The 278785-nt window shown below is 58.0% G+C and overlaps 5 protein-coding genes across 13 annotated transcripts; 3 read left to right on the forward strand and 2 right to left on the reverse strand.

Moving 5' to 3' along the window:
- Nucleotides 1-55112: 55112 nt before the first annotated feature.
- GTF2I (general transcription factor IIi) lies at nt 55113-126427 on the forward strand. 9 transcript variants are annotated; one of them, XM_055134382.1, is made up of 35 exons: nt 55123-55490; nt 71214-71317; nt 74120-74258; nt 77047-77181; nt 78132-78315; nt 78468-78496; nt 80804-80858; nt 81270-81313; nt 89440-89517; nt 94649-94708; nt 96779-96835; nt 98512-98574; nt 104876-104986; nt 105598-105663; nt 106930-107113; nt 107644-107702; nt 108705-108776; nt 110366-110549; nt 111284-111342; nt 114529-114600; nt 115605-115788; nt 116576-116634; nt 116890-116964; nt 118511-118612; nt 118952-119017; nt 119177-119360; nt 120073-120131; nt 120554-120634; nt 121086-121169; nt 121597-121780; nt 122697-122725; nt 123358-123399; nt 124124-124165; nt 125027-125110; nt 125358-126427. In XM_055134382.1, exons 2-34 carry the CDS (start codon nt 71219-71221, stop codon nt 125083-125085), a joined length of 3000 nt encoding a protein of 999 aa, XP_054990357.1. In that variant the 5' UTR covers nt 55123-55490; nt 71214-71218; the 3' UTR covers nt 125086-125110; nt 125358-126427. The 9 variants fall into 9 exon arrangements, with proteins under 9 accessions (XP_054990366.1, XP_054990357.1, XP_054990358.1 ...); XM_055134383.1 differs by having other exon boundaries at nt 94652-94708; XM_055134384.1 differs by lacking the exon at nt 124124-124165.
- Nucleotides 126428-129768: 3341 nt separating this feature from the next.
- Nucleotides 129769-144163, forward strand: NCF1 (neutrophil cytosolic factor 1). Its single transcript, XM_055136262.1, has 11 exons — nt 129769-129862; nt 137500-137580; nt 138569-138644; nt 138748-138919; nt 139144-139199; nt 139300-139422; nt 139656-139763; nt 141370-141487; nt 142510-142617; nt 142852-142997; nt 143907-144163. Exons 1-11 carry the CDS (start codon nt 129791-129793, stop codon nt 144020-144022), a joined length of 1176 nt encoding a protein of 391 aa, XP_054992237.1. The 5' UTR covers nt 129769-129790; the 3' UTR covers nt 144023-144163.
- Nucleotides 144164-147243: 3080 nt separating this feature from the next.
- On the reverse strand, nt 147244-201838 carry LOC129404283 (general transcription factor II-I repeat domain-containing protein 2-like). Its single transcript, XM_055136224.1, has 16 exons — nt 201632-201838; nt 188150-188253; nt 182293-182431; nt 177750-177860; nt 175862-176045; nt 175715-175743; nt 174888-174942; nt 173339-173382; nt 171535-171612; nt 163587-163643; nt 162539-162601; nt 160013-160090; nt 157643-157726; nt 156066-156249; nt 154679-154707; nt 147244-150455 (listed from the first exon to the last, which is right to left on the reverse strand). The coding sequence occupies exons 2-16, from the start codon at nt 188246-188248 to the stop codon at nt 148813-148815; spliced, it is 2877 nt and encodes a 958-aa protein (XP_054992199.1). The 5' UTR covers nt 188249-188253; nt 201632-201838; the 3' UTR covers nt 147244-148812.
- A 7917-nt stretch (nt 201839-209755) lies between these two features.
- On the forward strand, nt 209756-227845 carry RCC1L (RCC1 like). Its single transcript, XM_055134724.1, has 11 exons — nt 209756-210064; nt 211626-211755; nt 214079-214207; nt 214535-214601; nt 215368-215419; nt 215726-215810; nt 218337-218518; nt 220804-220891; nt 221296-221469; nt 222979-223064; nt 227333-227845. The coding sequence occupies exons 1-11, from the start codon at nt 209756-209758 to the stop codon at nt 227408-227410; spliced, it is 1380 nt and encodes a 459-aa protein (XP_054990699.1). The 3' UTR covers nt 227411-227845.
- Nucleotides 227846-230214: 2369 nt separating this feature from the next.
- Nucleotides 230215-253082, reverse strand: CASTOR2 (cytosolic arginine sensor for mTORC1 subunit 2). Its single transcript, XM_055134725.1, has 9 exons — nt 252749-253082; nt 236896-236966; nt 236357-236550; nt 236048-236180; nt 235783-235906; nt 235387-235497; nt 234963-235045; nt 233442-233536; nt 230215-233369 (listed from the first exon to the last, which is right to left on the reverse strand). The coding sequence occupies exons 1-9, from the start codon at nt 252859-252861 to the stop codon at nt 233304-233306; spliced, it is 990 nt and encodes a 329-aa protein (XP_054990700.1). The 5' UTR covers nt 252862-253082; the 3' UTR covers nt 230215-233303.
- Nucleotides 253083-278785: the final 25703 nt, after the last annotated feature.

Here is a 278785-nt window from a genome sequence, read left to right on the forward strand (position 1 = left end):
CTGCCCCCTCACGTGGCACCCCCGAACACAGCCCTCACGTGGCACCCCCACACTGAGCCCTCACGTGGCACCCCCCCCACACTGCCCTTACATGGCCCCCGAACACTGCCCCCCTCTGTGGTCCCACTAGGGTCTCCCCCACGCCCTGTCTGCCCCGGCCTCTGTCCCTGTCTCCCTACAGGCAGTGGGGCCACCCTCCGCACCTATCCTGGCCCCTAGGGCAGGCTCTGCTCAGGAAGTCAGCGTGGCCAGCTGCAGCCAGGCCCCCATCTGTACCCGGCCAGCGTGTCCACCCTGGCACTGGACACAACCTGCCCCTGGCAGCCCTCATCCTGCCCCATGACCACACCGGGCAGTGGCTGGGGGCCTCGAGCCCATGTGGCTCTCCAGGTCGGCCCCTGCTGCTGGTGGGGGCAGCAGGGGGAAGGGAGGCCGCGGGGGGGGCCTTGGGGGGGAGGGGGACCGCGGGGGTCGGGGGGCAGCGGGACGCGCGGGCCCAGTGGGCTGCTCTGTGCCTCTGCTCGGCTCAGGGTCCCGTGTAATTGGGGGCTGGTGTGGCAGCGCCTCACGCCCCTGCCCGCCCCCCCAGTGCCCCTAGTCAGGGTCAGCGTCCCCTGCGCAGGGGCCACAGGGCTGGGCACGTGCTTCCCCGTCTCCCGGGGGCAGCGCCCAGATGCGGCGGGTGCGAACCTCTCCGCGTCTCTGCGCGCGGTACTTTTAAAGTGCTTTGATTCCCAGCGCTCATTCTTTAATTAAACCTCATTTAGCTGCCATCTGTCTGGGTTCAGAATGGCTTCGTGTTTTGCAACTCGAAATGAGAATTGTTATTGCATTTGTAAATACATACGGCCCCCCCCACACACACACCCCACACCACCAAACCCCCTCCAAAAAAAAAAAATAACATCACAAAACACTTTCCAAAGTAATAAATGAGGCGCGTTGGGCGCTGCATCCTAAACATCTAATTGCCGGGACTGTGTTCCGCGGGTGCATAATCACTTCATATACAAATCTTTGTATAAAAATCTGGTATCAATGAAAAGATCAAGATTATAGAAGATGCCGGAATTATATCTGTCTGAAAACAGTAATCAAGCAATAATCAGCGCGGAACAAAGCTGGGGAGGGGGGAGGGGGGAGGGGGGCGGCGGGGAGGGGCGGCGGGGAGGGGCGGGCCAGGCGCAGCCGCACCTGCAGCCTCCCAGCCGCCAGGTGCCTCCCTTCCCCTGCGGAGAAGCCGCGCTCAGCCTGGCTACAGCCCTCTGGGATTCTTAGGGGTTTTTTTTGCAGGGGGCGGTGGGGGGCGGGGTGGGAAACACGCCCGGAAATGCTTAGGGGTTACTCTGGTTCTGTGCCCCCCCCATCACTCCCGGCAGCTCTGGGGAGGCTGGGGTTGAACCCGGGCCGCTGGCTGGCGCCGTGGGCCTTATGCCTTCCCGGGGGTGCTATCCCTAGAGGCCCGAGAGACGAGGCCGCGTCCCCGAGCCCCCGCTCTGAAACCTCCTGTCCCGGGCTGTATGCAGAGTGGATGCTCTTTGGGAAAAGTTTGGGGGTGAGGGCTCAGAGGACTGGAGCCCGTGCTCCGCGTGCGGGAGCCCCAGGTTTGATCTCCTGGTCCCCTGAGCACTTGTGGGTGTCACACCCGCCCGCCCAGCTCCCTCCAAATGCTACTATTTCAGTGGGTAGGGGCTGGAGCAAGAGTACAGCGGGTAGGGCGTTTGCCTTGCACGCGGCCGACCAGGGTTTGATTCCCAGCATCCCATATGGTCCTCTGAGCGCCGCCACGGGTGATTCCTGAGTGCAGAGCCAGGAGTAACTCCTGTGCATTGCCGGGTGTGACCCATAAAGCAAAAAAAAAAAAATTCAGTGGGTAAACTGAGGCATAGCACACTGAGCAATGGGGCATACCTCAGGGCGGGTACCTGTCAGTGTGCACCCCTCTTTTTTGTTCCATTATGTTTATTTTTAATTTGGGGGAGCGGGCACATCTGGCGGTGCTCAGGTGGGGCTCGAGGACCATTTGTGTTATCTCTCGGGGTGCTGTGCTAAGTACGGTGATGGATGTAGGAGTGCGTGTACCCTTTCTTAGCCGTGATTTTGTGTTCAGGGGGTAGAGATCAAGAAGTGGTATCACTGGGTTGTGTGGAAATTCTATTCCTTTTCTTTCAAAAAAAATTTTTTTTCAGGGGGCTGGAGCAATAGCACAGTGGGTAGGGCGTTTGCCTTGCACGACCCGGGTTCGATTCCCAGCATCCCATATGGTCCCCTGAGCACCGCCAGGGGTGATTCCTGAGTGCAGAGCCAGGAGTAACCCCTGTGCATCACCAGGTGTGACTCAAAAAGCAAAAAAATTTAAAAATTAAAAAGAACATTTTCAGTTTTGGAGCCACACCCCGCAGTGCTCAAGGTTGACTTCCTGCTCTGCACTCGGGAGTCACTCCTGGAGAGCTCGGGAGATCATACGTGGTGCCAGGGCTTGAACCCAGGCCAGCCGCGTGCAAGACAAGCACCCTGCCCTCTGTCCTGTCTCTGTGCACCCCTCCCCTCTCCATTCCTTTATTCTTAAATTTTTCCTTGTTTTGGGGTCACGGGCTGGAGCACTAGCACAGCGGTAGGGCGTTCGCCTTCACGCAGCCGATCCGTGTTCGATTCCCCCGCCCCTCTCGGAGAGCCCGGCAAGCTACTGAGAGTATTGCGCCCGCACGGCAGAGCCTGGCAAGCTCCCCGTGGCGTATTCGATATGCCAAAAACAGTAACAATAAGTCTCACAATGGAGACGTTACTGGTGCCCGCTCGAGCAAATTGATGCGCAACAGGATGACAGTGACAGTGGGGTCACACGCATTGATGCTCCGGGGTTCCTCCTGGCAGGGCTCAGGAACCGAGTGGGATGCTGGGGGTTGAATCTAGGTTGGCCACGTGCAAGGCAAGCGCCCTCCCCACTGTCCTATCATTTCGCCTCTCCCACCCCCCCCACCCCCCATCCCTTCAAAGCCTTCTGCAGTGACGCTGGGAGCCCGTCTAAGGGAACTGTGTGTCTCAGTACTCAGCTTGCAGGCCAGCCTTTGGACTCCCAAAGCCTGTGGCCACACCCCCGAGGGCACTCGGCTGAGCTGCAGGAGGGAGCCTGCCCAGAACCTGGGACATTCCCCAGGTGCCGGGGCCATGCCCCAGCTGGATCCCAGCTCCACAGCCACAGTCCTGGGGCTCCCAGCCAGCACCCAGAGCCTCTCCTGGCTATGCTTTTGCAGCTGACAGTAGGGTCCCCACTTTTGCAGCTGGAGGTAGGGCCTCCCGGGGGTCCCTGTCTCAGCCATGAAGCAAGACCTTTGTTTGCACTGTAATCGCCAGAGCCCTGCAAGGTAAATATTATTTCTTCCGTTTGCAGGCTGGAAATCTGAGCTTCAGAGAGATCAAGGGCTACATCCGGGTGACCCAGACAGGACCAATGAAACGCCCGGCCCGATTCAAAGCCCCGGACAGCGGCGGCGGCCTGAGAACCGTGCAGCCCGTTGGGCTCTCCTGAGCAGCCCTAACACACCAGGGTGCAAAGGGGCTTCTCCTCTGGGGTCCCCCTTGCCTGTGGCTAGAGACAGGGTTTGCAGAGAAGAGAGAAAAGGGGGGAAAAGCGAGGCTGTGCAGGCTGACCGCAGGCTCTGCATGCGAGGCCTGGGCTTCATCCTCCCAGGGTCCCCGAGCCGGAAGTGACCCCAGAGCAGAGAGGAGGTCGGCTGCGTCCGCGGCCTGAAACACAGGCTCCTGAGCACCTCACGGCAGCTCTGGGCGGAGAGTGGCAGGAGCTGCTCTCCGCGGGGCCGCTCGGACGGGCCTGTGCCGGGACACCCTCACCCACGTGTTCCCCGTCACACACTGTCCGAGACCCCACCTCCCCCTGGGTTGGGCCTTCCAGAGATGGAAAGCAGCCTTGAAGGCGTCTTTCCCAGCCGGCTCAGCCCTGCCCGTCCCCTGGTGCCCGAGTTCTCGTGGTGGGCGAGGGGCCCTGTGCTCTCGAGGGGAACCGCGTGTGGCATGCGGATCAGAACCACAGCACGAGCCAGGCGTGTGCTGAGCCCTGGGCTACCTCTCGGGGCCCTACGTGGGCTCTTTCCTGCTTCATCTTTGTGTGGGGGTCACATCTGGAGGTGCTCAGGGGTCACTCCCAGCTCAGTCCTTGGGGGTGACTCCCGGTGGTGCTCGGGGATAAACCTGTGCAAGGACATTTTTCCAGCCTGAGTTCTTTTACTTCATCCTTGCCTCCACACGTCAGTGAGGCCGACTGGGATTTTCTTTTTTTTTTTGGAGGGGGAGGTGTCACACCCGGCGATGCTCAGGGGTTACTCCTGGCTCACACACTCAGGAATTACTCCTGGCAGTGCTCGGGGGACCATATGGGAGGCTGGGAATCGAACCCGGGTGGGACGTGTGCAAAGCAAACGCCCTCCCCGCTGTGCTGTCGCTCCAGCCCTGGGATTTGCTTTCTGTCTGTCTGACTCCTTTTGTTTAGCTCAGTGCCCTCCCTCAAGGCTCTACCATCAGCGTAGTTCCGAGGTTTCGTTCCTGGCATCCCATCTGGTCCCCAGAGCTCCGCCAGGAATGACAGATGTCCTGAGCACCAACGGGTGTGGCCCCACCCAGAACAAAAAAGCAAACAAGACTGCCACACAAAGGGCAGAGTTCTCTTTGTTTTTTTTTTTTTCTGGGGGGGAGGACAGGGCGGCAGGAATGGCTGGCCACATCCAGGGGGTCCTAGGGGCTACTCTCAGCTCTGTGCTCGGGGATCGATTTGGGTGGTGTCAGGGCCCATATGCAGTGACAGGGAATTTAACGCGAATCAGCCACATGCACGGCAAGTGCCTCAGCCACTCTCTCTCCCTCTGGCCCTGAAAGGTGGAATTGTAAGTTTGTGTTTTTTTCATTTGGGGTGACTCACATGACTGCACTCAGAGATCACTCCTGGCGGTGCTCAGGGGACCTCAGCGGGTGCCGGGCATGGAGCCCAGGTGGGCGGCCGCGTGCAAGGCCGCGCCCTCCCCGCTGTGCTGAGGCTCCAGCCCCAAGGGCGGGGAGGGGGCTGTTGAGGCGAGCCCCCCGACAGTGCTGCTGCACCCCCTTCTTCATTGTCCCTGGCTCCTCCTCTCGCAGAGTGTAAAGAACGTGGCGGCGGGGGCAGGGGGCTCCTCTCCCTCTTCTCGGGCCAGTGTTTCTCGTTTCCAGGGACAGGCCCAGAAGTGGAATTCCCGGCCGGGGGAAGCTACGGGCTTTGCCGCCATCAGATTGGGGGCACGTGCTCCCCCTCCCCTGCTGCCCGAGGTCGTGTCAATGGCCAGGGGCCCTGCGATGTCCCCTGCTGGGCCCCCTGCTGTCCCCCCTGCCACAGGGGTGCAGTATTTGCATTCCGAGGGCCACCTTCTCCCTCCAGCCCCCCTTGGCCCGCTCCTAGATCCAGCCGTCTCCTCACCAGTGCAGGGGCTAGAGCCCGGTGCGGGGGTCAGCTCAGTGAGGTCTTTTTGTCTCATTAGAGCGCCACTCCCACCGGTGCTCAGGGCTGACCCCTCGCCCGGTGCTCAGGGATCACTCCTGGTCATTCTTGAAGACCCACGTGCAGTGCCGGGAACTGAACAGGCACTTTCCAAACCCTGTGCCATCTTCCTGAGTTTGGGGGGATTTTTGTTTTCTATTGGGGGGACTCACCTGGCTGGTGCTCAGGACTGACCCCTCGCTCTGCACTCAGGGGTCACTCCTGGTGGGGCGCAGGGGCCATGTGGGATGCCAGGACCAAACCTGGGTTGGCCGCATGCAGGACAAACGCCCTGACCACTGCCCTGTCCCCCGGCCCCGCCCGCTGCCCTGTCCCCCTGGCCCCGCCCACTGCCTTGTCCCCCGCCCCTGCCCGCTGCCCTGGCCCCCGGGCCCCGCTGCTGTCTTCAGACTCAGCCATTCAGGGGGCGCCGTGTCCCCTGCGGCGGGGAAGGTCCTAGTGGCCACACACCTGCTTGCATGTGAGACAGACAACACGCCTAAGACAGGGCCCTGGAGCCACACGCCTGCTGCTCTTACTACTTATTTCTTATTTTAAACTTTTTTTTTTTTAATTTTTGAGGTTTGGGGCCACACCTGGCCGTGCTCAGGACTTACTCCTGGCTCTGCACTCGGGGATCACTCCTGGCAGGTCTCAGGAAGGCCTGCTGGGGTGGGGGATCGAACCAGGATCAGGTGCGTGCAAGGCAAACACCCCCCCCCCAGCCCTCACACTCTTTCTCCATCCACATTCTTCTTTTATTTATTTTTATTTTGTTTTTGTTTGGGGGCACTCCTGGCAGTGCTCAGGGAAACAGAAAGGGTGCTCCAGATTGAACCTGGGTCAGCCACATTCTTAAAAAAAACAGGGGGGGGGGCCGCTGGAGCGATAGCACAGCAGATAGGGCATTTGCCTTGCACACGGCCAACCCGGGTTCGATTCCCAGCATCCCATATAGTCCCCTGAGCACCGCCAGGAGTCATTCCTGAGTGCAGAGCCAGGAGTAGCCCCTGTGCATTGCTGGGTGTGACCCAAAAAGCAAAATAAAATAAAAAGGATCCCTGAATGTAGCTGAGTACGGCCTCAAAACCCAAACAAATAGTAATAAAAATCACTTGTATCACTTGTCTTCCCGTTGATCTTCGAGCTGCTCGAGCAGGTGCCAGTAACGTCTCCATTTGTCCCTGTCACGTGCTAGTGTAGCCCAATGAAGTAATAAAAGTAAATAGAATGATTTGGGGCCGCACCCGGCTATGACTGGGAGCCCCTTGGGGGGCTGCCCACAGTGCTCTGGGCCCACGCAGGGCCAAGACTGAGCCCAGCGCTCCAGCAGGGAGAAAGCCCTTGGAACTTCTCCCGGCCCAAACCTCAGGCATAGCTTCTGAGGGTTGGCGCCTCTGAGTTTGCATTTCGCTGCACCTGGAATGTCTGGGCCCGAGATAATCATCTCGGAGTTCAAAGGCACGTCTGTCTGGTCCGGCCAGGGTGCTGGGAATTGCCCTCTGCGGGTCACGAGACAAGCACTTCTGTCTCTGTGACGCCACACGTGAGACTTTCTCCCCAGACAACGGCCAACTGGTCGAGATGGCACAGAAGCCCGAGACCGGGGGGTGCCGAGACCAGGGGGTGCACTGCACCACAGCAACACGACCGCACAGACGAGAGCGCCTCACCCAGGGAAAACCCGGCTTCCACCCCCGCCACTCCAGATGGTTACCGCCCCCACCCCCCGCCTCCCCGGGCCCCTGAGTGCTGGGCCAGGACTCAGCCCTGAGCACCACGGGGTGCGGCCCCCCCAAAACCAGAAACAAAACATCCTCAAATTCCAGCGTGGGGAGAGGCTGGGCCTCGGTTGGGCCGAGTGTTTGCGAGGTGGCGGCTTGGCACGGCTGGGGGCAGCTTCCTCTCCTCTCCTTGGTGCCAGGACGGACTGCGGGGCCCTTTCCGGCAGGTCAGGGGCCCCGGGCCTGCCCCACCCACCGCTGCTTTCCCTTCGTGTCCCAGCGCCCCCCCCCCACACCCGGGAGTCCCCAGGACGCCATCCCCCGCCCCGACGCGGATTCTTCACACAGTCTCTCTGCGGGCCGCGGGGGGCCCGTGTGGCACTCCTGCAGCTCAGCGACAGCAGACACCTGACCCAGTTAGACGCCGGGCAAACGGCCAGGCGCGGGCTCGGAAGGCGGAGTGAGCTTTGGGTCTCAGCCCCAAGTCCCGAGGGGTCCCCAGAGACACGGGAAGGGCCCCTGGAGCAGCCCCTGGGCTCTGCAGACAAACAGAACGCTTCAATGGATTCTCTCCAGGGGTCCCGGGAGGACTCCGGCCAGAGCCCCTCTGCTCAGCCACCGAGCGAGCCCCAAGCCCCGAAGCCCACCTACGTGCCCGAGTGTAGTCCTAGTGATTCCGTTTCCGGACCCAACCTGGGTTCGATCTCCGGCCTGCCACAGGGTCCCCCAAGCACCGCCAGGAGTGATTCCCGAGTGCAGGGCTGGGAGTAAGCCCTGAGCACCCCCCGTGCAGCCCCCGAAACAAATAAAAATAATAATTTTTTTTTTCTTTTTGGGTCACACCCGGCGATGCACAGGGGTTACTCCTGGTTCTACACTCAGGAATTACTCCTGGCGGTGCTCAGGGGACCATATGGGATGCTGGGATTCGAACCCGGGTTGGCCGCGTGCAAGGCAAACACCCTCCCTGCTGTGCTATTTCTCCAATAATAATAATTTAAAATAATTAAAATAATAAAAATTTTTATTTATTTATTTATTTATTTATTTTTGCTTTTTGGGTCACACCTGGTGATGCACAGGGGTTACTCCTGGCTCTGCACTCAGGAATTACCCCTGGCCGTGCTCAGGGGACCATATGGGATGCTGGGATTCGAACCCAGGTGGGCCGCGTGCAAAGCAAACGCCCTCCCCGCTGTGCTATCTCTCCAGCCCCTAAAATAATAAAAATTTTTAAATGAATCGAAATAAAATGCTAGGGCCGGAGAGAGAGAGCAGCGGGGAAGGCCCTTGGCCTTGCGTGAGTTTGACCCAGGCTCCGTCCCCGACGTGACACTCCCTGGGCGCCCGCGGGACGCCCTGGGCCCCATCAGGGGTGGCCGCACAGCAGAAATGAAGAGCCTGAGGCCAGGCCCTGGGAGTGAGACAGGCACCTGGTGACGCCTCGCAGAGCTGGAAATACCCCAGGTGTGGCCCCCCAGAAAGAATTTGTTGTTGTTGTTGTTGTTGTTGTTGTTGTTTCTGGACCACACCTGGAAGCTCTAGGGCTTCCTCCCGGCTCAGGGGACAGAGGCGCCTCCCGGCCAGACGACGAGCCCCTCGGAAGGCCACAGCCGCGAGGGTCAGTGCTGGCTGGGCCTCGGCCCCCCCAGGTGCTCCTCCCGGCCCGGGAGGGGACATGCGAGCAGCTCGGCAGAGTCTGAGCGAAGCCCCCGCAGGGAAGGAGAAGGAGCCTGTCCCCGGGCAGCGGGCAGCGGGCGCCAGAGGGGCCTTCGGGACAAGCGCCCATCCGGGAGCTGCCCTGTAGACCGCGGCTGCCCGGGACCCAGGGGATGCGGGGACTGGATGGGCTGGGAGGGGAGGGCCAGGCCTGGAGAAGCTCCACAGCAGGCCTGTGATGGGCTCCTCCCTCCCTCCCTTCCTTCCTCTCTCCCTCCCTCCCTCCCTTCCTCCCTCCCTCCCTCCCTCCCACCATTCCTTCTTTTCTCTCTCCCTCCCTTCCTCCCTCCCTCCCTCCCTTCCTTCCTCCCTCCCTCCCTTCCTTCTTTTCTTCTTCCCTCCCTCCCTCCCTTCCTTCCTTCTTCCCTCCCTCCCTCCCTTCCTTCCTTCCTCCCTCCCTTTCTCCCTCTCTCCTCCCTCCCTTCCTTCCTTCCTCCCTCCCTTTCTCCCTCTCTCCTCCCTCCCTCCCTCCCTTCCTTCCTTCCTTCCTTCCTTCCTTCCTTCCTTCCTTCCTTCCTTCCTTCCTTCCTTCCTTCCTTCCTTCCTTCCTTCCTTCTTCCCTCCCTCCCTCCCTTCCTTCCTTCCTCCCTCCCTTTCTCCCTCCCTCCTCCCTCCCTTCCTTCCTCCCTCCCTTCCTTCCTTCCTTCCTTCCTTCCTTCCTTCCTTCCTTCCTTCCTTCCTTCCTTCCTTCCTTCCTTCCTTCCTTCCTTCTTTCCTCCCTCCCTCCCTTCCTCCCTCCCTTCCACCCTTCCTTCTTTCCTCCCTCCCTCTCTTCCTTCTTCCCTTCCTCCCTCTCTTCCTTCCTTCCTCCATTTCTCCCTCCCTTGGTCCCTCCCTCCGTCCCTCCATGCCTGCCTGTCTGCCTTCCTTTCCTCCCTCCCTCCTTCCTTCCTTTCCTCCCTCCCTCCCTTCTTCCCTTCTTCCTTCCTTCCTTCCTTCCTTCCTTCCTTCCTTCCTTCCTTCCTTCCTTCCTTCCTTCCTTCCTTCCTTCCTTCCTTCCTTCCTTCCATCCTTCCTTCCTTCTTCCTCACACCCTCCCTCCCTCCCTTCCTTCCTCCCTTTCTTTTTCTTTTTGGGTCACACCCAGTGGTGCACAGGGGTTACTCCTGGCTCTTCACTCAGGAATTCCTCCTGGCGGTGCTCGGGGGACCCTAAGGGATGCTGGGAATCGAACCCAGGTCGGCCTCTCCGGCCCCCAGTGTGATGGGCTCTTTCACCCTTGTCTCTGCCCTCTTGCCCTGTTTCCTTCCAGAGGAATCTGACTAGGGCCTGGAAAACAGAACCATCCTAGGGGTCAGAGCCAGATTTAGCAGGGAAAAAAATAAATAAATAAAAAGAAACCCACAGGAAACCAAACAGGCTGAGCTACGTGTGAATTTCAGATAAACACCCCGTTCCCTGGTGGGGTGTGAGGTCAGTGGGGGTCTTCTGCCCCTGGGGCCTTGCTCATGCACCAGTGACACACTGGGCCTCATGCACTCTGGGTGGCCATGGGGACACCGGTCATCACCCTCACACCTGACACGTGTGGTGGCCGTCGGGGGTTGGACTTGGGGCTTTATGGTGGCCGGGGTCCCTCAGGGCCCCCAGAGAGCCAGAGTGCAGGGGCGAGGGGTTTGCCTCACATGTGGCCAGTCCAGGCTCAATCCCGGTGCCCAACATGGTCCCCAAAGTCCACTAGGAGTGACCCCTGGGCATAAAATATCCGTGAATAAAAACAGGGGCCGGCAGGCCCGGGCTCAACCCCCAGCACCCACCAGAGCCAGGTGCGGCCCCAAAAGCAAACACAAAAACTCTCCCCCAAATAAATAAAAGTAAAACAAGCAACACTTTAGTCTCGGTGTGTTTCATGAAAAATTCAAGACAGAACTTTTCTTCCAACGGGATAAAGGAAAAGAAAAAAAAGTTGTTTATCTGAAATGCTGACCAGAATTTCCTGCATTTTCCCTGCGGTTGCCAAGGATCCCAGACAAGGCCGTTGGTGGGGGAGGGGAGGCGGGGCCCACAGGCCTGCGGGGCAGGTTCCCCTTCCGGCCTCTCACCCTCTCACCCGCCCTTCCCCACAGGGAGCTATCCCAGAGGCTGTGTGTGTGTGTGTGTGCGTGCATGTGCTTATGCGTGTGCATGGATGTGTGTGCATATGCAGGTGTGTGTGTGCAGTATGTGTATAGTGTGCCATATGCATGTGTGCATGCAGCATGTGTGTACATGTGTGCATGTGTATGTGCGTGCATGTGCATGTGCGCGTCTTTGTGTGTGCATGTGCGTACATCTTTGTGTGTACATGTGTGTGCATGCACATGTGTACATCTTTGTGTGTACATGCGTGCATGCATTGTGTACATGTGTACATCTTTGTACATTCATGTGTGCATGCATGTGTACCTCTTTTGTGTATGTACGTGTGTGCATGCATGTGTGTACATCTTTGTATGCATGTGTGTGCATGCATGTGTGTGCATCTTTGTGTGTGTACATGCGTATGTCCTTGCATGTGTGTGCGCATCTTTCTGTATGTGCATATATGTACATGCATGCGTGTGTGTGCACATGCGCACGTGTGTGTGTTGAGGGGTGCCCAGCCCACCTGGTTCCTGTGGGTGTCTCACTCTGCAGGGAGGGCGTCGAGGAAGCTGCTGGGAGCCAAGAGCACGGGAGGCCCTGGCTTTGGGTGGGGGGCGAGGGGGAAGGAAATGGGAACTGACCAGTCCTGCAGGGGCCAGGCCAGGACCTCCGTGTGGCCCCCTCAGGCCTGGCATCACAGAGGGCTCTGAGGAGCCCGCCCGGCTGCTGAGAGAGACCGGTGGGGGCCCGTGGCTGAGGCTGAGCCAGACCCCCAAAGCAGGGAGGAGACTGAGGCCGGGCGTTGGAGCATTACAGGACGGAAATCCAACCGCGAGCAGCTTGGTAAATGGGCGCATCATTGTGATTCTATAAAAAAATAAATGGGAAAAACTTTTATTAAAATAAATAAATAAATAAGTGGGCGGGTCCGAGGGATCGTACCGCAGGGACGGCACTCGCTTTGCACATGGTCCACCTGGGTTCAATTCCTGGCACCAGATATGGTCCTCTGAGCACTGCCAGGAGTGATCCCTGAGTGCAGAGTCAGGAAGAAGCCCTGAGCACAACCAGGTGTGGCCCAAAATTTAAAAAAATTGGGTGGGGTGTGCACACCTGGCAGTGCTTAGGGCTTGCTCTTGGCTGCACTCAGGGGTCACTCCTGGAGGGCTGGGAACCGAGTGGGAGGCCGGGAGTCAAACGCAGGCTGGCTGTGACAAGGCAAGCACCCTACCTGCTGTACTATTTGTGGACCCCCAAGTTAAAAAATGTTTTCAATGCTCTAGAGAATTTGCGGAGAGAGGGCGTTGGGCACAGCCAGCTGTGTTCAGGGCTGACTCCTGGCTCTGTGCTCAGGGATCATTCCTGGGCAGTGCTCAGGGACCACATACGGTTCTGAGGATCCTGTGGGCTGGCCACGTGCACTTTCCGTCCACCGTGGAGCACCCTCCACTACATCCCCGTGCTCCCTCTCACCTCCCTCCCCGTGCTCCCTCTCACCTCCCCCCTCCGCTACATCCCCCTGCTCCCTCTCACCTCCCCCCTCCACTACATCCCCCTGCTCCATCTAACCTCCCCCCTCCGCTACATCCCCCTGCTCCCTCTCACCTCCCCCCCTCCACTACATCCCCCTGCTCCCTCTCACCTCCCCCCCTCTGCTACATCCCCCTGCTCCATCTCACCTCCCAGGACTCACACACGTCTTACATCTGGAAACTTGTACCTTTCAACCCGCCCTCACTCTTTGTGGGGCTGTGATTCATTCAATGGTAGGACCCGTGCCTGGAGCAGGAGAGGTAGGACAGAGGCTCGAGGTACTTCCCTTGCATGCACCAGACTGGGTTCGATCCCTGGGTAACATACAGCATCCCCCAAACAGCCGGAAGTGATCCTTGCGTGCAGCGCCGGGAGTAAGCCCTGAACACAGCTGAGCGTAGCCCAAACCCCCCTTTCCAAAAAAGCAAAAATACACATACCGTGACCAGATAGCATCCCGTCTATCCAGGAGAGATGTAAGATGGTATTTCTCCAGGCAGAAAGCTGGGCCCGGTGGAGAAGGAGTGGTTTGGGTCTGGCAAGAGGGCACTTGCCTTGCACACTTGGGTTCGAACCCCAACACTTCATGAGATTCCCCAGAACTCTGCCAGGAGTGAGCCCTGAGCACCGCTGGGTGCACCTCCCACACAGAGAAGCCAGGGTCCCAAGGAAGGCCTCCGACTCCCGGGGGGCCGGGGCTTATTACGAAGAGGCCGCCCACGGGGTCAACCAGAAACTCCGGGTGGATGGTCTAAAGTGACAGACAGACAGACAGACAGACAGACAGACAGACAGACACACACACACACACACACACACACACACACACACACACACACACACACACACAGAGCCCTGAGGCCGGGATGTCATTAGGTCTGATGTGAAGCCTGAGTGGGGTCTGTGGAGAATCCCGGCTGCTGTGGGGGCTCTGGTGGCTTTTGTTTGTAAAACTGTCCCCTTCCTTACTGGGAAGCAGGGAATGACCAGATTCCTTCAGTTTGGGGTGGGTTTTTTGTTTGTTTGTTTGTTTTTTGCTTTTTGGGTCACACCCGGCGATGCACAGGGGTTACTCCTGGCTCTGCACTCAGGAATTACTCCTGGTGGTGCTCAGGGGACCATATGGGTTGCTGGGAATCGAACCCGGGTCAGCCACGTGCAAGGCAAATGCCCTCCCCGCTGTGCTATTGCTCCAGCCCCTGGGGGTGGTTTTTCGGGGGGAGAGGATGGGGATCCAACTGCCAGGCCAGCGGCTTCACCCTGCGCCAGCTCTGGGCCTCCCCAAAATTCTTTCCGCCCTTATCCTGGGCGCAGGCAGCCACTTCGGTCCCCACCGCCCCCGCCCGCGCCACTGCCTGCCCCGCCACCCACACCGTGAGCGAAGCGGGGTTTCGAGAGGCGGCCGGAACCCCTGAGCCAGGCGTGGCTCCCGGGGTCGGGCCCCTGTGTACACAGTTCTGCATATTTCTGGCGTGGGCCTCTCTCCGGCCAATCTTTCCTTCTCAGGGTGTTTCTGCCAAGAGCCCAGGGGCTGGAGGGAAACTCCTCCCCCTCCCCACAAGGCGCTGGCCAGTGCTGGGTGGGCATGAGTCCGTCTGCGCCCAAGGGTGCCCGCAAGGGGCCTTTCTCCTCCTTCCTCCACGTCCAGGGGTGCTGAGGTGGCTCCCAGCGTCATGCGCTGGGGTCCCTCCGGGCAGAGCTGAGTAGCGAACCCCAGCTGCAAACCATGCACCCCGTGAGTGATCTCTGGGACCCGAGAACAACTTGTTCCTGTTGCTTTGGGGCCACGCCTCGGCAGTGCTCGGGGATGACTCCTGGCTCTGCACTCTAGAATGACTCCTAGCAGTGCTCAGGGGAGCACGTGGGATGCCAAGGATCGAACCTGGGTCTGATGCGTGCAAGACCAACATTCTACCTGCTGTACTGGGGCTCCGGCTCCAAGGACAACTTTCTTTCTTTCTTTTTTTTTTTTGTTCTTTTTGGGCCACAGCAGACGATGCTCAGGGCTTAGTACTGGTGTACTGGTTCTGCACTCAGGAATTACTCCTGGCGGTGCTCAGGGACCATATGGGATGCCGGGGATCAAACCCGGGTCAGCTGTGTGCAAGGTAAATGGCCTACCTACTGTATTATTGCTCCAGCCCCAAGAGCAATTTTTTTTTTCTTTTTGGGTCACACCTGGCGATGCACAGGGGTTATTCCTGGGTCTGCTCTCAGGAATCACCCCGGCAGTGCTCAGGGACTATATGGGATGCTGGGAATTGAACCTGGTGAGCTGCGTGCAAGGCAAATGCCCTACCTGCTGTGCTATTGCTCCAGCCTCAAGAACAATTTTTTTTTTTTTTGCTTTTTGGGTCACACCCGGTGATGCATAGGGGTTACTCCTGGCTCTGCACTCAGGAATTACTCCTGGCGGTGCTCAGGGAACCATATGGGATGCTGGGATTCGAACCTGGGTTGACCGTGTGCAAGGCAAACGCCCTACCCACTATGCTATCGCTCCAGCCCCGTCAAGAACAATTTTTTTTCTTTTTCTTTTTTCTTTTTGGGTCACACCTGGCGATGCACAGGGGTTACTCCTGGCTCTGCACTCAGGAATTACTCCTGGCAGTGCTCAGGGGACCATATGGGATGCTGGGAATTGAACCTGGGTCAGCCTGGGTCGGCCGTGTGCAAGGCAAGCGCCCTACCCGCTGTGCTATTGCTCCAGCCCCGAACAATTTTCTTAATCACTGCTCCTCTCTACTAATTTCAACTGCAACCAGAATTATTTGTGTGTGTGTATGTGTGTGTGTGTAATTTGGAGGGTCCACACCAATGGGCTCAAAGGCTACTCCCAGCTCCAAGATTTGGGGGTCACTCTCAGGGGTGTCAGGGCTTGAACCAGGGTGACTACATGTCAGGAAAGACCCCCAAATTATGTTTTTAATTTTAAAATAATTTTTTTTAGTTAAAAGCAAAAGCGTTTTTTGGGGGGGGCTGGAGTGATAGCACAGCGTGTAGGGCATTTACCTTGCACGCGTCTGAACCGGGTTCGATTCCCAGCATCCCATAGGGTCCCCTGAGCACTGCCAGGAGTGATTCCTGAGTGCATGAGCTAGGAGTGACCCCTGTGCATCGCCAGGTGTGACCCAAAAAACAAAACAAAACAAAAAAAGCGTTTTGGGGGGATAGTGTTTGGGCTGCACCCAGAGACGCCCAGGCCTGCTCCTGGCTGGGGGAGAGCCACCTGTGATACAGGGAAGCATCCCGCACCCGCCCCTCAGTGGGGGCAAGGCGAGAGTCTCAGTTTCGTACCATCTCTCTGTACCAAAGTCAAATTTTTTTTTTTTTTTCCTTTTTGGGTCACAGCCGGCGATGCACAGAGGCTACTCCTGGCTCTGCACTCAGGAATTACTCCTGGCGGTGCTCGGGGGACACTACGGGATGCTGGGAATCAATCGAACCCGGGTCGGCCACGTGCAAGGCAAACACCCTACCTGCTGTGCTGTCACTCCGGCCCCCCAAAGTAAATATTTTTATAGGACATTCTTTTCTTTCTTTTCCTTTCCTTCTTTCTTTCTTCCTTTCTTCCTTCCTTCCTTCCTTCCTTTCTTTCTTTCTTTCTTTCTTTCTTTCTTTCTTTCTTTCTTTCTTTCTTTCTTTCTATCTTTCTCTTTCTTTCTTTCTTTCTTTCTTTCTTTCTTTCTTTCTTTCTTTCTTTCTTTCTTTCTTTCTTTCTTTCTTTCTTTCTTTCTTTCTTTCTTTCTTTCTTTCTTTCTTTGTTTTTCTTTCTCTCTCTCTCTCTCTTTTTTTGTCTTTGGCTTTTTGTGTCCACACGACAATGCTCAGGGGTCATTCCTGGCTCTGCACTCAGGAATTGGGAGTTACTCCTGGCAGGCTGGGGGACCATATGGGATGCGGGGATTGAACCCGGGTAGGAGTGTGCAAGGCAAACACCCCACCCTCTGTACTATTGCTTCAGCCTCCAGGACAGGACATTATTTCTTATCTGTTCTTTGTTTTGTTTTTTTTTCCCCTTGAGTCATACTCAGGGGACACTTGTTGATCAGTGCTCAGGGGATACTCCTGATCTCAATGCACAAGGGACACTCCTGGCTCGGTGCTCAGGGGGATCAGGTGGTGCCAGGGTGGAGCCTAAGGCTGTGCACTAACCCTTGGTCTGTCTCCCTAGCCCTTCTTTCCTGACGCCGAAACGCTTCGTTTCTGTGAAGGCTGGCGTGGTTTGGGTGGCTTGCGATGACATCCCCGCCGTCCAGGGTCTCAGAGCCCGAGGTTGGGTTGGGGGCCACGCGACTCGCAGCAGCTCCTGGGAGGCAGCAAACATGGATTCCTACTGGTCTGGAAGCTTGTGCGATTTTTCCATGAGGTGGCAGCAGCTCTTCAAGAAGTCCCTGGAAATGCTCTTGCTCGAAATTAACGCAAAAACGTTTGGCCTCTAAAAAGATCTCTCAGCCATGGTCACGGACCCAGGGGAGAGCAAACACTTGCCTTGTGTGCAGCTGGGCCCTTGGGCCCTCCAGAGTGCTCCCGAGCACAGAGCCAGAGAGAAGCCCTGAGCACCACCAGGTGTAGCCCCCAAACAGACAAATATATGTTTTAATAATTTATGTTTTGTTTTGTTTTGTTTTTGTCACATCCAGCAATGTTCAGGGTTACTCCTGGCTCTGCACTCAGGAATCACTCCTGGCAGTGTTCGGGGGACCATATGGGATGCTGGGAATCGAACCCGGGTTGGCCGCATGCAAGGCAAATGCCCTACCCGCTAGACTATCACTCCACCCCGTGTTTTATTTTTTTTTATTGTTTTATATTTTTGCTTTTTGAGTCACACCTGCCAATGCACAGGAATCATTCTTGGCTCATGCACTCAGGAATTATTCCTGGGGGTGCTCAAGGGACCCTATGGGATGCTGGGATTTGAACCCGGGTCGGCCGCGTGCAAGACAAACGCCCTACCCGCTGTGCTATCTCTCCAGCCCCACAATTTTCAATTTTAAAGATGGATTTAAAGTACCTTGAAAGACAGGGAAGTTCAAGGGTCTAAAAGAGATCTTTAATTTTTTTTAAATTATTAAAACACAGGGTGGAGGGGCTGGAGTGATAGCACAGTGGGTAGGGTGTTTGCCTTGCACACAGCCAACCCGGTTCGATCCCCGGCATCCCATATGGTCCCCTGAGCACCGCCAGGAGTAATTCCAATTCCTGAGCATGGCTGGGTGTGGCCCACCCGCCACACACACACACACACACACACACACACACACACACACACACACACACACACACACCCCAAGTCAGAATCAGGAGTAAGCTCGGGGCACTGCCAGGTGGTGACAAGTGGTGACACTTGTGCCAGGCTCTCTGTGGTCCAGCCGCCTCCCGGCATGTTTCTCTTCTGTCAGAAATGACACCCATCTCGGGGGTGGAGCCCTAGTACAGCACCAGGGCACTTGCCTTGCACGTGGCAAACCAGGTTCCGTCCTCGGCACCACATAAAGGTCCCCCCAGTGGCCTGGAGTGATTCCTGAGCCCAGACTCTGAGCACTGCAGGGTGTGCCCCCTCTGCCCACCACCCTCCCCAGACAGGAAAGAAACCGCCCTGATCTCGATTCACGCTGGTGGTGAGAGAAGAGGACCCAGGCAGCCGGAGGGGGACATCGACGGGAATCAGGCTGGGGTGGGCTGGACGGACAGTGCTGCGGGGAGGGGGCTTGCCTGGCGCACAGCCCGCCGAGGCCTGGTCCCCCAGCATCCCACACCTCCCCCCCCCCCCCCCGCCCGTCAGGGGCAGATCCTGAGTGCAGGGAGCCAGGAGTAAGCCCTGAGCACTTGCCAGGTGTGGCCCCCAAACAAAAACAAACGAAAGAATTGGGCGGGAGGGGCGTGCCCAGGAGGAATCGCTTCCCCCTGGGAACAAAGAGCGGCTGGGTCGGGCCCCACCCGGGCTGCACCTGAGTCGCTCAGTCTCTATTTTTGCCCGTCAGCATCCAAGCCCGGAGTTGGTTACCCGCGTGTGTGAGAAATGACAAGTGTCCAGCCTCCTTGAGGCGTCTGAGCGCTGCATTCCGGTGCAGTTCTATTTAAGGGGGGAGGGGGGCTGGGAGCCACACCCAGCTGCTGGGGGACTCGCCCCTCCCCCACTGGGCTGGGTTCTGAGTCTCCTGCAGTGTGCAGGGGACCCTGGCGGGTGCAGATAGGACTATCCACGCCCCCCCCCCCTTGCCATACCTGTGCATGGGCCACTAACCCATCTCCCCCCGCCCCGCCCCGTCTTGTGTTTTTTTTTTTTTTAGGTTGTTGGGTCACACCGGGCGATGCACAGGGGTTACTCCTGGCTCTTCACTCAGGAATTACCCCTGGCGGTGCTCAGGGGACCATATGGGATGCTGGGATTCGAACCCGGGTCGGCCGCATGCAAGGCAAACGTCCTACAGGCTGTGCTATCGCTCCACTCCCCTTGTGTTTGTTCTTTGATGGATTGATTGATTTTAGTCTGGGGGATGCTCAGGACGTACTCCTGACTCTGTGTTCATGATTGCTCCTGGCAGGGGACCCTATGGGAAGCTGGAGATGGAGCCCGGGTGGGCCATGTGCAAGGCAGGCACCTCCCCCCGCCCCAGTACTATCCCTCCAGCCCCAAGTTCTTCTCCTTTTTTTTTTTTTTTTTTTTGCTTTTTGGGTCACACCCGGTGATGCTCAGGTGTTCCTCCCGGCTCTGCACTCAGGAATTACTCCTGGCGGTGCTCGGGGAACCATATGGGATGCTGGGATTCGAACCCGGGTCGGCCGCGTGCCAATGCCCTCCCCGCTGTGCTATCGCTCCAGCCCCTGCTTTTCTCCTTTTAATGGGATTTCTCACCCATATTTACCAAGTTATTTTCCCCAGTAGCTTTTCTTGTCCTTTCCCTGCCCCCCCCCTGTTGTTTATTTATTTAGAGGGACACACTCAGTGATGCTACTCCCGGCTCTGAGCTAAGGGGCCGTGACACCACCCGCTCCCCACTCAGAGAGCCAATCCAAGTAAAACCAGAGTCCTTAGCCCCTCGCCAGTGCGTTGGGGCTGGGGGTGCCCCAGCTGTCAGCCCAGCCTTCCAGGGACCCCCCACCCGAGGGCAGCTGCACACCACGGGGATGCGAGGAGGGTCTAACAGTCCAACAGGCGTGGTCACTGGGCCTTGCAGCCGGCCCCGCGGCAGAAAGCAACACTGGCCACCCAACCGCTCCGGGCCTGCAGATGGCCTGACCCCGGGGTAAGTGGCCCCGAGTCTGCTTTCACGCCCATCGTTATAGAATTCTCCCGGGCCCTGCCCAGGGTGCCTGTGGCCTATAATTTGAGAGATCTTTCATTTAATATAATTACAAGGACACTGCCGGGATTAATGGCCACATCGCCAAGGCCCTGGGGCCTCCTGAGGGGTCCCTTCCCCGGCTCCTTCCTCGGCCTCTGCTCCAGCTGCCCCCTCACCTCCTTGAGGCCTAGGCCCCAGCTAAGCCTGGCACAGTGGGGAGGGCGTTCGCCTTGCACGCAGCCGCAGCCGACCCAGGTTCAATCCCCGGCATCCCGTAGGGAGTGCAGAGTCTGGAGTAAGCCCTGAGCACTGCCAGGTGTGGCCCAAAAAACAAACAAACAAAAAAGTAACTGCTGTGCTTGGCGTATGGGCTATGGGCAGGCCAAGACGGCGCCGCCCGGCAGGCTTCCAGGTCTCTCCCGGTGCCGTCCACGGGGCTGGGGCCGCTCAGCTGCTCAGAAGCGCCTTTGTCCTGTGCTCCTGGCCACACTCAGGCCCATCCTCCTTCCCGGCCTGTCCCCGCCTCGTGCCTGTGAAGCTGCATCTGACAGCTCTGCCCGGACACAAAGACACGCACTGTTGGCCTTACAAGGCTATAAATAGGCGCTGGCTCTGGCTTACAGCAAACTGGGTTTTTTGTTTGTTTGTTTGTTTGTTTGCGGGGGGCACCCAAGCAGTCTCAGGGGGCCTTGGGCTATGTCCCTGAGACATTGTCCTATGTCCTGGGATGCTGGGAATCGAACCCGGGTCAGCCACGTGCCAATGCCCTCCCCGCTGTGCTATTGCTCCAGCCCCTGCTTTTCTCCTTTTAATGGGATTTCTCACCCATATTTGCCAAGTTATTTTCCCCAGTGGCTTTTCTTGTCCCTTCCCCGCCCCCCCACCCTTCCCCCCCACCCCCGTTCCGGCTGGGGTCCTGCAGTGCCAGGGCCCTCCAGGGCCCACCTAGGAAATCATGGAACTGAAGCCAGGACTCACATGCAAAGCATTCGCGCTATTTCCCTGGCCTGGCAAACCACATTTGGTTTTTGGTTTTTTTTTTTGAGGGGTGGGGTGGGGTGGGGAGAGGGGACCACACCTGGCAGTGCTCAGGGGTTTCTCCTGGCTCGGTATTTGGGGGACCACTGCCGTGCTCGGATCCAAGCTGGGTTTCTGCATGCAAAGAATACGGGCTCCCACCCACTCAACTCTCTGGTCTGTTTAGTCTCCGGGGCCAGGGGAGATTAGCGGGATGGGAGTAACCCAGTAAGCCTCAACGCCCTGCGGCGAGGCAGGAAGGACAAGCCAATGTTATCCGACACTGGTCCAACCATCTTTATCTCTTTATCTTTTTGTGTTTGGAGGCCGCACCTGGGGGTGCTCAGGGCCTACCCCTGACATGGTGCTTGGGGGTGACTCCATATGGTGTGGGAATCCAACCCAGAGCCCTGCATGCAAAACCTATCCTCCACCCCTCGGGGTTATCTCCCTGGCCCGCAAACCGGTTTTTGTTTGATCTTGGTTTCTGGGTTGACCCCAGGTGGTTCTTAGGGCTGACTCCTGACTCTGTGCTCAGGGAAGAGCTGAGGGGACCGCCCGTGTTTCCAGGGGTAGAACCTGGGCAAGTGCTCTGACCCCTGTGCTGTCTCCAGCGCCCACAGAGCATTTTGAATGGAAAATGCACAGAACCGCCCAAGCCCACGGTGATTCAGTTAAAAAGGTGGGGGAGGGGCTGGCGATAGCACAGTGGGTAGGGGTAGGGCGTTTGCCTTGCACGTGTCTGACCCGGGTTCGATTCCCAGCATCCCATATGGTCCCCTGAGCATCGCCAGGAGTAATTCCTGAGTGCAGAGCCAGGAGTGACCCCTGAGCATCGCCGGGTGTGACCCAAAAAGCAAAAAAAAAAAAAAAAAGGTGGAAGAATGCGCCTCATATAACGTGTTCCACTGAAACCGTCTTTTTCTTCTCTTGTTTTGGTTTTCAGGCCACATCTGGTGGCTCTCAGGCTCTGCACTCAGGAATCACTCCTCGGGGGACCGTCTCGGATGTCAGGGATCAAATCTAGGTTTGATGTGAAAGGCATATGCCCTGCCCGCTGTCCGCTGTAGTATTGCTCTGGCCCTAATACCGAAACTGTTTTTAAGGGTAGTTATTATTTAGGTGCTTTTTGTCTTTTTTTTTTTTTAAGGGTTGGAGGGTAGGGTCAATCCCTGTGATGCTCAAAGCTTACCCCTGGCTCTCACTCAGCATCACTCCTGGTGGGCTCAGGGGACCCTATGGAGGGCCAGGGACTGAACCTGGGTCAGCTGCATGCAAGGCAAGAGGCCTAACTGCTATACTATCACTCAGGTTTTATTTAGTTATTACTTAGTACTAATGCTAAGAACACGTAGGCTGTTCGGCCAATCCCCAGAACTCTCCCATCTTACAAAACTAAAGTCTATTCTCATTGAACAGTGCTCCACTCCCCCCACCCCCCAACACTGTTATCAAAGAGATGACATTCGCTTCTGTGTTTAAGTGGAATCTCTCAGTATTAGTCCTTTTTTTTTTTTTTTTTGCAAAAACAGATTCAGCTGTGAACATCAAATCAAATTCCCGGTCAAAAAGCAGATCTGAAAACTGTGTCTTTCTGAGTAGTATGCACCAGAACTGTCGTTCGCTCGCTCCACACAGAGAGCTGAGAGGCTGACACGTCCCCTGGGGCCGCAGGGGCGGTGTCCTCGGGCTGAGTAGGGAACCAGGGGTGGGGGGGCCTACTGGGAAGAGTCCAGCCCTGTCAAATTAGACAAGAAGGGGCCTGCACAGGGGCCCGGGAAGATAGTGCGGGGGGCTGACCTGGGGTTCCATTCCCCGAACCATGTAGTCCAGGAGTGATCCCTGAGCACAGAGCCAGGAGTCAACCCCGGGCACTGGTGGGGGGGTGGCCCCTAAACCAAACAAAAAAGTGGGGCCGCTGAGATAGTCCAGCAGGTAGGGGGGCTTGTCTGGCCTGTGGCCAAACCGGATACCATGCCCGGCACCACAGAAGTGCCCTGAGCCCTCCAGGAGAGAGCATGAGCACAGAGCCAGGAGTCAGCCCTAAGTACAGCGCGGTGTGACCCCAAGAGCAGAAACAAAGGAAAGAGAAGGGGAAAAGTGAGTGGGGGAAGGGCTGCAGGTAAGGTTCCTGAGACACAGCTTGGGCCCGCTCTCAGCGGGGAGGGGCCCCGCCGCCTGCCAGGTGTGCGGAGGGCCGGAGGCTCCAGCCCGGCCTGGGAACTTCACAAAAGACCCGTCTGGTTCTGCAGGTTGAGCTCTGAGGATTTGCTCCGATGGTATCTGTGCCCCTCTGCCTGTGCCAACTTGGCTCGGGGTGAAGGTCTGGGGGGGCCAGCACAGGTGCCCTGCGCGGGGTGGCAGGAACATCTGGTCGGCGCTGAAATGTCCCTGGGGTGGGGCCCTCCCTGGGGTGGGGCCCTCCCTCTCCCTCCCTCTCCCTCCCTCCTCCCCTCGCTCCCCCTCCCCCTCCCTCTTCCTCCCCCTCCCCCTCCCCCTCCCTCCCCCTTCCCCTGCCCTCCCCCTCCCTCTCCCCTCCCCCTTCCCCTGCCCTTGCCCTCCCCCTCCCTCTCCCCTCCCCTTCCCCCTCCCCCTCCCCCTCTCCCTCCCCCTCCCCTCTCCCTCTCCTTATCCCTCTCTCTCTGTGCCATTAGCTTTTTTTTTGTTGCTGTTACAAGCTTTCATGTTTGGGTTACAGTCGCACAATGATCAAACACCCATCCCTCCACCAGTGCACATTCCCCACCACCAATATCCGGGGTAGCCATTAGCTTTAATCCCGTGTTGTTCCCCTCTCCCCCAGGAGGTTTGCGGGAGACTGGCCGCCTGGGGGGCCTGAACCCCCAGAGTGGGTGTCCCCGGCCTCAGCTCCCCCTACTTTACCAGAAAGTTCCCAGCCTGACTCAGGGGTCCTGGCCCCTCATGGCCCCCCAGGTACACCTGCTTTAGACTTCCAGGGGCTCCCCAGGCCCCCCGCACTCCCTGGAGGAGGTTATGTGGGGGGGGTGTTTTGCAGGGTGTGGGTGTGTGGAGAAGCCCCCCCTCTCTTCCCAGAGGATACCCCCAGGGCCTTCGTTCTACTCTAAGCCCCCTTCTCACCTGAGCGAGCAAAGAGCCATACTGATGTACTCAATCTTTCCTCTTTCCCTTCTTGGGGGCACGGCAGGGCACGCCTGGTGATACTCCGGGCTTACTCCTGGCTCTGCTTAGGGATCACTCCTGGCAAGGCTTGGCGGTCTCTACAGGGTGCCAGGGATCGAACCCGATTAACCACATGTGAGGCAAACATCCTACTCGCTGTTACTATAGCTCCGGCCTGCGTTTGACTTTCTTTTTGTTGTTTTGGGGCCACACGTGGTGACACTCAGGGGTCACTCCTGGCCCTGAGCTCAGGAATAACTGTGGCAGTGTTTGTGGGGCCTTGCGGGTGCTGGCGATGGGACCCGGGCTGGCTGTGTGCAAAGCAAGTGCCCTCCCTGCTGGACTGTCTCTCTAGCCACTCATTGGACATTTTCCATTTTTTTTTTTTTTTTTGCTTTTTAGGTCACACCCAGCAATGCTCAGGGTTTACTCCTGGCTCTGCACTCAGGAATTACTCCTGGCGGTGCTCAGGGGACCATATGGGATGCTGGGAATCAAACCTGGGTCTGCCACGTGCAAGGCAAATGCCCTACCTGCTGTGCTATCGCTCCAGCTCCTAGACAGTCACTGTCACTGTCATCCCGTTGCTCATTGATTTGTTCTAGCAGGCACCAGTAACGTCTCTCATTGAGAGACTCACTGTCACTGTTTTTGGCATATCCAATACGCATGGGTAGCTTGCCAGGCTCTGCCGCGTGGGCTTGATACTCTCGGTAGATTGCCAGAGGAATCGAACTCGGGTCGGCCGCGTGAAAGGCGAATGCCCAACCACGGTGCTATTGCTCCAGCCCAGCTCCTAGACATTTTCTTAAAATTAATATATACAAGGCCAGGATGCAGCTCAGTGGTAGAACCCACGGCTAGGGCGGGGCCCCCTGTTCGAACCCCAGCGCTGGCCCTAGGATGGATCAATGTTTACTAAAACCCAATAGCCCCACTTCCAGCTGCTCACCCGAGAAAGGTGAGAACGTGCCGACGCAGTGGTGACACACGAAGGGCGTCAGCAGATCCCTGCACCATTGCAGACGGGAGCCAGGCCCGGGACTGGCCCGGAACTCACGGATGGAGGCAGGGGGCAGGGGGTAGGGGGCGCGTTGGAGGAGGTGGAGGAACTCATCCCCTAGCCCACAGTGGAGCGGCCGAGGCTCACGAAGGAGCCAGAGGGTGAGTCCACACACTGGACCTTCCGGTGAGGCGAGCTCAGGGCCTGGAGCAGAGAGGGGAGTCCCTGACCCGGCCAGACGTAGAAGGGGGCACAGGGTAACTGCAGAGTTTTCTGGATGGCGGTCGGAGGAGCAGTTTACATGGGCAAATGGGTTTGTTCCGACTCCTTGAGAACCGCATAGAAATGAATCCTTCCACTCGGGTGACGTGTGTGAACAGAGGGTGCCGGGGAAGCAGCTGGTGGCTGACAGTTCCCGAGCGGGGGCCACACCGGGCAGCTGTCCTGAGCCCAGACTCTGTCCAGCACCCCCAGCCCCACTGGCCTTCCCCGCTAGGAAGTTGACCCAGGGCCTCTTGGCCTGACTCGGGGGCCTCGCGCCCACCTGTCCCAGCTCTCAGACCACAGGCTGGACCTGTTTGCAGCTCTGTGTTCCCACGGTCAAGGACGAGGTGAAGGTCACACCTCTGGCTTTCCCTGTGTGCCGTAAGGCACCTACCCCAGAACAGCGCGGCTGCCGCTGAAGGTCTGCGGAGCCCCTGAGAGGCGCAGAGGGACCTGTGAACCCAGCATGACCACACGGCGCGGGCAAGGGGACAGTGAGAGGCAGAGCACTTGCCAGGAGCTTGCAGGATGCTAAGCCCCTCCCCCTCCTCCCCCTCCCCCTCCCTCGCTCTAGCATTGTCCCCAGGCCCCTTGCATGTGGCCTGATTTTAAAAGAAGCCTGGGGCTAGAGCGATAGCACAGCGGGTAGGGCATTTGCCTTGCACGCGGCCAACCCGGGTTTGGTTCCCAGCATCCCATATGGTCCCCTGAGCACCACAGGGGTGAGTCCTGAGTACATGAGCCAGGAGTAACCCCTGAGACCCAAAAAGCAATAAATAAATAAATAAATAAATAAATAAATAAATAAATAAATAAATAAATAAATAAAAAGACAAAAAGACGCCTTAGGGGGCTTTGGACACAGACAACCCCTGTTAGATCCTCGGCATCCCACAGGGTCCCCAAGCACTGCCAGGAGTAATTCCTGAGTGCAGAGGCAGGAACAACCCCTGAGCAATGCTGGGTGTGACCCCAAAAGCAAAATCATAAAAAATAAAGGACCAGAGTGCTAGGAAGGCAGGGAGGGCGTTTGCCTTGCATGCAGCCGACCCGGGTTCGATCCCTGGCATCTCATAGGGTCCCCCAAGAACTGCTGAGATTAATTCCTGAGTGCAGAGCCAGGAATAACCCCTGAGCATCGCCAGCTATGATCCAAAAAACAAAATAAATAAATAAATAAATAAATAATTTATAAATCATCCTCATCCTCATCCTCATCATCATCCCATTGATCGTCGATTTTCTCAAGTGGTCTCAGTAATGTCTCCATTCGTCTAGCCCTGAGATTTTAGAAGCCTCACCTTACTCGTCCTTCCCAATGGTGCTGCATTGGAGGCTCTTTCAGGGTCAGGGGAATGAGACCCATTATTGTTACTGGTTTGGGCATATGAATACACCATGGGGAGCTTTCGAGGCTCTCCCATGTGGGCAGGAAACTCTCGGTAGCCTGTTGGTTCTCCGAGAGGGAGAACTAAGCTATAAGATGTCGTGTGGCTGCAAAGCAGCCGAGCGGTTCCAGAACCATGCTTTTAAGTCTCTGGGTTTGGCCGTTGATGGGATTACAGGGTCCCGGGGGGGGGGGGGGGGCAGTCCCTGGTTGTGATGGCCTAGCTACTGGAAAATGGGATATCTGGGCAGGAGAGGCCCAGTCCCGATTGGAGCAGGTGGAGGTCTCAGCCCCGGGTCCCACATACCTGAGTTCCTCTGCCGGTACCTTCATGCATGAGGCTCATTTGAACATGTGGAGAGGGGCCTTGAGCATGGCTGTGGCTAGGCTCCGGAGGTCTTCGGCCGCTGGGAGCTCTGCTCGGGGTGGGGGAGGGAAGCTGGAGCCCATCCCCTCCGAGGGCCTTGGGGAAGACGTGTGGGCCAGAGCCTCTCTGCCATTTATAAAATAATAATAATAATAATAATAATAATACAAAAAGACATTTAGGGTCAAAGTGAAAGTACAGCGGATGGGCTGCCTGCCTTGCCCAATCCCGGACACTTACAGGGGCTCGTGTTCACCAATAGAAGTAATTCCTGAGCAGGTGCCAGGTGTAACCCCTGAGCATCACTGGATGTGGCTCCCCAAAAAGCTTAAAATCTGGGGCCAGGGAAGACGGCCCAGAGGGCTGGCACAGATGCTCTGCATGAGGGAGGCCTGGGTTTGAGCCCCCACATTCCTGTTCCCCCGAGTACCACCAGGAATGACCCTGAAGTCCCAGCCAGAATTAGCCCCTACTCCCCAAAGCCAATGAATAACACACACACACACACACACACACACACACACACACACACACACACACACACACACACACATACTGTTTGTTTTGTTTTGTTTTGGATCACATCACACTTCCTGGCTCTGCACTCAGGAGTTACTCCTGGTCACTCCCGGTGGTGCTCAAGGGACCACATGGGATGCTGGGGATTGAACCCAGTTCGACCACACGCAGGGCAAGTGCTCTACCCACTGGACTGTCACTTAAGCTCATGTTTTTCGTACCTGGTGGCGCTCAGGAATCACTCCTGGCTCTGCTCTCAGGGATCACTCCTGGTGGGGCTCAGGGAACCCAGAGGAGATTCCAGGGATCAAACCCAGATTGGCCACATGCAAGGGAAGTACCCCACTGCACCATGGCTCAGGCCCCATAAAAATAAATGTAGAGGAGCCGGAGCGATAGCACAGCGGGTAGGGCGTTTGCCTTGCATGCGGCCGACCCGGGTTCGATCCCTGGCATCCCATATGGTCCCCCAAGCACCGCCAGGAGTAATTCCTGAGTGCAGAGCCAGGAGTAACCCCTGAGCATCGCTGGGTGTGACCCAAAAAGCAAAAAATAAATAAATAAATAAATAAATAAATAAATAAATAAATAAATAAATAAAAAAAAATAAATGTAGAAAGTGTGGGCCAGAGCAACCGTACGGGGCCTAAAGTGCTTGCTTTGAACCCCACTGACCCCAGTGCCCCATCACTGTACTACAGCGGGTCACTGAGCACCGTCACAGATTTGAACTGCACACACTCTGGACGGCGTCTCCCATGTGACAGTCAACCAGAGGACCCCTGGAGCGGTGGGAAGGATGGGGGGTGGGGGTGTCTCTGGGGCTCCGTGGCAGGGTGCAGGGCTGCAGACAATGCCTCCGTGCTGCTTCTTTCTGCTTCTTCCTGTTACATCTTTTTGTTTCAGAGGCCACACTAGGGCTTAACATTCTAGCATTTTCCTTTTTGTTTTTGTTTTTGCCTGGAACCCACCCCTACCAGTGGTCAGCGACTGCTCCCAGCTCTGTGCTCATAGTCACTACCGGTGGTGTCCAGAAGACTGAGGGGTGCTGTGGGTGGAACCTGGGGCTCCCCACGTGCACCCTCCTTCTTACTGAGTTCTCTCTCCACTCCTGTTCTTGTATTCCTTGTGTGTGTGTGTGTGTGTGTGTGTGTGTGTGTGTGTGTTCTTGCATTCTTGCTCTTTTTTTTTTTTTTTGCTTTTTGTGTCACACCCAGTGATGCACAGGGGTTATTCCTGGCTCATGCACTCAGGAATTACTCCTGGCGGTGCTTGAGGGACCATATGGGATGCTGGGAATCGAACCCGGGTTGGCCGCGTGCAAGGCAAATGCCCTACCCGCTGTGCTATCTCTCCAGCCCCTCTTTTTTTCTTTTTAAAATCAAATGTCTCTCTCTTTAAAATTTTTACTATTGGGGCTGGAGTGATAGCACAGTGGATAGGGCGTTTGCCTTGCACGCGGCCAACCTGGGTTCGATTCCCAGCATCTCATACTGTCCCCCGAGCACCTCCAGGAGTAATTCCTGAGTGCATGAGCCAGGAGTAACCCCTGTGCAACACGGTGTGACCCAAAAAGAAAAATAAAATATTTTTTTACTATACATATATATATTATATTATATACATATATATGGGCTGGAGCGATAGCCCAGCGGGTAGGGCATTTGCCTTGCAAGCAGCCGACCCTGGCTCAATTTCTCCATCCCTCTTGGAGAGCCCAGTAAGCTACTGAGGGTATCCTGCCCACACAGCAGAGCCTGGCAAGCTCCCTGTGGTGTATTCGATATGCCAAAAACAGTAACAGCAATGGGGATGTTACTGGTGCCCGCTTGAGCAAACCGATGAGCAACAGGATGACAGTGATATAGTGAGATATATATATATATATACAGTTTTTTTTTGAGGGGGCAGGGGAGGACCTCCCCTGGCAATGCTCAAGTTCTCTTGTTCTGCACTCAGGGATCACTCCTGGCAGTGCTCGAGGGAATATATGAGGGAACTCGTATATGCAAGGCACATGCCTTACCTGCTGTCCTACCTCCCAGTCCCACAGACTAGAAGATGTACAGCCACACCCTCTTTGGACACACAGTCCTTTTTTATTTCTTGCTCTGCTTAGCAAACGCTGTTCCCTGGGAAGCGGGTGGGGGCAAGTGCACCCATGCAAACGCAGGCCACTGGGAAAGGAGGTGGGGGGAGCCTGGGAGACGAAAGGGTTTGGGGTACCCCAAGCGGGCCCTGCTCCAACCCAGGGAAGAGCCTTCGTACATGTCTCCCCTCTCTGCTTTATTTATTTATTTATTTGTTTGCTCTTTGGGTCACGCCCAGCAATGCACAGGGGTCAGTCCTTGGTCATGCACTCAGGAATCACCCCTGGCGGTGCTCAGGGGACCATATGGGATGCTGGGATTTGAACCCGGGTCGGTCGCGTGCAAGGCAAACACCCTACCCGCTATGCTATCACTCCAGCCCTCTCTCTGCTTTATTTCATTTTTTTTTGGGGGGGGGGTCATACCTGGCAATGCACAGGGGTTATTCCTGGCTCTGCACACAGGAATTACTCCTGGTGGTGCTCAGGGGACCATATGGGATGCTGGGATTCGAACTCAGGTTGGCCGCGTGCAAGGCAAACGCCTTACCCTCTGTGCTGTTGCTCCAGACCCGCTTTATTTCATTTTCTTCGCTTCCAGTTGGTGATATGATGAAAAATTCACAAGCTCCATACTCAGGGCTTCCTCCTGGCTCTGTGCTCCGGGCTCACTCCTGGCCAGGCTTGGGGGACCCTTTGGGATGCTGGGGATCGAACCCAGGTGGGCCGCGTGCAGGGCCCGTGCCCTCCTTCCTGTACTGTCACTCCAGCCCCCAAGGGTCCTCTCGACGCCCACATTTCTGACTTCTCTTCCTGGGAAAGGCTGGGGACGAGAGGCCGTGCCTGACTGGCGACAGTGGCGTCCCCATTCACTCGGCGGCATCTGTCCCGTGCCGGGCGCTCGCTCCGTGCCAGGACAAAGCATCAGAGACTGGGAGCGACGAGGCCCTCTGTTCTCCAGGAAGCGGAATCCGGGAGGAAGTGAGAGTGTCGCGAGGATATTTATAACTCGAGCTAGAAATGTGCCGAGGAGCCAAGGAGTGGTAGGAAAGTGATAAAATAGCAAGTGCGACCACACGGCGCCGGAGAGTTCACTGAGGCTGCGGATATTTTTACCCGATTAGGAAATGAAACACGGGGGCCAGCGTGATAGCACGGCGGGAGGGCGCTTGCCCTGCACACGGCCGGCACAGGTTTGATCCCCCGGACGCCATATGGCTCTCTGAGCACTGCCAGAAGTAACTCCTGAGTGCAGCGCCAGAAGTCACCCCTGAACATCGCCGGGTGTGCCCCCCCCAAAAAAAAGTTAATATCCTTCTTTTTAAACAAAGAACTTTGTATAAAAAAAGAAAATCTGAACTGTAGAAAGAATACAGCGGGGAGGGTGCCTGCCTTGCACGCCGCTGACCTGGATTTCGATCCCCGGCCTCCCATATAGTGACATGCACTGCCAAGGGTAATTCCTGAGGGGTGGAGTGACAGCACAGCGGGTAGGGCGTTTGCCTTGCACGCGGCCAACCCGGGTTCGATTCCCAGCATCTGTGACAGCATCCCCTATGGTCCCCTGAGCATTGCCAGGAGTAATTGCTGAGTGCATGAACCAGGAGTAACCCCTGAGCATCGCCGGGTGTGACCCAAAAAGCAAAAACAAAAAAAAGAGTAATTCCTGAGCACAGAGACGGGAGTAATCCTTGAGCATTGCCACATGTGGCCAAAAACAACAGCAAAAACTAAACATTTTGAGGGTCTGGAGCAATAGTACAGCGGGGAGGGCGTTTGCCTTGTATGTGGCCGACCCAGGTTCGATTCCCAGCATCCCATATGGTCCCCTGAGTACCGCCGGGGTAATTCCTGAGTGCAGAGCCAGGAGTAACCCCTGAGAATCGCTGGGTGTGACCCCCCCCAAAAAAAACCTAAACATTTTGGGGGGCTCTCCAGGGGTGCTCAGGGACTCAGGGGTCACGTCTGGCCGTACTCGGTCACAGGGCTTGGTCAGCAGTGAGTGCCGGGGCTGGAGAAGCAGCTCAGGGTGTGCCTCGGCCTGGGACCTCCCGGCCGCATCCAGGGATGCTCCGGGACCAGAGAGGCAACATCCCCCCTCTCCCCATCCTGTGCTTTCTGGGGGCTGTGGGGTGTGTTTCCAGCAGGGCCCAGGGTCTGCTCCTGACGGTGCCTGGGGGGCAGTGTGGGGTGCCCGGGTTCCAGCCCGAGCCGCTGCCTGCAGGCCTGTGCTTGCCCTTTGAACTGACTCCTCAGTCTAAGCGGCACTTTTTTTCCCCTTTCCCTTTTTTTCCTCTTCTTCATTTTTTCCTTTTTTATTGGGTTTTGGGGTCACACCTAGCGACGCTCAGGGGTTACTCTTGGCTCTGTGCTCAGGAATCACTCCTAGCGAGCTCAGCCATCGAGTCCAGGCAAACACCCTCCCTGCTGTATCGGCTTTGTATTATCCCTCCAGCTCCCTGCCCTCGCCTCCCCAACCTCTCTGCTTGGTTATTTATTTTCTTTGGGGAGGGAGGGGTGGGCACATCTAGCAGTGCTCAGGGCTTACTCATGGTGGGTCTTGGGGGACCATAGTTGGTGCTGAGGATTGAATTGCTGGCGCTCTCTCTCCCCCCCCCTCTGTACTCTCTCTCTCTCTCTCTCTCTCTCTCTCTCTCTCTCTCTCTCTCTCTCTCTCTCCCCTCTCTGTACTCTCTCTCTAGCCTCAACTCAAGACCTCAAATCAGGGGCCTAAGAAAGAGCTCAGGGGGCTGGAGCAATAGCACAGCGGGGAGGGCATTTGCTTTGCACGCGGCTGACCCAGGTTCGATTCCCAGCATCCCATATGGTCCCCTGAGCACCGACAGGAGTGATTCCTGAGTGCAGAGCCAGGAGTAACCCCTGTGCATAGCTGGGTGTGACCCAAAAAGAAAAAAATAAAGAGCTCAGGGTCACATGCTTGTCGGCCTGCAGGAAATCCCAGTTTAATTAATTAATTAATTAATTAATTAATCTTTTTGGGTCACACCAGCGATGCACAGGGGTTACTCCTGGCTCTGCACTCAGGAGTTACCCCTGGCGGTGCTCAGGGGATCATATGTCATATGGGATGCTGGGAATAGAACCAGTGTCGGTCACGTTACAAGGCAAACACCCTACCCATTGTGGTATCGCTCCAGCCCTGGGCAATCCCAGTTTAATCCCAGCACCTGGGAAGCACTGGGATTCAGCGCCCAGCACTGCTGGGTGTGGGCCCCAGACCAAAAATCTTTGAAGGCATATTCTGTGTGTGTTCTTACAACTTGTTTTATTTATTTATTTGCTTTTTGGGGTCACACCTGGCAATGCACAGGGGTTACTTCTGGCTCTGCACTCAGGAATCACCCCTGGTGGTGCTCAGGGGACCATATGGGATGGTGGGAATCGAACCTGGGTCGGCTGCATGCAAGGCAAATGCCCACCCACTGTACTATCACTCCACCATCATCATCATCATCATCATCATCATCATCATCCCGTTGATCGTCAAATTTCTGGAGCAGTCTCAGTAACATCTCCATTTTGTCCAAGGCCTGAGATTTTAGAAGCCTCTCTCTACTCGTCCTTCCAACAATGCCGTACTGGAGGCTCTTTAAGGGCCAGAGGAATGAGACCCAGCTTGTTACTGGTTTTGGCATATTAGTACACCATGGGGACCTTGTCAGGCTCTCCCATGTGGGCAGGAAACTCCCAGTATTTTGCCAGGTTCTATCACTCCAGCCCCTTGTTTTATTTATTTATTTATTTATTTATTTATCGCTTTTTGGGTCACACCCAGTGATGCTCAGGTGTTACTCCTGGCTTATGCACTCAGTAATTACTCCTGGCAGTGCTCAGGGGACCATACGGGATGCTGGGAATCAAACCTGGGTCCGCTGCGTGCAAGGCAAACGCCCTACCCACTGGGCTATTGCTCCAGCCCCTTGTTTATTTGTGTGACCACAGGCTCAAGTGTGTGACCCAAGACAGTGAGTGATCTCAGAGTCCTGGGACCCCGGCAAACCCTGACACTATCAGGATACTTTGTGTTTTGAGGCCACACCCCGCAGTGCTCAGGGGTTATTCCTGCTCTGCACTCGGGAATCACTGCTGGCAGTGCCAAGGGGCCATATGGGATGCTGGGGATCGAACCCAGATCAGCCTCCTGCCAGGCAAATGCCCTACCTGCTCGGTACCTACCCAAATGCCCTATGGCTCGGTCCCCTCAGAATTTTTTTTTTGCTTTTTGGGTTACACCCAGCAATGCACAGGGGTCACTCCTGGCTCATGCACTCAGGAATCACCCCTGGCGGTGCTCAGGGAACCATATGGGATGCTGGGATTTGAACCCGGGTCGGCCGTGTGCAAGGCAAACGCCCTACCCACTGTGCTATCGCTCCAGCCCCCCTCAGAATATTTTTAATTTGATTTTTATTGTTGGTGGGGCCATACGTGGCAGTGCTCAGGGCTGCCTTACTCTTGCCTCTGCACTCAGGAACCACTCCCAACTGTGTCCAGGGTGCCAGGGAGCAAACCTGGCTCCCCCACATACTGGGCAAGTGTCCTGGGGCTGGAGTGATGGAATAGTAGGAAGGACATCGTTTTGACTATGATTGACCCAGGGCTGGAGCGATAGCACAGCGGGTAGGGTGTTTGCCTTGCACGCGGCCGACCGGGGTTCGATTCCTCTGCCCCTCTCGGAGAGCCTGGCAAGTTACCGAGAGTATCTCGCCTGCACGGCAGAGCCTGGCAAGCTCCCCGTGGCGTATTTGATATGCCAAAAACAGTAACAACAAGTTTCACAATGGAGACGTTACTGGTGCCCGCTTGAGCAAATTGATGAACAACGTGATGACAGTGACAGTGACAGTGATGATTGACCCAGGTTTGGTCCCTGGCACCCGGTATGGTCCCTTGAGCACAACCAAGAATGACCCCTGAGTGTAGAGCCAGACTTAAGCCCTGAGCACCAGAGGAGGTGTGACCTAAAAAAAAAAAAAGAAAGTAAACAACAGGACACTTCTAGCCCCCAGCAAGCAAGATCATCCCTCCCTAAGGAAGAAAGAGTCAGATTTTCCAGAGCTACAGCACTGGGAAACTCAGAACAACCACTTTGCAACAAAAGAATGGCTACGTGCACAGAAAAACGCCCACGTGGCCAGAGGAAAGTATGGCTCATTCCGAGAATGAAAAGACAATGAAAAGAATGAAAGAGCAGAAATAAAACATTTACATTCAGGACAGTCCCTGCAAAACCAAGACATTGACGTTCAAGACACCCCGGGCTGGAGCGATAGCACAGCAGGTAGGGCGTTTGCTTTGCATGCCACCAACCCGGGTTCGAATCCCAGCATCCCATAGAGTCCCCTGAGCACCGCCAGGAGTAATTCCCGAGTACATGAGCCAGGAGTGACCCCTGTGCATCGCCGGGTGTGACTCAAAAAGAAAAAGAAAAAAAGACACCCTATCAGTAGGTGGACAGATGGTGGGTGAAGCAAAGCCGGCCTGCAAGAGGCCAGAGTTTCCGGTCCATGACCCCAGAGCACTGGGAGCTGCCTCTGAGCACCATCCAGGTGGACTTCTCCAACACAAGACAGGAAATCAACTTTTTTTTTTTTTTGCGGGGGGGGGCAATGCCCACCCAGCACTGCTCAGGGCTTACCCTTACTCTGTGCTCAGGGATCACTCCTAGACCGGGGCACCCTATGGGATACCATGGATCGGACCCACTCGGCCGCCTGCTCGGCAGGTACCCTTCCCTCTCTCCCCCCTCCCCGGCCCCCCCTCTATCGGTTTCTGGGGGGTCACACTCAGATGTGCCTGGGAGCAACTCCTGACTCAGTAGCAGCGGTCAGTTCCGGCGGGGGTGGGGGTCAAACCTGGGCGACCGGCATGCCAGGCCCGGGCTCTGCTCTCAGACAGCCCCGCTGGGTCATTTCTGAAACGTTTGACTATTTCAGATATTCATCTTGAGCTTTTAAAGGGACCCGGGGGCAGAAAGAAACCAGAACCTCACGGGGGCTGGAGCTACCGTATAGCGCGCAGGGTGCTCCCCACGGCGTCTCGGGGTGACCAGGAGTGGTTCCTGAGTGCAGTCAGGACTAAGCCCTGAGCACCACTGGGTGGGACCCAAAACCAAACCCAAACAAATCAGAGAGAGAGAAGGGAGTGGCCGAGGCTGGGGACATGGGTGGTGTGACGTACAGTGAAGGGACAGGTGTGGAACACGGTAGGACTGAAACCCACTCATGGGGAACTTAGTAACTGCATCACAAGGGGAAAAAATAAACACAGCAAAATAAAAAGGGTGTGTGTGTGTGCCAAGAGAGAGATACAGTGGTATCCCATACGTCCCCTGAGTAGCGCCAGGAGTGACCCCAGAGCATTGTTGGGCGTGCACCCTCCCCCCAAAAAAAGCATCTAAAGCAGAGAGAGAGAGAGAGAGAGAGAGAGAGAGAGAGAGAGAGAGAGAGAGAGAGAGAGAGAGAGAGAGAGAGAGAGAGAGAAAAGAGATTAAAAACCCAATGCAGGGGCTGGAGTGATAGCACAGCGGGTAGGGCGTTTACTTTGCATGCGGCCGACCCGGGTTTGATTCCCAGCATCCCATATGGTCTCCTGAGCACCGCCAGGGGTAATTCCTGAGTGCAGAGCCAGGAGTGACCACTGAGCATTGCTGGGTGTGACCCCCCCCGAAAAAATGAATGCATTTACAGGGGGCTAGAACAATAGCACAACGGTTAGGGTATTTGCCTTGCACGGGTCAACCTGGGTTTGATTCCCAGCATCCCATAGGGTCCCCCGAGCACCGCCAGGAGGAATTCCTGAGTGCAGAGCCAGATGTACATCCTGAGCATCTCCGGATGTGACCCAAAAAGCTAAAAAAAAAAAAAAAAAAAAAAGCATTTGCAGATGAACAGTGTTGACTGTATCAATTACTATTAGACCTGCCTCAGGAAAACAGCCGAGGAAGTTATTCAAGCTGAAAGCAGAGGACTAGACTTTAAAGCAAAGAAAGAGAAATCAACAGGGCAATGAAGAAGGACCCCTTCTGAACGGGAAAGAGCTGGGTGCGGGGAGTGCCTGCTTTGCATAAGGCAGGTTCCAGGGCTGCTTCCTGACCTTGCACGGTTCCCTGAGCACTGAGCCAGAAGTAGATTCTGGGCCCACAGGTGTGGCCCAAACACACACACACACACACACACACACACACACACACACACACACACACACACACACACACACACGTTGTTTGCGTTGTTTGTTTCTTAGGTAAATCAGAGCCAGAATCATGTTACTCTTAATGCTCTCCTTCCCCCCGTGGTCACACCAGGTCACACCTGGTGCTCAGCCCTCACTCCTGACCCGCCACTGATGAAACAGCTCACTACCGGCTGTACCATCACCACCAGGGGTAATTTTCTTTTTCTTGTTTTTTTTTTTGCTTTTTGGGTCACACCCGGCGATGCACAGGGGTTACTCTTGGTTTTGCACTCAGGAATTTCTTCTGGCGGTGCTCAGGGGACCATATGGGATGCTGGGAATCGAATCCAGGTTGGCCACGTGCAAGGCAAATGCCCTCCCCATTGTGCTGTCCCTCCAGCCCCACCAGAAGTAATTTCTGAGCACAGAGCCACGAGTAAACCTTGAGCACCTCAGGGTGTGGTCCAAAAGAGAAAAAAGGGAAGAAAACTGCTTTCTCTTTGACTAGTTACACGAAAGAAGCATGTTAAAGGGACTGAATGGCCAGAGAGAAGCTAGAAGGTCTGGAAGGAGTATGAGGGAGGGAGGGAGGGAGGGAGGCAGGGAGGGAGAAAGGCAGGCAGGCAGGAGGCTGACAGGGTTCAAACCCTGGCACCCCATATGGTTCCCTGAGCCTGCCAGGAGTGAGCCCTGAGCACGGAGCCTCACGTGAGCTCTGAGCAGCCCCTGGTGTGGACATCAGGTCCCCTGAGTCAAAGGAGTTCACTGGGAGCCAGCGTGATAATACCCCAGGGAAGGCGCTTGCCTTGCACGCAGTGGACCCAGGTTTGATACTCCGCACCGCTTAGGGTCCCCTGAGCCAGGAGCGAGCCCTAAGCACAGCCAGGTGTGCCCTGCCTTCCCCAAAGAGCATCATGGGGCCCCTGGTAAGCTGGATTAAAGGAGTTGACTGCGTGGAACTTCGGGAGGTGGCCTGGCCGTTTCTGGGCGCTGTGTGTCAGCTCTATGGCACACACCTATTAGTGAACTGCTTCCCCCGTTAGTCTGTTATTATTACCAGGCTCACTCTCGGCTCTGTGTTCAGGCAGAGCTCTTGGTGGGGCTCAGGGATGCCAGGGATCAAACTCGGGTCGGCCACGAGCAAGGTGAGTGCCCATCTGCTATACTATACTATCCGGCCGGCCCCTCTGTTTTGTTTTATTTTGCCACACCCAGCAGTGCTCAGTGGCTTCTCCTGGCTCCACACTCAAGAATCACTCTTGGCAGTGCTCGGGGGTCTTTATGGGTTGCTGGGAATCGAACCCAGGTCGGCGTACACAAGCCAGCGCCCTCCCCAATGTGCGATCATTCCAGCCCCAATGTTTTGTTTTACTTAGTTTTGCCCCACCTGCTAGTGCTCATGACTTACTCCTGGCTGGGTACTCAGGGGTCCCTCCTGGTGGTGTGCGGGGGTCATTTGTGGTGCCAGGGATCGAACCGGGTCAGCGCGTGCAAGACAAACATCTGTACATCTCTCTCTGGTATTTTATTTTTATTTTTTTGCTTTTTGGGTCACACCTGGCGATGCACAGGGATTACTCCTGGCTCTGCACTCAGGAATCACCCCTGGCGGTGCTCAGGGGACCGTATGGGATGCTGGGAATCGAACCCGGGTCGGCCACATGCAAGGCAAACGCCCTCCCTGCTGTGCTATCGCTCCAGCCCCCTGTACGTCTCTCTCTGACCCACTCTTATTTTTCTCCATCTACAAACAATGTCCTGCTTCATCTCCCACCTGCTCCTACACCCTGCTGGCATGGTCCCTCGTTTCTGACCCGCTTCTGGTCCTGCTCGGATGAGGTGCCCTTCCCGGAGCAGTGACATGCTCAGACGCAGCTGTTGAGCCTTAGCTCACACCCTTTGTTCCCTGAGCCCTGGGAGCCTCCTGGGGCAGTGGGTCGGGGTGGTGGGTGCCGTGGCCATGCCAGGAGCATCACTTGGAAGTGCTGAGCTCAGCTGAGACCCCAACTCAACGGTGGCCGTGATCGTCTGTCTCTTGGGCTCCGCTGATCCTTTCCTGTTTCAGAGCTTTCAGACACACCCAGTGGTACTGAGAAATCACTCCTGGTGGGCTCAGGGGATGCCAGGGATCGAACCCCAGTCGGCTGCATGCAAGGCAGACGCCTGATCTGCTGGACGATGGCGCCAGCCCCGGGAGGCACAGCTTGCTGGAATGAAGAATCAGTGTCCAGTCTGGCCAAGGGACAGGAAGCCTTAACCCTGCCCACAATGGGGACAGAGCAAACCAAGGTGCCTATTACATGTGAACACTTTCGCTATTACCTGCCTCTCCCCCACACTGTCATAGATCCTCTTTGTCCTTAGACGAGGACGTCCCCAGTCTAGGTACATTACCTGCAATTAACCCACACGAGTGTTGAAGAGGTTTAGAAAGACGGCTCTGGGCTCTGGGCTCTGGGGCCAGGGAGATAGTACGACAGGCAGGGCACTTGCCTGGCGTGCTGCCCAGCGGTTTGATTCCTGGCACCCCATAGGGTTCCCTGAGTACCCCCAGGAGTTGATGTTTAAGCACAGAGCCAGGAATCAGCCCTGAATACTACTGGATTTGGCCCACCCCCCTGGCCCCTCGAAAGAAAAAGGTGACTATGATTGACCAGAAAAGAGGAGAAAAACTTTATACGTACAAAGATACAAAATCAATAACCCAGGTGTTGTTAGTGAAAACTGAAAAAAAAGGAGAAATGGGTTACTTGCTTTCAGCCTTTAACTGAGATCTTCCTCCTCTTGGTTCTTGGGTTTATTTATTTAGTTATTTGGGCTTTTTGGGTCATACCGGCGATGCACAGGGGTTACTCCTGGCTCCGCATTCAGGAATTACTCCTGGTGGTGCTCAGGGGACCATACAGGATGCAGGGGATCGAAGCTGGGTCGGCCATGTGCAAGGCAAACGCCCTCCCCACTGTACAATAGCTCCAGCCTGATTCTTGGCCTTTTGCATGATGAAAAGCTATATGTAAAGCACAGGGTGTTTGGAAACGGCTCCCCTCAGTTAAATTTTACATGCAGGGTGCAGGAACCGGCCCAGGTGAGCAGTTGCTGAAGCACAGATGCCTCCGAGAATGAAGGAAATGAGAGAGAAATAAGATCAAAGGCTTGGGGGCCAGGGGAATCCCAGTCTTGTAGACTGTGAGCCCCAACTGTTCTCCACCTGTCATATTCATTGTTCAGAATCAGGAACCATCAGAGGAAGAAGGAGAAGAAGGAGGAGGAGGAGGGAGAGGAGGAGGAGGAGGAGGAGGAGGGGAGGGGGGAGGAGGAAGAGGAGGAGGAGGAGGAGAAGGGAAAGAAGATTCTTTTGGCCAATTGCTCAACTCTCAGTATATGCAGGATAAACTTTTTACACATCTGGGACCTCAGTAAATGGGATGAACATCTCTATAATGGGCTGATCTCAGGAGCTGTCACCTCCGAGAGGAAGAGCAGAGACGGAACCCACACAGGAGCCGCCGGGGATCTCCCGTATCTGCGCTGGCTTTCCGGACACCAGCTTCCTGTTATCTGCCTGCTCTGCCTCTCTCCTGATGCTATCTCTTTTGTTTGTTTTTGCTTCCACAAGCAGCAGTGCTCAGGGCTTACTCCAGGCCCTGCACTCAGGGAGCACTCCTGGCAGGGCTCCGGGGATCATAGGGGGTGTCAGGGATTGAGCCCGGGTCAGCCACATGGGAGGCCAGCGCCCTCCCTGCTGTCCTGTTGCTCCAGCCCCTATTTCTGAGGACTCCTGCTCGAGTGCGCATGTGGTGAATCAGACCCAGAACCTCACACAAATGGTGCTCCTGCACCTTGGCAGTGAGCTGCACCTCTGGTGTCTGCAGCACTCTTATAGAGGGGTGTGTGTCCGGCGGGGAGGGCGTTTGCCTTGCACGCGGCCGACCCAGGTTCGATTCCCAGCACCCCGTAGGGTCCACCGAGCACCGCCAGGAATAATCCGTGAATACATGAGCCAGGAGTAACGCCTGTGCATTGCTGGGTGTGACCCGAAGAGAAAAAAAAACAAAACCACAAAGGTGTGTTTGTCTGTGTGTGTCTGTGTCTGTGTGTGTGGTGCTGGGGACGGAAACAGGTGCTCACACATGGAAAGCCACATGGAAAGCATGCACTCCACTGCCCGGCCATATCCCCAAACCTCTGTATTTTTTTTTTCTTTTTGGGTCACACCCAGTGATGCACAGGGGTTACTCCTGGCTCTGCACTCAGGAATTACTCCTGGCGGTGCTCGGAGGACCCTATGGGATGCTGGGAATCGAACCCGGGTCGGCCGCGTGCAAGGCAAATGCCCTACTTGCTGTGCTATCGCTCCAGCCCCAAACCTCTGCTTTTTTGCTGTTGTTTTTGCAGTGCCATGGTCGAACCCGGGACCTCTAACATGAAAGCAAAGGCTGCCTCACTGAGCGGCATCCCTGGCTTTGACGTTCTTGTCAAAACATCTGTTGAGGGGCTGGGGTGATTGCACAGCGGGGAGGGCACTTGACTTGCATGTAGTTGACCTGGGTTCAATCCCAGCATCCCATATGCTCCCCGGAGCCCGCCGGGAGTGATCCCTGAACACAGAGCCTGGAGTAAGCTCTGAGCACTGCTGGTGTGGCACCCTCCCCAAAATAAGTAAATAAATATTTAAAATCAAACAATATTTAAACACTAATATTAAAAATATTAAAAATACAAATCTCAGAACCGAGCAGCTCCCTGCAGAGATCTCTCTGGACCCTAATTATTAAAATTCTAGAATTCCTACAGCTTATATTGTATCCATAACAAGCAATACCAAACAAATTGTCTAGCACTGCCTTTTCGGCAGGTTTAAGTGGTGGTGGGACTGGTGTCAAAATATTGAATGTCACCAAAGTAGAGAGAGAGTATTGTGCAAACTGTCTGCCATAGGCAGGGGAGGGGGTGGGATGAGGCGGGGGGGGGGTGGGGGAATACTGGGGACTTTGGTGATGAAACATGTGCACTGGTGGAGGGATGGGTGTTTGATGATCGCATGACTGAAGCTCAAACATGAAAGCTCTGTAACCGTTTTTCACGGTGAATCAATAACGAGTAGGGGAGGGGGCTGGAGTGATAGCACAGCAAGTAGGGCGTTTGCCTTGCACGCGGCCGACCCGGGTTTGATTCCCAGCATCCCATATGGTCCCCTGAGCACTGCCAGGAGTAATTCCTGAGTGCAGAGCCAGGAGTAACCCCTGAGAATCACTGGGTGTGACCCAAAAAGCAAAAAAAATAAAAACAATAAAATAAAATAAAATTAAATTAAAAGTAGGGTGAAAAAAAGATCCCAGTGTCTGAGAGCCAGAGCTGGGTGTGGACAGTGTTGACCCCACCTGGTCCCCGAGCATGCATGCCTGCCCCTCCTGGGGGGGGGGGCGGGTGGCAGAGGGGGCCTCCCCCTGCAGCAAGAGGAGGGAGTGAGGGGGTCGCTGAGCTGCCCTGCTTTCCCCAGCCCCCCTCCTGCAAAAAGCCAGGAGCCTCCTGCCTCATTTTCCCCGACAAGGATCGTGACTTGAGGGAGCTGAGCACCAACACAGAGCAGAGTGGCCCCTCCACAAAATGCACCCCCAGACTCATCAGAGGGAACAGGAGCGAGGCCAGGTACGGAGCATAGCGCATGCCTGGCCTCTGTGGGACCCGGAGTCTGACCCACAGCCCTGCCCACGTGAGGCCCAGCACCTCTGGCCCCCCGGGCCGCACGCTGCCAGCAGTGGTCTGGGGCCCCGGAGGCTGCTGGGGTGTCCTGTTCATCTCTCGAGAGGAAGCTGGAGCCCGGAGCGATAGCACAGTGGGCAGGGTGTTTGCCCTGCACGCGGCTGACCCTGGTTCAATCCCCGGCATCTTATACGGTCCCTCGAGCACCACTAGGAGTAATTTCTGAGCACAGAGCCAGGAGGCAGCCCTGAGTATAACCTAAAAAGAAAAAAAAAAAAACAACAACTAAAACCTGGGTCCCAGAGAGAGTAGAGCAGGGAAGGAGCGTGCCTTGCATGTGGCCCATCTGGGTTCAATCCCCGGCACCTCCTAGAGCCCCTGAACATCGCCAGCACGGATCCCAGAGCACAGAGCCAGAAGCAAGCCCGAGCAGCGCTGGGTGTGGCCCCACATCAAAAACCAAAACCAAGAATAGAAAGAAAGAAAGAAACAATATGGACGATTCTCAAAAAGTTAGAAATTGAGCTTCCATTTGACCTAGCAATACCACTCCTGAGAATATATCCCGGAGAGGCAAAAAGGTATAGTAGAGATGACATCTGCATTTCCATGTTCATTGCCGCTCTGTTCACAATAGCCACAATATGGAAAAAACCAGAGTGCCCAAAAACAGATGACTGGCTAAAGAAACTCTGGTACATCTACACAATGGAATACTACGTGGCTGTCAGAAAACATGAAGTCATGAAATTTGCATATAAGTGGATCAACATGGAAAGTATCATGCTGAGTGAAATGAGTCAGAAAGAAAGAGACATAGAAAGATTGCACTCATATGTGGAATATAAAGTAGCAGAGAGGTACAAGCTTACAATGATGTAATTTCTGGCAGATATTTCTCTGGACTTAGTTACTAAAATACTAAAATACAGAAATCCAAAACCGTGCGGCTGCTAGTGCGGCCTCTCGACCTCACATCTCTTCATTCTAAGCAATGGGAAACAAATTATCAAATGCTTTCTTTTCAGCAGGTCGACTTTAGGGGGGAGAAACTCCAAACAATAATAGTGAGTTTTTTGTTGAAATATTGAATGTAATCAAAGTAAAGTGGAAGTAAAGTGAAATTTATCAGCTACACAGGCGGGGTGGGGGGCTGGGGGTGTGGGGGTGTGGGGGGAGGTATACTGTGATTCTTGGTGGTGGAATATGTGCACTGGTGAAGGGATGGGTGTTCGAGCATTGTATGACTGAGACTTAAACCTGAAAGCTTTGTAACTTTCCACATGGTGACTTAATAAAAGAATAAATTAAAAAAGAAAGAAAGAAAGAAAGAAAGAGAGAGAGAAAGAAAGAAAGAAAAAAAGAAAGAAAGAAAGAAAGAAAGAAAGAAAGAAAGAAAGAAAGAAAGAAAGGAAGGAAGGAAGGAAGAAAGAAAGAAAGAAAGAAGGGCAGGGCTTTGGCCCACACATGTGTCCATGCGTGCAGGCCTGACTTTGATCCTTGGGCACCAACGCCACCCACAGCCCCCAGAAACAAACAGAAAAACAAAGGGGCATTTTGTGCATACCGTATTTTTTGCTGTTTATTTTTCGGGCCATGCCCGGTGGTGCGTAAGGTGGATTCCTGTGTTCAGGGATCACTCCTGGCGTGCTTGGGGGGCCATACGGGATGCTGGGGACGGAGTCTAGACTCGCACCCTGCCTGCTGACCTAGAGCTCCAGCCTTCATGAGGTATTTCTTTTTTTTTTTTCTTTTTGGGTCACACCCAGCGATGCTCAGGGGTTACTCCTGGCTTTGCACTCAGGAATTACTCCTGGCGGTGCTTGGGGGACCATATGGGATGCCGGGGATCGAACCCGGGTCGGCCGCGTGCAAGGCAAACGCCCTACCCGCTGTGCTATCACTCCAGCCCCAATGAGGTATTTCTATTATTATTATTATTATTGACTCTTTAAGTCCCACCCGGCGATGCTCAGGGCTTACTCATAGCACTATACTCAGGAAATACTCCTGGTGGTGCTCGGGGGACCACATGGGATGCCAGAGATCAAACCCAGGTTGGCCGCATGCAAGGCAAACGCCCTTATATTACTTAGGCCCCATCTACTATTATTATTTTTCACCCATCCATCCCTCCCACCCGTGCCTGGCTGGGTTATTTGGCACCTGGGGGCACCAGGGCTGTCCCTGGATGCTGAGGACAGACCGGGGGTCTTGCACGGTGCTCTCACCACATGCGCTGTATCTCTCCCCTCGTGGGAGATTCACCTGGGGGGCTCCCAAGCAGTGCCCAGGGGGTTGAGGGCCTCACCTGGGATTCCTGCCTAACCTGGCCCTCAGGTCAATGCAAGGGCCCAAGGACAAGATGCGGCCCCGGCCCTGTGGTGCAGGGGACCCTCAGACACCCCAGCAGTGCCGGAGGGTTCCAGGGCCACACCTGGTGGAGCTCAGAGACCTCCCTGGCTGCACCCAGAGGTACTCAGGGGACCACCTGGTGCTGGGAATCGAATCCGGGTCAGGCACATGCCAGGCACGTCCCCTGACTACAGCCCTATCTCCCGGCCTCTCCGAGAGATTTGTGTTCTGTTTTGTTTTGAGGCTACATCTGGCAGTGCCCAGGGCTTACTCCCGGCTCTGTGCTCAGGGCTCATTCCTGGTGGGGCCTAGGGGATGTTGGGGATTGAGCTCGGGTCGGCTGCATGCAAGGCAAGCGCCCTCCCTGCTGTCCTATCTCTTCATCTCCCGTAACACTATTATGTAATAAGAACAAGAACTAGACGGTAACATTCATGTAAATCCCTTTAGCACAACTAACACAACTGCTCATTTCCATGGGGGTCACCTGGATATGAAGTGCTGCCTTGAGCTGATGTTTGCATAAAAGGCTGAGCAAGAACAGGAGGTTTGTTTAACGCAGAGCTGCATTATTAATTAGTATGAATAAATTATGACTTGAGTTCATGTTTTTCCACTTCTGAAAAGGTCACCGATCCAGGATTCAAAGCATTTCAATGATACAAACAAAAACAGTTCCACACAGTGGTTCAGGGGCCGGAGAAATACCCCAACCCGTAAGGTGCTTGCTTTGCATGCAGCCAACGGGGTTCAAACCTCGGCATCACAGATGGTCCCCTAAGCATTGCTGGGTGTGACCTCAAAGGCAAAAAACAAATTAAAACAAAAAAAACAACACCAAAATAAAACAACCCAGAGTTTCCTAATCGGTCTATAAACAGCTTCCTGGACTCTGGGGAGAGAGTCCAGAATTGAGACACTTGCCTTGCACGCAGCTGACCTAGTTTGATCCCTGGCACTTCATAGGGTCCCCTGAGGACAGAGCCAGGAAAGGTCCCTGGCCACAGCTGGGTGTGGCCAGAACCCTCCATCCCTCACCCCAAACCTCAGAGAGCCTCTTGGGGTCTGGGAAGTGGTGGTGAGCACAGCGCTTGCTGGTGTGAGGCCCTGGGCTCCATCTCTGGCACTGACCCCCCCACCCCCCCACCAAGCATGGAGAGACAGTACTGAGGATAAGGTACTTGCCTGACACCCCATATAGTCCCCAGAACCCCGCCTGGAGTGATCCCTGAGTGCAGAGCCAGGAATAATCCCTGAGCATCCCTGGGTGTGGCCTCCCAAATCCCCCCAAATTAAAAATGAAATGCAGTTAACCTGGGCGGGAGCCATAGCATGGGGGTAGGGCACTTGCCTTGCGTGTGGCCGACCCGGTTCGGTCCCCAGCATCCCTGGCATTCTGCTGGGTGTGGCCCCCACCGAGAAAAAAAGACTCTGAGCCCACTGGTGGTATGGCCCCAAACCAAAAAGGTAAAATGTAGAGAGCGAAAGCACAGTGGGGAGGGCATTTGCCTTGCACTGGGCCAACCCGGGTTCGATTCCCAGCATCCCATATGGTCCCCCGAGCACCGCCAGGAGTAACTCCTGAGTGCATGAGCCAGGACTAACCCCTGTGCATCGCCGGGTGTGACCCAAAAAGAAAAACAAAACAAAACAAAACACCGCCCCCCCCCCACCAAACCCTGTGCTATTTCTCCAGCCCCTATTCTAATAAGACAACCCTGTAGCACTGTCGTCCTGTCCCATTGTTCATCGATTTCCTCGAGTGGGCACCAGTAACGTCTCCATGGTGAGACTTGTTGTTACTGTGTTTGGCATATCGAATACGCCATGGGTAGCTTGCCAGGCTTTGGCGTGCAGGCGGGATACTCTTGGTAGCTTGCTGGGCTCTCCGAGGGGGACAGAGGAATCGAACCCGGGTCGGCCACGTGCAAGACAAATGCCCTACCTGCTGTGCTATCTCTCCAGTCCAAGACAACACAAAATTTTTTAATTTTGAGTAGTTCTTGAGCACTGATACATAAGTCTGTGTTTATATATGTGTGTTTGTATATATGTGTGTATATATAGGTATATATACAGATATATGTTTTGGGCACACCCAGCAGTGCTCAGAGCTTACGGCTGTCTCTGAGCTCAGAGATCATTCTTGGTGGGCTCAGAGCACCGTATGATTGAACCTGGCTCAGCCATGTGCAAGGCGAGTGCCGTATCCATTACACTATTTCTCTAGTCCGCTATTTGGTTTGTTTTGGCGCATGGGTCTACTCCCAGTTTGGTGCCTGCGGGGTCAATCCTGGTGGTGTTCAGGGGCACCGGGTGGTGTCGGAACTGATCCTGCAGTTGCCACCTGGACAGCAGGCGCTCTCTTCTCCCTCTGAGTCATCTCCCTGGCTCCTAGCTGAGCTGCTAGAACTGGGGTTCGTGCCACCTAAACGCCACAGCAGAGGCATGCAGAGATGCAGTGACCCCGTTTGTGCTCTGACCCAGAGGTCAGAGTGACTGCCTCAGCCATCCCAGGCAGAGGAGAAGGCTGAACCTGTGTGAAGATTCTCACACAGAAACCTCACCAGCGGAGCTGGGAGTCTAGAAGACGTCTCAGGCAGGCGTGTGGGCACATACACGGGCACACGCATGTACACGCATGCATGCATGCTCATTCAGCAGCCATGGCTGTATCCCATGGAAGAGAGGAGGGAAGGGGAGAGGGCAGAGGGGAGTGGAGGAGGGGAGAGGGGAGAGAAGGGAAGGCGGAAGGGGAGGGGAAAGAAGGGAAGGGAAGGGGGAAGGGGAGAGGGTTTTGCTGCCCAGGCTAGTTAGAGAAAACTAAGTTCCATAAATGCCAAGACACGCATAACTCTCAGCTTCTTCCCTTCTTCTCTCCGTCCTACCCACCCACCCTCCCTCCTTCCCTTCCTTCCTTTCATTTTTATTTTTTATTTATTTATTTTTGCTTTTTTTTTTTTTCTTTTTGGGTCACACCCGGTGATGCACAAGGGTTACTCCTGGCTTTGCACTCAGGAAGTACTCTGGTGGTGCTCGGGGGACCATATGGGATGCTGGGATTTGAACCCGGGTCGGCTGCTTGCAAGGCAAACGCCCTACCCGCTGTGCTATCGCTCCAGCCCCTATTTTTGCTTTTTGGGCCACACCCGGCAATGCACAGGGGTTACTCCTGGATCTGCACTTAGGAATTGCTCCTGGCAGTGCTCAGGGGACCACATGGGATGCTGGGAATCGAACCTGGGTCGGCCGCGTGCAAGGCAAACACCCTACCCGCTGTGCTATTGCTCCAGCCCCGTTATTTTTTATTTTAACACTATGGTTTACAAGGTTGCTCATAATAGTTGTTTCAGGCATTTGATGTTCCAGTCCCAATCCCACCGCCAGTGTGACCTTCCCTCCAACGTCCTCAGCTTCCCACCCACCCTCCACGCCCGCCCCCTTGGCAGGCACCAGCAAATTTACTTGATATGCTTGTTAGAACAATATGGCAAACGGAATTATAAAAAAAAACACATCACTAAAAGTCCATTTGTGACTATTGTCGTATTTCACAATGGTGTTGCTGAAGTGGTTGAGCGTTTGCTGAGCTGGTGGGTGCTGGGTGAGTCTTTTGTGTTACCGTGTTCACTCCTTGAGCTTGCTGGGCTTTTACACGATTTTCCCATCAAGTTTGCTGTGCTCCTACTGGACTGTCAGCAGTGTGAACTTTGGAGGTGTCATGTGGCCATGCTCCAGGGCTGTGCCCTGGGATGATTGGTTTGTGACTTGGTGACTTCATGAGGCTCAGCTGTGGAGTGGGGCTGCTTATATAGCAGAAGATGTGGGGGGGGGTGTGGGGGCTGCTGGTCGGTGGGGGGGACACAAGGCTCAGTTTCATGCAATGGGCTCAGTTTGTGTTTGCCTTTGTACAATCTATAATAGACATTTTATTTGTGTTTTTTTTTTCCTTTTTTCTTTTTTGGGTCACACCTGGCCATACACAGGGGCTATTCCTGCTCTGCACTCAGGAATGACTCCTGGTGGTGCTCAGGGGACCCTATGGGATGCTGGGAATTGAAGCTGGGTCGGCCGCATGCAAGGCAAACGCCCTCCCCGCTGTGCTCTCACTCCAGCCTCTATAACAGACATTTTAAATTTATTTTTAAGTCTAATCATATTTTGGCCACAGCCAGCTGTGCTCAGGGCTCGCTCCTGGCTCTGCACTCAGCGATCACTCCTGGCAGCCTCCAGGGACCAGATGGGATGCCTGGGTCCCAAGCCGGGTCGGCCGAGTGCAAGGCAAACGCTCTTCCCATTGTACGATCACCCCGCCACTCAGGGATCTCTCCTGGCCGACTCAGGGGGTCATGTGGGACGCCGGGGATCCGAGCCCGGTGGGCCGTGTCCGAGGCCGGCGCCCTTGTTGCTGTGCTCTAAGGCGAGACTTCTCTCTCTCATCCCGAGAGGAAACTGTTGCTCTCCCCAGGGGCTGCCCGTTCTGAACTGCCCCGATCATTGTTCCTGACGACATCGACATCCGCACTGTGGGTGAAAGAACTGGTGACTTTCCCTTTGGAAGGCGCCGTCGATGCCAGGTACTAACAATTCAAGGAGAGGGTGGCTGTTCTCCTGGGCCCACCTGTGAGTGCCCCTGGCCACTTGCTGTGGGACAGTGCTCAGCAGGGCTGTATGGAAGCTCCGAGCTTGTGTGCATCCGAGCTGCTGACATGGCTCACACCAGCTCCACCCGCGTGGCTGAGGCCCCAGCCGCGGTCGCATCTCCGCGGGATCAGATTCTACGCACAGCTCCCTGCGGGCAGCCGTCCGCCAGGTTAATCATTGAAAGACAGAACTATTTGCAGTCCGGGACATGCCAAGTTCGGCTGGCTGTTGGCCTCCAGTCTCGCTGCCAAGAGCTCGGAATCTGTCCTTGTGATTTTGTCTCCTACAGGCACCTTGTTAAATACGATTCATTTCCTTTACTTTTTTTTTTTTTTTGGTTTTGAGCAGTGCTCAATTCTCAGCAGTGCTCGGGCCTTACTCATGGCTCGGTGCTCAGGGGTTGCTCCTGGCGGTGCTGGGGAGTCGTCAGGGTTGCCACGTGCAAGGCAAGCCCCTTGAGTGTGATTACAACTATGGAAAGCTCCTTATGATAGTGTCCCTAAAAACAGATCAATGCTTTGCTTTTTTCATCTGGATTCAACCGCCCCCAAAGCAATCTGAGCTTATGCTGGAAAAAGCCACTGGCTGTGCTGGGTCACGGTACCCCAGTGGCTGCAGAACTAATCTCTAAGGGTCGGAGAGACAGTCCAGTGGGTAGCGTGCTTGCCAAGCAAGGAGCCAACCTGGGCTCCATCTCTGGCACTGTAGATGGTCCCTGAGCCCAGCCAGGAGAGATTCTAGAGCCAGGAGTAGGCCCTGAGGGTGTGACCTTAAAAAACAAAACATAAAGAACTAAGGTCACCAGTACTAGCCTGTCTGGACCAGTGAAGCGAGGGGCACACTGGTGAAGAACATCAACTGTGCCAATCAGAAAGGCCTGAGGAAGACCAAAAAAAAAAAGTGTAATATTTAGGTGTTGGATAACAGTTCAAAGCATTTTTTTTTTCTTGCTTTTTGGGTCACACCCGGTGATGCACAGGGGTTACTCCTGGCTCTGCACTCAGGAATTACCCCTGGCGGTGCTCAGGGGACCATATGGGATGCTGGGAATCGAACCCAGGTCGGCCGAGTGCAAGGCAAACGCCCTCCCCGCTGTGCTATTGCTCCAGCCCCAACAGTTCGAAGCATTTTAAGAAATAACATTGGTGGGGCTGGAGAGATAGCACAGTGAGGAGGGTGTTTGCCTTGCATGTGGCTGACCCGGGTTCGATTCCCAGCATCCCATATGGTTCCTGAGCACCGCCAGGAGTAATTCCTGAGTGCAGAGCCCGGAGTAATCCCTGTGCATCGCTGGGTGTGACCCAAAAAGCAAAACAATTAAAAAAAGAATGTTGGTTTGTCCTCACCCCCTCCCTGCAGGGAATTTAGGTTTCTTGAGGTACTTCCACCATAGTGCTCCCCAGGCACACCCAATTCCACCAGGGACTCCCAATCCTCTGTGTTTATCTTTTTTTTTTTTGCTTTTTTTTTTTTGGGGGGGGGTCACACCTATCGATGCACAGGGGCTACTCCTGGCTCTGCACTCAGGAATTACCCCTGGTGGTGCTCAGGGAACCATATGGGATGCTGGGAATCGAACCTGGGTTGGCCGCGTGCAAGGCAAACGCCCTACCCACTGTGCTATCTTCCAGCCCCGCCTCTGTGTTTATCTTTAATATCTCCTTTTTACCAGTCTTCCCTATTGATCACTTAATCCCCATATCAGACCTGTAACCTGTAGGTCAAATCTTCTGAGGGCTCTGGATTTTGTCTGTGTAAGTGAATTAATACCCTTCCTTATGTCCTTTGCACAGGCATAGTTTACTTTAGAGCTATGTCCTTTTTGTATAGACACAGGAAGACAGTTAGTTAATGCTATGCTTATGTAACTTAGGAGTTAACTGACACCAAATATTTACTCCTTGGCATCCATCATATTTACTTGACTTAAGTCTCAGGTGCCCTTAGTTCCTAATACCCCAAAAGTAGGGTCCCAGCGAGGGACAAGGATGACCCGGGCAAGCCATAAGCTATCCTGGCATCAAAAATAACAACAACAAAAAAAAATAACGGAGTGATAGTATAGTGGGTAGGGCGTTTGCCTTGCACCAGGCCAACCCGAGTTCAATCCCTGGCATCCCCTATGGTCCCCAACCATGCAGAGCCAGGAGTAACAGTAGTAACACCTGAGCATTACTGGGTGTGACGCCCCCCCAAAAAAATTCCGGAGTTAAAAAAAAAAAGGGACAGGCTAAGCACCATAAGAAATATAGTAAGTTAAGAGCACGGTCATGGAGAAACTCTGACATGACCCCCAAACAAGTGACTGAATGAAGGCCCTGCTGGGGTTAGGAAAGACTAATCTGGCCTGAGCACTGTAGTCTGGGTATAATAATGAGATATCTCCAGGAAGAGCCACACTTTAAGCTTCATATATCTCTTACTGAGTTCATACAAAATGACTTGATATATATATATATGCATATATATATATTTTTTTTTCTTTTTGGGTCACACTTGGTGATGCACAGGGGTTACCCCTGGCTCTGCACTCAGGAGTCACCCCTGGCTCTGCATTCAGGAGTCACCCCTGGCGGTGCTCAGGGAGCAATATGGGATGCTGGGAATCGAACCCAGGTTGGCCGTGTGCAAGGCGAACACCCTACCCGCTGTGCTATTGCTCCAGTCCATGACTTGAGATATTAAGAAGTAAATTTACGGTGATTGTTTAAATGGATACTGGCGATGGAAAGGGGAAAGCAATACATCCCAAGATACAACTCTGCCCTTGGGCGGCTCTTCTCACAGGAATCTGGAGTGCTGAGCACTTAGATGTGACTTTGTCCTTGAGCATCTCCGGGAATTTCCCCTGAAGGAAGGGCTTTATCTGCTCATTGTTCCTGATAATGTTCAACCACACCTGTGTGGAACTGCTACCCCAACCCTTCATGATTTCCCTAAAACTAACGCTGGGAGATTTGAATAAACGCCACTGACTGCCAACCAGCCTGGTGGCCCCTACTCCTTTATTCCTCCACCACTGTCAGCCCGAGGGGATGGCTTTCGACCCTGAATGCACCAAGTGGACTGTGGGCTGGCTGGTGGTGATACCTAGGAATAGTGACATTTAGGAACCTGGGGTGTGCCTCTGAGGACCACACACAACAGCAGAACCAAAAAGCCTGGCCTTTACACAAGGGGTTCAAAACAGTTTATTTTTGTGAAGATAGTTTCTTTCCTTTTAGGTTTTGGGTCACACGTGGTGGTGCTCAGGAATTACTTCTGGTTCTGGCACCGAGAATTATTCCTGGCGGGCTCCAGGACCCTACAGGATGTGGCGTGTGCAAGATCAGTGCCCTACCTACCCACTGTCCTCTCTTCGGGCCCTGCAAGATAGTTTTTATCGACCAACACTGACTGAGAAAGGAGGGGGAGGGGCAGAAGAAAGGACTCCTGTTCAAGAGAGAACTGAAGGGGCCAGAGCTGGAGGGCATGGAGCCTTGCACGTGGCCAAACCAGGTTCAAGCCCTAGACCCCAGAAGGTCCTCTGAGACCCACCGGGAGTAATCCCTGAGCACAGAGTTAGGAGTAAACTCTTGAGTACCGCTGGGTGTGGCCCAAAAACAAAACAAAAGGACCCAAGAACAACAACAACAAAAAAGAGAACAGGAGCTCGAAAGAGCAAGCGAGCAAGCGAGCAAGCAATCAAGCGGAGACACAGACGGGGCCAGGGAGGTAAGTGCTCCAAGGACCACACTTCCTTCTCCCAAAAGCGCCAGCTTCCTGGCTCCAGGCAATCTCGATTTAGGACCTGTTTCCCCCCCAAAATTGCAGTGGTGGCTTCAAAGACATTGCAACAACGAAAACAGCGGCAGTGACAAGTCCCAGGCTGTTAAACAGATTTATAGCCCAAAGGAACCATGTGCTAAGCGCGTTTCTGCTGATGACAAGGGTCACGGTTCCGAAAGGCGCTCCCCTTTGCCTTACTGACCAGCAGGCTCGCTCCCGGCGGGCCCCCCACCCCACGGCGCTGCAACACCCCCGCCCCAGCCCCGCGCCCCGCGAGCCCGCGGCAGCCGCGGGAGTGGGCGAGCGCCGCTCCGGAGTTGGCTTCCCGGGGCGCTGGGAATAACGGGCGTTTAATTAGATCTTCCAAAATGTGAATGGAAAGACGCGCGCGGAGAGCGAGCTGGTCCCGGGAAAACTTAATTAACACTCGGGAGAGGCTCCACGACGGAGTCGCAGTTGGATCAGGCGAGGGCAGAGCACGGGGGTGGCACGCAGACGCCGAGGGGCCGAGCGGACCGGACCGGTCCGCTGGGTGGGATCAGGTGGCAGGCAGGGCCCGAGACACTGCCCGGCGATCGATTTCAAAGAAACCAGGCGGGGAAATTCTCGGCGAGGCTGTCTGGGTGCGGCCCCGTGCAAGAAAGGAGCCGGGGGAGCCGCCAATCCGAGAACCCCGATTCAAAGGGAAGCTCTTGGACCCACATCAAAAGACGGGCGGCTCGGAAAGTTTTCTGGGGCGCGACAAAGGCTTGGAGGCTGGAAAAAGCGCCGTGGTCGTCACCTACCCGGGGCAGGGAGGGGGGCGGCCGGCGGAGAAAGAAAAATCTGGACTAGAATCGCTCGAGCTAGCGGCTGCAAAGCAGCACTGAAAATCTGAGTTCATGCATCAAAAAAAAAACCAAACAAAAAACAAAACCAAAAAAACTTTCTGGTTTAATTTTGGCGAGCAGGGTTGGTCTCACCGTTTTCTGCCAATTCACGAGCTCATGAAAGTTGGAAAACACACACACACATGCACACGCACCGCACGGCGGGGGAGGGGTTTGAATAAAAGTGTTTAACGAAGGTGGATGGGCGAACTGTAGCTCCAAGTTCGGGTTTCCGATCCCCTGGCTTTCTCCCCCCCGCCCAACTTCTAAATGTGGAGCGGGCGCCCGCGCCGGGCGGCGAGCCTGGGTCGGGGAGGGAGGGTTCGTGCAAAACAGCGGCGTCCTCGGCCGGCGCCCCGTCCCGAGTTGGGGTTCGCCACCGGCGCCCGGGGCCGCTCCGGAGGCGAGCTCTGCAAACTAACAGGAGTTCTTTGTGTCCCGGAGGGTGGTGCCGGGCGGGGAAAGTCCCTTGGCAGGGCACCGAGGGCGGCGAGGTTGGCCTGGGGCTCCCCGGTCTCCGCCGGGGTTGCGGCCTCGCCGTTTGCAAGGAATTTCGGGGTGCAGGAGCGAAGTGCGAGCCCCGGAGGGCGGCGGAGGCCGGCCCGAGTGCGGCGCGGCGCCGGCCCGGGCCGCCCCCGGCCTAGATCGTCGCTCGGGCGCCCCGGCTCCCCTCCCCCACCCGGACGGCCGCGCAGGCCCCAGGTGCAGCCATGTTCTTGCTCCCACCACCCGCGCCTCCATTGACAGTCCTTGCTGGAGAGGGCCGGGCGCCGCGCTCGCCGCGTCCTCGGGCTCCCCGGCTCGGCGGCGCGCGGCATCCTGGGAGTTGTAGTCCGCCGCCCCCGCCGTCCCCTTGGTGGCCACGGACCGGAAACTACAACTCCCGCTGGGCGGCGCTGCGGGTGCGCAGGCGCAACGCGCCTTCGAGGAACAAAAAAAAAAAAAAAAAGGAGGAGGAGGAGGAGGAGGGTGAGAGTGAAGCTCGGAGTGCAGAGAAAAGGGGCCACCGGCTGCCCCCCCGCTTCCCCGCACGCGCTCTCTGGCCGCGGCCGCCCGCCCGCCGCGGTTGCCCCGGCGTCTCCCGCGGTCCCCGTGATCGGGTTTAGGCGTCGGCGAAGGCCCCGCCGGGCGGCCATGCGGCGGTGACAGGAGCTCGGCCGAGACGCACGGGCCCCTCGCCCTCACCTCCGGCCCGCTCGCCCGCTCGCCCTCGGCCCCGACGCCGCTCCGTGGCGGCCGCAGCCCGCGCGCGGCCCACACTCGCTTCCCTTCGACGCCCCGGCCCCGGCGCTGCCTGGAGGCGGCTGCACTCGGGTGAGTCCCCCGCCCCCGCCCGGCGGCCGTTCGCGGGCCCGTTCGCTCGCCGGGCCTGCCCGGGCCGCCGCCGCCGAGTGGGGGCTGCCCCCGGTCGCCCCCCGCCCCCCCCGGCCGGCCCGCGGGCGCGGGGGGGTGGGGCGGGCGCCGCCGCGGCCGGTCGCGGGGGACGACAGTTTCGCACGCGCGCGCGCGCCGGGGTGCGCGGGGGGAGGGGCGCGCGGGGGGGGCGGCTCACGCGTGAGGCCCGGTCGCGCGCGAGCGAGCGAGCGAGCGGCGGCGGCGGCCGCTGATTGGCCGGCGTGGGCGCGGCGGGAGCGCGCGCCGCGCCGGCCCGAGCCGAGGGGTCGCGCCCGGCCGGCAGGCTCCGGGGCTCGAGCGCCCGTGCGGCGGGCGCGCCCGATTGGTCGGCGCCCGGCGGGGGCGGGCCGCGCTGCCTGGCAACTGCGGCGCCCCGCCCCCCTGCGCGCTCCCAGGTGGAGGCCGGGGTGGGCTTTGTCCCGGGCCGGTGCGCCGGCCCCGCGGGGCTGCGCGCTGGGCGGCGGGGGGTGGAAATAAACACAATGCCCGGAAGGAAAGCCCGGGCCCGAGCGGGGGCCGCGGACGGAAGAGCGGGCCTCCCTCCCTCCCCGCCACTTTCGCGCTGGCAAGTTGTGCCCTTTCACGGAGCGAGCGCCGCGCTCCCCCGCCCCCCACGCTTGTTTTTGAGCCACACCTGGGCTCCTCCTGGCTTTGCGCCCGGGGATCTCTCCGGGCCGTGCTCCATCTGGCGTGCCGGGGGTCGAACCGGGTGCGAGGCAAGCCCCCTCCCGGCTGTGCCACCTCTGCGGCCCCCGAGCGCGCCGAGGTCGGGCTTGCTGGCCCGGGCTCCCTCCCGCGAACCGCCTTGTCCCTGCAGAATTCTGATAACGTCTTGACAACGGCCCCGGGGCCTACATGCAGCCTCTAGGTGTGCAGGAAACAAAAGGGAAGTTAGTTTTGCAAGTGAGATTGTGTCCTTTTTTTTTTTATTTTGGAGTGCCTTGAGCGAGCGGCCCGTGATTTGGAGGCTCTGGGTTGTCGGGTTGTTTTCTGCCACATGCTTTGTGGTCTGTCCGCGCTGCCGTCCGCTGTCCCTGCTGCCGGTGCCCGGGCGCACCCGCTGTGCACTGGCACCATTTCAGGCGGCTCGGGTGCAGAGCCCGGTGTTGCCAGCCGCATTTTGTTCCCGGTTTCCCCCTCCTGGGAGGGTGTCTTTTCCTCCAGGAGCTTTGGTTTTGTCCTGTGTCCTTGTGCGTTTTGTTCTTTGCCCTTGGTATTCAGAAGAGGGATTAAATCGCTTCTGCCCTTATCTTTCTCCCCTTCTCTGCCTTTGAGGTGGTGACGGCAGCGAGCTTCTGGAGATTCCCTTTCCGACATTGTGTGCGTGCGTGCGTATGTGCGTGCGTGGGTGCATCATGCGCGCGCGTGTGTGTGTGTGTGTGTGTCTGTGTGCGCGTGTGTGCGCGCTGGCACCCTCTTCTGCATGAAAGGGCTGCACTTGACTGCAAGGGCCCACCCCTTCCCTGCCCTGGCAATACTTTTTTTATTTGTTTGGGTTTTGGGCCACACCCTGCCGTGCCCCGGGCTTACTCCTGGCTCTGTGCTCTGCGATCATTCCTGGGGCAGCTGGTTGATCAGGTGCTGGGGATCAGACCTGGATTGGCCGCGTTGGATAGTACAGCAGGTAGGGTGCTTGCCCTGCACACACCTGTCCTGGGTTCAATTTCCAGCACCTCATATGGTCCCCTGAGCACCTCTAGGAGCCAGGAGAGCATTTTTGGGTGTGGTTCAAAACAAAAAAAAAAACCAAAACCAAACCTGGATTGGCCTTGGTGCTCGCTCTTTACCATTGAACTAGCTATGCAGACCCCCTTTGTGCTGCTCTCAAGCTCAGTAACTGGGTAACCCCTGCTTGTTGGCAAGGGCCAAGCCCAGTGCGGCTGGGTGATAACCCAGGGAGGAAACGTTGACTCCAAAACTTGAACGTTGTCCGAAGTTCTCTGCACTTGCTGGCACCAGCATCCTGGTCCATTGGGCTAGGCCCACCCCAGGGACCCAGCCCAGAACCTGATTCTGGAGGCCTGAGGTGGAGCTCAGTGATGGGGAGAACCCCTCGCCTTGCTGTCAGAGTCACCTGTGAGTGAGGGAAGTTTCTTCTAAGTGTTTTTTATTACTTTAAAAATTAGACCTGAAAGCCCGTTAGGACTGTTTAACGTAGAGTGCTTGGAAATGGAGTTCATTGTTTTTGCAATTACAGAATAAAGTTTAGGAAGTTTGTAGTTTTATTTATTTTTGATTTTTGTTTGTGTCCGGCCACACCGATCAGTCCTAGTGGGCTCTGGGGTGCCCGGGATTGAACTTGGGTCCGCTGGGTGCAAGCAACACAAGCGCCCTCTGCCCTCTATTTTATTTATTTATTTATTTATTTACTTATTTATTTATTTATTTATTTATTTATTTTTCTTTTTGGGTCACACCCAGCGATGCTCAGGGGTTACTCCTGGCTTTGCACTCAGGAATTACTCCTGGCGGTGCTTGGGGGACCATATGGGATGCTGGGGAATCGAACCCGGGGTTGGCAGAGTGCAAGGCAAATGCCCTATCTTCTGTGCTATCACTCCAGCCCCAATCTGGAAAATTTAAAACAAAACAAAACAACTTGGGAGCCTGAAGAACATGTGCTGCAGCCATCTCTGCATTCTGTGTGGGCCTGGAAATTAACCTCATCCCCTCCTCGCCCCAACACCTTTTAGTCACTTACTAATTAATTTCCTCCGGGCCAGACTGCCCTCAGGTCCCATTGTCACCTCTCGGAATCGAGTCTCTGGGGTGCTGGGGCCTTTGCATGGCACCCAGAGGGGCCAGGCCAGACGGGGGCCCTGTCCTCCCGGGGCTGGACTTGATGCCCACTGAGGTTTGCACATCCTTTGCTTCCTGGACCAGGCTCTTGCACGTCCTTGGGAACTGCACTCCTTTTGAGGTGCTCCTACCACGCCTGCCTACTTGTGGCGTGGCTGGAAATTGCTTGGGGTGCTAGGATCCAGTTTCGCATTGCAGCGTGGCCTCAGCTGTCCACACTGAAGGTAGCCAGGGATTCGCACTCGTCGTGGGCACCCGGGAGGCAGGTGCACCGGGGCCTGCGCTGTTTCCTGCCCTAATCTGATGGAGGGTTTTTTTTTTTTTTTGGAGTGGGGAGCGGTGTGGGCGACAGGGCTTGCCCCGTGTCGCTCAGGGCTTACTACTGGCTCTGTGCTCAGGATCCATCCTGGCAGGGTTCGGGGGACCATGTGCGGTGCCAGGGATTGAACTGGGGAGGCCGTGTGCAAGGCAAGCACCCTGGCCAAGGGAAAAAATTGCTCTGTTTTTTGGTCTGCATCCAGCCATGTTTCAGGCTGACTCCTGGCTCTTCACTCGGGGATCACTCAGGGTGTGTGTGGGGGACTTTGGGGTGCCTGGGACAGAACTCGGGTTGGCACATGCAGGGCAAGTGCCCACCCACTGGACTGTATCGCTCTGGCCTGAAAAACTTTTTTGTTTTGACAGTGGATGTTTTTTTTCCTTTGGGTCACACCTGGCGATGCACAGGGGTTACTCCTGGCTCTGCCCTCAGGAATTACCCCTGGCGGTGCTCAGGGGACCATGTGGTATGCTGGGAATCGAACCCGGCTCGGCCTTATGCAAGGCAAGTGCCCTCCCCGCTGTGCTATCGCTCCAGCCCTGGTAGTGTATTTCTTCTGGGCAAAGTAATCTCGAGTTACCGAGGAGAACTGGCTGGTTTTGTGTTTTATCCTGTCTGAGGAGGAGGAGGAGGAGGCTGGGGCCACAGCTGGCAGTACCCCCTGCCCTGGCATCACCCAGCAGTATTGGCCGGCACATGGTACTAGAGGTTGAAGCTGGGCCTCGTGCAGGCAAAGCCTGTGCCCAGACTTGACCTGGCTCCCTGGCTTGGGCCCGGGAGCGAGTACAGCGGGTCGGGCGCCAACCTGGGCTTGAGTCCCAGCACATCCCATATGGCACCCTGGTCCCTGCCAGGCGTGATCCCTGAGCACTGCCGTCAAGGGTACTCGTCAAGGGTTTTACTGATAGCGTCTTTAAGAATCATCGATGCAGGGGCCGCAGAGATAGGGCATTGGAGAGGGTGTTTGCCTTGCACTTGGGTGACCCGCGGTCAGTCCCCGGCACCCACAGGGCCCCAAGTACTACTAGGAATGGCCTGTAAACAGAAACATTGTTGCCGTTGTTTTTTTCTCTTGAACTCAGTCTTCGTGGCTGAGTCACCCCTCCGTGTTGGCGCTGCCGGTCGCCCGGGACAGGGGTGGGTAGATGTGAGGACCCCTGCCACAGAGCCCAGCCTTGCTGGGTTACGCTCGTTTCCTGTTGCCGAGTGAAAGAGTGCAGGTTCCCTGCAATTGTAGAGGAGAGACACTGTCTCACTGCTGACCTGGACATGCAGTCGGAGACTGTTACTCACCCTCGTGAGCCAAAGTGAAGCTCAGGCCACCCGCCTGACAGGGATAAAAGTAGGAATTGGATGTTATTTAATTTTTTTTTTTTTTGGAGGGTGCGATCACACCCGGTGGTCCTCAGGGATCACTGTCACTTCTGGCAGGATTCAGGAGACCAGGTGTGGTGCGAGGGACCAAACCCAGGTTGACTGTGTGTAAGGCACGCACTGTCACTCCAGACTTAGGAATGGAAATTATGTTGTTCCTGTGCTGTACCCAGTGGTCATGTTTTGTTTTGGGGGGGCCATGCCCCGTGGTGGTGGGGGCCCAGCCGGGGTCTGTGCCCTGCTGTCCCTGCCCCTGGCGCGGAGCGGTGCGTGGTCTCCATCCTGCGCCGTTTCCTCTCCATCCTTCCCGTTGTTTGCGGGGACTCCTAGCTCTCATTTTCCCAGTTCAGTTCTCTCCTTTCCCTCCGTTGAGGTTGTGGTTTTGTTTGTTTGTTTTGGGGCCACACCTGGCAGTGCTCAGGGCTCACTCCCGAAGGGGAGGGAACCTTGTGGGGATTGCGGGGGATCGAACCCGGGTCGGCTGCCTGCAAGGCCAGCGCCCTCCCTGCTGCCCTGCCGCCCTGGTTCTCTCTCCGTCCGTGTTTAGTCTTGTCTCTGAGTTTTGCTCCTCTTCGGGCGGTGGGGGAGTTAGGGGGTTTGGTCGGGGCTGGGTTGTCAGGAGCAGATGGAGGGTTGACTTCTAATTGCTCTGTGTTATAAAAAATAAAAATAGCTGACGTGTATTTTGGGGGGAGGCACTTGGGGGCAGAGCTCAAAGAGCTTAGTGTGTGCCTTGCACGCAGGAAGTCCGGGTTCTCTCCCTGAGCACCACTGGGATGAGTGACACCCCCAGCTCCCCCCCAGTGGGGAGTGGCTCAGTGGCCATGTGCCTGCCTGACAAGGAGGCCACCGCAGGGCAGAGTGGGGACTTGGGACCCCCTCTGTGTGCAGAGCCACTGAGCCAGAGCCTGCAGCCAGCTGGGGGAGGGGTGGGGGAGTCGCAGTCGCTTGAGGCCAGGCCAGCCTCTGCTCTGAGGAACCGGGTTGCTGGGCGCGCCCGGGGGTGGCCTGCACATGGCTCTGTGGCCCCTCTTCCTCTCTGGGGCTGCTCCGGGCTTTGCTCTGGCCCCCCGGCTGAACCGCAGTTAGGACAAGCCCCAGCCCTGTGCTTTCTCCCTGGCCCTCACTTCCCCCACTGAGAGAACCGGACAGATGGCAGGCGAGGGGCTGCAGGGCCAGTGCGGCCGGTCAGGCCCTGGCCTTGCGTGCAGCACACCCGGCTGATCCCTAGCACCCGCGGTGCTCCCCTGAGCACTGTTGGGCGTGGCCCCCAGACAGGAAGATGGAAATGTGCTTTAGGGTGCCAGGGGCAGCATCTGGCATCCGCAGAGCATCTGATAAAGGCCACACGAATACAAATAGTACAGAGATTCTGAGAAACTGAGCTTCTGAGGCAATCCCAGCTTTCTCCAGGAACTCGGGGGCCCACAGGTCCGCCTCAGCCAGGGAGGAGAGACTGGGAAGGACCCACTGTCTTGGGATTTCCCCCTTTTGACTTTGTTTTTTTTTTTTTTTGGTGAAGCAATTCAGGGAAATAATTTTTCCTCCCTTAAATTATTGTTTATGGTTTTCTCATGTATAGAAAGCTATACCAGAGTGGTCAAGGGTTTGTTCCTTTTGAGGACGTCGGATTAAAATGAGCCCTGGGGTCCAGCGCTAGCACCACACAGGGACGGGACCCCACAAGCATGCCCGGGATATGTGCAGGCAGACTGCGGGGGCTGGAGCCCCCGAAGTGTCGGGGCTGGGGTACAGACCCAGAAACAGAGGATCGAGGGAGAGGGAGAGGTCTTGCACTTAGGGCCTTCGCATGCCCACATTTTTCACTGTGGTACCCAGAGAGAGAGCTGTCACTGCTGTGCCGGCGCATGTGGGACTCTGGGCATTCGAACTCATGACCATATGCTTGTCAGGCAGGCAGCGCTGTGGGCCTTCGGCTTATTCCTGTCTCGGGCCAAAAACCCAGCGGTACTTAGGCCCTGCTCCAAGGTCTGTGCTCAGGGGTCACTCCTGGTGGAGCTCCGGAGGCCACATGCAGTTCTGGGGGATGGTGTGGCTTGGGTTTGATCCCTGGCACTTCATTTGGCTCCCCAAGCCCTGCCAGGAGTCGCCCCTGAGCACAGAGCCAGGAGTAGGTCCAGAGCATCGCCAGGTGTAGCCGCCCTCTCTTCCCCACTCCCTCTCTCCTCTTCTCTCTTCTCCTCTCCCCTCCCTCCCTCCGTCCCTCCCTCTCTCCCCACTCCCTCCCCCCTCCCCCTCCCTTTGTTATTCTGTGAGCTGCACTCTCTCCTCTTCCCTTTTAGAAGGCTTCTTTGCAGGCATTATTTATTTTCGAGGGTTGAAGGTTTGGCCTGTGAGTTGAACAATCCCAGTATTGTTGTCTAAGTTCCTGAAAACAGTGCTTTTCTGAGCCTTATTCTCCTGCACAATGAAAGTTTAGGTGTGTTTAAAACCAGACAGGCTAGGATGGAAGGCCCGGGTTGGTATTCAGAGCTCAGACCCTGTGGAACCATCTGCTCCATTCTGTGATCTTTTGTTTTTCATGTTATTTTCCAGGGCGCTCAGCTGTTAGCTTTAAAAATAAGTTGGCCAGAGAGCGCGGTTGGAGGCTGGGTAGGCTCTTGCCTTGCGTGTGGCCGACCCTGGCTTGATCCTGGGCATCCCACATGGTCCCCCAGCACTGCCAGGGGTGATCCGGAAGCAGGAGGCCAGGCCTGAGTCCTGACCACCAATGGGTGTAGCCCTCAAACCCACAAAAAAACAAACACAAATAGGTTGTCTGGGCCCTGGTTGAGGAGTCAGGGCTGGGTGCCTGGTTTGTGTGCGGGAGGCTCGGGTGTATGGACCCGGGAGCACCCCCTGAGCACTGCTGGGTGTGGCTCAAAAACAAGAGCAAGAAAAGTAAAATTGTTAGGCGGAAGCCTCATAAATAAACCAAGATACTAAGTTAATTCAGAAGGTAAGTAGGATCAGTGAATTTAACTCAAGAGTTTCTGAGAAGCTAGTAATTGGACATAATTAGAACTGATGTTAAAAATTACACAGGGGTGGGGGCTAGAGCAATATAGCACAGCGGGTAGGGCGTTTGCCTTGCGCACAGTCGACCCGGGTTCGGTTCCCAGCATCCCTTATGGTCCCCTGAGCACCCGCCAGGGGTGATTCCTGAGTGCAGAGCCAGGAGTAACCCCTGTGCATCGCCAGGTGTGACCCAAAAAGCAAAAAAAAAAAAAAAAAAAAAAATTACACAGGGGGCGGGGGGACAGTGTGGAGGGTACTTTCCTTGCACTCGACCGACCCGGGTTCAATCCCTGGTACTCCCTATGGTCCCCTGAGCACAGCCAGGTGTGTCCCTAAAACAAAGCTCAGAGGTACTTTAAATTTGTGTTTACGATCTAAACTGTGAAGCACATACAATTAGGGATTGAGTAAATTTGCTTCCATGAAAACGTTCGTTAACTTTTAGTATGTAGTAATTAGAGGTATAACCTAAAGCTCAAATACCATCAATTTCAGTGGCACATAAGAATTTAAATAGTAGTAATAAGTTTTTTTGTTTTGTTTCTGGGCCGCCCTGGGCGATGCTCAGGTCTTACTCCCGGCTCTACCCTCGGATCTCTCCTCACTTCTTGGGGGACCGTGTGGGATGCCAGGGGTCACACTCGGGCCAGCTGCATGCAAGGCCTGCGTGCTACCTGCTGTACTAGTGCTCCGGCCCAGTCGTAAGAGATTGGTAGAAAATGGTATTTATGTTGGCCAGGGAGGTAGTACAGCGGGGAGGGCGTTTGCCCCGCATACATCTGACCCAGACGCCATCACCAGTATCCCATTGGGCCCCCCCACGGAGTGACTCACCACCGGGAGTGATTCCTGAGTGCCGAGTCAGGAGGAGCCCCGGGCACTGCCCGGTGTGAGCCCCTAAAAGACACAAACAAACAAAACAGAATGTGAGCATGCTAGGTGATGGATTTTTAACTTAGCCCTAAACATTGTAAAGAAATAACAGTTTGGTTCTTCTTGAGTTCCAGCTGGTAGTGCTTGGGGTCCCTCCCAGCCAAGGGGGCTCTGTGCTGTGCCTGGTATTGAACCCGTGCCTGCTGTGGCTCAGGCAAGTACCTAGCCCACTGAGCTGTCTCTCTTAGCTGGGAATTATGTTCTTGTAAATTACCGTCACTGTCACTGTCCCGTTCATCAATTTGCTCGAGTGGGCACCAGTAACGTTTCCATTGTGAGACTTGTTACTGTTTTTGGCATATCGAATACGCCACTGGGAGCTTGCCAGGCTCTGCCGTGCGGGTGGGATACTCTCGGTAGCTTGCCAGGCTCTCTGAGAGGGACAGAGGAATCTCGAACCTGGATTGGCCGTGTGCAAGGCAAACGCCCTACCCACTGTGCTATTGCTTCTTATAAATAAGAACATGACTTTTGGGACCCGAGAGAGGTAGTTCTCCAGTTCAGGTGCTTGTCTTAAATGTGACCAACCTCTGTTCAATGCTGTGTGCCACACGGTCCCCCCAGCACCACTGGGAGGGGCAACCCCCCCAAAGAAAAGACACTAAAAATTTTTCATTTAATGTTTGTTTTGGGGGCCACATGGGACAGTGCTCAGGGATCACTCCTGGCAGGGCTGGGAGGGCCATAAGTGGTGCTGGGGGATTCAGCCGGGTTGCCCACGTGTAAGGCAAGTGTCTTCCTGGCCGTGCTGTCGCTCTGCAAGCCCCCTGCCCCCCATTTTTCTGATGGCCGGACTGACACCCGTTGGCCCCTCCCTGGGGTGCTGAGGCCTCCGGCATGCAAAACAAGTGCTCCAGCCCTTTGTGGGAGAAGAGGGTGGTCTGGAAGCAGGGATGGGGCTCAAGGGATTGAGAGGCCCCTGGTGGGCCTCTGAGCACCACTGGGTGTGTTACTCCCCCCCCCCAACATGGTGAAAATAAAGTGATGGGCTTGCTACTCTAATTTTTGCTGATTACTTTAATTCCTCCTCGCTGAGCGAAGGGGGTGTTGAATTTCACGAGGCAAAACCTCCTTTTGTCTCTGCTCTGGGCTGGGATAGGCTGGGCGCAGGGACGGGACCGCGCTTGCCAGTGGGGTTTGTGGCCTGCACCACAGATGACGTGACTGTCACAGGTTTTTCTTTGAATCAGACTTTGTTTTTGTTTGCTTGGGGACCGCACCCTGTGATGCTCGGAGCTCATTCCTCTTGGCATTTGGGGGGACCGTGCGGTGCCACCGACCAAACCCGGGCCGTGCCTGTGCTCTGCCTAGCCCAGGTTGGACACAGAAAGCCTGTTTCGTCTGTGTGTGTTCTTGGGTCACACCAGCGGGGCTCAGGATGGCTCCTGGTAGGGCTTGGGGGACCCTTTGGGCCAGTCACACCCTGGTGGGCCGTGTGCAAGGCCAGCGTCCTTCCTCTCTGGCCCAGAGTCAGAGTTTTGGTTTTCTTCATCGAACGTGAGTTGCGTTGATACCTCAAGTGGTTTCCAGTGTCCACTGAGCCTTTGGTGCCTGGACAGGATGGTCACGCTCCCCCCAAATTTGGAATGTTTAGGGCGAAGTTGCTGCCTGGCGGGGGGCGGGGGAGAAAGTGTGGGTGAGGGCCTGGGTCTGTCCCAGCGCTCAAAACAAAACCAAACAAAAACACACAGGTTGGCCCTAGGCACTGTGTAATTTGCCTCTGGTCCTTTTCCGTTTTTAAACCTGCCTTCGATTATTATAGTGTGGGAAGTTTTGGAATTTGGAGCCAGGGTGGGGATTATAGTAGCACCCTGTTGCCAAATTTAACTGTCTCCTGACCTCAGCGAGGCCCCTCCCTTTCTGGGGTGGCCCTCTCCTGTCTAAGGTGACAGAAACGGTGAGTTCCAGCACTCAAGAAGCCCCGCAGGGGGCTGGAGCGATAGCACAGCGGGTAGGGCGTTTGCTTTGCATGCGGCTGACCCAGGTTCAATTCCCAGCATTCCATATGGTCCCCTGAGCACCGCCAGGGTGATTCCTGAGTGCAGAGCCAGGAGTAACCCCTGGGAATCGCCAGGTGTGACCCAAAAAGAAAAAAAAAAAAGCCCTGAAGCCCTGAAACCTCACTGCTGTGGGGACCCCTCAAGAGGCCATGGACAAGGAAGCAAATGGAGAGAGGGAAATCTTATTTTAACAAAAGGATGTTGTTGATTTAAAATTGTATATGGTAAGATTGAATTGAAAAGTTTTTTGCTGAAAACAAAATTGGGGCATGAATGTAATGAAATAAAGTTGTGTTATGGTACCTTTTTTTTTTTTTGCACTTTGCCTAATTTGAAACAATTTGGAGCAAGTATGCTTTAAAAAATGTGTAATTTTTGCTTGTTTTAAAAGGGGCCACACCCAGCAGTATTCAGGGCTGACTCCTAGTCCTTTGCTCAGGGGTCATTCCTGTGGGTCGGGCTTCGGGACATGTGGGGTGCCGGGGGTAGAACCCTGGTCGGTTGGCCCTGCGCAAGGCAGGCACCCTGCCGGCTGTACTGTTGCTCCCGCTACTTTTAGGACAGAGTTTAATAAAAAATGTTCCTTTTTGTTGTTGTTAGGGTCATGGTGTGTATGACAGTGTTCAAGAGTTCCATAAGTTCTCTTGTTACAATATTTTAATATTTTTGATTGGTGCCCAGTGTTCAGGGAAGACTCCTGGCTCTGGGGAACATACGGGGTGCAGGGGCTCAGGTCCAGGTCGGCATCCTGCGGGGCAAGTGCCTGAACATCTGTGTTACTGCTCCAGCCTCCCACAGTCCATATGCAGTGTACGTCACAGGCAGTGCAGTGTGTTATGTATACATGCATACTATACATGTTGTGTACTGTGTTGTGTATGCCTCTGGTTTTTGGGTCACACCTGGGGGTGCTCAGAGGTTACGCCTGGCTCTGCGCTCAGGAGTCACTCAAGTGCTGGCGATGGAACCAGGGTCGGCTGCATGTAAGCACCCTCCCCACGGTACTCTCTTTGCTCTGGCCCCCATATGATATTTTTTATTACTTGACATTCAGCCATACAGCACGGGTCAATTAAAAGTAGAAGCGTCAAATGGCATTTTTCTTTTTTAAAAAAGGGAATTTCTGACTTTATGTGAGGTGAGAGCACATCAGAACTGTAAGGACCAGGTAAACTTAATCCCTGAAATGGATCTCTGAGGGCTGTGAAACAGAAGGTTCCAGGGAAGCCTGGAGTTGGCTTTCAGAGAGGGGTGGGGTGGGCGGGTGATGGGCAGCAGAGTGGCCGGCAGGAGAGACGGAGACAGTGACCTACCAGTGAAGTGACGTCGGAGCTCATAAAGGGAGACTAAAACCAGACCAGAGACACAGAAGTGGAAAGACAGGAGGAAGTGCAGGCGGTGTGGGGCGGGGACGCGGCTGGCCGCTCTGTCCCTTTGTCCTGGTGAGGGACAGCGCACCTCCTCCACGTGCCTCTGGCCGGCCTCTCAGCCAGCAATGCTTACTAGTCCAGTTCCCACTGGACTCAGGAATTGCGATACAAACTCCAGAACAAGTGACTTTTTTTTTTTTTTTTTTGAGGGGTGGGGAGGTCGGGATGGCCAGACCTGGTGGTGCTCAGGGCTTGCTACTGTCTCAGTGCTCAGGCATCACTCCTGACAGGGCTCGTGGGGCCCAGACCCTGGAAGTGTCATGCAAAGAGTAGCAGCAGGTCTGAACATCTGTAGCCTGTGGGGCCCCAGGACAGCTCTGTGGGCGTGGGCAGAGCGTGCTCGCGGGGCAGGCTCTCCTGTCCTCTGCCCCACGGGCGCGTGTCTGGTTCCTGCAGCCAGCCTTGGTTTGGCTGTTTGGGTTTGGGGGCCACACCTGGTGCGGCTCAAGGAGGCTGCTCGGGCGCGTGTCTGGTTCCTGCAGCCAGCCTTGGTTTGGCTGTTTGGGTTTGGGGGCCACACCTGGTGCGGCTCAAGGAGGCTGCTCGTGTGTCTGGGCTCAGGATGGTGCTCCCCTGGGGCTCCCACGTGGGCCTCCCGCGCGTGAAGCAGACTCTCTGCACCCCGGGAATTCTTGGCAGACACAGAAGGTGGAATGGGGCTCGAGAGACTGCTCGGAGCCCAGGCGGGGGAGGGACCCCTGACACTGAGGTCGGTTGCCCACTCTGCAGGGCCGGCGGTGGCCCTGGTGCTGGGGACTTCGCAGTCGCTGGCCCCTGATTGCTGCTTGGAAGCCCCCCTGCCCCCCAGACAGAGAGTGCTCCGTGCTGCGGGCCCAGGGCCCATCCCAGCATCCCATAGGCACCCCCAAGCTCCAGGTCAGGTTGCAGAGCCTGGAGTCAGCCCCGAGCACTGCTGGGTATGGCCAAAACAGAAACACAACCACCTGAGGGTCCCTCCCTGCCACGCTGACTGTCCAATTCCCGAACTGGGACTTGGTGTTTCAGGGCCTCGTGCGCGAGCTAAAATTCCTGCCCGCAGAAAGGTCTGTCGAGGCTGGAGTGCAGCTCAGTGGCAAAGTGCTGGATTCCTTTCTGGTTCCTTAGTGATTCTTTTTCTTTTTTCTTTTTGGGTCACACCCGGCGATGCTCAGGGGTTACTCCTGGCTCTGCACTTAGGAATTACTCCTGGCGGTGCTTGGGGGACCCTATGGGATGCTGGGAATCGAACCTGGGTCTGCCGCGTGCAAGGCAAACGCCCTACCGCTGTGCTATTGCTCCATTCCTAGGGTTCCTTAGTTTTTTAAAGCCAGGAGATTTTGGGGTGTTCAGCTGTGAACCAGCTGAGGGAGCCCAAGGTCAGCGGTGAAGAGATTCTGCCTTGCATCCCTCGGGCGCGCCGGGGAATTCACAGGCGCCTTGGGTTTCTTTGTTTACGTGCTTGGGCCAGAGCCCGAGATCACTCCTGGCAGTGCTCGGGACCGTCCGGGTGCTGTCATGCAGCCTGGGTCGGCCGCAGAGCACCTTACCTGCTGTGTTGTTGCTTCCCCTGCCAAAAGAAATTTGTTTTTTGTTTAGGGTCCCCACCTGCTGTGCTAGGGGTCGAACTCAGGCCTCCGGTGTGCCAGGATAGTGGTTGGCCTGGTGCCCACCGGGCCCCCAAATCGGCTTTGTGTGTTGCCTGCCTGGCCTGGGGGCTGGGCCTGGGGGCTCCTATCCACTCTGGGTCTGAGTGCAGGGACTGTGTGTGTGTGTGTGTGTGTGGGGGGGCAGTCCTTTTCTTGGAACCAAACACTTGACTGATTTCCATAGTAACCAAGTGTAGCATTTCGGGGGGGTGCCCAGAATCCTGCCCCAGTGGGTCCCTCCCTCCAGCCTGCGGGTTCCCAGCAGGGCTCTCCCCGCGGGTGGTCGTGGTAACACATCCTAGTAACCAGGAGTGTGGCTGGCCTGCAGGCGTGCGTGCATGTGTGCATGTGTGTGCCGCCTGTGGGAGGGCGTTGACCTGGCGCGGGGCAGGCCTGCTGCCCTGGCACGGGCACGGTGGGTGACGGTGAGCGTGGCGGGAAGTTAGCGTGTCACCTTCCAGCCGCCGGCGGCTCGTGACCTTGCAGCATCCCTGTAGGATGAAGACACGGGGAATTACTGGCTTATTGGGACCTTCACATACTGGGTTTGCACAGCGGGGAGGATGCTGGCCTTGCACGCGGCCGACCCGGTTTGATCCCCGGCACCCCGTAGTGTTCCCTGAGCATCACCAGGAGTGAGTGATTCCCTGAGCACGGCCGGGTGTGGCTCACAAAACAGAAACAGAGAAAGACGTCAACAAATTACGGAAGGCAAGTATGTGTGTTTTGAGGGAACCCCCATACCCGGGCTTCCTTTGTTTTGACTGAGCCTCATTTGACTGTTTTGTTTGTTCATCTTTTTGGTTTTGAGCCACACATCTGGTGATGCCCAGGGATCACTCTTTGCTGGCTCCAGCCAGGGCTCCTCTAGGGTGTCGGAGCAGACCCAGCTTGGCTGTGTGCCAGGCAGGTGCCATTTCCCGAGCCTCCTTTTAACAGAAATTTGTTTAAGCTAAGTTACCTTAAGAGAAAAGCGTTGGACCCAGGTTCTAAGGGGAAAGTCATTTCTGTATTTAACCATAAACCACTTTTCTGGCTTGACAATGGGCTGTTTTGTTATGTTAAAAACAGAAGTGTCTGGGGGTGGGATGGTATTGTGGGGAGAAGCATGCTGTGGGCTGTCTGCTCTGTGCAGGCCGTGGTGCTTTTGTAAAAGAAATTGTCTCCAGTCAGGTTTGAGATTTCCTTTCGGGAAACAATTGCCCCTCTCTGTCCACAGATCAGAAAGTAGGTGTGAAAATTGTCTTTATCATTGTCTTCCCTCTCTGGGCTACACCTGGCAGTGCCCAGGGGACCGTATGGGGTATTGGGGATCGAACCCTGGTCAACTGTGTATTAGGTGTGCAAGAACCTGCGAGTACCTTACTATTGTTCTGATCCTTTACCTTTTCGGGGCGGGGTCACCCCAGTGCGCCAGGTACCTCCAGGTGTGTGCACTCAGGTGTCCTGGCGGTGCTGTGGGGCTGCCGTGTTGTGTCGCACGGCACAATCCCCGGCGGTCAAGCTGCACCCCGGCCCCTGTACGTTCTTATTTTGGGTGGTTGGGCCACGCACCTGGCCATGTCCCTGGCTTACTCCGGACTCTGCGCTCAGGGGCACTTCCAGTGAGGCCGAAGAACCCAGTAGGGTGCTGGGGTCCGGTGCTGTGCGCTGTGCTGTGGCTCGGCCCCAGGTGCATCTTCTCAGTGACGCCGGAGGACTCCGACTCTTTGCCGACGCTTTGCCTTCAGTGCCCGTGGACCATGCGTTGATGAGCTTAAACTGCCTCCTGGTGTCTCCTGTCTGGTCCCAGGACATTTGCAGGAGCAGGGAGTGTGGTTGTTATGGTTGTTATCTGGCCTCTCCGTCCTGCCTGCCGCCAGCCCTGGGTGGGTCTGTCCTGCTGTCACGGGGTTGGGAGCTGCATTACCTCGTTCTCCGACTTGGGAGAAACTGTGACTTTGGGTGTGCTGTGTGAGTTTATTTGGGGGAGATTGGTTGGGGCCATTGGCCCAGTTTTCTGGAAACAAGGCAAGAGGAGTCACGGTAGGTCACAGCCCGGGGTCGGAGTTGGGGGCCCTCGGAGCGCGTGGCTGCGGAACCCCGTGTTAGATACTCATTCCGTCAGTGCACCCTGTTGCTCACTGTCCCCTCTTCTCGTGCAGGGATCATGGCCCAGGTCGCAATGTCCACCGTGCCCGTGGAAGACGAGGAGTCGTCGGAGAGCAGGATGGTGGTGACCTTCCTCATGTCTGCACTGGAGTCCATGGTGAGCTCGGGAACTGGCCGGTGGCATCGTTCTTCCTGATGGGGCTTAGGGGCCTCCCTTGGCGCTGCTCCAGGCTCTCTCCGGGGGCCTCGAGGCACCACACGGGGTGCCAGGGGTTGAACTCGGGCTGGCTGCGTGCACAGCAAGGGCCCTCCCTGATGCTCAGTCTCTCCGGCTCCTCATTATTTTTTAAAAATTAAGTTTATTTTGGGGAGGGCGCTGGGTGGGACATACCCAGCGGTGGTCAAGCTCTACTCCTGACTCAGTGCTCAAGGCGTAGAGCATGCACTTGGCCTGCTGAGAAGGTTCCTCAAGAGTGTTTGTTTCTGTCAGTGTCTGTATCTGTTCGTCCCTCTAATCTAATCTCCCAGGAGGAGGGGCCGAGAGGTGGCCCAGCCGCTGTTCACCAGGAATCTTGTCCCACTGGTCCAAAGGTTCATTCAGTGTTGGGCCTGAGGGCATTGTGCTTGGAAGGCCTCCGGGGCTGGGGGCGGAACTGGGGTCATCTGTTGCCCCATGCTCACCTCCATCCCTGGACCGGCTCTTAGCACCATTTATTGGTGGTTTTGTTTGATTCTGGATTTTGGGTCATGTCCAACAGTGCTCGGGTTTACTCCTGGCTTTGTGCTCGGGGTCGCTCCTGATGGGACGTGGAGGACCATGTGGGGTGTCGGGGATTGATCCTGGGTGGGCCATGTGCGAGGCAAGCGTCTCCCGCAGTCCTGTCGCTCCGGCCCACCTATTTATGGTTTCACTCAACTCTCCGTGATGTGCTGGGGTGGGGTGGGGGTCCAGGCTGGTCCCTGCTGTCTAGACCCTGTAGTGGTGACTTGGGGGTCCTTGGGGGACACCGTGCTCTGCGACTGTTCTTCAGTTTTAACTAAGAACAGTTTTGGCGGCCAGAGAGATAGACTGTGGGCCTTGGACATGATCGACCCCTGGTTCAGTCCACAGCACCAGTTGGTACCCTGAGCTTCACTAGGCCCAGATCTGACCCCCAGCCCACCCCCCGCAAGCTTTCCTGGGGAACTCTGTGTCATTTTTGTCTTTGGTCCCTGAAAATTTTTGGGAGTGCCCCCCCATATTAAGCCTTTCAAATAAAATCAAAGTTTACTTTCACATTTTTAGGATTCCTAATTTAAAAAGAAAAATTTTTTTGGTGATTGCTGTTGATTTTGGGCTCACGCCTAGTGGTACTCAGGACTCAGCCCTGGCTCTGTGCTCAGGTGCTGTACGGGATACTCAGGTCGACCTTGTGCAGGACAAGAGCCCTACCCTCTGTTACCTCTCTGGCTCCCCTAAAATAATTTTTTAACATCCACTTAAAGTCTTCTGTTCGGTTTTGGGGGACCCTGAAACGAACAGGGCTTTCTTTGGACGCAGTTTTCAGCCAGAGAATCCTTGGTGTTTGCTCTCAAAGGTTGTTTGTTTTTCCACAGGGGTCACTCCTGGCTCTGCACCCAGGAATTACTCCTGGCGGTGCTTGGGTGACCACGTGGGATGTTGGGAATCGAACCTGGGTTGGCCGTGTGCAAGGCAAATGCCCTACCCGCTGTGCTGTTGCTCCAGTCCCCACCTTTTTGGGAGGGAGTGTTTGGGGTTCTGCTTCTGGCTCTGCTCAGGGCTGGCGCCTGGACCCCAGCTTCCTGCCTGCAAAGCAAGTGCTTACTTAGCCAGTTAGGCTTTGACCCGGCCCCAGGAATGTGTTTGATATGTCCGCTCTAAATTAATGATGCTCTCCCTGTAAATGAAGTTTTGCAGACCTACTAAGGTTCAAAACTGTTTGTGTACTTCAGGTGTACTTAGGTCAGCCTGGGGGCCAGAGCCATAGCACAGCGGGGAGGGCGCTTGCCTTGCATGCCTGGGTTTGATTCTCGGCGCTCCATATGGTCCCCTGAGCACTGAGCACAGAGCCAGGAGTAACCTCTGAGCACCCCGGGTGTGGTCCCAAACCAACCAACAGTAGGAAGTCTGCCAGTGTGACGTCAGTGATCCTTGTGATGCTTCTTCCGTGGGGGTGCCCGTGCCGATGTGGCTTCCAGCTCCCCCTTTGTGACTGACTCCACCAATGTTCCCAGCTGCTGGGCGCCCAGAGCTCTGGGCCTCTTGCAGCTTGGGCCCTGACCCTCCTTCACGGCTGTTTTTAAGGGCACTGTGCCGGGGTTGGTCTCGCTTGTGGGCGTCTGGCCCTCAGTGTTCCCTGGGGAGTTCTCTCCACCCGCCTTTCTTTAGGGATGCTGCATTCTGTTCAGACCAGGACTCAGGCCCATCGGGACAGACAGGCACCTGGAAGCAGCGGACTCTGGGGTCACTCCGTGTAACTTAAGTCAAGGGGCTCGGACTTGCTTTCCTGTTGTGTCTGAATTTCCAATTTGTTGAGACTTTTTTTTCCGCCCAGCAGGAAAGCGGCCTAGTTTCATGTTTGGTTCGGGGTTTAGGTCTGTGCAAGGGCAAGGACTGAACCTGCATCTCAGCCCACTGCCCGCAGGCCCTTGAGCCATCTCTGTGGCCCCAGAAGGGAATTTTTTTTTTTTTCCTTTTTGGGTCACACCTGGTGATGCACAGGGGTTACTCCTGACTCTGCACTCAGGAATCACTCCTGGCGGTGTTCAGGGTACCATATGGGATGCTGGGAATCGAATCCGGGTCGGCCACGTGCAAGGCAAACGCCCTACCTGCTCGCCCTACCCGCTGTGTTATCGCTCCAGCCCAGCAGAAGGGAATTTTTCAAACATCCAAGATAACACCCGCCTTGAAATGTCAGGCTTCCGCCTGTAACTGGTTCTGCCGTGTGTGTTTCAGTGCAAAGAGCTGGCCAAGTCCAAGGCGGAGGTGGCCTGCATCGCCGTGTACGAGACGGACGTGTTCGTCGTGGGTACCGAGCGGGGACGCGCCTTCGTCAACACCCGGAAAGATTTCCAGAAAGATTTTGTAAAATACTGTACGTTTGTGGACATCTTTTTGTTTGTTTTGGTTTGGGGATCACACCCAGTGGTGCTCAGGGCTGACTCCTGGCTCTGCACTCAGGGATCACTCCTGGCAGGCCCTGGGGACCGTATCGGGGTGCCAGGGATGGAACCTGGGTCTGCCATTTGCAAGGCAGACCCCACTGTACTCTCATTCTGGCCCCTTTTCAACATTTTCATCTTTTGTGTTTTATACATAGCCAACCGGAACATTTATGGTGTACATCATACATAAGTAGTCATATCTCACGTCTAAAGGGGATGTTTCTGTGTCTCCACAAAAATCCATCCTGTCATTTCAGAAATGCTCAGAATGAATCACTGAAATGATAATGCATGGTTGGGGGTATAGAGGTAGAGCATTTTCCTTCCGTGTGTGAGGCCCTGGGCTTATTTATATTTTTTTGTTTTGCGGCCACACCTGGTGATGCTCAGAGGTTACTCCTGGCTCTGCACTCAGGAATCACTCCAGGTGGTGCTTGGGGGGCCGCGTGGCATGCTGGGGATTGAATCGGGTCATTTTCCATATAAGGGAAACGCCCTCCCTGCTGTGCTATTCTGGGAGGCCCAGCACTGCACAAAGGAAAGGGTAAGCCCTGGAAAGTTCCAGAAGCACCATACATGTTACTTGCTTTAGGTACCTGGCCATCCTGCCTGCCAGTCTTTCCCAGAGTGGGTCTGTCTGTCCCTCCCCGCCGGGGGGTGTGGGAGGATGATGGGGGCCATTAGCAGCCTCAGTGCAGTTGAGGTGCTTATTGTTTGCCTGAAGAAGGCAGGTATCTATTTACAATCTAGAAATTTACATACACAGTTCGGGCCTCACCAGGTCTCATGATACTCAAAATGAGCAATGGAAAAAAATTAGCATCTGCCCACGGCAGGCAGTTAGGCTTGAACGGTGGTGGGAAATTTCGAGCAAAACATAATGCCCAAAATTAGAGAGTACTGGGGAAATTGTCTGCCATAGAGGCAAGGTGAGGACTGGGATGTGGGTGGGTGGAAAATGTGCACTGGTGGAGGGATGGGTGTTCCATCACCGTAAGGCTGAATCTCAAACATGAAAGCTTTGTACCTCTCTCTCACGGTGATACAATTAAAAAAAAAAAAGTAAAAGTGATGTGGAGTTCATGCCAAATTCAGTCAGCTTAATCAATGGCTGAACAAATAGCGGTACTTTATTTATTTATTTGTCTTTTGGGTCACACCCGGCAATGCACCGGGGTTACTCCTGGCTCATGCACTCAGGAATTACTCCTGGAGGTGCTCGGGGGACCGTATGGGATGCTGGGAATCAACCCAGGTCGGATGAGAGCAAGGCAAAGGCCCTGCCTGCTGTGCTGTCTCTCCAGCCCGCAAATAGCAGTACTGCTACATTTTTTTTTTGAGGGGTTACACCCAGCATGCTCAGGGGTCACTTCTGGCTCTGCATTCAGGAATCACCCCTGGCGGTGCTCAGGGGACCATATGGGATGCTGGGAATCGAACCCGGGTCGGCCGTGTGCAAGGCAAGGCAAACGCCTTACCCGCTGTGCTATCACTCCAGCCCCCCCTTTTTCTTTTTTTGTTTTAAAGAAGGTAGATCCCTGTGGGAGACAACAAAGTGATTGTTTGTTTTCCTGAGAGAAGGGCTGATAGGCAGGTAAGGTGCCCAGGGGTGACCATACTGAACAGAGGTAGCAGCCCTTCTTTTCAGTTAAGCATGAAAAACAAATCTTTGACATCTTTTATCATTTTTAATTATCGATTTGAGTGTTTTTTTTTTTTTCCAGTGCTGGGGGTCATGATTTTGAGATACTTAAAGGTCCTGCTTAGAGCTTTTTGTTTTTGTTTTGGATTCACACCAGCAGTGCTCAGAGCTTATTTCTGACTGTCTTGGAGGATCTTGTGGGATGCTGGGGCTCCAGCCCCGGGTCAGCTGCCCGCGAGATCCTGCGGCTGTTCTCTCCAACCCCTCTGTCCGGGTTTCCATTCAGCTAGTGATTGGATTGCGCGCTTGCCCTGTAAGCACTGCCCCTCTCGCAGTGAGTCTGTCCCCGCTCTCTGCCTCGCTGGGCTGAAGTGCTCCTTCTCGCACCTGAAACCCGGCACTCAGAGGATTGCCCTCTGCTGCTAATCGAAGTTCCTGCCTCCTGGTGTTCCTCTTGCACTTAGGATGCCAGGGAGTGTACCTGGCACTTGAATGTATTCCCAGCACTAGTGTCTAGTAGCCACTGTGTCAGCAAAACGAGACTTTTTGTGGCTCTTTTTCATATTCTGGTTTATAGTTGATAGATGGCCGTTACTGACTCTTGGTACCAGTTTTTCTTTATTTGTGGTTTGTTCATGTTTGGGGGCCATGCTCACCATTGCTCAGTGCGGGGTGAGGGGTGCTGGGGATTGAACCAGCGTCAGCCACATGCAAGACCAGTACCTTCACCACTGCAGAATTATTTATTTATTTATTTTTCTTTTTGGGTTACACCCGGCGATGCTCAAGGGTTTCTCCTGGCTCTGCACTCAGGAATTACCTCTGGCGGTGCTCGGGGGACCATACGGGATTCAGTGAATTGAACCTGGGTTAGCTGCGTGCAAGGCAAATGCCCTACCCGCTGTGCTATCACTCCAGCCCCAAGGTTACGGTTTTTATTTTCAAAAGTTTCCCCTCTTTTTCTTTTCTGTCTTGAGAGCGAGTCGTAAATGTTGGAGACTAGGAAAAGTACTCTTCGTAGACATGACATGATGCGGTGGTGCCCTGGGCCCTCTAAATCATTCGATAATTCCCAGGTGTCGAAGAAGAGGAGAAAGCCGCAGAGATGCACAAAATGAAGTCCATGCCGCAGGCCAACCGGATGAGCGTGGACACTGTGGAGATCGAGACGCTCAGGAAGACAGTGGAGGACTACTTCTGCTTCTGCTACGGTGAGGCTCGCGCACCACGCGTGGCTGCCACGTGTGGCTCAGGGCCCAGGGCACGGGCCAGCCGTGCAGAAAGGTCCACGGACTGACCTGACCCTCAGGTGCATCAGGAATGAGCGAGTAGCGGCAGTGAGAGGGGCTGGGAAGCCGCGTGCGGGGAGTCTGCTCCCCTCTCAGAGCAGTCTTGGATTCCCAGCGAAGTGAACTAGGGAGGGCGAAGCTGGCGGGCAGCCCGGCCCCTGCACGCCCCTCTCCCCGCCGCGCTCAGCCTCCCGAGGAATCTGCATCCACATACTACAGCCCCCTACGGCAGCTGTTTGGATTTTTCCCCCCGATTATTTCTTTATGCATTTCTTTTCCCAGCATCCCCTGTGGTCCCCCGAGCACTACCAGGAGTAACTCCTGAGTGAGAGCCAGGAATGACCCCTTTGCATCACCGGGTGTGACCTAAAAGGAAAAAAATTCTTTCTACTTTTGTTTGGGTCACACCCAGCGATGTTCAGCGGTTACTCCTGGCGGTGTTCAGGGGACCGTATGGGATGCCGGAGATCGAACACAGCTGGACGGCAGGCAAGGCCAGCGCCCTCCTTGCTGTGCTCTCGCTCCAGCCCCTGTTTGTGGCCTAATTGTATGTGGACATACTGTGTTCTGCCAGGAGGGGCCGTTACAGAGCAGCAGCTAGTGTATGGCGTTAGCCACTGCCTCTCTCCTTTCTGTCATTCTTACGTACTTTCACAGGGGCCCTGGGATATGTTTCTGGTCAGAACATCTGCCCACAGGGGGGTCACGGGCCCTGCAGTACGTCCATGGTCTTGCGGTCAGGTGTGGGAAAGGCACAAATAGCAAGTGTGGAGCGAAGGAACCACTGACCGTGGTTCGCGCTGTGAGTCCTGCGTCTGGTGATGGCGTGTTTTGACGTCCCCTCTTTGCCCTGGCCCTCCCCTCCCCCTTAGGGAAAGCTTTAGGCAAGTCTACCGTGGTGCCTGTCCCCTATGAAAAGATGCTCCGGGACCAGTCGGCCGTGGTCGTCCAGGGGCTCCCCGAAGGAGTCACCTTCAAGCACCCCGAGAACTACGATCTCGCCACCCTGAAATGGATTTTGGAGAATAAAACGGGGATTTCTTTTATCATTAAGAGGTGAAGTACTTTCCCCCTGGCCTCTCAAAGTCTGTTCGTATGAAGGCGGATGCTCCCTTGAAGTGTCTGCAGACGCATTTCCTGCGGCAGGTCCTTACGCTTGGCCGCGGTCGGGTTCGACGTATTCACGGCAGCTCTCTGTTTTATTGCAGACCTTTCCTGGAGCCCAAGAAGCACCTAGGTATGTGTTCCCTCTCACTGTCGGGATGGCTGGGTGGGGTCTCTCAGCGACTAAACTAAGCACGATCCCGTTTGTTTTCCCTGGTGGCATGATGGGAGAAAGCTTGGAGCGAGTGTTGGGGTAGTTTTCAAAGGCAAGGGAAGGTCTCATGGAGCCCAGAAAGAGACTGGGCTGTTTTTTTTTTTTTTCTTGACACTCCTACTTGCTTTATGATGTGTTCTGTTTTTTTTTAACTTTTATTTAGTTTTGTGTTTTTGGGAGGCCACGCCTGTTGGTGCTCAGGGCTTACTCCTGGCTCTGTGCTCTGGGCTTATATCCTGGTGGGCCTCAGGGGACCCGATGTCATGCCATGAACCGAACCTGGGTTGGCCGCACGCAAAGCACGCTGTACTGTCTCTCTCCAGCTCTCAAGTCTGTGTTTGGTTTGTCTCTTGGGCCACGCCTCGTGATGCTCGTGCTTATTCCTGGCTCTGTGCTCAGGAGTTAACCCTGGTGGGCTCAGGGAACCAGATGGGATGCCAGAGATGGAACCCGGGCCGACCGCGTGGAAGGCAGGCGGCCGCCCTGCCCCAGCCCCTGTGTTCTGCAGTTTTTGAAGGGAGACTCCCCCAGTAGGCTGGGGCTGGGCACGGGGTGGGCGCGGGGTCTCCGGGGAGTGGGACGGAAGGACGCCCTCCAGCTTGCCTGGCGCTCTCTCCCCTGCTTTGCACTGGCCGCCTGGCTTGGCGCGCGGTGTTCTGCATGCGGTGTGGGGGCTCAGACTCGGGGCCGCGTCCCAGAACCCAGTCCCACGGGTGCTCATGGTAAGTGTGGAATTGCTGCCTCTGCCTGGGGTTGGCGAGACTCTCCGTTCTCTGCCAGTCGCTCTGGCACCTGTGTTGCCAGGCCATCGGCCTTGACGGGACTCCTGGGCTTTCTGCGTCGCTGGTCAGACGGGCTGCGGGTCCCGCCCCCCGCCCTCGTGGATGCCTGGCCTCTCGTGGGCCCTTGTCGTCTTCACTCTGAGGGCCCCGTCGGCCACCCAGCGCAGTTTGATGGGCGTTGCGGCCGCAGAGACCCAATTGTTGATATTACGTGGATGACGTCTAGTGCCCAGGCCCAGCTGTCCTGTTAGTTGCTGGGTTCTGGGTCTCCCCTGCCGTGAGTGACATGACCCGGCTCTCTGGGTCCGGCAGTTAAGTGCTTCTTGGGCTCCGTGGAGCTGGGACCTGGGGGTGCTGGAGACCACCCCATGCTGTCCAGGGGACCATGCACACCGTACTGCCACCCCGCTCCTGACCAGTTTTATTTGTTGCCGCTCCCTTTGGCCCCGAGAGAGTGACCTACTTGGATTTTTGAGCCACACCTGGGAGTGCTCAGGGGTAACTTCCTCCTGGCTCTGAGCTCGGTGACGGCTCCTGCAGGGCTTGGGGGGCTCTGTGGGGTGCTAGGATCCAGCACATGTGAGGCCACGGGTGCCCTCCTTTCGAGTGACAGCCCCAGCTGTCTGTGGCGTGTGTCTCCACTTTCACAGTGTCCCCGGAAGCGCGAGGCGCGCCATCACCGTCTTCACTGGGTCAGCTGCCGCGCCCATCTGCTTCAGAACAGGGGCAGCGTCTGCCAGGTCCAGGCCCTGCTGGTCGCACTCACTGGTTGCCGGTGCTGTGTCTAGTCTTTGAAAAAGACTTGGAGGCTTTATTTTGCCACTGTGATTTTCAGAACTTCCTAAGCACTCTTTAGTAGCATCTCTTTGGGGATGCTGACCAGGGCCTTACCCAGAGGGGCCTGGGGACTCCTCTGGACTCGATTCTCCAGAGACCATGTTGTGCGGGGCCTGAGCCTGGGCCCCTAGCCCACCACGCATGCCCACCGTCAGTGCAGCCTTGCCCCCAGCCCCAGCCCAGGGGATTAGAAGAGAGATGGGCCAGTGGCCTTGCTGGACAGCCGGGTCCGCTGGATGGGAGGCCGGGAGGCTGGTGGTCATCATCCTTGATGCCGCTGGGAGAAAGAGCTGAGACACCCCCCCCACCCCTTGCCTCCTCACCGCCCAGTCTAGTGTGACCCTCTCTGGGCGGTCACCCTTCCCAGTGACTGCGGAGTGAGGGACATGGGAATCTATTGGACCCTTTTAACATGACTCGAGGGCTCCTAGCAGGCCGTGCTGTGGGTATGGGGAGCCTATGGGCCTGGGGGTCCATCCCTGGCCCTGCCATGTGCAAAGCGTGTGCTCTGCCGCCGGCGTCTCCGTCCTGCCCCAGGAGTGGCAGTGAGCGTCCCTGATGTGTTCACAGACCTACGTCTGATTTCCTGTTTATCTATTTTCTTCAGGTGGTCGTGTGATGGTGCCGGATGCCGAGAGGTCCATGCTGTCTGCAGGCGGAAGGTAAAGTGTTCGCTTCGTGCCCGCAGCTGTGCCTCGGGTATCGAGCGGTTAGATGCAGGGCACGGGGGTTAGCATTAACCGAGCCGTCCATGGATACGGAGGCCCAGTGAGGGTGCCGTTTGGATCTCGACTCCCGAATGAAACCTGTTTTTTGGGTCCGTGCAGCTGACGTGAGCGGCCCAAGGTGTGACTAGAAGAGCCCTCAGCCCACGTGGGTCTGAGAGTTGCTTGTCTCCTCTCCATGTGAGGTGGATGGGCAGTGAGTAGTAGACGGGGTGGGAAAGTCGAGGGCTCTGTGCGTTGCCGTGCAGTGTGGTGGGTGGGCAGGCCTGCACGGGGAGTGCTCGGCGTCTGTGCGCGCCTGTGTGGACGGGTTGGGGTGTTCACCAAGGCACCTTCTTTGCCTTTCAGCTGTGGCCCCATCAAAGTGAAAACTGAGCCCACAGAAGATTCTGGTATGTACCAAATGCATTTAGACTCATTCCTTGATGGCATTAAAAAAAAAATCCCCCCCAGCTCCTGTTTTCTGGCCACATGCAGCCGTGTTCAGGGCTTACTCCTGGCTCTGCGCTCAGGAATCACTCTGGGCAGGATTCAGGGGATCGGACCCAGGTGGGCTGCTTGCACGGCAGGTGTCTGCCCCCATTGTGCTATTGCTCCGGCCCTTCCTTGGTGACATTTATAGAGCGCGGATTGTTTTTTCAATTTAGAAGGTAATGTTTTTGGCTTGTTCCATGGAGAAGCAGACAAAATAAATATAATATTTTAGTGTTCCATATTAATACGAAGACTCTAAAAGATGTTTTATTTACTAAATGGTTGCGAACTTACTGCTGGTTTCTTTTTTTTTTTTTTAATTTTTTTATTGAGTCACCATGTGGAAAGTTACAAAGTTTTCAGGTTTAAGTCTCAGTTATACAATGCTCGAACACCCATTCGTTCACCAGTGCACATATTCCACCACCAAGAATCACAGTATAGCTCCACCCCGTCCCCACACACCCCTAGCCCCCCCAACTGCTGGTTTCTAAGTAGAGGTCGCTTAAGTTTCCAGTTGGTTTTGGGAAGAGAGAGAGAGAGAGAGAGAGAGAGAGAGAGAGTGTGTGTGTGTGTGTGCGCGCGCACAGGGCGGGCTGTCGGACCCGTAAGGAAGAGCCGGAGGTTGCTCCCCGCCTGTGCTCAGGGTCGCTCTTGGGGGTGATAAACACGGTATGAGACAGGGCTGACACGTGTCCCTGTATTCTCTCTCTGACCTGCGTGGTCTGTGCTTGAGGCCACACCCAGCCTGGCTGGAGAGGGCTGGACACTCCTGCTCTAGTGCTCTGGGGGCCCTGAGGAGCAGGGGTGGGGTGGGGTGGGGTTTCGCTCTCTTAGGTTTGAGCATGTGGTGCGTGCAGTAGGAACATACAACACGGGGTGAGGCACTGGCCTTGCATGCAGCTGATCTCGGTTTGTTCCCCAGCACCACACTTGGGGCACTGTGCACCTGTGGGATGACCCCTGAGCACAGGGCCAAGAGCAGCCCCTCAGCATGCCAGGGTGAGGCGTGCCCACCTCCTGCCCCCGCCAGTGTCAGAAGTTCCTTGAGTTCTGCCACCATTAACATGGGGTGCCCTCTACGCCCCTGTTGTACTGATTCATGATGTCTACAGAAACCATTTTTTACTCTTAAGCTCTTTTCTTTTTTTCCGCTTTTTGGGTCACACCTGGCGATGCACAGGGGTTAATCTTGGCTCTGCACTCAGAATTACTCCTGGCGGTGCTCGGGGGACCATATGGTATGCTGGGAATTGAACCTGGGTCAGCCGCATGCAAGGCAAACACCCTACCCACTGTGCTATTGCTCCAGCCCCTTAATTTATTTTTTAATGTCATCCTTAATTTTATTTTTTTTTTTTGAGTGTGTGGACTCTTTTTCCTTTGTGGTGGGGGTTCGGGTTTGGGTTTTGAGCTCTGTCTGGTGGTGCTCAGGGACCCTGTGTGATGCCGGGGTCAGCCAAAGGTAAGGTAAACTCCTTAACGCTATATTCTATCTCTGGCCCCCTACCGTTTTGGGAGTAGCTAACTGAGATACTTTTCCACTGAAGTCACCTTTCTTAAGTGTAAGATGGTGACATGACAGTAAGAATACAGTTCTACACGAGCACCCTAGTCTGCTTTTAGAATTTTACTTTTTCTGGGGGGAGGGTGGAGTTTGGGTCACAGCTGCTGTGTTTAGGGCTTACTCCGGAGTCTGCACTCAGTAGTTACTGCTGGTGGTGCTCGAGGGACCCTATGGGATCTGGGGGTTGAACCCGGGTCTGCCATGTGCACAGTAAGCGCCCTCCCCACTGCTCATGGCTCCAGCCCCTGGTTTTAGGGCATTTCCGTAGCCCTGGGGGTCTTGCACACATGTGCACTTGGCCTGTCCCCACGAGGGATCTACATTGTGCTCACGCGAGTGCCGGCGTTGTCCCAGACCGTCACACTTGATGTGGGTGAGCCACCCATCGGTCATTGACCTGCCGGCTGCACTCTGCGGGCACCGGGCCGCTGCCATCCTCGGGCACTCTAAGGAGTGGGGCTGCGAGCACCCCGTGTGTCCCTGTGTGGAAGCGGTCTCTCTCCTTGGTGGACACCTCACCAGTGGGCACTGTGTTCATAAACGGTTGCCAAGTACCTGCCACATGGCCTTCCGCGTTTTCAGAGTCAGTGGATCTGGGTCTCGGGACTTCTGTATCGTGGACAACCGGTACTTTATTTTATTATAATAAGCTATACTTGTAATTTTTACAATTTCTATGGCAAGTTTTTATTTTCCTTGGCCTGTGTTGAAAGTGCAGAATATGGGACTGGAGTGATAGGGCAGCGGGGAGGGTGCTGGCCTTGCCCGCGGCTGACCTGGGTTCAATTCCCGGCATCCCATATGGTCCCCCAAGCATCGCCAGAAGTGATTCCTAAGCTCAGAGCCAGGGGTAACCCCTGCGCATCTCTGGGTGTGGCCCCCAAACCTAAACAAACAAAAAGAGAGAGCAAAGGAACTGAGACCGTTGGTTCCCAGCAAAGGTATCAGAGTGAGCAGAACCTTTGAGCCTGTTGCAGCTGGGACGTTGCTGCTTCTAACACGGGACACGGAGGGCGCGGCTCAGCGGAGAGCCGCCTGGCTGGCGCATGCTCGGGGCCCAGAGTTCTAGCACAGTCTCAGTGGGCAGAAACTTCAACTGGATGTGCATATCTCTGTGTGTGTGTGTGTGTGTGTGTGTGTGTGTGTGTGTGTGTGTGTGTGTGTGTGTGTGTGTGTGTGTGTGTGTGAGAGAGAGAGAGAGAGAGAGATATTTATTTGTTGGAGACATTTATAGATTCTGCTGTGTGTGTGTGTGTGTGTGTGTGTGTGTGTGTGTGTTTCATACTGGAGGAACGGTTGTGTTGAATTCTCCTTTTTTGTTTTTTTGCCACACCTGGCACTTCTCAGGACTTCCTGCTGGTTCTGCTCAGGAATCACTCTGGCGGTGCTTGGGGGACCCTGTGAGATTCAGGGGAAGCAAATCCGGATTTGGTGCCTGGGAGAGGGCTGGACTGTTGCACCAGTCCCTGAATTGGCCTTTTGTGATAAAAGTAATTTCAGCGTAGTTCCACAAAAGATGTTCTTTTTATTTTATTTATTTATTTATTTTGGCTTTTTGGGTCACACCTGGCGATGCACAGGGGTTCCTCCTGGCTTTACACTCAGGAGTTACTCCTGGTGGTGTTCAGGGGATCCTATGGGATACTGGGAATCAACCCGGGTCTGCCGCATGCAAGGCAGACAACCTACCCGCTGTGCTATCGCTCCAGCTCCAAGATGTTCTTTTTAAATTGAGAGTTTTGACTTAGTTTGTAATTGACGATGATAATAATCATTCTGCAGATTATTTTTTCTACCTTTATTTGTGAGTTGTTTATACTCTAAAGTGAATGTCAACTGAGCTAGTAATGTTGTCAAAATCTTTTTTTTTTTTTTTAACTTTGCCGAATTACTATTTTGGTTTCGGGGCCATACCAGGCAGTGCTCAGGCCCTTCTCCTGGCTCTTTGTTCCGGGATCACTTCTGGTGGTGCTCAGGAGACTATATGGGATGCCGGGGGTCAAACCCAGCTTGGCCCTGTGCAAGGCCCTGCCCTCCCCGCTCTGGTGTGACTCCAGCCCCTGAAGGCTTTGGTTTCAGTTGTCCTCTTCCTTCCCCTTGTTGTTTTGACATTTAGGTGCTCACCTGGGGTGGTCGCAGTTTCAGTCGATTTGATGAGTTATGGCTATGGTGCATGCAGAACCCAGGGTGGGCGGGTGGGGCTCACACCGTGCATGCTGGTGCTGGCTCTTGCACCTCTGTCGGTGGTGAAGGTCTATCCCTTTTGGGGGTGGGAGGTGGTTTGGGGCCATACCTGCCTGACAGTGCTCGGCTCTGACTCCTGGCTCTGCTCTCAGGGGATCGAACCTAGGTCAGCCATGTGCATGGCAGGCGCCCCGCCTGCTGTGCTGCCCCGCTGACCCTGTGCTGAACTCCTGAGTCAGCTCCTTTTGTGGTGCTTAGACTCGGTGGGTGTGACGCGGCCGGAAGTTGGCTGCTGTGCTAGGGATTGGTTGCGTGTGGGACTGTCAAGCTTGAGCTCGTGATAGCACACGCGGTTAGGGACCCAGAGCCACTGTTCCTCTGGGTCTCCTGTTGCAGTTTTCCTTCTGATCTCAATTGCAAGGGGACGGGCCGGAGCTTTAGTACAGTGGGTTGTGCCTCTGGCATCCTCAGTGGTCTTCCCAGGTATGACCTGAGAAGCAAAACAAAATTGGAACCCCCCCCAAAAAAAAAAAAAAGAATAATAACCCAAGTGAGTCGCTGTTTGGATGGGTGGGGTAGCGGGGGCACGTGACAAGGCGCTGGGTGGTGCGCTGTGCAGCCGTTGCTGCGGGAAGGTTCTGCCCTATTGGCCCGTGAGCCTTTGACACGCACGGCTGAAACTCCCAGCAGGTGCCAGCTGATGGGCCGGCCCAGCTCCAGGGGCACAGCCCCGTGCCTGGCACCCTGTAGCGCACAAGGAAAGCGCTGTTCCGCAGACGGGGCTGCCGCCTTCCTCCGGGAGAGTCGGCCATGCCTCCTCCCACGCGAGACTCTCCCGGGCTCCAGACAGGCGTGATGGGCAGGGCCAGGGCGGGGCTCAGACCGATCGCCCCTCACGCCCACTTCTGGCTCGAGTGCACATCCTCTGGCTGTCCTGCCGTGGGAAGGCCTCTCGGCGCTCCCCGCAGGGCTGCTGGGACAGTGCTAGCATGCAGAAGGAGCAGTTCCAGACGACGCCGTCCTGAGTGGCGCACAAGGAGGGAAAGACGCAGCGTCGGCTGACACACGACGTGACTTGCTGCCTCAGCTCAGGACCCTGTACCCTTGCAGCTCTGGCCCTGGCTGGGAGGTGACTGGATTCTCCATTTCGGTCTGGAAGGGTCCCAGGCGTCCGTAAATGAGCCTGTTCTGTTGGCGTTCCCCAGCCAGCCGGGACAGACTGAAGAGAAAGCGTAACCGAGAAAGTTTGCGCGTCCCCCGCCCCGGTGCGATGGTGCTTGCTTGGGCATCTCCGAGGACCACAGACCTTCCATGATCTGCTCTTTGTTATTGTTTTTTTGGGGCAGTACCTGGTGGTGCTTGGGGGCTGCTCCCAGCCAGTGCTTGGAGACCCACGCCATGCTGGGCCTGGACCCTGGGGGTCCCGCCCTTTGGGTGCCCGTTCACTGTCCCCAGCCCTGTCACGGCCCTGTGCTTGTCTGGACTGCCTGTCGGCTCCTGGAATGGAGGGAACAGTCCAGGGTTGCTGTGGTGGCGTCCTGGGACCCTGCGGGCTTGTCTCCTCGGCGGAGTCCGTCCCGCGCTGGTGCTGCTAGTCTGCCCTGCCGAGACCCGGCGAGATACAGAACACGATGCGTCCAGGCTGTGCTTCTCGGCAGTGCTGGGGTTGAACCCAGCTCACATGTGCGGGCCACCGAGCCACACCCGTCTCTGTTGCAGTTCTCCAGTGGCACCTCCCTGCTTGCTTGCTTTTGTTTTATTTTACTTATTTTTTTTTGGGGGGGAGGGGCATGTGTTTTGGGCCACACCTGGTGGTACTCAGGCCAACTCCTGAATCTGTGCTCAGGAATCACATCTGGTGGGAATGGAAGGACCCTCTGGGGTCGAATCTGGGTAGTCTGCGTGCAAGCCGGTGCCCTGCCTGGTGGACTGTCGCTCCGGCCCCCCTTTGCTTTCTGGAGGCATGGCCGACAGTCCAGGGTTCTGCTGACCCGGGTTAGTCCAGTGAAACTATTTCTCTTCCCTAATTGAGCTGCGTGGTGCATTGAGTCCTCACGGCTCGATTTTCCCCCTGCATTTGTGCCCTTCCCCGCAGGGAGCACCCTCGCACCTTGGCAGACGGGGCTCTAGGGGAAGAATGCTCTGCCACACCTACCTGGTGGTGCTCAGGACTAACTCTCGGTGGGGCTCAGGGGGGCCCTGTGTAGTACTGGGGAGTGAACCCCAGTTGGCCACATGCCAGGCAAGTGCCCTGCCCACTGCACTATCGCTCCAACCTCAAGGAGTTTTATCTCTCGCCAGTTTGATTGACTTGTATGCCACACAGTTATCAGTAATTATCTTTCGCTTTCTTGTTTTATGGCACACGATCAAGTAAAGATCCGCTTTACACATGCTGTTGTGACGGGGCAGGTAGGGCACGGTCCCCCTGTGCTGTGTGCATTGCTCCTAGGAACTTCAGTGTCAAGAGTGCTAATATTTGGGGCTGGAGCGATAGCGCAGTGGATAGGGTGTTTGCCTTGCACGCCGGCAACATGGGTTCGTTCGGTTCCCAGCATCCCATATGGTCCTCTGAGCACCGCCAGGGGTAGTTCCTGAGTGCAGAGCCAGGAGTAACCCCTGTGTATTGCTAGGTGTGACCCAAAAAACAAAAAAAAGTGCTAATATTTGGGGGCTGGAGAGATAGTCCACATGTGGACCACTCTGGTTCAATCCCTAGCACCACTGTGTATAACTCCTCCTGACCCCCGTCCCATGATTTTCAAGTGATGGTCAGTGGTTTATAAAAGTATTTTTAATAATAGCTATGATTCAGGTTTTCAGTTTCAGGATAAGGACATGAAAAGGGGGTACGGTACTACCCAGCAGGTCAGCCTGTACCTACAGGAAGATACATCAGTGGCCTGATGGTTGCCATCAGGCTTTCTCATACCTGTGCCTCTGGCTAGACCCCAACAATTTGGGACCAAATTTCATGAGAAATTAAACCAAAAGTTAGGTATGTAGGAGCCATGCCCACAAACCGCCTCCAGCTCAGCTATAAAGCTCATTTTTCGGCCTTGTTTCAGAGACCCATAAATAAATCTCAGAAGAGATGAAAAGCCACAGTTAATCTTGGACTCGCACAAGGCTGTATAGACCAGGATAAATCGGAGGGGGGTGGGTCAGCCTGGGGCCCGCCCAAGCAGAAGCCCTGGCAGCCGTTTGCTTCCACAGTCCGAAATTGCCACCATGCCCCTTGCCTGATTCCACCATTTCAGGATGCCTCACCAAGATATAATCTGCTGAAAATTCTGGTATGTGGGTTTTGTGACTGGAATCTCTGGGCTTTCTCGGGGTCAGGATGGGCTACCTCCCCCCCACCTCCCTGTACATCTGGAAGCTTTGGCAGTCATAGCCACACCCCAAAGCCTCCACACCCAATTAGAAAGTTACTTCAGCCTTACTGTCCCAATAAAAATGCCCTAAACAAACATGAATGCCCTAAACAAACGTGAATGCCCTAAACAAACACAATGAGCTCTTAGTACCTGTATTGCAAACTATAACGCGCAAAAGTAGAGGCTGGGAGTAGGGGGTGGTGGGAGGAAAGTGGGGAACATTGGTGGTGGTGGGAAATGTCCACGGATGGAGGGATGGGTGTTGGGTCATGGTGTGACTGAAACCCAATCATGAACAGCGTTGTAATGGTCTATCTCAAAGATTCAGTAAAAGGTTTTTTAGAAAACCTGAAAATGAAAGAAAACCAGAATTTTGGGGGCTTTTGTGGTGGGGATTGGTTTGTATCATACCTGGCGATGCTCAGGGTGTACTCCTGATTCTGCTCTCAGGAGTTACTTGTGGTGGGGCTTGGGGGACCACATGGGATGCTGGGGATCAAATACGGGTTGGCCGTGTCGCAGCAAACACCCTCTCCCCTGTGCTATTGCTCTGGCCCTGAAACAGTATTAATAGTGGCGGAAACTTCAGTAGGCTGGGTTATATGTGACTTTTTGCCCTTTTCCTCTTGGCAAACGCTTATACTTTTTAAAAAACCTTTTTTTTTGAGTGGAGGGGTTGGGGAGTTGTTTGTGCCACATCTGGTGTTTCTTGGGGTGCCAGGGATTGAGCCCCAACTTCCATGTGCAAAGTGTACACTCAGCCCTTTGAACCACCTCTCTGGGCCTCAGAGTCTTGAACCTGTACATTCATTAGTAAGTGGGAGGTTTTTTTCTGTATCATTTTACCGACCGCTGTGAGTTACAATGAAATCATATGATCTATGTCCCCCCCTTCCCCTCTTCATCTTCCTAGGGATTTCTCTGGAAATGGCAGCCGTGACAGTAAAGGAGGAATCAGAAGATCCTGATTACTATCAATATAACATTCAAGGTAATACTATTTAATGGCGCTTTTCTTCCTGAAGCTGACAGTGGCCCTTGACGGGTCTGTATTCTTTCCAGGGTCTCACTGACGCGAGAAAGCCTGCAGGGTGGGTCACAGACATCAGTGTCCGTATCTGTGAGGGAATGGTCCTGAAGCCACAAGCAGAAACGGAGCCACAGTTCTTGGTGCCGAGTATTCCCCGAGCGTCGGGGACATTGACGCAGAGCCAGGCTGCCTCTGTCAGCCCGTGCTCGTCCTCGTTCCGTGTCTCGTGCTCTGTTATTAGGAAGTGGCTCTGAACCCCCCGCAGGACTTAGCTCTGAAGCCTTGGAGGCATTCCTGCTTTAGGAGGGCGTTTCTTCAAAAAATACTCGAGAGTCACTTGAATTTGTATCGACTTTCAGCAGGCACACTAACCTCTGTGATCCCCGGTCACTCTGTGCCCCCGGTCCCCGTACTGCTCCTGCCCTTTCTGGCCGCCCACTAGTGTCCTCCGCCTCTGACAGTGTAGACGGGTGGATGTCACTCCATGGTGGCGTTTTCCTCGTGCTTGCGCCCCTTTCTGCGTGGTCCCCCCACTACACACAGGCGTTGCCCCTGTCCAGCGGCACGGTTTGTGTCTCCCCCCCCCCCCATCAGTCGGACGTGCGGTTTGTTTCTGGTTTGTGTTTGCCCTCGGGACTGGAGAGAACACTAGCGACGGGTGTGCGTGTGGTGCACGGAGGGTGGCCCAGGGGCAGGTCCTGGCACCCCCAGGTCCACCCTCCCCCCACCCAACACCCAAGTTGGGAGTAACCCCTGGGCACTGCCGAGTGTGGCCCCAGACAAAACCGAAACAACGGGACATGTGTGTAGAGCTTTGTGTGCGAGAAGGGCCTTCATTTCCTTGAGACGATTCTTAAAGAAGCAGCAGCTGGGCCCCACGGTAGCTAATTACCGCTGTAGGAGATAGCCTGGCTGGGAGCCGGGAGCGCGTCCTGGCTCCGCCCCGTTGCTCATTATACAGTGCTCCCTGAGCTGTTACACTCTCCCTCAGCTGCTCTGCTGAGTACTGCTGCGTGCATTTCTCAGCCAGGGGGGGTGGGAGGGGAGAGTGGCTTTGGCGTTGACTGGCATTTGCCAGGTGCACCCTCGTCATTTAGCAAGGCAGTCATCCTCTGGACCATCGTAGTCTTAGGAACCTGTGTTACTACACAGGAGTGAAAACCCAGTCAGCTCAGTTTTATCATTCCTAGCAGCTGGCTTGGTGAACCCAGGCTTCCTGCATGCAAAGCACTGAGTAGTTCTCCACAGACCCTGATTTGGATTTATTTGCATTTCATTGGAACCCAGTCTGCCTCTGGCTGCAAGTGTGCGCACCAGCTCAGTTGCTGGGTTCGGGCCTGCTCCCACCACACCATCCTGATGGTTTTGGCCCTGACACTGAAAACCTGCAGATGGTCTGAGCACTGGGCCGACACCTCCCCGGGCGGACCCCGTCTTGACTTCGCAATATAGAACCCGGACCCGGAGGTGTTCAGTCCCTGTGGGCCTTGGCTTCCTGGGGGTGTCTCGTCAGTGCATTCAGGGAACCTGGGCTTCATGCCTGCCGGTGCAGCCGATCCCAACCCCTCAGGCTTCTGCACCCCCGGCTGGGGGCTTTGTTTCCGTTAAGTTCATAGTTGGGCGGCCAGGGTGTTACAGCAGGCAGGGCGTTTGCCTTGCATGCCGCTGACCCGGGTTCGATCACCGGCATCCCATATGGATCCCCAAGCACTGCCAGGGGTAATTCCTGAGTACAGAGCCAGGAGTAACCCCTGAGCATCACTGGGTGTGACCACCCCCCCTACCAAAACAAGAAAAAGTTCATAGTTGCTTTTGAAAAGCTAATCCCTGGCCCATTGGGCTTCCTCTTTAAAAACAGACTGGGGGTCGGGGTGGGGGCGGGAGGTGGGGGCAGAGCAGAGCCATAGTCCAGTGAATGTGCCCGGGTTTGATCCCCAGCATCCCATAGGGCCCCTAAAGCCTGCCAGGAGTGAGTCCTGAGTGCAGAGCCAGGAGGAACCCCTGAGCACTGCTGGGGCGACCTCTCACCATGTTGAGGGCTGACCATGACCCCTCAACAAAAGAAGACAACGACAAAGTAAAAACAGACCTTGGAGGACATTCAGTGGATATGGATGTGTGTATTCATGACGATACATGATGATACATGTACATGGATGTGCAGTACTGAAAAAACACTCTTCAGAAATACAGTATTCACGGTGTCACTGCTGTGCAGAGCTCTGCTGGGCTCTGGGCACAGACGTTTGTTTGAGGGCTGCTCTCGAGCTCCTGGGAGCGCCCCCTTCAGTGCACAGTGAAAACCCTTTTCTAAGGCTCACTCGAATTCTCGGTTTATTGCTCTACCTCCTGACTTCATTTCCTGGAAATTGCGGGTCCGTTGCAGTGATGTTTTTATGGATCCGTCGCGTGGTACATATGTGTACGTGTACCCAGACATTCTGTGTAGTGCGTTTTCTCACTGTTGAAGCTTGTGGGAATAGTGTTTTACCATCTACATTGTGGTGCGTGCCCTCCATCCCCTCCAGCCTTTGTACACTCTCTCTGTTCTTTTCAAGGGCATTTATGTTCTCTTCAAAAGCTTCTGGCATTCCAGGTCTCTGTGTGAAGCTTTTTGCGTCAGCATGCTCAGATCAGAGCGTCTGAGTCTCGCAGTGACTGGTGGACACGGCTGGCCCGTCTTGCTGCTTTTCTTAGGTTGAAGAAAATTGACATTTGTGTTGTAAAATACATGCGTGGATATTTGCCACAGATTATTAGAAAGTGTTATTGACCTGGGGCGAGAACTGTCAAAGCACAGACCAAAATTAACTGAGGTTAGCCAGCCCAGAGAGCTGGTACAGTGGGGAGCGTGCTTGCCTTGCGTGGGGCCAACCCCGGTCCCATCCCCAGCATCCCTTATGGTCCCCCAAGTCTTGCCAGGAATGATTCCCGAGCTCAGAGACAGGAGGAACCCCTGATTGTTGCCGGATTTCGCCTGTAGCACTGTCATCTCGTTGTTCTTCGACTTGCTCAAGCGAGCACCAGTAATGTCTCCATTGTGAGGCTTGTTACTGTTTTTGGCATATCAAATACGCCACGGGGAGTTTGCCAGGCTCTGCCATGCGGGCTGGGATACTCTGGGTAGCTTGCCGGTCTCTCCGAGAGGGACAGAGAAATCAAACCTGGGTCAGCCGCGTTCAAGGCAAATGCCCTGCCCGCTGTCCTCTTGCTCCAGTGGGTGTAGCCTAAGAACCAAAAAACACAAAACCAAAGCAAAAGCTATCAAGGTTAGCAATATGAATCCAGGGTGTAAGGAGTGGAGTAAGACTCCATAATAAACGCTCACACAGTGGCGTGGCAGTAGCACAGGTGTTGATTGTGTATATACCTGACAGTGTAGCTTTCAAAGAATGCTAAAGGGAACCAAGTGACTCTTGGAAACTCACAGATAAAATGGCCCTGTGGCTGAGAGGGAGCAAATGTCTCTCATCAAGTGAAGGAGAGTTTCGGGAATTTATCGAGCACGCCTCAGCTCAGCAGGAATCAAGCCTCAGGTCGCTAGCGTGTGCGGGAACCTGCACCCAGTGAGAATGCAGAGCGTGACACTTAGACACGTTGGCTTGATGCTTGTTCGTAAATAGCTTTAGTAACCCCCTTGAATCTCGGAATTAAAATGCTGTGGCAAACAGGTTATTGAAAATGGAACTCCTGGGGCCTGAGAAGACAGTATAGCCTAGAAGGCACGTGTCGTGCACACGGTTACCCAGGTTCCATGCCCGGCGTGCCATAGGGTCTCCCAGACACCACCAGGAGTGACCCCGGGCCCAGCCCTGCACACGGCCATTGTGGCCTGAACATAGGATGGAAATCCTAGGCCAGAGTAATGGTACAGACATATGTGGTTCTTTTGTTGTTGTTTGTTGGTTTTTGGACCATGCCTGGCTTGGTTTGTTTTGGGACCATGTGCTTAGGGCTTACTCTTGATTCAGGGCTCAGGGATCACTCCTGGTGGTTTTTTCAGGGAATCTCCCGTGCGGTGCTGCGGATCGGACCCACAGTGGGCTGCATGGACGGCAGGCGCCCTAGCCGTGAGGCTCTGGCCCTGAAATAGGTGATGATTGATTGATTGCAAGAGTTCAGAGAGCAAGGCTGATGGAAGCCCGTCAGCACCAGGCCGGTCCCATAGCCTTACCCTGGGCTATGGAGTAAGCCCTGGGAGGTCAGTCTCTCCCCTGGTCACGGGACTCGGAAGCAGCGACTGGCGTTGGAGTTCAGTTCTCGCTCACGCAGCGTCTTGCTCTCCGCTGAGATCCCAGATGCCGGCGCCGCACGTGTTCTCGGGCGTTTCCTGTGATGTGCCCGTTATTCATCACCTCTGGCGCTGCTCTCTCCGATTCTACACACGTCCCCAAAGGCTATGGAGAAGGGTTTGTGCTCTACATGGCCATGGAGCAATAACACGGGTTTATGCTCGTTAAAAACCGTGCTTTGTTCTCTGTTACATCGGATACTTTTCATCGCTAAACTGCTTGGAAATGTGTTGCCAGAAGTCTCTGTCCTAGAGGTGTCCGGGGGTGGTTTAGTCCAGCCAGCCTGGTAAGGACCGGGGCCGAGCTGACCCAGCCGTCTGTCCGGCTCTGCACTTGCTTCCTTACTTGACTCAGGCCTTAAGGAAAGTGGAGCCGTCTGAGCCCGCATGGTGACAAAGGTGCCCTTCGACTCTGTGAAGTGGAAGGTGTCCCAGAAGCCGCTAGCGATGAACTTTGTACAGTTGGAAATGACCCGTATCTGTCCTTTCAGACATGCTGTTACCATTCAGTCTCTGTGTAGTTATTTAAAATTTTTTTCTTTTCTTTCGTCTGTGCATTGTGTTTTTTTTCCCCCAATTACACTTCCCCTTCATTTAAGATCATAAATGACAGAACTCCCATTTTGTTGTTTTGTTGGTGCTTTTTTTTTTTTTTGAGTTTTGCTTTTTTGTTTGTTTTTTTGGTCTTTTTGGTTAAAGATGTATTCTTATCACTCACCCAAGTTTGTTTACTAAAGTGACCCAAAATCCATAAATACATTTTGGGGATGACTTTTGAAGTGTTATTTTTGTATTCCAAAGCAGGCCCTTCTGAATCTGATGATGTTGATGACAAACTCCCCCTTTCGAAGTCTTTGCAAGGTATAACCTTTTCACTTCCATTTCCGACCTGCTGTTCTTATTTAATGTTCCTTAGACGGGACAGACTGTGTTTTAATATTTATTATATCTGTTAAATTGCTTTTCTGAATGGAAAAGGAAAAAATGTATTTGGCCTTTTATTTAAAAAAAAAAAAAAAGCATGAACTTCACCAGCAACAATTTTTTTCAAAACCGATTTTCCCTTTTGTGAATCTAGTAATGAATCTCGAAATGGGTACATGACACACTTTCCCCTTGCAGGTAAAGTAATGCGTTTATACCTTATATGAGAACAGTCAGAAGTGAGGCAGTTGTTGTCTGGCCAGGAGTGTCCCTCGTGAGGCGGGCACGCCGAGACTTAGCTTTCAGGGAGAATGAGGGAGTTGGCTTGCAGCTCCCCTGCTTATTGATCGGCTTCCCGTGGGGTGGGGGGGCGTGGGAGGGTGGGAGGAGTGTTTAATATAGCGTCCCCTAACTCGGTGACCATAGACCCTTTGATGGATGCTTCTGTTTCTGTATTGGATGCACAAGATACGTTTTCTTTAGCTCTAAGTATCCAGGCAGTCGCTTCTTTCAGAATTTAGAGGAGCAGAGACAGACACGCAGGCGCAGCGGTGCTGTGCCCCTCTTGGGGTGCCTCTGAGGTGTTTCCAGTCCTTACTTGCCTCTGTTTGGGGGTCCTGGTCTCTTCCCTGTTGTCTCTCACTCCTTTGACCTTACGTCGTTGGTGTCCAAGGGCCTCACTCCGATAAAGCTAGGAGTGAAAGCCAGGAGAGTGGGGAGCGCTGGGCTGAGGAAAAGTTAATTGCGTCACTCATGGCTCTGTAGGGTTCTAGATCCACTTGACATTTTGAGCTCAGGTGAGTTTTTGTAGCCTGGGGTGATTAGGAAAGAGCCCCAGGGCGGGCTGGAGAGCCAACACGGGGCGGGGAGGGCACTTGCCTGGCAGCTGGCCAGGTGAGCCACTTATGTCCTGGGCCCCTGATGAGCCCAGGTCAGGGGTGAGCACAGCTGGGTGACGTCCCCAAAACAAAAAACCAGAAACAGCCCCTCCCCCCAATAAAACTAATGGCACCATGATGTTGGACATTGAAAACCAAATATATTTGACCTGAGTTTGGCGGCTTCAGCTCCGCACAGGACTTAATGGTAGTTTCTGGAACTAGAATCACCGTTAAAGATCACACTTCAAAGGGCTTTTTAAAGCACCCTTTAAAGGAAAAGTAGGACGAGGCGTTTGACTTGTTACCTGATTCATTACTTTCTGCCCCAGTTTTCAGACGCAGTCAGATAACATTACCTGGATTAAAATTTAGCCTCTGAGACAAAAGATAGCATCTGCAGGGTTAAGTTGGGAGTTTCCTCTAGTTTGGCTGTGCCGTGGGGATGGTGTTTCCATCCCTCTCACCGTAGTGAAAACAGAAGCAGGAAGCGTTTCTCAGCAGAGCTTGAACTTGTTTATGGAGTCGAGTGTGAGCAGAGGAGTCCGCTTTGACCTTTGTGGTGTGTGTGTGACGTCCCTGGCAGGTGGCCGTGGCGATTGGAAGCAGTGGTCCTGTTAGCATCAGTGATTGTCGCGTAGGGGAGGTCACTGAAGTAAACCCCACACCTGCTGAGGGGTAGTCGCTGTCTATATTTTTTTTTTTTTTTTTTTTTTTTTTTTTTTTTTGCTTTTTGGGTCACACCCAGCGATGCTCAGGGGTTATTCCTGGCTTTGCACTCAGGAATTACTCCTGGCGGTGCTTGGGGGACCATATGGGATGCCGGGGATCGAACCCGGGTCGGCCGCGTGCAAGGCAAACGCCCTACCCGCTGTGCTATCGCTCCGGCCCCGACTGTCTATATTTTTAAATACATTTCTGAGCTTTCAAATACAAGTGATATGTGTTGGGTTTTGTTTCTTCTTTCTTTCTTTTTTTTTTTTTTTAATTAGATTCTATTGAGTTAAATAGGGGGTTGAAGAATCAGTTTGTATATGTCATGTAAATCTTCAATTGTTTGCATTATTAGTTTCATTTCTTTACAACTTTTCTTTACTGGCTTATTATATGTGGTTTATTTTCTTTTTAGGAAGCCATCATACTTCAGAAGGCAATGAAGGAACAGAAATGGAAGTACCAGCCGAAGGTTAGAAATACAGGGCATGGCTTTTGATTATGGTTGTCAGTATTGGCCTTAGAGCACCTTATTTGGAAATAAGGTGATTGTTTGACAGCTCTTTGAAGCCAGTAGGTGTGTTTTCTTTTTTTAAAAAACAAAACCCCCAAACCCTGATGTGTAACGCCCCTTTGATGGTCCTGGACACTTGAGCTGGTAGCAGGAAAGCTTGGGTCAGGCCTCTGGGTCCTGCCTGCCCACAGCTCCCGCCATCACCCGGGCCCCCTCCCGGGGCAGCTGCAGGGCTTCAGAGCGTGGTGTGCCTAGAATTGCTTTTATATTTTATTTGTTTATTTTATTTATTTGCTTTTTGGGTCACACCTGACGATGCTCAGGGCTGACTCCTGGCTCTACACTCAGGAATCACTCCAGCCCCTCTAGTCCCTTATTTTTATTTTTCAGACTCTTGTTTTGATTTGGTTTTTGGGCCACACCTGGCTGTGCTCAGGGGTCACCCCTGCTGGTGTGCAGGGATCACCAGGGCATGCACGGCGAGCGCCTGGCCCTCTGTGCTGTATCACTTCAGCACCCTTCCTGGTGTGATTTTGAAAACCGTATTTTAAAACCTCTTTAAGTGGAAGGAGATTCCCAGGGGCCGTGGAATATTAGCTCATCTTTCCACATTCAGTTTTATAATTAGGGTTTGTAACTGGAATACATTCCTTGCAAACATATTAAATGTTCACTCGCAATAACACTCAGGCTCTTTTTGAACTCGCTAGAGGAGGTTGTGTGGATGGCCTCTTACTGCTTTAGTGCAAGGGGTAACCAGACAGTTCCTCTCACCGGAACCTTGCTCTGCGCCTGTGGTGTTTCACACAGAAGAAACTCTACATACCAGACACGTGTGTCCAGGAACTCATGAGACACTGTCGCTTTCCTCCCCTTTTCAATTCTGTAGTCAGACCTCAGGCCCCAAACCCTTGAATTTTGAATAAATATTAATGATCCCAGGTACAGTGTTAACAAGTAGTTGAACTTGGGGTTCTGGTCTTTATTCCTTTACTAACAAGTAAACAATCTTCGGCAAATCAATTAATCTCTCGGCCTCTGCAGAAGCTGCTGACCGCGTCCTCCGGCCGCTTCTCAAGCTCTGGCTTCGGGGTGCACGTGGTTCTGTGCAGTAACACAAGTGTTCTCAGAGAGGGGTCATGGGAAAGTTAGGGCTTGCAGGCTTGCCCACACTTCCCATAGCTGTTACCTGGATAGTAAGACCGCCTCACTTAAAAGAAAGAAAGTTTTGATTGTATTGAACAGTACAGAGTCTAGGGTCTGTGGGGTGTAGAGGTCAGAGCCTCGTATAGTAACTGCCCCGAGACTCCTGGAGAAACCGCAGTCCTGGCACTTCCAGTCAGAGCCCGAAGGTAATTGAGACTCGGTTATCACCTTAGTCCTTTAAACTTGACTTTTAAAGTCCACGTGCTGGTACCTTGGTTTTATTGATTTCCTGGGGTTTTATACTTTTTTTTTTTTTTTTTAATGCCTATGTGAGTCGGGGCAGCTGTTTTAATAAACATGAGACGAGTCAGAGTGCCAGGAAAACTCGGTAGCAGGCTGCTTTTCGGAGTATCGAGTCGATAAAATGTTGGAACGTTACAGAAAGTGCTTTATAATGAATGTCATTTTAGAATTTTATTTTCTTCAAGATTCTACTCAACATGTCCCTTCAGAAACAAGTGAGGATCCCGAAGTTGAGGTGACTATTGAAGGTCAGTCCTGAGAGCCTTGTTCTTCGGGTCACGAACGCAGCCGTCACATTCCCGCCGCCCAGTCTGCGTCCCATTCATTCCTCATGGAGCCTGGGAAGCATCCGTGTGTGTGTCACCAAACCCCCCCTCCCCCCAGCATCATGTAGTGCATTGAGCTGGACCCCACAGTCAGGTCCTGGCTCCTGCGCTGAGCGACTGTCCGGCAGGGCTCAGCCTGCGGTGGTGGCCGTGTCCACACCGGCCTCTCCGTGCTCATGGAACACGCTCGGTCTGTGTGGCTCAGGTGGGGTCAGACCTAGTTTCTCCTTGCAGGAATGCAGCCGAGTTAAACACGCGGCTCATGTGATCCGCAGTGTTCACGGCTAAGAGTTGCTAAATTGGTTTTTTTCTGCAAAGTAGATTGTTCCCAGTTTCTTCCAAGTTCTGTCCCCTCTTTTTCCCCAGGGCAAAGTGCCTCAGCCATGCTCTAAACAGCACTGTGTGAAGTTTCCCTTATCCCTGCCCCACCCAAGGGTCTACGATCAGTAGATCTAAGTTTATTTTGTCAGCTCCTAAATAAACCCTTGAAGGGTGATTAATTTTTCCCAATAAGCGTTAGGCGTTTTCACCATTGAACACGAGAGTGAGTATTTAAAATAGACACATACCACACTGCTCGTGTGTTCTTTTCCCCAGAAGCAAGTCTTGGGTAATGCCTCTCTCCTCCTTCAGCCTTCCCCCCTCTCCCGCCCTCCCCGCCCCCCAGTCTCCTGCTGGTGCCCTGGTTTCTCCCTAGGAACTCGTCGTGTGTCTTTCCTTTGCTTCTAATATATGTTGACTGGTAGCTTCCGCCTAATATGATCTTGTGTTCTGTGTTAACATCCATGTCTGATCGACTTTCCATCATGACTTTACTAACCTTGGAAGCCGTGCTGGGGTTGCTTGTATAGTGCCATGAAATAGCCAGGTGCCCGGGCTGGGGGGAGGCCCCACACTCCTCAGGCTTGGGGGGCTGGCTCCGTCCTCAGCCCTGCTGTAGCCCCTGAGTACCGCCAGGTATGGCCCATAAACAAACTTTGAAATGGCGTGAGGAGCCCCGTTAGCTGCCGGTGGCCAGGTGTTGGGGGGGCTCGCGGGGGGGCTCCAGGCTTGGCTCTGCCCAACAGAACCAGCCCTTCAGTGATGGTACTGGCGGGAGTCGGCCTTGCTCAGGACTCCGGGCTCACGCCTGCCGGGGCCAGGGCGGGCCGGGATAGCCGGGCCCTGAAGTCTCCGCTTCCTCACCCTCGGAGCTAGGAGGGCACGGCTCAGTGGTTGGGAGCACGGGCTGGCCGGGACGGAGCCCTGGGGCCCGGGCCCCGTGGTCTAGCGCCCCACCCCACAGAGCGCTCGGCAGTGAGGGGGCTGGGTGACTGGCAGAAGTTCTTTGTGTGGCTGTTTGTGGGGGTTTGTTTTGGGGTCACACCTGGCTGGCCCAGGGCTTTCTTCTGGCTCTGCACTCGGGGCTGCGGGGGCCGCCTGGGGCAGGGGGGTTGAACCTAGGTCAGCCGCGTATTGGGTAGTCCTACCCGCTCACTGGGTTGTTGCTCCAGCCCTGGCGACCATTAAAATTCCTAGAAATAAAGAATTTGGTGGGAGAGGGGCCGGGGAAGGGGGTGGTAGGCGGGAGTCTTTTGGGACTGTGTCATACCAGAGCCCCCAACCAACCCAGCACGTCACATTCTGGAACTTGGGGTCTATCTCCAGCCCCAGTATAAAACTTTTAAGTATCACGAATAATCAAGTTGACAGACATGTGCATATATGATATGGAGGTCTTAAGGCAGGTGAAAGTTATGAGAGAGAGGTGTAGGGGGGGTGGTGTGTGTGTGTGTGTGTGTGTGTGTGTGTGTGTGTGTGTGTGTGTGTGTGTGTGTGTGTGTGCGCGCGCGCGCCACACCTGACGGTGGTCAGGGGTTAATCCTGGCACGTGCTCTTGCTGCTGGCGTGGCCTCGAGAGTAAGTGCTTGCCAGTAGCCGAAGCCTTGGAGACGCACCTGATCAGGAGATCAGTGCCCGGGCTGGTGCTGTCTTAAATGGGCAGGGTTCCGCCCTTGCACTCTGCCGACCCGGGTTTGGTCCCCAGCCCCGTGTGGGGGAAGAACTGCCACATTCTGTTGCCTTTTCTTATTTTTGGCTTTGGTTTTGGGTTCCCCCTCAGCAGTGCTCAGGGCTCCCTCCTGGCAGGCCCAGGGACCATATGGGTCGTAGTGGGGGTTTCAAACCTGGGTCGGCTGTGTGCGAGGCAAGCGGCCTGCCCTCCCCGTTGTCCTGTTGCCTTGGCCCCACGTGCGGCTGCTTTTACACCAAGACCCAGCCCCCAGCACTTGCTGGGGCGTGGCTAGCAGGTCACAGACAGCGGGATTTTGCTGCTTCTCCTGAAAGTGCAGGTCTCTGTAAGAGGAATTACAGGCGCGGCATTTCCCACCGTGTGTGTTCACAGATGATACAGTGCAAGCTGCTAAGTATTTTCTTCTCTGTCTCTGTCTCTGTCTCTGTCTCTGTCTCTCTCTCTCTCTCTCTCTCTCTCTCTCTAATTTGTTTGGGGCTATACCCCGTGGTGCCCTGGCGCTTGCTGGGGGTCAGCCCCAGTGGTGCTTGGGTGACTGTCCATGCTGGGAGTGGACGCTGGGCTCCAGCAAGCACAGCACACACTCGGTCCATCGGACCCTCTCTCCAACCCTGCCACTTACTTTCTGTCCATACAGCGACAGAGTGAAGATCTAAGTTTGGTACTAACAAGGTTAGTCACATAAGAACTTGCACATCTTGTCTGATCACTCCTGTGTTTGCACCATGATATATTATATATCATACCTATGCCATCGTGTGGGGGCGTGAACCCTGGACAGTAGAAGCTAGTTAAAAATGAAGTCTTGGCACTCGTTTCATAATAGGAGGAATCAATGGACGTTAAAACTTTTTCTTATTCTCTGTGCAAGCGGATCAAAAAAAATCAACTTAGTTTGGGGTGTTGGGCCATACCTGGTGGTACTCGGGACTCCTCCCAGCTCTGTGGGCAGAAGGCCCCCCCACCCCTGCTGGCAGATCAGACTGGGGAGGGCTTTGGCAGCAAAGCAGGCCCCTTCCTCTGTGTTAGCTCTCCGCCCCGTGGGTCAGAGTGGTGTGGCCAAGTCTCTGTCCCCTGCCGGCACTCTCTGCCAGGCCTCTGCCCCTGCGGTGTCTGGAAGAGCCAGCGCCAGTCTCGACGGCCTCCTGGCCTTCCCAGCTGCTTTTTTGCTTTGTTTTGTTTGGGGGCCACACCTGGCGGTTCTCCTGGGGGACCACCTGGAATGCCAGGGATCGAACCAAATCAGCTGCGAGCCGCCCCCTGCATCCCGCCCGCTGCCCTGCCTCTGGGCGCTGCCTTCTGCGGGCCTTGGCACTTTGCTAGGAGATGCCCCTCTCCACCGGAGCTGGGGGCTCCTTGGGGCAGTGCCTGCCTTTGTCCCACCAGCATCTCCGCTGCAGTTCTGGGCTTTCTCCTGCCCTGCTGTCCTTTTAGAGGCCCTTTGCCCGCTGTTCGGTTCTCCCTTCTAGGGACATGCTAGCTGGGGTCTCAGCCACCCCCGTGCCTCATTCTGTCATGACTTACGTTTCCAAAAAATAGTTTTTGTTTTGTTTTGTTTGGGCCACTCTTGGCAGTGCTCGGGGCTTCTTCCTGGCTCTGCACTCAGGGGTCACTCCTGGCAGGGCTCAGGGACTGTGTTCAGGGGTGCCAGGGGATGAACTGGTGGACGGCTTGCATGGCAAGTGCCCTACCCACAGTGCTATCTCTCCAGGTCAGGTTGTTCAAAAATTGGTGGAAAGTGGATTCGTTTAAAAATCAGTTCATCTTCCTGAGTAAGACTCTGAGAGCTTTTCTGCTCAGACCGTCCCACGCGCAGCCAGTAGCCCCTGGTCGTCTCACGTCCCACACATGGCAGTTGGGCGGTAGAGTCAGTGGTTTCCTGTGGGTACCACACCCTGCACGGCTCAAGGATGGCGCCTCAGCGGCATCTTCCCTGGGTGTCCGGCGTGCGGAGCATCTGTGCTGGTCCCTGGGGGGCCTGGACGCCTGCCCTGGACTGCAGCATGGGTGATGCGGCTCCAGGCCTTAGGGGGGTGGCAGGTGGGGGCGGATTTAACGCTTTGGACTTTCATTGGTGGGCGTGGCCAACTCCTGACCTGTGCCGGGGCCCCGGCGGGTGCAGGACTAGCCCAGAGGGACAAGCTCCCAGGGGGCTTCAGCAGGAGCCACAGGCCACCCAGTCCCGGGGCCCAAGCTGGTGTCTCCTGGGGGGGGGCTTCTGCGCCCCCACCCTAAACAGAGCCAGAGACCAGATGCGCACACGCATGTACACACCTGTGTAGCACTGGTTGCTCTCACCTCTAGGCTGACCGTTATAGGGCGTGACCGCTCCGTCCTCAAGAACCCCGGGGAGCCCCCCAGCCCCCTTAGAAGAAGGCGGACGGTTTCCTGGGGAGTGGGCAGGGGGCGGGCAGAGAGGTTGGATTCTGGGCTTTGCTGGTCCATAACTTAGTTCTGGCACCAACCTTGTCAGTGTGAAGGGAGTTCATAGAATCTACACGGGCCTTTGGGTTAGTGTGGACATTTCTGCTGGGGGCGCACACACATGCACACGCGCGCGCGCACACACACACACACACATACACACACACTCACATGCACACGGCCCTTTGAGCCAGCTCTGGCCCCTCTGGGGAAGTGTGGTAACACTTTCTAATGCTGTGTCATCTCTGTTCACTTTGTTGTCTTGTGAGGAAATGGACTGTCCCAGATTTCCTTTCTTCTCTGTGACCACTGCTGCTGCTTTGGTAAATTGTCTTCGTGCCAGTTGGCCCTTTGTGCGGTGAGCTGGGCTGCTAGAGGCCCTGCCCTCCCTTGCTCCCATTCGGAGGCTTCGCCTAGATGAGGCTCTCTGGCTCCATTGTGACTCCTCTCCTGGTCACTGTGTGTCTTGTCGTTTGTGTCCCTGTATTAGCCACGTACTGTGAGATTTCTGACTCCACGGATGATCTGTACGTGCAGGCTGCTTTCTGGTCTGGGGACCACGTCCGCAGTGCTCAGGGCTGACTCCTGGCGCTGCGCTTAGGCATTTACTGCTGGTGGTGCTCAGGGAGCCAGACGTGATGCCCTGGATCAACCCGGGTCGGCCACAAACAAGGCAGATGCCCTCCCTACCGTTGTGTTGCGCTGGTCTCAGTCATGACTTCTTGATAGGACCAGTGACAGGATCGGGGGCTGTCCTCAGAAGGGGGCCGGGCATTCCATGAGCAGAGCCAGGGTTCTCTTTTTACTTGGTTTTATTCTGGGGGCCACATTTGCCGGTGCTCTGGGCTTCTGACTTGGTGCTGAGGGATCAGCCTGGCAGGGCTCAGGGGACTGTATGGGATGTCAGGGATCGAACCCGGGTCAGCTGTGTGCCAGGCAGGCGCCCTTCACTCTGTCCTGTTGCTCTGGCACAGGTACCCTTAGCCAGGGAGCACCAATGCTGTGTCCCCCGTAGTCTGATTCATGCATAAACGTCCTGTGGAATTTACACAGGCTGAAATAGCATTTGTTTCACCGATAATGTCTGACCTGCTTTTCTTTAATGACCTTAAGTTCTGTGTTTGTGAAGGGTGCTGAGCTCAGAGTTACTCAGATACCCTTGTGCATGCACAGATTTCTTCGTACACAGAAGCAGGTTTCCATTCAAGAGTTTATTTTCTCTTATTTGTATACTTTGAAGTGGCCTTGCAGTTCTTTTACTTGAAATATACAAAATATAATTCTAAGCCAGCTAGATGAGTGGTGAGAGGAGACCTTTATAATGATGTCACAGTAAAAAAAAAAAAGTTTGTAAAAAAGACTAAATGGGCTAGAGGCCATGGTAGCAGGGAGGGCATTTGCCTTGCACTCGACCAGCCCGAGTTTCATCCCCGGCACCCCGTCTGGTCCCCGACGGCCTGCCAGGAGTAATTCCTGAGTGCAGAGCCAGGAGTTAGCTCAGAGCATGCCTGGGCGTGGCCCCCAAACAGAAGAGAAGAGAGAGGTTAAACAGGACAGAGGAAACCGAGGGTACATCCGGAAGCAGTAGGACTACAAGTGGGGCTGGGGGTGGGGCTCGGGGACCCCACGGGGTGGATGAGGCCCCTCCCGCCCGCAGGGGGACCAGGAACAGCCCTTCCTCTCCTGGTGCTTGCAGACCCGTTTGTCTTCGGGATGTTGAGGGTTTGCAGCCAGTGCGTGCCCCGTGGGCGGCCTGTCATTTTAGTGATGACCCTTTTCTCTTTCAAGACGATGATTATTCTCCACCTACCAAGAGACCAAAGAGCAGCGAGCCACCACCCCCGCCGGTGCCCGAGCCCGCCAACGCCGGAAAGCGGAAAGTACGCGAGTTCAACTTCGGTGAGTGCGTCCGCCCTGGCCTGGCCAGCCCCGCCCCGGCCACATGGGCGACTTCGAGGCTGGCTGGTCTCCTTGGGGACCTTGGGGGATCCAGGAGCCGGGCCCCCGGGACTGACCCTGGCCACTCGGGCCGTCTGGTGGCCAGGCAGGTGCTCCAGCCCCTGCATGGCATGTTTAGTTTTCAGTGAGCCATTTTTAAGTCGGGGTTGATGTAGCTTGCTTCATTTTGAAACCGTGGGGATGATTATCCTGAGTTCCACCGCTCTGTGACCGCCCCCGCCCCCAGGGCCAGCCTGAGCTTTGGGCCGAACGGAACACTAGTGGTCAGATGGCTTTGTGGCTTATGTTTTGGGTAGATAGGATATTTCCTACATCTTTGGAACGTTTCTCACTGAACACCGTGGTCCTGGGAAGTAGCAGTTAGGATGTTGACGGTGGTGTGGGGCAGGGGGCGAGGGTCTCTCCTGCCTGAGACCCTGACGAGTCCTCCGGGGCCTGGACAAAGGCCAGAGGGAAAGATTCTGATGTGCCATGTGGAAGATTCTTCTCCGGGTACGGGGTCGCGTTACAGGCGTGTCTTCACGGGGGTCTGTTTCACTTGCTGTTTGCAGAGAAGTGGAATGCTCGGATCACTGATCTACGCAAGCAAGTGGAAGAGCTGTTTGAAAGGAAATACGGTATGTGTGGACGGAAAGCGCGCCTGGCCCCGGGCCCTGCCCTGCCCACGGGAGCTTGTCCAGTTCTCCCAGGGCGGTTCCTGGTGCCCTGGGAAGGTCCGTAGCAAGCACATTCTCCCTCTTTGTTATTTGAACTACCGACTTCCACCCCCCCCCCAAAGGCCATCACCACTCGTGTTTGGGATCTTGGTGTTAGAATGTTGTGGATTTTGAAGGTTTGGAAATTCTATTAAGGGGCCAGAGAGTCCCGCCAGGAGACGCTTGCCTTGCTCCTTCTGCCAGTGCTGCCCTGTAGGTCTGATCCTCGGCATCCCGTGTGGTCCCCTGAGCACCACCGGGAGTGATTCCTGAGTGCAGAGCCGGTGTTCCCCGGCCCCCCAGATCAGTCAAGATTCACTTCATAAGTGGCTTGGGCCAGAACGATAGCACAGCTGGTAGGGCGTTTGCCTTGCCTGGGGCCATCCTGGGCTTAATCCATGGCACCCCATGGGGTCCCCTAGCACTAGCAGGAGTGATTCCTGAGCACAGAGTCAGGAGTAACCTCTAAGCATTGCCTGGTAGGGCAAAACGCTTTGATCTGCTATGCTTGACTGAGTATTCATCTAAATTCTTGTGGGTCGATTTTATTCTACTCCTGCTGGTTTTGTTGCTGTTACATCTCATTGTTTTTCTAGTCTATTCTCCGGTCTTTACTCAGGGATCAGAGAAGCGAGCAGGCCCTCTGGCCTGATGCTGTGCATCAAGTAGCTCGTCACAAAGCCCTTCCAGCTTTCGCTTTAATGGCTCTTTAGCTGGGGGACTGTCGGGTCTACGTGCTGGCATTTAGTGGTTCATTTTATTTTATTTTATTTTATTTTAATTTTGCGTCACACCCGGCAATGCTCAGGGGTTACTCCTGGTGGTGCTCGGGGCACTATATGGGATGCTGGGAATCGAACCCAGGTCAGCTGCTTACAAGGCATTCACCCTACCTGCTTTGCTGTCGCTCCAGCCCCTAGTGGTTCATTTTAGAATGGAGAGTCTGGCTCCCTTATTCCAAGCAGAGTGTTGCCAGTATTTCATCACACATCTGGTTAAACCAAGTTCTGACAATCTTCTGGAGTTTTCATTTTGGTATCCCTTTTTATCTGATTTCCTGAAGTAAAGATCGTGGTGTTTTGTTCAAGTCCATAGAAATGCACAATTTCAGGTTTTGCTTTGTTTTCCTGCGTCCCTGCTTCATACCTGGTCATTAAATGGTTTCCCCTTTCTCTTTTTATCTCCAAGCTCAAGCCATAAAAGCCAAAGGCCCCGTGACGATCCCGTACCCTCTTTTCCAGTCGCACGTCGAGGATCTGTATGTGGAGGGACTTCCGGAGGGGATCCCTTTCCGGCGGCCGTCGACGTACGGGATCCCCCGCCTTGAGAGGATCTTACTTGCAAAGGAGCGAATCCGCTTTGTGATTAAGAAGTAAGGCCCGCGGACTCTCCTGTCTGTTCCCAGTGGCCGCTGGCACTGTGTGTGAATCGTGGCAGCCTCTCTTGTCCCCAGCACCTCTGAGAGCGACCCCCAAGGATGGACCCAGGAAGAGCCTCTCAGCCACGCTGGGTGGCCCACAGGGCGCAGAATCTCACCCCCCTTCCTATGCTTTTGCATATTTCTTTCTCTGGGGGATTTCGGTCCCACCTGGCAGTGCTCGGAGGATGCCAGAGATCAACCCCCAGTTGTCTGCGTGCAGGGCAAGCCTGCGCCCTCCCCTCGGTGCTGTCGCTCTGGGCCCTGCACTTCCTTACGGAGGCTCCACATCTTGTATCATCCCCATTTTGGCCCAGTTTTTTCTCCCTCTCGGGGCGAGTCTCTTCTCACACTTCCAAGACCCACATTGCACTTCCCTCGGCAACCAGCTGCCTGCTGCCGTGCCGTGCCGTGCCAGCCGAGTGTTAAATAAGTACTGGCAGTGACTAATCGGCCAACACGTCACTCCTTTCCTCGCCTTTCAGACACGAGCTCCTGAACTCGACACGGGAAGACTTGCAGCTCGATAAGCCAGCTTCAGGAGGTGGGTCTCAGCCCGGTTAGAGCACTCTGCAGCAGGAGTACTTAGCACCCAGGGTCACCCGAGGGCAGGGCCGAAGACTGGTAGCCCAGTCAGTAGGGCCAAGGAGCCCCAAGAAGGAGGTAGGGCTGGAAGGGCGCCCCGAGTGGGAAAGGGATGCACAGTGCAGAAGGAAGGATTTTCTTACCAGCCTGTTCTAAAAGCGAAGCACAAACACTATCTCCAGTTATCTGGGATAACTTGAAATGCAGGTTCTGGGGTCTGGACTTAAGTACTGGCGTGCGTGTTGGCTGAGTCTGTAGTCTGTCCGTTCTCAGCTTGCCTCGCCACATCCGGGACCTGACCGACAAGACTTGCTGCTGGAGGGCGTCTTTGCCCGTTGGCTAGACATGTCTTGTTTCGGGCATGGGGCATAAACCCAGCAGTGCTCAGGGTTTACTCCTGGCTCTGTGCTCAGGAGACTGCAGTGCCAGGATTAGAACCAACATCTGCCACATGCACAGCAAGCGCCTGATACCATCTCTCTGGCCCCTGCTAAGTAGGACTGGGAACAAAATACCTTTGTGATTGTTTTTTGTTGCTTTTGCTCCGTTGTCATGTGAAGGGGGAAAAATAAACCTGTTGGGGGTGCTGGAGAATCTGCAGTAACAGGCACGTGCCTGGCATGTGGCTGACCCCGGGGTGGCATGGAGCATCTGCAGTGTGCCCACTCTAGGCCCTCTCCTTGGACCGCAGCTGGACTGAGTGCCCAGAGCGTCCCCTGGGTCCCTGAGCGCCACTTGAGATATTCCTCCCCTCAACAACAACAAAAGTTGCCCGCTAGTTCTTTTGTTTGGTGGCTGGTGCCTCTCGGGCAGTGCTTGGGGCACTCCTGAGAAGACTCGGGCACAGTGCTCCAGCCCGTCGGGTGCGATGCCCAGGCCCAGGGTCTCACTGAGACCGTCATCGTGCGGGGCCCTACCCGCTGCCGTCAGGTGAAGGAAGTGTGCCTCCTCTCTCCCCCAGTGAAGGAAGAGTGGTACGCCAGAATCACCAAGTTACGCAAGATGGTCGACCAGCTCTTCTGCAAGAAGTTTGGTGAGTGCCCGTTTCCTTCCAGTCAGAGTCTTGTCCAGCCCAGTGCCCATCAGCGAGCCTGGGCTGGGCACGGGGCAGGGGTGCTCTCTGCCCCTGCTCCCGCTGGTTTTGTTGTTGGTTTTGAATGCATGTTTCCTCGTGGACATGGCAGGGGCCAGCAGAAAGGGCCCCCGTGTCCAGGTGAGCTCTGTTTACTGGCTGGTTTGTTCACTGGGGGTGGGGGGGTGGTTGCTGTTTTGGGGTGGTTTTCTTTTGGTTTTTTGTTTTTTAATCATCATTCTTGGTAGTTTGCCGGGCCTGCTCTCCCCTCTCAGAGAGCCCGGCAAGCTACCCGTGGCGTATTCAACATGCCAAAAACAGTAACAAACAAGTCTCAGATGGAGACATTACTGGTGCCCACTCGAGCAGATCGATGAGTAACGGGATGACAGTGACAACAGTGATGTTGGTATCTGGTGGTTTTTCAGAAATAGGTTCCTTCTATCTGTGACATATCCCATATATAAGTCCTTCACCTTGGGTCTAGGAGTAAGGCCCGTAAGGCAGAAGGCCATTCAGTCGAGAGGGAAAATCCTCCTGAAGAACCAGAAACTAAAATTGAGTCACTTTTTCAGATGTACTTTGGCCTTGGGACCATGCCCGGGCAGGGTGTAGGGGCTACTTCAGGCTTGGTATTGGTGGGGGGGACTGGGGGAATCCCCTGATGCTGGGGAATGGCCCCTGGGTCCCCTCACGTGTGCAGAGCCCATGCCCCAGCTCTTCTCCAGTCTCTGAGTGATTTTCTCCCTTCACTTGGTCACTTGTTTGTTCTAATACCGTGCTTCTGTTTGAACCAGTCTGTGCTTAGTTTTTCCTTCCCGTTCCGTGCCAGAATTTACTTCCTTTAAAAATGTATGCTGATTGAAGTTAAAGGAATACACAGCATTATTCTATATTTGCAGTAACAGATCAATGCATAAGTTGTAATAAGTGTGTTCGAGCCAATAAATATTATTCATAAAATTCTCTGAGGCAGAGTCTGCTTCAGGTGTTTGAAAAGGTCGTATGTTTGCTGCATTTTTTTGTTCTACTATATGATTTCTGACTGATTTTTTTTCACAGAGGTATCTTTTTTTTGTTTTGCTTATATTTTAGCAGTGGATTTAGGACTAGGAACCAACCCAAACTCCAGCAGAAAGTGTTAGTGGGCTGGGTCTGTACCGTGGCGGCCCCTGGTCTGCTTCCAGCACCCTAGAGAAAACACACGACACGTACAGAGAATTTCACTTCCTATATTAAGTCTCTTTCAGTAGTGTGTGTGTGCGTGTTTTGTTTTGTTTTTTGTTTTGTTTGTTTTGGGGCCGCACCTGGCGATGTTCAGGGGTTACTCCTGGCTCTGCACTCAGGGATCATTCCTGCCGGTGCTGGGGGACCATATGGGGTGCCAGGGATCGAACTCGGGTCAGCTGCTTGCAAGGCAAACGCCCTCCCCGCTGTGCTATCGCTCCGGCCCCTGTGTGTGTATTATTTTAATTCATGTGCTTTGCTTTGCGTTCTACTATGGTGGCTTGAGCAGAAATTCAGTCTCGCTCTGCTTTTATTTTGCGAAGCTGAGGCCTTGGGGAGCACCGAAGCCAAGGCTGTTCCTTACCAGAAATTTGAGGCCCACCCGAATGACCTCTACGTGGAAGGACTGCCAGAAAACATTCCTTTTAGAAGCCCCTCGTGGTACGGAATCCCCAGGCTGGAGAAGATCATTCAAGTGGGCAACCGGATTAAGTTCGTCATTAAAAGGTAGGATTATAGGGGGCTGGAGTGATAGCACAGTGGGTAGGGCATATGCCTGGTGTGCAGCCGACCCGGGTTCAATTCCCAGCATCCCATATGGTCCCCTGAGCACCGCCAGGGGTAATTCCTGAGTGCAGAGCCAGGAGTAACCCCTGTGCATCGCCAGGTGTGACCCAAAACCAAAAAAAAAAAAAAAAAAAAGTGGGATTATAATCCGCCAGCGCCAAGTGGGATCTAGTCCCCGACCGAAAGATGGATTTCCGGGGTCGAGCCTCCGGGCCCCCGGGGGTTGGACTGGCCGTTAGGTCATCCAGGGGCTGCACGAGGTACAGCGGCCGAGCCAGCAGAGTCGGGGGAGACTGATGGGAGAAAAGTGCCAGGAAACCAGAGTCCCCAGGGGCCAGCCCCTCCCAGGGAGGCCAGGCCAGGGTCCCACCCGCCCCCGTCACAGCTTCTCGAGCCAGTGTGCCAACCTGTGGGGGTCGGGGACAGGTCTCGGGCTTGGGCTTCGCCCACTTACTCTTCACGATGTCGTGGGGGCGTGCAGAACTCAGAGCAAGACCCACCCCATTTTCCTAAAATGAGTTTGCTGCCAGTGGAGGCAGTGGGGCCGCGCTTGGGGACTCTGCCCCGAGGCCCGGCTCCGGGGAGTTCGCCCATGTGCTCAAGGGCTGTGCCCCCGACACAGTGCTCGCCCTTGCTCCCTCTCACTCTGTCTCACTCGCTCGCTCTCTCTGCAGACCGGAGCTCCTGACCCACAGCACCACTGAGGTGACGCAGCCGAGAACCAACACGCCAGGTAAGGAAGCTGCGGTTTCCTCTCGAGCTCAAATCACTAGGTTGGCTTCTTGTTTTATCAACTTTTTTTTTTTTTTCTCAGTTTGGTTTTGGGCTCACACCCAGTGTTGCTCAGGGCTTACTCCCGACTCTGTGCTCAGGGTTCAGCCCGCATGCAAGGCAGGTGCTTCCACATTGTTCTGGGCCTGTTTTTCCAGCCTTTAAAAATGTTGATGTTGGTAGGATGTAAACAGCTTTTTGTGAGTGCTCAGTACAGGGAGTTCTTGTTTTATTAACGGGATAGAGGCAGATAAAGGGAAAGTAGAACTGGGAGGGGGGGTTTGAAATTTATACTTTTTGGAGGCGGGGAGGTGGTGTTCAGAGGTGTCTTAGATTGAGCCACGGCGAGACTAGAGCCTTTCCCCCACCCTGCGCTGCCTCTCCAGCCTCAGGAGAATCCAGTCCTGGGACTCGCCTGCTGGGAATGTGCCTCGTCTGCAGGCTGTGCGCGTTCCCTGCCGCGGTCTCAGTCGCCAAATCCATTTTGGCCTGTAACGAGTATCACAGAAAGGTTTTCTCTGAGGGGTCAGTGAAAGCAGTAGTGGAGGGGTCGAGGTGCCGGCCTTGCAAGCACCTGAGCCCAGTTCAGTCCTTGGTTCCGCTTTGCGGCCCCTGGAGCAGAGCCAGGAATGGTCCCTGAGCACCGCCGGGTGTGGCCCTGAACGTCTCAGGAGCAGCGCCTGGCCGGCGTGCAGCCGCCACCTGTGCCTGACCTTGTGGACTTGCTCCTTTCATACACCCAGTGTGTTAGGGGACAGACTCAGGGCTGGAGAGACAAGAGCCCAACAGGCTGGACGCCAGCTTCCCCGGCAGGCGCCTGAAACGGTCAGCCGGGATGTCTGTCTCCCAGACGCCCCCGAGACCATCCCTGAGCACTTCGGGCTGGGGGCTGGAGTGACAGCACAGCGGGGAGGGCACTGGCTTTGCACACCGCTGACCAGGTTCCACCGAGGCACCGCATCTGGTCTCCTGTGCGCCCCAGGTCTGGTTCCCCAAAACCAAGAAAAGGACTAAGGCATCTGACGACCGTTTATAGTACCTAGGAGCACCGTCAGGAGCAATCCCTGAGCACATTTGAGTGTGGCCCCCAAGTCCCCCAAAAGTAAATAAATAAAATTTAAAATGAGGCCAGAGAAATAGGGGCTCGAGACACACCCGCGTGCTGCTGACCCTCACTCCCTCACCGACATCGTTTTTTACCACCTGCCCGGTGTCGCCCTGAAGGCCCCCAGGCACCGCCAAGTGAGGCCTTAAACTGCCTTGTGCCAGATGCTGCTGGCCCCGCACTGCCTCGTCCTTGGCGCAGTGCAGTGTTTCCTGGGCCTCCTGAGGGCCACTTCAGAACACCCGTGGTCCCCAATTCTTTTTGGGCTGTGCGCTGTGTTCGTGCGGCTCCACTGACGCCACAGCCCACTGGGAAAGACCTGTGTCCCGGTTCTGAGAATGTTTTTCTTCTTCTTTTGTTTCGGGGCTACACTCGGCAGTTCCCAGGGCTGACTCCTGGCTCTGCACTCAGGGATCATTCCTGGCGGGACTCGGGACCCTTTGGGACGCGAGGATCAAAGTGGGCTCAGCCACCAGTACAAGTGCCCAAGTACCCGCTGTACTGTTGTTTTGGCCCCTCTTCCCTTGATGTGAAGTATCCGTGCCCCCTCACACCTTTCCTGTCCTTTCATCATCATCTGATGCCGCTGACAGGGACCTGCAGCCTTTGGAACGTAGAGCTCACTGTTCCGTGACTTGGGGACCATCTAATGGAACAGGGGTGTCACCAGGCTCTACTGCGTGCACATGTGCCTTCGGCCCTGCCCCTCCTCTCTAGTCCCCCTGGGATGAGTTCATGCATGAGCTGGCATTTGGGGGTCCAGGGCAGCAGCCCCAGATTTAGTCTTCGATGTTAGGGTGGTTCTGGTGGCCCTAGTAGTGGTGAGCCTTGGATAGTCCAGCACGGTGCGCCGAATTTTCACTGGGAGCAAATCCCAGGTCCACTGACTGGGAGCCCTTGCCCCTCCCCCACCAGAAGAAAAAAGATGGTATTTGTCCTCTAGAACACATCGGAATTGGGGCCAGAGAGAGAGTATGACGGCAGGGGTTTGCTGTGCGAGCAGCTGGCCCGGGTTCAATCCCAGGTACCCGCTATGGTCTCCCAAGCCCCACCAAGAGCGATTCCTGAGCACCATCAGGTAGGACCCCAAACCAGAGACACAAGAAGTGTACTCCAGTCCATCAGCCATTAGGTTGCCCAGGTAGGCAGCGGCCGGAGCAGGGGGCCGGAGTCCCCTGTGCCTGGGGAGGACTGTGATCAGACAGTGACCTCCAGGTGACAGAACAGGAGCAGCCCAGTGCTCCTAGGCGCACTTCCCACATAGGCCCGAATCGAAGCTGGGGTTCCTGCGGGCTGTGACAGGTCGAGCCGGCGGAGTGCCAGCGAGTGTGAGCCCTGGCAGGCGGGGGCCACGGTGGCCGCACACGGACGCGCAGGCCCTGAACACGCGTGTGCCCATGGCTCCGGCCCCGCTGCCGGCCCAGCCTGCCCTTGCCAGGCGCCGACCCCGAGACCAGCCTGGGCCGGGGGGGAGAGGAAGGCGGGCCTTCTCGGGTGGTGCAGTTGGGCCACAGTGCTCAGGAGCACTGATAGCTGGGGTTGGGGGTCTGGGTCTCCGTAGCAGCTCGGTCTCTGCACTGCCCCCCTCCCTCCCTCCTCCCCTTTCCCCCACTTGCCCGCGTCCCCGACACTGCGTCCAAGCATTCCTCCATCCTCTTCCGAGGACAGTGTGAGTGAGCCGGACAGTCCGCATCCAAGCTCTGTGTGTGTCCACCTCAGTGGCCTCATCCAGATGATCGGTTTCGTTTCCATTTCTTTGGCGGGGGCTCACCTGGTAGTGCTTAGGGCTTTCTCCTGGCTGCCTGCTTCGGGATCACTCCTGCCGGGGCTTGACTCATAGGGGTGCCGGGCAAGCACCCTGCCTGCTTTCCCGTCACTTCAGCCCCCAGAGAGTTTGTTTTTAAACCAGAGAAGTTACGGGCATCTCCTCTTAAACCAGTGCCGTGGTGGCGCTGGTCTCTGGGTTTGTCGGCGCGCCCCCTCGTCTGACTGCACCGGCCCCAGCTGGGGGGCCTCCGTGACCGGTTAATGTTTGCTTTGTAGTCAAAGAAGATTGGAATGTCAGAATTACCAAATTGCGGAAGCAAGTAGAAGAGATATTTAACTTGAAATTTGGTGAGTAGAAGATACTAGTTGTGTCTCGGTACAACTAGGAATGAAAGGAAGTGAAGCAGCATTTCAGAAGGGCCCGGGAGGCTAGATCTCACTCACGTGGAACAAGTGACCTCCTGTGGGTTTGCTCTTTGTCCAGTGGGGAGGCCGGGCAGCCTTGGGCTCGGGCTCGACCCCACCCTGGGCCTCTAGTCAGGCTGACTCTGCTGTGCAGGGTTCACATTGGTGTCAGCCTGCACTTGTTGGTCACAGCTTTCCTGGCGGATTGAAGGATGCCCGGGAGACCGTTGGTGCCTGATTGTGTGTCTGTTGTGGAGGAGGAAACGGGGTGGGGTTTTTAGCAGGATTGGGGCCTGCTTTCTGCCATTTTTCTACCTGCAGGTCACCTGGTCATTGCATCCTTGGTCTGGGTTCATTAATCTTTGCCACTGACCCCAGATTTCAGTTCTGCTCAGATAAGGTGTGCGGGTCACTTTGTGCCCAGATGGCAGGCATGTTTGTAGGCGCCACATAAAGGCTGGGGGGGCAGGGCGGGGGCACTCGGGGGGCCAGGGGTCTCTGCCCGAAGTTCTCAGCCAATTATGCCAACCTTTGGCTCAAGGATACGGTGCTGCCAGGGCCCGGGTGCTGGGTTGTGGTCCCCCAGGCCCGGCTCGTGCCCTCACCCTGTGCCAGCCTGCCAGCCCTTGCAGCTCTGTCTTACTTGAAGTATTCAAGCGGTTTCTTGAGAAGCTATTATATCCCAGACTTGGTACAGCGGGCAATGTGACCCATCTGGGTGCCATCCCTGGCGTCCTGTATCACCGTGGGGGGTGATTCCTGACCCCTGCGGGGGGTGGCTCCAAAATAAAAATAGAAATGGACTTGTTACTGTCCTTGCACAACGTACGCGGCAGACGTGCCTTTGACTGTTAGCCGCACGCCGCGAGAGTGTGTGAGTCTCCGCCCGTCACTGGTGACCCTCTGAGGAGTCCCGCTGCCTACACGGGAAAACCCTCTCCTTCCAGCTCAAGCCCTGGGGCTCACCGAGGCCGTGAAGGTTCCGTACCCCGTGTTCGAGTCGAACCCCGAGTTCCTGTACGTGGAGGGTCTGCCCGAAGGGATTCCCTTCCGCAGCCCCACCTGGTTCGGCATCCCCAGGCTGGAGCGCATCGTGCGCGGGAGCAACAAGATCAAGTTTGTCGTGAAGAAGTAAGTTCCCTCTGCAGCCCTGCATTGGCCTTTGGCCAGGGAGGGTCTCGGACCCGTGCCGGGTGCACAGAGGGCAGGCGGGCTGAGAGAGCTGTGTGCGTTTGTCCCCTCTCTCCTTGCACTCGCTTCGTTCTGTAGAATTTTAGTTAATGGTGAAACCCGCCCAGCCTCGCACCGGCCCCTTTTCTTTTCTCTTTGACTTTTTGCGCCACACCCAGCAGTGCTCAGCAGCTCCTTTGGTCCCAGTGCTTGGGAGCAGACAGGACTGGGGGCCCGTGTGAGCTGGCCATTGGACTGTCCCCGGCCTGAGCTGATCTCCATGCAGACATTCATTCTGCACGAGTCAGATTTGTGAAGGAAAGGGGAGTGTTTCTTGGTCCACGCTCAGAAACACCAGTGTTGTGAGGCCAGATCGACAGTACAGTGTGACGGCATCAGCCTCTCACACGGCCTGGCCTGGTGGCACCCCTGGCACCCCATGTGGTGCCCCAAGTACTGTCAGGAGTGATTCCTGAGCGCTGCTGGATGTGGGCCCCGAACAGACAACATTCCTTGTGTTCTGTACAGACGATCCTGTGAGGGTCTTTGTGTTCAGCTTCGGTCACGTTTGGGGGTGGGGGAGGGGGTCTCCCACACAGTGCTCAGGCGCCCAGGGGCCCTCCCGGCAGTTCCGGGACAAGGATGGGATTTTCACTGCTCGGGCCCTGCTGTGCCTGGGGTCGGCTGCAGGAAGGGGGTGGTGGCTGCTGCTCACCGCTGCCTTGCTCCTCCCCCTTCTCCTCTCCAGACCGGAGCTGGTCGTGTCCTACTTGCCGCCGGGGATGGCCAGTAAAATCAACACGAAAGGTGAGTGGCCTCTTGCCTTGGAGCCCTCTTCCTCGGCTGACCGTTGTTTCTTCTTCCTCCTTTGAGGCTCTTTGTTCAGTGGGCCTCTTCTTTTCAACCTCCCCCGGCCGGCTCCCTGTTTGCAGTGCTCGGCCGCCCGTTGAGACGGGGGGAGGGTCACACTCCCCGTTCCTGCCCGCCTGTGTGGACCCTGACCCTCTGCCCTCCCGCTGCCACCCCCCTTGCTCCAGAGTTAACTGTGTGCTCGCTCCACAGCGTTGCAGTCCCCGAAAAGACCCCGCAGCCCCGGGGGGAATCCCAAAGTGCCCGAGATCGAGGTCACCGTGGAAGGTGAGGCCCGAGCCTGGAGTTCTTTGTGCGTGTCTGTGAAGATGAGTTTGTGCAGAACTTGACTGAAGGTGTGACTCGTCTGGGGCCCGAGCCATCGTACGGCAGGTGGGGCGTTTGCCCTGCAGCCATGCACGCAGCCCCCCTAGGTTCGGTCGCCGGCATCCCATATGCTTGCCTGAGCACTGCCGGGTGTGGACAAAAAGGCTGTGAATAGTTATCTTGGAAAGTTGGAATTATTTTCCCTTTAAATTCCTTTTTTTTTTTTTTTTTCATTATCATAGTTTGGGGCCATACTCAGCGATGCTCAGGGTTAGTCATGGCTCTGCACTCGGGAACTACTCCTGGCGCTGCTCGAGCGACCATATGGGATGCCAGGGATAGAGCCTGGGTCGGCTGCATGCGAGGAAAGCGCCCTCCCCGCCGTGCTATGTCTCTGGCCCCTGAGAAAGTTGGACTTCTTGGCAGAGACACCCTGCAGGAGTTGCCGTGCTCGCCTGTTACATGGCCGGCCCGGGTTCAGTCCCCGACACCGCATGCGATTCCCGCTGAGCACCACCAGTGGTGATCCCGGAGCGCAGGGCCAGGGGCGAGCCTTAAGCACCGCCAGGCGTGGCCCCCTAGAGCAAAACAAAGATAAATGAAACCCCAAGGAAACTGTCCCGCCCTGGAACTTGGTCGTGAGTCTAGTGCCTGAAGGAGGCGTGGCTTTTACCGCACTTGTGCCTCACTCTTGAAAGTGCACCCTGGAAACAGCTCGTCTTAGGCTCCCGATTAGCAACCCTTGGTGCAGTGCTCTGGGTTCCGGGCACGTGGTTCTGCGTCCCCACACCCAGCACCCCCGTGCCAGCGGCCCCCCACTGCTCTTTCCTCCATCCCAGCCCCTCAGCAGACTCAGGTCTGTAAGAGTTTATTTCCTGTGCTTCGAAACAATTTTTTGTTTACAAGTCAAACTCTGGGCTGGCGCGAGATCTCAGCAGACCCCCACGGGGCCCAGGCCCAGAGCGAGGAGGGGTTCGCCGGGTGTTTGCATCCACTGAGTGCCCAGCGCAGGGCAGGAGGCCTCGGCGCGGCTCCTGCGTGCCCGGGGAGAGCCGTGTGATCCCCGAGTCTCCCTGAAGGGTTTTCAGAGCAGTCTGGAGGAGCTTGGAGGCTCGCTGGCTTTCCTTCCGCGCTCTCCCAGCCTCGGTGTCCTCACGAAAGGTCGGTGGGCCCGGTGCTGGGCACCGAACACAGGCCTGGGAGGCGGCTCCCTGTCCCCGTGGGGCTCAGGCTTCTCTGAAGGGTGTGTGGAAGCAGGAGCGTGTCCAAGTGGACGTGAGCCGGCCACTGGCCACGGCTCTGCGTTGACTGGGGCAGAAGGAGACGCATAAACACATGTGTGCCGCGGAACGTTCCCTTTTAAAAAATAAAAATTGTGCGGGGGCCAGACCTGGCAGTGCCCAGGATTGCTCCCGAGGGGACTCGGGGCCCTGTGGGATAGCAGGGGTTGACGAGCAGGCTCGGCCGGGTGAGGGGACGCTGGTGGACTGGGCTCTTTTCCCTTCAGGTCCCAACAGCAACACCCCCCAGACCTCTGCTGTGCGCACCCCCACCCAGACCAACGGCTCCAACGTGCCCTTCAAGCCTCGAGGGAGGGAGTTTTCCTTTGGTGAGTCCGGACTTGGGGGTCTCTGTCCTCCACGGCGTCACTCGTGCTGGTGTCTGCCTGCCCAGAGCCGCGCTGCTCTGTGACACTGTGTCCTGCCTCGGCCCCGGGCCCCTCTGTAAACTGAGGCTGGCGACACTTGAGGAATCTCGGTGTGGGAGTCTCTGAAGGGGCTGGCGAGACCCTCCCTGACAGGAGCTGTTTCCGCGGGCCTAGGTGGGGCTTTCTGTACCCCCGAGCTGGTTTTCGTGCCAGCTCTCCCTGGTCGCTGGCGTGCGATCACTCCTCCATGGGGTTACCGTCCCGGCCTGACTGACAGCGACCTTGTTTTGTGTCCTGCAGAGGCCTGGAACGCCAAAATCACAGACCTCAAGCAGAAGGTCGAGAATCTTTTCAACGAGAAGTGCGGTAAGTGTCCCCCGCGCCCCTGTTGCGAGAACATGGCGAGGCTCTGTAGCGGGGAGGGGGGGGGTGCCGCCCCCGCCTGCTGGCCACTCCCAGCGCCTGCAGCCGAGCTGCAGGTCCCTTGCAGCCTCAGCAAGGCGCCGGGCCTGTGTGTGTCCCCAGGGGAGGCGCTCGGCCTGAAGCAGGCAGTGAAGGTGCCCTTCGCCTTGTTCGAGTCCTTCCCGGAGGACTTCTACGTGGAAGGCCTGCCCGAGGGTGTGCCCTTCCGCCGCCCGTCCACCTTCGGCATCCCCCGGCTGGAGAAGATTCTCCGAAACAAGGCCAAGATCAAGTTCATCATTAAGAAGTGAGGCTCGGGCCCGGAGGCGGGGGCAGGAATGGAGGGGAGCAGACACGAGGCTTGCCAGTGACCTCTGGACTGTATAATAGATCCACAGCGGGGAGGGCATTGCCTTGGGCACAGCAGGCTTGATCTCCGGCACCCCATGTGGTCCCCCAAGAACTGCCAGGGCTAAGTACTGAGCACTCCCAGGTGTGTGCCAGAAACACACACACACCCACCTCCATGTAACCTCTGTAGTCCCCACAGCCATGTTCTTAGTGGTCGAGAGAGAGAATGGTTCGGTTTTGCCATGGTCCCTCTCTATCTGACTTACAGAAGCTATTTTGAAGTTTCTGTTGGTCTCAAGGTCTATGAATGAAGCCAACACAATTGAAATAGAAGAAATAGGAATAGCTGTGATTGTTAAACAGGGGCTGGAGAGATGGTACTGTGGGTGGGGCACTTGCCTTTGGAGTCCTCCCCACCCGAGTTAATCCCCAGCATACCATGGAATGCTCACAGAGCTCAGAGTCTGGGGTAAGCCCTGAGCACGGGCGGCTGGGATGAAGAGAGAGAGACACACACACACACACACACCAACCACACCACACCACACCACGCCACACCACACCACACCCCCCGCCCCAGGCAAGTGGTTGCTGTCGAGGGTGGCAAATAGCGATGTTTCCCGCATGTTGCAGTTGCTAAGTGCATGTTTTTCCCTCCCGTTTTCAAGGCCCGAAATGTTCGAGACGGCAATTAAGGAGAGCACGGCCTCCTCCAAGAGCCCTCCGAGTGAGTGTCCAGGCTGTCGGCACCCAGAGCACAGCTGGGGGCAGCTGACCCGGGTTCGATCCCCGCCACCCCTTAGAGTCCTCCAAGCCTGCCGGGAGTGCTCCGTGAGCACGGAGCCAGGACTCCTGTGGTCCTCAGCTAGTACCCTGGGCAGTACTACTGTGGCTCAGAAAACAAAATTTAAAATAATAAAGAATGGCTATTACGATAGGACCAGGAAAAGCCCCTCAGAATCACAGCTGAGACCGGTGTGCAGTTGCTCCTTCACAGCAGCTGCTGTCCTGTACTGAGCACTCGGGGAAGAGTCAAGCCTGACCGTTCCGGGGGAGGGGGGAACGGACGCTGCCACTTCGGGGCTGGGCGGGGGTGGGGGTGGCCCTGGGGTGCCTCTCTGGGTGCTGAGTCTCCGTTTGCCCTTGAAGGGAAGATAAACTCGTCGCCCAGCGTCAACACCACCGCGTCTGGCGTCGAGGATCTCAACATCATCCAGGTCACCATTCCAGGTGCGTCCCCGGCCGGGTCTCGGGAGCACCCTGGGCACCCACGTGCCCAAAGCAGGCCCCGTGACAGGGATGGAGCCGCGTTGCGTCTTGATCGCGGTTTTTCACACATCGGCCTTGTCCTGTTCACGAGACTCCCCCGGCCCCAGCATCGATCGGGTCCTTTAGAGCAGCCAAAATGTGGGTGATCCCTGGGACCCCATGTGTCACGACAGGGCCCCTGCCCCTGGGAGCACTGGCCAGGGAGGCCCCTCGGGATTCATTTATTACTTGGATTACAGATTGCGTCTCTGCACCGGAGCGCCAGTGTAGTGGAGAGGGCGTGGCCTTGTTCGGTCCCTCGAGCACCACCAGGGCTGATTCCTGAGCAGAGCCAGGACTCAGCCCTGTGGCCCCCAGAGAGAACAGAACAGATGCGGTGGCATCGTTCAGCGGTGCGACTTCTGTGTTTCAGACGATGACAATGAGAGGCTGTCCAAGGTGGAGAAGGCCAGGCAGCTGAGGGAGCAGGTCAACGATCTCTTCAGCCGGAAGTTCGGTGAGTGAAGTTCACGGAAGTGAAGGGCGTGGGGCGAGACCGTGGTCTCAGTGCCCTCTGAGCATTAGCCACTCTCAGGTAGTCGTGACGTCCTGTTTGGGAAGTGGAAAGGGGCCGAAGGGATAGCCCAGCGGGCCGGGCACGCACTTTGCCCCAGGTGACCTGGGGTGATCCCTGAGCACAGAGCCACGAGGAAGCCCAGAAAGCTGCCAGGTGTGGCCCAAGAGATAATAACAAGTGGAGTCGAGTAGGTGGTTGAAGGCCAAGCTGATAAGATCCTCGTTGGCACTGAAGGCTGCTCGGAGTGTGCCAGACCCCGGTTGGCTGCGGCCTGGAATTGGGGTGGCTGTGTGCTCTGCACCTTTCCCAGTGTGACGGGCTCGTTCGTATTCTCCCCCACCCGCTTTTCTATCTTCCCGCTCTCCAGGGGAGGCGATCGGCATGGGCTTCCCCGTGAAGGTGCCCTACCGGAAGATCACCATCAACCCCGGCTGCGTGGTGGTGGACGGCATGCCCCCCGGCGTGTCCTTCAAGGCCCCCAGCTACCTGGAGATCAGCTCCATGCGCAGGATCTTGGACTCTGCGGAGTTTATCAAGTTCACAGTCATCAGGTGGGTGGGCGGGGGGGCGAGGACCGAGTCGGCTCAGAGAAGTTTCGGCCGCCGAGCAGGTGGGCGCTCTGCCTTCAGAGACCCTGGAGCGGGCAGGGCCCTTGCCTTGCAGCCGGCCAACCTGGGTTCGATCCCTGGCACCCCATACGATCCCATGGCGCTGAGCCAGGAGTCATCCCTAAGCACCCCCAGGTGTTACCTGAAAATAGATTTTAGAAAAACGGCCTCTGGGCTGGGGACCAAATCCAGCCTGCCGCTGGTGTTTGTAGCAGCTTATTTGGTTGGAGTCTTTGGCTTACACACTACACTCCTGGTCGTGCTGGAACAGAGTGACTCGGGCAGAGAATTCGGCTGAGCTCGGACCTTCCCTGCCCCACGCGCACGGGGTGGGCCCCATTCCACGTCAGTGTTGGACGGACTGGAGTGCGCGTGTGCCCTGCTGCGTGATGGGCTGGCGAGGGTCCCTGCGGTGTGTGTGGGGTTGGCGGAGCCTCGGGCTCCCATGCAGTGTGCTCTGGCCTCGTCCTTCCTCCACGGCCCAGTTCCCAGAGCCTTGTCGGCTCGTTGTCACGCCGTGTGGACTGTGGTTGTCGCCCAGCTGCCCCCGGCGGCTGCTCCGAGCCCACCCGCTCCCCGAGACACAGCCCCTGTCCCGCGGGTGACGTTCTCTAGCCTGTGTCAGGATGGAGGGACGGGTGGACAGACAGACGAGTGGGAGAGATGGGGGAGGAGTGGGTCCCGGGGGAGAAGCAGCGCGGAGTGCAGGCGCGTGTGGCCTGACCGTTGGGCCCCAGCCCGGTGGGCCAAGAGTCCCCCCTTCCCGCCCTCCCCAGCACGAGGCAGTGTAGCGGCCAAGCGGCACAGGCGTGGTGTGCCCAGAGCCGGGGCCCGTTCTCACACTGTGTTTCCCTCCTAGGCCCTTCCCGGGGCTGGTGATCAATAACCGTGAGTATCTCCTGGGCCCCCTCCTCTCTCCTGGGCTGGGGGTGTTGCCGCCCTCTCGGGGAGCCTGGCCGACACCCCGTGGCTTAGCTGGCCTGGGTCGGCCTGGCTGTGAATAGAGCACGCAGGCGCTCTCTAGGCATAGAAGGGGCCGGTGTCTTTGGTGTTTAAATCTTAGTTTACGGGCTGGGGGCGAGCCTTGCACGCATCCTACCTGGGGTCAAAGCTCAGCACCGCATACGGTCCCCCGAGCCAGGAGTGATCCCTGAGAGCCACTGGTTGTGCCCCAGAAAGGAAAAGAAAGAAAGAAAAAACAGTTTCTCAGTCCTGCCCCGGGGGACTCACGGCGTGTCTTTGTACGCCTCTGTGGAAGGGTGCGTGCCTCGCTAGGTCTCGCCGTGTGAGTGGACACCCCCCCACCGGACTCTCAGACACTGTTGCCTGGACAGATCCCTGGGGTCCCTTTCAGTCAATTCTGACCCCTGCTGGGTGCCAGGGAGCACAGGGCCTCCCGCCTCCCCTGAGAGCAGCAGCCCCTCTCTGAGATCGCTTGTTTTAAATAATTACTCGGAGTAAACACTGCTATTTAAATGTAACATCGGGAAGCTATTGTAACTTCTCTGCCTTGTTTTCAGAGCTGGTTGACCAGAGTGAATCTGAAGGCCCAGTGATACAAGGTAAATGGAGCCGGAGGAAATAGGGTGTCTCAGAGCCGCCCACAGAACTCTGGGGGTCCGTCCTAGGGCTCCTGCACACCCACCCCACAGGGTCCTGCGCGTATTCGGCCACCACAGTGGACTCCAGCCTCCACCCCTACCCAGAAATCTCCTTTTCTCTAAGCCAGCAGAAAGCAGAATGGCCCCAGTCGTACCCAAGACTCTCCCCGTCCCTGGCCCTCCCGCACTGCCGCAGAGCGGACGGGGGCGCTGGCCAGGAGCACGCGTTGTTTGAGGGCAAGAAGGTGTCTCCCCCACGCCACGTGCTTCTGAGAGCGCGTCAGGCGGAAATGCATGTGGTGTGGTTGTTTGGGAAAATTCCTTCGAGGAGAACGTCCTGGCCAGCGAGCTCTGGTTCATTGAAAGTGGCGACAAGTTTTCATTGAGCGGGGCAGCGGGCGGCTGTTGAGTCAGGGGTGCAGAGGGTGGAAAGGAGGAACTTGGCTGTGGTTAGGGCTGACTCGAGCGCTCCCACCCAGACCAGCCTGTGACCCTTTCACCACTTGCGGAGAAGCTGTCCCTTTTGGAAAGTTCCGTTGAGTAACCACGTGCTTACCCAGACCCTCTGGTCTCCTGGCTGCGGGGACTTTGGCTTTACGGGGGGCATCACGCCTGGAGCTTTCTCCCCTCTGAGTCACGGAAAGCAGCCTGAGTAATGGTCAAACCTGCCTGTGCTTCTCCTTAGAGTCGGCTGAGCCCAGCCAGCTGGAGGTGCCGGTCACAGAAGGTATCGAGGGGCAGCCTTGTCCGACGCCTGGGTCGGGACAGGCTCGGGGTCCCCGGCACTGCACGCCTGCCCTGTGCTCTCTGGGGGGGTGGGCATCGGCCCCAGCGGGGCACGTGTGCAAGGACAGCGCCCCCGTTCTGGGTGTGTTCCGCCTGCAGTTACGATCAGAAACAGATTAGAGGGGTGACGTGTGGGTTCTCTGGCTCCGTTACCCCCTGATGGGGGTCAGGAAGAGCCAGGTTCCTGGGGCAGCCCCCAAGCTGTGCTTCCAGTCCACTCACCCCCGTGGGCCTGTCGGGCAGGAGAACTATCTCACCAGCTGTCGGGCAGGGACTAACAGGCACATTCTTTGTGATCGTATTTTGTGTGTCTGTATTTAAATCTGAAATTACAAAATGAGTTTGTCAGCACTGGCGTGCTCGTACCCCGGGCTGAGCCAGGACCGATCCCTGGCATCCCGTATGGTCTCCCAGACACCGCCAGGGGTGATTTCAGAGGGCAGAGCCAGGCCGCCCAGTGTGGCCCCCAGCACTGCAAGGAGTAGATCCTGAGTGCAGAGCCAGGAGCGACCTAGTATCGCCGGGTGTGACCCAGGATGCACCCCCGTAACAAAGGAAATGTGGAGACAGTTCTCTGTACACCAGAATTTTAAAGTGACCGGGTGGGGAGGAGCCGGTGTCCACCATGGGACGCCATCAGAGAGAGAGCGGTCAGTTCCTGTGAAGCCACTGGGTGCACAGTCTCGAACAGTGGCTGGTGGTCCCTGCATCTCTTCCGTGGTGGCCGAGCAGGTCCCGAGGGGGGGTGCTGCTCAGGGCGAGGCTCCCGCTGCGCTGACCCGGCTCCCGCTTGTTTCGGCAGAAGCCAAGGAGACTGACGGGAACTCGCAGATCAAGCAGGAGCCGGACCCCACGTGGTAGACACGTGGTAGACACACCTCCTACGGTAAAGCCCCGGGGCCCTCGCCGCCCGTGCTGGAGCCTCGCGGGTGCTCGGGTCCCCGCGAGGCCTCGGAGACCCCCCACACCCGGCCTGGGCCCGACGGGTCGGTCACCCCTGCCTGGCACAGAGGCTCCGTGGGACACCCCCAAAAGCACGGTGGGGGGCACTGGCCTCGGGCAGGCCGGGAGGGCTCCGCGTGCGCCCGCCACAGCCTCCTGTCCGCGCGTGACCTCTGTCTTCTCTGCCGTAGCTCCCAGTACCCGAGGCCGAGAGGAGCTTCCGGACCTGCGCCCGCCCCGCTGTGTAATATACTTGTATAACAGAAATACCTTCTATACAAACCTTTTTTTCTACTTTTAGATAGAAATGTCTACTTTTTCAGCAGTTCTGTGAATTGAATTAAAGAGCAGAGTGACTGTAGCTTTGGAATGGCTGGTTGACTTTGGAATGTATTCTGCGGACCTGACAGCAGTGCCGGCGGCGACGGGAGACGCCAGGGACGGGCCCACCGGCTCCTCCATGCTCCCGCGGCGGCCGACGCGCCCCTCCCGGGATAGCTCCGCTTCTGCGCGAAGAGAAACACCCGTGATAGTTCAGTTCTTGAGTTTTTCTATTTGAAAAATCGTTTTCAGTGACCCTTTTGTTCACGGCTCTCCTTAATGACTGCGCGACAGTTAGTATCTGTATATTTGACTAAACCCTTTTCCGAAGCTGTCTGTCTATCATGGTTCTCTGGTTTTGTTTTGGCTTTCGGTTTTTTTTTTTTTTTTGGTTTTGTTGTTTGTTTTTTTGTTTTTGGTTTTTTGTTGTTGTTTTTTTTTTTTAATCATAATTAAAAGTGAGCACCCGGTCACGCAGCGGCCACCTGTGAGGTCAGTATCTCCACGCGTGCTGAGACGGTGGACACGACCCTCCTCCGAGTCCCCGCCACGTGCTGCGGGGGTGGGGCGGGAGTCCGGCGCGGTGGCTTGTGGGCTGCGGGGGGCGCTGTCCCGGCTTGGATCAGGTTCGGGGGGTGGGGGGGTCGTTGCCTTCATTCTTGTATCATTCTGCTTGTAACACTGCGGCCCCGGCGCAGGGCGGGAGGGGCCCCATTGGGGTCCCGCCGTCTCGGGGCGGCGTGAGCAGGGGGCCCGCGCGGCCGGCTCTGCGGGCGGGAGGACTGGACGGCGTAGTTCCCATTAGCTTTATCACGATATTCACAATGGAGAATTATACTACATGGTAGCAGAAATAGGCCTTTTTACGTGTTGCTTATATTTTACCTCAAATTAAATTGTAGATATAGGGTAATAAATAAAGATCCATCCATGCCTTTCACACACTAACTCCCTCCTGGTGGAGCTGTCTGAGTGTCTGTTGTCGGGGCGGGGGGCGGGGTAGGGGGCGTCATGCCAAGGGGGCGCGGCCGGCTCCCCCTCCCCCGAAGGACGGGGCTCCGAGACTCACCCTGGGCATCGAGTCGGGGGCTGGTGGTGTGGGCCAGAATGGGGCTTGGGACAGACCCGCCCCGGGAGGGGGTGGGGGGGGACGCGGCAGGGGTGGAAACCCTGAGCAGAGGGCCCTGCTCCAAGCCCCTCTCCTGGCTGGGCTCAGACCCCCGTCTGGCCCCGGGTCTGGGAGGCGGTGCCCACTCTGCCTCTGAGCTCGGGTGCAGAGGGCCGGCCCACCCTGCCGCCAGGGCAAGGTCGCAGCCACGCCTGCCTCACTGTCGGCTCGGCAGGGACTGGGCTGGGGACAAACTCAGCCCTAGCCGGGGCTCAGGGCTGGGTGTGGCCTGCGTCCCACATCCAGCTCTAACTGGATTGATGGTGATGGCCCCACCCCACCTGAGCACTGCTGGGTGAGAAGCGCCTGGCTTCAGCCACCTGGCATCCTGTGTCCAAACCAGTGACCCCGCGACACCGAGCACTGCAGAGAGCTGGGAGCAAGTGCGCTCGCCTACAGGCTGACCCAGACAGAGCCAGAGGTGCCGCCGCACAGCACGAGGGCACCGGCCTTGCACGCAGCCATCCCAGATGGTCCCCCAAGCCCACCAGGGGTGATTCCTGAGTGCAGAGCCAGGAGTAACCCCTGTGCATTGCTGGGGGGGTTTCCTCACCCAGGAAGTAGGGCCAAAACAAGATAAACATACGGGGCTGCCCAGTTCCCTGGTTCTGGTCCCCGGCCCTTGCGTGCACGCTGTGGTCTGCTGCTGAGGAAGTTGGGGTGCGGAGCCCTGAAGGCCAGCCCTGAGGCAATCCCCGCTTGCGAAGGTGTTTCCTGAAAGGACAGGCTGGCCGAGGGGAAGAGGGGTGAGCAGTGGGGGGGCCGGGCTCGCGCCCTCGGGGCACCCACTGGAGTCCCTAGGGAAGCCGTGCAGAGAGGCCGTGGGCCTGGAGCGATGGGACTGTGGGGAGGCCATTTACTTGCCTTTCGTGTGTCGGACCTGGGCTCGATCCCCGGCATCCCTTATGGCCCCGAGCACCACCAGGAGTCAGTCCTGAGCATCACCAGATGTGACCCAAAAAGCCAAACCAAAAAAAAAAAAAATGGGGAAGGTGGAGGCAGCTCCCAAGAGGGCAGGGGTGAGGCCTACGTGGACGGCAGGACAGCCCGGGTGTGACCTGGGCACCGGCCAGCGGCATCTGCCTGGAGTCAGCACTGCCCAGGGGACGGCTGTCTCACCCTGCCGTGTCCAGCGGGGCCTGTTGGCGCCGGGCTGCCCCTCCATTGCGTAGCGGGGCCCGGACACGGCGGGGTGGGGGTGCCAGTGAGCAGGAGGTGGGGGACCCACGGACCGGGCGTGGGGCTCTGCTGGATGCTGCCAGGCATGTCCAGGCTCCCGCCTCACCCGCCAGCCACCGAGGTGCCACCTCGCCTCCATCGTGCACCCGCTGTGCCCTCAGTGCCAACCCGGGGTCAGCTTCCGAGTGTGGCAGGGAGGTGTCCCCACCAGAGGCCCCCAGGGAGGGTCTGAGCCCGCCCCATGGATCCCTGACACAGCCGTTAAGGTCAGGCGGGTTCCTGGTGAGGGCCCCCCACCTCCCTGACCCCCGACCATGGCACGTGCCCCTCTCCCGAGCTCGGGTCTGTCCTGCGCCCAGACATGGGGGCTTCTCTGCTCCCCGATTCCAGAGAGCACGTCAGACCTGGGTGGGGGTTGCCCAGTGGGACTCACCCCGCTGCTGAGGGGCACCAGAGGGCACCGCCTGGCACTGACGCTGTGCCCACCCCCACGCCTGTCCCATGGCACAGCTGGGCCTTCCTGGGCTGAGGACCCGGTCAGGAGGCTTCCAGAAGTCCGGGCACAGGGGCCCCCAGCCCCGCACCTGCTGGGGACCCAGCGCCTCACCCGTGCTGTCTTCGCTCACCAGAGGTCGGCAGTCTGCCTCTGAGGGGTCCTGGGGCCAGGGGGCCTGCAGGGAGGGCCACTGTCCTAGCGCCATCGCAACGTCACACATCCACGTCGGGGGGGTTGTCTTTGGAGCACGCCCGGCTGTGCTCAGGGATCACCCCCTCGGGGCTCGGGGGCCTACTTGGCCTCTGGGGTTGAACCCAGGCAGGCCGCATGCACGGCCAGCTCCCTCGCCCAGCCCCCACACCCCTGTGTCCCAAGGAGTCCGAGTCCGAGCTGGTGCCCACGTCCTTTGGAGCTCTCGGAGCCCCTGTCTCACCTTCTCCAGCCCGCGGGCAAACCCACAGCCACTCCTGACCTCATGTCACTTGCTTCCCGCTGCCCAGTGACCTGGCCCGGGGCTGGACACGGGCTGGTGGGCTGCCTGGCTGACCCAAGAGTGGAAAGTTTGGGGCTTCCCCAGTGGGGAGAAAGGGAAGGAAGAAAAAAAAAAAAAAAAAGAAAGGGAAGGAAGAGCCTGGTGTCCTCAGAAGACAGTCGGCAGTCCCCGCCCACCCCGCACAGGCTTGACCTGCAGAGAGTTGGCCTGGGAGCACTGGATGGGGAGTCCAGGAGGTGGGAGCACTACAGGGAGTGGGAGTGCTGCAGGGGTGACAGCTGGACATACTGGGCGTCCACACGGGCCCCCAGTGGCCATTTGAGGATGTCTCCCTCCACCCCCGCCTCCTCGAGTGCCCCTTCCCTTCCCAGTGAAGGTGACCCTGGCGGGGCCTGTGTCTGGCCCAGAGCCAGTGGCGAAAGGACTCCAGCCCCTGTCACAAGTGTCCGGGGCAGCCCCAGAGGGCCCTGGAGCCCTGCGCTCACATCCTAGCTAAGGAGACACAGGGTCCCTGGCCCATACACCTGTCCTGAAAAGTCATTTTGAGGGAAAAAAATCGAAAGCAGGGAGGGAGCAGGAAGTTGGGCTAGTATGTGACAGTACCAAAGAAGGCTTCTTGGAGGAGGTGTCTGGGCTGAGAGAGAAGTGAGGGTGGAACTTGCAGCTGTGAACGTTGGTCCAGGTGCTAAGGCTGGGGGGGCGGGGGGGCAGGAGAGAGCCGAGGTGGTGGGCGGACACCCCGGCCTGCACGCCGTCGGGGCCACCAGAACAACGGTCAGTCTGAGGCGCTTGGGCACCTGAGGATCCCCCGAAACTGAAAGGAGCCGCTGAGGCCGTGTGCGCCCTCCCCACCCCAGCCCTGCCGCCTCCCACTTCCCCTTTCCAGGGCATTTAAGGCCCAGCCAGCCCCCCGGGGCCCAGACGCACAGCGCAGCACAGCGCAGCACAGCGCAGCACAGCGTGGGCCATGGGGGACACGTTCATCCGCCACATCGCCCTCCTGGGCTTCGAGAAGCGCTTCGTCCCCAGCCAGCACTACGTGAGTGGGCCCCGGGGAGGGCGAGGGGTGGGGGTGGCGGGCGGGGACGGGGGGGCAGGGGTGGGGGGGCAGGGGACAGGGACGGAGGGGGCAGGAGTGGGGGATGGGGGACAAGGTGGGGGCAGGGGACAGGGGTGGGGAGGGGGTGGGGACAGACGGAGGGGGCAGGGGTGGGGGGGCAGGGGACAGGGACGGAGGGGGCAGGAGTGGGGGTATGGGGGACAAGGTGGGGGCAGGGGACAGGGGTGGGGAGGGGGTGGGGACAGACGGAGGGGGCAGGGGTGGGGGGGCGGGGGACGGGGGGGGGAGCGGGGGCCAGGTGCCGTGGCTGGGCTGTGCTCTGGCTCTGCATCTCCTCCCGTCCTGACCGTCTTCTAGGGTGGCCGCCCCTCAAGCACCCTGGGGGGTCACATGCCACCAGCATGATGACAGGCCACAGGCCCCCAGAGCCCTGTTCTGCCTGGGCTTGTCTGCACAGGCACACACACACTCAGGCACACACACACTCCAACACACTCAGAAACACTCAGGCACACACTCAGGCACACACACACACTCAGACACACTCAGGCACACACACACATTCAGGCACATGCACACACTCAGATACACACACACAGACACACTCAGGTGCACACAGGCACACACTCAGGCACACACACATGCACACACGCACTCAGGCACACACACTCAGACACACACAGGCATACACAGGTACACACACACTCAGGCACACACACACACTCAGGCACACACACTCAGACACACTCAGGCACACACACTCAGACACACTCAGGCACACACACTCAGGCACACACACTCAGGCACACACACTCAGACACACTCAGGCACACACACTCAGACACACTCAGGCATACAAACTCAGGCACACACACTCAGGCACACACACACATGCACACACACTCAGGCACACACACTCAGGTACATGCATGCACACACACATGCACACCCGAGGGCGGCAGGCCAAGTGGGCGCTGCACTCAGCCCACCGCACTCCAGGAACGCTGTCTTGGGCGCCTGGGCCTGTCTTCCTCTGCCGTCTGCTGGGGCTCCTGAGGGTTCTCGGGGACCATGCGGGGCAGGGCGGGGGCCCCGGGGGCCCTCACCATGGCGCGTGCTCAGTCAGCCCCCCAGCCTCTTCTTTTTTTATTTTTCTGGCGGGGAAGGGCGGGGAAACGTCACAGCTGGTGGTGCTCAGGGTGGACTCCTGGCTCTGTGCTCAGGATCACTGGGTGGGACTCGGGGGCCGTGCGGGTTGCCAGGACGAACCCTGGGTCAGCCGCTTAGGTCAGCGGCCTCCCTTAGTGCTCTCTCCGGCCCTCGGCCCCTTTTTCCCCTTTAACTTCCAATTTAGAGGTAAAATTCACAAATGATTTCCCCAGATGCCCCAAACTCCAGTGCTCCTTCCGCCGCCTCTCCCCTCTCTCTCCCACCTTTGGACGCGAAACAGAAACTTTCTCAACTCCTTGTTACACATTGGAGAAGTTTGCTTGTTTTTGTTTTTCACAGGGGCGCTGTCTGGGCCACAGCGGGCGGTGCTCAGGACTGAGTCCTCCTGGGCTCAGGGTCACTCCCGGCGGGGCCCGGCTGGCCCGAGTCGGGGCGAACAGCTCCTCTCCTGTCCCTGCTTCTCGGTTTGTTGTCGCTTGTGCAAAGCGCCGATTGGCCCCTTCAGCCGCTTCCCCTTCCCTTCCTTGTGGTGACCCGGGGCTGCCCCCCGCGCTCCGTGCTGCGCCCCGAGATTGCACATCCGGTTGCGACGCTCCCCGTGGCCGCAGTGCCCCCAGGGGTGCGGGGCGGGCTCCCCGTGGGCCCCCCGCGCAGCGGCGCTCTCAGAGGGCGAGTCAGCTTGCACACGTGCTCCCGGCACTGCGTGGGGCGCGCTCGGACCCGCCGCGCCGCACTCTGTGGGTGCGCCAGCGTCTGGACACGTGTGGGCGTCACCGGGGGCTGGTCCCGCAGCCTCTGTCTGCAGGGCGAGCACCCTGGCCATGAGTCACCCCCCCTCGGGTTCTTTATTATTATTATTGCTTTGTGGGTCGCACCCGGCAACACGCAGGGGTGACTCCTGGCTCTGCACTCAGCACCACCCCTGGAGGTGCTCCGGGGACCATATGGGATGCTGGGAATCGAACCCGGGTCGGCCGCGTGCAAGGCAAACGCCCTCCCCGCTGTGCTGTCGCTCCAGCCCCCTCTCTGGTTGATTTTTCCAGCTTTAATTACCACCTGACGCGTTTCCTAGACTCTCTGACTTACCCAGCCCAGAGCCACGAGACCCAAGCCTGGCTCTACACACTCCCCAAGGGCGGGTCTCCAAGCCCTGCCCCCTGTCAGGGTCAGGGACCCCAGTGCCCTCTGTGACTGACCCTCATTCCCCCCCGCCCCCCCCAGAAAGCCCATCCAGGGGCACCACTGGACCAGGAGCTGATTCTGCAAGCTTCTTTATTTTAAAATTTTATTAATTAATTTTTTTTTTCCTGGGGCTGGAGCAATAGCACAGCGGGGAGGGCGTTTGCCTTGCAAGCGGGGTTCGATTCCCAGCATCCCATATGGTCCCCTGAGCACCACCAGGGGTGATCCCTGAGTGCAGAGCCAGGAGTGACCCCTGAGCATTGCTGGGTGTGACCCAAAAAGAAAAAATAAATAAATAAAAATAATAAAAAATATATAATTTTTTTTTTCCTCTTTGGGTCGCACCCGGCGATGCACAGAGGTCACTCCTGGCTCTGCACTAGGAATTACCCCTGGCGGTGCTCAGGGGACCGTATGGAATGCTGGGAATCGAACCCGGGTTCGATTTTTGTGCAGGCTTCTTTTTTGTTGTATTTTTTTGGGGCCCACAGCCAGCAGTGCTCAAGGCTGACTCCTGACTCTGTGCTCGGGTATATTCCTAGCACATAGGGCGCCAGGGATCAAACCCGGGTCAGCCCCATGCAAGGCAAATGCTCCCCCTGTACTATGGCCCCAGCCCTAAAGGTGAAATAATTTTACAAGAAAACAAAACAAAGGTCGGAGTCCACAGCTCACATAGCTCACATAGCTGTCACCAGACCCTCCGCCAGTCTTCCCGGGGCCTTCTCTGCCTTGACCTTCTATTTATTTTTTGTTTCGGGCCACACCCAGCGGTGCTCAGGGGTTACTCCCTCATTCCTGATTCCTCACTCCTGGCAGGCTCGGAGGATGATGTGGGGTGCCGGGGATGGAACCTGGGTCTGCCGCATGCAAGGCAAACGCCCTCCCCACTGTGCTGTCAATCCTGGCCCTGTTTTTGTTCTGTTTTGTTTTGTTTTGCTTTGTTTTGTTTTTTGAAGAGTTGAGTTCTTATTTTGTTTTCTATTTCTTGGGACCACACCCAGTGATGGTCAGGGGTTACTCCTAGTGGTGCTTGGGAGACCATAGGGGGTGCTGGGGGTCAAACCCAGGTCAGTCGAGTGCCAGGCAAGCACCCTGCCCGCTGTGTTATCACTCTGGCCTGTCCAGCCCCTTTTTTTTTTTTTTTTTTTTTTTGCTTTTTGGGTCACACCCAGTGATGCTCAGGGGTTACTCCTGGCTTTGCACTCAGGAGTTACTCCTGGCGGTGCTTGGGGGACCATATGGGATGCCGGGGATCGAACCCGGGTCGGCCGCGTGCAAGGCAAACGCCCTACCCGCTGTGCTATCGCTCCGGCCCCCTTTTTTTTTTTTTTTTAACCATATTAATTTTTTTTGCTTTTTTTTGGGGGGGTCACACCCAATGATGCACAGGGGTTACTCCTGGTTCATGCACTCAGGAATTATGCCTGGCGGTTTTTGGGGGACCCTATGGGATGCTGGGAATCGAACCCGGGTCAACCACATGCAAGGCATACGCCCTACCTGCTGTGCTATCGCTCCAGCCCCAACCATATTAATTTTTTGTTTCGGTACTAGAACTTATTTCTGGGTCTGTGTTCAGGGGCCACTCTTGGCGAGGCTAGGGGGACCACATAGGGTGCCAGGGATTGAACCTGGTTCTCGCAAGACCCCTGCCTTACCTCTGTACTGTCTGGTCTCTGGAAACTGTTTTTGATTTTTGCTGTTCTTGTTTCGTTGCTGTTGTGTTTTGGTTTTGGTTTTCCATCCACACCTGGCAGTTTCCAGGGCTTACTCCTGGCTCTGCACTCAGGAACCCTGTGGGGTGCTGGGGATCGAACAGGGTGGTCTGCCTGCAAGGCAAATGCCCCACCCACCCAGACTATCTCCCCATCCTGGGTGCCCCCTGCAGTCACACTCACTCGGAGTGGCTCCCTGTTTCAGCCGTGTCATCAGTCACTTATTCCTATGGACAAGCCATTGCAGATTTGACCCGTTCCCTTTCCCCTCCCCCACACAGACAGTGCTCAGGGACCTTGCGGTGCCGGGGATGGACGCCGGGCCTCCTCCGTGCCACGCATGCACCTCAGCCCCCATGCCAGCTGGCTCTGCCCCTTCCCTCTGCCTGGGCCGACGTCCTTCCCCCGCTTCCTCTGGCCCCAGGGGGCCCGGGTTTACTCCCGGTTATAATCAGCCTGTGGCCCTCACTCCCTGCGCCCTGCTTCTTTTATATTTGTGTTTTTGAGCCCCGCCCCGTGGTGCTCAGGGCTGACTCCTGGCTTGGCACTGCGAGGTCGCTCCTCATGGGCTCCTAGTGAACTCTATGGGGTGTCAGGGGGTCGAACCCGGGTCGGCTGTGTGCCAAGCAAGTGCCCTCCGCACTGTCCCATCGCTCCTGCCCTGGTGGCCCCCGGGCCCAGGTGTGTTCACGGCTTCTGCCCTTTGGGGGCCGTCAGGGGAAACGCTCCTTGTTGGTGCCCGTCCCATTTCCTCCCTGCGCTCAGCTCTCCAGGGGGAAGCGGCTCCCCGCAGGACCCTGGGTCTGCCCCTCTGCTCTGCGCCCACCAGGGGAGCTTGTTTCAAGCTCCGGTTTCTGCCAGTCAGCAGCAAGCCACCCACCCAGGGAGCCAGTTCTGTGTTCTGCGCCAGACTTTTGTTTTGTTTGGGTGGGGCCACTCCCGGTGGTGCTCAGGGCTGAGTCCTGGCTCCACACTCCGGGGTCTCTCCTGGTGGAGCTCAGGGGATAGAGGGGGGGTGAGGGGATTGAACATGGGTCGGCCGCACGCAAGGCGGGCACCCTCCCCGCTGGACTATATCGCTTTGGTCTCTGACCTTTTTTTTTTTTTTTTTGCTTTTTGGGTCACACCTGGCGATGCACAGGGGTGACTCCTGGCTCTGCACTCAGGAATTACCCCTGGCGGTGCTCAGGGGACCATATGGGATGCTGGGAATCGAACCCGGGTCGGCCGCGTGCAAGGCAAACGCCCTACCCGCTGTGCTATCACTCCAGCCCCCGGTCTCTGACCTTTTATCTTATTTATTGTTTGGGGGCCACCCCGGGGGGTGCTCAGGGCTTGCTCCGTCTCTGTGCTCAGGGATCACTTCTGGTAATGTTTGGGGCACTCTGTGGGGTGCCAGGGATGGAACTTGAGTTGGCTTGATGCAAGGCAAGTTTCTTAACCCCTGTACTGTCTCTACAGGGGGTTTTCTTGCCTGTTTCTCTCTTAAAGGGGCTGCTGGCTTTAAGATATCACAAAGCGGGCTGGAGCAATAGCACAGCGGGGAGGGTGTTTGCCTGGCACGCGGCTGACCCGGGTTCAATTCCCAACATCCCATATGGTCCCCCAGCACTGCCAGGGGTGATTTCTGAGTACAGAGCCGAGTAACCCCTGTGCATCGCTGGGTGTGACCTAAAAAGAAAAAAAAAAAGGAAAATATCACAAAGCATAGATAATGAATTTCATTTGAAGACCAAAAATATCCTGGTCGGTTGCATTTCTTTTTGAAGTATGCAAAATGCAAACACGTGACCAGACATCAAACGCTTTGCCAGCAAATGTGCTGGAGACCCGTCCTGGCGGATCTTCCTTCCGTCTCTGTGAAAATAAGGACACATGTGCACTGTATTTCCTTCCTGGTTTTCCCTTAGTAGCACAGCAGGAGAGAGAGGTGTAGCGGGGTCTTGTTACCTTGTTGCCCTTGTCCGGGGGCCCTGGGATGAGGTGTGTGTGTGTGTGGGGGGTCTCTCCACCCTGGAACAACCCAGCTCCTTCCTGCAGCCTCGGGGGAGGGCGGAGGGGGCGGGGCGGGGGCGGGGCGCTAATCTGTAGCGGCCTCGTCCACCTGCAGGGGGCGCTGAGCAGGGCTGTGCGTCTGTGCTTCTGTATTGCCAGCCTTTAGTCCCGCTTCATCGCTGTCCTTGGGCTTCGCTGCCAGTCTGATGTGCTGACAGCTGCGCGCGGGTGACTGTTCTAGCGGTGCCCTGCGGTTGCCATGGTGACCTTGCGCTGCTCTGGCGCCTGAGTCAGCAGCCCCTCCCTTCTGTTTCCTTCCCTGCTTCCACGTTGTGGGTTCAGATGGTCCCCGCTCCTCTCTGCTGCGGAGCGAGAGTCCAGCCCGGGGCCTCCAGGGGGAGCCACGAGGTGCTGGTGCCCGAGCCAGGGTCGGCCACATGCAAGGCAAGAGCTTTAGCCCTGTGTTTGCGCTCTAGCCCCCGCATCAGGTTTTATTTATTTATTTATTTTTTGTTTTTTGGATTTTTGGACCACACCCCCAGGGGTTACTCCTGGCTCTGCACTCAGGAATCACTCCTGACAGTGCTTGGGGAATCATATGGGATGAAAGGGTCGAACCCAGGTTGACTGCATGCAAGGCAAGTGCCCTTACCGCTGTACGTGGCTCTGGCCCTACCCTGGCCCTGTTCAAAATTCTCGTCATGTGGCTGAGAGGGAACCCCAGCCTGGGTTCCGTCCCCACCACCACATGGTCCCCTGGCCCTGTCAGGAGTGACCCCCCAGGTCTCTCTGTGCTCCCCAAACCTGAAATAAACACATACATAACGCTGTCACTGTCACTGTCATCCCGTTGCTCATCGATTGACTCGTGTGGGCACCAGTAACGTCTCCATTGTGAGACTTGTTGTTACTGTTTTTGGCATATCAAATTCGCCACGGGGAGCTTGCCAGGCTCTGCCGTTCGGGCGGGATACTCTCAGTAGCTTGCCGGGCTCTCCGAGAGGGGCAGAGGAATCGAACCTGGGTTGGCCACGTGCAAGGCAAACGCCCTACCGCTGTGCTATGGCTCCAGCCCTAAATTCTGCTAGCTGGCCAATAGGTAATAGGCTTTTCACTGCAAAGGCTTGTATCAGTTTTGTTTTGCTTTTGTTTTAGGGCCACATGCAGTGGTCCTCAGGGGTCACTCCTGGCTCTGTGCTCAGGAATCACTCCTGACGGGGCTCAGGGCACCACATGGGATGCCGGGGACCCACCCGTGTTAGTCACCTGCAAGGCAAGAGCCCTCCCCACTGTGCTGCTGCTCTCTGGTCCTGGAGAAGGCCTTCTGGAACCTTCTTCTCAAAGCTCCGTTCCCCGTTCTCACAAGTCTGGGAGGGGTCACTGCTTCCTTCCCCTCACCCTTCACCGAGGGGACTCTGGCCCTGAGCCCTAACGACCGGCAGCTCCAGGGCCCTTGAAGTTGGTGCTTTTTGCTCATCCCTGGGACCCCATGACGCCACTCTGGGGTGCGGGGCTGACCTGCACCCCTGGCTCACGGGGCTCTCCCCGCAGGTCTACATGTTCCTGGTGAAGTGGCAGGATCTGTCTGAGAAGGTCGTTTACCGGCGCTTCACCGAGATCTACGAGTTCCACGTGAGCGTCGGGGCAGGATGGGGTGTGGGGGGGGGTCAGCCCAGCTGTGGCTCCCGGGAGAGAAGCCTGCCTTTGGGACAGTGGGCCACGCCCAGTGCTCAGGGCTGGCTCCGGGCTCTGCACTCAGGGATCACTCCTGGTGGGGCTTGGGGGGCCCTACGGGGTGCCGGGGATTGAACCTGGGTGAGCCGCAGGCAAGGCAAGTGCCCTCCCCGCTCTACTCTCTCCAGTCCGACATTATTCTTTCTTTCTTTTCTTTCTTTCTTTTCTTTCTTTCTTTCTTTCTTTCTTTCTTTCTTTCTTTCTTTCTTTCTTTCTTTCTTTCTTTCTTTCTTTCTTTCTTTCTTTCTTTCCTTCTTTCTTTTGCTTTTTGCTTATTTTTCTTTAACCCCGGCGATGCACAGGGGTTACTCCTGGCTCATGCACTCAGGAATTACTCCTGGCGGTGCTCGGGGGACCTTATGGGATGCCGGGAGTCAAACCCAGGTCGGCCACGTGCAAGGCAAACGTCCTACCCGCTGTTCTATCACTGCGGCCCCACATTATTTTTTTAACTTGGTCGTGTTTTTGTTTGCCGGGGCTCAGGATCTTAGGGGGCCCTGGGGCTAGAACTTGGGCCCTGGGAAATGCCCAATTTTGATCCAGGGCCCCAGATGCTTTTATATATATATATATATATATATATATATATATATATATATTGGAGGGCCCACACCCAGCGGTGCTCAGGAGTCTGCACTCAGGAATCACTCCTGGCAGACCTTGGGGGACCACCGGGGATGCCAGGGATTGAACCCGGGTCTGGTGTGCGCAAGGCCAGCGCCCGCCCCGCAGTGCTCTCTCTCCGCCCTCCTGGTCCTTGGCCTGCCCAGCTGGAGGCTGAACACGGGGGCTCGGGGAAGCGCCCTGCCTGTTCCCGGGGACCCTGTGGTGGTCCCAGGGGCCCCCTCAGCCGGCTCCCGGCCCCACCCGCTCCCTTTCTGTCCAGAAAATGCTGAAGGAGATGTTCCCCATCGAGGCGGGGGACATCGACCCCGGGAACAGGATCATCCCCCACTTGCCCGGTGAGCCCCCTGCCCGCCCCCCTGCCCGCCCCCCTGCCCTCCCTCCTCCCCCACTCCTGCCTCACCCCGTGCCCCCTTCATGGTTCTCTGTGCCCCTCGCCAGCCCCACGGTGGTTCTACGGGGGGCAGCGTGCCGCCGAGAGCCGCCAGGGCACGCTCACGGAGTACTGCAGCGCGCTCATGAGCCTGCCGCCCAAGATCTCCCGCTGCCCCCACCTCCTGGGCTTCTTCGAGGTGCGCCCCGAAGACCTCAAGCTCCCCGCCGCAGACAGCCAGTGAGTGCCCGTCCCTGTGCCGGCTGCAGTGTGTGCGGGTGGGGAACTGAAGCCCAGAGAGGGAAGGCCACTGGCCCGGAGTCACACAGCCTGGAAGAGGAGGAAGCAGGACGCCAGCTCAGGGGCGTCTTCCACATCCTGGGCCATGTCGGGGTGGCGGGGGTGGGGGGGTCCCCTCTCCCTGCAAAGGACTGAGGGTCAGTCCCTGCGGTTCCCCGCTGAAGGGTGAAGAAGCCAGAGACCTACCTGATGCCCAGCGATGGCCAGAACAGCGTGGCGGGTGAGCGGGGGTCGGGGTCGGGGCTTCTGGGGCCCCTGGGAGGGGTGAGTCTGCGGAGGCGAGCGTGTCCTGTCTCACACCCCCCCTCCTCCCTGCGCAGACATCACGGGGCCCCTCATCCTGCAGAGCTACCGCGCCATCGCCGACTACGAGAAGAGCTCGGGCTCCGAGATGGGCCTGGCCGCGGGGGACACGGTGGACGTGGTGGAGAAGAGCGAGAGCGGTCAGCCCCTCCCCCAGGCGCAGGCGGGGGGGGCCCGCCCTCGGGACACCTTCGAGCTGCACCCCGTCTTCCGTGGGGCTCACGGGGAAGCCCCCACGGGACGAGTGTGGAGTGGGGTCCGACCGAGCTCCAGGAGGGCGTGTGACCTGCGGGTGGGGTGTCTGAGCCGCGTGCTGGGGGTCTGCCCCCGCCACACTGCCCGGCCTCTCCCCCCCCCCATGTCCCCCACACAGGCTGGTGGTTCTGCCAAACAAAGTCGAAGCGTGGCTGGGTGCCCGCTTCCTACCTGGAGCCCCTGGACAGCCCCGACGAGGCCGAGGACCCGGAACCCAACTATGCAGGTGCCTGAGTGACCCCTGCGGGGTGTGGGGGGCGGGCACAGGAAGGCCAGTGGGGGGCGTGGCGGGGGGCTGGGAAGGAGGCGAGTCAGTGTGCCCTACAGGACCCAGGGCAGCAGGAGGAGGGGTTGCAGCCAGCCTGGAGGTCAAAGCCGAGTGATGAGCAGCCCCGGGTGCAGGCAGGAGGGCTTCCTGGGGGTGGGGGCGTTACTGCTGGTTAGGCGTGAACGCAGGCAGTCCTGGGCTGGGTGGGGCCAGTGAGGAGTCTGGAAACTGCATGTTTTAAAATAGCCTTTAGATCTATTAGAGTGGAGCATTTGGTTTTGTTTTGGGGCGACACCTGGCAGTGCTCGGGGCTTCCCCTGGGCTCTGTGCTCATGGACCAGCCTAGGGGGGGCTCTGGGGACCCTACGGGGTGCTGGGGATGGAACATGGTTGTCTGGCGCAAGGCCAGCGCCCTGTCCACTGTGCTGCAGCTCAGGCCCTGCATGGATATAAAGGGGGTAGAGAGCGATGACAGCAGGGAGGGAACTCACTGTACACGCGGACGGCCCGTGTCCAATCCCTGGCCCCAGATAGTGTCCCTGGAGCCCGCCAGGAGTGACCCTGGAGCCCAGAGTCAGGAGGAAGACTTGAGTACCGCCAGGTGTGGCCCAAACACAGGCACACACACACACACACACACACACACACACACACACACACACACACTGTGTGCACCAAGCCCAAACACAGACACACAGACACAGATACACACACACACACACACACACACTGTGTGCACAAGCCCAGACACACAGACACAGACACAGACACACAGACACACAGACACACACACACACGCTGTGTGCATGAGCCCAGACAGACATACACACACACAGACACAGACACAGACACACACACACTGTGCATGAGCCCAAACAAAGACACACAGACACACATACAGACAGACACAGACATACACACACACTGTGTGCACAAGCTCAAACACACAGACACACACACACTGTGTGCACCAAGCCCAAACATAGACACTGACACAGACACACAGACACAGACAAAGACACAGACACAGACACACAGACACACAGACACACACACACACACACACACTGTGTGCATGAGCCCAGACACAGACACACAGACACATACACACACACACACACACACACACACACACACACACACTGTGTGCACCAAGCCCAAAATAGACACTGACACAGACACACAGACACAAAGACACAGACACACACACACACACACACACACATATACTGTGTGCATGAGCCCACACACAGACACAGACACACACACACACACACACACACACACACACTGGGTGCACTGAGCCCCCCAGGCCGATAGCTCGCCTGGGGTGGCCCGAAGGCTGCGTGCTGGGGTGTGGCAGCCCTCACTTACCATCTCACCTGGCTGCACCCCTGCAGGTGTGGGGGGCCCCGGTGTGAAAGGAGGGGGTGCAGCAAGATTTCCAGGGAGAGCAGGAGCGGGCAAACGTCAGGGGACCCCACGGGGGAACAGGGGGGAGGGGAAGCTGCAGGGCCCCTCAGGAGGGGTGAGGCACGGCCCTAACCCCGCCCCCTCGGAGCAGGCGAGAACTACGTCAGCATCCAAGCCTACAAGGCTCAGCAGGAGGACGAGATGTCCCTTGAGGAGGGGGAGGCCATTGAGGTCATCCACAAGCTCTTGGACGGCTGGTGGGTCGTCAGGTAGGAGCCCCTTCCTCCTGCTGCCTGCCAGGGGTGGGTGCTGTGTGACACAGGGTGCGCTGCTGGCCTTTCTGCCGCGCGGTGTGTGGGTGGGTGGGCGGTGATCCCAGCCTGCCCGTCCCAGGAGCTCAGGTCCCTGTCTGAGCGTGTTAGGGGCATGTCCCTGACACCATCAGGGCCGCCAAGCCAAGCCCCCTGCCCCCCAGACCCTTCGCTGAGGCTCCCCAAATGCAGGAAAGCGCTGCCTTTTTCCCGTTCAGGGGGCGTGTGTAGAGTCCAGGGGCTCACAGAGCTCCTTGCGGGAGCCCCCCAGGTCCTTGCCTGTGTCCAGAGCCAGCCCAAGACCCCGGCAAGCCTGTGGCTGCGACACCCCATCCTGGCGGAAGGATTTGAGGCTTGTCCAACTCTAGAAAGTTTTCTTTTAAATTTCTGTTTTGTTTCGGACCACCCCTCGCGGTGCCCAGGGGCCACTCCTAGTGGGAGTGGTCTTTGTGGGACCATATGGTCCCAGCACGGCTGCAACACCCGACCCTGTATCTCTCTGGGTGAAAGAAAGATTTTTCAACAGATGGTGCCGGAACTACATAAGGTCCACTGTGCGGTGGCGGGTGCCCCCAGCCCTCACGTGATCCACACTGACAGACAAAATGCAAACAAGAAAAGCTTTCAGAAGACAGACTAGGAGGAGCCCCCGAAAGGCGCAGAGGGCTGGAAAAGGGCCGGAGTCAGGGCTTGCCCAGCGGGCCGATCCCTGGCAGCCCACAGGGTCCCCTCAAGCCCACCAGGAGTAAGCCAGGAGTACTGCCAGGTGTGGCCCAAGGGAAGAACAGGAAGCCAGGGAGAAGAGGTGACCTGCTGGCCAGGTTTCTCGAGACAGGAACGCACGGCCAAAGGCACTGCACGTGTCCGGGGAGGCGCCCACTCCCCAGGAAGCTGGGCCTGCTGATGCCAGCGGGTGCCGATTCTCCGCCCCCCTCCCGGCGGGGTGGGCTCCCACCCCACTCCTCTGTCCTCTGCTGCAGGAAGGAAGATGTCACCGGCTACTTCCCGTCCATGTACCTGCAGAAGGCGGGCGAGGACCAGGCCCGCGCCAAACGCCAGATCAAGGGCCGAGGGGCCCCGCCCCGCAGGTGAGCGGGTCGCCCACCCCTTCTGCTGTCCAGCCCGAGCCCCGCGGGGTGTGGGCGGCAGCTCGCTCGGAGCTGGCCCCGGGGACCGAGCACGTGCCGCGGGCTGGCACCCGCGCGGCCCCCTGCCTGCCGCCCACTGGCTACCTCCCACTTCCTGGGGCCAGTCGAGGACCCCTGGGCGGGTCGGCATGGACGTTGGGGCGCTGACCAGTTGCCCCGTTTCGCTGGGACCAGGTCGTCCATCCGCAACGCGCAAAGCATCCACCAGCGCTCTCGGAAGCGCCTCAGTCAGGACACCTATCGGCGCAACAGCGTCCGCTATTTGCAGCAGCGCCGGAGCCAGGCTCGGCCAGGGCTGCACCGGCCCAGGAGTCCACTGCGTGAGTGCCGCCAGGGCGGGGCCCGGCCGGGGCTCGGGGAGGGGCAGGGGCGGGGGCAGCGTGGGGGCGGGGCCTATCAGGGGCGGGGTGGGGAGGGAGTGGCAGTGCCCAGGGGTTCTCTTTGAGTACTGCTGCTTTCTTGGGACAAGAAGGCAGGGCCGAGTCAGGGGGCGGAGCCCCTGGGGCGGGGCTTGCCAGGGGCGGGCCCAGGAGGATGGGGCTGGGGGCTAGAAGGGCCTAGTCAGGGGCGGGGCCAGGAGGGTAGGGTGGGGCCAGGTTAGGGGCGTTCCAAGAGGCGGGGCAGGGTCTGGTCAGGGGCGGGGCCAGGAGAATGGGGCGGGGCTAGGAAGGCCTAGTCAGGGCGGAGCCAGCGTGAGGGCGGGGCCAGTATGGGGCGGGGCCTATCCAGGGGCGGGGCGGGAACGGAGTGGTAGTGCCCAGGGGTTCTCTTTGAGTACTGCTGCTTTCTTGAGACAAGAAGGCAGGGCCTAGTCAGGGGGCGGAGCCCCTGGGGCGGGGCTTGCCAGGGGCGGGCCCAGGAGGATGGGGCAGGGGGCTAGAAGGGCCTAGTCAGGGGCGGGGCCAGGAGGGTAGGGCGGGGCCAGGTTAGGGGTGTTTCAAGAGGTGGGGCGGGGTCCGGTCAGGGGCGGGGCCAGGAGGGTACAGGGCGGGGGGCCTGGCTAGGGGCGGTCCCAGAGGCAGGGTGGGGTCCGGTCAGGGGCGGGGCCAGGGGGTGGGGCGGGGCTGGGACGGCCTAGTCAGGGGTGGGGCCGGGAGGCGGGGCGGGGCGGAGCCTGGTCAGGGGCCGGCCCAGGTGGGCGGGGCGGGGCCTGATCAGGAGGCATGCGCTGCTGGGGCCATATCCAGGTGGGCTGTGCCTTCTCACCTGGTTGATCTGTGGTTTTGCAGCTGAGCAGGAGCAGCCCCAGAAGCCACAGCCTGCGGTGCCTCCGCGGCCCAGCGTGGACCTCATCCTGCACCGCTGCAGTGAGAGCACCAGGCGCAAGCTGGCGTCCGCTGTGTGAGGCCCGGGCGCGACCCCGACTGCACCGTGGCCCCTCTGCCTCCTCCCGCCCCCCACCCCTGTACATAAGGTGTATAGAGTCCGGTGTCCGGGCACTGAGAGCAGCCCGGGCCCTCCCTCATCTAGCTGTCAGTCAGTTATCTTTAATAAATGTTACCGGAGCGGAGAGTGTGCGGGGCCGTGGGACCGCTGGCCTTCGCCCTTGGGGGTACTCCTAGGGTTGTGAGCGCTGCTGCAGGAAGCTGCAAGAGCTGTTCTGGTTGCATATCCCTGGTCTTGGTCAAGACCAGATTTGCACAATGCAGAGTGCAGGAGGAACTCCCAGGCCTTGCTGGTGGTTCACTTGGTCAGAGGTTGCACTCTGGACCTCTGGCCTTTGTAGAGTGGACACAAGGCACAGCTGGGGAGTATCCTGGTGTGAGCACTTTACTTTTTTGGGGGGGGTCACACCTGGTGATGCACAGGGGTTACTCCTGGCTCTGTACTCAGGACTTACTCCGGGTGGTGCTGGGAATCGAACCCCGGTCAGCCGTGTGCAAAGCAAATGCCCTACCCGCTGTGCTATTGCTCCAGCCCCTACTTTTATTTATTTTTATTTGGGCGGGGCCACAACCAGCGGTGCTCAGGGCTCACTCAGGCTCTGTGCTCAGGGATCTCTCCTAATGAGCTTGCGGCACCCCGTGGGATGTGGGGAATTAAACCTGAGTCGGTCGCATGCAAGGCAAGCACCCTAGCTGCTGTTCTATTGCTCTGGCCCCCAACGTTTTTGCAAAGTGTAAGTAGGAATAGAGATAGTGCTGGGGGTCAGGCCTTGCGTGTGGCTGGCCCAGTTTGACCGAGCACTGCCTGCGGTCCCCAAACCCCACCCGGCATGACTCCTGATCGCAGAGCCAGAGTAAGCCTTGAGCACTGCCGGGTTGATGTCCATGAGGAAAAAATATGACTGAGGAGTGGGATCGTGGTCTAACCTGATGTTTTATTGACCACCGGGGAGCTGGGCCAGGATAGGACAGTCACCTCTGCACCGCAGACCCCGTCTGGCTGCTGACCATGGCTCCAAGCCTCTGCTAAAGGCAGACCGAGGGGCTACTTGGAGCTGTGATCTTGCAAAAGACAAGACCGGGGGCTGGAGCAATAGCACAGCGGGTAGCGTGCTTGCCTTGCACGTGGCTAACCTGGGGTTCAATCCCCGGCACCCCATATGGTCCCCTGAACCTACCAAGAGTGATCCTGAGTGCAGAGCCAGGAGTAAGCCCTGAGCACTGTGAGGTGTGGCTCCAAAACAATTATTTTTTTCCCCCAAGTTTCACATTTTCTTTTTTTTAAAACAACTTGAAAAAATGTGTTTTATTTTGGCTATTTTGGGTGACACCCAGCGATGCTCAGGGGTTACTCCTGGCTCTGTACTCAGGAATTACCCCTGGTGGTGCTCAGGGGACCATATGGGATACCAGGGATCGAACCCGGTCGGGCACGTGCAAGGAAGACCCCCTAGCCCCTGTGTTATGGCTCTGGCCCAAGCTTCAGATTTTCAAGTAGATCTTCTCCTGCAGGCACCCCCCCCACACACACCCTGTTGTGACCCCGTGGTCGGGGGGCCTGGTGCAGGGTCCACTGTCACTTGCGGGGGTGAGCGCCAGGGGCGCAGGGGTGCACAGGGCGCCCGTGGGGGGAGGCTGCTGGCCACCCCCGGCACTGTCTGCTCCCCGCACCCGCGCTTGGCACAGCCGCACTCAAGCTCCTCTTGCTCCCAGACCTCTCGGGTCGGCAGAGCTCAGAGCTGGCCTCAGGTGTTTCTCTCTGGACTCCAAAGCCCTAGGCCCCTTGTCCACTTCACCCTGCACCCCCCCCCAGCTGGTGAGCCGTCTGCCCGTGGGGCGAGTGGGCTGGCTGAGGGCGCCCAGAGCGGGTGCTGGGGCACGGTGCCTGCCTGGGTTTGGCTGGGGAAGCGGCAGCTCTTCCTGGGTCAAATGCAGCTGCTGGGGGTCAGATGCAGCCTCAGTGCCCCTGGGGGCCGGCAGCTTCCACACGACCCCTAAGCGCTCCCACTCGCAGCCCCCCACCACCACGGTACCCACACGACACCTCGGACCCACGCCAGTCCCCTGCTTGGAGCCGGCCCAGCAGGCTCAGCGGTCACTCTGCAGGCCAACCAGGGGCTTGTGGCCTTGGGCCAGTCCACTCCACTCTGATCCTGGTTTCTTTTTTTGTTGTCGTTGTTGCTTTTTGGGTCACACCCGGCGATGCACAGGGGTTAACTCCTGGCTCACGCACTCAGGAATCACTCCTGGCCGTGCTCGAGGGACCATATGGGATGCTGGGAATCGAACCCGGGTTGGCCACATGCAAGGCAAATGCCATACCCGCTGTGCTGTTGACAGCTTCAGCCCGGAAAGCTAAAGCTCCAGCATCATGAACCCGTGGACAGAACCGCAGTGTCAGGTGGGTGAATAAAGGTGACAAAGATCCAACTCACGCACTGGATCCTGACGGTGGAGAAGAGAGATACTGTCACAGGCTCCCGAGGCAGCAACTGCCCAGGATCCCAGACGGTAACCCTGGGCGGCGGGGAGGGTGTCTGCCCTGCAGGTACTGACCCAGGTTTGATTCCTGGCATCCCACAGGTCCCGCCAAGCACTGCCAGGATCAATTTCCGAGTGCAGGGCCGGGAGTAGCATTGCCAGGTGGGGTCCAAACACCAAAAGCTAAAATGGAAAGTACGTCTGGACCAGAGTGATGGGACAGTGGGGAGGGCACTTGCCCTGCATGCTGGCTGACCTCGGTTTGGTCTCTGGCATCCCACAGGGTCCCCCGAGCACTGCCAGGAGAGATTCCTGAGCACAGAGCTGGGAGTCAGCCCTGAAAACCACCGGGTGTGCCCCCCAACCAAAAAAAAAAGATATTGGGCTGGAGTGATAGCATAGAGGGTAGGGTGTTTGCCTTGCACTCCACTGACCCGGGTTCAATTCCTCCACCCCTCTCGGAATGCCCAGCAAGCTACCGAGAGTATCCCACTCACACGGCAGAGCCTGGCAAGCTCCCCGTGGCGTATTCGATATGCCCAAAACAGTAACAACAAGTCTCACAGTGGAGACGTTACTGGTGCCCGCTCGAGCAAATCGATGAGCAAACGGATGAGTGATGACAGTGATACAGTGATCACTGTGTGTGGTGATGTGGTGGTGACCAGTGTCACTTTCAAATGGGTCTGAAGAACGGTGACACATTTATACACACTTTATAGGTACTCGGGGACGTTCATTTTCCCGCAGGTTATGGGCAGTGCTGCAAACACACACGCGTGGAGGAGGGGAGAGGAAGGGCGGGGGGTGGCTCGGGCGGGACCCAGCACGGAGTCTGTGTCCTTGCGGGGGGTCAGCCCCCTCCCCGGTCTCCCAGCACACGCCTGCACGTGTAAGGCTCCGGGCTCTATCCCCGGCCCCGGGAGAGCAGACGGGACGGAGGAATCAATGTTCACAGTCCGCGCACGGAGCGTCTCGACTCCGGATCTGCAGGTCTCCTGATGCAGCCGCCGTCACTTAACCTGAACAGTTCCCGGGCCCCCGCGCGCTGCCTTTCGAGGCTTCTGCTGTTGGTTTTTCCATCTGGAATTTTATCTGGACTCCTGTAGGGGCGGAGCGGGAGGAGCCGGGCACGCACGGTGCACGGACACTCGGCCACCGGTGCACCGCAACCCCAGGGCGTACCGGGCGCAGGGGACGCGGGGTGGGGACACACACGTGCCTGGGTCTCTCCACGGAGGGGCCCGGGGTTCTCTAGTCTGTGGGTTACAGTCAGCCCCTGTGCCCACAGGCTACGGAAATGAGCAACACAGTCGGGTATGGGGAGAGCCGGGGCGGGGGGTTGGGAGAAATGCCACAGGGCTGGGTCTGGGCTTGCATGCAGGGGGGCCAGGTGCCATCCCGGGCACAGCACAGTCCCTGCAGCACCACTAGGAACGACCCCAAAACTAAACCAAACCAAAAAACAACAGAGAGAGAGAGACAGAGACAGAGACAGAGAGAGAAACAGAGAGAGGGAGAGAGAGACAGAGACAGAGAGACAGAGACACAGAGAGAGACAGAGAGAGGAAGAGAGAGAGAGAGAGAAAGAGAGGGAGAGACAGAGAGATAGAGAGAGACAGATAGAGAGAGACAGAGAGACAGAGAGAGACAGAGACAGAGAGAAAGAGAGAGAAGGGGCCGGAGTGGTAGTACAGCAGGCGGGGCGCTTTGCCTTGCATGTGTTCAAGCAGGATTCGATCCGTGGCACCCCATCTGGTCCCCAGAGTCCCAGCAGGTGAGATCTCCGAGCAGAGAGCCAGGAGTCACCCCTGTGCACCAACAGGTGTGCGCTCCGCCAAAAAAAAAAAAATAATAACAACAACAGAAAGATAAAAGGAAAAACCAGCGACTGGAAAGAACAATCAATCTTTCCTGATTCCTGCACTGGGCTCTCGGGGGACGCCGAGCTGGGCGCACAGACACGATACTGCAAGTTCTCTGTGTCCGAGTGGGGAAAAGTGGAAGAAGAAAAACATAGTGAAAGATTTCCGGGGCAGGAGCGATATAGCACAGCGGGTAGGGTGTTTGCCTTGCACGTGGCTGACCCGGGTTCGAGTCCCAGAATCCCAAAGGGTCCCCCGAGCACCACCAGGAGTCATTCCTGAGTGCAGAGCCAGGAGTCACGCCTGTGCATCGCCGGGTGTGACCCAAAAAAGCAAAAAAAGCAAAAAAAAAAAAAAAAACACTCCAAGAGTCCCCGTTGGCCCGGGGGGCCGTGGCCGCGCCCTCAGGTGGCCACGTGGAGCACCGACTCCCAGGGCGCCTCCTTGAGCTGCGAGCCCAGCTTGGTCCTGCTCAGCTTCATGATGGAGAAGAGCTGCTCGCAGACGTGGGTGCTGCCGAACATGGACAGGATGTTGGCGCAGTGCTGCCGGTACCGGGGGTAGCTGCCGCACAGGTGCCGGTAGAACTCGGGGATGCCCACCTGCTCGAACTTGGCCCTGAGGCCCGTGTTGCACTGCAGGTCGATCACCTCCAGCTGCAGCGCCTCCTGCACGCGCTCCACGGCGGCGGAGAAGGGGGCGCTGAAGAGGCTCAGCTCCGCCTCGTAGCGCTGGAAGTCGCCCAGCCGCCGCTGGAACTCGGCCTTGAGGTCGGCCAGCCGGGGGATGTAGTTCAGGCCGTCGCTCTCGCGCCGGGACACCGACCGCAGCGTGGGGAAGTGGGCCAGGTTGTTCCTGGCCAGGTGGGCTTCCCAGAGGCCCAGCTTGGCCAGGAAGGCGCGCAGCAGGTCGTGCATCTGCGTGACCAGCTGCGAGTGGCCCTGCAGGGACAGCGTCAGCGTGTTCAGGTGCGTGGTCATGTCCACCAGGAAGGCCAGGTCGCGGATCCAGTCCGGGGAGCTCAGCTGCGGCACGGGCCGGCCCCGGGACGACATGAACGCGTCGATCTCCTCCAGGGACTCGAAGAACCGCCGCAGCACCAGGCCCCGGCCCAGCCACTTGAGCTCGGTGTAGTAGAGCAGGCTGCCGTACTGGCTGTCCAGCTCGTACAGCAGCGTGGTGAAGCCGCCGTGGTTCAGGCCCCGCGAGCACAGCCAGTTCACGGCGCTCAGCACCACGCTCATGACGTGCTCCATCTTCAGCTGCTGGGCGCACAGGGCCTCCGTGTGGATGATGCAGCCCACCGACTTCAGCTCGGACCCCTTGCCGCCGGCCGCCGCCGCCACCTTGCCCCGGAGCTTGGTGACCAGCCCGTCGCTGGGGTCCAGCATGGCCGGCGTGCCCGTGGAGGCCACGCTCACCAGCTTGGCCCAGTCGATGTGGAACTTCTTCAGGCTCTTCTCCACCCGCAGGAAGGTCTCGTGGCCGGAGCGGGCGCCCGTCATGGGCACCGTGTCCAGGAGCTCCTCCGACACGTCGAAGTTGTCGTCCACGCCGCGGATGAAGATGGCCAGCTGGGCGGTGTTGTTGATGTCCGTGATCTCGTCGATGGCGATGGAGTAGGCCACCAGGGACCGGATCTTCTCCCGCAGCTTCTCCCAGAGGTTCCCGGCCACGTCCTCGGGGGGCTGCGGCGGCGGTGGCGGGGGCGGTGGGGGCGGCGGCATGCCGGCCTCCTCCGCGGCGTGGGCCTGGGCGAGCTCCCGGCGGTGCTCGGGGCACATCATGTCGGCGTTGCCGAGCAGGTACTTGCGCAGCCCCTTCTTGAGCTCCTGCAGCTTGGCGTCGCGCGTCTGCTCCGTGTACTGGTCGTAGTGCTTGCTGTGGTTGGTCTGGTAGTGGCGCCGCAGGTTGTACTCCTTGGACACGGACATGCTCTGCTTGCAGATCAGGCACGTGGGGATGTTCTGCACCTCCACGAAGAAGTAGGCCCGCTCCCACTTCTCCTGGAAGACGCGGCCCTCCTGGTCGATCTTGCGTTTGCCCACTTGGGACGGAGACGGGGAGACAAGAGAAACGGTCACCTTTCCTCTGGACTCCGCGACAAGGGAAGAAAAAAAACCAAACAAACCCGGGGCTGGAGCGATAGCACAGCGGGGAGGGCATTTGCCTTGATGCGGCCAACATGGGTTTGATTCCCAGCATCCCATGGGGTCCCCTGAGCACCGCCAGGGGTAATTCCTGAGTGCAGAGCCAGGAGTGATCCCTGTGCATCGCTGGGTGTAACCCAAAAAGCAAACAAAAAAACCCCGAAAAACAAAAATACCCAACCCAAACCCCTGGGCAGGAAGCGAGGCGGCTCGGGGACACGGGGCCAACAGCTGCAGAGAAGGCCTGGGCCACTGCAGTCAGAAGGTCTGGGGATGGACTCCAGCAAAAAAGGTCCTTGGCGGGGCTGGAGTGATAGCACAGCGGGGAGGGCGTTTGCCTTGCATGCAGCCAACCCGGGTTCAATCCCCGGGATCCCACAGGGTCCCCTGAGCACCTCCAGGAGTAATTCCTGAGTGCAGGACCAGGAGTAACCCCTGTGCATCGCCAGGTGTGACCCAAAAAGAAAAAAAAATAGTCCTTGGCTCTGGGGCCAGAGCAATAGTGCAGCGAGTAGGACACTGGCCGTGCACGCACAGCACAGAGCTAGCCCTGGCACCCCGTACCGTCTCTGCGCTCGTCAGGAGAGGTCCTTGCGCAGAGAGGAGCAAGCCCTGGGCACAGCTGGCAGTGGCCTATAAAATAAACATCCCAGCTTTTCACTGGCCACTTTTTTTTTTTTTTGCTTTTTGGGTCACACCCGGCGATGCACAGGGGCTACTCCTGGCTCTGACTCAGGAATTACTCCTGGCACTGCTCGGGGGACCCTATGGGATGCTGGGAATCAAACCCGGGTTGGCCGCATGCAAGGCAAATGTCCTACCCGCTGCGCTATCGCTCCAGCCCCAGTTTTGTTTTGTTTTTTTGGCCACCCCCTGTGATGCTCAGGGGTTACTCCTGGCTCTGTGCTCAGGAATTCCTCCCAGATGGGGCTGGGGGTCTCACACATGCACGGCAAGTGCCGAGCACTGAGCGGCGTCCCGGCCCGCTCCATCTGCCTCCCACAGACCCTGCTCACGTGATCCGAAGGGAATCTGGGAATGACAGGGAAGGGACCAAGTGCAGAAGGAACAGGACTGGCCGGTCGGAGTCACACAAGACTGTGGTCGGAGCCACAGAGCTGCACGGAACTCACTACAGGAGCGGAGTTGAGGCTGACCTGGGTTCGATCCCCAGCATCCCAGAGGGCCCCTGAGCACTGCCAGGAGTAAGCCCTGAGTGCCGAGCCAGGAGTGATCCCTGAGCACCGCTGAGTGTGGCCCGACAACAACAACAACAACAACAACAACAACAACAACAACAAAAATAAATAAATAAACTTTCTCACTGTTTATTTTGGGCTGGAGTGGTAGCACAGTGGGTAGGGCATTCGCCTTGCACAGGACTGACCTGGGTTCGATTCCTCCGCCCCTCTCAGAGAGCCCGGCAAGCTACAGAGAGTATCTCGCCCGCACGGCAGAGCCTGGCAAGCTACCCGTGGTGTATTCGATATGCCAAAAACAGTAACAACAAGTCTCACAATGGAGACGTTACTGGTGCCCGCTCGAACACATCGATGAGCAACGGGGTGACAGTGACAGTGACAGTTTATTTTATTTTACTTTTTTTGGTATTTGGGCCACACCTGGCAGTGCTCAGAGCTTACTCCCGGCTTTGCAATCAGGAATCACTCCTGGTGGTTCTTGGGGGACCATATGGGACACTGGGGATTGAACCTGGGTTGGCCGTGTGCAAAGCAAACGCTTTATCGCCTGTACGACTGCTCCAGCCCCTCATTTTATATCTGTAAGACCCGGGCCCTGGGGCGGCTATGCTTGACTTTAAGGGAACAGTGACGTGCAAAGTCCCTTTAAGGAAACACGGGCAGGAGGCTGGATAGTGCAGTGAGTGGGGCACTTCGTGCAGTGGACCCAGGTTCTACCCCCAGCGCCCCACAGGGTCCCCAAGCGCCACCAGAAGTGACCCCTGAGCACAGAGCCAGGAGTAGCCCCTGAGGTGAGCACCACCTGGTGTGGCCCCGAAAACCAAACTCGAAACCACACCAGGTTCAGGCAGTGGGGCTGGTGTGCGACAGTTCGGCAGCCAGTGCTCGCCGGGCACCCGCCGGCCCAGGTGCCAACCCTGGGGTCCCACACGGCCCCCCGAGTCCTGCAGGAGTGGTCCCCGAGCACTGCCGGGAGTGGCGCCCAAAGCAAACCCAAAGGAAACAAACTGTTTTAGGAATCGAACCCGGGTGGGCCGCGTGCAAGGCACATGCCTTCCCCAGCCTGACTCCTCTGGGTGGCGCTCTCTCTCTCTCTCTCTCTCTCTCTGAGCTCTCAGCTCTGGCTCCGGGCTGCAGGGGTGCAGCCGCCCGACAGCCCCTGTGGCTGGGCGTGACCAGCAGGGGGCGCCACCGCTGACCCAACCCCAGGCTTGTCTCTGATTGTTTCATTTCAAAGTCTGGGGGCCCTAACTGGCGGTGCTCAAGGGCTGACCCCAACCTCTGTGCTCAGGGGTCACTCCCGGTGTGCCTGGGGGACCCTGTGGGATGCTGGGGACGGAATCTGGGCCGGCTTGTGCAAGGAAAGTGCCTGCCTGCTTTATTATTACGCCGGCCCCTTTTTTTTTTTTTTTTTTTGCTTTTTGGGTCACAGCCGGTGATACACAGGGGTTACTCCTGGCTCTGCACTCAGGAATTACCCCTGGCAGTGCTCAGGGGACCATATGGGATGCTGAGAATTGAACCCGGGTCAGCTGCGTGCAAGGCAAACGCCCTCCCCGCTGTGCTATAAGCCCCATGTTTTCTTTTTAAGTTTATTATTATTATTATTATTTGCTTTTTGGGTCACACCTGGCAATGCACAGGGGTCACTCCTGGCTCTGCACTCAGGAATCACTCCTGGCGGTGCTCAGGGGACCATATGGGATGCTGGGAATCGAAACCGGATTGGCCAAGTGCAAGGAAAACACCCTACCCGCTGTGCTATCACTCCAGCCACATGTTTTCTTTTTTCAATGTAAAAGTAAGTATTGAGGGCTGGGGGAACAGCACAGCTGGTTAGGGGGTTTGCCTTACACGTGGCCGACCCGGGTTTGATGCCCTGAACCCTGCAAGGAGTGACCCTGAGCACAGAGCCAGAGTAAGTCCTAAGTACTGTGGGGTGTCCCCCTGCAAAAACAAAAAAGCCCTCAGTTTCCAGCTGAGTTCCAGAGCAAGGGGCTTGGGGCCGGAGCGACGGCGCAGAGGGAAGGCGCTTGTCTTGTGTGCAGCCAACTAACTGGGTTTGATCCCCGGAACTCCACGTGACCCCGGTCCCAGCACCCCCACGTGGATTCCTGAGAGCAGAGCCTGGAGTAAACCTGAGCATCGCCAGTGTGGCCCAAACACAAAACAGACAAAGACACGAAGTGAGGGCCGGAGGGACGGTGCGTGGGTAAGGTGGCGTCTGTCGTGTGCACTTAGCCAGTTCCACGCTCGGTCCCACACACGGTCACTCACGCACCGCCAGGATGATCCCTGAGCACCAGGAGTGTGACCCAGAAAAACAAAACAAAAGCAAAGACCAACCAAGCAAGCAAAAGGGGTGAAGAAAGGAGCCCCTGAGGGCGATGCTCGGAGGGCGGGGATGGGCCTGCAGGAGAGGGCCCGGCCCACTCCAGGGACAGGAGGAAAGAACTGGACCAGGGAAACAGCGACCAGAGCACAGGCCGCAAGGGTGAGGGTGAGGGTGAGGGTGAGTGTGAGGGCGAGTGTGAGGGTGAGGGGGAGGGGGAGGGGGGAGGGGGAGGGCAAGGAGAGGGGGAGGGGGAGGAGAAGGGCAAGGGTGAGGGGGAGTGTGAGGGTGAGGGTGAGGGTGAGGGGAAGGGGGAAGAGGAGGGTGAGGGTGAGGGCGAGGGGGTGGGGGCGGGTGAGGGCGAGTGTGAGGGTGAGGGCGAGTGTGAGGGGAAGGGAGAGGGGGAGGGGGAGGGCGAGAGAGAGGGTGAGGGTGAGGGCGAGTATGAGGGCAAGTGTGAGGACGAGTGTGAGTGTGAGGGTGAGGGCAAGGGCGAGGGTGAGGGTGAGGGCAAGGGGGAGGGGGAGGAAGAGGGTGAGAGTTGGGACACGCAAACACCGCCCGTGGCCACCATGCAGGTACTCACCGTTGCTGAGCTCCAGGCCTGGCAGTGGCCTGTGGGGTAGAAGGGGGAAGAGAGGGAGGGAGGGAGAGAGGGAGAGATGGAGGGAGGGAGGGAAAGAGAAGGAGGGAAAGAGAGGGGGAGGAGGAGGAAAGGGGAAGAGATGGGGAGAGAGGGGAGGGAGAGAGAGGAGAGAGGGAGGGAAGGAGAGGAGGAGGGGGAGAGAGAAAGGGAGGGGAAAAGAGAGAGGGAGCAAGAGAGGGGGAGGGAGAGAAAGAGGGAGAGAGAGAAGGAGGAGAGAGGGAGGGGGAGAGGGAGGGAGGGGAGAGGTAGGGCAGAGAGTGAGAGAGAGGAAGGGAGAGGGAGAGAGAGAGGGAGGGGTAGAGAGAGAAGGAGGGGAGAGGGAGAGAGAGGGAGGGGGAGAGAGGGAGAGAGGGAGAGGAAGGCGGAGAGAGGGAGGGGAGGGGGGAGAGAGTCAGAGAGAGAGGGAGGGAGAGGTGAAGAGGGAGGGAGGGAGGGGGAGAGAGGGAGAGAGAGAGGGAGAGAGAGAGGGAGAGAGAGGGGGAGAAGGAGAGAATGAGGAGAGGGGGAGGGAGAGAAAGAGAGAGAGGGAGGGAGAGGGGGAGGGAGAGGGAGGGAGAGGGGGAGGGAGAGAGGGAGGTAAGAGCGAAGGAGAGAGAGGGGGAGGGAGGGGAGTAGGAGGGGGAGAGAGAGGGGGAGAGAGGGAGGGAGAGAAAGAGGAAGAGAGGGGAGGGAGAGAAAGAGGGAGAGAGGGAGGGGGAGAGAGAGGGGGGAGGGAGAGAGAGGGAGGGGTAGAGAGAGAAGGAGGGGAGAGGGAGAGAGAGGGAGAGAGGGAGAGGAAGGGGGAGAGAGGGAGGGGAGGGGGGAGAGAGGCAGAGAGAGAGGGAGGGAGAGGTGAAGAGGGAGGGAGGGAGGGGGAGAGAGAGGGAGAGAGAGGGGGAGAGGGAGAGAATGAGGAGAGGGGGGAGGGAGAGAAAGAGAGAGAGGGAGGGAGAGGGGGAGGGAGAGAGGGAGGGAAGAGGGAAGGGGAGAGAGGGGGAGGGAGGAGAGTAGGAGGGGGAGAGAGAGGGGGAGAGAGGGAGGGAGAGAGAGGGGGAGAGGGAGAGACGGAGGGAGAGAAGGAGGAAGAGAGGGGAGGGAGAGAAAGAGGGAGAGAGAGGGGGGGGAGAAGGGAGAGGGGGAGGGGGAGACGGGGAGGGGGAGGGGGAGAGAGAGTGGTCAGTGCTCGGGCTCCATTCCTGCTCTTGTGCCTGGTCTGTCTGTGAGCGCTGACGCTACAGCATGTGCAGGGGGAGACGAGCAGGCCCAGGAGTGACCGCAGGGAGCCGTGTCCAGCAGCTGTGGCTGCCCACCCCCCTCCCCACGCTGCCCTCCCGGCCCGCCGACCCACCGGAGGACCGTGAACTTGATGAACTCGGCCGCGTCCAGGATCCTGCGCATAGAGCTGATCTCCAGGTACCCGGGGGCCTTGAAGACCACCCCGGGGGGCATGCCGTCGATGACCACGCAGCCGGGGTTGAAGGTGATCTTCCGGTAGGGCACCTTCACCGGGAAGTCCACTCCGATGGCCTCGCCTGGGGGCGGACATAGACGCCAACGGCCACTCGGTTTCCCACCAGGCCCCGAGCCCCAGCTCTGTTCTGTGTCATTACTGTTGGTACCACGGCTTGGGGTGGGGGCTACACCGGGGGTGCTGGGGGCGGGGCACAAGCCTCCACTGTACACGCTTTGCTCTTCCCGGTCTAACCGGCGGGAACTCTGCAATGCCTCAGGCCGGGGGCCAGCTGGGGGCCTCTCGTTTCCCGAGCTCTGAGTACACTGTGTTCCTGGTAGGTGTGCAAATGCGGATTTGAGGATGACGGTTTTTTGGGGGTTGTCTTTTGGGGGGGCATATTCACACCTGGTGGTGCTCAGGGATTACTCCTGGCTCTGTGCTCAGGGATAATTCCTGATAGGCCTGGGGGACCCTATGAGGCCTGGGATCAAACCTGGGTCATATATGTGCGAGGCAAATACCCTGCCCACTGTCCTACCTCCCCGCCCTCTGGGGACAGCTGTTATTCTGGCTGTTGCCATAAAAAAAGCTCGAAAATGGGGCAGGAGGAATAGCACAGCAGGTAGGGTGTTTGCCTTGCACATGGCCGACCCGGGTTCGATTCCCAGCATCCCATATGGTCCCCCGAGCACCACCAGGAGTAATTCCTGAGTGCAGAGCCAGGAGTGACCCCTGTGCTTCGCCAGGAGTGACCTCCCCACCAAAAAAAAAAAAAAAAAGCTCGAAAACCTAGAGTGACGGCAGAGCAGGGAAGGTGCTGGCCCTGCACTCGGCCGTCCTGGGTTCGATCCCCGGCCACCTTCATGGTCTCCTGAGCCCACCAGAAGTGATCCCTGAGGGCAGGAGCCAGGAGTCAGCCTTGAGCAAGCGTGGTGTGCAGACCAGTGGCCCTCCAACCGCCCCCAAATGAAAAAGCTCTTTAGCAAACAAATGCTCTAGTTCTGACCAGAGTTCCCTCCCGAAAGGACATGGGCTGAGAGCATCCAAATAAGAAATGTTTCAGGGGGCTGGAGCAATAGCACAGCGCCTTGCACACGGCCGACCCAGGTTTGATTCCCAGCATCCCATAAAATCCCCTCACCGTTGGGGCAATTCCTGAGTGCAGAGCCAGGAGTGACCCCTGTGCATCGCCGGGTGTGACCCAAAAAGCGCTAAATAAATAAATAAATAAATAAATAAATAAATAAAATAAATGTTTCAAAGACACAAATTCGGGGGTTAGAGACAGAGAGTATAACAGGTGGGACACTTGGTTTGCACGCGGCTGGCCCCCGGCCCCACACGGTCCCCTGAGCACCACTAGGAGTGACCCCTGAGTGCAGGGCCAGGAGGAAGCCTGAGGACCACCCGGTGTACCCCGGACCCTCAAAAAAAAAAAAGACACAAAGTTATGTAATGATACAAATACTTACCAAATTTTCGGCTAAAGAGGTCATTGACTTGTTCTCTGAGTTGTTTTATTTTCTCGATGCTTGACAATCTTTCCTTTTCGTTATCTAAAAACAGAGAAACCAGTGAACTCGGATTACTCGTGTATCTGCCCCAGAAGATGCACCCAGCACAGGGACGACGGGTCTCCCGGCCACTTGGTTTTGTTTCAGCAAGGACTGAGCCTTCGGTGACTTTGTACGGTGAATCCTGGCAGCCGGCGGGGAGCGTGCAGAGAACAGCTCGAGGTCACCACAGGTAACACTGCTTCCAGAACCTCCCGCCTGGGTCATCAATAATACCATGGAGCTCTAGCCAGCAAAATGTGATGCGGGACAGAAATAACATGACCTGTGATTTAAGAAGGATCAGTTCTTCTTCTTTTTTTTTTTTAATTTTTTGCTTTTTGGGTCACACTCGGCGATGCACAGGGGTTACTCCTGGCTCTGCACTCAGGAATTACTCCTGGCAGTGCTCAGGGGACCATATGGGATGCTGGGAATCGAACCCGGGTCAGCCGCGTGCGGGGCAAACGCCCTACCTGCTGTGCTATCACTCTAGCCCCTAAGAGGGATCATTTATTTTTCTCCTTTTTTTTTCTTTTTTTTTTGGGGGGGAGTCACACCTGGTGATGAACAAGGGTTCCTCCTGGCTCTGCACTCAGGAATTGCTCCTGTCGGTGCTCAGGGGACCATATGAGATGCTGGGAATCAAACCCGGGTCGGCCGGGTGCAAGGCAAACGCCGTCCCCGCTGTGCTATCGCCCCAGCCCGCACTGCCCACTCTGAAGGGATTTCAGGGGCTGCGGGGCGTGGCCGCAGAAGCCGGCTAGCTGAGAGCATGTCTGCGAGAAGAGGCAGCACCTGTCAGGTTCCCGGGCCTTTGTTCCCGAGGCATCAGTCCTAGGCATCACCGTCCCTTCGTCTGGAGGAATCAGCAGACACTAACTTCTCCAACAGTCTCACCCAGGTCGTAAAATACACGATTAAAATTGAACACAAATGGAACACGAGGCCCCCATAGCCATGCCACCGGTCCCCGCGCCAGGCTGTTTTCACTCGGCGTGCCCCAGAGGGAGGGGGTGAGAGTCTTTCCCACCCCCAGGGACTCAGCCCTGGCAGCCGACCTCCACTACCCAACCCCCGCCACGCTCCAGGCCACTCCCACACACTCAGGCTGAGCCTCCCATAGGAGTGAGTATATGCCTGGACTGCGTGGCCGCAAGAGCGGCCGTGTGACTCATCATAAGACACTCCCTACCCATTCTTTTTTTTGCTTTTTGGGTCACACCTGGCGATGCTCAGGGGTTACTCCTGGCTCATGCACTCAGGAATTACCCCTGGCGGTGCTCGGGGGACCATATGGGATGCTGGGATTCGAACCCGGGTCGGCCGCGTGCAAGGCAAACGCCCTACCCGCTGTGCTATTGCTCCAGCCCCCTCCCTACCCATTCTTCATAATTACCACACCATATTTGATGGGGTTCAGTCAGTAGGCAACAAATCATAGAGGGAAAAAAATATATATATACATATATATTTAAAACATATATACGTATTTTCAGATATATATACCAAAGCGATAGCACATTTGCCTTGCATGTGGCTGACCTGGGTTCGATTCCTCTGTCCCTCTCGGAGAGCCCGGCAAGCTAGCAAGAATATCCTGCCTACACGGCAGAGCCTGGCAAGCTCCCCATGGCGTATTCAATATGCCAAAAACAGTAACAAGTCTCACAATGGAGACGTTACTGGTGCCCACTCGAGCAAATTGATGAGCAACGGGATGACAGTGACAGTGACAGATATACCAAAGCCCACGTGACCCAAACTTTAACCACATGTTAGTGATATCCTATAGAATGTCTTAATGGCTCCTGCCAAAACAGAACAATCTTCACACTGTTTCCTATACGGAAACTTTTTCGCAAGCGTGTTCAGCAGTTCTTCAAAACAGACAACACAAAATATATTCTTTCGGTTTGTTTTGGGACAGGGGTTGGGGCTTGGGATGGAAACATCCTGAATTTGGTGGTGGGAAGGTGTCATGGTGGTGGGACTGGTGTTTGGATATTAAATATAATCAAATATTGTGACCTAACATAAAATTAAAAAAAAATTTAAAATGATAGTAACATAAAAAAAGAAATCAAACGAACAAAAAAATTAACACAAATGACAACTACAACCCGCAGGACTCAGTGGTGGAGTGTCCTGACCCCGGGCCCTGCCTGGCCCCCATCACCTCGGGGTCCGGTGCTGCGTCATCCCTCGGTGTGGCCCCGGGGTGGCCCCAGCTGCAGAGTCCGCCCCCCCCAAGCAGAAACTGTGACGGAGCCAGAGAAACGCTCGTACCTGGAACTGTGACCTGGACGATGTTGAGGTCTTCGACGCCTGCCGCGGAGGCTGCACTGCTGGCGGAACCGCGGTCTCCTTGGAACAGAACGGGGAGTTAGAGCCCGCGAGGCATGAGCCAACTCCCCCAGACTGTCCGGGGGCCTGCGGATCAGAAGCCCAGGAACATCTGCCTGTGGCCACACCCGGCTGTGCTCAGGGCTTGCTCCGGGCTCTGCACTCAGGGATCACTCGGTCGGTGCCGGGGGACACACACGGTGACGGTGACTGAACCGGCTGGGCGTGAGCAAGGCAAGCGCCGTACCCTGTTATACTATATATCTGGACCTTAATTTTATTTATTTTTATTTTTTTATATTTTTTTGCTTTTTGGTTCATACCCAGAGATGCACAGGGGTTACTCCTGGCTCATGCACTCAGGAATCACTCCTGGCGGTGTTCAGGGGACCATATGGGATGCTGGGAATCGAACCCGGGTCAGCCACGTGCAAGGCAAACGCCCTACCCGCTGTGCTATCGTTCCAGCTAATTTTAATTTTCATTTTAATGTTTGTGTTTGGGGCCAGACCCGGTCATGTTCTGGACTTACTCCTGGCTTTGTGCTCAGGGATCATTCTTGGCAGTGCTCAGGGCACCATATGGGGGACTGGGGATTGAACCTGGGTCAGCTGCGTGCAAGGCAAGCCTCCTCCCTGCTGCACTGTTGCGCGGGTTCTTTTTCATTTTTGTGATGCTAGGGTTTGAACTCAGGGTCTCATGTGTACTAGGCAAGTAAGTGCTCTACCACTGAGCTCTATAAGAAATGCCCACTGAGGAGGTTGTGTTTAGTTTCTTTCTAAAAGAAAAGAATCTTTATCATTTAGATAGCGACACCCCCCCAGCTTTTTTTTTTTTTTTTTTTTTTTTGCTTTTTGGGTCACATCCGGCGATGCTCAGGGGTTACTCCTGGCTCTGCACTCAGGAATTACCCCTGGCGGTGCTCAGGGACCATGTAGGATGCTGGGAATCAAACTCAGGTCGGCTGCGTGCAAGGCAAACGCCCTACCTGCTGTGCTATCGCTCCAGCCCCTGGTGTGGTTTTGAAACTATCGTACAGGATAAAAACATACACACTGGCTTTTATTTGGAAGAAAAGGACCTCGGGGATCCAGGAGATAGTGCAAAGGGCTGGAGCACATACAAGGCGCCAACACGAGGCAGAATTCTCCCCTGGGCACTGCCAGCTGTGGCCCCCGTCCCCCTGGGCCTGGGCACGCACTGTTGAATTCCCCTGGGAGTGGTCCCCCGGGTCCCCAGCACTGCTGGGGAGGAACCAACCCCCCGAAAGATGAAAAAGACCTTAGGGGGGCGGGGGGTATACCGGGGATTTTGGTGTTGGAATATGGGCACTGGTGAAGGGATGGTGTTTGAATACGGTATAACTGAGACATAAACCTGAGAACTCTGTAACTTTCCACATGGTGATAAAATTTTTAAAAAAATAAAAATTAAAAAAAAAAGAAAGATGAAAAAGACCTTAAGTAGCAGCTAAATTTGGGGGGGGGGGCTGAGGGGGCATGCCCAGGGTGCTAGGAGTCACTCCTGGAGCCGCAGAGGGGACCATATGGGATGCTACGGGGCTCCAAACCGGGTCAGCGGCTGTAGGCACCCCTTGGTGCCATCGCCCTGACCACTTCCATCACAACTCCTAGAAAAAAATCTTGGGGGCTGGAGCGATAGCACAGTGGGGAGGGCATTTGCCTTGCATGCGGCTGACCCGGGTTTGATTCCCAGCATCCCATATGGTCCCCTGAGCACCGCCAGGAGTAATTCCTGAGTGCAGAGCCAGGAGTAACCCCTGTGCATCGCTGGGTGTGACCCAAAAGGCAAAAAAAAGAAAGAAAGAAAGAAAGAAAGAAAGAAAGAAAGAAAGAAAGAAAGAAAGAAAGAAAGAAAACAATCTTGACTAAGTGATGCTTTGAACGTCACTACTCGTAGACGTCTACACGTAGAGACCAGTTTACAAGTTTCAGCCCGGATGTGATTATTTCTGCACTGTATCCCTTTGAGCTGAATGCGATCGATGAATCTGGTCCTTCAGCCTTAGGCCCCGCCCTGCCCACCCCTCCCCAGGGTCCTGGGTGCAAGGAGGGTTCAGAGCAGTTTGGGCCCCCAGACCCGTGCTAACCTGCTCTCCCCAGGCTGAGATTGGGCCAGCCTGGGGTATGGGCCGGGCCCCGGGACTATGGTCCACCCGGGTCTTACAGGCTGGTTCCGGCCCCCAACCCCTCAAGGAAAAACGGGAATGGAGCAGGGGCTGGAGCGATAGCACAGCGGGTAGGGCGTTTGCCTTGCACGCGGCCGACCTGGGTTCTAATCCCAGCATCCCATATGGTCCCCTGAGCAACGCCAGGGGTAATTCCTGAGTGAAGAGCCAGGAGTAACCCCTGTGCATCGCCGGGTGTGACCCAAAAAAACCAAAAAAAAAAAAAAAAAAGAACGGGAATGGAACAGGGTGCCTGCCAGGAGGGGGCCTGGGCCACTCACCTTCAGTTTTCACCTCGGCCTCCAGGTCTTCGCTCGATTCAGATGGGCCATGGTGAGAAGAATCTGGGGGAACATTTTTTTCTGAAACGGCATCCGTTATGCACCCCCAAGCCCAATGTTCAGTGGCTCTTACGCCCACGAGGCGGGGAGTCCTGGGGACCAGGCCTGGCGGTGCTCAGGGCTTACCCCTGGCTCGGTGCTCAGGGGTCACTCCTGGCAGTGTCAAAGGGAGCCGGTGGGGATCGAACCCGGGCCGGCTGCAGGCAAGGCAAGCAAACGCCTCACACCCTGTACTATCTCCCCGGCCCCGGGAAATCCTGGCATTTTCAATCCATCTCACGCTAGAGGAAGGTATAAAACCACTGTGGTTTTACTGTGAAAGAGACGGCAACCATCCCAAAGAAGCCTCGCGTAGGAGAACCTTCCAGAGAGAATCACCCCCACGGCAGGCCGGGGACCTCCCCGCTGCAGCTCAGGGAATTCCTGTATTCCTGTGACAGAAACACTCAGGAGCGTTCTTGGAGGCATCAGGAGTCACGGGGGGGGGGGGGGGCACGGTCATTCACTTGCTGATGGAGACTAAGTTTACTACAGGTGGCACGAACGATTTTTCTGGTGGGTAAGAATTATGACACACACACACACACATATACAACGATACAATGAGACAGACACAGACAGACACAGACACACACACGCCTGGCTGGACCAGCCCTTCACGCAGGCTCATTTCAGCAAGACTCATCGAAGCTCACATTGGCGGCCCGGGGAGGAACCTGCCAGAACTCAGAGCCGCTGCTGGCAGCCGTGGCCTGGGGGCAGCTGGGCTGCCCCTGGGCTACGGGCAGAGGCTCGGAGAGTTCAGGCCTTACGGGGACAGCGGGACGGGCCGCCCGGGTTGGCCTCTGATTCCAGACGTCCCACAGCAAAGGACACAGAAGACAGGAGAGGAGCAGCCGGCCGAGCCCTCCCCGCCCGGGGGCTCTCCAGAGCCCGCCCCGCAGAGCCTGGCCTCCCCCCGGGAAAGCGGGGAGGACCCTGCCCTGACCTTCCATGGGCAGCTCCACGTCCGGGCCTTCACCACCGCAGGGAGAACGCGGGCCTCCTGCAAGGGGAGAGAGGGAGGGAGAGAGAGAGAGAGAGAGAGAGAGAGAGAGGAGAGAGAGGAGAGAGAGAGGAGAGAGAGAGGAGAGAGGAGAGAGAGAGAGGAGGGAGGAGAGAGAGAGAGAGAGGAGAGAGAGGAGAGAGAGAGGAGAGAGAGAGGAGAGAGGAGAGAGAGAGAGGAGGGAGGAGAAGAGAGAGAGAGGAGAGAGAGGAGAGAGGAGAGAGAAAGGAGAGAGAGAGAGGAGAGAGACAGAGAGGAAAGAGAGAGAGAGGAGAGAGAGAGGAGAGAGGAGAGAGAGGAGAAGAGAGAGAGAGAGGAGAGAGAGAGGAAAGAGAGAGAGAGGAGAGAGAGAGGAGAGAGAGGAGAGAGGAGAAGAGAGAGAGAGGAGAGAGAGGAGAGAGGAGAGAGAAAGGAGAGAGAGAGAGGAGAGAGACAGAGAGGAAAGAGAGAGAGAGGAGAGAGAGAGGAGAGAGGAGAGAGAGGAGAAGAGAGAGAGAGGAGAGAGAGAGGAAAGAGAGAGAGAGGAGAGAGAGAGGAGAGAGAGAGGAAAGAGAGAGAGAGGAGAGAGAGAGGAGAGAGAGAGAGAGAGAGCGAGAGCGCTGATCAGAAGCACAGACGCCCTTCCCTCCTGGACACAGTTCCGGGTGGCCGTGTCCCCTCGCATCTCCTCTCTGGTCACTCTAGCTGCACACTGGGACCCTGCCCGGGCACAGCTGGGCACAGAGACAGCCTGGGGCCCGTCCCCCCCCCCCGCTGCCTCAGCCACCCATCCCGCCCCCTCGCCCCATGAATGTCCCAGACACCGTTGACCCCGAGGAGCCCTATGCGCATACAACTTGGCAACCAGAAATTTGGGGGGCGGGCCCAGGAAGGGGGAGCGTGACTCTTCCTATTCCTGGCCTGGTGCTCGGGGGACCCCATGGGGTGCCGGGAACTGAACTGGGATCAGCAGTACCGGACTACCTCTGCCGCCCCCAAGTTCCCTTACTCAGATGGGGAGCACCGAGGTCAGAGGCGGAGCCCAGCAGAGCACTCAGTCTGACTGTGCGGTGCCTGCGTTGGATCCTGCTACTGCGAGGAAGCCAGTGATCCCCGGGTGGTCCAGGCCGGCTTCTCTCCCTGCAGGACGTGCCCCCTTCCCGGTACCTACCCCCTGCAGCACCTGAAGCTCACGGAGCCGCCAACCAACCCACCGACCGTCCCGCTCCACAGCGCTCAGCCTCGCCGCGTCCCCGCATTCCCCAGTGCCCACAGCTGAATCTGATGGGGAAGCCGTGTGGCCGCCAAGCCCGGAAACAGGAACCCAGACGGCACGGCCGGCACCCACCAGCCCCGGAGACGCCCAGCGACTTTCAGCAACACCACCGAGAGAGGTGACGACGGTCACAAAAGGACTTTTACGAAACAGACTTGCCCTTGCCTGCTAAAGGGGGCAGGCCGGGCGGGGGGGACAGGGGACACTGGTGGAGCAGAGGTCACACCCGGGTGAGACTGGTGCCAAACGCTGCCTGAAATACCACTGTCTTAGGAACAACTTTGTAAATTGCCGTATCACGACAAAAAGGCTTTTTTAAAGACCCACAGGAACATAAAATAAAACGCTGCACGATTAGAATTCTCCCTCCTTTGGGGGCTGGAGCAATAGCACAGTGGGGAGGGCCTTTGCCTTGCACGCGGCCGACCCGGGTTCAATTCCCAGCATCCCATATGGTCCCTCAAGCATCGCCAGGAGTAATTCCTGAGCGCAGAGCCAGGAGTAAGCCCCATGCATCATTGGGTATGACCCAAAAAGCAAAAAAAAAAAAAAAAGAATTCTCCCTCCTTTTTTTTTTTCTTTTTGGGTCACACCCGGCAATGCACAGGGGTTACTCCTGGCTCTGCACTCAGGAATCACCCCTGGTTGTGCTCAGGGGACCCTATGGGATGCTGGGAACCGAACCTGGGTCGGCTGCGTGCAAGGCAAACGCCTTCCCCGCTGTGTCATCGCTCCAGCCCCCTAGAATTCTCTCCTTTGTGCTGCCGCAGTGGGTATGTGGCTGTGGGTGCCAGAGATGGCAGCACTGGGACCCAGGGGGTCGCATGGAGCCCTGGGGCCTCCCTGGGGGCCAAGCCCAGGCCGCCTGCTTCTGTCTGTCTGGCTTTGTTCTCTCCCTCCACCTTGCTGCCCACCTGGACGATCTTCCCTGCGCCCAGCCCCCGGGCTCTGTGTGACCCTCCACCATTCCCGGTCCCGACACCCTGGCAGCTCAGTGCTTCTCAAGCAGCACAGACAACTGGATCCGGGGCCCGGAGAGGCGCGGGCTTCATCGTGGGGCTCTTTCCTGCTCCCTCCTCTTCGGGGAGATGGAGGGGCCGGCAGGGCAGCGCGGGGGGCTTCCTGGCTCCGCACTCAGGGATCAATCCTGGCGATGCTCAGAAGAGCCTATGGGATGCCGGGCATCGAGCCTGGCTCGGCCGCATGCAGGACAAACGTTCTCCCTGCTGTACTATTGCTCTGCAACGGCCCCCCACCCTTACTTTTCTTCTGCAGCTCGGGGCGGGGGGCGGGGGACGGACTCAGCCCAGGCCCTTCAGCATTTCAGGCATGCGCCGCCCACCTGAGTGGCATCTCCAGCCAGGACGCCCTCTGCTTCCTAGGGCTACTCCACCGTGTCCGTACCGGTCTCCACCCCCACCACAGACGGGCCAAGGCACGCACTGGCCACGAGAGCAGCACCGCAGTGTACACGCGTGCACAGCCCCGTTTCCCTCGGGGGAGGGGCCCACGCCTGGCGGTGCCCGGTGCCCGCACACAGCGAGTATCCCTGGGTGTTCGTGTCCTCTCGCCTTCAGATAAACACCCTCGGCGGAGTCGTGGGGGTCGCACGCCCCCTGGGGTCCCGATCTCCCCCTGCTGTGTATGGTGGGTGTGGGGGGGTGTCACACGGTTGGGCGGCACGTCCTGGCTGCAACGCTCGCCGGGGCGGTCCCACTGCTGTGCCCACAGACCTGCTGGAAACCGGCCGGCACCAGGCTCTCGGCAGAGCTGCTGGCAGGTGGCATGTCAGGCAGCACCGGGGTCCCACGCCCGGCCTCACGCCCACCGGGCAAACACGCCTGCCATGTCCTGAAACACAGGACCCCCGCCCCGTCCCAGGCAACACGGGGACAGCGGCGGCGAGGGCGGGGCTGGGCGGCCAGGCCCTGAGGTTCCGGGCTGCATTTCAGAGGCAGGAACGGACAGACGGGAGAGCCACAGATGGACGCACGGACACCACCTCAGGCTGACCACGAACGCCATCTTGGGAGAAGCATCTACACGGGTCCCCTGCCCATTTTCTTTCTTTCTTTTTTCTTTTCTTGCGGGGGGGGGTCACACCCAGTGATGTTCAGGGGTTACTCCCGGCTCCGCACTCAGGAATCACTCCTTTTTTTTTGGCTTTTTGGGTCACACCCGACGATGCTCAGGGCTGACTTCTGGCTCTGCACTCAGGAATCACTCCTGGCAGTGCTCGGGGGACCATATGGGATGCTGGGAATCGAACCCAGATCGGCCACATGCAAGGCAAATGCCCTACCTGCTACTGCTCCAGCCCCAGGACATCACTCCTGGCGGTGTTCGGAGGACCCTATGGGATGCCGGGGATTGAACCCAGGTCAGCCCTGGGCAAGGCCAATGCCCTCTCCGCTGGACTATCGCTCCAGCCCTTCTGCCCATCCTCCGAGAGACTGCTGTTGTCATAGGTGCTGAACTGTTTACGTATCCGGATGTGAACCACCCCCCTCTTATTTTTATTTAATTTTTAGCCTTCTTGGGTCACACCTGGCCATGCTCAGGGGCTCTGTACTCGTCGGTGCTTGGGGGACTCTATGGGATGCCAGGGATCGAACCCGAGTTGGCCGTGTGCAAGGCAAATGCCCTCCCCACTGTTCTGTCGCTCTGGTCCCCCCACCATTTTTTTCTTAAGACTTTGTTGATTGAGGTCCTGTGATGTGCCCGCCTTCCTCTCCCAAGGGCCTGCGCCTGCCCCCGCCCCCGAGCTGTGCGGGCCGGTTCACCCGCTGTGCTGAGCTTCTGCCCTTCGTCCTCCCTCGCTGTGTATCTCAAAGTCCCAGGCGTGGGGGGGGGGGGTGTCGGTCTGTGTCTGTCCTGGCCTCTGACACCCCCCAGCCCCAGACACAAGGTGGCAGCCTGCATGACTGGGCCGTGCCGTGGAGCCGTGCGCTGACGGGGGCTTCTCCGTCCGCTCACCCCTCTGGGGGCAGATTCCGGGGGAGGCCATTCCCCCGATGCCACGCTCCTGCTGTCTTCTCCTGTCGACGGCTTCCTTTTCTTTTTCCTTTTTTCTTTTTGGCTCACACCTGGCGATGCTCAGGGGTTACTCCTGGCTCTGCACTCAGGAATCACCCCTGGTGGTGCTCAGGGGACCATAATGGGTGCTGGGAATCGAACCCGGGTTGGCCGCGTGCAAGGCAAACGCCCTCCCCGCTGTGCTATCGCTCCGGCCCCATCCTTTTCATCTCCAGGTTCTTGTGTGGTTTAATTTTGCTTTGGGGCCACACCCGGCGGCTGCAGGGCCCAGAGCAGGGGGGAGCCCCCCTGAAGCGCCTTCCCCGCCCCCTCCACACCTTCCTTCACTGGGCAGCAGCGCCTGCACCCTCGGGCGCCCGTCTCACTCCTGCTCCTGACGCAGAGCCGGAGACGCCTGGGCCAGGGCGGAAGCCGACACCCCGACACCCCAACAGCGTCTGTCCCCGCCTGGCCGCCCGTGGGGTCCTGTTCCCGGGACTTTCCTTCCAGCTCCGACTCCTCTGCCGGCTCAAACCAGCCGCCGGCCGTGACCCCGTCAGAGCCCCAAGTGGCCAGCGAGGAGCCAGAGAGCCTGGCCCGGAAGTCACCGGTCCCCAGGGCCAAGAAACCCGGGAGGACACGGCCAACCCCAGTCCCCAGGGGGGTGCCCGAGGCACCTGCCCTCCCCCACCACAGCAGCCCACCCCTCCTACTGAAGGCCTCCAGAGCCTGCAGGAAACCGCCTGGCACTGCCCACGTGGGGTCACAAGACCCTCGGGTGGACCGGACTGCTCCCCGTGCTCCCCTGCTGGGCGGCCAGGGTCATCCCCTGCAGCCGGGAACGCGGTGCTGTTTCACACTGTCGGGGTCACTGCGCAGCCCGCCCCGGGGGCAGGAGGGCCCCGTCCTGGGGTGCCCGGACCCCGGGGCGCGCTTACCGATTCTGCGGTGACTCGAGCAGGGGACGGTGGGGGGAGTGGGCATCCTTCCGCCCTGGGTGTGGGTCAGACAGGAAAGAGGGGCAGGGGGGAGGCTGGGCTGGGGCGGAAGCTGGCCAGGTGTGGGTGGGAGGGATGAGTTGGGGGCGGGGAAACGGGCCGCCCGCAGCGCCTCTCATGCCCTATGAGGCCACGCCAGGCCCTGGGGTGACATCCAGAACATTCTGGGGTGCTCCCGGGAAGAAGAGCACGAAAGTGTTTCCCAGCCACTGACCCAGCTGGCTGGGACGTCACGGCCGCGCAGGAACAGGATGTGACCAGCAGGGGGCAGCACGGGGCTGAGCGTGGACAGGCTCGCGGGCAGCGGGGAGGAGAAGCCGGGGGCTGGGGGGCCAGGAGGCGGAGGGGACGTTGTCTCGACCTGCACCTTGACCTTCCTCCACCCAGACCAGCGCCGGTCCTGCCCGCTAGAACCCAGGCCGGAGACCAGGGGTCTTGGGCCTCCCGACGCCTGCACGCACCAGTGCCCTGGGGCCTCACGGTGGGCGGGGGTTCCCTGCGTGGCCGAGACGACACGGGAGCTGCCCTCCCGTGCAAGAAAGAAAAAGGCTGGGCCGGAGCGAGGGTCCGGCAGGGAGGGCACTTGTCAGACACGTGGCCAACAGGGGATCGCCCTCGGTGCCAGGAATCGAACCCAGGTCGGCCCCATGCAAGGCAAGCGCCCTCCCAACGGCGTCACTGCTCAGCCTCCACCCTGACGTCTTCTTACTCCTCCCCTGCCTGCGCCCACTGCATTGAGTCAGTTGCACGGGGCGCCAGGGGCCAAACCCGGGGTCTCGGCCGGCGAGCTGGGCCCGTGGCTGACATGGCTGCCCGCTTTTTTTTTTTTTGCTTTTTGGGTCACACCCGGCGATGCACAGGGGTTACTCCTGGCTCTGCACTCAGGAATTACCCCTGGCAGTGCTCAGGGGACCATATGGGATGCTGGGAATCGAACCCGGGTCGGCCGCGTGCAACGCAAACGCCCTACCTGCTGTGCTATTGCTCCAGCCCCAGCTGCCCGTTTTAATGAGGTCGTTTGCATTTCAACTGTTTGATTTGGGGGCCACACCCAGCAGTGCTCAGAGCTGAGTCCTGGCTCTGTGCTCGGGGCTCGCTCCTGGCTGTGCACGGGGACCCTACTGAGTATCGGGGACCGAACCCGGGCGGCCACATGCAAGGCACCTCCTGACCCGCCACTCTCTCTGGCTCCTGGACTGTTTTCCTTTTCTTCCTCCTCCTCCTCCTCCTCCTCTTCTCCTTCTCCTCCTCCTCTTCTTCTTCCTCCTCATCCTCCTCCTCTTCTCCTCCTCCTCTTCTTCTTCCTCCTCATCCTCCTCCTCTTCTCCTTCTCCTCTTCTCCTTCCTCCTCATCCTCCTCCTTCTCCTTCCTCCTCCTCCTTCTCCTTCCTCCTCCACCTTCTTCCTCCTCCTCCTCCTCCTTCTCCTTCTTCCTCCTTCTTCTTCCTCCTCCTTCTCCTTCTCCTTCTTCCTCCTCCTCCTCCTTCTTCCTCCTCCTCCTCCTCTATTATTTTTTGTTGTTGTTGGGAGGACACCTGGCTGTGCTGGGGGGCTGGGGGACCCTATGGGATGCCCGGGATCGGACCCGGGTCAGCCGCATGCGAGGCAAGCGCCCTCCCTGCTGGACCACTGCTCCAGCCCTGACGGTGAAGGCGAGTATTTTCCTTCTGTGTTTCGGGGCCACTTGCTGACGGAGCTCAGAGGTCACTCCTGGAGTCGCACGGGGACTCGACGTGGTGCCTGGGATCGAACCAGGATCAGAAACACACACGTTTTTATTTCTTGGTGGGGGTTAGGATTTTGGGGGCTACATCCGGGACTGCTCTGTGCCCAGGATCACTCCGGCGGGGCTCGCGGGCGCACACGGGATGCAGACATCCAACTCAGTGGCCTCGGCAAGGCCAACTCCCTCCCCACCGCCCTGCCGCTCCAGCCCTGCACTTTCCACACTTTTTTTTCCTTTTTGGGTCACACCCGATGATGCATGGGGATTACTCCGGATTACTCCTGGCTCTGCACTCAGGAATCACTCCTGGCGGTGCTCGGGGGACCCTATGGGATGCTGGGAATTGAACCCGGGTTGGCCACGTGCAAGGCAAACACCCTCCCCGCTGTGCTATCGCTCCAGCCCACACTTTCTATACTTTCTAAGTAACTTTAAGAAACAGGCTACACAGGACAGGAGTGGGGGGAGCATTTTTGTTTGTTTTGGGGTCCCACCTGGAAGTATTAAGGGTAGGGGCCTACTCGGCTCTGTGGCTCCCCACAGAGCTCAGGGACCATGATCCCTGGGCCTCGGGCATGGAGAGCCTAAACTCAGCTTGGAGAGCTCCTTCTCTGGTTCCTGGGGGAATGTATTAGAATACACAAAAAATTAGAATGCAGAGGATTGAACTCGGGTCACCCACGTGCAAGACGAGCGCCGTCCCCCGTGGCCCTGGCCCTGAAACGGAATCTCTGACGGCTGTGAAATCTTTTTTCCTCTTGATGATAACATGCTGGAGTCCAGCTACACGGATGGGGCCTTTATTATTCCTCTCTGGTTTTTGGAGGGGTAGCAGGAAATGGAAATTGTCATGACAGGTAGTTTTTGGAGAAGAAAGTGATTACAGCACGGTCTTACCTGCCGTGTCGTATGGGTGGTAACTGGGCTCTTCCGACTCTCTCTTGACCGACACGGCTGCTGCTTTCAGAGACAAGCCTGTGACGGTGATAGAAATTAAAAAAAAAAAAAAATCAGAGGCCGGAGCCACAGCACAGTGGGGAAAGCGTCTGTTCTGCACGTATCCAACCCGGGTTCGATCCCCGGCATCCCATAGGGTTCCCCGAGCACCGCCGGGAGTAATTCCTGAGTGCAGAGCCAGGAGGAACCCGGAGCACAGAAAAGGAAAGAAAAGAAGTCACAAAATCAGGAGATTCTGACGGCTCAGGAGAGCAGGGGGCGGAACAGCCGTGCCGTAAGAGCTGGCAGGCCGCGTCTGTGAGACAGCGGAGAACAAACGCCAGGCACGTGGTGGGCAAGGAAAACTGCAGGCAACGGGGAGGCAAACACCACCGGCCCACGAGCGAGTGAGCAGGAAGCAAGTGCCCGAGCCCTGGCTCTGGGGGACGGAGGACTCGGGGGCGTTCCGAAAGGGGAGAATGACCGGGCGGAGCGGAGCAGTGCTGGACCGGCTAAGCGTGGAGCCGGGGGCTTGGGCCACGTCTGCCGAGGGCTTCAAAGGAGGCTCTCGGCACAAAGCAAAGCGGGTTGTCCGGAGGCTGCAGGCCAGACGTGACTCTCCGGAGGGCCTGGTGTGCTGATGGGAACCAGCCCCCCAGCCCGAGGGTGCAGGCGGCGGGGAGGGAGGGGGTCAGGACTGAGAGAAGCTAAAAGTCCCCTGCCAGCTGCCGCGCCCCCAGCCAGGTACAAGTGCTTCCCAGATGTGGCGGAAGCAGGACCCGTGGGGCCCCAAGGAGCCTGCCGGCAGCTGGACGCCATCGGCAGCCCAGGCCAGAGACGGCTGCTGACAGGAGCAGGTTTGATCAAGGAGGCCCTGGCGGGTGGGGGTGGGGCGCTGCCAAGGCTGTGGTGGGTCCTCGGGAGGGTGGGAGACAGCTGGCGAGGAAGGCGGTGCCGGTGGGGGCGGAGACCCCCCTCCCCAGGCTCTTGATGGAGCCTCGGCCCTGTGGGGGGCACAGCTGGGCTGGCCTCAGGCTCGGGCCCGCTCTCCCCCCAGGGGAGCCCAGACTGTACAGACTGGGGGGGGGGTCAGAGCCCCACAGCCTGCGGTGCGCGTGTGGGGGGGGGACTGGCCTCTACCCCCCAGGGCAAGGAGGCTCAACCCTGGGCGGCCACTGTCGGCCCTCCTGTGCCAGGGGCCATAGCCCCCTCCTCTCTTCCCTTCCTGTTTCAGGGCCACCCCCGGAGGTGTTGGCAGGCTCAGGCTCAGATGGGGCAGGGGGGCCAGGAATCGAACCCGGGTCGGCTGCATGCAAAGCCAGCGCCCTCCCTGCTGTACTATCGCCCCGGCCCCTTTGTCCTTTTTGTTTTTTTCTTTTTGGGTCACACCCAGTGATGCTCAGGGGCCACTCCTGGCTCTGCACTCAGGAATTACCCCTGGCGGTCCTCAGGGGACCATATGGGATGCTGGGAATCAACCCGGGTAGGCCTCGGCAAATGCCCTCCCCGCTGTGCTATCGATCCAGCCCCTCCCCCTCCTTTGTCCTTGAGGAAACAAAAAGAAATTGGGAGGAGAGTACGGTTCCGGTTCTGGTGTTCCCGCTTGCACTTGGCCACGCCTGGCTCCATCCCCAGCACTGCCAGCAGTAAGCCCTGAGCACAGCGGGGTGTGTCACCCCCTCCTGCCCCCCAAAAAAGCAAAGGGAATCAGACAAGGACCCGATACCCGATACAAGCTTGCTCTGGAAAGTGCGGGTGCACATACCGGAATCTTCCATGGGCTCCGTTTTCACGCTGATGGAGCCGCAGCTGCAAGGGGGAGGAGACCCAGGTGAAGACAGGCCGGAGGGACCGACCCCCCCACTTCTGGGCCCCGGCTGCAAAGCCTAAGTCACTGGGCCCCTGGACCTATGCCCCGCCCCCCGCCCCCCAACCCACTACACACCACAGTGCCACACGTTAGTGTCAACCGCCTCGTCCCGGGTGACCAAAGGAAGAGCTTCAAGGGAAGGGAGTCAGCACCGACATGCATGTGGATGAGGACACGGATGAAGCAAGGCAGGGAAGCGGCCCAGGGCGGCCGGCGGCTCTGCAGGTCTGAGCCCCAGCCCCACACACAGGGAAAAAAGAGCAGCGCGGGGGTGGGGGGGCCAGAGAAGTAGCACAGTGGGGGTTGGGCGTTTGCCTTGCACGAGGCTGACACGGGTTCGATTCCCAGCATCCCATATGGCCCCCCGGTGCGCCAGGAGTGATTCCTGAGTGCAGAGCCAGGAGTGACCCCTGTGCATCACCGGGTGTGACCCAAAATGAAAAAAAAAAGCAGTGAATGAAGCCTCCAGACCCAGATGAGTTTTCTTTTTTGTTTTGTTCTTTTTTTTTTTTTGCTTTCTGGGTCACACCCAGAGATGCACAGGGATCACTCCTGGCTCTGCACTCAGGAATTACTCCTGGCGGTGCTCAGGGGACCATATGGGATGCTGGGAATTGAACCCGGGTTGGCAGCGTGCAAGGCAAACGCCCTCCCCGCTGTGCTGTTGCTCCAGCCCCCAGACCCAGGTGGGATGGCGGGAGGAAGGGGCGGAGGCAGCAGTCAGGGCTCCTGCTGGGCTCCACCCCTGGCACCACATGGTCCCGAAGGCCCCCTGAGCACTGTGCCAAGAGCAGCCCTTTGGTTTGGTTCTCCCCTGTACAGGTGTCTCACTGGCTTGTCCCCATGCCTCTGTTTGCTTCTTCCACTCCGGGGAAGACTGTTCTCTCTCGAACACGAGTGTCCTCTCTCCGGCTCCTCTTGTGCGTCTTTCTAAGTAAGTTTTGTCCGATAAAAACTACCTTGCTTCAGGGGCCAGGGGACAGCACAGCAGGCAGGCCCTTCCCTTGGGGCGGCCGGCCCCAGTCTGAAACCCGGCACTCGAACATGTCCCCGAATACTGCCAGGAGTGACCCCTGAGTGCAGAGCCAGCAGCAAGCCACCGGGTATGGCCCAGACACAAAACCCAAACTAGTAAAACCCCAAAACCAAAATAATAATAATAATAATAATAATAATAATAATAGCTTTCTTGCTTCTCTCTCTCTCTCTCTCTCTCTCTCTCTCTCTCACACACACACACACACACACACACACACACACACACACACAGACATGTAACCCGTGTGGGGCCAGAATAATGGGACAGTGGGGAGGGCGCTGGCCTCGCACATGGCTGGCCCAGGTTCGACTCCTGACACCCCACAGCTCGAGACGGACCAGCAGCGAGCGCGGGCCCAGGGAGCGCCTCTGCGAGCCCCCGCGTCTGTCCCCGCGGCAGCCTTACCTCTCCCGGGGTGCCCGCGAGGAGCTCTCGGGCGCTGGCCCCGGGCCGGGCCCCTCTGCGGGAGAGACAGACACACCCCCCTGAATGCTGTGCTGCTCAGCCAGGCCAGGGCCAGAGTCGCTGAGTCACCAGCATCTCGGGCAACGGGCCGGGTCCCCGGCCACTCACGGGGCCTCAGTTTCCCCGTCGGGACTATAGTCCCTGTGGGTGGAGCTGTGGGTGCCCCCCAGCGCTGCCCTCCAGACCCGCTGTCCTGCCCCTCCTCTCCGGGGGACCCCCACCCGGGCACCCCCCACCCCCCGCCGGGGCCTCATGTAACTGGAGCTTTGAGACAGGCCAGACTCTATTCTGGAACAATCTTCTCAGAAGAGAAGAGGTGACTCGGGGAGGGGGTGGGGGGAGGAGGGGCCTGGTGCTCCCCGAGGCTTCTGGTTCATTAGCTCCTGGGTCCCACAATGGCTCCACGAAGCCCTTCAGTGTGACCCCTCGGGAGCTCCCCCCGACCCCCGCCTGTGGGGAAACCCTGCAGCCCCCTGAGAACAGGGGGTCACCCCCGCCGAACAGGCTCACCCCTCGTCCAGCACGGTGGTCTCAGGAGCCCAGCAGAGCCGCACCGCTGGGACCAGAACCCCGCAGAGCTGGCCGGTCCCGGGGGCGGGGGTCATGGGTCAAAGGCCATGAAGTAGCACGGCACCCCCAAACTCTGCCGGCTGCAGAAGTGCGCGGGCAGAAGGCTGGCGGGGGGCGGGGTGTAGCTCCTGCTCCCTGGTGGGACCCCGAGGGGGCGAGTGGGGGGCAGTGGGGGGCAGTGGGGAGGCAGCACTTACCCAGCCGAGTGCCGGGGCCCAGGAAAGGCCTGTAAGGAAACCAAGGCTGTGAGCCCCGGGAGCGGGGCGCGGGGTGGGCTGAGGGGGCCGGCGGGGGCGGGCTGGGGGGAGCCGGCTGGCAGGGGCAGGCCGGCGGGGCCGTCGCACCTGTTTATGACGATGGAGACCCCGGCCTTGTTCTCCACGATCCACCGAAGAGTCTCCAGGTCGTAGTTCTCGGGGGGCTGCAAGGCGACTGCCGGGGGGAGCCCCCGCGCCGCCAGGGCCGCGCCTTCTCCCAGCGCCTGCTCGTAGGGGACAGGCACGGGCGCCAGCACCCCCAGGGCTCGCCCTGCAAGGACAGGCCGCGGGCCCCTGAGACACGGGCCGGCCCGGCTCCTCCAGGCGCCCCGAGGCAGCCCCGTGTCCCCACAAGGGCCCGGGGGAGCCACTGGCAAGGTCTGACGTTAGGGGCCGGGTCAGGTGAGAGCCCAGCACGGGCTCCTTCCGGGCACGGGGGGGGGGGGAGGGGAAGGGCCAGGCGCAGGGCGAGTTTTCCGTGGCCCCGTTCCGCCCTCGTCAGGGCCCGGCCGCCCAGCTCACGTCACCCCCGTGCTGGCTCCTGTCCTGCTCTGCGGGTCAGCCCCGAGGTGACCCCCAGAGCCCAGCACTCCCGGGAGGCGGGAGGTCCCAGGGCGCGAGCGGGGACCGTCCAGGGACAAAGACGGGCCCAGACAAGGGTCGAGGCTCCAGGGCCTTCTTGAAGCCCCTGGATGAACCACACAAGGCCCCCTCCCAGAGATGCGCAGAGAGGGGGGAAACAGTGAGTGTCGGGGTGTGGGGTCGGAGATGGGGCGCACGGACGTCTTTAGCAGACGCTCCAGCACAGAGTGAGTCAGGAGGGTCTTCTGGGGGTCAGGAGACGCAAACACGATTCATCTGCCTGCAGACTGGGAGGGGGCACTGGGCCCCACCGAGGAGGGGCGGGGGGGGGTCTCCTGGTTTAAAAATGCAGACTCGGGGCCAGAGCAACAGTCGAGTGGGGAGGGCGTCTGCCTGCACACGCTCTCCTGGGAGCCAAGGCGTCCAGCAGTGGCCCCTGAGTGCAGAGCCAGGAGGAAGCCCCGGACACTGCCCTGTGTGGCCCCCAAAAGAAAACAAAACCAAAGCTACCAAAAGCATTTCCTTTCCCCTAGTAAGGGAAACCTGTCCCTGCGGCTTGTGGAGCGGGGCTTCGGGCGGGAAGCTGCTCCTCTCAACCGGGCGGGAGACGTGACTCGGGATGGGGGGCACAGCCCTGACCCGCTGTGGGCAGGATTCCACCCTCGGCACTGCTGGGAGTGGCCCCTGAGCACCGGGTGCAGCCCCTTAGCACCACCTAGTGTGCGCCCCCCACAAAAAAAATGGAGCAAGGATTAAAATCTAACCCTCCCGGCCGTCTGGAGGCGCAGAGGGCCCCTGGCCACCGGCCGTGGTCACGTCCAGGCTTCACCACATCTTATGGCCTAGTTCTCCCTCTGGGAGAGCCTGGCAAGCTACCCAGAGTTTCCTGCCCTCATGGGAGAGCCTGGCAAACTCCCTGTGGCGTATTCATATGCCAAAACCAGTAACAACGATGGGTCTCATTCCCCTGACCCTGAAAGAGCCTCCAATGCAGCATCATTGGGAAGGACGAGTAAACAGAGGCTGCTAAAATCTCAGGACTAGGGCGAATGGCGATGTACTGAGACCGCTTGAGAAAATCGACCATCAACAGGATAATGATGATGATGATGATGATGATGATATATAAGATTTAAAAAAAAAAAGTGATTTTTTTTTCTTTCTGGGCCATACCTGGCGATGCTCAGGAGTTACTCCTGGCTCTGCACTCAGGAATTACTCCTGGGAGTGCTCAGGGAACCATATGGGATGCTGGGAATTGAACCTGGGTCGGCCACGTGCAAGGCAAATGCCCTACCCGCTGTGCTATCACTCCAGCCCCCAAATGAAATTTTTGAACAGGTCTGTGTGTCGGAGCCGGCAGCGCGCGTCCGTGGGGCTGTCTGGCCGTTACCGTAGCTGGAGCGGAAGTGGTCCTCCACGGCCTTCTGGAGAGCGTCCCTTTCCCCTGCGTCCATGGGCTTCTCCTCAGCGGGCAGGGTTTCGGGCAGCCCCTCCGCTGTGCCTGGAAGGGAGCGAGGGGCACAGTCAGCCAGTGGGGCCCGTCCGGGGTGGGGGGTGGGTGCCAGGCACAGGACGGCCTTCGGAGAGGAAAATCAACCCAAGACCAAACCAACTGACTCAGTGTGAAGGGCTGTCAGGGACCCAGCCACAGGAAGGGGCCTTCGGACAAACGTTCCCCTCCATGCAGTTGAAAAAGCGAGAGTGAGGCCGGGGAGAGTGGACGGGGGTCAGGGCGCTTGCCTTGCAGGCACCAGGCCCAGCTTCATCCCTGACAGCCCATCCCTGGCCACTCCCCCACCACCAGCATGTCCTCTGGCCAGACTGGTTTGCAGAGGGTTTCCAGGAGCTCCCGAGTGGGTCCCCTGGGCATGACTCGGTGGAACCCTCTCTCCCCGCCAAAACACTGTCGTGTTGGGACCAAAGCTGTACTATAGCAGGGAGGGTGCTTGCCTTGCAAACAGCCAACTCAGGTTCAATCCCCAAGCATCCCACATGGTCCCTCGAGCATCCCACATTATCCCCTGAGTACCGCTAGGAGTCATCCCTGAGTGCAGAGCCAGGAGTAACCCCTGAGTACTGCTGGGTGTGACCCAAATGAAAAACCATATATGGTCCTCAAGCCTGTCCGGGTGCCCTCCCCAAAAGAGTAGAGCCGTAGATAGAATCTAGCGGGGAGGGCGCTCGCTTTGCACACAGCCAACCTGAATTTGATTCCTGGCACCCCACAGGGTCCCCTGAGCCTGCCAGGAGCCATCCCCACATGCAGAACCAGGAGTGAGCCCAGAGCATCGTGGGGTGTGGCCCAGAAACAAAGACAAAGATAACAGTGACAAAAAGGATGGGGCTAGATAGACAGCACAGCGGAGAGGGGCGTTTGCCTTGCACTCGGCCAACCCGGGTTCGATTCCCAGCATCCCATAGGGTTCCCTGAGCACCGCCAGGAGTCATTCCTGAGTGCAGAGCCAGGAGTGACCCCTGTGCATCGCTGGGTGTGACCCAAAAAACAATAAATAAATAAATAAATAAAGGCAAAAAGGTGAGGGTCTCTGTGTGTAGGACCACCTCTGCTGCATCCTCAGGACCAGCCCCCTGCTCCCCCATTCAGCAACCAGTGTGGAAAGTCTCCGGCAGGGAAGGCGGGGTGTACTGGTGGGTCAGTGTGGCAGGGGGGCTCCTGAGGACAAGGAGGTGTCCTGAGGGTAAGGGGCAGGGCCCGGGGGGGGGGGCAGGGACAACTCTGGAGGAAGCAGGTTCCATCCCTGCAGAGCCTCGGCACGGGCAGGGGTCAGGTGGCCAGGCCATGGCAGAGAGCAGCCCTCTGGGGTGCAGGGCGCCCACCCCCTGGCTGAGTGTAGCAAAGAAGCCGTCTGCTGGGTCTGAGGACCCCCAAGGGGGAGGCGAGACGGGGTGGGGGGGCACAGCTGGAAACCTCCTGGAAGCTCCCTTCCGTGACCAGCGGGGGGGGTGCTCCTGGCTGCAGGAAGCAGGAGGTCCCCAAACCCTCTCTCACCACCACAGCTGCGAGAGGGAGCTGGGGGGGTCACCTCGAGCAGAGGGGCCGTAACTGGGTGACGCCCCAGAACACGGTCCCTCAGCCACGTCAGGAGCTGGAGCGGCCCAAAGGAGGGCCGTGTGCCACGGTGGGAGCAAAGGGGAACGGCCGTCGGGGGGGATGGGGGGCCGTGATGTCCCAACGCTGGGCGAACACGGAGCAAGCGGCGTCCGCAGCCCCCCCGCGGTTTCTGCCTGAGACCCGTCTGAGAACCAGACACACGGGAATCGGGTCGTGCCTGGTCCCTTTCTGGCTCCCGGGGAAGGGGCCACCAATGCGGGCAATGATTGCCTGCACCCAGTCGGGTCACCCGGGGCTCAGGACACCAGCGCTGGGGGTTTCTGTGCTCCGGGGCTGGGGTACAGGCTCTGCGTGCAGGAGACCCCGGGGCAAACCTCGGCACCGAGCACTGACAGAGGAGCCACAGTACAGAGGGGAAGGCATTTGCCTTGCATGCGGCTGACCCAAGCTCGACCCTTGGCATCTCCTAGAGTCCCCTGAGCACCACCAGGAGTCATTCCTGAGTGCAGAGCCAGGAGAAACCCCTGAGCACCACCAGGTGTGGCCCCAAAAGCCAAACCTGCAGCCCCCCGCCCCCCAAAAATGAAAAAGCACTGACAGAAGTGGCCGCAGACACAAGCAACAACCAGGAGGCGCCACAGGCCGTCACTGGAACGTGTGGAATGGAAAGACACGGCACCCCCGGGCCCCCGCGCCTGTGGAGAGGCCAAGAAGCCAGGCCGCAGTCCTGGAGAGGGAAGAGCCACGACTCCCCTCGATCCCTCAGCATCAGCCGACTGGAGAGGGCTCGGGATAAGTGCTCACAGCAGCCGAGCAAGGCCCAGGACGTGGATCCACAGAAAATCCTCCTGGCTTCCAAGGAGACGAACAGGAGCTCCTCAGGAGTCACCCTCCTTGGGAGTCACGGCGCGGCGGGGGAGGCGGGGAGGGGGGGGAGCCTGCTGTGGACGGACCATATGGACCCCTTAGGGGCAACTCCTGAGCACGGCTGGGTGTGGCCCCAAAACCAAAACAAACAAAATCAGGATCAAGTTATAGAAAAGCACAGCAGAGAAGCATGGACTTGGGGGCCGGAGTGACATCACAGTGGGTAGGGCGTTTGCCTTGCATGCGGTCGACGCGGGTTCGATTCCCAGCATCCCATATGGTCCCCTGAGCACCGCCAGGGGTAATTCCTGAGTGCAGAGTCAGGAGTAACCCCTGAGCATCACCGGGTGTGACCCAAAAAGCAAAGATATAAAAAAAGCCTGGACCTGCCAGGAGCAAGTTTACAAAGCACTGTGGGCCGAGAGTTGGAAGCCAACGAACGTGGAAGGGCTGGTCCTCCCCCCGCATGTGGACGCCATGCTACACAGGCCCGAGCTCAGGGGACAGCCGCGCTGGCCGAGCACCCAACCCTGCCAGGCCCGCTCAGCTGGGCTGAGTAACGCGTGTGCGTGCACACGTGTGTGCATGTGTACCTGTGCACATGCGCATGTATGCATGTATGCATGTGTGCACTTGTGTGTCCCAAGCCCCAAGCACCGGGGCTGGAGCGATAGCACAGTGGGTAGGGGGTTTGCCTTGCACGCGGCCGACCCGGGTTCAATTCCCAGCATCCCATATGGTCCCCTGAGCACCGCCAGGAGTAACTCCTCCTGTGCATTGCCGGGTGTGACCCAAAAGGCAAAAAAAAAAAAAAAAAAAAGCAAAAAACCAAGCCCCAAGCACCCCCTCACAAGACATAATATCTTTATCAACAAAGAGAAGGTGGTGCGGAGGTCATTTTCTTTATATTTGTTATTCTTTGTTCAAATGTTTTTGTTTGGTTGGTTTTTGGGTCACATCCAGCAGTGAGAGGGCTGACTCCTGCCTCTGTGCTCCTTCCTGGCCAGCTGGGGGGCCATATGTGATGCTGGGGATTAAACCTGGGATGGCCATGGAAAACCAGCGCCCTCTCCTAACCCATATCATCTCTCCAGGCCCTTGGCAGTACACTCCAAGTCTGACTTTCATGGAGACCGTTTACATCAGTTAGCAGTTAAGAACGAAAGATGATTTATTCTGTCTGTATTCTTTGTTTCATTTCAGTTCATAGGGTTTTTTTTTTCTTTTTGGGTCACACCCGGCGATGCACAGGGGTTACTCCTGGCTCTGCACTCAGGAATTACTCCTGGCGGTGCTCAGGGGACCATATGGGATGCTGGGAATTGAACCTGGGTCGGCCTCGTGCAAGGCAAATGCCCTCCCTGCTGTGCTATCGCTCAGGCCCTAGTTTTTTATGTCATACCCTGGAGTGCTGGGGTCCAACGAGAACAAGGGCTGGAGCGATAGTCCAGCGGGGAGGGTAGCTGCCTTGGGTTAGGTCCCCAGCACCCCATATGGTCTTCAGACCAAGGAGTAAGCCCTGAGCATCGCCAGGTGTGACCCAAAAAGCGAAACAAAAAATGAACAAGAACAAAAACTAAACTGGGATCGACTGCACGCAAGGCCAGAGCTGGACCCCTGTACTGATTCCGCATTCCTTTAAAAATTTTTTTTTAATTTTTGGGTCACACCTGGCGATGCACAGGGGTTGCTCCTGGCTCTGCACTCAGGAATTACTCCTGGCAGTGCTCGGGGAACCATATGGGATGCTGGGAATTGAACCCGGGTCGGCCTCGTGCACAGCCCTCCCTGCTGTGCTGTCGCTCCAGCCCGAGTCCCGCACTCCTTGAGGCAAGTCTGTAACTCCGAGCACTACCATGCTCTGGCCCGAGTGCCAGGGCCATGGGCCGGGCCGGGGGAGGCGAGCCCGGCCACCCCTGGGAGCGACGCTGCTTGTGTCTTGGCTCCCCACAACCCCCGAGGCGCCCACGTGGGGCGGGGCCGGGGCACCTACAGTAGCGGGCAAAGTCCTTCTGCAGGTCCGTCCTGGCGCTGATGAAGGCGCGTCCCCGCTCGGTGCCCACGACGAACACGTCGGTCTCGTACACGGCGATGCAGGCCACCTCCGCCTTGGACTTGGCCAGCTCTTTGCACTGCAACGCAGAGTGGGGGGGAGAGGTGAGGGGTCCCTCGGGCCCAGGAGGCCGAGGGGGTCTGGCCTGAGAAGAGAGTGCGTGGGGCGGGGGGCGGCAGCACGGGGGGCTGGCGGCTGGTTTCCTTGTCTTCCTTCTGACCTGGGGGCCACGCTGGGAGACGCTGAGGGGCTCCTCCTGACCCTGAACCTGGGGACTCGCTCCTGGCAGGGCTCGGGGAGCCAAGAACCGAGCCTGGGTCGGCCCGGAGTGCGAGGCCAGCACCCTCCCCGCCCCCGCTGTCCGACACTCCAGCCCTGGGAGGCCCAGGTTCCCTCCCGACTCCCCGAGGTCCCCCAGCAAGCACCAGGAGGGACCCCTACGTGCAGGGTTGGGAGCAGATCCTGGCCGCCACTGGGTGTGACCCCCCCAGAAATAAGACCACGGGGCTGGGGAGATGCCTCGAAGGGCTGCAGCGGGCCCAGCGTCCGAGCACCACTGGTCAGGGTCCCTCCCCCCCCCCCCCCCCCAGGAGCGGGGAGCGAGGCAGGTGAGGCAGGCGCTGAGTTCCATCCCCGCCCCCGGCCCACCCACACGCACCCGGTAGGGCCCCCGCAGAGCGACGGGGGCAGGCGGGGGGGCGTGGCCTGCAGCCCCGCAGCTGGGCAGGGCCAGTGTTGGTCCACAGCAAGCGCCGGCCGAGTGTGCGAGCTGCACAGCCAGAAGCGCCCCTGGCAAGCGTGCGACCCCCTTCCTCCCCCCACCCCAACCCCTGGAAACAGTAACAGTGGGGGGGGGGCTGGGGCAAAGGGCCGGAGGGCAGGGCGCTGGCCCCGCCCTGAGGCCACACAGGGGACCAGGGCCTGCTGGGAGAGAGCCCTGAGCAGTGCCGGGGCAGACCCCCAACAGAACAGTGGGAAGTAAGGATGACGACAAGAGGATCCAGAGGGACAGGAGGGGCCGGGGGTTAAGGGGGCACTCACCTAGAATGCTCGGTCCCCAGCACCCTACATATGGCCCCTGAACCACGAGAACTGATTCCTGAGTGCAGACACAGGAGTGACCCCTGAAGCACTGCCAGGCGCAAACAGCCCCCCCCAAAAAACCCCAAAACCAAAAGAGAGAGAGAGAGAGAGAGAGAGAGAGAGAGAGAGAGGTGGAGAGGGAGAGGGAGAGAGAGAGAGAAAGGGAGAGAGAAGGAGGAAGGAAGAGAGGGAGGGAGAGGGAGACAAGGAGGGAGTGAGGGAAGGAGGGAGGAAGAGGAGCTGGAGCAATGTAAGTGGCAGGACACTTGCTTTGCATGTGGGTGACCTGGGTTGGTTCCCGGCACCATGGATGGTCACAGAGCCCCACCAGGAGTCATCCCTGAGCACAGAGCCAGGTGTGGCCCCCCACCAAAAAAAAAAAAAAGAAAGAAAGAAAACCCGGGCCGGAGTGATAGCACAGCGGGTAGGGTGTTTGCCTTGCACACGGCCAACCTAGGTTCAATCCCCGGCATCCCATATGGCCCCACGAGCACCGCCAGGGGGTGAGCACAGAGCCAGGAGTAACCCCTGAGCATTGCTGGGTGTGACCCCAAAAAAGTAAAAAAAAAAAGAACAACAAAAAACCCAACCCATAGAACCCCCCTCCTAATTATTAAATCGATATCTTCAGCATGAAACCTACAGGAAGATATGGCTTTGGGGAAGGCGCCACACCTGCAGTGCCAGATTCAAACCCTTGCCACGGCCTCAGCCACATCCAGGCCCAGAGCCATAGCAGGGGGCTTCCACTCTCGGGCCCGGGCAAAAATATGTTTGCTCTGTTCTGGGGGCTACGGTCAGGACTGACTCCTGGCTCTGTGTGCTGGATGAGATCCATTGTACTGTCTCTTCTTCTGCTTTTTTTTTCTTTTTGGGTCACACCCGGTGATGCACAGGGCTTACTCCTGGCTCTGCACTCAGGAATCACCCCTGGCAGTGCTCGGGGGACCATATGGGATGCTGGGATTCGAACCCAGGTTGGCCCTGTGCAAGGCAAACGCCCTACCCGCTGTGCTATCGCTCCGGCCCCTGTCCTGTCTCCCCTGAGCCCCTCCAACATTCTGACTTATTGCAGCAGCCCCTACTTGGGTTTCTCCCTCCCACACTACCCCCAAAAATCAAAACCGAAAAACCCTCCAACCCCCCAAAATTATCCCCAAAAAACCAGAATTGAGGATGTGGCTGACCGGCAGAGTGCCTGTCTCGCCCCCGGGCTCCGGCCTTGGTACCACACAAACACACAATAAATAACCAAAGCGGGGGAATCACCACATACATAATGCCTGGAATCAACACTATTTATTTATTTACTTATTTACTTATTTATTTATTTTGCTTTTTGGGTCACACCTGGCGATGCACAGGACTTACTCCTGGCTCTGCACTCAGGAATTACCCCTGGCAGTGCTCAGGGGACCATATGGGATGCTGGGAATCGAACCCGGGTCGGCCGCGTGCAAGGCAAACGCCCTACCCGCTGTACTATCTCTCCAGCCCCTACACTATTTACATGATATTAGTTGATTTTTTTGGGTGGGTCGGGGGTTGGGCCACACCCAGCATTGCTCAGGGCTTCCTCTAGGCTCTGTGCTCAAGGTTCACCCCTGGCAGTGCTCCGGGGGCCAGGCATGGTGCCCAGGATGAAGGGCCAGCACCTGGGCGCCCGCACCAATGCTTCACACGGGAAACAGGCACACGCACATGGATCGTTTCTGTTTTGTTTTGGGGCCACACCCAGGGGTGCTCAGGGCTGACTCCTGGCGGGCCTGGGGCTCCCTAAGGGACGTGGAGGATCGACCATGGGCCGGCCCTGTGCCAGGCGAGCACCGCCCTGCTGCGCCATCTCTCCGAACCACACCCGTGATTTTTTTTTTTTTTTTTGCTTTTTGGGTCACACCTGGCGATGCTCAGGGGTTACTCCTGGCTCTGCACTCAGGAATTACTCCTGGCAGTGCTCAGGGGACCCTACGGGATGCTGGGAATCAAACCCGGCTCAGATGAGTGCAAGGCAAATGCCCTACCCGCTGTGCTATCGCTCCAGCCCCCCCCCCACATATTTTAACCAACAAAATTGGAATTTTATTACTATACACAGGCTGGCATCTGGCTTTTTTTTCTGAGCATTTATAAACCGGAAGAACCTTGATTTTTCCTTTGTAAGTAGGCGTCACCCTAGTGCCTGGGGGTCTGGGGGCTGCAGGGCTCTCTGGGGGGGCGCCGGGTGCCAGGGACCAGACTCGGCCCCCTGTAGTCTGGGCACGTGCCCCACCATCCCGGGTTCCCTTCCCCGCCTAGAACGTGGTTCCTGCATGAATAAACAGGTGCTCTGTCCTAGGCTGACGCCAAAACCAAAATCACGCCTTGACTGTTTGACGGGAAGGGCCCAGCGCACCGCCAACGCTTCCAGATTGACTGATCTTCTGACACCCTATTCGCCAGGACTGAGAGCACCATTTGCAGAGACACAGTGTAAAGGGCGAAACTATGTTCCAGGCCATCCCGGAACGGGTAGAAACTCTGACCTAAGACAAAATCATTTAAATTTTCTTTCTTTTTTTTGTTTTAGGGCCACAACCCGGTGATGCTCAGGGGTTCCTCCAGGCTCTGCACGCAGGAATCACTCCCGGTAGGGCTCAGGGGACCTTATGGGATGTTGGGGATTGAACCCCGGTCATCTGTGTGCAAGGCACACACCCTCCCCTGTCCTATCGCTCCAGCCCAGGGGGCCCAGATTCCATCCCCGACACTGCACGGTCTCCTGAGCGTGTGCTGGGAGATCCTTGGACCAACCCCCTGCAAGGACACGGACTCCCGCCAAGCCACACCCCTGCCCCTCCCCTCCACGTGTGTATGTGTGCTGCGTGTGGCACTACCCATAGCCTGCAGGAAAATCAATCTCTCTGAGTACCCATGAAGTGTGTATAAACGTGTCACCGTTCTTCAGACCCATCTGAAAGTGACACCGGTCACTATAATGTCCTTCTGAGATACGACCCTTTCTCATTTTTTCTTTTTGGGTCACACCTGGTGATGCTCAGGGGTCACTCCTGGCTCTGCACTCAGGAATTATTCCTGGCAGTGCTCAGGGGACCATATGGGATGCTGGGAATCAAACCCGGGTCGGCCGAGTGCTAGGCAAACGCCCTCCCCGCTGTGCTATTGCTCCATCCCTGATGTGTCCCTTTTTTTGAGGGGTGGGCACACCTGGTGGTTTTCAGGGCTGACCGCCGGCTCAACATGCAGGAATCTCTCCCAACAGGCTCAGGGAACTGTACGGGATGCCGGGAATCAAACCCCGGCAGGCCAGTGCAAAGCACACTCCCTCCCTGCTGCACTACGCTCCGGCCCCCTCTCTGAGTGACCGGTGACCTCGTCTATTCTCCTTGGTCTGAGGAAGATGACTGGCATTTTAAATATTACTGAGTGTGGGGCCAGAGAGACAGGACAGCGGGACGGGCACCTGCCTTACTTGTGGCAGACCCGGGTTTGATTCCCTGCATTCCAGATGGTCACCTGAGCCCCGCCAGGAGTGACCTGCGTGCACAGAGCCAGGAGTCAGCCCTGGCACCACTGGGCATGGTTCCCAACCCCCCAAAACCAAAGCTATTAAGGACGGTTTCTTCTTGGTTTGGGACCACAGCAGGTAACATGCAGGCTCAGGGCTCCCTCCTGGCAGTGCTCAGGGGACCATTTGGAGGACGGGGATTCAGGCCAAGGTCCCTGCGTACGAAACACAGCTCAGCCCCGTGGGCCTCACCCTGGATCTCTGAATTTAAGCAAAACAGGTAAGACATCAGAGGTTCCATCATTAGATCTTCAGGTACGGATTCATGACACACACACATTAAATATCAAACCTGGGGCTGGAGAGTGGGAAGGCCACTTGCTTACACACGGCTGACCCAGGTTTGATCCCTGGCATCCTATGTAGTCCTCTGAGCCCTGCCAGGAGTGATCCCTGAGCACAGAGCCAGGAGTCAGTCCTGAGCATCACCAGGTGTGGTCCATGAACAAAAACAAATGTCAAGCCAACCTACCTATGTGTATATTTGTATATATAAATAAATTTGCATACTGAGAGTATCCCGCCCGCACGGCAGAGCCTGGCAAGCTGCCCGTGGCGTATTCGATATGCCAAAAACAGTAACAACAAGTCTCATACAACGGAGACGTTACTGGTGCCCGCTCGAGCAAATTGATGAACAATGGGACGACAGTGCTACAGTAACAGTGCTACTTACACATTCTATGTTTCTGTTTATAAGTACAAGCATTTTGGGGCTGGAGCGATAGCACAGCGGGTAGGGTGTTTGCCTTGCACGCAGCCGACCCGGGTTCAATTCCCAGCATCCCATATGGTCCCCCGAGCAGGGCCAGGGGTAATTCCTGAGTGCAGAGCCAGGAGTGACCCCTGAGCATCGCCGGGTGTGACCCAAAAAGCAAAAAATAAAAAAATAAAAATAAAAAGTATAAGCATTTATCTGTATGTTGGTTTGGTTTGGGGGTGACACCTGGGGTGCTCAGGGCTACTCCCGGCTCAGTGCTCGGAGGTCAGCTCTGTGCACACCAAGCCCGCGCTGCAGCCCTCGGAGCCAGGCCCGGGCCTCAGGCCTCTGCGGGGGCCCTGCACGGGCTCGCCCCCCGCGGGGGACGCACGCGTGGCAGAGGCGGGGGACGCTACACTACGCAGGGCCCTCGGAACCGGAAGCCTCACCATGGACTCCAGGGCGGACATGAGGAAGGTCACCACCATCCTGCTCTCCGACGGCTCCTCCTTCTCCACGGGGAGGGTGGACATTGCGACCTGGGCCATGATGCCTGGACAGAGAAGCGGCGAGAGTGAGCGGACGGTGCGCGCCGGCCCCGAGGCCGCGGGGCCCTGCCGTGGGCCAGGCGCATGCGCACACGGTCTCCACGGCCAGCCGTGCCAGGGGCCGCACCCTAGAAGACGGGAGGGCAAGGCCTGGGGGGGCAGAGCAGCCTCTTCCTGCATCCTGATGGCTGTTCCCGAGTTAACTCCCGCAAGACCAGTCAGCGACCTGGAGAGTGAACGCAATCCCTCCGTCCCGGGGATGCTCCGGCCAGGACGGGCCCTGGGGAGGAGGCTTGGGGCAGGTCCAGCGGGTTGATTAGAGCTCTGCAGACCAGGGGGCCGGGGAGTGGCACAGCGGGGAGGGCGTTTGCCTTGCACTCGGCTGACCCGGGTTCGATTCCCAGCATCCCATATGGTCCCCCGAGCACTGCCAGGGATGATTCCTGAGTGCAGAGCCAGGAGTCAGCCCTGAGCATCGCCAGGTGTGACCCAAAAAGCCAAAAAAGAAAAAAAAAAAAGAACTCTGCAGATCAGGGGGCCGGGGGGATGGCACAGCGGGGAGGGCGTTTGCCTTGCACGAAGCCAACCCAGGTTCGATCCCTGGCTTCCCATATGGTCCTCTGAGCACCACCAGGAGTGATCCCTGAGTGCAGAGCCAGGAGTAACCCCTGGGGGTGGCAAATAAATCACTGTATCACTGTCATCCCGATTCTTACCGATCTGCTCGAGCGGGCGCCAGTAACGTCTCCATTGTGAGACTTGTTGTTACTGTTTTTGGCATATCGAACACACCACAGGGAGCTTGCCAGGCTCTGCCATGCAGGCGGGGTACTCTCGGTAGCTTGCCGGGCTCTCTGAGAGGGATGGAGGAATCGAAACCGGGTCTGTCATGTATAAGGCAAACGCCCTACCCTACCCGATGTGCTGTCGCCTAAACAAAAGTGAGAGAAAGAAAAAGAGGGAGGGAGAAACCAAGAGAGAAAGGGAGGGGGGAGAAGGGAGAGAAGGAGGGAAGGAAGAAGAGAGGAAGGGAGGGGAGGAGGGGTGGAACTCACGCCACATGCCCACGGCCCTGAGTCCAATCCCCGGCACTGCTGGGCGTGACCCTGGCTGCCCCCGCCCCCTCCCCTGAAGTGTCCACTTATTTCTCAAAGAGGCAGCGAGCTGGAGGGATGACCGGGGGGTGGGGGGGGCAGTTGCCTCACACACAGCTGAGCAGGTCTGGCCCCTGGCATCCCCTGTGGCCCCCGAGCTCGCCAAGAGAGAGCCCTGAGCAGAGCCGGGACTCCGTCCTGAGCACGGCCCGGTGAGGCCAAAAAAAAAAAAGTGAAACAAAATAAGGTGAGCCCAAGGGGACAGTACAGAGCTCAGGGCACTTTCCGAGCACGTGGCCGGCCGGCTAATCAACCGGCACCATAGGTAGGTGGTCCCCTCGAAGCACCGGCTGCGGCCCCCGACCACAACAGTGGGTCTCCCAGATCACTGACCGGCTTCAGGACCTCCAAGTGCCTCCTGGGGTGGGGGAGGGGGAAGGTGGTTTTTGTCTGATTCTTCTCCCCCATGTCTTGGTGCTGTGATGATGGCAGGAGTGCATGCGTGCGCACACGCATGCATGTGCATGCACACACACACATACATACACACACACACACACACACACACACACACGCCCGGCACTGTGCTGGAGGCAACACACTGTGTGGTTCGTGGACACACACACACACACACACATACACGCCCAGCTCTGTGCTGGAGGCCACACACCTTGTGGTTCGTGGACACACACACACACACACACACACACACACACACACACACACGGCTTTGTGCTGGAGGCCGCACACCGTGTGGTTCATGGACACACACACACACACACACACACACACACACGTCCGGCTCTGTGCTGGAGGCCGCACACCGTGTGGTTCGTGGACACACACACACACACACACACACACACACGCCCGCACGCTGTGTGGCTGGCGGGGCCAGAGATCCCACATGTGGGTGGCACGAGGGATCAAACTCGTGGCCTCACACGCACAAGGCGGGCGGCTCTGCCCCGGCCACCTGGTCCCCAAGAAGGAGACCTCGAGTCAGACGGGGCCGGGCAGGCTCCACTCGCCCTTTGCGGCTCCTCACTCAGAAACCAAGAGTGCTCTCGGGGCGCGCGCCTGCCCACAGCTGGGAGGCCGTGCCGGCCAGGCCCGCGGCCGTCGGAGGGCACGGTGGCTCCCCGGGGCGGGCGACACTGTCCTAAAACCGGCCGTGACCCATGGCAACAAACCCTGTGGGCCAACTCAGCACTGCGCAACTGAGCAGCCCTATTTTGGGGGTTCCCCATGCAGCGACTGGACAGGGCCGCGGCCACCACTCAGAGCCCGGGACCCGCTGGGCCCGTGCTCCAAGCCTTCACTGCCTCCTCGGCCTCGGAACCACCTCGGTGGGTGAACTGCAGGTGTGTGAGGGGCCGTCTGCAAAGCAAGTGCCTCCCTGCCCACTGCACTGCTGCTCCTGGCAACCCCTCCCTTTATTTTTCTTTTTGGGTCACACCTGACGATGCACAGGGGTTACTCCTGGCTCTGCACTCAGGAATTACTCCTGGCGGTGCTCAGGGGACCATATGGGATGCTGGGAATCAAACCCAGGTCGAACCCTACCTGCTGTGCTATTGCTCCAGCCCCCCTCCATTTGATTTTTAATAGCTTTATTGAGATAAAAAAAAAAAAGAGTCTCTTGCCCCTGCACCTGGCTGTCTTCCCTGGGGCCCCTCGGAGGAGGGCGGGTTGAGTTTCCCTCCCTGCCCCGAGCAGAGCCACAGCAGCTGAAGATTTCCGGAACCCAGCCAAAGCCATGCTCAAGGCCCTCCACGAGCCTCACGCATGAAGGAACTGGCAGAATAACCCAGGTGTGCGGGACCTGGGGTTGAGATCTCCAAGCCTGCTCGGATCGGGACTGGGCCTCCTCCACCCAGATCCCCCATTTTCCAGTAGCTAGGCAGTGAGACCCACAAACTGCCTCTGGTGCTGTGTAATCCCATCAACGGCTAAGATCCAGAGACTATAAAACAAAGCTCCTGGAAGTGCGCAGCCGCATTTGCCTTTGCCGGCCACTTGACCTCTTATAGCCTAGTTCTCCCTCTTGGAGAACCTGACAAGGTACCGAGAGTATACTGCCTGCTTGTTCGAGCCTGGCAAGCTCTCCATGGCATATTGGATATGCCCAATACAGTAACAATGATGGGTCTCATTCCCCTTACTCTGAAAGAGCCTCCAATGAGGCAGCGCTGGGAAGAACGAGTAAAGAGAGGCTGCTAAAATCTCAGGGCTAGGACGAATGGAGATGTTACTGGCGCTCGCTCAAGCAAATCGATGATCAACAGGATGACAGAGATACAGTGACTGAGATAAAACTAAGGGACCAGAGCGATAGGACAGCAGAGAGGGCATTTGCCTCACACTCAGTTGAGCCGAGTTGAATCCTCGGCACCCCCTGGGGTCCCCCAAGCCCCGCCAGGAGTGATCCCTGAGAACTGCCAGGTGTGGCCCCAAATGACTCTGTTTCCCCCCGCCCCCCCAAAAAAAAACCAAACTCAAATGTGAGGCCAGAGAGATAGTACAGGGGATAAGGTGATTAACTTGTATCCCGCCGACCTGGTCTGAACCCCTGGCATGGAAGATGGAAGATGGGCCCCCAACACCACCATGGGTCACTCCGGAGCACAGCCCCTGAGCTCTGCTGGGTGTGGCCCCCTACCCCAAAAAACAACTGTGGAAGCGGGAGCAGGAGACTGGAGGAGTAAGACGCGGGTGCGGCAGGCAAAAGCTGCACCCTGAGCGTCCCCAACCATCCAATTCATCCAATTCTCTCAGTACAAGCCCAGCGAGGGGGCAGGGCAGGGCAGCTAAGGACTGGGACGCCCAGACCCTGGGCGCGCGCCCCCTGCTGGGGGCACCATGAACCGCGCTCGGGCGCGGGCCGATCGAGGGTTCGCACCTGTGCAGGTTGTGTGACCTGCAAAGACAGGCGCACCCCGGGGCCCTGGGCCAGCCCGGGAGGCTGCGAGCGGCTCGGAGGGCTGCAGCGCCGGCCCCGCACGCAGAGTCCCGGGTTCCATCTCCCGCGCAGTGCCGAGGACGCAGCCTGCGAGCCCGGGGACGGCCACGCAGCCCCGCGGGTGGCGCCCTTAGGGCTGCTCCTTTTACGGAGCCAGCGGAGGAAGCCGGTCAAGATGATCACAGAGTTTCCTTCTTTGTTAGGTAGTGTGTTGAGGGGCCACACCCGGGGATGCTCAGGGCTGACTCCTGGCTCTGTGCTCAGGAATCACTCCTGGCGGTGCTTGGGCAACCCTATGGGGTGCCGGGGATGGAATACTGGTCGGCCACGTGCATGGCGAGTGTCCACCCCGCTGGACTCTCGCCCCACAGTTTCCTTTGAATAAAGCTTCATTATAAGCATTTGTTGGTTTTGACACCTGATTCCTCCGCCCCTCGGAGAGCCCGGCAAGCTACTGAGAGTATCCCGCCCGCACGGCAGAGCCTGGCAAGCTCCCCGTGGCGTATTCAACATGCCAAAAACAGTGACAAACAAGTCGCACCATGGAGACGTTACTGGTGCCCGCTCAAGCAAATTGATGAGCAATGGGATGACAGTGACAGTGGTCATGAACTTGGGGGATCACCCCTGGCAGTACTTGGGGGACTACATGGTGCTGGGGACCGAACCCGGGCCTCCTGCATGCAAAACTCACACTCCAGCCCACTGAGCTATCTCTGCACCCCTATATCCTATTATTTACATTTTTTTAAAAAATTTTACTTATTTGGAGGAGGCTTGAGGAGGAGCAGAGCTTGGGAGCTACTCTGCGCTCGGGGACCGTGAGAGGTGTCTGGAATCAGACCGGTTGCCCATATGCAAGTGCCTTAACCCTACGTTCTCTCTCCAGTCCCTCATTGCACGCAGACGACTTGGGTTCAATCCCCAGCACCCCATATGGTTCCCCTGAGCCTGCCAGGAGTGATCCCTGAGTGCAGAGCCAGGAGCAAGCCCTGAGCACTGCCGGCTGTGCCACCACCACCACCCCCCGAAAAAATATTCTTCTTTTGCTTTTGCTTTTCAGGTCACACCTAGCGATGTACAGGGGTCACTCCTGGCTCATACACTCAGGAATTACTCCTGGTGGTGCTCGGGGGACCATATGGGATGCTGGGAATCGAGTCCGGGTCAACTGCATGCAGGGCAAATGCCCTCCCCGCTGTGCTATTGCTCCAGCCCCACGAAAAAATATCCTTTTAGGGGCCAGAGCGCTAGTGTAGCAGGCAGGGCACTTGCCTTGCACACTGCCGACCGGGGGCTTGATCCCCAGCACCGCATGTGGTGTCGCCCGAGCCCACCAGACTCCCTGAGCACAGAGCCAAGAGTAACCCCTGAACACCACCGGGTGTGGCCCCCAAACAAAGCGGAATAAGCACTTGGTTATTAAATCTAGTAGCTACTCACCCTTCCCACTGTGCAACTCCATAGGCTCTTTTCTGTTTTTGTTTTTTTTTTGCTTTTTGGGTCACACCCGGCGATGCACAGGGGTTACTCCTGGCTCTGCACTCAGGAATTACTCCTGGCGGTGCTCAGGGGACCATATGGGATGCTGGGATTCGAACCCAGGTCGGCCACGTGCAAGGCAAATGCCCTCCCCGCTGTGCTATCGCTCCAGCCCCTCTTTTGTTTTGTTTGGGGGCCACACCCGGTGATATTCAGGGGTTACTCCTGCCTCTGGACTCAAGAATCACTCGGAGGACCCTATGGGATGCCAGGGATCGAACCCGGGTCAGCTGCGTGCAGGCCAGAGGCCTCCCTGCTGTCCCGTAAGGCCTGACAGTCCTGCAGTCCCCCTAGATCAAGGTCAACACCGTCCTTCCCGCCACCCCTGGATTCCTCTGTGCCCCTCAACAGGCAATCTGGAAGCTCCCCAACCCCTGGCAATAACTGATCTGTCTCTGAACTTCCCGGCTGCAGAACTGTCGTGGAAATAGAACCCGCGAGGCCTGGGGGAAACTCCTGCAGTTCATCCTTTCCACGGCTGAGCTGCTCATCTTAGGGAGATAACATCACTTTTTCTTTTTTTCTTTTTTCTTTGTGGGGGGAAGGGGTCAGGAATGGAAACCAGCACCTGGTAGAAGTCACACTTGTCCTCCTGACTGTGTCTGAGCCACGCCTGGCAGTGCTCGGGAGTTACTCTCAGCTGGGCAGTCGAGGGTCACTCCTAGGGGTGCTCAGGACCTTATGGGCTACTGGGGGTTCAACCCAGCCCAGCCCCAAGCAAGGCAAGGGCCTTATCCTCTATACTATTACTGCAGATCCGCACCCCCCCCCCCATACGGCAGGGGGAAACCTCAAAGGGCCAGCAGGCAGTGGCCCTCAGCAACTCAGCAACTCTCTATGAGCAGCCCTTGAGACCCCAACACCCAAAATAAACCAAGTACAGGCCAATAGCCCGTGCTCTCAGATAATGCAGCAGGGTCCCTTTAAGAACACAGCTCTGGGGCCGGAGAGGGTAGGGCGGTTGCTTTGCACTCAGCCCACCAGGTTTGATTCCCAGCATCCCATATGGTTTACCCCGAGCACCGCCAGGGGTAATTCCTGAGTGCAGAGCCAGAAGTAACCCCTGTGCATCGCCAGGTGTGACCCAAAAAGAAAAAAAAAAAGAAGAAGACAGCCCTGCCAAGGCGGGAGATAGCACCATGGGGAGGGTGTTTGCCTTGCCCACAGCCCACCAGGGCTGGATCCCTGAACCCCGGCCCGCCATGACCCCTGAGCCCCCACCAGGAGTGGCCTCTGAGTGCAGAGCGAGGAGTGAGCCCAGCCTGAGCCCTCCCACCCAAGCCTGGAGCACACTTGTGCTTGTGTGCCTACCTGCGCCCCCGTTTGTGAGGTGAAGCAAGGAGCCGAAGTCTATCAGCTCATGGCCACACTCTCACAGTCAACGTCACGGGCCTCGCCACTGGATCTGGTACTGGGCCCAACTCTTCCCTGAGAACCTTCCGGCAAAGCCTGGCGCAGAAACTCGAAAGCATGACATGGCCCATCTGCCAGCCAGGGGGAAGGGAGCTCCGTGTCAATTACAGCCTGAGGTCTGGGAGGGTGGCCGGAAAACCATCTTAAAAAAAAAAAAAAATATATATATATATATATATATATATATATATATATATATATATCAGGCAGAATGAAGAGTAAAAACAAAACAAACAAACAAAAAGAGTTGGCATAAATTCTATTACCAGTAAAAAACTTAAAAGTTAGGACAAGAGGGGCTGGAGCTATAGCACAGCAGGTAAGGCGTTTGCTTTGCATGTGGCTGACACGGGTTCGATTCCCAGCATCCCATATGGTCTTCTGAGCACCGCCCAGGAGTAACCCCTGAGCATCGCTGGGTGTGACACAAACGAAAAAAATAAATGGGCAAGCGAGACAGTACAGAGGGGCGGGCATTAGCCTTGCACGCAGCTGACCTGGGTTTAATCCTCGACATCCCATATGGTCCCCAGAGCAGTAATTCGAGTAATTCCTGAGCATTGAGCATGGTTGGGTGTGGCCCTCAAACGAAACAAAACAAAATCTTAAAAGTGAGTGTTTCAGGGGCTGGAGTGATAGCAGGGCGGGGAGGGCGTTTGCCTTGCACGCGGCCGACTCGGGTTCAAATCCCAGCATCCCATATGGTCTCCTGAGCACCGCCAGGAGTAATTCCTGAGTGTACAGCCAGGAGTAACCCCTGTGCATCGCTGGGTGTGACCCAAAAAGAACACCAAAAAACTGAGTATTTCAAAATGATTACAAAGGCCAGAAAGGCAGAACAGCGAGAAGGGTTCTTGCCTTGCACTCAGCCGACCCGGGTTTGATCCGCTGCACCCCCTGTGGTCCCCTGAGTCTGCCAGGAGTGATCCCTGAGTGCAGAGCCAAGAGTCAGCCCTGAGAACCACTGGGTGCGGCCCACCAAAGAAATCAAAATGAGGGCTGAAGAGCTAGTACGGCGGGTAAGGCGCTTGCCTTGCTGGTGGCTGACCCAGGCTTGATCCCTGGCATCCCCTACGGTTCCCCTGAGCACCAACGGAAGTTACTCCTAAGGGCAGAGCCAGGAGTCAGCTCTGAGCATCTCTAGGTGTGTCTGTGTCCTCCACACACTCATACACACACCCTGCAAAAATATCAAAATTGATACTTCGTTTGCATCAGAGTCTCTTGCCCCCACGCCTGGCTGTCTTCACCGGGTTGCCTCGGAGGGGGTGGGTTGGGTTTCCCTCCCCGCCCCGAACAGAGCCCGGCAGCCGAAGACCTCCGGAACCCAGCCACAGCCATGCTCAAGGCCCCTCTCCACACGTTTGGACGAGCCTCACACATGAAGGAACTGGCAGAGTAACCCAGGTTGCGGGACCCGGGGCTGAGACCTCCAAGCCTGCTCAGATCGGGACTGGGCCTCTTCTGCCCAGATCCCCCATTTTCCAGTAGCTAGGCAGTCACACCCAGAAACTGCTCCCCTCCCCCCATCCCATCAATGGCCAACATCCAGAGACTATAAAACCAAGCTCCCGGAAGCGACATCTTATAGCCTAGTTCTCCCTCTCCGAGAACCTGGCAAGCTACCGAGAGTTTCCTGCCCACATGGGAGAGCCTGACAAGCTCCCTGTGGCGTATTCATATGCCAAAACCAGTAACAATGCTGGGTCTCATTCCTCTGACCCTGAAAGAGCCTCCAGTGTGGCACTGTTGGGAAGGACGAGTAAAGAGAGGCTTCTAAAATCTCAGGGCTAGGACGATGGAGACGTTACTGAGACCGCTCGAAAAAATCAACTATCAATGGGATGATGATGATGATGATGATGATGATGATGATGATGATAATGATGATGATGATCGTATCTTTTATTGAATAATCACCAGGGGAAGGTAACTTGTGTTTTGCAATTATGATTTAAAACATACCAGAATGGGGCTGCAGTGACACTACAGCACCGGGTGCCTGCTGTACATGCCGCCAACCTGGGTTCCATCGCCCGCACCCCCGTGTGCTTCCCTGAGCCTGCCAATAGTGATCCCTGCGCTCAGAGTCCTACCATGTGTGGCCCCCAAATAAAACCAAACAACCCAAAGCAAAGCAAAAATACCAGCTGAGGTCAGAGAGATAATGCAGGGGGTACGACGCTTGCCTTGCACCCAGGGCTGACCATTCTAGGCCCCCTGAGCACCCCCAGGAGTCATCCCTGAGCCCGGAGCCGGGAGTTAGCCCTGAGCACAGCCGGGGGTTGGCCCAGAAACTGAAAGATAAAGGAGTAAAACATACCAGACGGGGCCAGTGCGATAGCACAGCGGGTAGGGCGTTTGCCTTGCATGTGGCCGACCCAGGTTCGATCCCCGGGATCCCATATGGTCCCCCAAGCACTGCCAGGAGTAATTCCTGAGTGCAAAGCCAGGAGTAACCCCTCAGCATCGCTGGGTGTGACCCCTCCAAAAAAAACCATACCAGACATTAACAGAACACCCAAAATAATGAAACCTCCTTAGAAGCTTTTCCCACCAGCTATTAAGAGGGGCGAGAGCCCCGACAAGGCAGCAGACACCCGGCACGCCCGGTGGCCACTGAATCCTGTTTTATTTATGTATATTTTTTTGCTTTTTGGGTCACACCCGGCGATGCTCAGGGCTGACTCCTGGCTCTGCACTCAGGAATCACCCCTGGCGGTGCATCGGGGACCATATGGAATGCTGGGAATCGAACCTGGGTCGGCCACGTGCAAGGCAAACGCCCTCCCTGCTGTTACTAACACTCCAGCCCCCTGAATCCTGTTTTAAAATGCAAAGTTGCTGCCCCAGAGGTGTCTGTGCTTGGGGCTTCCTACGGGCTCACATAAACTAGGGGTACGAATCAAGCACCAACAGTTAATGAATCATAAAGAAATTTTATTTATTTTTCTTGGTTTGGGGGCCACACCCAGCGATGCTCAGGGGTCACTCCTGCCTCTGCACTCAGGAATTACTCCTTGTGGTGCTCAGGGGACCCGACCGGATGCTGAGGACTGAGCCCAGGTTGACCACATGCAAGGCAAGTGCCCTACCTGCTGTCCCAGTGCTCCGGCCCTCAAAGAAGTTTATTTTAAAACAGAAAAATTGGGCTGGGGTGTGTTTTGGGCCATGCTCATAATGCTGGGGGCTGACTCCTGGCTCAGTGCTCAGGGATCACTCTTGGCAGTGCTCAGAGGACCTCTTTGGGGCGGGGGATGAACCACAGTGCCTTAAGTTCTGTGGCTTGGTTTCTTTTCTTACTTGGGCCATACCTGGTGGTACTCAGGGCTTACTCCTGGCTCTGTGCTCAGGGATCACACCCTGGGGGCTTGGGAGGAACACATGGGGGTTGCTGGAGATCGAACCCAGGCTGCCCACGTGCAAGGCAAGGGCCCCTACCTGCTGGACTATCACTCCGACCCTGAACTTATTGTATTTATGATTATTATTTTTAAAAAAGCGTCCAGGGTTTCCATTGACTACAAAGGTTAATTTTTTTTTTCTTTTTGGGTCACACCTGGTGATGCACAGAGGTCACTCCTGGCTCTGCACTCAGGAATCACCCCTGGCGGTGCTCTGGGGACCATACGGGATGCTGGGAATTGAACCCGGGTCTGCCGAGTGCAAGGCAAACGCCCTACCCGCTGTGCTGTCGCTCCAGCCCCTCCAAAGGTTAATTTTCAGTCTTGATGTTAAACAGGTTTTTCTCTCTCTCTTTTTTTTTTCTTTTTGGGTCACACCCAGCGATGCTCAGGGGTCACTCCTGGCTCTGCACTCAGGAATTACCCCTGGCAGTGCTTGGGGGACCATATGGGATGCTGGGATTGAACCCGGGTCGGCCGTGTGCAAGGCAAATGCCCTACCCGCTGTGCTATCGCTCCGGCCCCTGGTTTTTCTCTCTTTCTGCAGCTCAACCCAGGCCCAGAGCGAAGGAAATGGAGAGACCCACGTGCCCAGCCCGTCGGCTGCTCAGCAGAAAGGTGCCCGGGGCCCGCTCTGTGGGAGCTGTGCTGCTGCCGTGGCAAGGGCGGGGGAAGGCAGCGGGGCAGAGAGCCCAAGTGCAGCAGCTCTGGAGAGCCTGCCGGACATGGCAAAACGGGAGACGACAAAGGGAAAACACACGGCCAGCACCCTTGAGGAGGGCCGGGGAGGGTGCATGGGGTCACCCGTCGGAGGGAGGCGCGCGGAGGCCCACGAGCAAAACTCCCAAGAGTTCCGTCCTTGTCCGCACACTCAAAGAAGGGGCACGGGGGCCACAGGGGCAGCTCAGGGGCCCGGGAGTCTACCCTGGACGCTCCTGACAAGGTCTGAATCCCCAGCACGGGCGGGAGTGATCCCTGAGCACTGCCCCAGGAGCAAGGAAGCCTGGAGCACGGCAGGGTGAGGCCCCCAGACCTGAGAGCACCAACAGAAGAAGGGGTCAGAGCCAGCGGGGAGAACCAACACCCGGCCCCGGCGCCACCCGCCTAACTTCCTCTCCCACTGGGGAGAGGGCCTGAGCCAACAGTCCACCTGCCAACTTCCACGCTGACCTCCAGGCACCCTTTGACCTCGGTCCACCAACATGAAGCTGTCACTGCCACTGTCATCCCGTTGCCCATCGATTTGTTCGAGCGGGCACCAGTAACGTCTCTCGATTGTGACTTGTTACTGTTTTTGGCACATTCAATACGCCACAGGTAGCTTGCCAGGCTCTGCCGTGCGGGCTCGATACTCTCGGTAGCTTGCCGGGGTCTCTGAGACCGGCGGAGGAATCGAACACGGGTCAGCCGCGTGAAAGGCGAATGCCCTACCTGCTGTGCTATCACTCCAGCCCACCAACATGAAACAAAAACCTTTTTCTTTTCTTTTTTTTTTTTTTGCCTCCAACGACAGTACTTGGCCTTTGGTAAATATCCCAGAGCAGAAACCCGTGTGCAGTGCTCACAAGAGACAGGCGGGGACAGCCACCATACCCACCAGCACGTGAGAAAGAGGTGGCGCAACCTGGCCCTGGCGTATCTCTCAGCCATCAAAAGGAAAGAAAGAAGCCCGTGCACTAGGCTCCTGGCAGGCTAATTCTCCCTCCAGGAAACCGCCAGGAGAGGAAGCCTCAAGGCACCTTCAGTCACAGCCAAGCAAGGGCTGGGGGCCGGGAGAAGGGGAACGGATAAGGAAATCTGCCTTGGGGGGTGACGGGGTGATGGGGGGTGTTGACAGCCCTCTAAAGACACTGGCAATGGGTGCCCGGCTCCGTGAGTAAAGTAAAAAGTAGCAAGTACATAGTTCGCTTGGGGGGGTGCTCATGCTTGGTGTTTGAAGGACCAGGCGCTGTGGCCTGGAACCTGCGGCGCCCGCGTGCAAAGCACGTGCTCCAGCCCTTCCCGCAAACATCATCTCAATTAACACGCAGTACTTCGGGGCTGGGGGAGCCACAAGCAGCCACGGAACAGTGAGGTGGACGCTTGCCTTGCGGGAGGGTTCGATTCCCCGCGAGCTCTGAAGCATCGCCGGGTGTGGTCCCCAAACCCAACCAAACCCAAAAAGGCGAACTGGGGCCAGAGCAATAGCACAGCGGGGAGGGCGTTTGCCTTGCACGTGGCCGACCCAGGTTCGATTCCCAGCATCCCATATGGTCCCCTGAGCACCGCCAGGAGTAATTCCTGAGTGCAGAGCCAGGAGTATCCCCTGTGCATCGCCGGGTGTGACCCGAAAAGCAAAAAAAAAAAAAGAAGTGAACTGCATGGGCCGGGGCGTCGACGGTGCAGCAGGCCGGGCCTCCTTGCACGGTCCCTCCGCAGTCCCGGGAGCGCCGCCAGGAGCCGAGGTCCCCGGCCCCTAACCCCAGGTTTCTACGGCGCTCCCTGAACAAAGCTCGGGCTTGGGCGGCAGAGAGCCCGGCCCTGGGGGGCTCTGTTCTCCGCCGACGCTAACGCAGAGCCAGGACAGCCCCCAGCGGCGGCCCCGCCGCGTCCCTGCCCCTCCCCCGCGCCCAGCACCGCACCAGCAGGCGCGCGAACCCCGACGGGAGGGTCGCGCTGCGGACGGCGCCCCGGGAGCGGTCACCGGGCAACCGGGAGGCCCGCCCCCCCGCGCTAGCCAATCAGCCGCGTCCGCGCGCCGCGCGAGAGCCGAGGCCCCCGCGGCCCCGCCCCCGGCCGGCGCTCAGCCAATCCGGAGCGGGGCCCGGCCCGGCCCGGCCCGGCGCGTGCGGCCGCGGCCCCCGCCGCCCGGCCCGCCGCCCCACCCCCACCCCGGGCCCCGCTCCGGGGGAGCCGCGGGGCGCCGCCCGCCGCCGCGCCCGCCCCGCCCCGCCCGCGGCTCCGGGGGTCGGCGGGGCGCGGTACCCACCTGCGCGCCCCTCGGGGCCGGCCGCGGGACGCCGGGCGGGCGGGTGGGCGGGCGCGGCTGCTCCCGCTCTCCTCCCCTCGCCGCGCTCTCCCTTTTCGCTTTTCCGTTTCTCTCTTTTTTTTGGCTTCCTGGAGGCGGCGTCGGTGCGGGCGCCCGCAGCGCCCCAAGTGGGAGCCCGCGTTTCCGGCCGCGCTCGGGGGGCCGCGCCGCGCCTGCAGCCCGCGCGGAGGGGCGGGCGCGTGTCCGCGCGGCCGAGCGCCGCCCCCAAGCGGGGCCGCACGCGGGGCTCGCGGCCCGGCGCTGCGGCGGGGGCTCCTTCGGGGGGTCGCCCCGGCGGCCCTCGGGGGCTGCTCCTGGCGGGACTCGGGGGGGGCGCGCGGGGACCCCCCGGGGTGCGGGATCGAACCCGGGCGGCCGCGTGCAAGGCCAGCGCAGACCCACCCACACCCCCCGCTCTTTCTCCAGCTGACCGAGGGACCTTTGTACTTTTTAAATAGAGGCCACGGGACGGGCTGGTGGGGACGGTCTACCAGTTAACTGCAGGTGCAGGTTGTATTTTTGTGTGTGGGGTCTACACGCCTCGATGCTCGGACTTCACTTTTTTTTTTTTTTGCTTTTTGGGTCACACCCAGCGATGTGGCTCGCTCATGCACTCAGGAATTACTCCTGGCAGTGCTCAGGGGACCATATGAGATGCTGGGAATCGAACCCGGGTCGGCCGCGTGCAAGGCATACGCCCAACCCGCTGTGCTATCGCTCCAGCCCGGCGGACTTCACTCTCGTCGGCTGGGGGGCCCCTTACTGGACCCCTACCCGCTGTACCACTGCTGCAGAGCCTCTCCCCCCTCTCTCTTTCGTTTTTTGTTTTTTTCTGGATGGAACTCGGCACCCCATGCATGCAAGGCAAGCGCTGTCCGTCTGAATTTCAGTTGTACTCCTGCTATTTTTAAATCAGTATCTGGTTTAGAGGAGAATGCGACTGTTTATAAAGTTTTTTTTTTTTTAGCTTTTAAATCTATCTCATTTAAAAACGTTTCCAGGGGCTGGAGAGATAGCTTGGTGGGTAGGTGCTGGCCTTGCACAGGCTGGGCCCCTAAATCCTGCCAGGAGTGGTCCCTTAGCACAGCTGGTGTGACCCAGACCCCTCAAAATAACTACGTCTTTGTAGATGTACCAGTAGAATATGTGTGTGAGATTCTACATACACATACTTTTCCCTACCCACAAATCTTAGCGGTAGGCGTGCAAGCCAGGTGAGTTGGAGACCGCTGCCCTGCCCGAGGGCGGAGGTCTTGTTCTCCAACACCTAGAGCGTTCCTCCACCGTCAGAAACCTGAACCTCGCTGGCTTGACTGACAGAGATGGTGCGGGAGGGCTGAGGAGACGGGCTTGTGAACGCCATTTCTCCGCCTTAATTCCTCTATTAGCTTGTGAATCCAGTGCAGCGCCAATAAAAACCCCTGTGGGATTTTTGATGCAAAGTGACAGGATGATTTTAAAATTTCACGTGGAAGTAAATGTTATGAACAGAACTTTCGTGGAAGAATGGGCTGTGCGCGTCAGAATCAGAAGGTTTGGTGAACGAGTCATGGTTGGAGGCTGGTCGTGTGATTCCCCAGGAGTACAGGGTTCCCAGCACTCCCAGGACCGGGAGGTGTCCTGCGATCTTGATGCTTGTGTGGCCAACCCTGCTTCCGTCTCCTGCACACACGCTCCGCCAAGCACCCCCCTAGGAGTGACCTCTGAGCACAGTGCCAGGAATGAACCCTAGAGCACTTCTGGGTGTAGCCTGACATCCCTGCCCCCTGGAAAAGTGTTCCCAGAAGCTAACCCACATAAATAGAAATGTGTAAGTTAGGAATCACATTTCAGATCTCTAGGTAACGCCGATTTGGGGACAATGAAATACCGCTTGAAAAATCGCAATAAATATATTACCACCCAATAAATGTGGCCCCATTCTGTTCAATTACAAAATGTGAAAGTTGGCCAGAGCAGTAGCACAGCACGAAGGGCGTTTGCCTTACACGCGGCCAACCTGGGTTTGATCCCCAGCATCCCATGTGGTCCCCAGAGCCCACCAGGCGTGAGTCCTAAATTCAAAGACGGCAATAAGCCTTGGACACAGGTGTGGACCAAAATCCAAATAATAATAAATATATGTATAAATATGAATTCTCTCTGCCCGAGCAGAGCTTCCGGCAGCTGAAGACCTCTAGAGCCTAGCCATAGCTATGCTCAAGGCCCCTCTGCACGTGTTCGGATGAGCCTCAGGCATGAAGGAACCGGCAGAGGAACCCAGATGTGTGGGACCAGGGGCTGAGACCTCCAAGGCTGCTCGGATCGGGACTGGGCCTCCTCTGCCCAGATTTCCCATCTCCCAGTAGCTAGGCGGTCATACCCAGGGACTGCCCCCGGCGCCGTGTAATCCTGTCAACGGCCAGCATCCAGAGATTTAAAAGCCAGCTCCTGGAAGTGCAAAGCCAGGAGTGACCTCTGAGCACAACAGTCTATCTTATAGCCTACTTCTCCCTCTGGGAGAACCTGGCAAACTACTGGGAGTTTCCTGCCCACATGGGAGACCCTGGCAAGCTCCCCATGGTGTATTAATATGCCAAAACCAGTAACAAGCTGGGTCTCATTCCCCTGACCCTGAAAGAGCCTCAAGTATGGCATCGTTGGAAGGATGAGTAGAGAGAGGCTTCTAAAATCTCAGGGCTTGGACGAATGGAGACGTTACTGAGACTGCTCAAGAAATTCGACGGTCAATGGGACGATGATGATGATGATGATAAATATGAGAGATCCACTATTTTATACATTTTACAGAACACTTTGCATAAAAGACTTCCTAAACAAATCACAGAAAGCGATAATTTCAAATTTTAATAAATATTAATTAAAATTTTAATAAATTTTAATCAACAACTTCAAAGATTAATAAAACTAGAAAAAAACCATATCAAGTATGATTTCATGCTACAAAAGACAGCATAGGGGCTGGAGCAATAGCACAGTGGGTAGGGCATTTGCCTTGCATGCGGCCGACCCGGGTTTGATTCCCAGCATCCCATATGGTCCCTTGAGCACCACCAGGAGTAATTCCTGAGTGCAGAGCCAGGAATAACCCCTGTGCATCGCCAGGTGTGACCCAAAAAGCAAAATAAGTAAATAAATAAAAGCATAAATGAAGTAAAAAGGCAAACTATGGCGACACATAGCAGGGCTTCCAACAAAGGGTTTCAGGTATCTGCTTCTTCTGTGACAAGCCGGTAGACAGATGGCCCGGGACAGAAGAGCCAGTGATCCTCAGCAGAGGGAAGCTGGAAGGCCAGTGAGCACAGGTGTGCAGCCCGCCCGGGTCACAGAAACAAACAAAGGGAAGCCACTGACCGCGAGCCTGTGTTGGGTGTCAGGTGGACCAGCTTTCCGAGAGCCTGTTTCCGCTATCGTGTGTGCAGAAGAACCAGTCCGGCTCCTGTCCTATTGGGAACAACCTTTGGGGTGTCTTGGTGTGCGGTGGTTTTGGCTTTCAGCCCCACCCACCAGGACTGGGCGGCTACGCGAAGTTGTGCTGTCGCTGTGGTGGGGTGGTCGTGCTGGGGGAACCAGGTGGGGTCTGGGATCAAACCGGGGCCTCCCAAATGCACAGGACGAGCACTTTGAGCTGTCTCCCTGAAGGAAGACTTTTGGAGAACAATTGGAAAAAATAGCTACTAAGCATTTTGAAGTGAGCGTTTTCTCTGACCCAGCAGTTTCACGATCTGTATTGACCCAGGAGAGAATGCTTACACAAGTACAGAAGAAAACGGACAAGAATACTCACCCGGGGCCCGAGAGAGTCCAGCAGGTGGGGTGCTTGGTTTGTACCTGGCCAACCTGGCACCCTGTATGGTCCCCTGAGCACTGTCAGGGGTGACCCCTGGGTGCAGATCCAGGAGAAAGACATGAGCACACCCAGGTGTGGCCCACCCCAAAAAACCATAAAATTGCCAGAGCAAAAAGCCCTTACAAATGTTTAAAGATCCCAGAGAAGCTGAGTGTTGGAAGTAGATACATGGATATACCCGATAACCTTTCACTACCTGTATTGCAGATCATAAGGCCCAGAGGAAAGAGAGACAGAGAGAGAGAAAGAAGAAAGTGACTGCCACGGAGGCAGGCGGGGATCAGGGGGGAAACTGAGATCTTTGGTGGTGGGAAATGTACTCTGGTGAAGGGATGGGCGTTGGAGCTTTAGTGACTGAAACCCAATCATGAACAACTTTGTAACTGTGTATATCACTGTAATTCGATTTTTTTTGGCGTCACACCTGGCGATACACAGGGTCACTCTTGGCTCTGCACTCAGGAATTACCCTGGTGGTGCTCAGGGGACCATATGGGATGCTGGGAATCGAACCTGGGTCAGCCGCGTGCAAGGCAAATGCCCTACCGGCTATGCTATCTCTCCAGCCCCTGTAATTCGATTTTTAAAAAAATATAATAAAGATTTTTAATTGGAAAAATATAAAAAGAACCCAGATAATTGATTTATATTGATTTATCTTAAATATGATGTGATTTACCCATACTCTTAGGCAAGAGCTAAGAGAAAAGGGGTAGAAAAATGGTTGTAAGAATATCTCCTCTACCTAGTTACTAAAATACTAAAATACAGAAATCTAATCAACCTCATATCTCTTTATTCTCAGCAATGGAAGATAAATTATCAAATGCTTCCTTTTCAGCGGGTCCGACTTTAGGGGGGGAGAAACTCCAAACAATAATAGTGAGTTTTTTTTTGAAATATTGAATGTAATCAAAGTAAAGTGAAAGTAAAGTGAAATTTATCAGCTACACAGGCGGGGTGGGGGGCTGGGGAGGTAGGGGGTGGGGGGGAGGTATACTGTGATTCTTGGTGGTGGAATATGTGCACTGGTGAAGGGATGGGTGTTCGAGCATTGTATGACTGAGACTTAAACCTGAAAGCTTTGTAACTTTCCACATGGTGATTCAATAAAAGAATAAATTAAAAAAAAAAGTTTATCTCCTCTGTAGGGTTGACTGAAAAGAGGAAGCTGGTGGGGCCACATTGCCGGTGCTCAAGGGCTGGCTACAGGCACTGCGCTCAGGAGTGACTCCTGGCTCTGTGCTCAGGGGACCATACACAGCACGGGGCATCAAACCCAGGTTGGCTGTGTGCAAGACAAGTTCCTTACCCTCCACACAATCTCTCCTGCCTTGTACGTGGTGTGTGGTGTGTGTGTGTTTTAAAAACTGGTTGGGTGTTGTGCCTAAATTCATTATTTCCCAGGCTAAGGAATTCCAATTAGCTCAAAGTAACAACAACATCAGGGGCTGGAGTGACAGCACAGCGGGGCGGGAGTTTGCCTTGCACGTGGCAGACCCGGGTTCGATTCCCAGCATCCCATATGGTTCCCTGAGCACCTCTAGGAGTAATTACTGAGTGCAGAGCCAAGAGTAAACCCTGCGCATCGCAGTGTGTGACCCAAAAAGAAAAAAAAAAAACACAAAAAGTAACAATAACATCAAACACCTGCTGGAGGGGCTGGGGCATGGGGGCAGGCTCTTCATGAACACAGCCCATCCGGCTTGGCTACCCCCAAGCACCACGAGGAGTAATTCTGAGTGCAGCTTCAGGAGTAACCCCTGAGCACCACCGGGTGTGGTCCTAAACCCAAAAAACAAACACAAAAATCCACAAGAAATGTCAGGAATGTATAGAGGGTGATTTAGCTTGGCTTGGGAGAAACTTTAAGGCTTTGGGGTAGCTGACATTTTGCTATAGAAATGTCTTCTCCAACTAGAAATCTTACCAAAAATGTAATTTTCTGTCACCAGACAGCCAGTAGATAAGGCCAGCAAAATACAAAATTTTTGATAGTAAAATACAAAAGCCTGATTGGGGCCAAGAGGCTTTTGAGTCTTTTGTCCTGTTTGTGACGCCAAAAGCAGTAAATTGATGGGCACCTATCGCCACCTACTGGCCGTGATTCGCGTTGCAGTTACCTGAAACTCGGTCCCTCAAATCTCAAACCACTGATTTTTTTCTTTCCAAACTCGTCTTCAGCTTGGTCTTGACATTTTACTCCCTTAAAAGTGAAATGTTTTGGGGCTGGAGCGATAGCATAGCGGGTAGGGCGTTTGCCTTGCACGCGGCCCACCCAAGTTCGATTCCCAGCATCCCATATGGTCCCCTGAGCACCGCTGGGGTAATTCCTGAGTACAGAGCCAGGAGTGACCCCCGTGCATCGCCAGATTTGACCTAAAAAGCAAAAAAAAAAAAAAAAAAAAAAGAAAAGTGAAATGTTTGGGCCCGGAGCAGTAGCACATTGGGTAGGGTGTTTGCTATGCACGCGGCTGACTCAAATTCAATCCCCAGAATCCCATATGGTCCCCCGAGCACCGCCAGGAGTAATTCCTGAGTGCAGAGCCAGGAGTAACCCCTGAGCATTGCAGGGTGTGACCCAAAAATAAAAAAAATTTGAGACCTATGCAAAATGAGTAATTTCGTCAGTGTTGGGCCACATCCAGCCCGTCAGGGAGCTATTCCTGGCTCTAACCTCAGAAGCAAGGCTGGAGGTTTGGCTCAGTCCCAGCACCACTCCCAGCACCACTCAGAAGCACCAAGTGCTGAGCACTACTAGGTGTGGCCCAAACCCTAACTGAACATACAGGGGCAGCTCCACTTAGGAAAATAGAAAATCCACACATACATCATAAATATTGGAATATTCAATAACTCCCTTAAAGGGGCTGGAGAGATGGCACAGCAGGGAGGGCATTTGATTTGCATACAGCTGACATTCAATCCCCTGCATCTCATAGAGTTCCCAGGCCCACCAGGAGTGACCCCTGAATTCTGAGCCAGGATAAAGCCCTGAGCACCTCTGGGTATGGCCCCCAAACCAAATTGAATCAACAACAACAAAATATTAACTCTTTTAACAGTTGTAATGGGCTGGAGCGATAGCACAGCGAGTAGGGCGTTTGCCTTGCACACGGCCCACCAGGGTTCAATTTCTCTACCCCTCTCGGAGAGCCCGGCAAGCCACTGAGAGTATCTCACCCGCACGGCAGAGCCTGGCAAGCTACCCATGGTGTATTGGATATGCCAAAACCAGTAACAAGTCTCACAATGGAGACGTTACTGGTGCCCCCTTGAGCAAATTGATGAGTAATGGGGTGACAGTGACAGTGACAACAGTTGTAATGGTGGGGCTGAAGTGAAAAACACAGTGGGCATGGCACATGCCTTGGATGCGGACAACCTGGATTTGATCCCTAGTATCCCATATGGTTCCCAAAGCCCACCAGGGGTGGTCCCTGAGTGCAGAGTCAGAAGTAAACGCTGAGCACTGCGGGCTGTGGTCCTCAGACAAAAAAAGCTGTGATAGCCACTGTGCATGTGTGTGTGGCCAGACCCGCTCCAGGCCTCACACAGGCAGGGTTGTGAATTTCCATCCAAAGTCCCAGACCAGCGCCAGGATGGGAGAAAGCTTGTCTGTTGTCTGGCTCAGGAAGAGACAGAGATAGAGAAAGGAGAAACACACACACACACACACACACACACACACACACACACACACACATGCACACACACACACAGTATACAGAAAGGGAAAGAGACAGAGAAAGGAGAAACACACACACAGTATACAGAAAGGGAAAGAAATAGAGACAGAGAGAGATTCCAAATCTCCGGGTTCGATTCCCAGCATCCCATATATCCCCCGAGCACCACTAGGTGCTCCTAAATGCATGAGCCAGGAGTGACCCCTGTGCACCGCCAGTAGTAATTCCTGAGTGCAGAGTCAGGAGTAATCCCTGTGCGTCGCCGGGTGTGACCCAAAAAGAAAAAAAGAAAAAAACGGGAGTGTCTTGCGCTGCCGGACGCCCAGCAGAGGGAGTGACTTTGGGGGAAGGCCAGGCCAGGTCCTCACGGCGGCCGGGTGCTTCGTTTCCCCCCGCCCCAGCCCCGCGGGGGCTCCCCAAGGCCGCCCTCAGCGCCTTTGCCTTCAGCCCACAGTCAACATGGCCGCGGCTCCTTCCGCCGGGAGCGCGGGTCAAGGGTCGCGCAAGATGGCGGCGCCCAGGAGCCGCTGGGGCGTGCAGCGGGGCATGGCGCTGGCGGCGCTGGCGGCGCTGACGGCGGGCGCTCGGCTGGGCCGGCGGCGGCTGAGCGGGCCGGGCCGGGGGCGCCCCCGGAGCCGGCGGGAGGCGGCGGAGGCCGAGGCGGCCGCGCCCGTGGTGCAGTACGTGGGCGAGCGCGCCGCCCGCGTGGACCGCGTCTTCGTGTGGGGCTTCAGCTTCTCGGGGGCGCTGGGCGTGCCCAGCTTCGTGCTGCCCGGCGCGGGGCCCGCCGCCCGCCGCCCGCGCCCGCGCCGCCGCATCCAGCCCGTGCCCTACCGCCTGGAGCTGGAGCAGAAGGTGCGCCGGGCAGGGGGCGCGGCGGGAGGGGAGGGGAGGGGAGGGAGGAGCGGAGGCTGCGGGGGGCGCGGCGGGGCGCGGCGGGCCAGGGGGGCGGCGGCTGCGCATTCGCCCCCGGACTCCGGCCACGCGGGACCCTAAACGGAGGCGGGGGGGTAGGGGGAGCAGAGATTTGGACTGGTGGGGTTGGGGGCCACGCCCAGCTGCGCGCAGAGCTTTTTCCCGACTCTGCACCCAGGGCTGGCGGGGGATGGGTGGGGGTGGGTGTTGGGGGCCCCTATGGGATGCTGGAGATTGAATGCGGGTCCGCTGCCTGCAAGGCAAGCTCCTTCTTGGCTGTACATACAATCCCTGTACTGAAGAGAGTCACCCACCGGCACAGGGGTAATAATCCAAAGTCCCTTAGGAAACTTCGAGTCAGCGCTCCAACTATTGAACCTGGGTTCAATTCCTGACATCAAGAAAAATAAGAGAGCGAGAAAGGAATGGGGGGGGGGGGGCGGAACTTGATTCTCCTTGAGGGTTCAGACCTGCCTGGGTTGATTGAGAACTCTCTGCCACTATATTTTAGTTCACACCTGGGGGCGTTCAGGGCTTTCTCCTGGCTCTGCACCCCGAGATCACACCTGGGGGGGCTCGAGGGGACCATATGGGGTGCTAGGGACCCAACCAGAGTCGGCAGCATTCGAGGTTGGGTCTTTTCCCTCTGCACGATCCCTCCAACCCCTGTGCCTGTTACCTAGGACAGATTTGACTCTCTGTCAGTGACAGTCAGAATAATGACATAACAAAAAGCCACAGGCATCAGGTTCTGGTCACTGTAAGGGTGGGAGCTATGTTAGCTACAGGGACTCATTTAGTTCCTGCAGCAACTCAATGAGTATTATTATTATTATTATTATTATTATTTCTCTTTGGGTCACACCTAGTGATGCACAGGGGTTACTCCTGGCTTTACACTCAGGAATTACCCCTGGCCGTGCTCAGGGGACCATATGGGATGCTGGGAATCAAACCCGGATCGGCCGTGTGCAAGGCAAACGCCCTACCCGCTGTGCTATTGCTCCAGCCCCCAACATTGAGTATTATTTAAAAATTAAAAAAAAAATTGGGGCTAGAGAGATAGTTAAGTGGGTAAAGCACTTTGCCTTGCATGCACTTTACTGGGATTTGATCCCTGGCGTCTCGAATGGTCAAGAATTCCTGAGTGCAGGGCCAGGAGGAACCTGAGCATCACTGGGGGAGCTGAAATGACGTACAGTTGAAATGACACGGAGGGCAGACTGTGACGTGTGTCAGCGTCCCCTCTGTCCTCGTCCGGGGTGTCCTTGGGTCGGGTGAGCAACCTGCCTTGATTCCTGGGGCGGCCAGAGGGAGAGTTCAGTGGGGAAGGCGCCTGCCTTGGGTGGGGCCAACCTGGGTTCCATCCCTCCCCGAGCACTGGCATGAGTGATCCCTGAGCACCACCAGGTATGGCCCTGACACCCCCAACAGAACAAACGTTCCTGGTGATACGGAGCTCACACGTGGCTGACCGTTTGCTGAAAACTCTCCCCTGCAGATTTCCTCTGCGGCTTGTGGCTATGGATTCACGCTGCTCTCCTCGAAAACCAAGGATGTGACGAAAGTCTGGGGCATGGGCCTCAACAAAGACTCCCAGCTCGGGTTCCAGAGAAGCCGGAAGGATAAAGGTGAGGCTTTGCCCGGCCACACGCCCCCAGCCTTGGCTGGGGAAATGCCCTTTGGTTGACAAGAATAAGATCACGTCGGGAAACCTCATACTGGTTTATTTATACTGGACTGGAGCACAGCGGGTAGGGCGTTTGCCTTGCACGTGGCCGACCCGGGTTCGATTCCTCCATCCCTCTTGGAGAGCCAGCAAGCTACCGAGAGTATCCCGCCCGCACGGCAGAGCCTGGCAAGCTCCTCATGGCATATTCAATATGCCAAAAACAGTAACAACAAGTCTCACAATAGAGACGTTCCTGGTGCCCGCTTGAGCAAATCGATGAACAACGAGACTACAGTGCTACACTAGTCTGTGGGGTGCCTCTTGAAAGCCCATGCTCGGTTTCTGGACGACACATTGGCCAAGTCTGTCCACACAGACTGCAGAGCAAGGAGCCAGGGACTGACACCCTGGTTAGGGTCAGGTTCATCCCACGTCTCTGGGGCACGGGCGGGGCTCAGTCAGTTTCATGCGGGTGAATTGGAAGCCCCCGTGGAAAGTGACTTGCCCCAGATGACTGGGGGGCCAAACACAGCCCTCACGCCTCCAGGAACAGTGCAGAGGCTCCGAGCCTGCCTGGCAAGTGTCTGGTCACAAGTTCGGATCCCTGACATCCCACATGCAGCTGCGCAGGAGCCTGGCCGCTCTGCCATCTGCACTCCAGCCCTTTCTTCTGGGACTTTAGTCTGCGGTGCTCAGGGGACCTTCCGTAGTGCTGGGGTTCAGAACCAGGGTCAGCTACGTGCAAAAGACGCATCTGAATCCCGGCCAGAGGAACCGTACAGTCCACAATGTGAACATCCCGGAGAGGCCGGAGCCGAGCCGGAGTGAGCTGTAGTACCGTGGGTTGGGCGTTGGCCTCGCCGACCCAGGTTCGATCCCCAGTCTCCCCTATGGTTCCGGAACATGCCAGGGGTCAGCCCTGAGCATCGCTGGCCGTGCCCTCCCCCATAAACAGAACCCCAGCTCTGGCTGGTCAAGCCTCAAGGATGCTCCCTCTCTAGACGCTTCCGGTCTCTTCCGCAGGGTTAGTGGAAACAATCGTGTCCTTTTTGCCGTGGGGCCAGGGGTCAAACCTGGGTCACATGCTAGCAGGGCTCGTGCCACACCCGGCCCGGAACAACGAGGCTCTTCAGCGCCAGTTTGGAAACGCTTCACCCGCTGACTTCTTGCAGTCTGACGCTTTCTGGGTTGAATGGACGGTCTGTTTGCTCCATCCAGAGACTGAAGCGAGCGGAGGGGCCGAGGGTGCGAGTCTCCCCCCACCTCTGCAGTCCAAGCCGCCTCTAGACTTTTTTTTGGTTTTCAGTGCTCAGGCCTTAGTCCTGAGTGCGCTCAGGGGTCACTCCTGGCAGGGCTCAGAGGACCCTGTGTGACGCCAGGGATTGAACCCAGGTCAGAGGTCAGATTGTGGTGTCCATTTGTATTTGCTTGCCCTGCACACGGCTGACCAGGGTTCGATCCATGGCATTCCTTGTGCTCCCCCAAGCCCCGCCAAGTAGTGATCCCTGAGTGCTGAGATAAGCCCCGAGTCCTGCTGGGTGTGGAAAAACAAAACAAAACAACAAAACCAATTTTTTTGGGGGCGGGGACTGGATCGATAGCACAGTGGGTAGGGTGTTTGTCTTGCACGTGGCTGACCTGGGTTCGATTCCTCCGTCCCTCTCGGAGAGCCCGACAAGCTACCGAGAGTATCCTGCCCGCACGGCAGAGCCTGGCAAGCTCCCCGTGGTGTATTTGATATGCCAAAAAAACCCACAAAACCCAGTTAACAACAAGGCTCACAATGGAGATGTTACTGGTGCCCGCTCGAGCAAATAGATGAACAAAGGGTGGGGGGGTGCGTGGGGAGACAGCTCAGGGGCTGGAGTGTGTGCCTGGCTGTGGAGTTTCACCCCAGCATTGCAGGGCTCCCCGAGCACCTGGTGAACCCACCTGGCCCCCAGCGTGGGACGGAAGGTGCCAGGATGGTCCCGAGCACTGCTGGGTGGCCACACCCCCCTCCTCCCAGTCACAGGACTGTGGCTCAGTGATCGTCAGGTGCTTCGCATGTATGATGCCGTGTGTCAGCACCCCCACACCGCACTGTGACACGTGTCGTGGTCGGAGGTGACGCAGGACCGAGTGCTCTGGCCAGACCTGTGTGCCTCTCGGGGCAGCGGGCAGTGGGCGGGAGAGGGTCCCCCAGCGTGTGCCTGCCGTGAGGAAGACGACGTCCGGCCGCCCGGCCTGGCAGGTGGGCTTCCGCCGAGGAGCTGGCCGTGTCCCTGTCTGCTTCCTTTCAGCGCGGGGCTACGAGTACGTGCTGGAGCCGTCGCCCGTGCCGCTGCCGCTGGACCGGCCGCAGGAGACGCGCGTGCTGCAGGTGGCCTGCGGCCGGGCCCACTCCCTGGTGCTGACTGACCACGAAGGAGGTGAGTGGCCCCGCGGGGGCCGGCAGAGGTGTGGCCGGGGCCCCGCTGACTGTGAGGCTGGGCCTTTTCCTGGGAACGGCCCGGGACGGCCCCGGAGAGCTGCGCTGGGTTCCTGTGTGGCTGCGTACTCGGCCTCTTGCCCAGTGCTGCCCCATCCCCCATCACGTCCCCGTCACAGCGCGGGCTGTGTACAGAGGCCTGCCGTCCCTGCTCCCAAAAGGCTGGGTGGGACACTGGTGGGAGAGAGAGAACACGGTGTGGGGGGGCCGGGACTGGCTGCTCCCAACACCCCGCCCCGTCGGGCCACCGACTCGGGTCGCTTCTCAGTCCTCAGCATGGGAAACAATTCCTACGGGCAGTGTGGACGGAAGGTCGTGGAGGGCGAAGTGTACAGGTGAGTCCCTGGGGCCCGTCGCAGGAGACCCCGCCAGTGGGGGCCAGGGTCCCCGCCTGTTCTCTTTCCTGTGTCCTGGTGCTCCGGGGTCACACGGAGCAGGAGCTACTTCTGGCTCTGTGCTCTGGGGTCACACGGAGCAGGAGCTACTCCTGGCTCTGTGCTCAGGGGTCACACGGAGCAGGAGCTACTCCCGGCTCTGTGCTCAGGGGTGATTCCCAGTGGGTGCTGGCGTCGACCCCAGGCCTCCCGCGCACACAGCCCGCTGAGCGCTGCGCCGACTGTCCCACCCTCTCTGCGCCCCCGCTTGAGGGGAGCTGCGGGTGTCAGCAGATTGTTCTCCTGCAGGGTAAGCTCCGCACCCACCGAAGCTCAGTGAGGCACGGCTGAGTGTGGCTCCCACAGCCATCTGGAAAATCCCTGGGGTCTCTCACGATGTTGGTGCCTAGTCTCAGCTGCCCAGGGGCTCCATCCCGGACACCCACATGGCCCCCCAAGCCCGCTAAGAGGGATCTTTGGGCGCAGAGCCAGGGATGAGCCCCGAGCATGCCGGGTGTGGCCCCAAGCCCAAAAATAAATGAATAAGTGAACAGCACCAGGTTCAGCACTTGTCTGCATTAAGGCCCCCCATGGGGCCTCTCTCTGCCTGCTGTCTGGGCTGAGACCCCCCAACCTGCAGTGTGTGTGTGTGGGCGCCCATTAGGGGGTGTTCGCAGGGTGCTAACCTGCCCCCCTCTATGCTCTCCCCCATTGTGTCTGCCCGTAGCGAAAGTCACAAAGTGCATCGGATGCAGGACTTCGATGGCCGCGTGGTGCAGGTGGGCAGGGGGGCGCCGTGGGGGCGGGGCCGAGCCAGGTGGGCTGGGCAGTGTCAGGTGGGCGGGGCTAAGGGTAGGGGCGGTGACAGGTGGGCGGGCCAGATGGGCGGGGCTAGAGGTGGGTGGGGCGGGGCCAGAGGGGTGGGGCGGGGCCATGTCCAGATGGGTGGGGCGAAGAGGCGGGGTGGGGCCAGGTGGGCGGGGCGGTTGCCAGCTGGATGGTTCGATCCTGGCTGGCAGGTTAGTCTAGGATGGACAGGAGTTGGCGCCAGGCCGGCGGCCAGCAGGGCGTCTTCTCATCCCCAGGTGGCCTGTGGTCAGGACCACAGCCTGTTCCTGACCGACAGAGGGGAGGTCTACTCCTGCGGCTGGGGCGCCGATGGCCAGACAGGTGAGTGTGTCCCCCCGGGACAGGGCCTGGGGCTCTTGTGGGGCCCGGGCCCTGCATGCTTCCCTCCCGCGTCCTCTGGGCCCCCTGGCCATGGACCAGACTCTGCGGGCAGCTTTGGTCACTACCCAGCAAAAGGGTCTATGCCCCCCCGCCCCAGAGAGACCAGAAACGTTGATCCCCTCAGAGGGGCTGAGCGGGGGACCGATTCCGGAAGGCAGTCAGGGGGCTGGAGCCAGATCACAGCGGGGAGAGGGCGTTTGCCGTCACTGGCAGACCCGGGTCCGATCCCTGGCATCCTGTATGGGCCCCTGAGCAGAAACAGACACACCAAAACATCCAGAACGGAAGGAGTGCAGGAGTGCGGGGTTCAGCAGTCATCCGTGTTTTATTTTATTTTATTTTTTTTATGTTTTTTGGGTCACACCTGACGGTGCACAGGGGTTACTCCTGGCTCATGTACTCAGGAATCACTCCTGGTGGTGCTCAGGGATGGGATGCTGGGAATCAAACCCGGGTCTGCCGTGTGCAATACCGGCTGTGCTGTCGCTCCAGCCCCTAAAAATTACTGTTATTTTTTTTTCTGCTGTTGTTCCCATGATCCTTGCGTGCCCTCGCGTGCCGCCGTCCGCAGTGTGCACCAGCCAAGCATCCGAGCTCGTATAAAAGCGCTTTGCCGGGAGCCGCTGACAGACTCCAGGTTTCACCGCTGGACACGGTGTCAACACTGACGCTGGCGTCATACGGTCTCTGGGACCGTCTGCCCCGCGCTCGCCAGGAGGCGGAGTGTTTGTGTTTGTTTTGGGACTACACCCTTGGTGCTTGCTCAGGGGCTATTCCTGGCTCTGTGCTCACGGAATGACCCCCTCGTGGTGCTGGACATGGAACCGGGGTCAGGCAAGGCAAGTGCCTTCCCGCCTGAGCTATCTCGGTGCCCCCAAGGTGGACTATTCTGGGGGCCTGGGGGAGGGGCGTCCCTCAGACACATTGTATCACCCTGCTTGCCTGCTGGGAGCTTTTCCTTTGTTTCCCTTGCTCCCAGGAGGGGTGGGCCCAGGAGGGGTGGGCCGGGCCAAGGAATCTTTTATTGTTCTGGGGGCTGGAGCTGTAGCACAGTGGGGAGGGCGCTTGCCTTGCACACAGTCCACCCGGGTTGGATCCCACACCCCCCATGGCCGCCCCCCCCCCAGCACGGCCAGGAGTGATCCCTGAGCACTGCGGGTGCGGCCCACAAACAGACAAAAAGCCAAGACTCTACAGTAGTTCTCGGATTGTTAAATTGCTTCCCAAAAGCTTTTATCAGTTTACAGTGCCATCAACCGTGTAGAGCACTCATTTGGGTGGTGTTTCGGTGGGGGTTGTGTTTGGGCCACATGTGGTGGTCCTCAGAGCTCTGTGCTCCCGCTCTGAGCTCCAGGAACACTCCTGGCAGTGCTCAAGGGACTGTCTACACCCGGCACTGGAGACCAAATCGGGGACGGCAGCGTGCAAGGCAAGTGACTCATGCCTAGTGCTCTCTGGCCCGGCAGGACGCCTCTGCAGTGGGCAGTGTTAGGGATCAAACGATGAAATGCTCGTTCCAGCTGCCGGTGCCGGTATTTTTTAAGTGCTTTTCTTTTTCTATTTTTTTTTTCTTTTTGGGTCACACCCAGTGATGTTCAGGGGTCACTCCTGGCTCTGCACTCAGGAATCACTCCTGGCGGTGCTTGGGGGACCATATGGGATGCCGGGAATCGAACCCAGGTCGGGTACATGCAAGGCAAATGCCCTACCTGCTGTGCTATCATTCCAGCCCCAAAAGTGCTTTTCTTTTTTTGGGTCACGCCCAGTGATGCTCAGGGGTCATTCCTGGCTTTGCACTCAGGAATCACTCCTGGCGGTGCTTGGGGGACCATATGGGATGCCAGGAATCCAACCCGGGTCGGGTACATGCAAGGCAAACACCCTACCTGCTGTGCTATCGCTCCAGCCCCAAAAGTGCTTTTCTTGAGGCTGTGGTGATAGTACAGGGGTTAAGGCGCTTGCCTTACAAGCACTGACACCCCTCTCCTTCCCCTCCCCCTTCCCCCTCTTCTCCCCTTCCCTCCCCTCCACTCCCTCTTTCCTCCTCTCCCCTCTCCGCCTTGCTCCCCTCTCTCCTTCTCCTCCCCTATCCTCCCCTGCTCTCCTCCTCCCCTCCACATCCCTTCCCCTTCCTCCTCTCCCCTTCCCTCCCCCATCTCCCCTTCCCCTGCCTCCTATCCCTTCCTTCTCTGTCCTCGCCTCCCTCCTCCCTTCTCTTTTCCATCCCTCCTCCCCTCCCCCTTCTTCACACTCCCCTCCCCTCCCGTGCTGGAGACTGAACCCAGGTCTGCTGTGTGCAGGGCCAGTGCCCCCCTGCCCCCCCTCCCCCCCTTGCCGTCCTATTGCTTCGGCCCCTGAGATGCTCTTTGTAAAGTGCTTGGATCTGGGCGTGGTGCCTGGCTGAACTCAGACGCGTTTGCTCCGAGAGCGCGTCGCTCACCGAGTCCGTCCCTCCTGCCGCGCCAGGTCTGGGCCACTACAACATCACCAGCACCCCCACCAAGCTGGCCGGGGACCTCGCCGGAGTCCGTGTCGTCCAGGTCGCCACCTACGGGGACTGCTGCCTGGCCGTGTCCGCCGACGGCGGCCTGTTCGGCTGGGGCAACTCCGAGTACCTGCAGCTGGCCTCCGTCACCGACTCCACGCAGGTAGCGGGCCAGGGCGGACGCGCGGGTCTCTCCCGGGCCCATGCGGGAGGTGGGGTTCAGGCCTGGCCGCCGGGGGCTGAGCTCAGGGCTGACTCCTGGCTCGGTGCTCAGGGGACCCTGTGGAGTGCCAGGGGTCGCATTTGCGTGGTCAAAGCAAGTGCCTTGACCTCCTTGGGGTCCCTCTGGCCTCACGACCAAGTTCTTGAGGTTTGGGCCAGACCCAGCTGTGCTCAGGGATCACTTCCAGCAGGACTCGGGACCGTATGTGGGGCCAGGGATTGAATTTGGGCTAACTGCATGCGAGGCCGGCACTGGACCTGCTGTACTGTCTCTGGCCCCGAGGGACCAAGCTCTTGGCTCAGGGATGCCGAGAAGGAAGCAGGGGTGGGGGTGGGTCGTGCTCTGTGCTTGGGTGCGCTGTGCCTGGCTCCTCCAGCCGTGAGGCCCTGTTACAGGAGACTGTGGGGCTGCATCGGGGGCCGAGCCCTGGGTAGCCGCCCCCCGCCTTGGCCCAGCACAGAAGCCCCTCTGGGCGACCCCACTGGCTCTGGTGTCTGTGGGTTGCACAGGGCGGGTCGCTCTCCCTGCAGGGGGCACTCAGCAGGTGGCAGGGTTCAAACTTGTGGCCTGGGGGGCTGGAGTGATAGCACAGCGGGTAGGGCGTTTGCCTTGCACGTGGCCGACCTGGGTTCGATTCCCAGCATCCCATATGGTCCCCTGAGCACCACCGGGAGTCTTAATTCCTGAGTGGAGAGCCTGGGGTAACCCCTGTGCATCAACGGGTGTGACCCAAAAAGGAAAAAAAAATACAAAAAATGAATTTGTGGCCTCACCCTTGCAGGGCAGGTGCTTTTGCCTCGTTTCCGGCGTGCCTGGCCCCGGGGCCCCTGAGGCAGGTCCCAGACATGGCGAGTCCCCTTCGCCGGTTCAGGGCGCACCTGCAGAAGGCTGGGGCTATTTTAAGTCAGCTCCCGAGGGTGGGGGGCAGGGGGCAGGCACGGGGCGGGGTCACTGGCCCGCTGCCCGCCCCGGCTCTGTGCCTAGTGGCGGCGTGTCTGGCTCTGGGCGCCTCGTGCCCCGGTGAGGCTCCGTGCGGCTCCCTGTGAGCCGACGCCTCAGCGAGGGCTGCCCGCCCCGGTGCCCGCTCGGGGGCCCGCCCCTTGCAGGTCACCTCCCCCGCCCTCTGCCCGCACGAGGCTGGGCCTGGCCCGCTGGTCTGCCGACCGCTGGCCGCACTGTCACCGCGCCCGGGGGCCAGCTGGGCTGGGCTGGGCTGGGCTGGGCTGGGCTGGGCTGGGCCCCGGCCAGGGAGGCCTCCAGCTGGCCGCCCCCACACTGGTGCCATCTAACCCAGGCAGTGACCACCGCCATGGACACTCTCCTGCCCCTCGGAGGCAAGTCCTGGGGCCCCCAAGCTCATCCTGCCACTGAGCACTGGGGGTCTTTCCAGGGGTCCCGGGGAGTCTTTGCTGGTGCAGGGCGCGGCCAGAACACGCACGCCTGACCCGCTCGACACAGCGCCTGCCCCCCTGCCCCCCCCAGCTCCCCTCCAACGCCCCTGGGCCGCCCCTCGGCCTCTGACCAGCCTTTGCCCTTGGCCACCTGTCCCTCCCGTTGTTCACTGCGGCTGTATCTGGGCCCCCCCTCCCCCCGTGCTCGGGAAAGGCTGCGTCCTCACGTGGCAGCATCTGTGACTCCTGCTCTCAGCCGCAGCCTCGGCTCGGGCCTCCCCTCTCCCCTCTTCCCTCCACGGGCCGAAGGACAAAGGCCCTGCTGCCGTGCGGCTGCCCCCAAACCAGACCCAGCTCTTGAACCCCTCAGTGTCCCTGACCCCCCTCAGCGTCCCTGACCCCCCCGTCAGCATCCCTGAGACCCCCGTCAGAGCCCCTGACCCCCCTCAGTGCCCCTGACCCCCTGTCAGCATCCCTGAGACCCCCGTCAGAGCCCCTGACCCCCCTCAGTGCCCCTGACTCCCCTCAGCACCTCTGACACCCCTCAGCATCCCTGAGACCCCCGTCAGAGCCCCTGACCCCCCTCAGTGCCCCTGATTCCCCTCAGCGTCCCTGACCCCCTGAGACCCGCATTAGAGCCCCTGACCCCCCTTAGCATCCCTGAGACCCCCGTCAGAGCCCCTGACCCGCCCTCAGCGTCCCTGCCCCGTCCCCCCTGAACCTGAGTCCCCATGATGGGTGGGGCAGCTGCCCTGCTCCTCTCATCCCCCCGGCCTCGGGGGCTGAGCCGGGGCAGCTGGGCCCCTCAGCTGAGCGCCCCCTCTCTCTGCCCAGGTGAACACAGCCCGGACCCTGCCCTTCTCGGCCGTGGGCCAGGTGAAGCAGGCGGCGTGTGGCGGCACGGGCTGTGCGCTGCTCAATGGTGAGGTCTGGGGCGGGCGGGGGGACGCCCCACTCTGTCCCCACACGGGCTGGCGGCTGAGGCCGACCCCTCGGGCTGCCCTGAGTGGGGGGGGCAGCGGGGTCTCCTCGTGGGGCCGAGGGAAGAGGAAGCCACGTCCCCGAGTCTCCGCAGCAACTGTTGTCTGTCCTGGTGGGACAGGCTGGTCCCCCCCGGCCTTGCCGTCCCCCCCGGCAGCCTGGCCGTCGCGCCTCCCTCACGCCCGGGCACAGTGCTCAGAGAGAGACGGGCTCTTTGTGCCGCCGCCCCGCCCGCGTGTGCTGGCCAGCCCCGGGGACGGCCCTGGCTGGGCGGGGGGGGGGGGGTGACTCCTTGAGGGGCTGCGCCTGGCCGGGCCCCCGACAGCCGCTCTCCCTGTGGTGCAGGTGACGGCCAGGTGTTCGTCTGGGGCTACGGGATCCTTGGCAAGGGGCCCCGGCTGGTGGAACGCGCCGTCCCCGAGATGATCCCGCCCAGCCTCTTCGGCCTGACGGAGTTCTGCCCCGACGTGCAGGTCACCCGCATCCGCTGCGGCCTCAGCCACTTCGCCGCCATCACCAGTGAGTGCCAGGCCACCCCGGGGACTCGGGGCTTTGCCAGTGTGCGAAGGGGCTCCTGGTCAACTCCTCCCGGCAGACACGGGGTGGGGCGAGGGGGCGAGGGGGACCCCCCCAGGCGTGAGCAGTGCCCGGGCGCCACCCAGGGGGTCACTGGGAAATGGGTATGTGGGGCTTAACCCGGGCACCTGGTCAGCTGGCAGAGGCTCCACCAGGGCCCCTGCCCCTGGACAGCACAGCTGGGGTCCCTCAGCTCCTGTGCTCCCGAAAGGCCGTTCGCTGTCTGGTGGCCTGGGGAGTAATTTGGCACTAAATTAACTTCATTGTGTGATTCCTGAGAAAATTCCCTGTTTTCTCGCAGCTCAAAGATCTTGTCTGGGGGCTGGAGCAATAGCACAGCGGGGAGGGCACTTGTTTGCCTTGCACGCGGCTGACCCGGGTTTGATTCCCAGCATCCCATATGGTCCCCTGAGAGCACCGCCAGGGGTAATTCCTGAGTGCAGAACCAGGAGTAACCCCTGAGCATCGCCGGGTGTGACCCAAAAAGAAAAAAAAAAAGATCTTGTCTGGCCAGGATTGGTTGAGCCTCAGGGCGAGTGGCTGGTGGGCCCGTCCCCCTCTGCCGACCATCTGGACTCTGGTCTCAGGCCCCTCCATGGCAGTCCTGCAGCCGAGCCGCATTCTCACCCCCCGGGGAGTAACGCACGTTCCCAGAGCGGCCCATGCCAGGCAGAGTGTCAGTCGATCTGGTTTTTTTTTTTTTTTCTTTTTGGGTCACACCCGGCGATGCACAGGGGTTACTCCTGGCTCTTCACTCAGGAATTACCCCTGGTGGTGCTCAGGGGACCATATGGGATGCTGGGATTAGAACCCGGGTCGGCCGTGTGCAAGGCAAACGCCCTACCCGCTGTGCTATCGCTCCAGCCCCTTCAGTCGATCTGGACTCAGGTCTCCGGGAGGTGGGGAGCCGAGTCGGGACAGGCTGGGCCCAGCCGGTCTCTCCCCACTGCTGTCTGGGGGCCAGTCGAGGTGCCGGGAAGGGGACTGGGGCGATATTACAGCAGGGAGGGCGCTTGCCTTGCACGCGCCGACCCGGGTCTGATCTCCAGCATCCCGCAGGGTCCCCCAGGCACGGCCGAGAGTGGTTCCCGAGTGCAGAGCCAGGAGTGACCCCTGACCCCCGCCGGCTGTGGTCCCCAGAGAGACAAACAAAAAGATGCGGTGAATTGGGCCGGCCCAGGCTTGATCCCCAGCACCCCGAATGGTCTCCCGAGCCCCACCAGGAGTGACCCTCACGGGGAGGGCCAGGAGCGAGACATGGACACAGCAGGGTGGCCCCCACGCAAACCCGACCAAAGAGGGCTGTGACTTGTGGGAACTGGGGACTGATGTCAGGGGCTGTCCTCGAGGGGCACAGGTCACTTCTGTGGTCAGGAGCGGGGTCTGCGTCCAGCCTCTCCTGTGGCCAGGGGTGCATCTGTCTGTGACTTTGTGCCCCCCACTCCCCCACAGACAAAGGCGAACTCTTCGTGTGGGGCAAGAACATCCGAGGGTGCCTGGGCATCGGCCGCCTGGAGGACCAGTACTTCCCGTGGAGGGTAAGGCCAGGCCGGGGGGCTGGGGGGGGGCCCCAAGGTGGCAGCATCACCAGACCTGCGGGCTCTTTCCCTGGGGGTCCCCGCAAGACCCCCAGGTGAGGGGATGGTGAGGCAGGCCCGGACCGCAGTGCTCCCGGTGCCGTGGGGAGCCAGGGCCAGGGTGAACCCCCGGGAACTGCATGGGGTCGCTGCAGGTCGGTCAGCCTTGTCGCGGGTCAGCCAGGGAGAGGGAGGGCTCAGGACACCTGGCCTGACCTGACGGGGGCTTTTCTAGCTAGGAAGGGAGGGCAGGGCAGAGGAGAGAAGGGGAGGGCAGGGCAGAGGAGAGAAGGGGAGGGCAGGGGAGAAGAGGGGCAGGACGGGGAGAAAAGGGTAGGGCAGAGGAAAGGGCGTCAGGGGAGAGGAGAGCAGGTCACGGGAGAGGAGGGCAGGGCAGGGGAGAGGAGAGGAGGGGGCAGGGGAGAGGAGGGCAGGGCAGGGGAGAGGAGAGGAGGGGGCAGGGGAGAGGGGGATAGGAGAGAGGAGGGCAGGGAAGGACAGGGCAAAGGAAGGCAGGGCAGGGGAGGGTAGGGGAGGCAGCACAGGAGACGGGGTGCGGGCAGGGGAAAGGCATGCCCCTCCTTGCCCCCCAGCTCTGAAGCCCAGCAAGCCTTGCGTGGGGGTGTGCGGGTGTGTGTGTGTGGGTGTGCGTGGGTGTGCGGGGTGTGCGGGGTGTGCGGGGTGTGCGGGGGTGTGTGCGGGGGTGTGTGTGTGGGGTGTGTGGGGGTGTGTGTGTGGGTGTGCGTGGGTGTGCGGGGTGTTCGGGGGTGTGTGTGTGAGGTGTGTGGGGGTGTGTGTGTGGGGTGTGTGGGGGTGTGTGTGGGGGTGTGTGTGTGGGGTGTGTGGGGGTGTGTGTGGGGGTGTGCGTGGGTGTGGGTGTGTGTGTGTGGGTGTGTGTGGGGTGTGCGTGGGGGTGTGCGTGTGTGTGGGTGTGTGGGGTGTGTGTGTGGGGTGTGCGGGGGTGTGTGTGTGTGGGGTGTGCGTGGGGGTGTGCGTGTGTGTGGGTGTGTGGGGTGTGTGTGGGGGTGTGCGGGGGTGTGTGCAGGGGTGTGTGTGTGGGGTGTGTGGGGGTGTGTGTGGGGGTGTGTGTGGGGGTGTGCGTGGGTGTGTGGGGGTGTGTGGGTGTGTGTGGGTGTGTGTGTGGGTGTGTGTGTGTGTGGGTGTGTGGGGTGTGCGTGGGGGTGTGCGTGTGTGTGGGTGTGTGGGGTGTGTGTGTGGGGTGTGCGGGGGTGTGTGTGTGTGTGGGGTGTGCGTGGGGGTGTGCGTGTGTGTGGGTGTGTGGGGTGTGCGTGGGGGTGTGCGTGTGTGTGGGTGTGTGGGGTATGTGTGTGGGGTGTGCGGGGGTGTGTGTGTGTGTGGGGTGTGCGTGGGGGTGTGCGTGTGTGTGGGTGTGTGGGGTGTGTGTGTGGGGTGTGCGGGGGTGTGTGTGTGTGTGGGGTGCGTGGGTGTGTGGGTGTGCGTGGGTGTGTGTGGGTGTGTGTGGGGGTGTGCGTGTGGGTGTGTGTGGGTGTGTGGGTGTGTGGGGGGGTGTGTGTGGGGGTGTGCGTGGGGTGCGTGTGGGGGTGTGCGTGGGTGTGTGTGGGTGTGTGTGCGGGTGTGTGGGGGTGTGCGGGGGTGTGTGCGGGGGTGTGTGTGGTGTGCGTGTGGGTGTGTGTGGGTGTGCGTGTGGGTGTGCATGTGGGTGTGCGTGGGGTGCGTGTGGGTGTGCGTGTGGGTGTGTGTGGGGGTGTGGGGGTGTGTGTGGGCACAGCGGGACAGAAGGTGCCTTTGGAGACGGGCGGGCGCAGAGTGACTTCTTGACTGCAGTTGGTCTCAGTGCTGTTTGCCAGGTCACTGCCGTAGATTCTTCTCTATCCGTCCCTTCTCGCACTTCTGGGTTTCATCTGGCCCATGGTTGGGGCGTAGGAGCATGGTCAGGGGCACCCACTGGGGCCAGGACCCCCCAGGTCGAGCGGTGTCCCAGCCTTTGAGCCGTCTTCTCTCTGGCCCAGGTTTTTGAAGTCTTGTAAGAAAAGACTTAGGGAGGGGCTGGAGCGAGAGCACAGTGGGTAGGGGGAGGGTGTTTGCCTTGCACGTGGCTGACCCGGGTTCGATTCCCAGCATCCCATATGGTCCCCTGAGCACCGCCAGGGGTAATCTGTGTGATCCATGTGCATCTTTTTTGTGACCCAAAAAAGCAAAAAAAAAAAAGGCTTAGGGAGCAGTAGGACAGCGAGGAGGGCACTGGCTCCACGCGGCTGCCCCGGGTTTAATTTCCGGCATCCAGTAGGGGCCTGTGAACCTTCCGGGAGTGATCCCTGAGCACAGAACCAGGAGTCAGCCCTGAGCACTGCCGGGTTGACCCAAAAACCAAAAAAAAAAAAAAAAAAGAGAAAAAAGAAAATTTTTTTTTTTAAACACAGCACGGGACTACCCTGAACACCGAGTCTGTGTGGCTGAGGCGGGGCCCGGAGCTGAGTCCCCCCACGCCCACAGAGGCCGCGCACGGCTGGGCTGTTCCTGCCTGAGAACTCGGGGATTCAGTCTTGAGACTCCCCTGGGCAAGGCCAAGTCCTGTGGGTGGGCGGCAGCTCGGGGGTGAGCTTGTGTGTGGGGGCTGGGCCCCACGTGGCTGTGCTCTGCCCGCAGGGAGCACTCCCAGGGGTGTGGGGGCCCGACCCTGGGTCGGCCGTGTGCAAGGCAGGTGCCCTCCTGCTGTACCGTCCCTCCGGCCCCCCAAAGCTTTGCCTGGTGTCGATCTCCAAGGCCAAGGAAGGGCCGTGAAGTGAATGTGACTGATGGCAGAAGGGGTCTTTCTGCTCAGACATCCCCGAGGGTGCACCCAGGTGTGGCCTGGACCCCCGCTCTGGAGCCCGCCCTGGAGGGCCCATGGAACTCAGTACATAATTAAACAAAAAACCCAGAGCAGGAGCCGGAGAGTGAGTGTAGGGTCACGGCCTGCAGCCGGCCCTGCTTTGATCCCCGCACCACACGGCCGGGCACGGAGCCCCGGGCCCAGGGCCTGGGCAGCACCACGCCCTCACCCTGGCGCGTCTGAGCGTCCCTCTCTGGGCCTTGCGGAAAGGAAGCCCGGGAGGAAGGTCTGGGGGGTGACGGGAGGAAGGTCTGGGGGGTGACGGCCGTTGAGGGGGGCGTGCCCCTGGCCCAGCACCTCCCGAGCCAGGAGAAGCCTAGGGGTGAGGCACTGCGGGTCACGGCCCTCACCCTGGACCCCTGCCGTCCTCTTCCTGCTCCCCGCTGCCCCCTAACCCTGTCCCTGTGTGCTCTGGTGCTTCCGAGGTAGGCTGGGCAGGAGCAGTTGTCTGGGAGGCGGGGGCTGTCGGGGGCCGTCCTCCCGGAGGCCAGCAGGCCTTCGTGGATACGTCCCCCACCTTACCCAAAGCACCCAGTGCTGGCGCTGCCTGGGTCTAGGCTCTCCACCCAGTGCTCAGCACCCCAGCTGCCACGCTGCCTGGCCGGTGTGGCCACTAAGGCAGGACGGTGGAACCTGAGGTGGACAGGTAGCCTCAGGGGTAGCGTCAGGGGACCTGGGCTGGTGAGGGGTATAGAGGCAGGCGGGGTAGCACACACTGAACCACACAAAGCACACATTTACACACAGAACACACATTCACACACACATCTGAAAACACATTGAACACACACTGAACACATTCACACACAGTGAGTGCACACACACTAAACACACAACACACTGAAAACAGCACACCAAACACACACATTCACACATACTGAACATACACATTCATCTGAACACACTTTCACACACACATTCACACTGAACACATTCACACACACTGAACACTCTAAACACACATTCACACACAGTGAACGTACACACGCTAAAAACACAACACACTGAACACACGTTCACACAGACATACAAAACACACACACACACACACACACGGGAAAGCTGATTGCGGGGCTCTCCCAGGCCGCCTTCTGCTGGAGTGACCGACCCGCAGAGACCAGGGGTGAGGGACAGCCATGTTAGCAGAGTGGCCCCTGGTGCGGGGTCACGCCCTGAGGGTGTCACTCGGCTCTGCGCCTGTCCCTTGGGGACCCAGAAGGGAGCTGAGTGAACAGCGAGTGCCGGGGTGGGGGCCGCCGGGGCAGCGAGCCCTTCCCAGGGGGTGAGGCCGGGAGGGGCAGTGTGGGAGTGCGGGGGGCCGCCCCCCTCGTGCCCCCTCGCACCCGTCACACCGCCTGCTGGCCCGACCTTCCAGGTGACGATGCCGGGGCAGCCTGTGGATGTGGCTTGTGGCGTGGACCACATGGTGACTCTGGCCAAGTCTTTCATCTGAGTTGGGCTCCGAACTGGACACCGGCCAGGAGCTGGCCCCCCAGACCTGTGCAGCCCCCCGCGGGAGGCCGTGACGTGGCGGGAAGCTGCAGGACCCTCAGGGCACCCCCCCGTGTCAGCCAAGTACAGGGCTTGGGGGAGCCCGCCACCCCAGCTTAACCAGGACCCCCAGTTTCACCCTGGGGTGGCCTTCGGCTGCCCACTGCAGCCCCCGCTCTCCCCTCCCTGGCTCGGAGCCCTCGCAGCAAGCGGCCGGGGGCCACGTTCCTGTGGGCTGAGGGCGCGGACGGGCCCGAACATCAGCCTCGGAGAAGGATCCAGAAACCGGGAAAAACAGTTGGGCTGGTAACAGGTCTTTGTCTTCACAAACATTTTTTTAATGTCTTTGCAATAAAGTCTATTTTCTGCCTGATGTTTTTCAGAACTGAAATCTTGAAACAGTTTCTTCCTTTTTAAACTTCATCCTTTAGAAATTAGATCTCAAGGCTCAAGAACAGGCTCGGAGGAAGGCTGAGAGGCGACTTGGGAAATGTTTTCTGAAGCTTCCAGCCCCACGGTCGAATCGGGAGGATGCGGGGAGGTTCAGGTTAACTGTCGGGGCAGGGAGTGAGCACAGCGGGGAGGGCGCTGGCCTGGCATGCGGCTGATCTGGGTTCAATCCCCGGCACCCCTCTTGGTCCCCTGAGCCCCCAGGAGTAGCCCTGGAGTGCAGAGCCAGGAGTGAGCCCTGAGCACTGCTGGGTGTGACCCAAAAGGATAGCTGGCGATCTCACTAGAGATGGGGAACCCTTCCGTGCCAGGCAGGTGCTGCCCGAGGGGCCCCCATGGCTGTGAGCAGGGGGAGGGCTGGAGGGACGCAGCAGGGGGCTTGCTGAGGACCGGCTCCCCTGGCTTGTTACAGGGCAGAGGACGCGGTGGCCTGAAACGGTGAATGTTCCCGAAGCAGCCGGGTTCGTCCCTCCCCAGGGTGCTCCTGTTCTCTCAATTCTGGTTCTGGTTTGGACCACACCTGCCAAGGCTCAGGGGTCCCCCCTGATGGGGCTGGGGGACTCGATGGGGCGCCAGGGACCGAGCCCAGATTTGGCACGTGCAAGGCGAGTGCCCTCCCCACTGGAAACACGCGTGGGAGCCGAGTGTCCGCCCTGTGCGTGCCCTGGCGGGCAGGGAATGGCAGCGCCCCGGCCTTGAGCGGTGATCCCGGCTCAGCGGCCAGCTGTGCCTGGGGGACCCCGTGGTGGCAGAATCCAAGAACCATCCCGGCCCAACCTGGCGGCCAGGCGCGTGCCCTAGCCCACGGCACCCTCGCCCCCGTCTTGAGCGCCCACCCTGCACGTGTCTCCAGTCCGAGGCGCTGCCCGCTGAGGGGTCCCGGCTGGTTCCCTCGTGCTCAGGGTGGGGGCAGGGAGTGTGCGCAGGGTGGCCGGGGCTTCCTGCTGGCCCAGCCCGGGGAGTGCATGGAAAACCACCCCCAGGGGGTCCTCAGCTCCTGAGACCTCCCGGCCCAACCAAGCCCAAAGCACCATCCGGCGCGCTGCACGGTAGGGGTGTCTAGAGGACAGGCCTCGGGGACAGTGTGAGGCAGGGCAGCTGCTCCGGGCCATCTGTCTGTCTGTCTGTCTGTCTGTCCGGTCCCCAGGGGCACCATGACATGACTTGGCCCCGTGAGCTGCAGACAGAGCCCAGAGCTGAGACGAGTCTGAGCGGAAGGAACTTGGTGTTTCACACTAGGGCTGGGGCAGAGCCGAGACACGGCCGCGAGCAGCGGGCACGTAGCCCACTTGGGCTCGACCTCCAGCACCTTGTAGGGTCCCCCACGCCCGCCGGGCGTGATCCCTGCGTGCAGAGCCGGGAGTCTGCCCTGAGCCCCGCTGGGTGTGGCCCCCAAACCCAAACAGGGCCTGGGTGGAGAGGGGGTGCCAACAGCCGTCAAGGGGGCTAGCTGGGGGCCAGTGGCGGGGCCCCCAGGCCTGCTGAGCACGTGTTGAGTTGGGAAAGGGCACTGGGAGATGCGTATAAATGAGGGAGGGAGGGAGGGGACCATAGGAAAAGGGCTCGAGGCCAAGCTCACAGCTTTTAGTTTTTTTTTTTTCTTTTTGGGTCACACCCAGCGATGCACAGGGGTTACTCCTGGCTCGGGTTGGCCGCGTGCAAGGCAAACGCCCTACCCACTGTGCTATCTCTCCAGCCCCTCACAGCAAGGCCGGAGCCTCCCCCCGCACCCACTATCCTGTGGCTCCGGCCCCACAGCTCATCTGTTGGATTTTCTTTCCGAATTACCCAGCGGTGCTGGTCAGGGCTTTACTCCTGGCCGGGTGTGGGACGTGGGGTGCCGCGAAATCGAACCCGGGTCTGCTGTGTGCCAGCACGTGCCCCACTGCTGTCGTCTCTCCCCTGCCCACCAGTCTGCGGCTGAGCTGGCGTTTTCTCCGGGCCCCCCCGGGTGCTGATTCGGGCACCAGGACCACCCACAGTGCTGGCCGTGTGCAAGGCAGCTGCAACCCTGAGCTCCCCTGGCCCCTGTCTGGGGGTCTCTGTGGCCTCCTCAGGTCCCAGCTGGGCGGTGGCAGCTCCCACCAGCCTGGGGCTTATCCTGGGATCAAGGCGTTATGCCCCCATCTCGGGCTCCGACCAGCAGTCTGAACCACAACATCCCAGGGCAGCCCCCGCCCCCGCCCCACCCCCCTGGACGCCATCTGCCCTGATTTGGGGTGTGGGGCTCTGAGCTTGGCTGTGCCCTCTGACCCCCGTCAGGGTGTGGAGATGGCGAGAGCAGGGACCCCCCGTGCAAACAGACAGGCCAGGCGCTGCGTCTCCTCCACTTTAATGAACACTTTACAAAGTACAAAATATACTGTCTTTGGGGGGGCGATGGGGGGTTCTCTCCAACGTACAGTACATGGATCTCAAGGGTGTGTCCGTCCAGCCAGGACACAGGACCGGTGCGGGGCCGCCCACGTCTCCCCACGCCGGGCCCTGCCCCACTGCGCCCCGCCACGCACCCCCACCTCAGGATAACGGAAATGATTTTGGCAGAGAGCAAGGGGGGGGGGCGGATTGGGATTTGGTTGCCAGACACCCCATGGCTGGCTGGGGGCCACTCCTGGACCTTCTCTGGTAAACTGAGGCAGCAGACAGGACTAAGCACTGGGGCTCTCGGGAACTGAATCTGGTCTGATCTTCCCCTCCGCCCGCCTCGTGCCCCACAAACACTGCACCGACTGAGCGGCCCACCCGACAAGGGGCCGCACCCCACACCTGGCCCCCAGGACCGGGGACTTGGAACTCGTGTCCAGACCCCCGAATGTCCATTGCACCTGTGCCCTCCCCCAAACCCTGTGACATTGGCCCAGAGCAGAGGCTGTGCTGGGGGTCACATGCGACACGGCCCCCCTGGGTCGCGTCCTTCAGAGCTGCCTGGGACACCCCCGACCATGGGCCCTGGCCCTCGGCGGGACACACCTGGGGGGTGTTGCCGCCACACCCCCAGGCCCCCGCTTACTCCCCAAACAGCACCCAGAGTCCCTCCGTCTGTCCCCCAGGGGGTCCCTGGACCCAGAGGACCAGCAAGGGGTCCCAAGTCGGCCGGAAGTCTGGTGAGGGGGGTGCCGGGCAGGCCCCTCGTCAGGCACATGGTGGCCCCGGCTGGGGCGGGCTCCCCCTGCTGCCGCCACCGTGCCGGGACTGCGTGGCGGGGCTCCACTCGGGCTGCTCACTCCCGACCCACGGGGCGGGCGGGGGGGGGGCGGGGGGGCAGGAGGGGAGAATGCTGGTGGCTTGAGGGGAGGCGGGGCTCCCCCCATCGGGGCGCTCTGCACGCCCTCCCGTCTCGGACTCGCGCCCTGGGCTGAAGGCAGTGAGGTGGGCAGCACCCCCGGGGGACGGAGCTGGCACTGCCTGTCCTGGCTCAGGGCCGGGGGCCAAGGGAGAGTGGTCTGGGGTGGACCCGGGGCTCGGCACTCGGGGTCTGGTCCTCACCGGGCAGTCGCTGGGGGACAGAGCCCCCTCCAGCCACACCGGGGCATACGCCAGGCTGACCAGCATCCCCCCAAACGGGGCTGGGGCCTGGCACCCCCAGTCAGCTGGGGCAGCCCCCTCCGGCTAGCCACCCCTGAGGCGGCAGGGACCACGCCAGTGACGGAGGACGCTTCTCTCTCCCCGCCCTGGACCTCTCTCGGGGGTAGGCCCAGAGGCAGCCCGGGGTGCAAGACCCCGAGTCTTGGTGTGCCGGTGGGACGTGGCCATGGAGACAGCCGGAGGAGGGGGGCTTACAGAATGCGGTGGGCGCGAGGGGGCGTCCAGGGCCTTCTGCTCACCCCCACTCTTTCTTCTTCTGGACCCAAGATCAGAATAGCCAGTGTTGAGGGGCCTCAGCCATTGAATGCGGGTGCAGACAAGGGCCACTGGACGCAGCTTCTGAGGGAGGCTGGGAAGGCGGGGGGGGGGGGCACGGGGGGTGGGGACGGGGGATGACGACACTGCTGACCTGCCCTGGGCTCCGGCCGGGCTGCTGGTTTTGTGGGTTGGGGCCGGCCCCACGCGTCCGTCAGTCCATCATCGTATTGCAGATATACTTGAATTGAGAAGGAACCACCCCAGCGTGCAGGGCCCAGTGGGGGCGGGCGGGGGGGGGGGCCCTGGTCTCCTGCACGCCCCAAGCGCGCGCATACAGTATATATTAACATATATATTGCTCAGTATAGATGCTATGTACAGTCTATGCCCATATCCACATAGAACACAGGTATTTATATGTGTACAAAGGACGTCCTGGGGGCCAGGGGCCACGCAGCCGGTGCCGGGGTCACAGGGCAGGGGGTGGGGGCGGGAGGGAGGTGGGCTCGGGAGAGTTCCGAGAGGCAAGGCGCCCCCCACCCCACCCAAACCAAGGCCTTCCAAGGACAGGAAGGGGTCGGGGGCTTCGAGCGTCCCCGGCCCCACCCGTTTTGGAACCAGCAAACAATGTACACGTTTTGGTTGTTTTGTGCAAAATGAATCAACTTAGAAAGGGGTGTCGGGGGGGCAACGGAGAAAGCCGCCTTCCCCAGGGTGGGGTGCTGAGTGCCCAAACGACCCCCCCTCCTGCAGCTCCCCTCCCTGGAAGGGGGTCAGAGCTGAGGGGCCCGCAAACCCTCAGCCCAGCCAACGTCCCGCCTCCACCACCCCCTGCCCGAGGGGGCCCCTGGCCAGCCGGCTCAGGGCTGCCTGGAGGACCCCAACTTGACACACGCGACCTTCTACCTGGAAGCGCCAGGACACTTCCCGAGGCCAAACTGCTGGAGGCTGCCCCTGGACCCTGCCACACCCCCCAGACAGACGTTGCCCACCGCGGCCGGACACAGGCCGGACACAGACACACGTGACAGCAGCACGGGAAGGGGCCGTCTTGATTAAGGCTCGGCTGAGCTGCCCGCCCACTCACGCCCTCGGAGCCCCGGGGTCCCAGAGGGCCGGGTGCTGGGGGCCCCGTGCTGGCCTGTTCTCAGTGGGGAAGAGGGGGTGGCGCAGGGGAGAGCGGGGCCAGGACAGCAGGGGCAGGCTGGCGGGGGTCCTGGGAGCCCCCCCTGGCCGTCCTGCTGGGAGTTGGGGTGCAGCCCCGAGGCGCTGGGGGCCTCGGTTCCCCACCCCAGCCTCCTGCCCCGAGAGCTGTGGCCCTGGCCCCCGTGTTCCGGGACCAAGGGGTGGGGGGTGCCGGGGGCTCTGCGTGAGGGGGGCTCCTGGGAGGCAGGAGGGCATAGGGCAGCCATGGCGGGGTCCTGGGCCTGGTGGGGGTGCGGGGGCGTCTCTCAGAGGACCCTCCTTCTTCAGGGGCCCCGACCCCTTTTCCAGTCCGCTGAGAAATACTGCAGGGGCCTCGCAGGGGCCTCGGGCGGCCGGGGGCCAGGCCCCCCTCCGGCCTAGCGCTTCTCCGCTTGGCTGACCTTCAGGGCGCTGATGACCCCGTGGATGTTCTCCTCAGGCACCTGGGTGGGGGCGGGCGCGCACGGTAAGCCCCGGGGGACCCCGCCCCACGGCCCCGCCCGCACCCCACTCACCAGCGCGTGGTCGAACTTGAAGGTGCTGATGTAGTAGGCGGGGATGTCGGCTGCGGCCAGCGGCTCGGAGATCTGGGCCACGATGCCACACTCATCTGTGGGGACCAGCCTGTCACCGGGACCCCGCCAGCAGCCCCGCCCCCCGGAGCCGCCCGGGCCTGACCCTCGGTCCGCGTCTGGGCCACGGCGGGCCCCAGTCGGCTTTCCTCCTGCAGAGTTCTCCCAGGGCTGGGAGGCTGTGGGCCCCACGGGGCGGTGACCCTCCCTCACCAGGCACCCCCCTCTCTGTCCGCTGACCCTGTGACCCCTCTTCTCCCCTGGGCCCCAGGCCCGCCTCAGAACCCTTTTTTTTTTTTTTGCTTTTTGGGTCACACCTGGCGATGCACAGGGGTTACCCCTGGCTCTGCACTCAGGAATCACTCCTGGCGGTGCTCAGGGGACCATATGGGATGCTGGGATTCGAACCCGGGTCGGCTGCGTGCAAGGCAAACACCCTACCCTCTGTGTTATTGCTCCAGCCCCAAAAACCCTTTTTCTTGGTGAAGGGCGCCTGGTGTTGGGACAGACAAACCCCTGCCGTGGCCCGAGCACTGGCCATCCTGCCCCCTGCCCCGGCCGTGGCCAAAGCACTGGCCATCCTGCCCCCTGCCCCGGCCGTGGCCAAAGCACTGGCCATCCTGCCCCCTGCCCCGGCCGTGGCCCTCAGGCTGACGGGCTGTGCAGCCCCAGGCCCCCAAACCGCAAGTCACCGCTCCGATTCCTGCCACTGTCCCGAGTCCCCGCCCCGGTCCCGGTGCTGGCCGCCGTGTGGTGGACACAGCTACGCCCCCGGAGGGAAACTGGGCAGGTGAACCCCGTTTCCTCCCTCAGCACAGCAGACGGGCCGGGCCCGAGCAGGGGTCGGCCCTGGGCACTCGCAGGTGCGGATCCCCCAAAAAACATGTAGAACCGACTGCTCTGGAATCTTCTAGAATCTTCTCCTGGACTCTTCCCATGCCTGCCGCCACCAGCAGCCCAGGGGTGTGCGTTTCCCCTGCCCCTGGTCCTGACTGAACAGCCTCCGTGCCCGCCTGGGGCTGCTCCCTTCCCAGACTGAGCTGCCTCTGGGGGTCACTCCGGAAAGGACTCGGGGGACCCTGTGTGGTGCTGGGGATCGAGGCCGGGCCCCGCTCAGTGGCATGGCTCTGGCCCCGAACTGTCCCTGATTCCAACGGGCACTGTCACACACGTGCTGCTCACTAGTTCTGGAACTGGGAGCAGGGGGGACCCCGGGTTCTGAGGTCTCAGTTTCCCCTCTAGGGGTGGCCACACCCATCAGTGCTCAGAGGCTACACCTGGCTCAGTACTTGGGGGCAGTCCTGGCTCAGGGCTGGGGGTCCCTGCAGTGAGAGGGTAAAACTTGGGGCTCCTGTTTGCAAAGCTGTAGTCAGCCCTGAGCCCCCGCCTGGCCCCCTGTCCCACCCCACAGGGCCCCCGCCGAGGGGTGCTGGACGAGCCGAGCACTGGGAGGGGAGTGCTCACCGAAGCCCAGGGGCTGCCCCCCGATCCGCACCATCTTCCAGAGCTCTCCGGACGCGCTGGTGAAGAGCAGGTTGCTGGGGAACCTTGGAGAGAGCAGACGGGCGTCTCCGGGACCAGCTCCCCCACCCTCAGGGTCCTCGGGGCCGGACCCTGCGCCCCACTTCCGGGGAGGGGTGCAGAACGCAGGAACCCGGAGGCCCCGGTGGTCTCAGAGCCCCCGGCACCCGCAGACATGCCGGTCGCCAGCAGGTGGGGCCAGCTCGAGGCGGGGCTGGGCGGGGGGGAGGGGTTTGTGGGGGACAGAGCAGGGCGACAAGCCCGTCAGCACCTCCCACCTGCCCCCTTGGCTGTGCCAGCGCTCGCCCCGCCCCCTCACCTGCCCTGTGCACCCCCCCACCCTGCCCCCGGCCCCTGGCGTCCTCACCTCTGCTGGGTCTGCACGTCCATGACCAGGGAGATGTAGCCCTCGATGAGCGAGAAGGAGAAGAAGGGGATGTGGCCGCAGTCGTCGCTGGAGCTCAGGGGGTCCTTCACTCTGGGGGCGGGGGAGCGGCTGAGGCTTGTACCCGGGCCCCCACCCGGCCTGGCCGAGGGCTGCAGTGGGAAGGCCCTCCCCCGCCCCCCGTGCCCCCCCCGCTGGCAGTCACGGGGCGGCCCCCACACGTCAGCGTGGGGCAGCAGGGTGGCCCCGCCGGGCCCTGGTCCTAGGGCCGGTCACGGAGCCTGCGGTCCAGACATGAGGGCGGGGAGGGGCAGCTGCCCTCGGGCTGGACTCCCAAGGGAGGGCGGGGCCCTCCTCCTGCAGACGGGCACAGCCTACCCGTTGGAGTAGAACATGACGTCCATGAGCAGTGTGGCCACGGAGGGCAGCGTGTCGGGGTCCAGGCTGGTGACGCAGAAGCGGTTGCTCGGGCTGGACAGCGGGTGAATGACGGGCCTCTGGACTGCGGGGATGGACGTGGGCACTGAGGGGCGGGGCTGCGTGTCCCCCACCCCGTGCCACCCCCTCCACCCCCGTGTCCTCTCAGTGCTCAGGCAGGGCTGGGTGGGGGCTCCGGGCACAGACACCCCCGCGCCCGACTCACCCAGCTTGGGCTTGACGAAGCCGTTGGTGATGCCCAGGTTCTCGGCCGCCACCGTCTCGCCGTTCAGCACCCGCAGGATGGTGAACTCGGACGACAGCGTGTGGGTGACCAGGGGCAGGTCCCGCTCACGCACCTGGCGCGACGGTCACGCTGGGATCGTCCCCGGCCAGACCAGCTCCACCCAGGGGGCCCCTCAGGGAGGGGCGCACGCCCCAGGCCAGCACCCGTGCCCTTCCCTGGGTTTTGGGCTACCCCCCCTCCCCCCCCGCAGTGCTCAGGGAGTCGCATGCCCAGTGGCACAGGGCTCACCAGGATGAAGTCCGTCTGGTACGTGGACAGCATGAACACCGAGATGTTCTGGTCGGCCAGTGGCGCGATGACCGACTTGGCAATCTTGGTGACGCCGATGGGCTGGGAGCCGGAGAAGCCGCCGCCGCCGGACACCACGTTGAGAGCCAGCCAGGTGGCGTCGGCCACGCTCAGGTGCTCGGAGGACGGCAATTCTGGGGGACCCAGGGCAGCCCGTGACTGCTGGGCCCCAAGTGAGGGGGCTGCGGCGCGGGGACCCCTGTGAGCCCAGACACGCCCCCACCCCCCAGCCGCAAGCCTGGAGAGTGACGCCACCACTGGGGGCTGCTCTGGGGGGGTGGCCTCCAGCCAAAGCCCTGCGGTCTAGGGCGGGGACGCCGAGGGCTCGGCGAAGGAGCAGGGAGACAGGCGGGGATTGCGGACGGTGGGCAGCGGCGAGGGGCGTGTCCTGGGAGGGGCGTGTCCTGCCCTGGGAGGGGCGTGTCCTGGGAGGGGCGTGTACTGTCCTGGGAGGGCCTGGGGCTGCACGGGGGCCTCACCCAGGAAACCCTCCTCATCCACGATGATGGTGTAATCCTCCGGGGTCTCCGTCAGACTGAAGAACTTGCACCTGCGTGGACAGACAGACAGACGGACATGGAGTGAGTCCCAGCGGGGGACACGCGTCACTCCACGCTGACCCCCGGCCTTCAGGGTCTCTGAGGCCCTCTGGTCTGCACTCCGGCTGTGCCTGTCCCCAGGGCCCTGCTGTGGGGTCTTGGCTGTCCCCTCGCCCCCCCGGCCCCTCCGCCATCGGCTTGCAGCTCGCTCAGACGAGTGGGCTGGCAGGGACATTTCGGGGGGACGAGACCCCCAGAGACCCCACTGCTGCCAGGGCTGCCTTTGGGGGGTTCCATAGAGCCTGGGCTGGCCGCCACCTTCCGTGCCCCCACCCCCTCCAGTCCACAGCCCATGGATGGGGTGTAGTGGCTGCCCCCGGCCCCCTGGCCCCTGACCCCTCCAGCGAGGCCCAGGGGTAACAACTGCCCGGTGCAGGGACCCCGGAGGGCATCTGGGCAGCGCGGGGCCAGCGCCTCGAGCCGCTGCCATGGAGCCTCCGCCTGGGTCCTCAGGAGCACTTCCTCCAGAGAAACACACAAGGCCGCAGAGGCCCTCAGTGTCCCCCCAAACTGGAGGCGCCTCGCCCACGTCCCGCAGCTGGGACAGAGGGGAGCAGTCACGGGTGCCTCTCGCCAAGCGATGGAAACCAGACTAGAACAGCCTGAAAGAGGTGCCAGGCACAGGGTCGGGGTGGGCTGGGGGTCGCCGGGGGCTGGGGGGGCAGGGAGGGTGTGGGGCAATGAGGCTCTCAGTACTGTGGCTCTGGTGGTGGCCCAGTCAGCAGGAGCTGGGCGAGGCCTTCAGCTCTCCTGGCCCCAGGTCCCAGCTCGGGGCCCGCAGTCCTGAGACAGCAGCAGATGGTGACCCCGAGGGACCCATGGGAGTCTATGCTCCAGTAATATCCCGGATCGTTTTCCCGGCGCGCCACCCCGCCTGGTGGCCCCGTGGCCCCTGGGCCTGCCAGCTGATGCGTGTCCTGCTGTGTCCGGCACCCTCGCGGCTGAGGCTCTGCGCCCACGGCCCCTGGCTGGCCGCGGCCCTCCAGGCCCGGGGGGAGTCTGCTCCTTTCCTGTGAGTCTCCAACAGTGCTCACGGGGCGCCAGGGGTGACTGCAGCCTGGGCACGTGGTGCTGCAGGCTGAGGGCCACCAGAGCCACCTGGCTGATGCCTGGGACGAGTGCCAGGGCCTGGACTCCGGCAAGAGCACTGTCTCCTGGGCCCAGGGAGTGCCAACCCCCTCCCTCCCGGCCCCCTCAGGCAGGTCAGAGCCCGTGCCCCGTCCAGGAGGGGAGGTCCTGGGCAGTGCTGCCGGCTGGGCGCGAGCCTCAGCACCACCCTCAGGCATTCATCTCACAGTCCCCATGACACCGCCGCCGCAGGGCTGGGCAGTGCACGACCTGAGCAACCGCACGGGACAGGCCTGGGCACCTTTCACCACCTGTTACAGACCCACCGGTGGTGGTGCTGGTGGGCAGGGCTGTCCGGGGGTGTCTGGGGGCTTCCCATACACAGCAGGAGCTCCCGCCCTGTGACCCCCTCCCCATGCTGCTTCATGGGTCATGCCCAGACCAGACCCCTCCCCACAGATGCTGGGCATGGGGGTGGGGGCCTCTCTGGCTTTGAAGCTGAGGGAGGGGTAAGGCTGGCAGCGCCCCTGCGGCCTCTTCTCTCCAGTCCCGGGTTTCTCAACCTCCCCCAGCCCCCGAATGGGACACGCTTCTCTTTTTTTTTTTTTTTTTTGGGGGGGGGTCACACCCGGCGATGCTCAGGGGTTACTCCTGGCTCTGCACTCAGGAATCACTCCTGGCGGTGCTCAGGGGGCCCTATGGGATGCTGGGAATCGAACCCGGGTTGGCCGCGTGCAAGGCAAATGCCCTCCCTGCTGTGCTATTGCTCCAGCCCCCGAGACACGCCTTCCTTGACGGCAGCTGGGGGCCTGGGAGGGCACGGCCTCGGGCCGCCAGCCTGTGTGCACTGGCGGGTGGAGCCTCTGCACCCGCCCGACTTCTCAACCTCAGGTGCCCGCTGAGGGCTGGAGCCCCGCCCTCCCTCACACAGGAGCGGGGGCTAGGGGGGAAGCGGAGGTGGGTCCAGGGACCCCCGGAGGAAAGCGGCCCCCACTCGGCCCTTGTCCAGCCATGGAGACAGACCCAGGGGTGAGGAGGGTGAGGAGCCCCCCCGGCTCCAGGCCTCTGCAGGAGGAGGCCCCCCTGTGGCGGCCTGTACCCAGTCAGCACACACATGCCTGCAGACACACACACACACACACACACACACACAACACACCTGCAGACACAGATATCTCACTGTAGTCACACACACACATACAGACTATACACCTGCAGATACCTCACTCCTGCAGTCCAAGTGTGAAGTATGCATGCACGCGCGCACACACACACACAATACACCTGCAGACACAGATACCTCACTGCAGTCACACACATACACACACACTCTATACACCCGCAGACACAGATACTTCACTTCTGCAGTCCTGAGTGGGAAGTCTGCACACACACACACACACACACACACACACACACACACACTACACCTGCAGACACAGATACCTCACTGTAGTCACACACACACACACACACACACACACACCTGGACACCCACTACACACCTGACACAGATACCTCACTGCTGCAGTCCCGAGTGGGCATTCTGCACACACATACCTGCAATCACACACACACACACACACCCCACACACCTGCACACCCATTACACACCTGACAGATACCTCACTGCTGCAGTCCTGAGTGGGCAGTCTGCATACACACACACACACACACACACACAACTGCAGACCCATCACACACCTACAAACACAAACACCTCCCTTCTGCAGTCACACACACAGACACACACACACCTGCAGACACAAACCCCTCCCTTCTGCAGTCACACACACAAACCATCACCACCAGTCTAAGAATGCAGCAGCGGACACGATGTCCCCCCCACACCCACAGCCCCTGGTGTTCTCCTGGCCCCAGCCCTGACCCGCCAGCGGAGCCGGAAGCCACAGTCCCTTTAGAGCTTGTCCCGAAAACACTGACTGGCGTGGGGCCCGGGGCTGGGCTGGCCCGCTGTTGTCCTGTCGCCGGGAGACCAGGCCGGCCCAGGCTGCGGGTCACCTGAGCGCCGCCTCCTCTGTCCTGTTCTGTCCTGTCCAGGCCGGGCCCCCGGCTGACCTCCTGCCACTCGCACCTCCCTCCCCACTTGCACCCAGGACAGCAGCCACACTGCCTACGCGGGCGCCCAAAGGGCCCGGCCTACCCCGGCTGCCGTCAGCACCACCCTGGGGTCTGCGGGTCAGGCCATGCTGGGGCTGTCCACACTGGCTCGGTCTGATCTCTGCACCCTCTCGGGGAAACTGAGGATGCAAGCGGGTGTGGGGACGTGCACAGCAGCCCGCAGCTGACCCCTCCCCCCCGCACCCTGCCAGGCGGCGTCACCAGCAGCCTTCTCCGCTCCTGTGGCCGCTGTGGCCCCGGCACCCTGGCCAGCCGTGCCGGAAACCTGATCTGTTTACTCCGGGGCTCTGGCGGGCCCAGAGCGAGGCCTCACACGGGCCCCTGCTGGCCACCAGCTGCGGACAGCAAGGCTCCCCCGGGGCCGGGGGAGGGGCTGCGCCATGGGGGCGGCCCCCGGATGACCCTGTCCAGTACCTGCTCCCCAGCTTCCAACTCGGGAACCAGACCAATGGGCAGGACGTGGACATGCTGAGCACGGGGGCCCGGCCCACGTGGGGTGTGCGGGGTGCAGGGAACAGCTGCCTTCTGACTGACCACGTCACGGGGGCCCCCGGTGAGCGGGCGCTTTCAGTATCCCCAGGAGGTCTGGATTCTGAGCCTGCCCGAGGCCGGGGGCTAGTGTCCCACTGACGGGCCCCCCCCCCCCCGTCCTCCTGTTCCGGCACCCCCAGGTTCCCGGGTGCCTGGGAACTGACGGGCACTCATTCACCTGGCAGGCGGCCAAGGGGTGTCAGTGCACGGCCACTCATGGGCCTGGTGCTTGGAGGGGCGGGCGCTGCCTCCCACGAGGGTCAGAGGGGAGAGAGGTGCCCGGCAGGCAAACCCCTCAGAACCCAGGTGGGCCACGGGCGCCCGGCAGCTCTCAGCGGGCACGGACACAGGCACGGACAGGCACGGACAGAGCAGCGCCAGCCCTACTCCTGCTGGGACTCTCATCTCCGCCCCGACGAGGAGCGGGGGACCCCGGGCACGATGTCCCTGCCATCAGGGGCGGCGGGGGTAACGGGACCCCAAAAGGAGAGACGGGGGTCGGTGGGGTCTGAAGGGAGCGAGCCAGGGCCAAATGAACCTGGCCGGCTCTCTCCTGTGCCCAGGTGAGGCGTCTACACCGCAGGGTGCAGGAAGGTCCAGCATGAGAGTCTACACCCCAGGGCCCAGTGGGGGGCTCGAGCCACCGAGGCCCCTGAGACCTTTGCAATGAGGCGCCCGTGGCCAACGTGACTTCGAGGAGTCTGAATTTATTTATTTCTTTTTGGGTCACACCTGGCGATGCACAGGGGTTACTCCTGGCTCTACACTCAGGAATTACTCCTGGCGGTGCTCAGGGGACCATATGGGATGCTGGGAATCGAACCCAGGTCAACCGCATGCAAGGCAAACGCCCTCCCCGCTGTGCTCTCGCTCCAGCCCGAGTCGGAATTTAATAGTCACCTGTGGTCTGGGTGCATGTTCTAGAACTTTCCAGCCCGAGTTCCCCGCTGACCAACAGTCCCGCTGCGCCCCAGGCTGTCCCGAGTGCCCAGGGGCCTGGTCACAGCCTCGTCTGTCTCCTCTGTGGGGTGAGGGGCCGCAGAATGCCCAGCCCAGGCTCTCTCGGGTCCCCGGCAGCAGCTGACCTGGGGGTTGTGCCCTGGGAGCGTTTGCACAGTGTCTGAGCAGCCGGGCGGGGGGTGGGGGTGGGGGGATGGGGGGCTTCTCCTGATGTCCCCCAGGACTCGGCCTCAACCGCTGAGCCCCCGGAAAGTCCCAGCAGCAAGGGTCCTGCGGGAGGATCGGGCACCCGCAGAAGACGGGGAAGGGCTCCCTGGGGACCCAAACCTCCTGTCACAGCCCCGTCAGTAGGACCCGAGAGCGGGGGCAGGGCAGAGGGGGCAGGGGACAGAGGCAGGGGCCTCTCAGGAAGGGCGGGGGTGGGGTGGTGTGGGGGAGTGGGTGGGGGAGGGACAAATAGACACAGGCACTTGGGGGGGGCGCCCCCACTCCGACCTGGGAACAGCCTGGCCATGGCGGGGGTGGGTGGGCTGCTCTCCAGAGGAACCTGGGTGCTGTCCAGGCCCTTCCCCTTGGGGCTCCGTTCCAGGCCCCGGAAGTAACTGAACTCCAGCCGCTCGGGGCTCGCCAGGTCCTGGGGGCTCACGGGGCCGAGCCCCGGAACTCCCTGCTCCCCAGGCCAGCAGTGCGGGGGCGCAGGGCCGAGTCAGCACTGAGACATCCCAGCCTGGACCACTGGGGAGTTCAGATGGGGGGGAGGGGGGCGCTGGCCCTGCACGCGGCCAACCCAGGTTCCATCCCCGGCACCCCAGAGGGTTCCCCCCCCAACCAGGAGTCGGCCCTGAGTGTCACCGGGTGTGGCCCCCAAACAGAAAAAAAATCACCAATGACCGCCAGTGGCCCCGGGCCTGCCCCCGGGCCTCTTCGAACCCTTGGGCAGTGGCGGGAGGTTCCTGCCGGGGCACGAGCCGAGGGCTTCCGCGGTGGGTGGGTGGGTCAAGGTTTCATTTTTTATTAAAATGCTCCGTCCGGGGGCTGCTGCCAAGATGGCAGGTCGGGTCTGTGGAGTCAGACGGTGGCGGCCCAGCGGGCGGGGGAGGGGGAGGGGGGCTGAGCCTCAGGGTGCCCAGGCCTGTCTGCCAAGGCCCTCTCTGCCCACACAGGCGCTGGTGACCTCAGGGCTGAGGCGCCTTGGCAGGGAGGCCCGGAGGGTCAGAGGGGCCGGCGGTGCCCACTCACAGCTCTGCGTGCTTTCCTGAGCCTGGCACCCCTCACCTCCGGGGCGGCCGCAGCCGCGGCTCTGCGGGGCGGGGTGAGGCCAGAGAGGCCTCGGAGTGGGGGTCACAAGCACGTGGGGGGCCTGAGGTCTGGGGGCCACCGCAGGCGGGGGTTGGGGGGGGTGGTGCTTGGGGTCCCATGAGGTTGTGAGGGTGAGCCCAGCTTGGGTCAGTGCCCCCAGGAGAGGCAGATGGAGAACGGGGTGGGGGGCTCTGCTGGCGGCAGCTTCACCTGGGGGATGCAGCCAGGGCACTCCCCTGCCCAAACAGGGGACGCGGGTGAGGGCAGGCTCTGCACAGGGGTCCTGGGTCCCTCCCCTGCGCCCAGCACTGCCAGGCACGACCCCAAAACCAGAGGAAGGAAAAACAAAGGTGGGTCCCCACATGCCTGTCCCCACCAGGACTGGTGCTCAGTGACCGTCGGCGCCCGTCCCCCCTGAGCTGCCTCCGCTCCCCCCCACCCCGATGGAGTGTGGACGGAGCGACTGGCTCCTGTGTCCCCTCGGTCCTGCACATGCTGTTCCGCCTTCCCCAAGTCCCTTCCCGACACCCCCATCCCAAGATCCCTCTGTTGAGTCAGTCAGTGTGCGTGGTGCTGGGGTGAGACGCGGGGACACAAGTTCTGGGGTGCTGGGCGCAGCAGGCACATGGTCCTGGGGGCGTGCCCTAGCCCTGAGGGGCTCCCGGCTCCCACCCACCAGAGGGCGCCGTTGTGCCCCGCCCTGGGGGACCCTCCACCCCAGCCCGGTCAGAGACAGCGGGGACACAGGTGTCACAGGGGCCTGAGACGGCTGATGCTGCGTCTCAAGACCTCTCCAGGGGCTCCACTCTGGCTCTCGCCGTGGCCTGTGTGGTTACACCGGACCCACCCCCTGCCCCCCAGGCCCCAGGCCAGGGCAGGCAGTGCCACCTCGCCCTGTGGGATGTGCCACGTTGCAGAGCCGGGGGTGGGGGTGGGGTGGTCAGCATGGGGCACGGACACCAGAGAGGGGAAACTGAGTTCCTCTCAGAGCCAGCGACCTGTGGGGGAAACCGCCAGGTCGCCGGACTCAGCTGCTTGCTCTGACCCCGGGGGTCTCTCCGGGGCGTGGTGGTCCCCCAGCACACGCTGTGATTTACTTCTTCTTTGGTTTCGGGGCAGCTGAAGCCGGCAGGGCTCAGGGGCGACTCCCAGCAGGGGTGTAGGGGGGTCACACTCGGGGGTGCCGGGACCGACACCCCTCCCCGGGCCCCCAGACTCAAGCTAAACCGAACGGACACAGGCCGAGGGCAGGAGAGAGACCCCGTGGCTCACGGCTGCATGGGGATGCAGGGTGAGGGGTGGGCGGGCGGCCTGGGAGGGGGGGCGGCCACCACGGGGCTGAAGAACCGACCCGGGGGGCTCACCCCAGCTCAGGGTCACCCCAGCTCAGGGCGCCTGCCGCCCCCTTGCCCCCCAGGGCTGGGGTGCAGTGTCAGACAGCGGCTTCCCTCGTGCAACTGTCCCGGGGCAACCTCCCTCCCCGAGAGGCGCTCGCTTAACCCCGTTTTCAAGAGGAAACCGAGTCCACTGAGCTCCTGACCGCCTGCGCGGGCCCCGGAGTCGCTGGGCGGCAGATGCGGGCAATGTCCCGGGTTCTATGCCCGACCCCCACAGGAGAGAAATGACAATGAGCCCAGGCTGGGGGGCTGATGAGTGCCTCCCCCGGCCCGGCTCTGAGCCCGAGACGGTCCCGCTGGGGCCCAGAAGGGCTGGGGGTGGGGGAGCTGGCCCGGACCCTGACCTCCAGGCCACAGACCCCCCAGTGCTCGGGTGAGCCCTGCCCCCTGGCAGCTGTCTGCTCAGTCCCCAGGCTGGGGCACGGCTGCTGACTTCCAGGCCACAGAGAAAAGAAGGCTGAAGTCTGAGAACGTCCCCGGCCGCTGCTCCCCACACCGCCAGGGTCCCTGCGGGGGACCCCCACGGTGGAAGCAAGTCCAGGCGAGCCCAGAGGCCCGAGAGCGGAAATCACTCCCCCACCCTACGCCCGCTGTTTGCCCGGAAGCTTCCTGGGCCCTTAACCCAGGCCAGTCGCCCGCCGTCCCAGGGACCCCGGGGCACCCGGATCATCATAGGAGGGGAAGGAGGCACCAGGCCAGGCCCCTGGCCAGGTGTGCCCATCGCCACCCACAGATATGCACGTGCAAACACATGCACGCACACACACACACACAGGTGCACTCACACACGCGTGCACACACGTCTGCGGGTCCCCCCCAATCCTGCAGGCTCGGGACCCAGCCATGACCACGGTGTGACCCTGGCTCCAACCTTGCCCCTGGCCTCACAGCTGGTCAGTGTCCAGGCAAAGCTGCCCCGCGTTTGGGGCACGTGGTGATGCTGGCTAGGGACGCTTCATGGGACCGGGCTGCTGGGCCCAGGCTGTATACACAGAGGCCCTGGATTTGGGGGTCCGCATGCTCCAAGGGCACCTCCCAGCACCTCTGGATGGAGCCTGGAGGCCCACCAGAACATACAGCTGCTTAGAACAAAGACGTGCGTCCCTTCACGCCAGTGATTACAAATGGATCACAAAGTGTGAAAATGGTCCAGGGGGCAGCTCGAGGGCGGGGGGCCCATGATCTGAGCCCCAGTGCCAGGCGTGGACCCCCAGCACCGAGCTGAGGGCGGGGCTCCCCAGTGGGGAAAACCCCCCGACTCTCCGTCAATGCACAGACCGGTCTATAGACGGTGTCCAGACCAGAAGGGCTCAGCGGGGCCACGAAGGGCACCCAGCGGGAACACGGGCGAGCTGGGCAGGACTGTCCGGCAGGTGGGGGTGGGGCCCCAGGGCTGGGGTGGGTCCTGTCCTGGCTCTGGGAAATGAGGAAGCCTCCGGTTTGTGGCCGTCACAAACCCTCCTCTCCCCTCTGCTTGCTGCCCCTGTGACCGGGGGCCAGTGCAGCGCCTTGGTGCTCTCAGCGGAGGACAGGCCACGAGCTGTCCCTCGTGAGGAAGATTCCAGATCTCCCTGTGCGCCGAAGGGCTCACAGTGCCGGGAACCCAGGTCCACAACCTTCTACAGCTGTCCTTCGTCAACACAACCCTGCGCCCGCCCCAGGTCTGGAACCCGGCTTTTTTTTTTTTTGGGGGGGGGTCACACCCGGCGATGCACAGGGGTCACTCCTGTTTCTGCACTCAGGAATTACTCCTGGCGGTGCTCAGAGGACCATATGAGATGCTGGGATTTGAACCCGGGTCGGCCCCGTGCAAGGCAAACGCCCTCCCCACTGTGCTATGGCTCCAGCGCCCCCCGGCTGGTTCTGGAGATGCTTGAAGGGCACCTCCCGGCCAGGCGCTGTCCCCTCCTCTGGCCTCTCCCACCAGGCCATTCTCAGCCTCCAGGCTACGGAGAACGACCTGGGCCGGCAGATCTGACCCCGAGTGTTCCACAGAGGTCCGGGGTGGAGGGGGCCTGGCACAGCCTCACACAGATGATGCCAGGGGCACGGCCTGGGCAGAATGATGCCACCCGGTCAGCAGGGGCAGGGCGGTCCTCTGCTCATCCTGCAGTCACCCACGTTCATCAGAACGTTCCCTGTCCTTGAGCACCGTGAGGGCTCCAAAGGCAGACAGGGGGATGGGCACAGGGGGGTTTCCCTGAAGCGCCGGCTGAACCGCCGTGGGCGAGGCCCGTGGAACTGTCTGCTCAGCCAAGGTGCAGCCTGGGACCTCAGGGGGTTTCCGTGTCCGAGGGCGCCCCCAGCCAGAGACACCAGTCACCTCTCTACAGGGGTGATCAGTGCCACCATGTAGGTCTGACCCCTGGACACACACCCGGAGTGAACCCCCACCCTAAGCCACACCTCATAGCACGAAGAGCCCAGGAGGCCCTTCAGGTGGGCTCGGGGGGGGCTTCCTGGAGGTGGCGATCATTAGGGACCTCACAGGATGACTAGGACAGCCAGAGGCCGACGTCACTGGCCATTCGCTGTAGTGCTCTGGGCCATCCCCTCAGTGTCCCCACTTGGGAACAGGTCACACAGTTACTTGTCGTGTCACCCCAAAAGTCAGTGGGCGGAAACTGTGACTCTCCACCCACGGAGTGGAAACATTCTGCTTCTCGCCTGTGGGCATAAGCGAGGCCGCGAGGGGTGGAGCCTGTGCCAGGATGCCCCGGGCCCCGGCTACAGGCAAGCACAGGCGGGGGTGCCCCAGGACTGGGGTGCGGGTCTGGCCGAGATCCGGGGGCTCAGGAGCTGGGCGGGCGGCGGAGATATGGCTGCCTGGGGTGGGAGTGAAAATGGGCCCTGGACCCCACCCCTGGCCCCCTCCTCCTGCACCCCTTCCTATCTGTTCTCTGCCGGGCTGTCTCCTCCCTTCATCCCAGCACCGCTGGTCTTCCCATCCCACGTGGTGCCGCCTCCTCCAGGTAGCCTTACGTGCTTCTGGCTCTGGGATCCCAGAACTTTTTTTGGGCTGGTCCTTCCGTTAGCTCTCAAGGAGGGCTGTCCTCAGCCTGCTTCCTAGAGGACCAGGACGGGGTCCAGGCTCCCCAGAATCACGACCGTCCGGGGAGACCCAAGGAGCTGGAGCCGATTCCGTGGTGGGGTGCGGGGGGCAACGCCCTGCTGACCCGTCTCTCCTTGAAGTATCACCCAACGGTGGCCGCTGGCCGCTGCTCTTTGGAATTCAGCGAAGACTCAACAAATGTCTCGAACCTTCAGTGTTCAGGACTGCCTGCTGGCAAGATGGGTGCGTGTGTGTGCGCGCGCGTGTGTGTGCAGGGGTGTGGAGTGCAGGCTGGGATGCGACCCTGTGGGTGTCTGGGGGCCACTGTGAAGAGTGCTCTCTGGGACAGAGGTGCCGCCGGGTTCCACCGGCGGGCAGCTGGCCAAGTGCTGTCACTTCCTGCCACCTGCCGCCTGGACCCACTCTTCGCCGACCGCGTGGCCCTGTGCCCACACTCCTGTCACACCTCGCAAGGTGCCTCCTGGAACGGGACCTCCACGCGTGCGCTCAGCGGGACTGGCTGCGTGTGTCCCTCGGTGACCTCGTCTGAAGCCTGGCCAAGCTCGGTGCTGGTGTTCTGCTGCTCCCAGCCTTGCTTTCCGGGGTCGCCGAGACCCTCCTGGCTCAGCCCGCAGATTCCGGCCGACAGAGGAGGGGGCAAGCACGCTGCATACACGAGATGTGGCATCCAGACTTCCCTCTGCGTGCCCGGGGCACCCTCTGCCTGGTGCTAGCCTGCAGCCTTGGGGACCCGAGCCTCCCGGTGGCTGCGAGCACCCACAGTGAGTGTGTGTGTATGTGGTGGGGGGAAAGGCAGCTGCCTCGGCGAGCTCTGATTGGCCCAGTTGCATTGGTGAGTTCTGATTGGCCCATTTACATCGGTGCATTCTGATTGGCCCATGATGGTCTCATTCCCTGGGCCAGTGATTGGTGGTGGCCTGTCCCTGTGATTTGCTCGGGGAGGGGAGGGAAGGGGGGTGTGTCCCAGACTCTGGTGCAGCCTGGCGGGGGGTCCTTCCCCCCTCACCCCTGCACCTTCGCATCCTGGGGGCTACGCTCTGGTGCCAAGGAGGCACCAGGAGGCCCGGCTCCCGGCTGACATCATCAGCGAGCCTCTAAGGAAGGAGGATTCCCCACACTGAGCCCAAACTTGGTACTGCTTAGGCCTCGTGATTGGAGCTCAAGGCAACGTCGGTCGCTCCCTCCCCATGTCCTCCGAGCCAGGGCTCACCTGGGGACTAACTGAGCCCCTCAGCCTTACACTCAGGGAGGCCTTCCTGGAGGAGGGGAGGCCAGCACAGAATGCACAAGAGCAGGCAGGTGGACGAAGTGGGCAGGCAGGCGGACCCCTTCAGACGGAGACCAAGGGGCTGGTGGGAGAAGTGTGGGTGCTAGGAATGCTCTGGGGCTCAGGGCCAGGCGGGAGAGGGCCCAGTTGCAGATGGCCTTTAGCCAGGCCACTGGACGCCGGGGTGCGGGGGCATCAGTGGGCGCCTTGAGTGTGATTTTGGGGGGGCTCACCCTGGAGATAAATGTGTGCTCTGCGCCTTCCCCTGGCCAGAGGCGCCCCCACGCTGCCCGGGGCCGGGACAGAGGCCTGGCGCCTCTCCAGGGACGCTGCTGCCGAGGCCGGGCTGGAATCTGGGTCACCGTGCCCGCGCCGGTGGCAGTGGACAGGCAGGCACTGGTGTCGACCAGGCGGCGAGTGAGCACGGGGCCGGGTGGCCTGGGTTCCGGCCCCAGCCCTGCCGTGACCTTGAGCCTGCCGGCCGGGCTCCCTGCTCAGCTGCGGACGGGAGAGCGGAGCAGCGGCCCTGATTATCTCTGGGGGCGTGGCGGGGATGGGGCGAGCGGCCCGGAAAGTTCCAAGAGACAAAGTTCTGCACTTGGAGGCTGGAGAACAGGGGCAGACGTCCGAGATGGAGTCGGAGAGGCGGGGGCCGGGCCAGGAGTCCCGAGCTGGGCGTCAGGCAGGAACAGTCAGCCCTGGACGGCCGACATCCGGGCAGCGGCAATGGAGGCATCCAGCGGGCCGGGGGGTGGGGGGGTTGTCCTGTTCCGCTGACCCTTCGGGCTGGGCAGGAGACAGCAGCTCTGGGTCCAGCTGTCCCACACCCTGGAGTGGGCACCTCTTGGGTGTCCCAGAGCTTCTCTGTAGAGCAGTGTAACACCTGATGTACACGGCTGTGCCACACATGCAGACACGCATGCACACACATATACACACACACATACCACATGCACACACAGACAAGATGCAAAGACACACAGATGCACGCACACACACACACAGAAGGATTGGGACCCCTTCCACCCAGTTAATTCCTACTTTATTTGGGGGGACACTTCCCAAACAGTGCTCAGGGGCCCGGGCCGCCCATAGTGGTACTGGGCTAAGCGGACAGCACCACAGGGCTCAGGCCCATACTGTACCACTGCTTGGGCCTGGTGATGGGGTGACCTGGGGTGTCCCGGAGGTGGCAGGGATCCATGTGACACCAGACATCAAAACTAGGGTCCTTGCACACATAAGCCACGTGCCCCGACCCCCGAGTCACACCAACCCCCCTCCCTGCCCTGTAACTCCTGTTTTAAAGCCTGAAAAGCTAAGGTCACCTCCTACAGGAAGCCTCCCCCCTCACACCTCTCAAATCAGGCCCCCAGCTCTCCCTACTACGCCCAGGACCCCCTTCCCAGACTCCTCTCTGTTCTCATCGCCTCTTCCTCTCCTCACCGGGCTCTGAGCTGCACAGAGGGCAGGAAAGCTAGCTGGAGATCACGGGTCCTGCGGCACCCCTACTCCGAGCGGGTCCCGGCCTGCAGTCCAGAAAGTGGGGAGGGGGAAGACGGGCTAAGAGCTCAGGGTGGGGGGGGCAGGAAATGTCTCAGGGTGCTCTCTCTCGATATTCCGGGACTTGGCGCCGACTCCTGGTGCAAACATTCAGGATTACTCCGGGAGGTGCTCGGGGGTGCTACGGGGTGCCAAGGGCTGAGGAGCCAAACAGGGCTGGGCCCTCCCGGCCCCTGTTTCTCGAGACCTTGAAGTAGGGGTGGGGAACTGAGGCACCCGAGGTCCCAGCCAGGGACAGAGCCGGGACTGCTCTAGGTGAGGGATGGCCCAGGCAGCTCGACAGGACCCCCGAACCCCCCCAGTTGTGTCGAGGGACACTGATGGGCAGTTGGGGGGGGACAGTCCTTAAAGGGCCCTGACATGCCGCTTGGGTGCTGGGCACCCCCAGAGCTCCCCGCTCCCCGCGACCATTCAAACCACGCACAGGTAGGTAGTTTTCCCCAAGGGGAGGGCCAGGCTCAGCCACGGAGGGCAAAGGGCCCTGCCTGGCCGCACCCACGGCCAGCGCCTGTGTCCAGCCGCCCATGTGGAATACGACCCTTGAGGCATGGTGACCCTTGACCCCTGAGTCATCTGAAGACTGGACTGGTCACCTGGGCGGCGGGTGGAGGCGGAGGAGGAGGAGGAGGAGGAGGAGGAGGAGCAGGGCCCTCTGAGGTCAAGGGCCAGCAGGAGCTCCCCACAGGGTCCGGCTCACTAACGAGGTCTCTAACCTGGACCAGGACCGTGGGGGTGGGGGCCCCCTAGGTGGCCAAGTCCCAGGCCTGTGCGGGCACGTGCACGCACACACAGGGCTGGCAGGGGTGGCCCGGAGCCGCTGGCTCGCTGCTGCTTTTCTAAGAAGCCCCCCAGGCCCCCTCCTGGCAGCACCCAGCCCCGCACAGCCGCAGCCTGAGTCATCACCGTCAACGTCCCCGTCCCCGTTTGAATGGGAGCCAGCCAGGGGGGCTGCCCGAGGCCCGGGGCTGGAAAAACAGGCGGTTTCCTCCAGGGTGTGGGAGGCAGAGGGCAGCTAGGAGGGGGGCGGGGGGGGGGTGCTGGAGAGGGTGTCATGGGTGGGGGGCTCAGGAGGGGGGGGAGGAGCTCCAGAACCTCCTCAGCGCAGGCTTTTGTTTTCAAATGACCTGTTTAATAATTACCTTTGCCATCAAAGCAGCGGGGCTGGGCAGGCCGAGAGCAGAGCGGCCAGCGGAGCCCCGGGGACCCTACTGGGCGGCAGGCAGGGAGAGGGAGGGAGCCCATCAGATGCCCTCTGGCCACCACCGGCTCGGGCTGGCAAACAATGGCCGGAGCCACATCAAAGTGCGATTTCCAGGCTAGAACTTTCACGGGCAGGGAGGCGGCGGGGCGGGCGCTCGGTGCCCGGGGGGCGGCGCGGGCCGGGAGGGGGCTGGGGGCGGGCGCGCTCGCCGTAACCTTGACCTGCTGGCGCGATCCATTCATTCGGCACGCGACAGCCACCGAAAAACCCCAACTTCACCCCTCGGTGGCGGACAAACAAGGGATTTAAGTTACCGGGCGAGCTGGGGCCGCAGTCACACTCCACGGGGGGGGGGGAATACAGAACCCCCTACCCCCCCAAAAAATCCACGTTAATCCCAAACCCGGCTTAAACTCCCTTAAAGCCCAGGGGGAAAAAATCCAACTTGCTGGGTGTTTTTTTCTTTTAAAAAAGCCTCCCAGGCCTTCCACTCTGTTTTTCCCCCTGCAGTATCCAAGCCCAGCCCCGCGGCACGGCCGCGAGCGTGCCCGCTCCGCCCCCTGGCACGGCCGCCGGCGCCCCCGCCCCCCGCGCCCACCTTGACCCCGACCCACGGCCCGCCCCCGCGCCCCTCTCCGGGGCCGGCCCCGGGAGACTGAGCATCCACTCCCGGTCTGATGCGCGTCCCCCCCCCACCCCGCCCCGCGGCCCGCGCCCCCTCCCTCCCTACCCCGCCCCCCCACCCCAGCGCCGGCCTCGGCGAGCGGGTGGGGGAGGGGGCCGCGTTAGTTTGTTTTTCCCACCGCCGCGTCCCCACACCTGTTTTTCATTCATTCATTCGTTCGTTCATTCATTCCGGGCTCCATCCCCGCGGCCCCTTCCGCGGTCCGGGCCGGCTCGGGCAGCCGAGGACGCGGCGCGGGGCGACAGCGGCGGGGATGCGCCTGCGGAGCGGGGTGGGGGGCGTTGGGGGGGCGCCGGGGACCAGAGGACCCCCCGCCCCCGCCCCCCTCTCGGCGGTACAGCAGGGCGGCCGGGTCCCAACGGAGAGGGGGAAAAAGGAAAGGGAAAGAGCCCCCGACCCCCCGCCCCAGCCCCAGCCCCAGCCCAGCCCGAGCCGAGCCCGGCGGGGCGGCGGGGCGGCGGGGCGGGGGCGCTGCCCGGGGCTCCAAGTTGTTTTGCGCGGCGCGGCGGCGGGCAGCGGCCCCTTTGTCTGTGCCCGGCGCGCTCACCTGGTCTTGGACGACAGGAAGGCGAGCTTGATGAGGCCGTAGGTGAAGAGCGGGAGGCTCTCCTTGGCGACGCTGGCAACTTGCAGCCGGTGCTCCAGGATGTGGAGTTCCATCGTCCGCCCGCGCCCCGCGCCCCGCCGCGGCTCATGGGCAGCGGGGCGAGCCGCGGCCCCCGCCCCCTGCGCGCCCCGCCGGCCCCGGGACGGGAGGTGGGCGCCGGCCGGGCCCCGGGACGCGGGCGGGGTGGGGGGGGCGCACGGACAAAGGCGAGGGGCGCGGGCGGCAGCGCTGGCGGAGCAGCGGCGCTGGGCGCCCGGCGCGCACGGCAGCTGCTGCTCGCTGGAACAAACAACTTGCCACTCAAACGCCGGCCCGCGGCGCATGCGCGCCCGCGCGAGGCTTGCCGGGACTTGTAGTCCGGGCGGGGAGGGGGGAGCTGCGGCGGCCAGGGGGCGGGGCGGCGGGGCCGGGGAATTGGCACGGACTCGGCCCCCCTCTCCATCCTCCCGGTAAGCCCACGGGAGAGGCCGAGCTCAGCGATGAGACCCCCACCCTTCCGCCAGGCAGCCAGCTGTGTCGCCGCTTGGCGCTTGGGCGTTTGGGGGGCTGCCCCCTCCCCCCCAGCCCCCAGAGAGTCATCAAGTCCAGCGCTGCGGGGAGGCCTCGGGGAGCGGAGAGCGACGGGGCATGACAGCGCACAGAATCCGGGCTGGGGACCGAGCTGGGCTCTGACACTGACTGTCCCGCAGAATGGGCCACCTCCAGGCTGGGGGTTGAAGGATGAATGGGAAGCTCAGGGGAAGCAGGGTTGGGGGGGCGGGGCGGGGGCTCCCGGGGGCGGGGGCTGGTGGGGGGTGGGGTGGGGTGCAGGCCAGTGGCCTTCCAGGCGGAAGGAACAGCGTGTCCCAAGGCACAGGAGCGTGAAAAGCCCCCACAGCGCCGTGTTTGGCTTTGTTGGAGCGGAAAATGTGAGGGAGGACAGGCAAGAGATAAGGCAGGCACTGCCACCCCCAGGGCGCCCAGGGGGATTTGAGCCGTGTGGAGGTGCCCTTCATCCCCCGGCCGAGGGTTGATGGGGATGCCAGGGCGTGACTAGGGTCAGGTCTGAACCACAGCCAAGGACTTCCCTGCCTGGCCTGCCCAGGCCCATGTCCCACTGCCCCTTTCCCGGCATCCCACCACTACCCCCCTTCCTGGCAGTTTCCTCGGCTAAAGTAGCAACCGATGGGGCAGGAGCAACAGTCCGGTGGTCCAGCATGTAGGGAACTTGCCTTGTACCCGACTGGGTTCCTGACAGCCCATAGGTGCCCCGGAGCCCACCTGGAGTGATTCCTGAGTGCAAAGCCAGGTGTGGTTCCCAAACAAACAAAACAAGCTACTAGAGCGATAGGACAGCGCGCAAGATGCTTGCCTTGCACAGGTATCCCCTGGGCTTGATCTCTGGCGTCCCACATGGTCCCCCGAGCACTGCCAGGAGTCATTTCTGAGTACAGAACCAGGAGGAACCCCTGAGCATTGGGGTTCCTGATGAACCCCTGATGAACGTGTGAGTAACCCCCAAACAAAACACCCACACAAAAAGAGTGGCTTGGGCCCGTGATGGGTCAGCTCTACGCGGGAGGGCAGGCTGCAAACCCTGCTTTTGCCCCTCTGTCAGGTAGGGGCCAGTTAGGAGTCCACATTTCCAACCCAAGAGGTGTGAGTAACTGAGGACCTGCATCCCTACCCTGCCCCCCGCACCCTTCTGGGGGTCATCCCACGGATGTTCAGGGGTCACCCCTGTCTCTGCCATCAGGGATCACTCCTGTTGGTGCTCGGGGGACCCTTTGGCGTGCTAGGGATGGGAGGCTGGCCAGATGCTCTCACCGCTCCGGCCCTCTCCCCTTATCGTCACCAAAGGCTTTGTCAGCCTCTAAAAGGGCACTGACAGGGGCTGGAGCAATAGCACAGCGGGTAGGGCGTTTGCCTTGCACGTGGCCGACCCAGGTTAGATTCCCAGCATCCCATATGGTCCCTGAGCACCGCCAGGGGTAACTCCTGAGTGCAGAGCCAGGAGTAACCCCTGTGCATCGCCGGGTGTGACCCAGAAGGCAAAAAAAATAATAATAATAAAAAATAAAAGGGCACTGACGACCCTGACCGAGCTCGCCCTTTGCAGACTCAGCCCCATAAAGGCGGTAATTTCTGTCTTCAAGGACGTGACAGATACAACCAGTCTGCCTGGCACCCAGGCCAGGGCCCGGCATCTCCACACTGGCCTCTGCAGCTCTTCACAGTCGGCTGTCGCCGGATCCCCAGGGCCCCTAGGGAGGCAGTGAGGGGCCACACAGACCCCCGAGGTGGGGGAGACAGTTGAGGAGCACAGGGGGCTCCAGGACCAGGGGGCGAAAGATGGCGTACGATGCAGCCACCAGCAGGTGAGCCTGGGCCAGCAAGGCAGGACCTGGCCTGGTCACTTCTCTGACTTCTGCTCGCGTGGCCCAGATCAGCAGTTTCCATCCTGCAGGCCCTGACCCAGGAGGGGTGGCGAAATCAACACAGCGCCGGAATGGACCCCCAAATGGTGAGTGTGTGGAGGGATAGGATGGCCGGCATGCTGCCCGCCCCGATTCGCTCCCTGACATCGCATGTGGTTCCCTAGAGCACCTCCAGGCGTGAACCCTGAGCACAGAGCGCTGGACCCAGCGGATATGGCCTCCAAACTAGAACAACCCCTTTAAAAGCTTTCTTTCCCCTGGGGTCACACCTGGTGATGCCAAGAACATCAGCGCTTGTTCTTGGCTGTGCACACACTCCTGGCGGGCTCAGGGGGGACTTATGGGGTTCTGGGGATTGAACCCAGGTTGGTCACATGTAAGGCAAGCACACTGCCTGCTGTACTATCTCTTTGGCCCTAACTCCTTCAAATCCCCCCAGAACAGCTGAGAGAATGTAGACTGCTTTGCACACAGCCGGGGGAGGTGATTGTGAGCTTGTCTGTATCTGGGAAAACTTCCATCTCGGCCTAATGGGTGAACATGTGTGCCTGCATGCCTCTGTCTGTGCCTGCATGTGTGTGCATACATGTGCCTGTATGTATGCCTGTGTATGCATGTGTGTGTGCCATGCCTGAGTGTGCATGCATGTGCCTGCATGTGTGCCTGCGTGTGTGTGTGTGCATGATTGTGCATGTGCATGTGTGTGTCTTTATATGTGCCTGTGTGTGCTTGTGTGTGCATACCTGTGTATCTGTTTTTTGTGCCTGTGTGTGCTTGTGTGTGCATACCTGTGTATCTGTTTTTTGTGCCTGTGTGTGTGCCTGCATGTGCCTGCATGTGTGTGCCTGTGTGCATGTGTGTGTGCATGTGTGTCTGAGTGTGTGCACGCATGTATGTGCACATGTGTGCCTGTGTGTGCCTGCATGTGCATGAGTATGTGCATGTGCCTGCATACATGTGTGTGTCTGCATGTGTGTGCTTGTGTGTCTGTGTGTATGCATTTGTGTGCCTTTGTGCATGTGTGCAGTGTGCATGTGTACCTGTGTGCATGCATGTATGTATGCGTGTCTGTGTGCATGTGCCTGTGTGATAGTGTGTGCCTGTGTGTGTATGCCTGCATGCATATGCATATGTATGTGCGTGCATGTATCTGCATGCATGTGCCTGTGTGTGCATGTGTATGCACGTGTGTGCCTATGTGTGCTTTGTGTGTGTTCATGCATGTGTGTGTTGTGTCTGTGTGTGTGCATGTGTATGCTTGCGTGCATGTGCCTGTGCATGTGTATGCATGCCTGTGCGTGCATGTGTATATGTGCATGTCCATGCATGGGTCTGTATGTGCCCGTGTGTGTGCACATGTGTGCCTGTGTGCATGTGTCTGTGTGTGCATGCATGCACATCTGTGCGTGTGCATGTGTGTATGCATGTATGTGCCTGTGCATGTGTGTGCCCGTGTGTGTGCTTGTGCATGTGTGTGCATGTGCATATGTATGCATGCGTGTGTGCGTGCCTGCGTGTTGCTTTGAATTTTAGCTTCAGCTTCCTCCTGTCCCACCCTGCATGGGTGAAGGCAGCCTGGTCTTTCCTCCCGGGTCAGTGCTGCAAGCCTGATGGCGAGGGACTCGGCCTCCTGCTCAGCCTCCCCCCTGGACACCGGGTTTGCTCAATATCCGAGTGGTTTTCTCTGGCCAGAGAAGTAGTAACATGTGGGAGGCTCAGCCCTGGGCATGGGATCGTCCTGCTGAGATATATCCCGTGGCCACCCTGGAAGAAGGCCCGAGGGCAGGCACCTGGAGGAGGAGGACAGGTGCTCCACAGTTCCAGCCGGTCCTCCCCCTTTATTCTTGTTTTGGGTCACACCTGGCAAGGCTTGGGTTACTCCTGGCTCTGCACTCAGGAATTACTCTTGGCGGTGCTCAGGGGACCATATGGGATGCTGGGGATCGAACCCGGGTTGGCCGTGTGCAAGGCAAACGCCCTCCCCGCTGTACAATCGCGCCGGCCCACCCCCAGATGGAGGGCTGAGGCCATGTTGAACTTCGGCTGTTCAACATCACGGCCGTGTGAGCGAGCAGGTGCAGCCTGATGGGGAACCAGCTACCGCCCTGCAGAGATGTGAATGATAGTGGACAGTTGGCATCGGCCTGAGATGAGAACGTGCCCTGACCTTCCTGTCTGTTGTTTGGTTCGGACCATTCCCAGCAACACGGCGGCAGGGGTGGAGCCTGGAGCTCGCACATGTCCATCCTGTGCTCTGGCCCTGGTGCATCTCCCTGACCCCCCACCTTCATCTTCTCACCCTCACTGGGTGTTCCCAGCACGCCTCTGGGAGTTTGGGTGAGCCTCAGATGGAGAGTCTCTCCCAGGGCACACACCTGGTGGTTAGCAACCCCTTCACAAGCAGGGGCACCCCCACCTGTCCGAGCCTGGCCTGGTTATCCACCCAAACTCCACCTGCTGGCCTGGCTGGGCCCCTTGTAATTTCCCAGAGGGCCAGAAGGTTGCGTGCTGGTCTCAAAACACACCCAACACTCTCCTTGTCAGGGCTGGCTTTTGCACCCTCCCCCAGGTCCAGATGACCCCAGAGCATCCCCAGGACGGCTAGATTCAGGGGTCCCCACCAGGTCTGGATGTTGGATGGAGAGGGAGTTTGGGCCACAGGGACAGACACCCAAGGAGGCAAGTGGGTGGGTTTGCTGGGGCTGTGCTGCCTCCTCCCCTTCTCCTTCCTCCTCTCCTCCTCCTCTTCTCTCCTCCCCTCCTCTCCCTTCCCCTCCCTTCCTCTCCCCTCCTCTCCCCTCCTCTCTTTTCTTTCTTTTCTTTTTTTTTTTGGGGGGGGTTTTTGGGTCACACTGGGTGATGCACAGGGGTTACTCCTGGCTCATGCACTCAGGAACTACTACCCCTGGCGGTGCTCAGGGGACCATATGGGATGCTGGAAATTGAACCCGGGTCAGCCTCGTGCAAAGCAAACGCCCTACCCGCTGTGCTATCGCTCCAGTCCCTTCTCCTCTATTTTCTTCTCTGCTTTTGGGCCACTCCTAGCTGTTCTCAGGGCTTATTCCTGGCTCTGAGCTCAGGGATCCTCCCGGTGGGGCTTGGGGGGGCCATATGGGGTGCTGGGGGCCAAGTCTGGGTTAGACACATGCAAGGCAAATGCCCTCCTCACTGTACTGTCGTCCTTGTTTCTTTTAAACAACCCCAGAGGGGCCTGGCGCCATAGGACAGAGGATAGGAAGCTTGCCTTGTACGTGGCAGACCCCGGTTCCATCCCCGGCATCCTGTCAGGTCCACTGAGCACCTCCGGGAGGGATTCCTGAGAGCAGAGTCAGAAGTGACCTGAAAATTAAAAAAAGCAAAACGAACAAACAAACAAACAAAAACACCTAGAGGGGCCTGGTCTCCGGCTCAGTGGCTACATCACTGATGCAACACTGTAGCACTGTCGTCTGTGCAGTTGTTCATCGATTTGCTCGAGTGGGCACCAGTAGCATCTCCATTGTGAGACTTGTGGTTACTGTTTTTGGCATATTCAATACGCCACGGGGAGCCTGCCAGTATCTGCCGTGTGGGTGGGACACTCTCGGTAGCTTGCCGGCTCTCCGAGAGGGATGGAGGAATCGAACCCGGGTTGGCTGCGTGCAAGGCAAATGCCCTACCGGCTGAGCTATCGCTCCAGTCCTTCAGCACTGATGTGTCGGGGTGAATTTGATCCCCAGAGCTGCTGGGCACGAGGAGGGGGACCTTGGGGGCTCTGCCACCTGGACCCCTTGGCACAACCAGCTCTTAGGGCTGAGAACCCCATGGGCCCCCAAATGTGGGAGCTCCCCAGCTCAACATGTTTGGCCTGCCACCAGGGACTGTGTGGGGGGCAGAGAGGGGAGGGGGGCCCTGGCGCCCACCGTCCTTACACCCCTCTCTCGCCCCACGCTCCTTCCCTCAGGTGACCTAAGCGCTGGTGTCCACAACCCCCGGCTTGTTTTGACTTTGCTGGTTCTGCTCATCAGTTTCGTCTCTGTAGATTGCGCAGGGCGGAAATCACCAGTATTTGTTTTTCTCCCTCAGGTTCATCTCGCCTCACGAATTTCCCTCTAGTTCCTCCCGTTTTCCCTCAAATGTCAAGGGCCTGGGATTTCCAAGGTGTGACTTTGGGGTAACTCGAGTCTCCAACATGTTTTTGTTCCTTTTTCTGTGTGTGTGAGGGGGCAGGGGTGTCCCTTCAGTGGTCCTGGGGAAGTCTGGGGTTCATTCTGCTTGCCTCGGGGTGGCTGGGGGCCACCCAGGCCACCACAACCCTAAGGGGGCAGGGTTGCACCTGTGCCTTGTGTGTGTGGGGTTTGCGCCCCAACCCTTTAAACTCTCCACCCCCCCTAACCCCAGACTCATTGGGCCGCAATGGGGGTTCACACCATGCATGTGCAGTGACCTGCCACTAGGGGGCGTCCTGGGGCCCCGCATGACCTCAGATCCCATTCAGGGCATGTCACAGGACAGGACGGGGAGTCTTTGAAACTCTGGGCTCTTTAAAATCCTTCACGATCTGGCCCTGGAGATAGCTCAGGGCGCTTTGACACTTGCTTTGCATGCGGGAGCCTGGGTTTGGTCCCTGGCATTGCATGGTTCATGGTTTCCTGAGCACCACTGGGTGTGGCCGAAAGAAAAAGAAACTTTTTTTTTGCTTTTCGGGTCACACCCGGCAATGCATAGGCGTTACTCCTGGCTCTGCACTCAGGAACTACCCCTGCGGTGCTCAGGGGACCATGTGGGATGCTGGGAATCGAACCCGGGTCAGCCGCATGCAAGGCCCTACCCACTGTGCTATTGCTCCAGACCCCCGAAAAAAAAATCTTTGAGGCCAGAAACATAGGGCACCCACTAGGGCACTAACCCTGCACCAGGCTGACCCTGGTTTGATCCCCGGCACCACATGTGGTCCCCTGAGCGTCTCCAGGAGGGATCCCGAGCACAATGCCAGGAGTAAGCCCTGAGCACTGTGCAATGCTGAGCGTGCCCCCCCCCCAACAAAACACACCAAATCCTTTGTGCTCGACTAAAGGGCTGGGCCCCTGCAGAGCATACGTGCGGCACCACAAGTAAAGGCAGCGCATACTTCGGCGGGCACCTCAGCCAGGCCTGTGGCACCCCTGGAAACTGCAGGAGGAGGGGAGGAAGAAATAAGGCCCCCTCTATGCCAGGACTGGGCAAGATAAGGAGCTTCATCCTGGTGAGTAGACCAGGGACCAGAACCTTCTAGAACCTTCTAGAACCTGATTGTGGCTAATGGGAGCCAAAGGGTCTTATTCTGCACTCGGAGACAGCCAGCCAGCCCTTTGACTCACAGACGGGGGTGGGAGCGGGCGGTGTCCAAGCCCCAGGCAGGGGAGACGGACCAGGCCTGGGTGCCTCGTGTCTGGTCACGGGGAAGGCGTGTCTCTCTCCAGGATTCAGCATGGGGTCCCAGGCAGCCGGGGGTGGGGGTGGTGGTGGGGGGCAGTCTCAGCCTCACGACGCCCTCCTGGGAACTCCCTGGGCAGGGCGGTCTCAGTTGATGACATGCCATGGCAGGGCGTCTATGAGGCTGTGGAGGCTGCTCCTTCAATGCCCATCAGACCTGGAACTCTGACCGTGAATTCTGTGGTTCTTGCCGCCTGCCCTGAGCGACCTCATGCTCGGCCCCACCCCTGCAAGGGTGGCATCCCCCCACCCCCTAGGCTGACAGGGCCCGGAGGGAGGGTGGGAGCCGGCACAGTCCCTTCCCCCAGATTCTCTGTGACTGGTCAAGTCATCAATGGTCAGCAGGACGGAAAAGGCTAAGGGCATGGGTGCAGGACTCTGCAAAGGTCCGGGGGTCATATTCTGAGCTTTGGGAGGGGCCGGGGCCCAGCCCGGCCCTGGGAGGCAGCAGGGAAGACTCAGGGAAGACTCAGCAGGGAAGAGTTTGCTGTGGTTGTTTTTTTGTCATAGGTCACCCATTCCCCTGCCCCCTGCCCCCATCTTTTTTTTTTTTTTTTGGTGCGGCAAGGTATTGAGTCAAACGTGCTGGTGTTGAGGGCTTACTCCTGCTTCTCTGTCACTGTCATCCCGTTGCTCATCAATTTGTTCGAGCGGACACCAGTAACGTCTCTCACTGTGAGACTTATTGTTACTGTTTTTGGCATATTGAATACGCCATGGGTAGCTTGCCAGGCTCTGCCGTGCTACTCTCGGTAGCTTGCCGGGCTCTCCGAGAGGGGCGGAGGAATCGAACTCGGGTCGGCTGTGTGAAAGGCGAACACCCAACCACTGTGCTATCGCTCCAGCCCCTGCTGCTTCTCTGCTCAGGGATCATGCCTGGCAGGACTTGGGGGATCATATGTGGTGCTCAGGACTAAACCACAGGCAAGGCAAGTGCCCCTGTACCATCTCTGGCTCTGCCCTCCCCTTCCTTTCATCCCCCTCCCCTCTGCTCCTCAGCCCTCCCCAGACATTCCCTTCTCCTCCCTTCCCTCTCCTTCCTTCCCTTCTTTTCCCTTCCCTTCCCTCCCCTTCCCTTCCTTACCTTTCTCTTTCCTTCCCTCCCTCCCCTTCCTCCTTTCTCTTTCCTTCCCTCTGCCTCTAAGGAAGGAAGAGGAAGGAACCCTCATCCCAGACACTTTTCTGAGAGGAAAATGGGGGAGTTGCAGCCCTTCTGGAGGGCACAGCAAGAAATGGGCGGTATGCAGGTCAGGACTTGGGGGTCCCCCTGCGTCTCCGTCTCCGTCATACCCCAGTCATGCCCCCTGCTCAGGGCCTCCCCTCCAAGGGTGGCTTCAGAGCTCCAGGTACTGAGCTCAGGGCCTTGGGTGTGGGATCTCTGGGTTCCCTTCCCCTGTGCCCCCCTCCCTCCCTGCACCTCATGGTCCCCTGCAGGGTGTGTCCCAGGCTCGCCCTCTGCATCCTCATCCCCACTGAGGAGCCTTTCTAACACACCACCTTGTTTTCTGATAACTAACCTTTGAGGACTCTTAAGACTGGGGCGGGGGCTGGAGCAATAGCACAGCGGGTAGGGCGTTTGCCTTGCACGGTGGCTGACCCGGGTTCGATTCCCAGCATCCCATATGGTCTCCTGAGCAACGCCAGGGGTAATTCCTGAGTGCATGAGCCAGGAGTAACCCCTGAGCATCGCTGGGTGTGACTCAAAAAGAAAGAAGAAAGAGATTGGGCGTGTTGGGAGATACCACTGAGAGCCAGAGTGCCCCTGCTGTGACAGTTGAAACAGAGGCAGGGGTCAGAGCCTGCAGGTGTGTGTGTGTGTGTGTGTGTGTGTGTGTGTGTGTGTGTGTGTGTGTCCCCTCCCTCTGCTGCCCTCCTGCCCACGTCTGCTGCTCCCACTGTGGCCCTACACAACCAGCTTGCTCTGCCCTCTCTGGCCTGGCCTGCATCTCTGTCCCTCTCTGGAGAGAACCATCCACCGGGCTTTGAACAAACGAAGTCATTTATCCCTAGTTCCTCATTCTTTATCCCAAATGGCTCGACCCTACCTCTCTCCCGCCCCCCACCCCCAACCGTTTGAAGCGTTAGGAACCAGAAATAGCTCCACATCTATGGGGTCGGACCATCTGGACAAAGGTTGAAAGGCAATTCAGGGGAGGGGGGGAACCCTTTCAGCAACAGCGGCGGGAGCAGCCAGGCAGTCACAAAAGAAGCAGGGGTGCAGGAAGCACCCTCCACCGCCCCTGCCGCACCAGCACACAAGGACGAGCTGGCAATGGAGCACAGGCTGACAGGCAACTCCTCCAGCTGAGATGCTCCGCGGAGGGACACGCGGGAGAGACCAGCTCTGTGACTGGGGGCCAGACAAAAACGTTCCTTAGCGCTCGCTTTCCTGGCCGGGCGCGGGGCAAGAGAAGGATGCGCAAGTCGACTTTATCAAAATGAAAACCATCTGATTTTTTTCACAAGCCGTGAGGGAAAATGGAAAGCCGAGCCATAGAGCTGGGGCTTGGAGAGGAGAAAAATATTTGCACAACACGTGACGCAGGCTTGGCCCCCGGAATCTTAAGAACCCTCTCAAAGGTCAATTACTAGGGAACAAAGCGGCTCGTTAGGAAGATGCAGAAGATTTGGGCAAATCCGGCAGCAGCCGCGTGGTGGGCCTGGGACGGGGGAGCTCAGCTTCATTAGCTAGCAGGGAAGCCGAATGCACAGCCAGAGAGAGAGAGTGCTCCAGGGGGCTCGGTCTCGGGATTTAGAAAGCAACCAGGCACACCAGCAAACTTCACTTCCCCAGGGGCTCTGAAGGTACAGAGCAACTAGAACATTCTTGAAAAATTGTGCAGGAGGTTGGGCAAACAGTCGGCCAGTTGCTTGCTTGCTTGCTCCCTTTTTTCTTTTTCTTTTTTTGCTTTTTGGGTCACAGCGATGCACAGGGGTTACTCCTGGCTTTGTACTCAAGAATTACTCCTGGTGCGCTCTGGGGACCATATGGGATGCTGGGAATCAAACCCAGGTCAGCTGCATGCAAGGCAAATGCCCTACCCGCTGTGCTATTGCTCCAGCCCCTCTTTCTTTCTTTCTTTCTTTCTTTCTTTCTTTCTTTCTTTCTTTCTTTCTTTCTTTCTTTCTTTCTTTCTTTCTTTCTTTCTTTCTTCCTTCCTTCCTTCCTTCCTTCCTTCCTTCCTTCCTTCCTTCCTTCCTTCCTTCCTTCCTTTCTTCCTTTCTTGATTTTGATGCCTTTTATTTCTCTCTCTTTTTTTTGAATCACTGTTAGATACGTAGTTACAAAGCTGTCCAAGACTGGGTTTCACGAGGGGTGGGAGTGGGGGTGGGGGTATGGTGCAGATCAACCTGACAGGCTAGTGCATCAGCAGCCTGATGGTGCCTTTGGGCTTCCTGATACCTCAAAATTGCCGCTGTGCCTATGGTTGAACCCCAACAATTTGGGGACAAGTTTACCAAAAAATTAAACAGCCAAAAGTTAGGTATGTGGGAGCCATGTCCACAAACCACCTCCGACTCAGCTACACAAGCTTGTTTGTTGGCCTTATTTCAGAGATCCATAAATCTCAAAAGAGATCAAAAGTCACAGTTAATCTTGGACCCACGTATGGCTGAACAGACCGGGATATATTGGAGGGGAGCGGGTTGGCCTGGGGACCGCCCAAGCAGAGTCCCTGGCAGCCGCTTGCTTCCACTGTCTCAGGAAGGACCTCACCAAGACATAATCTGCTGAAAATTCTGGTACGCAGGTTTTGTGACTGAAATCTCCAGGCTTTCTCAGAGTTGGGGTGGGCTACCTCCCCCCACTGCCCAATACTCCTGGAAGCACTGGCAGTCACCCCCACGAGCCCACTCTACCACCACCCTGTAAACTCTACTACTGGCCTTGCTTCAGAGTCCCATAAGTCAAACATGAAAGCTTGTAACTATCTCACGGTAATTCAATAAAATTAAAAAAAAATTAAAAAAAATTATGAACAGCTTTGTAATGGTCTATCTCATGGATATTCAATTAAAAATTTTTAAAAAATTAAAAAGAGTAATGTGGAGTTCATGCCCAGTTTAATCAGCTTAATCACTGGCTGAATAGCAGTTCTCCTACATTAAAAAAAAAATAAAACACTAAAAATAAAAGACTGGGCTTCAGTCATACAGTGTTTCAATACCTATCCCTTCACCAGTGCACATTTCCCACCACCAGTGTCCCCAGAGTTTCCCTCTTCTGTCACCCCCCACCCCAGTCTGCCTCTATGGCAGACTCTCTTTCTCTCTCTCTCTCCCTCTCTCTCTCTTTTCCTCTCTCTCCCACTCCCTCCTCTCTTTCTCTCTCTCTCTCTCTCTCTCTCTCTCTCTTTCTCTCTCTCGCTCCTCTTTCCTTTTGTGCATTATGGTTTATAATAGAGGTACTGAAAAGTTAGCCTGTATATCTCTTTGCCTTCTTTCAGCACTCAGTTCTTGTCCTGAGTGATTATTTCCTACTATCACTGTCCATAGTGGTCCCTTCTCCGTCCTAACTGCACTGCCCCTCCCGCTTGATGGATGCTTTCTCCCATGGACCAGCCTTCCTGGCTCTCATCTTGACTGTCTTTGGGTAATACTCACATGCTATGAGTGAATGAGTAAATGAGTGAATCATTTTATGCCTGCCCCTCTCCCTCTGACTTACTTCACTGAGCATGATACTCTCTATGTCTATTTATGTACAAGCAAATTTCATGGCCTCATTTTTTCCTGGCGACTGTGTGGTGTTCCACTGTGTAGATGTACCATAGTTTCTTTATCTAGTCATCTGTTCTTAGGCACTCGGGTGGTTTCCAGCTTCTGGCTATTGTGAACAGTGCTGCAATGAGCATAGAAGTGCAGATGGCATGTCTGCATTGTTTTTGGAGTTGAACAGTTTCTTATAAAAGTAAACACATTCTTAGGGCTGGAACGATAGCACAGCGGGTAGGGCATTTGCCTTGCATGCGGCCAACCCGGGTTCGATTCCCAGGATCCCATATGGTCCCCTGAGCACTGCCAGGAGTAATTCCTGAGTGCAGAGCCAGGAATAACGTCTGAGCATCACTGGGTATGACCAAAAAAGCAAAAAATAAAAAAAAGTAAAAAGAAGTAAACACATTTTTGATCTGGAGACACAGCTCCAATCTGCCCTGCCCGTGGCCAACTCCAGGTTGAGTCCTGGCACCACATCTGGTCTTCCCAGCACCACTGGCAATGATTCTTGAACACAGTTCTGAGAGTAGCCCCTGAGCATGGCTGGGGTGGCCCCCTCAGCAAAAGGGGGGACAACTTGATCATTTGACCCTGCACCCTCTCTCTTTGGTGAGAGAATGAGAATGCATATCCTCACAGAAACTTTTAGCAGGTTTATCATAACTGCCCTGGAAACAAGCCACGTGGTGCATGGATTAAATAAACAAGTGCGGGCGCACAAACGCAACAGAAACCACTGTCTACACTCACTGCCATGGATGCTGCCAACACAACCCACTGAGTGCAGTCTCAGAAGATACTGCATGATTCCAGGACTTGGCAGGACAAGGGACTGAGCACCTGAAAAAAAAATCATTATTTTTTTTGATGGGGGAGAGGCTTGATAGAACTGTTCTCTCTCTATTTTTTATTAGTTTTTCTTGTTGTTTTGGGTGTTTGAGCAAACACCCCGGGTTTGCTCCTGGCTCTGCACTCAGGAATCACTCCTGGTGCTGCTCTGGGAGGGGGTGCCGGGGATCGAGCCCGGGTGGGCTGCGAGCAAGGCCAGCACTCTACCTGCTGTACTATCACTCCAGCCCAGGAACTGCTCTATGTCTTGACCGTGATGGGAACCACAGAACTGTAGGCATTTGTCACAATTTACAGAAAACGATGAAAAGTCGCGTTTCCTGGAGGTCTGACATCTCAATGACCTCGCCTCAAACAGTGGGACCCATTGCTATTTGGGCTAAGTGCTTTCCTTCTATTTTACCCTTCCCCAAACTTGCTCTTTTGCTCACCTTGAATGATTTTTGAGGATAGGCCAAGTTGACACTGCGTACAACAATAGAAGAGTCCCTTTGCCTCTCGCATTTTTTAAAGGGCTACGTTCTATTCCCTAATACACCACGCCCGCCTTTGCTGAGTCTATCACTTGCTGGTGGGCATTTGCTTTGTGTGGTGTTTCTGCAAGCATGTCACTGCGGGGTGGGCATGGGGGGGAGGCTTCCCATCGTGGGAAGCTTCCCAGGTGGACTCAGGCAGTGAGCACGGGTATAGAGCTTCTTCTCCACTTTGTCTTTCTTCTTTTTCTTCTGGGGTGGGGGTGTGGGGGGTGGAGTACATCTCACAATGCTCGGGGGTTACTCCTGGCTCTGCACTCAGGAATCACTTCTGGCAGTGTTTGGGGGACTATATAGGATGCCGGGGATTGAACCCCGGGTTGGCTGCATGCAAGGTAAGAGCCATCCCCGCCGTGCTATCTCCTGACTTGCTGCTGCAGCCTTATTCCAGAACACCCATTTTCTTTCTTTCTTTTCTTCCTTCCTTCCTTCCTTCCTTCCTTCCTTCCTTCCTTCCTTCCTTCCTTCCTTCCTTCCTTCCTTCCTTCCTTCCTTCCTTCTTTCTTTCTTTCTTTCTTTCTTTCTTTCTTTCTTTCTAAAATTTATTTATTTTTTAATTAGTGAATCACAGTGAGGGTACAGTTACAGATTCACACATTTTCGTGCTTGTTTTTTCCTTATACAATGTTCGAGAGCCCATCTCTCCACCAGTGTCCATTCTCCACCACCAATGAACCCAGTATCCCTCCCACCCCCCAATCCCATCCCCCCTACCCCACCCCGCCTCTATGGCAGGGCATTCCAATTTGTTCTCTCTCTCTCTCTCCTTTTGGGTATTGTGTCTTTATTTTCTTTCTTTCTTTCTTTCTTTCTTTCTTTCTTTCTTTCTTTCTTTCTTTCTTTCTTTCTTTCTTTCTTTCTTTCTTTCTCTCTCTCTCTCTTTCTTTCTTTCTTTCTTCTTCTCCTCCTCTTTCTCCTCCTTCTCCTCCTCCTTCTCCTCCTCCTTCTTCTTTTTCTTTTCTTCCTTCTTCTTGTTCTTCTTGTTCTTGTTCTTCTTCTTCTTCTTCTTCTTCTTCTTCTTCTTCTTCTTCTTCTTCTTCTTCTTCTTCTCCTCCTCCTCTCCTCCTCCTCCTCCTCCTCCTCCTCCTCCTCCTCCTCCTCCTCCTCCTCCTCCTCCTCCTCCTTCTTCTTCTTCTTCTTCTTCTTCTTCTTCTTCTTCTTCTTCTTCTTCTTCTTCTTCTTCTTCTTCTTCTTCTTCTTCTTCTTCTTCTTCTTCTTCTTCTTCTTTTCCTCCTCCTCCTCCTCCTCTTCCTCCTCCTCCTTTACCATTTTGGGCTCACACCTGCTCAGGGCTTACTCCTGGCTCTATGTTCAGGGATCATTCCTGGTGACACTTGGGGACCATATGGGGTGCCAGGTTTATGTGGGAGACCCTGGGTCAACTGTGTGCAAGACAAGCTCCTTAACTTCTCAACTACCTCTCTGGTCCCAAAAGCTGCAGTCACTGCAAGTCAACAACAGGATTGAATGTGTTGGACATCCGCAATACCACTTTTGGGAATATATCCCGAGGGTGCAAAAAAGCACAGTTGAAATGACATCTGCATTCGTATGTTCATTGCACCACTATTCACAATAGCCAGAACCTGGAAACAACCTGAGTGCCCGAGAAAAGATGACTGGTTAAAGAAACTTTGGTATATCTACACAATGGAATAGTATGCAGCTGTTAGGAAAGATGAAGTAATGAAAGTTGCTTATAAGTGGATGGTCATGGAGAGTATCATACTGAGTGAAATGAGTCAGAAAGAGAAGGAGAAACATAGAATGACTGCACTAATTTATGGAATATAGAAATAACATAATATTATGAGACTGACACCAAGGACAGAAGAGACAAGGGCCAGGAATATTGCCCCATAGTTGGAAGCCTGCCTTATGAGCTGGGGGAGAAAGCAGCTGGAATAGAGAAGGGATCACTAAGTCCATGATGGTTGGAGGGCTCGTTCGGGATGGGAAATGTGTGCTGAAAGTAGATAAAGGACCAAACATGATAGCCTCCCAGTATCTTTATTGCAAACCATAATGCCCAAAAGTAGAGAGAGAGAGTTTGGGGGAAATTATCTACCATAGAATTAGGGGGAGGGCTGGGATATGGTGGTATACTGGGGACATTGGTGGTGAAAATGTTCACTGGTGGAGGGATGGGTGTTAGACCATTGTATGACTGAAACTCAAACATGAAAGCTTTGTAACTGCATCTCATGGTGATTCAATTAAAAAATAATAATTAAAAAAAGGAATGTGTTGGTCATTATCTTTGTGGTTCATGCTTTTTGTTATTTTACTAAGCGATCCTTGTGAAGCAGAGTTTCCTGTAAACCTGTGAAAGTTTGTTCTTCTTGTAGGAGCTAGAGGTCACCTTTGACTTTACTTTATTATTATTATTTTTAAACACATGTGTAACTCTATACCATCTACCACTCTTCCCCCTTCCCCTGAGTATTGTAGACTTTGGGGCTCTGTTCTCTTTTATTGGTCTACTTGCCTATCCTATACATTAATCATACCGTACATCTTTCTAGCTAATAAATCTGTCTGGGGCTATTCTTGGCCCTTTGCTCTTCTACATAATTTAGAACCATCTTGTCAGGTTCCCAGCGGGGCCTTTTGGGATTTTTAAAACTTTAAGTTAATGTATAGATAAATCTGGTTGAAGTGGCACTTTTAATGCTATCAAATCTTTCTGTATATGGATGTGGTTTATCTATTTATTTCCTTTGTTCTTTTCTGGGGATGTCATAGCTGACAATGTGCTGGGGCCACTTCCTGTAGTTTTTGAGGGGCCATATGGTGTTAGGTATAGATCTGGGGCTTCCATGTAGAAAGCACATTCTCCATCCCCTCGATATATCTCCAGCCCTATATTCCTTTATTTATTAATTTTTTTGGGAGATAATTTGGCCCAAACCTGGTGGTGCTCAGGTTACTCCTTGCTCTATGCTCAGGGATCATCCCTGGTGGTGTTTAGGGGATATGCAGTGCCAGGGATCGAACCAGAGGCAGCTCTGTGCAAGGTGAGTGAATCTGTAGAATTATCTCTTCGGCTCCAATATGTATATTTTTCTTTACTCAGATTTTCTTTCAGTTTTTCAATAATGCAGTCTGTACCATGAGGGTCTTATACAATTTTCCTTGGGTTTATTTTAGGCACACAGCATGTGTGTGTGTGTGTGTGTGTGTGTGTGTGTGTGTGTGTGTGTGTGTATGGATGGATGTTAAAACTTTTTTGCTATGATAAGGCCCAAAAGGGGACGGAGAGAGAGGGGGAGAAAGAAGTTTGAGAAAGGGGAAGAGAGAGAGTGAGGGAGAGGGTGGGGAGGGAGCCTGCTATAGAGGAAGCAGGGGTGGGGAGGCAACTGGGGACATTGGTGATGGGAAATGTACATGTGTACTGGTGAAGGGACAGGTGTTGGAACATGGTATGACTAAAACACAATTATGAACAACTTTGTTAACTGTGTGTCTCATGGTGATTCAATTAAAAAACAAATGAACAACAACAACAGCAACAAAAACTTTTTGCTATCATAAGGGACTAGAGAGATAGTATAGTGGGTAGGGCACTTGCTTGGCATGCGACGATCTCTAGTTTTGGGGCCATACCCAGCAATGCTGACCCGTTGTGTCCTGCGCAGTTGTTCAAGGGAACTGGCAGACATGTTTTAGTGCATCTGACCCCAGCATGGAGCAGAGGATCTGGGACGGGGCACCGGTTGCTCCCAGTGGCCAGAACTGTTCTCGTCTCTCTGTGCCCACGGATTTGGCCACTCCTGAGTCACTCCCCGAAGCCCTGTGCTGCTCCCCCACGGAACAGTCTGCAGGGGTGGGCGGGTTCTGGCCTGCCCAACGTTGTTGGCTTCCCAGCCCTTGTATCTCCGGCGTCTTGAGGACTGGAGTTGAATTTAATCGCAAACAGACCCAACCAGATGCTGGCTGGTTCACTCATTAAACCAGTATTTATCAGCTGCCAATGCGCTGCAGATGTGAGTGCCGGGGATGCTGCGGGAGCCAGGACAGGTAAGGGCTTTGCTGCCATGGAGACAGATAAGGCTAAACAAATAAATACGCCATTCAGCTCAGGGACACAGAAGCCCTCAGAGCACCATCCATCGCTAAAGCAAAAAACAAAGAAATGGTTCCTTTCCCTTAGCTTAACCATGCTGCTTATTGATATTTTGGGGGTAGACTTTGAATAAGCTTTATAGAGGCTTTAAGTAACACACAATGTTGGTTAATGAAATGGTGGCAAGACAAACGAAAGTGATGCCTTCTGTGCCACTTCAGTACCTGAAGTCATGGCAATGAAAACACTGGAAGTTGATACAGCGCCAGAAAGGAAAAACAAACACCAATTTCACAGAGAGACGTCAAGTTTCTAATTGCAAATAAAATTCAGTGATAAGTCCCAAAGAGTTCACTATTAGCGAGTGGGTTTTATCCCAGGAATGCAAATCTGGTTCACTACCAAGAAGTTAATAGGCATGCTTTTTTTTCAGCGATGGATCATTAGAGACTACATTTCTGGTTCTCTAAAAACATTCAAAGGGCCCATGTTTATTAAGTCTTACAGTGTAAAAGCTCTGGCCTTCGCTGAATTTAATCTCAAACAGACCCCTTCATCTTGATCTTTTAGGGCTGCCTCCACTAAGTCAAATTTAGTCAAACTTACCCATCAGAAATTCAAATTCGCTTTTGCACAGGTGCAGAAGACTGAAGTCAAGGTGTGGCCAGGGCCGGTTACCAGGGCCCTGGCTCCCTGCCATGTGGATGGCCGCCTTCCCTGTGTCCTCTGCGGTCAGAGATGCCTCTGTGTGTGTGTCTGCGTCCTAATCTCCCCTCCCGGTAAGGACCCCAACCCGAGAGCGATCATGTCTTACCCTCAGGGCCTCGTTTCAGCTGAACTCCCCCTTCAGAGCCCCCCCACTCCAAACCAATCGACGAACCGCTGGGGGTCAATATTCGGATTTGGAGGAGATACAGTTCAGCCCACAACGTCTTCCCCAGCTCAGCACATCTCGAGAAAACCCACTTCGCCTTGAGCTCAGAGTGCAAGTGGATGCACGCAGCTGCTCCACAGAGCATCGCCGGCTGCATGTGCCCGCCCGATGCATGCAGGCAGCGGCTTGTGGGCACCAGCTGTGTCCCTTCCTTTGTGGCTGGAGAGCTAGCTCTGCAGTCCGGGGAACGCAGTTCTCCCGAGGATCTCCGAATCCGCCTGCATGGTTGATGGAGGAAGGTCGGCCTTCGAGCACGCTGATTGCCCCTGGGCCTGAGACCACCGAGCCTGGGCTGCTCGGTGGCTGAGATGGGTCCTTTCGTTTTGGCTTATTTATTTCGGGGGGCTTCCCAGGTGGAGCTCTGAGGGGGAGAGGAGTGTGGGCCTGTCTCTCCTGCAGCGCAGAGGGGAAGGTCTGGAAATGTTTGGGGAAGCAGGAAAAGAATGAAGGCAGACTTGGAGCAGAGCACAGCCCCCTGCCTCCTGAGGACCTCATTGAGGTGTAAAGAGGACAGAAGACAGATCTGGGGGTGCCGGGGGACTGCATGTAAGAGAAAGGGACTCGGGCTGGAGAGAGCACTGTGGGCTGAGTGCAGCGTTGCCTTCGGGACGCCGGGGTTCAATCCTCAGAAATGCTTGGTCCCCGGCACTGCTGGGAGTGACCCCTCAGCACTGCCAGGTGTGGCTCCAAAACCAAACAAAGAGAACAGAAGAAAGAAAAAGAAAGAAAGAAAAGAAAGATCCTGATCTGCTCAATCATAGGCCGGGAGGAAAGAGAGCGTGGAGGAAAGGTGAGTTGGACTCCATCAATTTTTTTTTATTATTAAATTTATTTATTTTTTAATTAGTGAATCACCGTGAGGGTACAGTTACATATTTACACATTTTTGTGCTTGTGTTTCCCTCATACATTGTTCAAGAGCCCATCCCTCCACTGGTGTCCATTCTCCACCACCAATGAACCCAGTATCCCTCCCACCCCCCATCCTATCCCCCCCACCCCACCCCGCCTCTGTGGCAGGGCATTCCAATTTGTTCTCTCTCTCTTTCTCTTTTTGGGTGTTGTGGTTTGCAATAGGGGTGTTAAGTGGCCATTGTGTTCGGTCTCTAGTCTACTTTCAGCACACATCTCCCTTCCCGAGCGGGATCTCCAACCACATTTTACTTGGTGTTCCCTTCTCTCTCTGGGATGCCTTTCCCCCAGCGTGTGAGGCCAGCTTCCAAGCTAGGACTCCATCAATTCTTTTTTGAGAAGTAGGGTGAGGGATTTCTACCCGGTTAGGGGGTTCTGTGCTTGGCCTATGGATGTAGAGTGACCTGAGCAGGGCCTGTCAGGGCCACAGCCAGTGCACCAGGGGACCATGTGACACTGGGGTTTAGGCCTGGGTCATGGTACATGCACCCCTGACCCCTGAACCATCTCCTAGCCCCGCCCACCAATGCTCTACTCATCTCCTCCCTCCCCGTCATCTTCACCTTCATCTCCTCCAGTCCTCCAAGCTGCTGAGGCTGACACTCACTCTCGTGTACCCCCCGACCCTGCCTCACTGCACCCCCTACCCCCGTTGTTCTTCTCCAGGTTCTGGGACTCGCTGCCATAGAACAAACCACCTCCAGTGTGGCCAAGTGGGGTGCAACGTGGCCGAGGGATTTACTCTCGTGTGTTATGTTGCCTGCGTATTCACAAAATAAATATCTGAGCGGCTCAGTGCTCTCTCACCGCCTGTGTTTGGTGGTGTGGGGCCGGTCTCCTCACCCTGGGTGGCCAATGGCCAGGGGCAGAAGAGGGAGGAAATGAGCTGGTTGGTGATTAGTTGCAGTTTATTCCAATCTCGTCTCCCTTTGCCTCCTTCCTCCCATGTTCTTCCTCCTGTACTCTTCCTCCTTGAGCCTTAGTTACAGCCTTAGTTATTGCCCCAAATCATGAGGGGTTGGGGTAGCAATTACACATAGGTGTGTGGGGCTGGAGTGATAGCACAGCAGGTAGGGTAGAGCATTTGCCTTGTACACGGCTGACCCGGGTTCGATTCCCAGCATCCATATGGTCCCCTGAGCACTGCCAGGAGTAATTCCTGAGTGCAGAGCAAGGAGGAACCCCTGAGCATCGCCAGGTGTGACCCCCCCCAAAAATACACATAGATGTGGTTTTATGTTTAATAGATGTAAAGTCCTTCCCTCAGGGGAAGTTTCTTCTATTTTTTTTTTTTTTGCTTTTTTTTTGGGTCACACCCAGTGATGCTCAGGGGTTACTCCTGGCTTTGCACTCAGGAATTACTCCTGGCAGTGCTAGGGGGACCATATGGGATGCCGGGGATCGAACCTGGGTAGGCCACGTGCAAGGCAAATGCCCTACCCGGGGAAGCTTCTTCTAGGACAAATTCTCATTCAGCAAAGTGATCCGACTCAGGGCAAAATCCCATCTAGAGGTGCATTCCTTTTTCCCCTAGTCCAATAACCATTTAAACATTCATCTTAATTCTACTTCCTAGTAATATTAGTTATTTTGTATGGACACAGTAAGAAATAGACTAAGTTTATAGGGTGGCTCTCCTGGGGACATCTCGCTATAGATCCCAGACTACAGTCCTCAGGCCAGACTAGTCCTTCCTAACCCCAGCAGCGTCCGTATCCAGTTTTTTCTCTTCGGATCATGACAGAATTTGTCCATGACCCTGCTCCTAATTTATAGTTAAGTATTATGGCACTTGGCCTGGCCCATTTCTATGTCAGGGTATAGTTGGGGTCCAGTCCTTTTGTTGGGGTCCTGCTTCGGGGGCTCTAGGAACTAAGGACAACTCAGGCTAAGTCAAGTAAATATTATAGATGCTCAGGAGTAAATGTTATTCAGAGTCAATTAACTCCCTAGTTACAAAAGCATAGCATTAACTGTCTTCTTATGTCTATACAAAAAGGACATTGCTTTAAAATAAACTGTTAAAAGACATAAGAGAGAGAGAAAAGCAGTATTTCACTTACAAATACAAAATCCGGAGTCCTTAGAAGGATCTGACCTTAAAAGTCACAGAGTCGGGGCTGGAAGATAGCACAGCGGGTGGGGCATTTGCCTGGCATGCGGCTGACCCAGGTTCGATTCCCGGCATTCCTTATGGTCCCCTGAGCACTGCCAGGAGTAATTCCTGAGTGCATGAGCCAGGAGTAACCCCTCTCATCGCCAGGTATGACGCCCCCCCCTCAATAGTCACAGAGCCTGATTTGGGGATACAGGTGATTAACAGGGGAAGAGAGCAAGAGGAGAAGTTAAACACAGAGGAATGGGTGTGCCTTGGGATGGGTGTAACCCAATAAACCTAAGCTCCCTGCAGCAAGGGAGAAGGGACAAACCAACGTTATCCTACAGTTGGCAGAGGGTCTGACAAGGCTGCTGCTGCTTGGGGTCTCCACCCTGATTGGGATGACTGCAGACTGGGAAGTCTGTCACCTGAAGGTCTGTCTGTCCATCTCTCTGGACCTCTCTGGGCAGCAGCTGGCGCTGATCAGCTGTGGTGTGTCTTCTACCCCCAGCCCTAAGTGACCACCTCTGGGGGTTGACTTCTTTAATGACTGAGCGGACACGGAGCTTTCTGGGAAGCGGAAAGGAGGGTCCCAGAGATATCCCCGATCACAGAACTAGGAAGACAAAGGCCAATAGACTCAAGTCCTGCCTCCACCCATCACAGCTTCTCAGGGACAAGCCCTGAGCAGGAGGTCGACATCTAGATATCTCTTTCAAAGGGACCTGGGTCCTTCCTTCGGCTCCCCTTCCATGCAGCTCACCTTCACTAAAGACCTAATTTGGGGTGGCAGGTAGTGACAGCAGCAACCCTGTTTTATTTATTTATTTATTTATTTATTTATTTATTTATTTATATAATGCAGGAGTACTCCTATTTTTTCAGCTATTAATTAAGCTCATTGAATTGGGCATGAACTCCACATTAGTTTTTTAAAAAATTCAGTATGTTAATTTTATTATCATTATTTATTATTATTATTGTTGTTGTTGTTATTGTTGTTATTGTTGTTGGCTGGAGCGATAGCACAGCAGGTAGGGCGTTTGCCTTGCATGCGGCCGACCCGGGTTCGATCCCCGGCATCCCATATGGTCCCCCAAGCACCGCCAGGAGTGATTTCTGAGTGCAAAGCCAGGAGTAACCCCTGAGCATCGCTGGGTGTGACACAAAAAGAAAAAAAAAGTGCTATTATTATTGTTAATGTTATTATTATTATAATTATTGTTATTTTGGGCTGGAGTGATAGCACAGCAGTAGGGCATTTGCCTTTCACGTGGCTGACCCAGGTTCGATTCCTCCGTCCCTCTCAGAGAGGGACAAGAGTATCGCGCCCGCATGGCAGAGCCTGGCAAGCTCCCCGTGGCGTATTGGATATGCCAAAAATAGTAACAATAAGTCTCACAATGGAGACGTTACTGGTGCCCGCTCGAATAAATTGATGAGCAATGGGATGACAGTGACAGTGACAGTGATTATTTTAATCACTGAGAGATACAATTACAAAGCTTTCCTGTTTGAGTTTCAGTCCCAACTCTTCGCCAGTGCACATCTTCCACCACCAAGGTCCTCAATATCCCCCCTCAACCCCATCCCTCTCCCTGCCTCTATGGCTGACAATATCCCCCATACTCTCTTTTGTATCGCTTGTTGTGAATTGCATAAGATGTTGTGTGGGCGAGCTGCTCGGTTCGGAGACTCTTTTGTGTGTCTCTGGATCATGGCCCTTGTTTTCATCTTTTCCAGAGAAATAAACTATTGGCATATGCCCTGCAGGGTGCTCCCACTCGTCTGCAGCTCCTCAGGCCCTAATTGCGGCTTTTGATCTCTTTCGAGATGTATGGGTCTCTGAAATAAGGCCAGTAAATGAGCTTGTATAGCTGAGCAGGAGGTGGTTTGTGGGTGTGGCTCCCACATGCCTAACTTTTGGCTGTTTAATTTCTTGGTACACTTGGCCCCAAGTTGTTTCAGTCTGGTCAAAGGCACAGTGGCACAATTTGGGGGTATCTGGAAGTCTGAAGGGACCCTCAGGCTGCTTATGCACTCCCCCACAGGTACAGGCTGACTTGCTGGTGGCACCATACTCCCGTGCTATCCTGTTTAAAAAAAGAGGCAACTGAAGCTCACAAATCTTACCCAGAAGCACACAGCTCAGTTTTGGAGACTGCTTCCTAATCATCGACTGACTGGTTCAGCAGTCAATTTTTTTCTTTGTGGGTCTGAGTTATTTTCACTCATGTAGAAAGAATGAAACCGTCTTCTGAGTGGACAATCAGATCCCTCCCGGAAGCAGGAATCTGAGCTTAGAGGGTCAGGGGGACAGACAGGGCTAAGAGGAACTAGCTGCCAGCGTGATGCTGGTTTGAGAAGCTCAGTGGCAGAGACCCTCCCTCCCCAGCCAGAACCTCCATCTGGGCCTTCCCACCCCACCCTGCGGTCAAGCTTGGAACAGGGCCCTTGGCATCACCTTGAGTTCTGATAGCCCAGAAGGTCTGGCAGATTAGACCCTGCGTTGATGCAGGGGGTGGGGGAGGAAGGAGAGACAGATTTCCTCTGGTCCAACTCTGAGCACCAACGTGTTCCATATTCATGCCATGAAAATGAAAATCCACAATCTGGCAAACAGTCAGGTGGAGCCAAGCCTTTCAGAGGTTACTGACAGGAAGATAAATTGGACTCAACTACCTGAAAGTCATTTGACATTGTGGATCAATAACCAAAAAATATTCATAACCTATTTCCTGGAATTTGTAGCAATTTATGGTAATCAGAAATGCAGATCAAGAGTTACGGTTAAGATACAGATTTTGAAATTATAATGGCAAAAAAAGAAAGGAGCAACTCACATAAATTGTCAGGTTTCTTGGTTACAGACAAAAGAATTTGCCCTTGTAAGTTTTTATGCAGGAAGGAATTTAATCGAAGACTCTGAAGTTCATAGATTCTTGGGAAGGGACAGAGAGACGAAGTCTACCCTAGGTTTTCAAAAACAACTCCCAGACGTCGAAACTAGGAAAACTGGACAGGAGGGAGCTGTTCCTGTGAGTGATTCCGTAACTGCACAGCATCTGCCACGGCTTGGAAGTGGCAGCTGCGTCAAACCTCACACTGACATGCGTGAATCTCTGCAGGAGAGGGCGCCTCACTGATCAATTTCTCCCCTCCGACTCCTTTCTGGGTCCGGTTCACAGAGTTGCATCTGATTGGCTGAGTCTAAGTCACATGTCCCCCAACACGTAGCTTAGTCGACTGGGAAATTCATGTGCCAGGAATCTGGCAATGCAGTGTTCAAGTCCCAGAAAATAGCTGTCTGTTTTGGAGAGGGTCTAGCTTCAACTATGGGTGTTGATGTCGGTGAGCCTCACGGATGGCTCAAGTGAAGTGGGGAGGAGAAAGACCATCAGTTTCTCGGGATCCACCTCTGCTACGCGGGACCCAGGGTTACTGGGTTCTTGTCTCGCTGGCAGAAATGGCAGAAAGGAATTTCAGGAGTAGACAAGCAGTGAAGTAAATAGATTTTTATTGAGGGGGCTGGAGCGATAGCACAGCGGGTAGGGTGTTTGCCTTGCACGTGGCCGACCCGGGTTCTAATCCCAGCATCCCATATGGTCCCCTGAGCACCGCCAGGAGTAATTCCTGAGTGAAGAGCCAGGAGTAACCCCTGTGCATCGCTGGGTGTGACCCAAAAATAAAAAAAAAAATTAGATTTTTATTGAGAAAGAGAGAGAGAGAGAGAGAGAGAGAGAGAGAGAGAGAGAGAGAGAGAGAGAGAGAGAGAGAGAGAGAGAGAGAGAGAGAGAGAGAGAGAGAACATGCTCAAGAGATAACCCGAGACCCAGAGGCTGGAGTGATAGCACAACGGGTAGGGCGTTTGCCTTGCGATTCCCAGCATCCTATATGGTTCCCCGAGCACCGCCAGGAGTAATTCCTGAGTGCATGAGCCAGGAGTCACCCCTGAGCATCACTGGGTGTGACCCAAAAATCAAAAAAATAAAAAT

The sequence above is a fragment of the Sorex araneus genome, chromosome 4, assembly GCF_027595985.1.
Source record: "Sorex araneus isolate mSorAra2 chromosome 4, mSorAra2.pri, whole genome shotgun sequence".
NCBI classification, from domain to species: domain Eukaryota; kingdom Metazoa; phylum Chordata; class Mammalia; order Eulipotyphla; family Soricidae; genus Sorex; species Sorex araneus.

Coding starts and splice junctions, on each gene's coding strand:
- GTF2I (XM_055134382.1), top strand. CDS start 71,219: ATGGCCCAGGTCGCAATGTCCACCGTGCCCGTGGAAGACGAGGAGTCG. Junction 120,132..120,553: donor CTCCTCCAAGAGCCCTCCGA/GTGAGTGTCCAG, acceptor TTGCCCTTGAAG/GGAAGATAAACTCGTCGCCC. Junction 122,726..123,357: donor GGGGCTGGTGATCAATAACC/GTGAGTATCTCC, acceptor CCTTGTTTTCAG/AGCTGGTTGACCAGAGTGAA.
- NCF1 (XM_055136262.1), top strand. CDS start 129,791: ATGGGGGACACGTTCATCCGCCACATCGCCCTCCTGGGCTTCGAGAAG. Junction 141,488..142,509: donor GACGGCTGGTGGGTCGTCAG/GTAGGAGCCCCT, acceptor CCTCTGCTGCAG/GAAGGAAGATGTCACCGGCT. Junction 142,998..143,906: donor CCGGCCCAGGAGTCCACTGC/GTGAGTGCCGCC, acceptor GTGGTTTTGCAG/CTGAGCAGGAGCAGCCCCAG.
- LOC129404283 (XM_055136224.1), bottom strand. CDS start 188,248: ATGGCCCAGGTCGCAATGTCCACCCTCCCCGTGGAGAAGGAGGAGCCG. Junction 182,432..188,149: donor TGTCCGCCCTGGAGTCCATG/GTGAGGCTTCCG, acceptor TCTGCGTTGCAG/TGCAAAGAGCTGGCCAAGTC. Junction 174,943..175,714: donor GGGCCCCGGCACTCGGCTGG/GTAAGTGCTGCC, acceptor TCTCTCCCGCAG/AGGGGCCCGGCCCGGGGCCA.
- RCC1L (XM_055134724.1), top strand. CDS start 209,756: ATGGCGCTGGCGGCGCTGGCGGCGCTGACGGCGGGCGCTCGGCTGGGC. Junction 214,208..214,534: donor GCTGACTGACCACGAAGGAG/GTGAGTGGCCCC, acceptor GTCGCTTCTCAG/TCCTCAGCATGGGAAACAAT. Junction 218,519..220,803: donor CCGTCACCGACTCCACGCAG/GTAGCGGGCCAG, acceptor CTCTCTGCCCAG/GTGAACACAGCCCGGACCCT.
- CASTOR2 (XM_055134725.1), bottom strand. CDS start 252,861: ATGGAACTCCACATCCTGGAGCACCGGCTGCAAGTTGCCAGCGTCGCC. Junction 233,537..234,962: donor GGGGCAGCCCCTGGGCTTCG/GTGAGCACTCCC, acceptor TGGTCCCCACAG/ATGAGTGTGGCATCGTGGCC. Junction 233,370..233,441: donor TCAAGTTCGACCACGCGCTG/GTGAGTGGGGTG, acceptor GCCCCCACCCAG/GTGCCTGAGGAGAACATCCA.